Source organism: Notamacropus eugenii, chromosome 1, assembly GCF_028372415.1.
Source record: "Notamacropus eugenii isolate mMacEug1 chromosome 1, mMacEug1.pri_v2, whole genome shotgun sequence".
NCBI classification, from domain to species: domain Eukaryota; kingdom Metazoa; phylum Chordata; class Mammalia; order Diprotodontia; family Macropodidae; genus Notamacropus; species Notamacropus eugenii.
In genome coordinates, this window is record NC_092872.1 from 106,164,050 (window position 1) to 106,452,407 (window position 288,358).

The 288,358-nt window shown below is 40.5% G+C and overlaps 1 protein-coding gene and 1 long non-coding RNA gene across 8 annotated transcripts; both read right to left on the reverse strand.

Annotated features, from left to right (window-relative positions):
- Window positions 1-50,037: 50,037 nt before the first annotated feature.
- LOC140505513 (uncharacterized) lies at window positions 50,038-187,705 on the reverse strand. 2 transcript variants are annotated; one of them, XR_011967544.1, is made up of 5 exons: window positions 186,959-187,705; window positions 183,209-183,289; window positions 65,119-65,271; window positions 57,799-57,894; window positions 50,038-51,370 (listed from the first exon to the last, which is right to left on the reverse strand). It is a non-coding gene; the product is annotated as an uncharacterized lncRNA (long non-coding RNA). The 2 variants fall into 2 exon arrangements; XR_011967543.1 differs by lacking the exon at window positions 65,119-65,271 and having other exon boundaries at window positions 51,120-51,370; window positions 186,959-187,682.
- Window positions 187,706-209,056: 21,351 nt separating this feature from the next.
- Window positions 209,057-220,715, reverse strand: ZFAND5 (zinc finger AN1-type containing 5). Of its 6 annotated transcripts, none has more exons than XM_072611631.1 (6): window positions 220,584-220,715; window positions 216,996-217,155; window positions 216,138-216,249; window positions 215,104-215,207; window positions 211,655-211,780; window positions 209,057-210,746 (listed from the first exon to the last, which is right to left on the reverse strand). In XM_072611631.1, the coding sequence occupies exons 2-6, from the start codon at window positions 217,144-217,146 to the stop codon at window positions 210,598-210,600; spliced, it is 642 nt and encodes a 213-aa protein (XP_072467732.1). In that variant the 5' UTR covers window positions 217,147-217,155; window positions 220,584-220,715; the 3' UTR covers window positions 209,057-210,597. The 6 variants fall into 6 exon arrangements, with proteins under 6 accessions (XP_072467732.1, XP_072467724.1, XP_072467719.1 ...); XM_072611623.1 differs by lacking the exon at window positions 220,584-220,715 and adding an exon at window positions 220,143-220,462 and having other exon boundaries at window positions 209,788-210,746; XM_072611618.1 differs by lacking the exon at window positions 220,584-220,715 and adding an exon at window positions 219,749-219,971 and having other exon boundaries at window positions 209,788-210,746.
- Between the last annotated feature and the right edge of the window lie 67,643 nt (window positions 220,716-288,358).

A 288,358-nucleotide genomic window follows, 5' to 3' on the forward strand; every position in this document is an offset into this window, starting at 1 on the left:
TTTTAATGTATGTAAATCCAACTTTTGAGTGCATTCAAATGCTATTTTTTTAAAAAAATTATTTTACTGGGTGGTAGGAATAATATCTACAATGTTAGGATGATCCAAAGTAAAAATTAACATAGCATAAAGAAAACTTTGCTCTTTGGGAGGGAAGGGAGGATTTGGATCTGTTCAGCAGCTTCTGAATGTAGAAATTCCCACTACTAATACCACCCTCCAAATGCAGATGATCTGACAGAGCAACCTACACAAAAGGATTAACATTTTGACTGACTTGCCAAGGATCACAAAGGCAGTATATGTGTCAGAGGCTGAATCTGAACTCAGATCATTCCAACCCCTTAGCTGGCTCTCTATCCACTATATCCAACTTCTACATTCAACTTACATGACTTTAACTAGGCTACATGATATTACAGAGAAAAGATACTCAAAAACTGAGTATGAAAGAAGTTTTCTTTTTTGGGGGGGATATAAAATATGAAGACAATCTTAACAAGAAGAGTCTATCATTCAATAAAAACTCATTCTTGGTTATTCAGTCAATCAGTAAATATTTATTAAGTGCCTACTATGTGTTGGGGTGCTAAGCACTGGGGATACCAAAAAAAAAGGCAGAAAGATTGTCCTCAAGAGCTATACTATAATTGAATGGGGGAGAAAACATAGAAACATACATATATGAAGCAAGGTATATGCAGGATAAATAGGAATTAACAGAAGGAAGGTGCTAGCATTCAGGAGAACTGGGTAAGGTTTTCAGTGAAAGAAGTGATTTATGTTGGACTTAAAAGAAAGGTAAAGAGATCTGTAGGTGGACCAGAGGGAGGAGAGTATTTCATGCAGAAGGGAGAGCTAGAGAAAATGAAAGAAATGGCAACCCATTTAAGGACAACTGCAGTCCTACAAAGGATAGAGTACAGGTCATAGAGAGAGGAAGACTTAAATTCAAATCCAGCCTCTGACTTTAACAGCTGTGTGCCTCTGAGCAAGTCACTTAACCCTGTTTAACCTCAGTTTCCTCCTCTGTAAAATGAGCTGGAAAAGGAAATGGTAGGCCATTCCAGTATCTTTGAAAAGAAGTCCCAAATGGGGTCATGAAGAGTCAGGCATGACAGAAAGATCATTCAAGAACATCCACAACAACTCAATATGACCATTGCTTTTGACAAGAACATGGCAAGGGATTGTCCCCTGGGGTTCATTCACCTTCCAGTCAAACTCCATTCTTTCTTGGTCACTACTTTCATCTGTGTTGCGTGCCTTTCCCTATTGCAGTGAAAGCTCTTTGAGATCAAGGACTGTCTTCCTTTTGGATTTGAATTCTCAGTAGATATGACAGTACCAGACATAGGAGGCATGGAATAAATGCTTTTTCATTCATTCTTTGTAACTATGAGATCTAATTTAACCTCATTTTACAAAGGAGGTTACACCCAGAGTATATATTTCCTTTTGGTATGGGTGATATCTTTTGATTCGTGTGTAAATTGGATTTAAGTGAGGCAGAGTTGCATGAAGTTGTCCAGCCTCACTGTCTCCTCTAGTGTCATCATACTCCAGTGGCAGGACAGAGTCAACATGGCTGGTGATGGCTCAGGATGCAGTACTTTTGTGCCTTCATTATCTAACCAAGCTCTAAGCGTTTCATATCGCCTGCTTCAGCTACCTTCATGACCATTGGAACAAATGGTTCTTTCTCTGCCCATTCCACCAGGGGAATTCTTCACATGCTTGGGGTAGACACCCCCCTAACTCACCATTTGGTTTGAGACCCCTTGGTTACCCTCAATTGTGTTTGGCCCATCTGTCAACATGGTTTACTAGAGTGTGGCTGCTGTGCATGCTGCAGCTTCTTGGAGCCACAGGTGAGAGTTGGGGGGAACAGGTGAACATCAAAGGTAGAAAAAGTGCCAAAAATGGCTTGGTGGCCCACACCAAAGGAACTGGTCTTCCCTAAACACATCCTACACCCCATGTGAAGAATAAATGTCAAATGCTTTCAGTAAGGATGAACATGGCCTCAAGATGAACTACTGCGCTGATGGCAAGTTCTTTGATTTGAAAAGGCTACAAGCCAAGACCCAAATGAAGGGAGTGCTGGCACATGATTTTCTGTTTGCAGGTGATTGTACACTCAATGCAGCCTCTGAAACTGAGATACAACAAAGTATGGGTCAATTCTCTGCTGTCTGTGGTCATTCTGGCCTTATATAATTGACACCAGGCAAGCAAAGGTGCTCAATTAGGCACCACCACACCATGCATACATGGAACTATCAGTTACAACAGATGGAGAAGATTTTAATGGTGTGGATAAGTTCACTTACTTTGGTAGTGAACTTTCCAGGATGTACACATTTATAATAAGGTTGACGTACCCATTGCCAGAACTAGCTCACTGTTTGGGAGGCTCTGAAGAAAATTTTGGGAGAGAAGAGGTATTAGACTGACTATCAAACTGAAGGTGTACAGAGCCATTATGCTGACCTCATTGTCGTATGCCTGGGAAACATGCACAGTCTACCAGAGCCATGACAGGAAACTGAATGACTCCCATTTGAACTGTCTCATAAAGATTCTGAGGATCACCTGGCAGAATAAGGTACCAGACACTGATGTGCTTGCTTGAGCTGAACTGCCAAGCATTGGCACTTCAGAGAGTGCAACTCAGAAGGGCTGGACACCTTGTTCAAATGTAAAATGTCCACTTACCAAAAAAGACTATTTTATGGAAAACTCACACGGGTAGGCGATCACACTGTGATCAGAAGAAGCAATACAAGGACACCCTAGAGGTCTCTCTTATCTTTTATTTTTCTCTTTAAAGTTTATTTATTTATTTTTAGTTTTCAACATTCCTTTCCACAAAATTTTGAGTTCCAAATTTTCTCCCAATCTCTCCCTCCCCCATCCCAAAACACCTTTCATTCTGATTGCTCTTTCCACCAATGTACCCTCCCTTCTATCACACCCCTCCCCTCCATTATCCCCATCTTCTCTCTTGTCTTCCACGGCAAGATAAATTTCTATACCCCATTACTTGTATTTCTTATTTCCCAGTTTTTTGCAGAAACAAGTCTCAACATTCAGTCCATAAATTTTGAGTTCCAACTTCTCTCCCTTCCTCCCTCACCACCCATCTCCACTGAGAAGGGAAGCAATTCAATATAGGATATACATGTGGAGTTTTGCAAAACACATAAGTCATGTTGTGCAAGACTAAATATATTTCCCTCCATCCTATCTTGCCCCCCTTTTATTCTATTCTCTCTTTTGACCCTGGCCCTCCCCAAAAGTGTTAACTTCTAATTGCTTCCTCCTCCCATTTGCCCTCCCTTCCATCATCCACCCACCCTACTTACCCCCTTCTCCTCTACTTTCCAGTAGTGTAAGATAGATTTTCATACCAAATTGAGTGTGCATGTTATTCCTTCCTTAAGCCAAATGTCATGGGAGTAAGCTTCACTTTTTCCCTCTCACCTCCCCCTCTTTTCCCTCCTTTGACAAAGCTTTTTTCTTGCCTCTTTTATGAGAGATAATTTGTGCCATTTCATTCCCCCCCTTCTCTTCCCAATATTGTTCCTCTCTCACCCCTTAATTTTATTTTTTTAGATATCATCCCTTTCTGTTCAACTCATCCTGTGCTCTCTGTCTACATGTGTGTGAGTGTGCATACATAATCTCTCCAGCTACTCAAATAGTGAGAAAAGTTTCCAGATTTACAAATATTATTTTTCCATATAGTATTGTAATCAGTTCAACTTTAGTAAGTCCTTTATGATTTCTCTTTCCTGTTAACCTTTGCATGCTTCTCTTGATTCTTGTGTTTGAAAGTCAAATTTTCTATTCAGCTCTGGTCTTTTCATCAAGAATGCTTGAAAATCATCTATTTCATTGAATGACCATTTTTCCCCCTGAAGTATTATACTCATTTTTGCTGGGTGGGTGATTGTTAGTTTTAATCCTAGTTCCTTTGACTTCTGGAATATCATATTCCAAGCCCTTCAGTCCCTTAAAGTAGAAACTGCCACAACTTGTGTTATCCTGATTGTATTTCCCCAATACTTGAATTGTTTCTCTCCAGCTGCTTGCAATATTTTCTCCTTTACTTGGGAACTCTGGAATTTGGCTACAATATTCCTAAGAGTTTCTTGTTTTGGATCTCTTTCAGGCCCTGATTGGTGGATTCTTTCAATATTTATTTTGTCCTCTGGTTCTAGAATACCAGGACAGATTTCCTTGAAAATTTCATGACTGATGATGTATAGACACTTTTTTGATTATGGCTTTCAGATAGTCCCATAATTTTTAAATTGTCTCTTCTGGATCTATTTTGCAGATCAGTTGATTTTCCAATGAGATATTTCACATTCCTTCTATTTTTGCATTCTTTTGGTTTGTTTTGTAATTTCTTGCATTCTCATACAATCATTAGCTTCCATCTGCTCCATTCTAATTTTTAAAGAACTATTTTCTTCAGTGAGCTTTTGAACCTCCTTTTCCATTTGGCTAATTCTGTTTTTTAAAGCATTCTTCTTCTCACTGGTTTTTGGACCTCTTTTGTCAATTGAGTTACCCTATCTTTAAAGCTGTTATTTTCTTCAGCATTTTTTTTTTTTGGTCTCCTTTAGGAAACTGTTTATTTACTTTTCACGAATTTCTTGCATCTCTCCTATTTCTCTTCCCAATTTTTCCTCCACCACTCTTACTTCATTTTCCAAATCCCTTTTGAGCTCTTCCATGGCCTTAGACCCCTGTATATTTATTTTGGAGGTTTGGGATGCAGAAGCCTTGACTTTTAGGTCTTCCTCTGAGGTAAGCATTGTTCTTCCTCATCTGTAAGAATGGAAGAAAATACCTGTTCACCAAGACAGTAACCTTCTTTAGTCTTTTTTCCCTTTTTTGGGGTGTTTTCTCAGCCAGTTACTTGAGTTTGGAGTCCTTTGTCAAGAGTGGGGTATACTCCAGGGACCTATAGGGTCTCAATTCCTCCAAGGTGGCATAATCAAGGGAGAGTAGTTTACTCCTCTCCTGGCCTGCACTGCAGTCTGGGAGCTACCAAAGCTTTTCTACCCAGGATCTACAAGAAAAATTCCCTTTCTAAAGCCTACACCAGCTGCACCACCATACCAGGCAGCACTCTTCCTCACCTCAGGGCCACCACTCAAGACTGAGAGCCAGATCAGTGGCTGAATTATCCCATGACCTTTAGGTGGAGGGCTCCAATAATCAAGACTGCAGCTGCAATGGCTGCTACTGGCAGAGCCAGACCACATTCCTTTCTCAGCCAGGTGGAAGAGTTTCTCACTGACCTTTGAAGCTCTCCTTGGCTTTTGTGGGTTGAGCAAACTGGGAACTGCAGCTGCTGACCAGGGTTCTGACCCCTGAGGCCTGTTCTAGTCCTAATCCTCCTAGTGCTGCATGGTCAGTATTGGGCTGGGCTCCTTGGGCTGCACTCTGCTCTGTGTGCCCAGAGCATTCTATTTCACATTTCTAGAATGGACCTGAAACTATATTTTGACCTTCCTAACTCAATACCATGCATTTTTAATGCACTTTGCTTGGATTTATTATTCTACAGTAGTAATAAAAGGAACATGGAGTTTCCATTGCTAGTTTAAAAATAATGAAACCTGTATGGAAAGCAGACTGGGCCTTCAAGGAGACTCTCCCTTCTTCACAGACTTAGTTTTTCTTCTTTTGTCCCTCTTCATTTCTAAATGCACGGTCACTGCTACACCAGCAGAGGGTGGATGGGGGTGTGTGTAAAATGAGACTATTTACTCCAGTTTTTCAAATTTGCCCAAGAGTCTTTGCTTTACAACTTACATGTTAGGACTATGGTAATTTGTATCGGAGTTGTATAGCAAATAAGTATTATTTAAAATAAGGTGAGAAAATCGACCATAATGAGGATCGCTATGTAAAGAAACAATTTCTGGTAACAAGAGGCAAGTGTCCAGTAACCAACATTTGAGAGAGGTCGAATTACCAAGTGAAGTAGATAACTGAGGCAATTAAATGAGAAACTTATAGCCAACTTTTTCTGAATATGCCCAGTGAATTTGAAGGTCTGTATTAATCCAAATTATTTCTGAATTCTCTCTTCACTTTGTAGCCAAACCTATTTATTTCATCAGGGAACATGTTCACTAAATAAAACTCATTTCAGAGATAGCAATGTAGAATGTAAAAAATTCAGTGTCTCAGATTCTGTGTCATGTGTTATATACATGGGACCTGGAAACTCTTTCCATTTTCTGAACCACAGGTTCTTCATCTATAAAATGAGGATAAAGATACTTGCATCAGGTATGTCATGGGACTCTTGTAAAGTGATTCCTTTGAATGCCTTATATTGGTCTTAATATAATATCACTTAGCTTGTTTTGGAGGATAAAAAAATATAATACACAACACCATCATCAGAATCATTTACTTGTAATGAAGGTTCCTCACAACATAAGGGAGACCTAGGAGGTGTGCAGTAAGAAGATAGAGCTCCCAGATTGAAGAGGACCTGAGTTCAGTGTAACTTCAAACAGTTACTACTTATGTGATCCTGGAAAAGTCACTTAAACTTGGTTTGCCAAACTTTACTCAACCATAAAATCAGCTGGAGAAGGAAATGAGATACTGTTGCAGTATCTTTGCAAAAATAACCCTAAATACGGTGACAGAGAGTCAGACATGACTGAACAAACACAACTTCACAGAGATGGATAAAGTAATTTTTAAACCTTTCCAATGAACAAAGTACTTTTTAAGGATTCTAATTTTCTAGGCATTGTGCTAAGCACTACGAATACAAAAGAAGCAAAAAGCAGAAAAAAGGCCATAAACATTTTAATTGGACAACTCTTAAAGAGGAGCTTTAAAGGGAAGAGAAGAGGGGAGGGCAGGAGAGTAGAAGGCACTAGAGATGAAGGGAGGTAAGGGTAAGAGCTGGGAGTATGGAGGCAGAGATCCAGAGGATGTGTTTCCAGGGATCCCTCGCCTGTCACTGCTCTTTGAAATCATGCCCTCCTGGTCCTCAGGGACTCTTGGGGCTGCTCAGAAGTCCCTGCTTCATGTAGGTCTTGCTCATTTGGTGCAAAACGATCAAGGTGTTCGGAAAGGGGCGGCTGCAAATCTGGAACGCAGAGGCTCCAAAAACGTTCACGTCAAATTCCCTTCAACACTACTTCTCTTCTGTTCTTGTATCTGTCTTCCCAAATTTCCTGCAACTTTTTTTCTTTTTCTTTTTACCATGATAACAGAAGAAATCAGAACCTGCTTAGCTCTTGGGTTTGGGGTTTTGTTTAACACTGGAACCAGAGTACCACTGAGTATAATACTGGTGGTCACTATGGTAAGGATAAAAGCCCCTCCAATAGCCGCCTCTTTCCTGATTGAGGCTTGCCAATGCCGCAAAAATATGCTTATGGCTTCTGGGCATCATCCAGGCCAGCTGACCATCAGCCATAGGAGGTGGTCTTCCTACGAAGACTCTCGTGTCACGGATTGTCACTTCCAAGAGGTTTTTCATAGGGAAATTGGGGGATGTGTTCTCTGCTTTCATCAGTTTTTCACAAAGACCATTGTAACTGCAGGACTCAAGATATAGGAAGGTGGTATGGCGCACGAGCAAAGTGGAAAATTTCACCAACAAATATTCAACGATGTCAGACCCGAAGAAGTCGACAGCAGGACGTTTCTTCTTGGGTTTACAGGTCTTGGGAAACATATTATATTTCAGTAATTGCAAAGGGCGCACCAACAACGCAAAAGCAATCATCCTACTAAGTCCTCCAAACAAAGTTGACCAAGTTCTTGGGACACGTGCGGAGTTTGACAGCCAACTCGCTGCTCCCAAGACTCGCGGTCAAAGCCGTCTCCACGAAGGCAGTAATGCCCTTGTGGACCCGGCTTTTATAAGCTCTCAGCGCACCTAGCGGACAAAGGGACAATGTGCGTGTGCCACACCTCACAATGGCCCCTCTCAGCCCCCACCTCGCCAGCCCTACCACCATTTTTGGCAAGATCATCTGGTATGAATATATGGGCTCTGTCATGTGAGACTTTTCTTTATGTCTTTGAACTTTTGCTTTGTGTGTGTGCCTGCATGTGTATACAGACACATACGTGCATACCTAATTTTTGATACACTCACAAGCCTATAAAGCACAACATTCTTAAAGATCCCAGGACCATTTATAATGATCATCTCCACTTGTTGGTCATAAGGAAATTGTTTGGCAATCCATTCTAGAATTTTATCTTTCATTGACTCCAGTCTCGTTGGTCTATTATTTCTAGTATTCATACTCCTCCTTAACAGAAAAAGGCGGGGGGGGGGGGGGGGGGGGGGGGGGGGGGGAGGGCGAGGAGGGGAGAGGATTTGCTTGCCTGAAATCCTGTAGCTTGTCTCCTTTTCACCATACTTCAACAAAGATCACAGACAGTGGTTCCGCCATTATATTTACTACTGCTTTCAATATCCTGTGAGATGACCTTTACTTACAACCAGTAAGCTTCTGAATCATGTTTTGACTCAAAATCGATCATGACAGCGTACATCTCTCAGAAGGGAAAATCATAGAAGATGCTGAGTTCCAAATTTTCTCCCCATCTCTCCCCTCTCCCACCCCAAAATGCCTTTCCTTCTGATTCCCCTTCCACCAGTACCCTTCCTTCTATCACACCCCTCCCTTCCATTATCCCCATCTTCTCTCCTGCCTTGTAGGGTAAGATAAATTTATATACCCCATTACTTGTATTTCTTATTTCCCAGCTGTATGTAGAAACAAGTCTCAACATACAGTCTGAAAACTTTGAGTTCCAATATCTCTCCCTTACTCCCTCACCACCCATCTCCACTGAGAAGGGAAGCAATTCAATATGTAGAGTTTTGCAAAACACCTAAGTCATGTTGTGTAAGACTAAGCATATTTCTCTCCATCCTATCCTGCCCCCCATTTACTCTATTCTCTCTTTTGAACCTGGCCCTCCCCAAAAGTGTTAACTTCTAATTGTTTCCTCTTCCCATTTGCCCTCCCTTCCATCATCCATCCACCCTACTTACCCCCTTCTCCCCTACTTTCCAGTAGCATAAGATAGATTTTCATACCAAATTGAGTGTGCATGTTATTCCTTCCTTAAGCCAAATGTCATGGAAGTAAGCTTCACTTTTTCCCTCTCACCTCCCCCCCTTTTCCCTCCTTTGAAAAAGCTTTTTTCTTGCCACTTTTATGAGAGATAATTTGTGCCCTTTCATTTCTCCCCTTCTCTTCCCAATATTGTTCCTCTCTCACCCCTTAATTTTAGTTTTTTAGATTTTTAGATTTTAGATGTCATCCCTTTCTATTCAACTCACCCTATGCTCTCTATGTGTGTGTGTGTGTGTGTGTGTGTGTGTGTGTGTGTGTGTGTGCGTGTGCATAATCTCTCCAACTACCGAAATAGTGAGAAAAGTTTCCAGATTTACAAATATTATTTTTCCATATTGTATTGTAAACAGTTCAACTTTCTTTCTTGTTTACCTTTGCATGCTCCTCTTGATTCTTGTGTTTGAAAGTCAAATTTTCTATTCAGCTCTGGTCTTTTCATCAAGAATGCTTGAAAGTCCTCTATTTCATTGAATGACCATTTTTTCCTGTGAAGTATTATACTCAGTTTTGCTGGGTAGGTGATTGTTAGTTTTAATCCTAGTTCCTTTGACTTCTGGAATATCATATTCCAAGCCCTTCAGTCCCTTAAAGTAGAAACTGCCACATCTTGTGTTATCCTGATTGTATTTCCTCAGTACTTGAATTGTTTCTCTCCAGCTGCTTGCAATATTTTCTCCGTTACTTGGGAACTCTGGAATTTGGCTACAATATTCCTAAGAGTTTCTTGTTTTGGATCTCTTTCAGGCCCTAATTGGTGGATTCTTTCAATGTTTATTTTGTCCTCTGGTTCTAGAATACCAGGGCAGATTTCCTTGATGATTTCATGACTGATGATGTATAGACACTTTTTTGATTATGGCTTTCAGATAGTCCCATAATTTTTAAATTGTCTCTCCTGGATCTATTTTCCAGATCAGTTATTTCTCCAGTGAGATATTTCACATTATCTTCTATTTTTACATTCTCTTGGTTTTGTTTTTTAATTTCTTGGATTCCCATACAGTCATTAGCTTCCATCTGCTCCATTCTAATTTTTAAAGAACTATTTTCTCTTTTTATTTTTTTTATTTTTAACACAGTTTATAACAAATAAAGCAATTCAAACTTTTGGTCAGGTGATACATCTTTTTAAAGCATTTTCATATGGACCACAAAAGAATTTTTTTTTTTAAACATGAGACAACAGAGACACAGATAATATTTTTGTTGCTAACTTCACAAGCTCTTGACCTAATTGTCTCCACAGTATTACTAAGAATAAAAGGACCCTAACTTATTGTTGTTGCTCTAAAGTCCTATGCCTCATAGCTTAATTTTAGACAGCCTTGGATGTTCCTCTACCCATAATCTATAATTGAATAGATCTGGTATTAAGCTTACAAACCTTTTGACTATAGGAAAACGGCCACTAAAAGTAGAGACATTGCAGGGAAACAATATCTCCCCAACTTCATGTCAGTTCCAGGCAGGAGTAGATTGTCCACTTCCATTCAGTCAGGCTTAAAGTCTGCCAGGTGTCAGTGGGGAAAATGAGTCAGGAGAATCCCACCTTAGCCCTTATGTTGAACAGTCGCTCTCCTACCCTTCCCTTGAGATCACCTATGCAGTTCATACCAGCATCTCATGAGCTTACTGGCATCATGTAATGGAGGCTCAGATCGGCCTTCTTGCTTCCCATACCTGGAGTTCGACTCAGAAGAACAGTCACTTAACAGTCCCATACCATCTAAAAATGGCAAGTTCCTATAGCCAGGTTTCAAATATGATTATAGTTTCACTTTGGCTAAGCAACATCTTTTGAGGCAAGTCTTAAGTGGCTTACATGCCTTTCTATACATGTTCTAGTTCCTGATTAAATAGCAATCATAAAATCAAATTTACTACTAAAACCTTGACTTTTCCATCAATGCCAAATTTTACCTGAGGTTACCTTCGTCTAGGAAAGCTAGACTGAAATTCTTTTTTCCAAACTAAAGGTGTCATTGATTTATTCTCATTAATTAATTCAGTCTATTATTTTAATACTAATTGTTTTTTCCTCACTTTGTAACATGACCAATTTTTTCCCCATCACCCCCTTCCCCCGCTTCCTAATACCTTGCATTCTGATTACTCCTTCCCTCAATGTACCTTCCCCTCCATCACACCCCACCCCTGTCCTATCCCCATCTTCTCTCTTTTCTTGACAGGACAAGATGAATTCCCATACTCCTATCCCTGTAATTCTTATTTCCCAATTATATGCAATAAAAATTCTCAACATTCATTTCTACTACTTTGAATTCCAACTTCTCTCCCTCCCCCCCTCCCTCCCCAGCCCCACTAAGAATGGAAGCACTTCAATACAGATTAAATATGTGTTGTTTTGCAAAAGACTTCCATAGTAATCATGTTGTGTATTACTATTTATATTGACCTCTGACCTACCCTATCCCCCTTATTTCCCCCCCTACAATTGACCTTGTCCCTTCTCAAAAGTGTTTATTTCTAGTGACTCCCTTCTCCTATTTGCCCTCCCTTCTCACATTCCCTTGGCTCCACTTGTTGCCTCCTCTCCTGCTTTCCTGTGGTGTGATATAAATTTTCATATCAAATTTAGTGAGCATGTTATTCCTTCCTTCAGCCACATGTGGGGAGAGTAGCTTTATTCCCCCCCCTCCCCTTCTCCTTTATCTCCTCCATTGAATAAGATTTTTCTTATCTGTTTTATGAATTATAGCCTGCCCTGTTTTATTACTCCTTTTCTCTTCCCAGAATTTTCCTCCTTCACCCCTCAATTTTTATTTTATTTTATGTGTGTGTATGTGGATATCATCTCTTCTAATATAATACACCCTGCACTCTCTATCTATGTGTATGTGTGCGAGTGTGTGTGTACAATCTCTCCAACTACCCAAATACTGACAAAAGATTCAAGAGTTAAAAATATTTTCTTTCCATGTAGTAATGTAAACAGTTCAGCTTTAGAGAGTCTTTTATGATTTTTCTTTTTTTCTCTGTTTACCTTTACATGCTTCTCTTGATTCTTGTCTTGGGAAGTCAAATTTTTAAATATAGATCTGGTCTTTTCCTCAACATGAAATCTTCAAATTTGTCTATATCACTGAATGACCATTTTTTCCCTTAAAGTATTATATTCAGATTTGCTAGGTAGGTGATTCTTGGCTTCAATCCCAGTTCCTTTGACTTCTGAAATATCCTACCCCAAGCCCTTCGATCATTTAATGTTGCAGCTGCCAGGTCCTGTGTTATCCTTATTGTATTTCCACAGTACTCAAATTGTTTCTTTCCAGCTACTTGCGGTATTTTCTCCTTGATCTGAGAACTCTGAAATTTGGCCACAATATTCCTAGGAGTTTCTCTGTTTGGGTTTCTTTCAGGGGGTGAGCGATGAATTTTTTCAATATCCATTTTGCCCTCTGATTCTAGAACATCAGGGCAGTTTTCCTTGATAATTTCATGGAAGATAATGTCTAGGCCCTTTTTTTTTTTACCATGACTTTCAGGGAGTCCAATAATTTTAAAATTATTTCTCCTGGATCTATTTTCCGGGTCAGTTGTTTTTTCAATGAGTTCTTTCACCTCATCTATTTTTTTTAATTTTTGGTTTTGTTTACTAACTTCTTGGTTTAACTCATAGTCATTCTTTTCCCTAGACTCAATTCTCTCTTTCAACGAATTATTTTGTTCAGTGAGCTTTTGAACCTTCTCCTCCATTTGGCTAATTCTGCTTTTTAAAACCTCCTTTTCCTTATTGTCTGTTTGGACCTCTTTTTCCAATTGAGTTAGCCTCTTTTTAAAGCTGCTATGTTCCTCAGCATTTTTTTGGTTCTCCTTTAGTAAGCTGCTAACTTGTTTTTTAAGGTCTTCTATTGCCTGAGCCCAGATTAAGTCCCTTTTGGAGGGAGGGCCCTTGACTTCCTCTGACAGCATGCCTTGTTCTTCCTCATCCAAAGGGATGGAGAGAGACACCTGTTCCCCAAGAAAGTAACCTTCTATGGTCTTATTTTTTTCTCCTCCTTTTCTGGGCATTTTCCCAGTCAGTTACTTGGCTTCTGAGTTTCCTCTCCACACCCACCTCACCTCCAGATCAGCCCAGCTAGTGCTTGGGGGCTGAGATTCAAATGCTGCTTCCCAGCCTCAGGGCTTTCGGTGGGGGCAGGGCTGCTATTCAGTGTGAGATTAAGTTCAGCTGCTCAGATTGGGGCAGGGCCACCACACATACGGGGCTCAGTTCCCTCCGGGGGTTTACACCAAGACCTTCAATAATGGATCTGGGCTCCAGCCTGCTTTGGGAGCTCTTGTCCACTGCTGCCTCCGCTGCTGCCTCCCGAGGGGGCCTGAGTTATGGGGACACCCCGCTTCCCTCTCAGCCAACTGAAAAGACCCTCTCACTGACCTTTGGTGCCTGTGGGTTGAGGAACCTGCACCGCCACTGTCCCTGAAGGCTGCTCGGATCTGCTCCTCTCAGTGCCACATATTCAAGGCAGTTCTGGGCTCTGCTCTGGGTCTGGTGTGTAACAGACCTTTCCCGTTGGTTTTTCAGATCTCTCTGGAACAGAAATCTCCTCCATTCTGTTGTTCTGTGCTTCTGCTGCTCCACAAATTGTTGGGAGCTCTTCTTTACAGGTATTTTATGGGCTGTGAGTTAGGAGCTAGCATATGTGTATCTTTCTACTCTGCCATCTTGGCTCCTCCCAAGAACTATTTTCTTCAGTGAGCTTTTGAACCTCCTTTTCCATTTGGCTAACTCTGTTTTTTAAAGCATTCTTCTCCTCACTAATTTTTGGATCTCTCTCGCCAATTGAGTTACCCTGTCTTTAAAGCTGTTATTTTCTTCAGCATTTTTTTTTTTTTGGTCTCCTTTAGGAAACTGTTTACTTACTTTTCATAAATTTCTTGCATCTCTCCTGTTTCTCTTCCAAATTTTTCCTCCACCACTCTTACTTCATTTTCCAAATCCCTTTTGAGCTCTTCCATGGCCTTAGACCATTGTATATTTATTTTGGAGGTTTGGGATGCAGAAGCCTTGACTTTTAGGTCTTTCTCTGATGTAAGCATTGTTCTTCCTCATCTGAAAGGATGGAAGAAAATACCTGTTCACTAAGACAGTTACCTGCTTTACTCTTATTTTTTCCCTTTTTTTGGGTATTTTCCCAGTCAGTTACTTGAGTTTTGAGTTCTTTGTCAAGAGTGGGGTATACTCCAGGGGCTTGTAGGGTCTCAGTTCCTCCAAGGTGGTACAATCAAGGGAGAGCAGTTTACTCCTCTCCTGGCCTGCACTCCAGACTGGGAGCTACCAAAGCTTTTCTGCCCAGGATCTACAAGACAAATTCCCTTTCTAGAGTCTCCACCAGCTCCACCACCATGCCAGGCAGCACTCTTCCTCACCCCAGGGCCACCACTCAGGGCTGAGAGCTAGATCAGTGGCTGAATTCTCCCATGAGGTTTAGGTGGAGGGCTCCAGTATTCAAGGCTGTAGCTGCAGTGGCTGCTACTGGCAGGGCCAGACCACATTCCCTTCTCACCCAGGTGGAAGAGCTTTCTCACTGATCTTTGAAGCCGTCTCTGGCGTTTGTGGGTTGAGCAATCTAGAAAGTGCATCTGCTGCCCAGGCTTGATCTCCCTGAGGCCTGTCCCAGTCCTGATCATGCCAGTGTGGTCAATGTTGGGCTGGGCTCCTTGGGCTGCACTCTGCCCTGTGTGCCCTGTGTGATTTACCTTTCCTGTCATCAGCCTTCCACACTACCTTGAGCTGGAAAGCTCTTTCACTCTACTTTGTCGTTTCTGGCTTCTGCTGCCCTAGAACTGGTTTAGAGTCATTTTTTACAGGTATTTTATGGGCTGTGGAAGAAGACCTAGAGGAGGTGTATCTTTCCATTCTGCCTTCTTGGATCCATCCCCCCCCCCCCCCCCCCCCTCCAAGGTCTCTCTCAAGAACTTTGTATTTGATTGTGCAGCATGGGAAGACACTGGCACAGGACCACTCAAACATGGTGTGCCCATATCAGAAAGGTGTTGTGTTCTATGAGCAAAGCAGAATTGAAACATTAGAAGGAAAACAAATGATGTGCAAATTTAGGGTATCCACCTGAAACATTCACATGGACTACCTGTGCCCAACCTGTGGCACAGCATTCCGAACTCATCTTGTTCTGACCAGTCATAGTTGGCCACACTGAAATTTCACTTTGTCATGGTTATGTCATTTTGGTCCTCTTCCACAACTAAGTGAAATAACCAACTATGTTGACTTTTAATCTAAGTTTCAAGAAAAGTAACATTTGGGGGCCCTTGAAAGAATTTTTGAAAAGAATTTCCTTAGTTTAGAGATGAAATTGATTAGATTTTCTGAGAATTCTATTTCACATTTCTAGAGTGGACCTGAAACTATGTTTTGACCTTCCTAACTCAATACCATGCATTTTTAATGCACTTTTCTTGGATTTATTATTCTACAGTGGTAACAAAGGGAACATGGAGTTTCCATTGCTAGTTTACAAATAATGAAAGCTGCATGTAAAGTGGACTGGACCTTCAAGGAGACTCTCCTTTTTTCACAGATTTAGTTTTTCTTCATCATTATCCCTTTTTATTTCTAAATGCATTGTCACTGCTACACCAGCAGAGGGTGGATGGGGGGATAAAATGAGACTATTTACTCCAGTTTTTCAAATTTGCCCAAGTCTTAGCCTTACAACTTACATGTAACGACTATGAAAAATTGTATGGGACTTGTATCAAATAGGTATTACTTAAAATAAGGTGAGAAAATCAAGCATAATGAGGGTCCTTATGTAAAGAAACTATTTCTGGTAACAGGAGGCAAATGTCCAGTAACAAACATTTGAGAGAGGTAGAACTACCAAGTGAAGTGGAGAATTGAGGCAATTAGTGAGAAACTTACAGCCAACCTTTTCTGAATATACTCTATGAACTTGAAGGTCTGTATTAATCCAAATTATTTCTGGATTCTCTCTTCACTTTGTAACCAAGCTTATTTATTTCACCAGGGAACATATCCACTAAATAAAACTCATTTGAGAGATAGTATGGTAGAATGAAAAAAATTCAGAGTCCCAGATTCTGTGTCATGTGTTATATGCATGTGACCTGGAAACTCTTTCTATCTTCTGAACCACAGCTTCTTCATCTATAAAATGGGGATAATAATGATACTTGCATGATGCATCTCATAGGACTCTTGTAAAGTGATTCCTTTGAAGGCCTTATATTGATCTTTTTATAATATCATGTAGTAAGATATTTAATTACAAATATAAGTTATTGGGACAGTCCTTTATACTCTCTCCCTCTGTTCCTTCCTTCCTCAAGGAGCCAAGTCCAGGCTTTGTAACCTTGGACAAATCACTCCACCTTTCTGGGCTACGTCACCATCTGTAAAGTAAAGATAACAATATCCTGCCAATTTCAAAGGCTTGCTTTGGAGGGGGAAAAATATAATACACAACATCATCATCAGAATCATTAATTTGCAATCAAGTTTTCTCACATAGGGGAGACCTAGGTGGTGTGCAGTAAGTAGATAAAGCTCCCAGATTGAAGAGGACCTGAGTTCAATCTAACTTCAATCACCTACTTACTGTGTTATCCTTGACAAAGCACTTAAAGTGGGTTTGCCAAACTTTGCTCACCATAAAATGAGCTGGAGAAGGAAATGCAAACTACTCCAGTATCTTTACCAAAATAACCCCAAATAGGGTCAAGGAGAGTCAAACAGGACTGAACAAAAACAACTTCTTCACATAAATGGATCAAGTAATTTTAAATCTTCCCGATGGATAAAGTACTTTTTAAGGCTTCTATTTTTTTAGGCATTGTGCTAAGCACTAAGAATACAAAACAAGCAAGAAGCAAAAAAAAAAAAAAGTCATAAACATTTTAATTTGACAACTCTTAAAGGGGAGCGTTAAAGGGAATAGAAGCAGGGAGGGCAGGAGAGTAAAAGGCACTAGAGATGAAGGGAGGTAAGGGTAGGAGCCAGGAAGAATGAGGTGGAGGATTGAGGCAGAGGTCCAGAGGATGTGTTTCCAGGAAGGATCCCTGCAAGTGTCACCGTTTTTTGAAATCATGCCCTCCTGGTCCTCAGGGACTCTTGGGACTTCTCAGTCAATGCTTCATGTAGCTCTTGCTCATGTGGTGCAAAAAGACCAAAGGAGGGGGCGGGGCAAATCTTGAACGCAGAGGCTCCAAAAACTTTCATGCCAAATTACCTTCAATGCTACTTCTCTTCTGTTCTTGTATTCTGGCTCTCAAATTACTCGACATATTCTGCCACTTTATTTTTACTATGACAAAAGATGTTGCCGCTTAAGTCCCCAGAATCTATCAGAAACGACTTAGACCTTGGGATTTGGGTTTTGTTTAACAACGGAAGCAGAGTACCTTTGAGTATAGTAGTGGTGGTTACAAGAGTAGGGATAAAAACCCCATGCAAGAACCTCAAAAATATACTTGTAGTATGTGGGCTCCATCAAGGCCAGCTGACCATCAGCCTCAGGAGGTGTTTCTACGAGGCCTCTCATGTCATGGGTGTCACTTCCATGAGGCTTTTCTTAAGGAAATTGGGGGATGTCGTCTCTGCTTTCATCAGTTTTTCAAGAAGAGCATCGTAAGTGCAGCGCTGAGGTTGTTTGAAGGTGGCATGGTGCGTAAGCTGAGCGGAAAATCCCGCGAACAAACCTCGAACGACCTCAGACTCAAGGATATTGAGGACAACAGTGTGGTTCGTTTTGTATTTATGGGTCTCGGCCCCTTTCTGCCTCAGCCGCATTTTATGTTTTAGTAATTCCAAAGGGTGCACCAAAAACGCAAAAACAATCATCCTAGCAAGTCCTTCAAAACAAAAAGTTGACCAAGTTGTAGGGAAACGTGCGGCGTTTTACAACCAACTCACTGCTCGCAAGACTCACAGTCAAAGCCGTCTCCAGGAAGGCAGTAATGCCCCCTGGACCCAGCTTCTACAACCGCTCAGCACCACACGAGGACAAAGTGACACTGCTCGCGTGCCAGGCTTCACAATGGCTCCTCCCAGCCTCCACCTCGCCAGCCCTACCACTATTTTTGGCATGATAATCTGGTATTAATGGGGTGCTTGGGTGCATGTGCTTGGATCCCAATTCTAAAATCACATTTCTCTTAAAAAATCTCATTTCTCTTTCACCTCAAAACACAATCTCAGGCAGTCTTTGTCCAGCTCAAAGATAGACTGCCCCCCAGGAACTGTTATCTACCTTCTTGCCCTAGTAGCCAGCTGCACCTATAGAATGTATCACCTAGAGCCTGCTGCATTCTGATTAAACTAGCTGTGCACTGGGTTATAATTTTACTACTCACTGACTAATAAATCATATGTATCTTTTACTTAGATGTATGTATATTCCCTTTCCATTAATCTTGTCTAAGAAGACATTGATGAGACAAGCCAGATTTTTCCTGGTCAACTCTGACTGTTGATTGACTTAGTGACTTTTTATGCCTAAAACCATATCTCCGTGTACAGCCCCTCCTTGGGCTATTTCCTGATGAAGTTTGGGAAAATTACCTGCGAATTTTAGATACTAAATTTTAGATACTAAAAGTGCATGTTCCTTTAAGAACTGACCACTCCTTAACCACTCCCTAATCACATCCCAAAGCACCTAGTTAGCATATTTGGCACACATCTTACTATGGAATAATCTATATAAATTTTATCAATAATTCTTTTAAATCGCAGGTTCCTTAAGCACTCTTGCCCTGTGAAAGGCATAAAAATAAACTTTTTTTGCCTACTTAACTTCAGATTGCTTGAGCCCAGTGAATTCTTTCCAGACTAGGTTGACAGAGATCTCTAGTGGTTTCTGCACCTTTCTTGACCTTCATCAGTATGAATACACAGGAACTGTCATGTGATACTTTTCTTTATGTCTTTGAACTTTTGTTGTATGTGTATGTGTGTACACATAGACACATACAAACATACATAATTTTTGATACACCCACAAGCCTAAATAGCATGACATTCTTAAAGATCCCAGGATAGCTTATAATGATCATCTCCACTTCTTCCTCATGAGGAATTTGTTTGGCAATCCAGTGTAGAATTTTATCTTTCATTGACTCCAGTCTCATTGGTCTGCTGTTTCTAGTATTCAAGCTCTTTTTAACAAAGAGACAGAGAGACAGAGACAGAAAGACAGACAGAAACAGAGAGAGACAGAGAGAGATAGAGAGAGAAGGAGAGGGAGAGGGAGACGGAGAGGAAGAGGGAGAGGGAGAAGTAGAGGGAGAGAGAGAATTTGCTTGCCTGAAATGCTGTAGCTTGTCTCCTTTTCACCAGACTTCATCAAAAATCACAGACAGCAGTTCACCATCATATTTACTACCACTTTTGACACCCTGTAAGATGACCCTTACTTACAACTAGTAAGCTTCTGAATCATGTTTTGAGTCAGGCTCTATCATGATAATGTACATCTCTCAGAATGGAAAATCATGGAAGATGCTGATGAAGATGGCAAAGCCACTAACCAGAATAGTTTTCAGAAGTGTGAGAAGTACTGTTGACTTGAATCTTCCTTTCCTCTTCTATGGCTGCCACTCCCTGCTCTGTTACTGTCTTTCCTGTGATCACCAACATAACATGCCCCTCATGCTCACCTCTTGTATTTGCCCTCCCTCTTCCCTTCCTCACTGTGGCAATATTGGCTGGGATAATTTTTGTTCTGTTTGAGAAAACAGAGAATCATCAAAGGACAAAGATCTGAAAACCATTGACATATTCAGTCCATCATGAACTTCATTGCTCCTGAAATTCTCACTTCCAGTCTTTCTTAAACTGAACACACTAAAGCCCTACTCAGCAAACACAACTGGTTGTATCAAAGAGGGAAGAAGACCTCCTCCTTCATAAACGCTGATACCTGTGCCATGATTTCAGGCCCAAAGGGGGCTCCCTCCACCCATGTAGCTCACCACAAGTCCTTGACTTAGATAAGTGCAAGGCAGTTCATAGATTGATAGCTGGAATTTAGCAATACTTTGTGAAATAATTCTGTATGCGTTTTAGGAAAAGACTAAATGCTTTTAATATATGTAATTATTAAGTGAATTCAAATGCTCTTTTAAAAAATTATTTTGCTGGGTGGTAGGAATAATATCTACAATGTTAGGATGATTCAAAGTAAAAATTAATATATCATAAATAAAACTTTACTCTTTGGGGGGGCGGGGAGGAATTTAGATCTGTTCAGAGGCTTCCAAAAGTAGAAATTCCCACTACAAATGCAGCCCTCCAAATGCTGATGATCTGAGAGAGCAAACTAAACAAGGAGACTAAAATATTGACTAACTTACCCAGGATCACAAAGGCAGTATATGTGTCAGAGGCTGAATCTGAACTCAGATCATTCTAACTCCTTAGCTGGCTCTGTATCCATTTTTGTCCAACTTCTAATTCAATTTATATGACCTTAACTATGCTACATGATATTACAGAGAAAAGATACTCAATATATGTCATATCAGAAAAAAATCTGAGTATGAAAGATGTCTTCATATTTTATTTCGCAAAACAAGAAAACTATCTTAAGAAGAAGAGTCTATCATTCAACAAAGTTAGGTTGACGTTCTTAGTTATTCATTCAATCAATCAGTAAACCTTTATTGAGTGGCTATTATGTGTCAAATAGGGTGCTAAGCACTAGGGATACCAACAACAAACCAAAAATACTGTTCCTATCTTCAAGGAGCTTATAATGAAATGGGGGAGAAAACACAGAAATAAACATATATAAAGCAAGATATATGCAGAATAAATAGGAATTAATAGAAGGAAGGTGCTAACACTAAGGAGGATTGGGTAAGGTTTTCAGTAAATGAAGTGATTTTAGTTGGGACTTAAAAGAAAGCTAAAGTGGGGTGCAGAGCCACAATGGCAGAGTTGAAGGAAGGACCTGCTCTAGCTATACTTCCATAGCCCATAATATACCTGTAAAAAATGACTCTAAACAAATTCTAGAGCAGCAGAAGCCACAAAACGACAGAGTGAAAGAGATTTCTAGTCTAAGACAGCCTCGAAGGCCCACAGGAAAGGTCTATCACACCTGGCTCAGAGCAGAGGGCAGTCCAGCCTTGACTGGAGCAGACTTCAGGGTACGGAAATATGGAGAGCAGCTTCTGTTGCCAGAAATCTCAACCCATAAATGTTAAAGACAGCTTCAAAGGTCAGTGAGAAAGCTCTTTCACCTGGGTGAGAAGGCAGAGACTGTCTCTAGCCCCAGCCCCAGGGAAACAGCAGCCACTGCTGCAGGAGCATCCATTTTTGAAGCCCTTGGCCTAAAGACTCTGAGGGAATCAAGCTGCAGATTTGCGTCTCAGCCCTGAGTGATGTTCTTGGGGTGAGGAGGAGCCCTGGTGTGGTGCAGTCAGCAGAGGCTCTGGAGAGGGAATTTTACTTACAGACCCTGGGCAGAAAAGCCTGTGGTTGCTTCCAGACCAGAGAGCAGGCCAGGAGAGGAGTAAACTCCTCTCCCTTCATTGTGACACTTTGGAGGAACTGAGAACTTACAGGTTCCTAAAGTATAACCTCCACTTGAAAAAGGAGTCAAAAGTCAAGTAACAGGCAGAGAAATGCCCCAAAAGGGGGAAAAATAAGACAATAGAAGGTTACTGTCTTGATGAACAGGTATTTTCTTCCATCCTTTCAGATGAGGAAGAACAATGCATACCATTAGAGGAAGACATAAAAGTCAAGGCTTCTGCATCCAAAACTTCCCAAAAAATATGCAATGGTCTCAGGTCATGAAAGAACTCAAAAACGATTTTGAAAATGAAATAAGAGAGGTGGAGGAAAAATTGGGAAGAGAAAAGAGAACAATGCAAGAAAATCATGAAAAGCGAGTCAACAATTTACTAAAGGAGACCCAAAAAAGTGCTGAAGAATATAATACCTTTAAAAATAGACTAACCCAAATGGCAAAAGAGGTCCAAAAAGGCAATGAAGAGAAGACTGCTCTAAAAAGCAGAATTGGCCAAATAGCAAAGGAGGTTCAAAAACTCACTGAGAAAATAGTGCTTTGCAAATTAGAATGGAGCAGATGGAAGCTAATGAATGTATGAGAAACCAAGAAATTACAAAAGAAAATCAAAAGAATAAAAAAAATAGAAGACAATGTGAAATATCTCATTGGAAAAACAACTGACCTGGAAAATAGATCCAGGAGAGACCATTTAAAAATTATGGGACTACCTAAAAGCCATGATCAAAAAAAAGAATCTATACATCATTTTTTTTATTATTTAACTTTTAACATTTATTTTCACAAAATTTTGGGTTACAAATTTTCTCCCCTTTTATTCCCCCCCCCCCCCAAACCCAAGCATTCTAATTGCCCCTGTGACCAATCTGCTCTCTCCTCTATCCTCTCTCCCTGTCCATGTCTTCGTCTTCTCTTTTGTCCTGTAGGGCCAGATAGCTTTCTTGACCCCTTAACCTGTATTTCTTGTTACCCAGTGGTAAGAACATTACATTTGGTCCTAACACTTTGAGTTCCATCTTCTTTAGCTCCCTCCCTCCCCAACCCTTCCCCTTGGAAGACAAGCAATTCAATATAGGCCAAATCTTTTTAGTTTTGCAAATGATTTCCATACTAGTTGTGTTGTATAGGACTAACTATATTTCCCTCCATCCTGTCCTGTCCCCCATTACTTCTATTTTCTTATGGTCCTTTCCCTCCCCATGAGTGTCGACCTCGGATTGCATTCTCCTCCCCATGCCCTCCCCTCCATCCTCCCCCCCACCCTGCTTGTGCCCCTGTCCCCCACTCTCCTGTATTATGAGATAGGTTTTCCTATCAAAATGAGTGTACATTATATTCTTTCCTTTAGTGGAATGTGATGAGAGTAGGCCTCATGTTTTTCTCTTGCCTCCCCTCTTTATCCCACCACTAATAAGTCTTTTCCTTGCCTCTTTTATGAGAGATAATTTGCCCCATATAACTTCTCCCTTTCTCCTCCCAATATTTCTCTCTCTCTGCTTGATTTCATTTTTTTTTTAAGATATGATCCCATCCTCTTCAATTCACCCTGTGCACTCTGTCTCTATGTATGTGTGTGTGTGTGTGCATGTGTGTGTGTGTGTGTACTCCCACCCAGTACCCAGATACTGAAATGTTTCAAGAGTTACAAATATTGTCTTTCCATGTAGGAATGTAAACAGTTCAACTTTAGTAAGTCCCTTATGACTTCTCTTTGCTGTTCACCTTTTCATGGTTCTCTTCATTCTTGTGTTAGAAAGTCAAATTTTCTTTCTAGCTCTGGTCTTTTCATCAGGAAAATTTGAAAATCCTCTATTTCATTGAAAGACCATTTTTTCTCCTGAAGTATTATACTCAGTTTTGCTGGGTAGGTGATTCTTGGTTTTAGTCCTAGTTCCTTTGACTTCTGGAATATCCTATTCCATTCCCTTCAATCCCTTAATGTAGAGGGAGCTAGATCTTGTCTTATCCTGATTGTATTTCCACAATACTTGAATTGTTTCTTTCTAGCTGCTTGCAATATTTTCTCTTTCACCTGGGAATTCTGGAATTTGGCCACAATGCTCCTGGGAGTTTCTCTTTTTGGATCTCTTTCGTGCGGTGTTCTGTGGATTCCTTGAATATTTATTTTGCCTTCTGGTTCTAGAATCTCAGGGCAGTTTTCCTTGATAATTTCATGGAAGATGATGTCTAGGCTCTTCTTTTGATCATGGTTTTCAGGTAGTCCCAGAATTTTTACATTGTCTCTCCTGATTCTATTTTCCAGGTCAGTTGTTTTTCCAATAAGATATTTCACATTATCTTCCATTTTTCGAATCTGCACTCTATGTTCTGTGATATCTGTCTTTCTCATAAAGTCCTTAGCGTCCATCTGTACCAATCCAGTTTTGAAAGATCTATTTTCTTCAGTGAGCTTTTGAATCTCCTTTTCCATTTGGTTAATTCTGCTTTTGAAAGCATTCTTCTCCTCATTGGCCCCTTGCACTTCCCTTGCCAACTGAGTTGGGCTAGTTCTCAAAGTGCCAATTTCTTCAAGATTTTTTTGGTTCTCCTTTAGCAGGGAGCTGATCTGCTTTTCATGCTTCTCCCTCATTCCTCTCATTTCTCTTCCCAGTCTTTCCTCCACCTCTCTAACTTGATTTTCAAAATTCCTCTTGAGCTCTTCCATGACCCGAGCCCATTGGGTGGGCTGGGACACAGAATCCTCGATTTCTGTGTCTTTGCCTGATGGCAGGCATTGTTCCTCCCCATCAGAAAGGAAGGGAGGAAGTGTCTTTTCTCCGAGAAAGTACCCTTCAATAGTTTTATCTCTTTTCCCTTTTCTGGGCATTCTCCCCAGCCAGTGACCTGACCTCTGAATGTTCTCCTCACACCCTCCTTGCCTCCTAGTCCTCCCAGCCAGCGTTTGGGAACTGAGATTCAAATGCTGCTTCCCACCTTAGGATTTTTGGCAGGGGCAGGGCTGCTATTCAGTGTGAGAATTAAGTTCAGGTGGTCAGGGGCAGGGCCGCCTCTCTGGCTCAGTTCCCTCTGGGGGTTTATGCACAGACCTTCCACAATGGATCCAGGCTCCCGCCCGTTTGGGGAGCCCCTGTCTGCAGCCATCTCTCAGCTTCTATCTCCTGGGGGGGCCTGAGCCATGGGGGCACCCCACTCCCCTCTCGACCGGCCAAAGACACTCTCTCACCTACCCCCGTCAGTCACCTGATGGTGGGGCTGCTTGTGCTGCCACTGGAGATCCCGTCTCTGGAGCCTTCTTGGATCTGTACTTCTCGGAGCTGTGGCCGCCGCCGCAGCAGGTCCGGGCTGGGCTCTGCATCTGCAGTGCGATGGACCTTTTGCAAGAGGTTTGCAGGTCCCTCTGTGGGTGGAGGGACCCATGTGGCCGCTGGAGATCCAGTCCCCGTAGCCCGCTCGGATCTTTTCCTCACGGTGTCGCTGCCGCGGCAGGGCTGCCCTCTGCTCCCTGTCCTGGGCGCGAAGGACCCCCTGCGAGAGGTTTGGAGGTCTCTCCAGAACAGAAATCTCCCTCGCTCCAATATTCCGTGGTCTCTGGGTGCAGAATTTGCCCTGGGTTGGTCCCCTCTAGCTGTTCTGTGGTTTGTGGGTTCAGAGCTGTGTGTATGTGCGTCTTTCTACTTCGCCATCTTGGCTCCGCCCCCAATCTATACATCATTGATCATGAAATTATCAAGGAAAACTGCCCTGATATTCTAGAACCAGAGGGTAAAATAAATATTGAAAGAATCCATCGATCACCTCCTGAAAGAGATACAAAAAGAAAAACTCCTAGGAATATTTTAGCTTAGTTCCAGAGTTCTCAGGTCAAGGAGAAAATATTGCAACTAGCCAGAAAGAAACAATTCAAGTATTGTGGAAATACAATCAGGATAACACAAGATCTAGCAAATTTTACAGTAAGGGATCTCAGGGCTTGGAATATGATATTCCAGAAGTCAAAGGAACTGGGATTAAAACCAAGAATCACCTACCCAGTAAAAGTGAGCATTATACTTCAGGGGGAAAAATAGTCTTTCAATGAAATAGAGGATTTTCTAGCATTCTTGATGAAAAGTCCAGAGCTGAATTGAAGTATGATTTTCAAACACAAGAATCAAGAGAAGCATGAAAAGGTAAACAGGAAGGAGAAATCATAAATGGCTTACTAAAGCTGAACTGTTTACATTTCTCCATGGAAAGATAATATTTGTAACTCTTGAACCTTCTCTGAATATTTAGATAGTTAGAGGGATTATATACATATACAGACAGAGGGCACAGGGTAAGTTGAATAGGAAGGGATGATATCTAAAAAAAATAAAATTAAGGGGTGAAAAAGCATATATTGGGAGGTGAAAGAGAGAAATGGAATGGGACAAATTATCTCCCATACAAGAGGCAAGAAAAAGCTTTTTCAATGGGGGGGGGGAAAGGGGGAGGTGAGAGGGAAAAAGTGAAGCTTACTCTCATCACATTTGGCTTGTGGAGGGAATAACATGCCCACTCAATTTGTTATGAAAATCTATCTTACATTACATGAAAGTAGGGGAGAAGAGGGTAAGTGCAATCTGAGGGGCAATGATAGAAGGGCGGGAAAATTGGAAGAGGTAGTAATTAGATGTAAATAATTTTGGGGAGGGACAAGGTCAAAAAGGAAAATAGAATAAATGGGCAAGATAGGATGAAGGGAAATAGGTAATCTTTCACAGTGTGACTATTAAGGAAGTCTTTTGCATAACAACACATGTATAGCCTATATTGAATTGCTTTCCTTCTCAGTGGGAATGGGTGGGGAGGGAGGAAGGGAGAGAAGTTGGAACTCAAAGTTTTAAGAATGAATGTTGAGAATTGTTTTTGCATGCAACTGGGATATAAGAAATACAGGTAATGGGATATAGAAATCTATCTTGCCCTATAAGACAAGAGAGAAGATGGGGATAAGGGAAGGGAAGGGTGTGATAGAAGGGATGGCAGATTTTGGAAAGGGGTAATCTGAATGCATGGTGTCTTGGGTTGGGGGGAGGGGAGAGATGGGGAGAAACTTTGGAATTCAAAATCTTGTGGAAATGAATGTTAAAAACTTAAAATAAATAAATAAATTTAAAAATAAAAAAAAAGAAAGCTAAAGAGATCTGTAGATGGAACAGAGGGAGGAGAGTATTCCATGCATAAGGGAGAGCCAGAGAAAATATAAATTGCAAACTATTTAAGGACACCTACAATGATACAATGGGTAGAGTGCAGAGCATGGAGAGAGGAAGATATAAATTGAAATCCAGCCTCAGACATTTATTAGCTGTGTGATCCTGGGCAAGTCACTTTAACCTTAGTTTCCTCTTCTGTAAAATGAACTGGAGAAAGAAATGGCAAGCCATTCTAGTATCTTTGAGAAGGAGTCTCAGGTAGGGTCATGAAGAGTCAGGCAGGACTTAAAGACTATTCAACACCAACACCAACAACTCAATATGACCATTGTTTTTGAAAAGAACATGGCAATAGATTCTCCCCTGGGGTTCGTTCAACCCTTCCAGACAAAACCTCCATTCTTCCTTGGTCACATTATTATTGTCTGTGTTGTCTCCCTTCCCATATTGCAATGAAAGCTCTTTGAGATCAAGGACTGTCTTCCTTTTGGATTTGGATTCTCAGTTCAGATGACAGTAGCTGACACAGTAAGCATGCAATAATTACTTTTTTGTTCATTCATTCTAACTCTAGGATCTAATTTAACCTCATTTTACAAAGGAGGTTATACCCAGAGTATATATTTTCTTTTAATCTAAGTTTCAATAAAATAACATTTGGGGGCTCTTAAAAAATTTTTTGAAAAGAATTTCCTTAATTTAGAGATGAAACTGAATGCATTTTCTGAGCATTCTTTTTCACATTTCTATAGTGGACCTGATCTTTTGACTGTCCTAACTCAATTCCATGAATTTTTAGTGCATATTGCCTGGATTTATTCTACAGTGGTAATAAGGGGAACATGGAGTTTCCATTGCTAGTTTAAAAATAATGAAAGCTGTATGGAAAGCAGACTGGGCCTTTAAGAAGACTCTCCCTTCTTCACAGACTTAGCTTTTCTTCATCTTTGTCCCTCTTCATTTCTAAATACACTGTCACTACTACACCAGCAGAGTGTGGATGGGGGTAAAATGAGACTATTTACTGCAGTTTTTCAAATTTGGCCAGGAGTCTTAGCTTTCCCGCTTGAAAGACTATGGTAATTTGTATAGGACGTGTGTATAACTTGTATATAACAAATAAGTATTATTTAAAATAAGGTGAGAAAATCAAGCATAATGAGGATCATTATGTAAAGAAATCATTTCTGGTAACAAGAGGCAACTGTCTAGTAACCAACATTTGATAGAGGTAGAATTACCAAGTAAAGTAGATAATTGAGGCAATTAACGAGAAACTTACAGTAGACCTTTTCTGAATATACCCAGTGAACTTGAAAGTCTGTATTAATCCAAATTATTTCTGGATTCTCTCTTCACTTTGTAACCAAGCTTATTTATTTCACCAGGGAACATATCCACTAAATAAAACTCATTTGAGAGATAGTATGGTAGAATGAAAAAAATTCAGAGTCCCAGATTCTGTGTCATGTGTTATGTCCATGACCTGGAAACTCTTTCCATCTCCTGAACCACAGTTTCTTCATCTGTAAAATGGGGATAATGATACTTACATGATTTATCTCATAGGACTCTTGTAAAGTGATTTCTTTGAACATCTTATATTTGTCTTAATATATCATGTTGCGGGATATTTAATCACAAATATAAGCTATTAAGACAGTACTTTATATTTCCTCCCTCCCTTCCTTCCTCAAGGAGACAAGAGATCTTATCCAAGTCCAGGCTTTGTAACCTTGGACAAATCACTCTGCCTTTCTGGGCTATGTCACTGTCTATGAAGTAAAGATAACAATAGCCTGGTCCTGCCAATTTCAAAGGCTTGTTTTGGAGGGGAAAAAACATAATACACATCATCATCATCAGAATCATTAATTTGTAATGAATTTTCCTCATATGGGAGAAACCTAGGTGGTGTGCTGTAAATATATAGAGCTCCCAAGTTTAGCTTTAAACACTTACTAGCTGTGTGATCCTGAACACGTCACTTGAACTCAGTTTGCCTCACTTTGCTCATCCATAAAATGTGCTTCAGAAGGAAATGACAACCTACTTCAGTATCTTTGTCAAAATAACTTCAAATAGGGTCACAAAGAGACAGGCACGACTGAACTTAGATGGATAAATTTTTAAGCCTTTGCTATCTTCTTAGCATTGTGCTAAACACTAAGAATACAAAACAAACAGAAAGCAAGAAAAAAAGTCATAAACATTTTAATTTGACAAGACACCTCTTAAAGGGGAGCCTTTAAGGGAACAGAAGAGGGGAGGGCAGGAGAATAGAAAGTACTAGAGATGAAGGGAGGTAAAGGTAAGAGCCAGGAGGATGGAAGCAGAGGTCCTGAGGATGTATGCTTCCAGGGATCCCCTGTACATCATCATTCTTGGAAATCATGCCCTCTTGGTCCTCAGGCACCCTTGGGGCTGCTCAGCCAATGTGAAAGACCTTCATGTAGCTCTTGTTCATTTGGTGCAAAAAGAAAAAGGTGAGGAAAGGTCGGGGGACAAGTCTTGAACACAGTATGGACTGAACCCTTTTCAGAGGCTCCAAAAACCTTCATGTTGAATCGCCTTCATCACGACTTCTGTTCTTATACTCTGGTTTCCCATTAATTATCCACATATTTGAGTGAGTCCCAGTCATGGCAGGGCTGAACAGGAAGCCCAGGGCAGTCCGAGGCATGGGCTACACTGTGGAATGTTGGGCATATCAGCCCAGGACGGGAGTCCTGCAGAACCAAGCGAGTGAGAACATTGGAGCCTGGGTAACTGAGACTATCAGGTCGCAGACTAAATGCCTGTAAGTCACCTACTTGAACTTCTGAGAGACCTGATGGTGGAGTGATCGGTAAATGCTCTAACCTCCTTCCCTTCTTGACCTTTAAAGACCCATAAAATATATCCCCAGGAAAAATCCTGGAACAGTGGGATCAGCAGAAGGGGAAAACAGACTCAGCACATGAAGCTAGGAAAATTGCTAAGGAGATTCCTCTTGCTGTGGCTGAAGGGGAGGGACAAGTGCAGGACTAGGACTGTCCCAGACCCATCTCAGTGAACCAGGAGGAGATTCTGAGCCCCAGGGGTCCACTGGAGCCCACCATCACCAACAACAGGATCCCAGGCCTGCCTCAGCACCCCAGGGGAATTGGGAAGACACTAGCACAGACAGGATCACCAACTGCTGAGCGTGTCTATGCTGTAGCTCAGCAGAGGAGACCTCCTGTGGCCAGACCACCCCTCCCCCACATTTAAGAAGCTAGCTCCAGGGTAACTGCAGGGAAACTCAGAAAGACTTCACCTGGCCTCTGCTTTCGAACACTAGCCATCTCAGGATCAGGTAAGCCACAGCATTTTAGTTGGTAGCTGAAAGAATCAGAAGCCACAACACACAAAGCCTCAAGTTCAAGGTACAAGAACTGTGGGACAGAGCCCCTTGTGTCTCAGAAGCAGAGACCTACTTTAAAAGCCAGGAAAAGAATGATCATCATTAGTAGAATGACAATGATGAGACAGCTACCAAATCTTATGAGATACTGCAAAAGCAGTTCTATGGGGAAGTTTTATATCTTTGAATTCCTAGATGAATAAAATAGAGAAAGAGGAGATCAACGAACTGGGCATGCAGCTGAAAAAGCTAGAAAAAAAACATATTTAAAATTTCCAAGTAAATACCAAATTAGAAATACTGAAAACCAAAAGAAAGATTAATAAAATTGAAATTAAGAAAACTATTGAACTAATAAATAAAACTGAGTTGGCTTTATGAAAAAAATAAAATAAAATTGATAAACCTTTGGTCAATTTGATTTTAAAAAAAAAGAAGTAAACCAAATTATCAGTATCAGAAATGGAAAGGGTGGACTTCAAGGAGGAGGAAACTAAAACAATAACTAAAAATTACTTTACCCAACTGTATGTCCATAAATTCGACAATCTAAATGAGATGGATGATTATTTTAAAAAATATAAATTGCCCAGATTAACAGAAGAGAAAGTTGAATACTTACCCCCATCTCAGAAAAAGAAATTGAACAAGCCATTAATGAACTCCCTAGGAAAAAACTCCAGGGCCAGAGGGATTTACAAGTGAATTCTATCAAACATATTAAGAACAGTTAATTCCAATACTATTTAGATTATTTGGGAAAATTGGAGAAGGAGTCTTCCTAAATTCTTTTTATGATACAAACGTGGTTTTGATACATAACCAGGGAGAGACAAAACAGAAAAAGAAAATTATAGACCAATTTCTCTAATGAATATAGATGCAAAAATTTTAAATAAGATTTTAGGAAAAAGAATACAGCAACTTATCACAAGAATAATACATTATGACACACTAGGAATGCAGGACTGGTTCAATATTAGGAAAACTATTAGCATTATTGATCATATCACCAACAAAACTAACAGACACCATGATTATCTCAATAGATGCAGAAAAAACTTTTGACAAACTAACACACCCATTCCTATTGAAAACACTGGAGAGCATAGGAATAAATGGAACTTTCCATAAAATAATAAGCAGCATCTACCTAAAACCTTCAGCAAGCATTATATGCAATGCGAATAAGCTAAATGTATTTCCAATAAGATCAGGGGTGAAACAAGGATATCCATTATCACCACTATTATTCAATATGGTACTAGAAATGTTAGCTGTAGCAATAAGAGAAGAAAAAGAAATTGAAGGAATTAGAATAGGCAAAAAAGAAACTAAATTATCACTCTTTGCAGATGATATGATGATCTACTTAGAGAATCCCAGAGTATCAAGCAAAAAACTACTTGAAATAATAAGCAACTTTGGCAAAGTTGCAGGTTACAAAAAAATAAACTCACATAAATCATCTGCATTTCTATATATTACCAACAAAGCCCGACAGCAAGAGACAGAAAGAGAAATTCCATTCAAAGCTATGATAGACACCATAAAATATCTGGGAGTCTACCTGCCAAAACAAATCCAGGGACTACATGAACACAATTATAAAACACTTTTAGCACAAATAAAGTCAGATCTAAGTAAGTGGAAAAACATTAGTTGCTCATGGGTAGGCCAAGTCAATATAGTAAAAATGACAATTCTGCCTAAATTAATTTACTTATTCAGTGTCATACTAATGAAACTATCAAATAATTATTTTCTGGAGCTAGAAAAATATCAAAATTCATCTTCATCTGGAAGGACAAAAGGTCCAGAATATCAAGGAAACTAATGAAAAGCAATGCTAGGGAAGGTAGCCTAGCCTTACCAGATCTCAATTGTATTATAAAGCAGGAATTATCAAAACCACTTGGTAATGGCTAAGAAACAGAGGGGTAAGACCAGTGGAATAGATTAGGTACTCAAGACACAGTAGTCAATAAATATAGCAGTCTCCTGTTTGATAAACCCAAGGACCACAGCTTCTGGGATAAGAACTCACTGTCTGACAAAAATTGCTGGGAAAACTGGATAACAGTGTGGCAGAAACTGGGCATAGACCAATGCCTGACACTGTACGCAAGAATGAAGTCCAAATGGGTATATGATCTAGATATAAAGATTGATACTATAAACAAATTTGTGGAGCAAAGAATAGTATATTTGTCACATTTATGGAGAATGGAGAAATTTTTGACTAAAGAAGCGATAGAAAACCTTATGAAGTGCAAAATGAATAATTTTGATTACATTGAATTGAAAAGTTTTTGCACAAACAATTCAATGCAACCAAGATTAGGAGGGAAGCAGAAAACTGGGAAAGAATTTTTGCAACTACTCTCTGTGATAAAGGCCTCATTTCTAAAATATATAGAGAACTGAGTCAAATGTACAAGAATACAAGTCATTCCCCAACTGATAAATGGTCAAAGGACAAAGGTCAAACAGGAAGTTTTCAGAGGAAGAAATTAAAGGTATCTATAGTCATATAAAAAAATGCTCTGAATTACTATTGACTAGAGAGATGCAAATCAAAACAACTCTGAGGTACCACATCATACCTATCAGATTGGCTAACATGACAAAACAGGAGGATGATAAATGTTGGAGAACATGTGGGAGAGTTGGAACATTAATTCATCGTTGGTGGAACTGTGAGCTTATCCAACCACTCTGGAGAGCAATTTGGAACTATGCCCAAAGGGCTACAAAAATGCGCATACCCTTTGACCCAGCAATACTGCTTCTAGGACTGTATCCCAAAGAGATCATAAAAATGGAGAAGGATCCCACATATACAAAAATATTTATAGCAGCTTTCTTTGTGGTGGCCAAAAACTGGAAATCAAGGGAATCCCCATCAATTGAGGAATGGCTTAATAAATTGTGGTATATGAATGTAATGGAATAGTATTGTGCTATAAGAAATGATGAATAAGAAGACTTCAGAGAGACCTGGAAGAACTTATATGATCTGATGCTGAGTGAAAGGAGCAGAACCAGGTGAACTTTGTACCCAGAAACTACCACAGTGTGTGAGGAATTTTTCTGGTAGACGTAACCTTTTACAGCAATGCAAGGACCTAAAAACTTCCCAATGGACTTTTGAGACAAAACACCTTTCACATCCAGAAAAAGAACTATGGAATTGAATCGCAGAATGAAGCAGACCATTTTCTTTTGTTATGTTTTGTCTTGTTTTGTTTTGTTTTATGGTTTCTCCCATTCATTTTAATTCTTCTATTCAACATGACTGTGGTGAAATTGTATTTAATAGATATGTATATGTAGAACCTATATAAGATTGTAAGTCATCTAGGGGAGGGAATGGGAAAGGAGGGGGGAAAGGGGGAGGGAAGGGAAAAATCTAAGATATATGGAAGTGATTATAGAACAATGAAAACAAATAAAATAATTATTAAAAAGATTATCCGCATATTCTGCAACTTTGTTTTTACTATGATAACAGAAGATGTTTTCACAGAAGTTTCCAGAATCTGTCAGAAACTGCTTAGCATTTAGTATTAAGGAAGCAAGCAGTGTACCACTGAGGATAATAGCGGTGGTTACAACAGTAGGGATAAAAACCCAGAGAAAGGGGGAAGGTGCCCTTTTCCTGAGTGATCCTTGCGAACACACCAAAAACATAGTTGTAGCCTCTGTGCTGCATCAAGGCCAGCTGCCCAGCAGCCACGGGAGGCGCTTCTACGAGGGCTATCTTGTCCCGGGTTGTCATGCCCACGAGGCTTCTCATAAAAAAACAGGGGAATGTCCCATTTTCTTTCATCAGTTGTTCAAAAAGAACATTGTAAGTACTGCGCTCAGGTTGTTTGAAGGTGGCCTGGTGCATGAGCGCAGCGGAAAATCCCGTGTACAAACCTCGAACGACCGCAGACTCGAGGATGTTGAGGACAACAGGACAGTTCGTCTTGTATTCAAGGGTCTCTGCTCTTTCCTGAAACAGCCGAACTGTATTTTTCACCACTTCCACAGGCTGCACCCAAAACGTAGGAGCCATCATCCTAGCCAGGCCTCCAGACAAAGAGTTGACAAAGTTCTTGGGAAATGCGCGGAGTCGTACAGCCAAGCTGCTCCCAAGACTCGTGGTCAAAGCCGTCTCCAAGAAGGCAGAAATGCCCCCCTCGACCCGGCTTTTAGAAACGCTCAGCGCTACTAGTGGACAAAGGGACAGTGTGCGTGTGCCAGGCCTCACAATGGCCTCTCCCAGCCCCCACCTTGCCAGCCGTACCACCACTTTTGGCATGAGTATCTGATATGAATACCTGGGTACTGTCATGTGAGACTTTATGTTGTTGAACTTTTGTTTTGTGTGTGTGTACATAGACACATACATGTACATAAGTACAGGTGTATATGTATATGTGTATATACATATGTGTGCACATGTGTATATATGTTCATTCATATATATATATGTACACATGCATACACAGTCTATATAGCATGACATTGTTAATGATCCCGGGATAGCTTACAATGATCATCTCCACTTGTTGCTCATAAGGAGTTTGTTGGCAATCCAGTCTAGAATTTTCTCTTTCATTGACTCCAATCTCATTGGTCTATTGTTTCTAACATTCATACTCTCCTTTAAGAGAGAGAGAGAGAAAGAGAGAAGAATTTGCTTGTCTGCAATCCTGTAGCTTGTCTCCTTTTCACCACACTTCATTAAAGACCACAGACAATAGTTCAGCCATCATATTTACTACCTCTTTTGATACCCTGATGTGCAGTTCACCTACTTATAGAGAGCAGTAGTGTTTACCTTCTATCTCCTCCATTATCTTTAATTTTAATTCTCCTTCCTTCCCATGTGAAGATCATTCTCCTTCATACAGAAACAAAAACAATTAAGACCTCTAATTGGCTGGAATTGACACAGTCCAGTTCCCTAGTAATTGAGGTCTGAGATGAGAAAGAAATAAGATACTTTTAAGTCATATCAACAGTGAACAAAGGCAGGTTTGCTTAGACATAGCAAGGGAATGGGAGAATTTGGAGTAGGGAAGGGATGCTCATTCAGGATAAAGCATGAACTTAAATAGTTTCTTATACTCATTGTTCATTTTACTGGTCTGTGGGTCTGAAGCTTCATTCTAGCTTTTGTTATCCTGGGTGTTCAGTGGGGCAGCTAGGTGGTGCAGTGGATAGAGCACCAGTGCAGGAGTCAGGAGGACTTGAGTTCAAATCTCACCTCAGACACTTGACACTTACTAGCTGCATGACCTTGGGCAAGTCACTTAACCCCAATTGCCTCATCCTGGGTCATCTCCAGTCATTCTGATGAATGTCTGGTCACTGGATTCAGATGGCTCTGGAGGAGAAGTGAGGCTGGTGACCTGCACAGCCCTCCCTCATTCAAAACAAAGTCAAGTGCAAGTCATGTCATTATTTCTCTTATGGCATGGTCTTCAGCAAAGAAGGATGAACATATATCTTGCGTGTTCAGTACTCAAGTGATCAGAAAGCTTTGTCAGTGGCTGGAAGCTTATTGGTCCCTTGTGCTAATGAAATCTCAAGGATGGTTCCAATCCTTTTTAAGGTAAACCAGTCTAATTTGCATGGGGGAAAGGGGCTTAAGATACTGCTTCCACCACAAATTAAATATTTCTTAATTTTTTTCTGTCACTCGTTTTTCCAACTACCCTAAGCAGTAAATTTATTCCTTTCTATATTTTCCTTTTATTTCCAATTTACTTACTTTTTTTGTCATCCTTTGCATTTACCATAAATGTTAGTATATAGTGGGCTTTGATACCAGTATTATTATTCTTTTAAGTCCTTGCTGTTCTTTTATCTGATTTTCCTTCTCTGTTTTTTACTTGCTATGTTGTCCAACTCTCTCATTTAACAAATGCGGGGATACGTATCCTAGGTCCAGAGAGCTAAATTTCTTGCCCAACATCCCCTAAATCCCTAGCAATGAGTCAAGATTAGAGTCTAGGTTTCCTGACACTAAGACCAATGTGTTTTCCAATGCATTTTGCTATCTCTTTGAGGATCTCATTCATTATTTTCATCCCAAATCATTACTTCTAAGTTTATAACACCCAAACTGGTTTTCCTAGATTTGTTGTCTCAGTCAGACCTCATGGCTTCCTGTCTGCAATTATTTTCACTTGGATATATCACTGCCAACTTAAACTCAACATGTACCCAAAGGAATTCACCATTACAAATCTCTTCCCACAAAGCCTGTTGGCCCTCCAAAATTCCTCATTTGTCAGTGACATACTCAAAATGAATCAAATTAAAAGAAAAAAAAACTTGAAAAAATTATGACTTTTGATTCATAATTTACATACATTCCCTAATACACCCAATAGTTTTTTCAGCTTTTCTTGTGAAATGATTCTCCTGGGTATCACTACTTAGCTATTCACATTATACTACCCTAATTCTTGTCCTTAGTACTAGATGACTGCAAAAGCTTTCTCCCCCAGCACCCTTTAATTTGTCCTACATGGAATCTATCTTAAACTTAACCACCAAACTTATCTTCCTTGTGCACTATTTTTATTGCATCACAGTACTGCTTAAAAATAATTGAAAGCATCCTGTTTCATTGTACTTCAGATATAAACACCTTCTCCTGGCCTTCAATGCCTCCCATCATCCCTTTATATCCCATTTATCTGGTTGCCCACTATTTCCTAACATACATTTTCCCTTCCAGTGAGGTCATTCTCCTTACTATTTCAGAAATATACCAATATTCATTCAGTCCTCTATGCCTTCGCTAATATCATTCCCTAATCTTAGAATATGCTCTCTTCCCTTTTCTGCCTATTAAGATCTATAACTCATACTTTCAAGGACTAGCTCAATTCTTCCTTTTTAAAAGAAGTCATCCCTGACAGACTAACTCTCACTAATCTCCTTATATATGAATTTCTGCAATACTTCTAGATTTTACCATGATTAATGCTCATGTATCTATCCACTTGTGTTGATCTCTGCTTATCTCATATTTCAGCACTTAACAATATCTATTTTTTCCATATGTATGGATACTTCCACTGATGCAGATTGCAGTATGCCTACACCTCAGTAAATGATATTCATGAGTTGCTGTGTTTGGGAAAAAAATCTGTTGCTTGGTTGCTAACAGCTTATGGTTAAACTTCTCTCACTTTGGTTAAGTTATTGAGAGTATGACATATTTTCATTGTCAGATCTTCTCAGATTGGTAAGATCTATTAGATTTTATGTTCCCTTGGCACAGCTATTACTTCCACATGATAATGAGGCACTGAGAAGACTTTATGGAGGACCTGTTTTATACCTATTAGTTTTTATTTTTCCAACAGGATTATAAATATCTTGAGGACAAGAATTACACACGTACACACATAGAAACATGCATACCCATGTCTTCTGAAGCCTCCATTGCACCTGTTAGTGTGCCTAGCACATAGCACACACTGAGTAAACATTTGTTGATCAATTAATTCAAAGTTGTGGGGAAAGGACCAGAAGATAACCAGAGAAATGAAGGAGGAAGTGTGTACACGAGCCTTAGCAAGGTGGCACAGTGGGCAGGGCACTGGGCTTCTAGTCAGGATGCAAAGTCGCTGGCAGGGAGATAAAGTCTGGATAATGAGGAGAGGAGCCAGGCATGAAGAAAGCAAGCATGGCCTGGGCATCTCATGATATGAATTGTATAGATATTATCTCCTATCAATAATTCAATGAAAAAAATTTATGTAACATTATGTGCAAAGCATTGTGCTACAGATACCAAGATAAAAAAGGATAGTCTGTCCTTGTTTATATTCTACAAGGTTATTTGAGGAGGGAGTGAAGTGATAAGCAAAGGCTTCTTGAAGGTGGTGGTATCTGGCCTTTGAGGAAGGCTGGAGCTTTTCAGAAGCAGAGGTGAAAAAAGGAGTACTCTCCTCCTCTGGCTTCACTTTCTTCTCTTTCTAATCTAGGATTTTTATTTAACCAATTCACTTGACATTTTCTGCACTTGAACCTCTTGAGGGTAAGAGGACTAATATGTCATTTTCTTCTCCAGCTGAGATGAGGAAACAGAGTTAAGTGACTTGCCCAGGATCATGGAGCTAGTAAGTGTTTGAAGTCAAACTTGAACTCAAGTCCTCCTGAGTTCTTTAGCCATTCCTGTCCTGCCAGTCATCAACCCTGATTTACTCCCATTATCCATCTCCCCCACTACTTCTACTCTTATGCTGCTGAATAGAGCCAGATGAAGTCATGTAGGGTTCACTGTATTCTAATCTCTTTGTTATTCTCAGCTGGGCCCTTACAAGGCAATCCCATTACACTTTCCTATTGAGTTTCACTCCCCACAGCAGCTGTTCTAAACCTTCTCTTCCCTCCTCAAGCCTACTATACCTCTACAGTTGTTCAGTTGTGTTCGATTCTTTGTGACCCCGAGAACTGTACTGTCCATGGAGTTTTCTTGACAATGATATTGGAGTGGTTTGCCATTTCCTTCTCCCGTTCATTTTACAGATGAGGAAACTGAGACAAACAGTTAACTGACTTGCTCAGAGTCACAGAGCTACTTAAGTGTCTGAGGCCCAATTGGAAACTGACTCCATCCTAACTCCAAGCCAGGCATTCTATCCACTGAGCAATCTAGCTGCCCCCCAGCTGTACCTCTTCTTCCCACCAAATTCCTCCTCAACTCATATTTTACTTAAATGACCACAGTGAGGCCCTGGTGAGTAAAGCAGGCTGAACTGTTAATCACTCCCTTAGCTTGAGGCCCCAACTATACATACTTAAAGAACTCACTCCCCCTCCCTTCATGTGGGCAGAATTTCCTAGCAGCTAACTCCCTTCTGGGATATGACTTTCCTTTCCCAGCAACTCACTTCCTCTCCCTTTGTAGAGCAGTGGCTTTCTCTTCAGGCCCAGTATGGGACGACAACAGAGGAGGGACACTGAATGGCTGCCTCCTCTGGGACTTTTGGCTTTCTACTTCTAGAAGTATCTGGCTCCAAGGATTATTTTTCTCTGTGTCCTGTTGTCCTTCTCTCTGTCCCTCTGTCTCTTTCCCTCACATATTTTCATTTCTATTAAATCTCCAAACCCTCAGCTAGTTTGCACTGGCATCTCCAAATTGAATTTACAAAACCTCAAAAATTTAGAACTCGTCCCCTCTGGATTTCCTCTCTTCCTTCCCAATCTCCTCATATACATTCAAATAAGTAGAATTGGCATTGGCTCAACAGTGATCTGGTTTTAATATAGTTTTAAATGCATGACAAGAAGCCCAGAAAATGCTGCATGAAGAAGTAACATTTTTAAACCATGGCCATTTTTTGCATCCAGGAAGGGAGATTTCTTTTCCAATCCTCTTGTCCCATTCTCCATTGGAACAGTAAAAATGGGGGGGGAAAAGTAAAGTAGAAATGAAGGGAATAAGTCACCACTCATCTCCAAGGGAACCCCACTCCACTTCCACCACAGACACTCCTGGATGTCTATTATATTCTGTTATGTTCTGGATAGGCTCTATATTGTTATAGGGTAATCAGTTTAGAGCTCAAAGTCCTTCTTGACACAGTCAGGTGGGAACATGGCCCTGCTCTTTGACCTTAACCCTTCCCTGGAAAGTTCAGCATGAGGAGCCCTCCTGACTCTCAGCTATTCCCACATCGCCATTTTTTTCCAAAATCTTCAAGTTCCTCTTCCTCTTTGACAGAGGGAAATTGTGTGACTCTCTCAGACCCTGAAGACTTCCAAACAAAAAGTATCAGCAGAAAAATCTGGGAAGACTTCTATGAACTGGAATGCAGTGAAGTGAGCAGAACCGGGAGAATAGTGAACACAGTAATACTGTAGGATGATCAACTGTGAATAGTTTTGCTGTTGTAAGCAATACAAAGATCCAAGACAATTCTGAAGGATTTATGATGGATAATGCTATCCACCTCCTGCGAAAGAACTTATGGAGTCTGAATGCAGATAGAATCATACTTTTTATACTTTATTTTTCTTTATTTTCTTTCTTCTTCACCTTTTCCTCCTCCTCTTCCTTCTTCTTCCTCTTCCTTCTTCTTCTCCTCCTCCTTCTTTTTCCTGTGTTCTCTTTTGCAATATGACTAATATGGAAATATGTTTTGCATGACTGCACACGTATAATCTGTATAAAAATGCTTGCCTTCTCAAGAAGGAAAGAGGAGAGGGAGGAAGGAATTTGGCACTCAAAAGTTATAAAATAATGAATGTTAAAAGTTGTTTTTATATGTAATTGAGAAAAAAAGCATTCTTAAAAAAAATACCAACACTTTGCTTAGTTTCCAGACATCTGGTGCTCACTGATGTCTGGGAGAAGTGCTTCACTGAGAAAAATGGGGCAGTTCACCATGAACCCCTTCCACTTCCCTTCTCTAAATCACTCCTCTCTTTCTCATTCAAACTCCTAGAAAAAACTGTCTTCACTCACTGACTCTACTTTCTGTTCTTAGCCACCATACAAGGACAAGACCCTAATCACTTCTTGCCTAGATATTATAATAACCTCCTAATTAGTCTTCCTGCCTCAAATCTCTCCCCACTTCATCCTTTCTTCCACACAGATGCCAAATGACAGGTCTAACCATTTCATTTCCCTGCTCAATAAACTAGCACAGAATGGATTTAAATACTAAATATTAATTGCTTCTCTTTTACCCAGGAACTCTGAGGGTCTTCTCCCAGCTTGATTTTTTTTTTTTTATTAAAGGGGACATCCCTTGAGCAACTACTTAAACAAGCCAATTCATTGAATGGGTGTATCTCACTCAAAGTGAGAATACTATAAGACCTTAGCCTGAAAGAGCCAGGGTCTCCCATTGCATCCTGGGCCATCTCCAGTTGTCCTGATGAATATCAGGTCACTGGACCCAGATGGCTCAGGAGAAGAAAGTGAGGTTGGTGACCTTGCGCAGCCCTCCCTCAAAGTCAACTGCAAGTCATGTCATCATCCTGATGTCATGGTCCTCTTTGAGAACAAAGGACAGACATGACAACAAACCTCTTTGGGGCTGTGTCTAGGGTTAAACACAAACTCCTTTGTCTCATACTTCAAGCCCTTAGCAACCTAACTCCAACATATATTTCCCAACTTCTATATTGCTCCCCTTCTCATACTCCATAGATCAGTCAAACAGGCATTCTTACTATTGTTCCTCACCTGACATTCCACTGATTTTTTCTGTACCTTTAAACGGACTGTCCTCCATGCCTGCAATGTACTCCCTCCTCACCTCCACCTCTTGGGATGTTTAGTTTCCTTCAAGCACCATTTTCTACATGAAGCCTTTCTTGATATCCCCTACCCTCAAGCCCTCCACCACCTCACTGGCTATTATTACCTTCCCCCCCCTACACAAAATAACCTTGTATGTATTTTGAATATACTTATATATGTACATGTTGCCTTTCCCTATAAAATATTAGCCCTCTAGCACAATGCTTAGCATGTAGTAGGCACTTAATAAAAACAACAACTAGCATTTACATAACATTTTGAGGTTTGCAAAGCATTTTACAACAATATTTTATTCTCATAAAAACCCTGGGAGTAGATTCTACTATTATACCCATTTTATAGATGAGGAAACTGAGGCTGAGAGAGGTTAAGTGAGTTGCCCAGGGTCATGCATCTAATAAGTATCTGAGGGAGGATTGGAACTGATCTTCTTGACTGTAAGTTCAATGTTATGTCAGTTGTGTGGCCTAGCTTAATTAAAACTGATTGATGAATTTATTTCCAGGAGTAGAGGTAGAAGATGGGCCACTGAGTGAAAGGAAGAGCAGGTAGGTCAGTTTGACTAGGTTATAAAATTATTGAGAGAGGTAGTTCTAGAAAGTTAGGATGAAGCCAGATTAAGGGTTTAACTTTGTCCTACAATGTTGTGCAAGTTAATTGAGACAAAGTAAAATAATTAAATTTATTGACATGTAAAACTGTAACTTTTTGTGCCTTTAAGAAAATTTTAAACTATACAATATGTCCTTGTGCTGTAATCCTGTTTTACACAATTTGGCATGGAGTTCACATGATTTTAACATGTAATCTTTAATTTTGCATCATAAAACAACATTTTTATCACATTGAATCCATTTTTCCAAGTCTAGCCTTGATGATGAGCTATAGATTTTCTGTGAGGTTTAATCTGCTGAGGTCCTAAATCTTGAGCATGTTTATCCTCGTTTCTTTGATAAATTAAACCTTTTGTGACACATAGCATAGTATAAGTCTGTGTCATTGTTTTCTGTTTCTAGTTTTGACTTCTTAAATTCTATACCAATGAGTGTTTCTCGGTATATCAATATACTTATGAAAATTCATCATTCCCTCAGTGGGGATAAGACTTCTAAGTCCAATGGAAGTTTTACTCAGCTCTTATGGGCTTGCCTAGGCTTCTTACAATATGTTCGGGAGAGCCTTGGATCAAAAAAGTGAGATTCATCAGCAAAAAGTAACTTTTTCCAATCTTCAGTATTTTAGTTTTTGTATTATCTGACCCATGGCAAGTGTGGGCTTTTTTTCCTCATAGTGATGATTAACAGCTGGTTTTATCCCAGTCTTCTCACTGTCCTTCCAACTTCAGGTACCCTGTGTTTCACTTTGGAGAAATCAATAATAACCCCTCATGCTTCCTTGGTGTTTCTAAAGGTCTTTTCATGAGGATTGATATTTGTCATTTCTTCCCATTTTTCACTTTGTTCCTCTCTTTCTTTGACCATTGGTACACCTGATCCTGTTTCATTATGATCTTTGCTATATTTGTAGCAGATCATATTGAGAGAAAGCATAGTATAGTGGATATGGAACTGGACTTGAAATCAGGAAGTCTTGTCTAAAAATCCTACCTCAGATACTTATTAGTTGCATGATCCTGGGCAAGTCATATAAACTCTCTGGGCCTCAGTTCCCCCATCTGGAAAAATGGGGTGGGAAATATATGATTGCACTCTCCCCTACGTCTTTTGTAAGGACAGGGAATATGAATGTTCTTACCTAGGATTGAAATGGAAGGATCTTCTTCACATTTTCCTGCATCTATGCCAAAAGAGCTTACTTCTCTTACATATCTCCCACTTATAGAGTGGTGATATCCTAGGAAGAAAGTTTGTATGAAAATTATATTCCTGGTGGGGTGGTGACTGATCTACTCTCATTTTACTACATACAACCCACAAATTCTGAGGGTATCCATGCCCTTTGAGCCTTATTTGTAACTAGCACCTCAAGAGAGTTTCCTGTGATATCACTTGCTTAGAAAAATGCCCATATCTTGTTCCACGGGAAGATTGTCTTCTTGTAACCATGGCGATCTAAACACTAACAATTTCATATCAAGGACTCCCAGAATTATTTGTCCTTTACTGCCATCTGCTTGCTAATGGAGAGGAATGATTTCATATCACACTAGTCCTCCCCTCAAAGGCCTGCCATCCACAGTAATCACCTATCCTTCTATATTTTCTTAGCACATTTAGTAAAATCTTGGTTCATCAGAATACATATTAAGAGCTAGAAGGAATCTGATGAGTCATTAAGCTCTATCCCTTCATTTTATAAATAAGGAAACTAGACTCACAGAACTAAAGTGATGTGACCAAGGTCACACAGAGTAGGTGGCAAGGCTAGCTTTCAAACCCAGGCTGGCTGGTTCCAAAATCCATAGCACCAGACCTGCCTCCCAGTGCCCCAGCATCCTCTTTAATTCTATGCATTTTGCCTCTTTCTGGGACTCCAAAGTAGTCTGAAGATAAAGCACATCAGTAATCCCTCAGTTCCCCAAAGTTCTTCCTCTTGATACCATGTATCAAGAATGTTGTATACTGCTCTCTGAAATCTCCCATCTCATTTCAAGCTCTTTGCTTTCCCATTTTGTGTATCTGCACTGACTATTTAAAATTAAATGAAGACCTTGTGCCTGAAGTGCACAAGTCACTTGGTTTTTCAAGCCTGAAATGAAATGGATGCCTTGCTTGTTATTCCTACCATCTGAGTAACTGAGATTTCCTGCTGACCCTTCATTGCATCATTGCTTGGGCCTTCCCACTCTCTTTTCTCATCTGTTCTCTGATTCCCTGGACAAAATGGCATCAAGTTCAGCTAAATTCTGGGCTTGCAGCTGCCTTGCTAATGGATTCTTGGTCCTGCGATTCAGTTTGCTCTTCAAAGTCTCAGTCAGCGCTGATTCTTCCTCATCTGAAGTTGCCCAGTGCCTCCAACATTCTTTGATACATCTCATTATAGCCTTTTTGCTTGCCTTAATCTCAAATAAAAATCTCTTCATCCTTTTTCCTCTATGTTTTTTCCTCCAAAGATTACCAAGCACTGAAAACACACTGTGGAAACAGAGGAGAGAAGAAAGGCCAGAAGAAATCAGAGAGAAGGACAGCTTTGAAAGTAACATGCAGAGTTTATTATATATTTACAAAGAAAGGCAAGCTTCACATAGGAGTCTCAGTTTTTGCAACTCCCATCTTCTATTTTGCTATATAAATGGAAGTTATTCATATCAGTTGATGCTTGCTAAGGTCAGAATTTAAAAAATGGGGAAACCCCTTGCAAAAGATTGTCATCATCTCAGCTTTGACTCCCTGCTGCTGGGGGGAGGATACTATATATGTGTGGAGTCTCTGATGTTTTTACATGTAAAACTTTTGTAAAGCTGGACAAAAATGTAGTAAAGCCCTACTTAAGTCTTTTATTTCTTCATACTTGTTGCTACAAGTCATTATTAATACTTGGGGTCTTTAACTAACACAAGATTATCCTTCACAATAGAACTACATAAACATAATAACGACTAAAAGTTGTAATAGCTAACGTTTACATAGTGTCTTCAGGTTTACAAAGGTTATCTATCTCTCTCTATATCTATCTATATAGATACGTGTGTGTATGCGTGTATATGTGTGTATGTCTGTCGTTCAATTGTTTCAGTTACATCCAGCTCTTCATGACCCCATTTAGGTTTTCCTGGCAAAAATATTGGAGTGGTTTGCTATTTCCTTCTCCAACTCATTTTACAGATGAGAAGACTGAGGCAAACAGAGTTAAGTGACTTGCCCAGGATCACAGAATTAGTGTCTGATATCAGATTTGAACTCAGGAAGATGAGTCTTCCTGACTTCAGGCCCAACATTCTATCTACTGTGCCACCTAGCTACTACACACACATTTATCTGTATATGTCTGTACATATATGTGTATCTTCCTCCCAAGTCCACCATGTTATTTTGAAGTGGGTCTACTACACTGATAGAAGACACCGTTTCCAGAAGGAAACAAAGATACATACTCCACACAATAATATACAACCCACCCAATGGAGGAAGCCAATTCAAGGAGCGTGGAAGTCAAGGCCTACAGAAACAAGAGAGAGAGCTAGCCCTGGTAGTCAAAAATTAAGAGATGAGCCTCCTAGAGAACTGTACAAGGAAAGAAAGGACTTCCAGTTCCTTCAGTTACAGAACTGTAAGTTGTCTTGGCACATATGTTCCCTACACATGAACCTCATTACCACTGTATTCTAAGTTTATGTTCACTCTTCCCCCAAATACGATGTGTATTTGCAGGATAGTGTACAGGTTTCTGTGTGCGTGTGTGTGTGTGTGTGTGTGTGTGTGTGTGTGTGTGTGTGTGTGTGTGGTGGGAGAGGGAAGGAATATTCTATAAATGCTGTTCTTTATATGACATCTTATTATACCATACAATACTATACCATCTTTTGCCAAAAGCTAATTGTGTCCACTAATCACTTGTTAATGGGAAGTGCACTAGTAAGGGCTCATGAGCTATGCTGGAATTGTAGAGGTATACTAGAACAGTAACCACCCTCTGGGGAGCCAAACCAAGGGTGTGAGTACAAGATGAGCGAGTAGCACAGAAGGGATGCTATGCCTTAAGCAGAACACCGAAACTGAATAGCTGGGGAGCAGTTTTTCTTTAAAGTGTCTGACAATTTGCTAGCCATTCAGCATCTACAAGCACAGCATTATACCAGGAGCTCAATATTTCAGCCAGTTTCCGTTTCATTCTCTTTTTTCACCATTTTCCCACTGACTCTTCTCCCCAAAGGCATGAGAATATCGGCACTTTTCCATGGAGTTATTTTTAAAAAGTAAAATAGTCAGTGCTTACAGTATTTTGATTTCTTTCCCCACTGACTAGAAAATGCAATCTCTTCTTTGTCTTCTCTGTATTCTCTCTCACTCTAGGCATGGCCAGACTCAAGCTTTTAAAAGATTTACTCTAGCTGTTTAAACAGATGGGCGCAGGTAACCTTTGCAATATTTTCTCCCTAACACTTCAGTGCCCACAGAATCCTGGTTTCTAAAGTTTAATGAAGTCAACGATTAACATTATCTGAGCGACAGGAACCCAGAGTTGACCTCATTCGTTGCCTGCATCCCAAATCACTCACATTCAAATACATCTATATAGACAAGATAAAGTGACAGAATAGAAATATAGTTTCATCTCAGATATTATGAAAACAAATCAGAATTCCTGGTTTATTATCTGACTTAATGTCTCTTTAATGTAAGAGACTAGCACTGAAGATAGCAGCAGATATAAATCTAAAAGCACTGACGTTAAATATTGAGTGAGCTGTACTTCAAGGGGCTAGAAAGGAAAGTGTTTAAGGAAAGAACTGGAAAAACTCAGGGAGATCGTTCAATAGGAAAAGTGAATTCACATATATATTAATCAGCGACAAGCCTGTGTTAGGCAGCAGTACAATGCTCTTGGTCAGGTACTTATTATTTAGATTATTCACTCCTTAATTGGGGGTGAGGAGGAGGAGAATAAGTATTTATATACCATTTAATATGTGCTAACCCCTGTGTGCTAAGAGCTTTCCAAATATCTCATTTTATTTTAATTCAATTCAACAAACATTTATTAGGCACCTACTTGGTACTAGGACAAATACAAAGTTTAATTTGATAATTTAATCAAGCAATATTTCCTTAAGAGCCTACTAAATACAATGCATGTTGTTAGGTGCTGGAGATAGAGACAAAAATGAGACAGTTTTTTCCCTGGAGGAGCTTACCATCTACTGTTTCTCAACTAATGAAATTGAACATAAGTAAACATTTATTAAGCTCTTGCTGTGTATCAAGTTCTGAGAAAATCAGTAATGCCTCTTCAACCTATATGAAAAAGCAGGCCATTTGGCATTTTTTAGACAGTAGTGGAGGAGGAATTCACTCCTAGTGGATGGTATTTCTCTTCCCCCTCCCAAATCCACCATTTCATTTTGAAGTGGGACTGCTCTGCTGGTAGAAGACAGCATCAATTGAGTTAGAGTTAGCAATAAACCACTAATAAATTTAGAGAGAGTAGTTTTAGGCAAAGGGTAGGGCCAGAAGCCAGACCCCAGGATGAAAACTGAATGGGAGACATGAAAATGAAACAGCTTTTCTAGGAGATTAATTGTGAAAAAGATACAGGATGATAGATATCTTGAGGGACTGGGTTTAGTGAAAGGTTTTGTTTTATTTTTTAAAGAACAGGGAGATCTGGCCATATTTTTAGTCAGAAAAGAAAGAATAGGAAAGATTATAGATGAGAAGGAAAGAGAGAGAATGGTTGAGTTCCCAAGGGATACAGAAAGGAATATAAGCAAAAACATAAACTGGGGAGTCAGTACAAAGGACCACTTTATAATAAACTGGAGCAAAGAGGGAGAGAATGGGGATGGTGTAGAGGGCTTTTGAGGTTTGGACTATAGGATAAGAGGGAGCTTATGGTGGATAGCCTCTATTTCCTCAGCAAAGTAGGAGTTGAGGTCTTTGACTGAGAGGAAACAGGAAAGATAGTTCAGGATTAAAGGGAGAAAAGAAGTTTTGAAATAATCACTATGGGAAATGGGACATAGAGTCAACCAGGGAAAACCAAATAGATTGCCATGCAACAGTGAGAATTCATTTGTACTGCACCCTGGCAGCATGATTTTGGGACAATTTTCCAGTACCATCCAGCAACTTTTGTTTGATCATGTCAAAGGACAATTACTTCTTCTTTTCTTCTGAATTCTTATAACACCTATATGTAGCGGCAAGCACCCTGACACATCCAGGATGACCTACTAGCACAGGTTCTTAGATTGACTTTTCTAAAAGGAAAGCAACTTTTGAGGGATCAACAATCTTCTTTAATTACATTCACCAAGAGAGAAAATACATGCAGAGAAATAAAGACCAAGAGACAGAGCTTCTAACTGTCTGATCATAAGCAATACATGCGTCAAAGATCAACAGATCGATGCAACAGTCTGACCATTACATACATGCATAGTTATCAGAGAGAGAAGCACCAGCATCTGGGTTTTCAAAGCTGGGAGGCTCCTTAACGGCTACTCAGAGTCTCATCTGGTACATGAACCTTCCTCCAAAGAGTAAGCCCCAAAACATAACCTCACCTCACAATATATACACACTTTTCAGAGCTGGAGGGCATCACAACTCTCCATCAATGACCCTCCTGAGCCAGTGCCTCCTTAGAAATTAACAAAAGATTAACAAAAGAGCCTTCCTATAAAACAAACCTCCCCTAATCTAGCTTCCCTTAATGGGCTCTACCTGAGGTCTATTAATGGGTGGGAAAGATCTTTAACTCTCATTAACATTACATTAATATTACAGTATAAGACATACAGATAAAGCATTAAGTACTTTTTCATTCTATCTCTCCAGTTTCGTTAAGGGAAAGGACTATTTCTTATCCATCAAAAAAAACCCCCTCAGAGCACCATGAATAGTGTCATTAGAATGTAAATTCTTAGTGGGAAGGGACTGTTGGGTTTTTGTTGTATCCTCATCAAGTAGCATAATGGCTAGCATACAATAGGTGGTTAATAAATGCTTACTGAATAAAACAGTCTGTACTAAGGAAATATTTCTTAATTGGCTGATTATAGTCATTTAAAATCAAATGGGAAGACTAAACATCTGTAAGAGATTATAAGTGTCACCGTAATGGAAAAGCACTTGAGAGCTGGGTAGGACCTCAGGGACCATTCAATCCAACTCATACACTAACAGGAGTGGGGAATCCCTAAAAGGATTTTTTCTGTGAAGCTTGGATTCAGTCAAAGGTCCACACTTGAGGACCTAGAGGGCCATGTGTCATTTGAATCCAATTCCTTCATTTTACAGGTGAAAAATAATTAATGCTTAGAGAGTTTAAGTCTTCAGTAGCAGCACTGGGGTTTGAACCTAAATCCCCTAAATACAGGGCTCTTGGATCTTTTCTAGGATATTGCTCTTTTCTTGTAAACTTTCTTCTTCATGCTTCTTTCCCATAATCCCTTTCAGAATGCCATTCTGGCATTTTCCAGGACCTATACATCCCAGTCTGACACTACATCCTAGTCAGCCAAAACTAGTCATGGTTGTGCTTACTGTATCCACTGAAATTGAATAACTTGGCTGGTCAACCCTTCAGGGCTAGCCTCCTTGCATGTGCTTAAGGGAACAATCAGTTAGGCAGAAGAACTAATCTACACTAGCATATTGGTGACAGAAGGCTAAGAATGAATGTTAGGAGAGACACATGGGGTCTTTCCTTTCTTCTCAGGCAGTGTGTGTATATATATATATCTATATCTATATTTATATATATGTACACACACATATACATATATGCATATGTGTATATGTGTGTGTGTGTGTGTGTGTGTGTGTGTGTATATATATATATATATATATATATATATATATATATATACACACACACATATATATTAATAGGGGCCTTCTGGAGATATTGTATATACCTATTTTGTTGTCTTACTAGGAGTCAGTGTAATGGTGGAAAGATGAGGCATACCTTGATGGGGAGGAGTAGGAGCCAGTCAGGACTTTGAAAAGTTCTTCAATTTATGGAAAGTAGGCATTCACAGACTTCATTTATGCATGGTCCTACTCACCACCATCCCTAGTCTCTATAACTCTATGGAGTAAAGATGTAGGTAAGTTGTGGGAAATGTCTTTGCAAGTTTCCATGGCTCTATTTTGCCCAAGAATATCTATGTCTAAGGCAATGAATAATAAGAAAGCAGCAAAGGGTAGTAATAAAGCTCCCTGGGTTTAGAGTCAGAAGGACCTAGGCTCAAATCATTTCTATTAGTTATATTTATAGCCATGTGGCTGTGCCAACAGCAACTGTTTACCAAACACAAAAAAATGTCCAAGATATACTTTTTAGTTTCATCTAAATGATTAACATTTTCTCCCTTATTTTTTAAAGTCCAGACTATCGACAAAACAATAAATCAAGTCTTGATTTCTGGTGTTTGCCAATTTCCAAGGTGTAAACACTCACTTCATTTCCCCTCAGTTGATCCTGACTGGACTCCACTATGACCATGCCCTCAGAAAACCTCATTACCAGGAAACTCATCCTACTCTATTATGTGAGCTCATCAATATCTTTATGGTGGTAGTGCTTCAGTTGTTTCCAACTCTTTGTGACCCCATTTGGGGTTTTCTTGGCAAAGATACTGGAGTGGTTTGCCATGTCCTTCTCCAGCTCATTTTAGAGATGACAAAACTGAGACAAACAGGGTTAAGTGACTTGCCCAGGGTCACAGAGCTAATAAGTGTCTGAGGATAGATTTGAACCCAGGTCTTCCTGATTCCAAGCCCTCTCTGTATCCACTGCACCATCGAGTGGCCTGTCAGTACTTAGAGTACCCTCTGATTAGAGGGTTAGAGGGAAGAGCAAAGAACTTTTCTCAGTTTCCATTTAAAGAAGTCTCCCAGACTAGCCAGCTACTCTACCATACTCCTTCTTCTCAACATCTTCCACCCCCACCTCATCTTCCTTTTGCATGTGGTCTCCCCCATTAGACTGTAAGACTTGAGGACAAGGCCTGCCTTTCTTTTTCTTATTTGTCCCCAGCACTTATCATAGTAATAAATGATAAACATATAAATTTAATAATTTATTATTTAAACATAATAAATATTTATTGACTGACACTGAAAATTTAATGATCTTCTCTAGCAAGTCTGTTTGGGATGACTCCAATATGGCACCAGACAATGTTCAAGTCATTTAATCCCTATTTGCCTCAGTTTCTTCACCTGTAAAATGAGAATAATAACAGCATTTATATCTAAGATTTTTGTAAGGATCAAATGAAAAGATAAATGTAAAATTCTTAGCACAGTGAAACACACAGTAAGTGGCATATAAATGTCAGATATTATTATGAGGATCTAATGAGATAGTGTATGCAAGGTGCATTGTAAAGCTGAAAATACTATCTAAATGGGAGCTATTTTTAAACCTACTATGGTCATAGTTTCTCCTGAACCCATTTAGGCTAGCTGGACTAGCTTTAATTAATTTTTTTTTTATTTTATTTAATCAAATGAGTTAGAATTCCAAGTAAAGGCTATTCCAAGTTTATTATGCTAGTTAAGAATGGACTGAAGAATCCAATATTAAAAGTGAAATAGGGCAAAAAGGGACTTTACTGTCTGCATATTTGAATAATATTAATGAAAACACTCTTTAATACTGTGACCTTTTATATTAGCCATGAAAATAGGCTGTACTCCACTTAGCCCTGTGAACTCTGAGTATATTTGCTACAAGCTGATGTTTTTAGTTCTATAATTATGCACAGCAGTTGAAAGCAGTGAAGATTACTAGGAAGAATAGGGAGATGACACTGGTAAGTAAGGGTAAAGAGCCAAGGCAAATTTTACAAACTGAATATACTATTTTCAGCAAGCCAATTTTTGTTCAGTTTGGGGCCTAGATCCCTGTTGCTTTATAATTTCTTTCTGAGATCATCAATCCAATTGTACTGATGAAATACACTATAATATGACTATATATCATGGGTGGGTGGGTGGATAGAGGAAGCCTTCCTTGACTTATGATATCATCACTTTGATAAATTCCCAGTATGAAAATTTCCTTCACCAATACAGTTAAGCAACTGCTCACAACTTTATTTTGAAAGAACTGACAGAATCATTGACAGATTATACAACTTGCCCAAAGTCATACAGCTTGTGTCAGAGTCAAGATTCGAACCTGAGTTCTTCTAGACTCTATGACTGGCCCTTTATCCACAAGGCCACATTGCCTCTTAAGTCATACATAGTATGGGTGATGTGGTTTTTTTTTAAGTTTTATTAGTGCTCTTTTCTTTTTATATATTACACATTTTATATTTTTATATGTTACTTTTAGTTCCCATTGAATCCTCCTGCCCTCACTAGAGCCCTGCTTTTTAACAAACTGACACATTGGCCATGTCTGAAAATGTATGCCTCATTCCACACCTCTAACCCACCACTTTTTTGCTGAAAGGTGGGAGGCACTAAATTGAAAAGAGTTCTGAGGTTTCCTGGTGTTGTTTTCCTTTATTGCAGACATCATGAAAATTGTTCTACTTCTGCTTATTTCATTCTGTATCAGTTCACACAAATTTTCCCAAGTTTCCTTAAATTCTTCATATTCGTTTTTTCTTACAGGCACAATAATATTCCATCATATTGCTATACCACAATTTGTTTACCCATTCCCCAAGTTCTGAGCATTCATTTCATTCCTGATTCTTTGCTTTCTATAAAAAAAATGTTGCTATATAATACAGTGCTACCAAGCAGAGAGTATCTCTGCAGAGGAGTACATCTAAAATATTCCATTAGAATTCTACCCAGGACAACATGAAAATTCACTTAAACTACACAGGTTTTTGAATTCCTCAGGGCTGGCTATTATGAATTTCTATGAGTGCTAATGCAAACCTTATTTCTATTTACCTTGAAAATTAAGATGTTACTTACTTTTAAAAAATAGTTTCTAAAAATATTTTTACACACAGGACCTTTTCTTTGTTTTTTTTTTTCAGCGTCTTTGGTGTGCATGTCTAGGAGTGGCATTGTTGGGTCAAAGAATATGTCCAGTTTAGTGACCATACTAGCATGTCCCATTCACTTTGTTTTTCCATAGTCTTTCAAATGGACAAAGACTTCACAGAGGAGACTGTAAATGTTCTAGGGCTTGGTCCACTACTTTATTTTCTTGGAACAGGGACATTTGAAGACCCTTCCAATCAGTATGGTTATTGGAGCAGAACCTCTTTTCAGGACACTAGCAAATACCTTAGCTGGGCCCAGAGAAGGAAATACCAGCCTAGGTCATATTCTGAAGAGTGTATAGCTCTTTCAATGATTCCAAACTACTTTGCTGTTGCAAAAGTTCAACTCTTTGACACCAGTATTTTTCCAATGATGTTATAAACCTGCAAATCATGAAAGAATTAAGATTACAGATAACTTAAAGGGTGATTAAGAGATACACACACATATATACATATGTGTGCATGTGTGTATACATATACAGGGGTGCTAGGTAGTGCAGTAGATAGAGTGTTGGGCCTGGAGTCAGGAAGATGGGTCTTCCTGGGTTCAAATATGACCCCTGACACTTACTAGCTGTATCATCCTGGGCAAGTCATTTAATTCTGTTTGCTTCAGTTTCCTCATCTTTAAAATGACCTGAAGCAGGAGATGGCAAACTGCTTTGCCAAGAAATCTCAAACAGGGTCACAAAGAGTTGGACACAACCGAAAAACAACTGAACAGCAACAACGAAAAATACATATGTGCATGTATATATATATGTGTGTGTGTGTGTGTGTGTGTATACATATATACTCTATTACATGATATAAGTGTGTGTATACATATGTACTATATTATACTATATCACACAATATGTGTGTGTATATATATACATATACACTATATATACTATATTACACGATATAAGTGTGTGTGTATACATATACACTATATATACTATACCATACGATATAAGTGTGTGTGTATACATATACACTATATATACTATACCACATGATATAAGTGTGTGTGTATACATATACACTATATATACTATACCACACGATATAAGTGTGTGTGTATACATATATACTATATTGTACTATATCACACGATATGTGTGTGTGTGTATGTATAGATAGATAAGTGAAAAGAAGCTACAGCCTGTGCCCAAGATGACATGTACAAGAGGCATTGTTGAGAATATGTATGACAGGTAAATGAGGTAGGGGTAGTCATGCAGCAGGAAGCAGGAAATGAAAGGCAAAATCACCTAGGGTAACAGGTTCTGAGCTAGACAGAGCTTTTCAGGTCACCAAGCTCAATTTCTTGATTTTGCACTTGAGGAAAGGGAAGGTCAAAGAGAAGAAGTGACAAGGTCACCCAGGCAGTCAGTGGCAGAATCAGGATTTGATCTTTATCCCTCTACAGCGAATCCAGCTGTTTTTCCTTGTCACCTTGTCCCTGTCACCTCCTGGCCAATCGGAGCAGCGCATCAATAACAAAAGGAGATTCCAGGCATGTTGGGTTGATCTCCTAGAGATGATTTGTGAAGAAATGTGGTAAAGACTTGAACAGGATGAGAAGATGCTGGGGAAGGAAGATGGACACATGATGGAGTCTCTGTATCATCTGAAGAAAGGCCCACACAGATAAACTGACAGATCTGCCAAAGCACACATCTCTCATTTCTGAGAACTATTTTAAGGGAGACTGGAGGCTCTGACTGGAAACTAAGCCCCACACCAAAATCAACCGACTACACAAATACACCAATAAGTAGGATTATAGGTCTAGACCTGGAGGGGACCTCAGAGATCATCTCCATCCTCATTTTACAGTTGGGGAAACTAGGGAAGCTAAGAGAGTGTACAAAGTCAGATAGGCAGTAGGTTATCATATATGATCACAAGTCCTCTTGATGTCCGAACCAGAAGCCTTCCCATCATATCACGATGACGCTAAGAAAAGTGCAAGCTATGTAAATATTAAGGAGGAATAGACACGTTTATGTATATATGCATGAGCACATGTGTGTGATATGTATGTACACAGTACACAAATAAATACACACATGTACTGTTGTCCATGTATACATAGATATGTTTATAGATATAGATACATATTCATGCTGTTTACAGAGATTGTCTTAAGAGGGATACCATCCTTTGGGATTGTGCTTTGTAATCAGGGCAGAAAATCCTACAGCCGTCTATTCTCATCATAATAGAAGGATGGCAAAAAGAGGGATGACATGTACTCAAACCACTCTCATCATACAAGCTCATACAATCATTAGTCTGGTGGCCGTTTTTTGTTTTTTTCTTAGATGTTGTTCATCACCTGGCATGAAGTAGCTTAACAGATGAGAGGAAGTTAATTAGTACTCCCTTTGCATCATAACAAATTTCCTCAGGGTCAGAACAAAGTTTTATTAACAAAATAGTTCAGTTGGTGAAATAACATGCCCGATTATTTACTGACAGGGGAACGGAAGAGACTATATTGATATTTCCAGATGGCCGTGGTTTCTTGAGGCCATGAAAGGTAGTGTGAGATAACAGATGGCATCAGGAAGACCTGGGTTCAAATTCCATTTCTGAAACAGACTGCCTCTGTGACTTGAGGCAAGTCCCTTAACCTCTCAGGCAATTCTCCAAGACTATAAATTGCAGAAAAGGAACTGCATTGATGGAGTGAATTTTCGCATTCAAGAGTTGCCCACACTCATACACATAACAGGTCCGGTTCCTCTCCCATGATTTCTTAAGGGTAGCTACAGTAATAAGATATTGCTACCACAGAAGCTGAGTCCCCTCAGAGAACAAGTAAGGTTCAGTAGCTGACATAGAGAAGTGAGTGGTTCCCTGAGGCCTAGGGAAGATAGAAAACCTCTACAGGTCCTTGAATGCGCTTTTCAGGCAATGGGGAGAGGGGAAAAGGGCTGAGGGGCAAACTGAATCTAAGCTCAGATTTTGGATAGGAACACAGAAGTTCAGATTCAGAGGTTAGAGGTGGGGAGGAGGGGAGGTCTTCATGGTTTATTCAGATATTATTTCATTCTTTTGCCTTTTATCCGCAGCACTTTTGTTACAGAATCTGGTACATAGTAGATGCTTAATAAAAATGTTTGTATTGATATATTTGGTAAAAGAGACAAGAGTTTGTTTTTATTTTTCTCATTTTTATTCTTTGTTAAAGGGATGTCTGTGGGAGGGTGTATGTGGAAATGAAAGTGATATAAAACAAAATGAAATTTTTTTTTTAAGAGAATTTTTTTTCAAAGAGACAGTGGTTCATCAGGAATTAGATGGTAGCCATGACAGAGAGCTAGACAAGGTAAAAAGGTGAGTTGATTTCAATAGGACAGCCAATATTGGGTAATAGAGATATCCAGGTTCAAAATCTCAGGGAAGGCAGCATTGGCAGTCAGATAGGAAAACATAAGGGGCCTGAGACATCACCTAGTCTAATCTCTTCTTCATATAGTTAAGGAAACTGATGCACAGAGAGGGGAAATGCCTTGGTTTTTTTTTTTTAATTTATTTTTTTCAGTTTTCTACAATCACTTCCATAAGTCTTAGATTTTCTTCCCCTTCCTTCCCTTCCCTCCCTAAGATGACACACAATTTTACATGGGTTCTACATGTACATTCTTATTAAACACATTTTCACATTAGTCATGTTGCATAGAAGAATTAAAATGAATGGGAGAAACCATGAAAAAAAGAAACCAAAACAAAACACTATTAACACAAGAGAAAATATTCTGCTTCATTCTGTGTTCCGATTCCATAATTCTTTCTCTGGGTGTGGTTGGCATTTTGCATCAAGAGTCCTTTGGGAATGTTTTAGGTCCTTGCATTGCTGAGAAGGGAGAAGTCTACCAGACACAGTCCTCACACACTGTGGCTTTTACTGTGTATAATGTTCTCCTGGTTCTGCTCCTTTCACTCAGCATCAGTTCATGTAAGTCCTTCCAGGCCTCTCTGAAGTTCTCCTGTTCATCATTTCTTGTAGCACAATAGTATTCCATTACATTCGTATACCACAACTGTTTCAGCCATTCCCTAATTGATGGACATTCTCTTGATTTCCAGTTTTTGGCCACCATAAAGAGAGCTGCTATAAATATTTTTGTACATGTGGGACCATGGGACATGCCTTGTTTAAGGTCACATGGGTAGCAAAGCCAGGACTCAAATTCAGGTCTTCTGCCTTTATGCTCTCTATGCCACGCTGTGGTGCCTCTTGTTGGTAATTTAGGTGGGAAGACAGGAAAGATAGACTTTTCTAAACTAGCCAAGAAGAGCTCAGCTTGGAGTAGTATAAGCAAAGTCCTTGCATGGCATCCTATCAGCAGAATTGGGGACTAGGAAGGCAGATCCTGGAAAACTAGAAAGCCTACCTCTGGCTGCCAAGTCTACTGCCACTGAATATTTTAACTGAGTTAAAATGAAAGGTCAAACTCATTGTAGTTAAGTTGAGAGTGAAGTAATGCAGATATCTTCTATCTAGCTCTACTAATTCTAGACTGAACCAGGATTAAATCACAAGGATATATTTTGTAAACAGTGGTTTAATAACATTAAAAAAAAGATCCTGTTATTAAGTCCTCCTCCTCATTACTAATATCCATTACATACCTAAGAAGCTGGTGTTCTGTCAATGAGAGCAGAGGAAGATGTGGGGTGAGGGAAGCCCGATGGTTTTCTTCTCTCAGAGCAACGAGGCTTGGTAAACTAGGACAGAAAGCAAAAGGAAAACAGATTTGCCCCATGGCCATACAACCAGTAAATGTCCAAGAAACCTGAAGGGGGCACTGCTGAGCCAAGAACTGGACAGTCTGGTTAAAAATACTAGGAGTCACTTTGTGGAACCACCAATACCAAAGATACAAATATTAGTTTTTCTTGTCCAATTAATTAGTTGGTATAATTTTAGTCTTAATTTCAATACCATCTGGGTAATTTAAAAAAACAACTATTTATAACTATATTTGTTATGGTAATTTTCTGTCTAACTTCCAAGAGGAAGATACTGTAAAAGGAGCTGTGATTAAGGAAAGGACACTGGACCTGTAGTCAGGAAACCTGGGTTCAAATGCTGTCTCTGACGTGTACTAGTGGGGGAACATCTAACTTTTCTGAGCCTCAGTTTCCTCATCTGCAAGATGGATATAATAATATCTGTCCCACTCCTCTGAGAATGTGAAGTGCCCCATAAATGTAAGTCATTTTTAGCATAAGCGCTTCCTTCCCTTGAGGTTTAATAATCCAAAACCTGACTTCTTTGTATATACAGGGATTTTTATGTTTCCAATTTACTCCTGAACAGACCAACTTCCATGGGTGCTATAGGATCAGAAATGTAGAACTCTTCAGCCCCAAACCCCTCATTTTACAAATGAGAAAAAGCGGCTTTCCTAAGGTCACACAGGTAGTGAGTGGCAGAGCTTGTATTTGAACCTAGGGACTCTGACTCCAAATTCAGTATTCTTTTGACTATATTTAGGTGGCTCCCCATATTGCAACCCACAAAGCTGTCATCTCCCCACCCCTGAATTCCCAGCACAAACTTGAAAAGAAAGATAATAAAGCTTTAAGAGAAACAAAACCCACAGCAAACTACCAACTCCCTCACATCTCACAGCTTCATGAACTGGGCATTACCTCTCTGGACCATCAAAAAGGGAAATGGATCAATGGAGAAGCGGTGGGGTTTGTTTATGAAGTTATAAAGGGTCAGCCACCTTTACCATCACTTTCCTGTATTTTTGCTCCATGTTGTCTTACGGGCACATTGTAAGGCTACTGTATGTTGTGGATGGTTACAACTTAATGAAATCATCTGCTGGTTAGCCAAGACTGCAGAACATCTCATTCTGCTGTGACCCCGTGAATAAAGTGCTGGAGTCAGAAGCAGGAGCAGCTGGATCTGAATCCCACCTCTGATATCTATTAGCTTAGGACAGACAAGGCTCCAAGCAAATCCCTTAATCTCCCTGAGCCTCAGTTTCCTTATCTGTAAAATGAGGATCATAATGCCTACGGATGCAGCCTTCTGGGGTCTTTTTGAGGATCAAATGAGACAACTTGAAACTTGGAGTCTTTTTGAAGACTTCTGTCTCTCACTCTTACTAGCTATGGGGCAAATCACTCAAACAAGCCTGTTTCCTCATCTATAAAATGAGGATGTTAGGCTTAATGATATTCAGAGCCTCTTCTAGCTCTAAATCTATAATCCTATTACTTTTAAAATGACTTGTCAGTTGTTACAAAGTCTCAGAAATTAAGATATCCATTTTCTTGTTTTCAGGGCCCATGGACTAACACATAGTAGGCACTTAAAAGCTCTGACACCACTTATTTTTGCCAAATGTTCTAGTGAGTTGAAGTCTGGTCTTTATTTCTTTGTTGGCACCTAGAAAATATCAGGTACTATAGAAGTTAACCTCCTGGGTCCCCCAGGAAGTGCCACTTAAACTATTTTGTCAGGACTAGATAAATGTTCTCAGACACAGGAGCTTCTAATTCCTCTCCTTTAGATAAAATTATCTTTTCTGAATTTCCTTTAAAGATCAAAAGTCACAGACACATATTAAGGCTATACTTGAGAATTCAATAAGTATTTTACTAGTGCTTAATAGTGGGCCTACAAGATGCAAGACTTTATGCTAGGTGCAGGAAATACACGCTCAATCAAAATAGTCCTTGCCCTCAAGGAGCTTGTTGCTCTAAGCTTTTATATCAGATATCAAGTCAAGGCAGCTAGGGGATGCAGTGTGGAGCCTAGAGTAGGGAGGACTTGAGTTCAAGTTCAGCTTCAGACACTTACTAGGTACATGATCCTGGGCCAGTCACTTAACCCTGTTTGCCTCAATTTCTCTTCTGTAAAAGGAGCTGGAGAAGGAAATGGCAAACCACTCTAGTATCTTTGCCAAGAAAACCCCAAATAGGGTCATGGAAAGTCAGACACGACTGAACTCACTCAATAACAAGATCAAGTCTAAATAAGCTAATTAGCTACACTAGGAGTAGAGTGAGAGACTAGACCTATGGGGAGCAAATTCCTTCTGCCAGTGCATGTTGGCACCTTCTCTGAAATTTTAGCCTTAAAAAACTGCCTAGAATACCGAGAAGTTAAGTAACTTGCTCAGTCACATAGTAAGTCTTCCTAACTCTGAGGTACATCTCTCTATCTCGCGTGCCATGCTACTTCTCATACTAAATATATTTCTACATTTTTTTTTAGTATTTCCCACCCCCATTCCCCAACATTGGTTTTCATGTTCAGGAAGTTTATATTTCAGCCAAGACCTGTAGTGCTTTTGTAATAATAGGCTGCCTTCCCATGACTGATCTATTTTTTGTGGCCAAATAGTGACTGTGTCATTGCCCTAGGGAGGGAAAAAAGAAAACCCAGAACTGCACAAATAATATAGAATAACAACAACTAAGCAATTCTTTCATATAACTTGGTTCAAAAGAATTGAGGGTGTTGTCTCCCAAATGTTGGTATTAACTGGAGTGGACAGAGAGTCAAGTTAGACATGGCAGCACTAGCCTATAATTCCCAGCTACCAGGGAGGTGGAGGCATGGGGCTTGAACTGTAGTGGGCTATGTTGACAGGATGTCTGATTATGAGCCCACGGGAATGAAGGACCACTGGGTTGTTTAAGGAGGGACAAATCAGTCCAGGTCAAAAATGAAGATGGTCAAAGCTCCCAGGCCAATCAGTAGTGGAGTCAGCCTATGAATGGCTCCTGCGCTTCCATATTTCTAGACTGTGTGAGGTGAAGAGACTCAGTTGGGGAGGCCGGGGGGAAGAAGAGGAGGAAGGAGTTAAGATCCTTTTAATAATTAAATGACTAAAAACTTAATTAAGTGGCATTCTTAATAAGCTGTAGTATCCCTATACCTGGTTTATGCTAAGGAAATGCAAAGTAAATTTAGGTTTAGCTTAAGTAATGCTTTTTCTACCTCTCTGGCAAGGACTCTCTTTTGGGTTCTTTTCATGTGATTGGGAATGGGGTAAAGGAAGATGGAAGAAGGATCATGGAATCACAGCTTCAGAGCTAGAAGGAACCTAAGAGGTCATCTCATCCAACTCCATTTTACAAATGAGGAAACTGAGGTCATTAAAGGTTAAGTAACATGACCAAGATCACAAAGTGGTAAAGGCAGGATTTGAACTCAGGTCATCTGACACAAATCTAACACTCTTCCCACTACACCACAGTGCCTCTGGAGCCTCCAGGATATTGATCATGCCTAGAATAAGACTGTGGAGTTCCCAAGGAAATGGAGAATTATATCTGTTAGCCATTGTTTTAGATTATTCATGTTACTGCATCCTTTCCATTTTAAGCAGGCCACAAAAATGATATCCAAGGTCACAGAGCTAGTAAGTAGTAGAGATAGAACTCAAATAATTTAGGTTTTCTGGCTCTAAGACCAGGATGAGGGCAGAGATCATCTCTGCTTTGTAGCCTACGTTTCTTTTTTTAATACCAAGTAATAGCATCCATTACGCACCTACTAGGGGCACAATAAATGTTAACTAAAATGAAAAGGGAAAAGATAGGCATTTTTCAAAATTATTAGGTAATAATTTGGACCCAATATGTGACCCTGGTGGACTATGAGGGAGTTGTTGTTAGAACAGACTTCTTTTGTTAGCTGGGTGTTCCCTTAAGCAGAATATTAATTCTGTTTAAACCAGAAAAGAATTCTGTCTTATTTTTATTGGTGCTTAGGAGTTGGAGAAAAGACTTCCTTTATAGGAATGCTTGGGAAGTGACTGTTAATTTTGAAAATTCTTGGGTTGCACAATGTATTTGTTTTTGCTTTAAATAAGTCAATTACTATTATTTTTTTTAATATATGGGGTTTTATTTTTATTTTAATTTTTGGTTTAGGTTTAAATAACCCAAAATTATGATTAGCTAAGAAAAGTCCCCATCAGCAAGTAATATTAAAGAATGTCATTGATTAACCAGACCATAAAAAGGGAGGACCACAGGAGAAAAAGCCTCCTGGACTTAGAAACTGATACTTATTGATCTTCAGGCATATTCACTTTATTGACGGCTAGAATTAAGGTTCCTGAACACCTTAAAATATCTAAGATGTGGTACTCACCATTCTAGGTTTCCTGACTTTATTCTGCATTATTGTTATAGTTGGGGTTTCTGACACTTATCCTACCCAGCTTCTCTCTCTCCTGTCTTTCATGGTTTACGTTCTTTTCTCTGTTTGTTTGTTTGTTTGTTTCAGGGAGGCAATGGGGTTAAGTGACTTGCCCAGTGTCACACAGCAAGTAAGTGTCTGAGCCCAGGTTTAAGCTTGGGTCCTTCTGACTCCAGGGCTGGTGCTTTCCTACTGTGCCACTGAGCTGCTGCATCTATCTTTTTTTTTTTTTTTTTTTGATTTATTCTCTCCCACATAGCTCCCTTTCAGAATAAGTAATTGTCCTAGACCCTGGTCCACTTTGATTCATATCTTGTTACCTGGCAAAACTTTCTCCACATACCTTTACCTGTATGTGTTGACCCAATACAAGCATTACATTGCCCTCTCAAGGTCAATGCCACAGAGACAGAGTGGCTTACATCGTCTGCTTATTGAATATTCAGCTTATTACCATAAAGTTGGCCACCATGTAATAAGTATTTTTAGCCACAAGGGCTCATGAAGACTTTTATCAAAGCTATATTGGTAGAGGGGACACCCTACATTCTTAAAATATTAAGTATGCATGTACAGTTCAAAAAGGACAAGAAGAAATTAGGTCTCTTTATAACTAACAATAATATAGTACTTTAAATATTAGCTCCTCTGTGGCTCACAAGAACTTTTTGAGGTAGGTGCTATAGGCATTACTGAGATAATATATGTGTTATTGTTGTTCCCAGAGAGGACTAATGTTATCACACGGTGATGCCTTAACTTTTGCATGAATTGGATTTAGGTGAGGCCGAGCTGTGCAAAGTCATCAGCCTCACTCTCTCCTCCACAGTCGCTGAAATCCAGTGACAACACAAATGTCAAGATGACTGGGGATGGCCTGGGATGCAGTGGATGACCTCGGCCTTTCTAAATGAAGGTCTTTCCCAGGTTTCAGTTTGTCAGAGGCAACACCCATTCAATGAGTAAGGGCTGGGTGAGAATCGAGACAAAAGAAGGTCTAATTTACAGTACAGATTCTGGGCTTACTACCTCAATTTCCATTCAAGTCAGGTCTCCAGAGGGTGGTTATCAGGCCTTGTAATTGGGGGTTGAGGAGTAGGGTGTTTTTTCTAGTACTGTAGAATTAATCTCCACCAGTGCACTTCCTTTCCGATGATTATCACTTGATATCATTTAACCAGTCAGATGTGTCCAGCTGTTAGTTAGGGGATATTTACCGAGAAGGCATAGGAAGAAAAGTTAATACAAAATATTTCCCAAACCTCAAACTGGACACATACTCTTCCTCAAGTACAGACAGAGTTGGGGAAAAGAGAGAACATTCAATGGGCAAAGATGTTAACTCACAGTTCCTGAATACTGGAAATCCATTTCTCCGCTTCATGGGTCCATCACAAAGTTCTCTTTACTCACTGAGTAATGCTAGGCTTTTTGCTGGGTTTCTTATAGAGTTCTGAAGCTGCCTTCCCTAGGTCTGTGGCATCTGATATAGATGTTGGAGCCAACCACAGCTCTTCTGGGGAGACTGTTAGGGTGTCAATGAGAAATCCAAGTTCTCTAATCCTTTTAAGTTCACAAGGTTATCCTCTGGCCAAGGGGGATATGGAGAAAATAGAAGCTCTTCCCCAGTGCCTTCCCCCAACAAGTCTCTCCCTTTCAGGGAGTTGGTTAGAACTACTTTCTCTTCTCTGCTGGCCAGACAATGGAATGTTAGGTTCCAAACTGGTTTGCTATTTTATGAAATACCCACAGGGCATGACCAAGTCTCTTCAACTAGTCCAAATACACGTTCTGTATAGTTGCCCCATTTCATTTCTTTTCTAAAAAAAAAGACTTTCACTCCTTCCAAACTGATCACAGACTTCTATGCCTAGTTGAATGAATTCAACTGATTGATTTAATAAAAGTATTCTCACTTCATTGAGTCAGTTCCTTCAGTAAGGTGAAGTCCAACCCCACTCACCTACGTAAAGTACTTTCTAGACTTTAAGCACTATATAAATGTTATCTGTTATAATTATAAGGAAAATGAGGCACAGAAAAGTTAAGTGACTTGCCCAAAGTCACACCAGTAATTAATAGATTTTAACCCAGACTGAATTAGTCCAGCACCATGTTGTCCTTAGATGACAAACACACTGTCCTTTGCCAAGCCCCTCCTAGAGGACTTTCCAGCTTGGTAGGACCTAGATCTTCTAGGAGAGTTTTTCAGGACCCAGGGTCACTTACTTTAGTGGAGTTTTATGATATGTTAATTTAAAGTTGTTATTGATAATTTAGTTATTTTCCATCACGTCCAGTTTCTGTGACCACATTTGGGTTTTTCTCAGCAAACACACTGGAATGATTTGCCATTTCCTTCTCCAGCACATGTTCCACATGAGGAAATGGAAGCAACAGGGTTAAGTGACTTGCCCAGGATCCCACAGATACTTAGTATCTGAGGCAGGATTGAACTCAGGAGCATGAGTTTTCCTGACTCTAGGCTCTGCCTCACTTAAATCCAATGCATGCAAGAGTCAAGATATCACCCTTGGGTTGCTACTGGTCCTCTTTCAGAATAAGAACAAAGGATTCTGCATGAGATCTCTACACAGAGGAAAAGACTTCCAGAACAGGTGTTGTGAGTTCCACGTTTGTCACACATATTTCTTACATGTATGCCTCACCACTATTGTGTCTAAGTTTACTCCTCTCATGGATGCTCTGTGCATTTGTGGGAAGGAGGAAACCAAATTTTTAGAAAAATACTTTTTTCTATTAACTGTCTTTACCATGTTATCTGAGAGTAGTTGTAGCTTCCCTCTGGGAACCCAAAATGCCGATTCAAGTAAAAGTTGGGGGATGCTTCTATTTTTTTCTCCTCTTCTTCTTCCTTCATCACATGTGGTTCCTCTCTCCACTGTAGGCCCCATACCCTGGGTACTCTGTCCATCAGAATATAATTTTTGGTCACTTATATTTTGCAATATATTCCTGGAGTTTGGGGATTCAAGTTTTTAAATGATTATTATTTTCAAAAACTGAAACAATTTACTTTTTGTCCTGTGAAATTTTGATTTATGATTTCTTGAAGTATAACTCTGAAAAAATAGGCTTTATAAAAATCTATTGTGTTTCAAATGGTGCTACTTGACTATGCTTTTAAACCTAAATCACTCTGCCTTTTACTGAATGGCCAATAACGGCCCCCAGCCCAAACCTCTATAGCTCATTATTTAGATTTTGTTGACTTAAAATGAGTAAAAACAGCAATTGTTTTCTGTTCTGGTCAGAAACTCTGAGGGTCTTCCCCTCCCAGACTGATATTTTTGTGGTGGCAAATTAGACCATCCTTTGTCTCAGTTCTTACCCCCTTAGTCATCGAATGGGTGTTGCCTCAGATAAACTGAGACCTGAGAAAGACCTTAATTTAGAAAGGCCAAGGTTACCCGCAGCATCCCTGGGCCATCCCCAGTCCTCGATAGCTCTGGAGGAGAGAGTGAAGCTGATACCTTTGCACAGCCCTGGCTCACTCAGGTCCAGTTCACACACAAGTCATTGCCCTCTCTGAGCAGGAGGGACCAACAACAACATTTCACCATCTAGCTAATCTAAAAGTATTTAACTTGAAAATGGAAAACTTATCAAGTTCTCAATGAAGAGTGTAAACTGGTGATAACCACAAAGCTGTTCATATTTAGAAAAGATGTCTTGATTAGAAACCAAAATGGTTAAAATTCTCAGAATGAACTTTGTGCAATTACGATGACCAAGCTTTTCCCTAAAGAGGCAATGTAAAGACGTACCTCCTTCCCTTCACTTGCCTAATGAAGTATCTGAGGCAGGATATGAACTCAAGAACATGAGTCTTCCTGACGCTAGGCCCAGCATTCTACATGTTGTACCAGCTCTGCCTCACTTAAATCCAATGCATGCAGGAGTCAAGGGATCACCCTTGGGATGTTACTGGTTCTCTTTGAGAATAAGAATGAAGGGGGTAGGGGAGGGCTATAGATGGGAAGCACTGTGTAACTTCCCATCCATAGGAAGGGATGGTTAGTTTTGCTGAACTTGCTAAGTGGGAGATAAGAAGGGATATATTCTGAAATGATATCCACTACAAGTAAAAGTAAAAAAAAAAAAAGAAAATTATATCTTAATATTGCTGACTATGTATTGAGATATCTATTTAATTAGTAAATCGTGTGTAGCTAGAAGCGTATACAGTTAAAACTAGGTAAGATAGCGTCATACTTTTGGAAAGACAAATGTCAGGCTTTATTATTCACTTTAGACTTCAAAGACAATCCATTTCCTAGACCCAGGGGCATGAGTTCAGCATCACAAGGTCAGGCAATGACTCAGATGTACAGTCAAAATAATTTCCTGCTCTAAATATGAGACGGCGCTGGATCTTGCTTCACTCTTGCTCTGTGTTGAAACATAAAAGTCACCATCAGTAGCATTTCTGGGAACTTGCAAAGCACCTCTCTCCTGTAGCTCTTCCAGATATTCTGAGTACATTCACTAATTGGACACCACCCACTAAGATCAAAGGTCAGTTTTGAAAGCTGAAAGGATCAAGTTTAGCTGCTAAAAGAAGGTCAACTGTCAAATCTTCTAGGAAAGAATCAGGAGGCTACAGTCACCAGATAAGAGTCCATATATCAAAATTCAGAATGATGAGGTTCAAAAAAAAAAAAAAAGCTAGGGAATAAAAGACCATAGGTCAAAGATGGCAAAGATCTGGACTTAAGAAATCAAGGGCCAGAGAATAAAATGTTAAATGGCTATAAATGAAAGTTTAGTGAAAAGGTCAAAGGCCAAAAGTCACTGGCTTGGCCAGACTAAGTGACTTTTCCAGGATGGGGTGTCACTACTAACATCTCCTCAAGAATGATAAGAGTAGTTCATGTATTTTTAGTCTGGCAGATACTGGAATTAAAATTGGTGGGTAGTTTATCTATGTAAGTCAAGAAGCAGGAACCGTGCCTAGGAAGCGCTGGGCTTACAAAGAAAGACAGAAACAGTACCTGCCCTCAGGGAGGCTCCATTCTAATATTAATAATACCTATGGTAGCCAGAATTTCTATAGCTCTTGGAGGTTTACAAAGTACTTTATAAATATTAGTTCATTTTATCTTCACTACAAGCCTGGAAGGTGCTATTATTTCCCCCACTTTATAGATGAGAAGACTGAAGCAAACAGAAATTAAATACTTTGTTCAAAGTTACACAGCTAGTACGTGTGGGAGGTGGAATTTGAACTCAGGTTCTCCTGATTCCATTTCCAGCACTCTATCCAAAGTGTATGTAGATACATCCACGATTTACACAAAGTAGAAAGAAACATGGAAGGGGAAAGTGCCAGCTGCAAGGGAATTAGCAAAGTCTCCTGTAAAAGGTAGAATTTGAATTGAGTCCTGAAAGAAGCCAGGAATTCTAAGAGGTAGAAGTGAGGGACCAGAACATTGCCCGCATGGGCGTAGTTAATGGAGAAAGGAGATGGAATGTCATCTTCTTGACCAGGGACCAGAATCCCTAAAACCTAAGTTTAGGCAATTATACTCTCTTCCTCTCCACTAAGAGAACCTTTTTAGTTCAAGACCCATGGACATGAACCTGGGAGAGACTGACCTCTAAAGAGAGGGATAAGACTCTCTTGTCTCTTTGTACCCTTATCCTGGAGCCCTGGGGAAAATTAAAGCTTTGGTTTTATTTCATGTCTAGGGACTCTCCCAAGGGGGAGTCTATTCAATGTACATTGTAAATCAGGTGGAGGACAGTTATTTATTTTTTCTACACAAAAGAAATGATAAAAAAGCAGGCTCACAGTCCACATTAACAGACTTACAATGCGATAGACTAACTTATAATTACTGTTATACTATGCCTGGGGGTCAAAACTTAAACATTTAAGCATGAAGCAGTTTGCAAGACTGCTGAATAGGTATTTTACAACTCACTTTGGCTCTGTACTGCCCAAATAATTCCTTCTAGATTAATGTCTTACAGCAAGTCAGGCTGGGGGGTGAACTTGTCCTCTGACTTGCTGTTACCTTCCCCTTTAACATATATAATGGATACACAGAGGGCATCTCATACCAGCTAAGGTCCCAGGATCTCTGGAGCTCCCAAAAGCAAAAGATGGCCTCTCAGGCTAGAAATAGACATCTCAGAATCACTGCTTGGTAAGTTGCCTCTAATCAGGAAAAAACACAAAGCAGAAGAGGCAGGTAGGACTCTGAGGTCTAGTTTCAGGTTCTCCCAGGCAGGACGTATGTTTTAGCTTCCATGTGCTCACAACAACCATGAAGCCAGGATGGGGGAGAGGGGCTGGGAAAAGACAACCCCTTCTTCTTGCCTGTCATGGGAGAGTTTTTTGTCTTGTGTCTTGAAGAGTTATGATGTGGCTACTCAGAGTTTCTCGAGTGGATTAGTTCAAGTAACAATCCACCCAGATTTGAGCCATGTGAACCCAGAAGTTGCCAGAAGAGCTCAGCACACACACCCTATGGGGTGACCTTTATAGGACACCTATGTTTTGTGCTTACACTTGCACCAGACCTAAATCTGCCTTTCCCTGACTTCCACCTACTTGCCCCAATTCTGACTTCTAGGACCAAGCAGAGTCTCATAGACACAATGGAAAACCTTCAGGTACTTTAAGGCATTTTTCAGGGTCTTCCCCAGGCTATACACAATCAATTCCTTCAAATTATCCTTGTAGGGCATGATCAAGAAGCCCTTTATTATGTTGGCCACTCCTCTTTGCATGCTCTGAGCACATCTCCCAAAACATGGTAAAATCAGAATGGAATACAGAAGAATGATCACCTCCCTTGTTCCAAAAACTGTCTTTCTTAAGGCAGCCTAGGATTACACTGGCCTTTCTGGCTGCCATAACCCATAATTAACTCATATTGAACTTGTAGTACACTAAAACCCAAAGTTTCCACCCACCCTTCCCGCATAAAAACTGCTCTCCATCTCCCTACTTGGAGAGGGGAATCTTAGAGATTTTAAGCCAGATTGGGTCGCTTTGATTCCTCTTGGGGATGCTAAAATATTATCCAACCCTTTTCCAATGAGTCATGGAAAATCGTTGACATAAAAAAATGTTCCTTCAAGTTTCATCATGAGTCACAACCGTCACTGTGAATTCTCTTTTCTCAGGTTAAATGCAAAGGAGATAATAATGATTATATGAAATATCTAACAATAATGATAATGCATCACATTCCACTTAGAGTGAAAAGTATTTACAGTCAGTTAAAATTTGTATATTGTGCTAAATCACTCAGATGAAAAAGGAAGGACATAAACAAGCATGGTCATGATCACTGTCATCCCATACAAACTGTGGATGCAAAAAATAAAGCTACTTATTGCACCATTGTGCCTAGACAGGGAGACAAGAGGCATGATGATTTTTGTTCTGAAATTGGAAAAGCACCTCTCTTCTCCAACTTTGGAACAAAATCCAATGGAAAAAAAGGTCAGGCTTTTTTTTTTTTTTTTTTGCTATCAGAGGGATAATTGGGCATACAGCTGTATTTAGACACTGTCACTTCTGCAAAGAAGTTCATATAAGGAAATGAGAAATTAAACTTTGTTCTGTAGTCAAGAAACTAAGTTGTTTTGACCAAAAAATGACCTTTTTGCTTTTCCAAACTCGCAATTTTATCACATACCTCCATGCCTTTGTAGAGGTTATCCTCTGTGCTTAGGGACCCTCCTCACTTCTGCCTTCCAGAATCTTTAACTGACTCAAGGCTCAATTAAGGGACAACCTCCTACAGGAAGGAAGCCTTCTCAATTCTCTTCCCTCCTCCCAGTTGTTAGCATTGTTTCCTTCCTCAAATTATACTTGTTGTTCAGTTGTTTCAGTTGTGTCAGACTCTTTGTAACCCCATTTGGGGTTTTCTCGGCAAAGATATTGGAGTTGTTTGTCATTTCATTTTCCAGCTTCTTTCACAGTTGAGGAACTAAGGCAAACAGGATTAAGTGACTTGCCCAAGGTCACACAGCTAGTAATTGTCTGAGACCAGATTTGAACTCATGGATATGAGTCTTCCTGACTCCAAGCCCAGAGCTCTATCCCATCTAGCTGCCCCTATGCATTTATATTTATTATACTTATTACATATTATATATTTAAGCAGATGTTTATGTTCAGATGCTGGAATACAAAGACAAGGAGGAAATAGGGATTAGGTGCTTACTATGACGTGTCAGGCTCCGTGCTTAGAACTTTACAAATATTGTTTCATTTGCTAATACAATAGTAGAATTGTTAGTTACCTGAGGTTCAGAACCATCTACTTTGCCATTGTACTCTAAGGATTCTAATAAAAACTTTCTTATTAATTCATTTTTTTTTTATCTCCAGAACCTAACTTTGTGGTTATATTCAAACGAAATGAATTGAATTAGCTATTTACACTCCATGCAGAGCATGAAAGATAAGTTTAAAGTGAATTTAGATACTATTACTGGCTAATGGAGAAGCAATAAAAGTGTGGGTGCTACCATACATTTCAGTGCCTTGTTTATCTTACAAAACACACCTATGAAAGTAGAGCAAAGACTAAAGTTATAAAAAGAGAGAAAGAAAGAGGTAAAGGAAGAGAGAAAAAAATGAGAGTAAGAAAGAGAGGGAAGGAAGGAAGGAAAACATCAATATTTTAAAATACAAAGATGACAAGAAAAAGAAATTTAGGAGAAAAGCAAACAGGGCAATTTTGTTACTATAGCCTTGTTAAACTTAATACGCATTTAAAAAATAAATGCTATGTGACAAGTTCGTGGGCTCCTACTCAGTTCTCTTTTTGGTTCTTTGTTTATTGAAGCATTTATTTGCTGAAAATTGGTAAATTCACCAAAAAAAAAAATATATTCTTAAAAGACAAGATACCATACAGTTTTTATCTTCCCAGTTCGTGCTTCCCACTCAACAATTCTCAAGAGACATATATTAACAAAAATTAGGCACCAGTTTCCATTTTTATAATTTAACTGTTTTTAAATGATCTTGTGGTAACAATTTTTGAATTGCTTTCTGAAGCAAAAATATGCTGCCCTTTCCAGAACAACTCCAAAATAGCTGCACAGGTTTGGTAGTTTGGTTGAGGTTTCTTTAGAGCTTTTCACTTTTGGGTCCTAATCAAATATTAAGAAATCCAGCCCTGAGGGAGGGGAGCAGTTTCATCTATTTATTTATTTATTTAGGACAAGTGAAAATGAGAGATTTGGTCTGCAAGAGACTTCAACTGTTATGTCAGCCTTTAGAAACACGGTAACACATGTCTATTTCTGACTGTAAACACAATCAATTATTTTTAGTCACAACCTCTGTGACCTATGCATGCATTATTTGTCTCCGTATAGATGAGTCCTGAAAGATTAGCTCTATTTGGAAAGCTAAAAAAAAGAAAGGAAGGAAGGAAGAAAGGAAGGAAAGAAGGAAGGAAGGAAGGAAGGAAGGAAGGAAGGAAGGAAGGAAGGAAGGAAGGAAGGAAGGAAGGAAGGAAGGAAGGAAGGAAGGAAGGAAGGAAGGAAGGAAGAAAGGAAGGAAGGAAAAGAAAAAAGATAGTAAAGCACCCAGGAGTTTTTCAAACCATTTTAGGACTGCTTTAAATAAATCTGAAGACAAGTTTGCTCTGGACAGCATTAATGTACCATCTGAGATTCCTGCCAAGAGAAGACTGTAGGGGCTGTCAAAGCAAGCAACAAGAGATTCTCAACAGAAAATTATTATTTTTAGGTAGGGAGCAGAGTAGCAGCATGGGGTATTCTGAAATCAACACTTGAGCATTTGGAGAGTAGGAGAAAGGCATTCGTATTTTCCCTTTTCGTGAGACCCTTTAAAGTAAAGGTGCAGACCAGATTCTAGATTTCCATCCCTTCCCTCCCACATAGATACATCATTGAAAGACTAGGCTGAAAGCACTGAGTTATGCTAACAGTTGAACTTGGCCCTTGAATAGTGCTTTAAGGTTTACAAAATGCTTTACATTATCTCATTTGATTCCTCATAATAATCCTGAGGATACTGTGATCCCCATTTTGTAGAAGAGGAAAACTGAGTCTCAGAAATGGGGAAATGATTTGTCACTATTTGCGAAGCTAGTTGTTAGCGGAGGCAACATTTGAACTCAGGTCTTCCTAACTCCAAGTCCAGGACTTCTCTCCTCTAGAAGACTCTGCCTCTCAAGAAGTTCCCCAAGGCCCTTACCCATGTTATCTGTTTAATTGCCCAAAGCAATGGCTCAATTACTTTCCTAACATTTATTAGCTATTTGAGACAAGTGACCTACTCTCTCTGACCCTTATTTTTTCATCTTTATATAAAATAATGGGCACTTAGGTGTTATTGGAACTGGAATCAGGAAGAATCATTTTCTTGAGTTTAAATCTAGCTTCAGTTTCTTTACCTGTGAAATGAGCTGGAGAAGGAAGTAGCAAAACTCTACAGAATCTCTGCCAAAGAAACCCAAAATTGGAGAATAAAGAGTCAGAAATGACTAAAAAAATGACCAAACAGCAAAATGTAAGGAAATAATGAGAATTTGTGCTGGCCAGAACAAAGCCCCCAAATCAAGGGCTTTGTTGTTGGTAAACAGATGTAGTGAAGACAGATAGGTAACAGGAAAATGGAAAGAAATGGATTGCTTTCTTTATCTTTTGTCATTGCTGAATTTCAATGGCATGTCAATTAGAGAGGATCTTGTGAGCTAGGGAGCCTTCACAGCCCACAGCTCCTGTGGGGTTAGGGGCAGGACAGAATCCCCAATTTGGCTTTTAGGGGAACAAGGCCCTTCTAAGGAGTTAGACAAGATTTACAAAGAATTTTTAGCCTTAAGTCAGATAGTTATCTGGGACCATGGACTTTAAATCAGCAATCAGACACAGGGAAGCAATAGAATAGATTTAATATTAGCTTGGAGCACTTTGGTTGACTGTTTTCAGCAATGCTTAAAGGTTAGGTGTGATGGTTTTTTGCTTTGACTATGAACTAGGCAGCCCTTGTAAGGGCAAGGTTGTGTAGTTGCTGCACCATAACACTCCAGTGCTGAGAGCCAAGAAGAGAGACCCAAAGAGCTGAGGCACAGAAGATGGTAGCTGATAGAAGCAAGGCAACCATGAAATTAGTGGCAACACCCAGCAAACATAGGAAATGAGATGATCCAGCCAACAGAGGCAGAATGATGATGTCACTAGGAGAGATGGGCTGCCCTAAAGCAATGAAGGTATAAGTTGCTCTGACACACACAGTTTCCTGGCACTTGCTCTGTGCATGTTTCCTAGCTTCTCCTACTTCCCCTGTGTGTCCTCCATGCATGTTCTCTGGGTCACATTTTCTCTGTGTGTGTCCTTCTTCACTGGTGGTGTGGAAATCTCTGGAAAAGTGTGCCCCAAGCATAGATGGAGGGGTCTTATTACTTTAATCGCTATGCCATTTGATTAATGTCTTCTGTTTGACTAATGCCCTCTCGTTATCTGGTGAGAGTAACCACACAGGTTGAGGTTATGCTTTAAGTGAGGACTGATAGGGCAACTTTCTTGGGGGCCCATGTGTGAGGGCACGTCCCAACTGCTACACATGTAACAGGCTGATGAAAAAAGAATTTTGGGAACTTTCAAGCCATTTAAGATTGAATTGTTTATTGTTGTTAGGTTGGGGAAAGAGTAGCTGGGCCAGGCAAGGAGTTTTCTAGAAGAAGCATCTGAGTTCTTCCAGGGATGCAAGGTTGATTCTAAAAAAGAGAGGGACACGTAAGGCAAAGAAAGCTCTTAAAAGTTTTTCTTTTGCTCCATTTCCCCTCTACAAACCTGAGGCATCTGAAACAGTCTGCTAAGGCCAGAAGCAAAGGTTAGTCACTCCTCTGGCATTAGAAAATGAGCTTCCAGGGGATTTGGAGAGAAGCTGTCCTTCTAAGGGGGAGGGAAGGGGATTGGACTTGTTTATTTTTTTCCTCCTTCATCTTCTCCCCTCTAACCTGTTTGGTACTAGGAAACAAAATAATTTTGGTGTGTAAGCTGTCTCCTGGGAGTGGAACAAGATTCTGTCTTATAAACAACAGTATGTGCCAGAGCCCCACTGCGAACCCAAGCCAGGGAACTCTGGCTCGGTTACAAAAATCTCTCTTCAGGCTGGTCAGTGATTACTGAGGAGCAGATTGTCATCCTGAGTGAGTCTGTGTGACAGAACAGGATTGCCTCTGGGGAGTGCCTTTCCCTGCCTTCTTTGTGGGTAAGCGTTTAAAAATTCTCAAGCCCCTCACTATCCTAGTTTTTTTTACTAGTGAGTAAAGAGGAGCTCTCACTGAAAAGGACACAGAGCTCACCACTTTTATTTCTGGAGCAGCTTATCCCCAGGGTGATCAGCCTATTTCCCCCCCTTGTAAAATCCTAGAGTATTTAAGAAAGCACCATCCCCTCCCCCCAAAAATAACCCTACCAACCTAGCCCTTCTTAAATCTAGATCTAATCCTCCTTAAACCTTATCTGACCCAGGCTTCAAAAAGTGCTGCCAGTATTAAAGGCTCTGATAATTATTTATCCCCAGGTCTTTCATGATGTCCTTGTGTCACAGAAATCAGAGGTGGAAGTTTCAGTTGACACCCACTCTAACGTGCTAAATAACACGATTGTCAAGACCATGGGAGGCCCAGCATTTGGGGTCAAAATGTTTGTATTAAGGACATAGCATCTAAAGAAAATAGTCTTTAGACATGATTGAATGTCAGGCCAAGTTGTTGATTGGCCAGTGGCAGATCTGTATTGTCTAGCCCCCTTTTCCCAGATGCAGCAACTATTCAACACCATTTTGACCTGCCAACAACAACTTGCCCCAGAGGAAGTAACCAGGGGAAAGGGGCACAGCTGTCCTTCCCTGCACATGTCATAGGCAGGTCCTGTTGGAGTTAGTGCACAGCCACTCTCCATAGTTGATCCTTTTGACTTTCAGAGGTCATTTTCTATGTTTTTCTGGTTTGACTATAATTTTCCCTTTCATCCTGGTTCCGGATAACATGTATCCCTTATATTTAACTGGATTCCTGTTGTCATATCACTAAATCTTAGCATCTTAGGATCCCAGTTTGAGAGACAGCAGGAACCTAGAAGCCATCTAGTCCAGGACCCTATTTTAAAAACGAGGAATCTGAGGAACAGAGAGAGATTAAGTGACTTAGCCAAAATGCAATGGGTAAAATTAGTGGCAGGGGCTGGATTTGAACTATATCTTCTGACTCCAAATTTAGTGTTTCATCCAATGAGCCACCTTTTCCATCATTAAATAATAAATTTTAAATATTTTCTTTTTTTAACGGGGAAGAAAAAACAAACAAATCAACTCTACACAAGTTTGTGATGAGAGGATACCTTGCTCATGACAGGGAGAGGGGGAGCACCTATTTAAGGATATTAGTTGGCTAAAAATTCAATACAAGCCAAGAGGCTGCCAAAAAGGCTAACATAATCTGAGGCTGCATTAAGAGAAGTATGGTTTCAGATTGTTGCAAAGGGCATCAGTAAGGCAAGTAGGAAGGAGATGATGATTATGCTTTATTACTACTGATCTATTCTGGAAATCATTGCAGTACAGACTTATAGAAGCACGAGATTTTGAGCTGCCAAGGGACAGACCTTAGAGATCATCTAGCCCAGCCTCTCATTTTACAGAGGAAACTGAGTCCCAAAGAGGTGAAGAAGCTTGCTTAAGGTTACACAGGTAGGAAGTGTCAGAGCCAACATCAAACTATGCCCAAATCTGGATCTTTTAACTCCAAATTCAAGGCTTTTTCGAGAACATGAATGAATGACAGACACTCAAAAACACCAAGGAACTCACAGAGGATAATACATTGTCCCATGGAAAACCCCTAACATACAGACATAACACAACACAATCATCCTATGTTTTTTGCACCAGTAAGATTACATCTGGAGCATTTTGTTGTATTCTGGATATTTTTTTTAGGATGAATACTGATGAATAAGAACATGTTCAACAAAAGGCAACCAGTGTTGTGAAAGATCTAGAAGCCATGTTATATGAAGAAAGGCTGAGGGAATTGGGATTGTTGATTCTGGAGAAGGTGTTCAAAGAGCTGTTCTGGAACATTGTATTATTCTTGTTATTATCTTGATAACTATTTCCATAGAACTGATTTCCTTAGTAATCCTATGCATTTTATTCTATACATTTAAAAACATTATTTTGAGAAGAGGTCTATAGACTTCACTAGACTGCTGAAGTGGTCCAGAGTCATTAATACTCTAGCCACAATACTAAAAATATGTGGAAGTTAGAAGGAGGCACAAAAGGCCTTTTTTAATGTCTCTTCAGGGTATGGCTATGCCAGTGGAGTTCACACTCTGACTGATACTACCAATCTAGAAAAGCATTGACCTTGGGCCCAATTCAGGAAGCATTTATTAAGCACCTACTCTGTGTTTGGGACTGTATTAATTATTGTCAATATAAAGCTAAAAATAAAACAGTTCCTGCCTTCAAGGCACTTACATTCTATTGGGGAGGAAAATATGTATGTAAAGAGAATTACAAATACAAAATACAAAGGCATTTCCTTGGGGATTGTCTGCTATCTGAAGACTAGCCTAAGTCAGGAAATGCTCAGCAGAAGCCTGGCCATTTAGTGACTAACTTTTTTGGCTATAGTGACCTATGAAATAGGTTAAAAAGTCCCGAAGTCATAGGATCTCAGCATTAGAAACAACTTCAAAGGTCATCCAGCCAACCCATACTGAAAGACTCCTCTTTAAAAATATCCTCTTCAGGTTGAGTTGAATATGAAGGGATGATATCTAAAAAAATTAAAAGAGGAATATACTGAGAGAAGGAGAAAGGGAGAAATAGAATGGGGTAAATTATCTCACATAAAAAAAGCCAAAAAAAAGGTTTCACAATGGAGGGGATGGGGGGGGGGCAGGGGCAGTAAAAGGGAATGAATGAACTTTACTCTCATCAGATTTGACTTAAGAAGGGAATAACATACACACTCAATTGAGTATCTTACCCTACAGGAAAGTAAAGGGGAAGGGGATGGGAGGGGGAGAGGTGGGGAATGATAGAAGGGAGGGAAGATTGGGGGAGGGGAGGGAGAAGCAATCACTTTTGAAAAGGGACAGGGTCAAAGGAGAAAACAGAATAAGTGAGGGGTAGGATAGGATGGTGGGAAATATAGTCTTTCACAATAGGACTATTACGGAAGTGTTTTGCATAACTACACATGTGTATAATCTATGTTGAATTGCTTGCCTTCTCAATGAGGGTGGATGGGGAAGGAAGAAGGGATAGAATTTGGAACTCAAAGTTTTAAAAAGAAATATTAGAAATTGTTTTCACTGGCAATTTGGAAATAAGATATACAGGCAATGAGGCATAGAAATCTATCTTGCCCTACAATAAACTAAGGGGGAAGGGGATAGAGGGCGGTTAATAGAAAGGAGGGCAGACTGGGGGGAAGGGGTGATCAGAATGCCAGCCATCTGAGGTGGGGGAAAGGGAGAGATGGAGAGAAAATTTGGAACTCAAAATTTGTGGAAATAAATATTGAAAACAAAAAATAAATTAATAAAAATAAAATATCCTCTTCATGCAAGAGTCATTCAGTGCGTTGATTACCTCCAGTGACAGGAATTCCACTACTTTAAAAAGCATCCCATTTTAATTTTTAGGTATTTCTAATGGTAAGCACATTTCCTCTTACAATCTCAAATCTGCTCCCATCCAGTTCTGTTCCTAACTCTAGGGCCAAGTAGATCAAGTCTAACTTACTCCCACATGGGAGTCCTTAAAGTACTTATCCTGTTCTCTTCTCCAATGTAAAAAAAAACCCTTAGTTCAACTCAACTATAAACATTTATCGATCCTCTACTATACAATGTTATACAAAGGCAATGTCAACACAAAGACAAAAATAAAACAGTATCTGCTCTCAAGAGGCTTACATTTTTTCTTGGAGGCATATACCATGTGCATGGATAAGTAAGGATAAGGAAGTAAAAAGTAATTGTTTGCCCCCCTTCTATTTCCATGATAACAGTGGCAGAGAAAAGCCAACAGAGGGAGTTAAATATCACACAGTTCTTAGACTAACTCCAAAGGTTCATGTAACTCTCAATGTGCCAACTTTATAAAACTCTTGATATACACTACTAGAGAAATGAAACACGTTCTCATATTAACGTTCTCACTACAAATAAAACCAGAAGACATGAAAAAGGCACAGCTATGTGGAAACAAGGTTCACAGGTTCTCCTTAAGCAAAGGCAAATAAAGGATCCAGAAAAACTGATTTCATCACATATCCAAAGGCAATAAGAAACATTATTTCATGGGACATTTAATCATCTTGTCTCACAGTGCTTGTAATCAGCATAGGTAAATCAACCAGCTTGAAGATAAAAAGATAATTGGAGCTCGTGTACCAATAGCTATTTGGGGAGTGAGTACTTCACGAAATTCTAAGAATGATGCAAGATACTCCAACCTAAGCCTACAGTTATTCGCATCTAGAATGACAATGGAATCACTCCATTTGGATTCTATCATCTTATTATCCACTGTACCATGTGAAGAGCTAATAATGGCATTTAAGGATTGAGATGAGGAACTGACTCTCTCTCTTTCTCGGTAAATATTAAAATCCATACTGGAAATGAAATTCTGAAGGTACAAAGAGATCAGTTTCCAAAACATCTTAAAGTGGGTAGGAGGGGGGAGGATGGAAAAGATCATGGGTGGTATCATTACCTAAAAAAGACAACTAAGAAGCCAACGATAACTATTGACCTATTTTGTCTATTGTCTCATCTCTATCAAATATTTACGAGAATGATCTATATACACATTGAGGGTATGTTTCATGAACACATGAAAAGAGAATAAACTGGTTTCTGTGGACATTTTTTATACCAGACCACATCTTCATAGCCCGAGAATTTGTCTAAAATAGGACTTCTATTGTGTCTATTGCTTATTGATTTCCAAAAAGCATTTGATTCAGAAGAATGAAATTCCACCTTAGAATTTCTTCCCCAGCAAGGTGTATTCCATATATGTTAATATTATATAAGATTCTATGACACATGCTATTACACAGATAACTTTGTTCAGTAACCCTTTATTAACATGCTGCATTTGGGAAATATTTCTGTACTCTTAATGATTCCAAGTTGCTGACTGCCACAAAATCCTACTTTTTCAATGCCATGATTCTCCCAGTGATGCTGTATGACTATGAATCATGGCATGTCCTGATGACAGAATAATAAAAACTGCATGTGATCCAAAGACAATAGACAGATGCACTGTGTGTTGATGGTGTTTGTCCTTCATTTCCAAGAGGACCAGTGACATCATGGGTGGTATCTTGATTTGCACATGAATTGGATTTAAGCTGGGGCACGGTTGCATAAAGCCATTAGCCTTGCTCTCTCTTCCAGAGTCATCAAAGTCCAGTGGCAGGACAAAAGTCAAGACAACTGACCATGACCCGGGATGCAGTGGATAGCCTTGGCATCTTCGATGCTTCACCAAGCTCTAAGCACTCCGCAGTGCCTTCTTTAGGTACCTTCATGACCACTGGAACAAACTGTCCTCATGCATTCATTCTGCCAGGGGGTAGACATCCCTTAACTCATCAATGGGCTTGAGGCCTATTGGCTACCTTCAACCTGGTTTAGTCTGTCTGCTAAGATAGTTTTACCTGGGTGAGGCCACTGTGCATTGTACAGCTTCTTGGAGCCACAGGTGAGGGTTTGGTGTCAAGTATTCAACCAAAGGTAGGGGAGCAACCATGAGAAGGGCTCAGCAAGCCCTCATACCAGAGGTGCTATTCCTCCTGAACACCCCATATGCCCTGCATGGTGTGTATTACTCATGAGGATTTATGCATAAAAATTACATAAAAGGCATCATCAAGGACATATACATTTAGATGAAAGATATGGACAGGCAGCGTATGCAGTGAGAGGGAGACCTCTAATACTTACTCCCTGTATCACTTTGGACAAGTGCCTTAACCAACTGGAGCCTCAGTTTGCTCAAATATAGAATAAAGGAGTTGGACTAGATGGACTCTGAGATTCCTTCTAGGTCTAAATTAATAATCCTATGATATTATTACATTGGTACTCTCAAAATGTTAAAAGAATAAGAAGGAGGTCTCATGCACATTTGGTAGATCCTTTATGAAGGATTTATGGAAGAAAATGGACATGCACCAAATAGGATTATAAGTTTAAAGGGACTGTGATATCTACTGGGAATTGATTCATGGAAAGGTTACTCACATGGATGAGATCATGGATCTGTCAAAGTATCTAAATAAACATAAGGATGAAGTTTCTAGCAACTGTGATATATACAAAAATGGAATATGCTGTCTTGAAAATTAGTGAATCACTGGATTCTGGAAATCTTTAAAAATATAGGTTGTGGGGTATTATATAAGAAATTCTTTGAAGGACAGAAGATTGTACTGAAAAACCTCCTTTTCTACTCAAAAATTTTATGATTCCTTGCCAGGCATAGTACCACTGTAGTTCCTCATTTTTCTGTTTTCATGATTCTCCAGTTTTCTATATTCCAAGTTAGTTACCAGCCCCAGTGTCAATCCTAGCTTACTTGACAAACACTGTAAGTTCTATATATACATGTACATATATAAATATAATATAATAATATGCATTATACATCATACAATATAATAATAAATATAAATAAAGATATTTTGAAAAGGGTTCAAAACATTTACATTGATCACTTACAATATAGAGAACTTAAAATGTTCACATACAAGACAAATCAGTTAATTATTTCATGACATTATTGAGTATCTTTTGTGACATTAAGGGATAAATAAAATAAAGAGGAAAGCCCTGGAAAACAGATGACATGTTTGTGAACCTGAACTCTTTTGTTTTGGTTTGGTTTCTTGTAAAGCTGCCATTGCCAAAAAAAACCCAAAAAACAAAAAACCCCAAACCAACCAACCAAACCAAAAAAATCCCTGGTCAAACAAATCTATCACAAAATAACACGATTACATAATGAAATTTCAAAGTAGATCACAGAAATAAAGGCTATAGTTATATATATATATATATATATATGTATATTTAAAAACCTACTTCCATATTTACTTAGGAAAACTAATGCCTCAGAGAAATAAAACTTTTTTAAATAATAAAAATCAATGTCAGCTTCTTTGGACCAGGAGAGAACTGGTTATGAATTGAAGATATGAAGTCTTCCTTCACTGTCAGGGACTCTTATCTGTTAGAGGAGGGATAGGGAAACGTTGCAATTCAAATAGGTAGAAGTTTATAATTGGTCATACAAGTCTTAGAACTGTAAGACTCAGCCAGTAGTGATTTCTGAAGCAGAAAACAAGGCTGATCATCCAGACTGCTGATTACAAAGACGAATAGATGCAACATAGCAGCTATCTCCAAAGAGGAGGCCAAGTCAAAATCAGGAGCACAATCCCACTGGAAAGAGGCAGAGGAAAGCAGAAAAAGATCAGGAGAAGGTAGCTATTTCAAAAGTTCAGGTATCAAAAGTTCATGTCTGGATGATCAATAGTATGCCGTCAGACCAGGAAAATTGTAATGTCTTGCTGTCATATGTCCAAAGGCTCAAGTGAGATTTTGAAACTCATTCACAGTCAAGGCCAGGCTTCCAGCTTCTGGTGAATTCCCTTGAGTTGGGGAGCTCTTGCCTCCTCTGCTGATGTTCTTACCTTGGACAGCAATCAAGGAACCTCTGGAGCAGTCACAGTTTTGTATTCTCTTTGGGAATGGTCAGCTAAGCACTCAGATACAGACTTCAACTTTTCTGGAAATGCTAAATGAGAATATTCTTTATCTATTGCAAAATATTGAACACCAGTTCCATGGTGACTTGGTTTTTAAGGTCTTTACTTTAGAAGCTCGTTAAAATCCTTTTGAAGGTCTAGGCAATCTCCAATAGGTTCTCACTTGTCAACATTTATACTGATCACTCCAAGAACTTGAATATATTAAGAATTTATGAAGGTGTGTTTTTCTAAATAAAATCCCTGATTTAAAATATATATATACATATATGTGTGTGTGTGTATACATATATATGTATATTGAATACTTTCTTGGCAATTTCATGACTTTCTAGATTGCATAGAACATGAAAAGTACAGTCATGTAGACTTCCATGAGAACTGGCTTGGGTACCTTAATTCTCCTCTTACCTCTTCCTTTCCTTAAAATACACAGCTAGAGTCTAAGTTCAGATATAACTATGTGTGCATGCACTCACATGTGTTCCTATCATTTGTAGCATGTATATGTATTGCACTATTTCCACTTAGTCAGGGAGCTATTTTTCCCCCTCACTGAGAAATGACAACTTGAATGCAAATGTCCCAGCCCTGCTTCATTATCCATGGTGGCACTGGGCACACAAACCTTAGCAGTATACAGTTAGAGCAAGAAAACTCCTGCTCTCCCCTCTATTTCTTCTCCACCCTCAACCTGTGTGGCTAATTTAGCAGCTAGAGTCTCACTATTAGGCTAACAAATTTAAAATGGTAATAATTAAAATGATTAAATACTGAATGTATAAAGTTCCTCCCTGCTTCCAGCATTTATTTTTGAGGGGTGGAGAGGAGGCAACTGGGCCAAAGTGATTGCCCAGGGTCACACAATGAGTGTCTGAGGTCAGATTTGAACTCAGGTCCTCCTACTCCTGCCCCAGTGCTCTATCCACTGTTCCATCTAGCTGTCCCAGCTTCTAGTACTTTCAAAAGAAAATGCATTTTGCCAGCCAGGTGCTGTGCAGAGGCTAAGTGGAATGGCTGCTGGAGGGGAAGGAGGTTCACTGGACCCTACATCATATGAGAATTGAATCACAGGATTATATATAGAGAACTGAGGAAACTAGAGTCCAGATTTGTTAAGTGTTTGCAGAGGGTCATACAGCCAGTAAGTGCCTGTTCCCAGGTCCTCTTGATTCCAGGTCCAGTATTTTACTTACCCTGTCATGTTGCCTGTTTCTCTATTAATCCTCAGGCTATGAATTTACTTTTTCCCTAGTGAGATTGCTTGCCCCTGGCTTAACCTTTCGCTACCTTTTCAGTCTTACTTTATATTGCTCCCCTCCTCCCCCTCATTTCACACCACAGCTATTTTCTGTCATTTTCTGGTTCAGTTGTAGGTGTGAGCTGAGGCTTGTACAACGTTTGCCCTGCACAAATATCCCTCCCACAATAGACTACTGGGGTGTAAGAAGTTCAGGGTCACTGTTTGTGACTAAGAGATTATGCTTCCAGAAGTTCTCCCAATGCCTGCCATTTCCAATATGAGATGAAACGAACTCAATTCTATGAGCACCCACAAACACCAACGAATACATCAGACTAGCTTGTCAATATTCATATGGATCATTCCCAGAACCTGAGTATATTATTTGTGAAGATGTATTTTTTCTAAATGATATCTCTGATTTTTAAAGATATTTGTTCCATGTTTAAGCCACATTTGGTTTATCCAGGTACTAAGCAAAGACATGAGGAAATGGGACAAAAGAGGAGGGAGGGAGGGGAAGAAAGAGTTTTAAGAATGATTCAGAATATTGGAAATTGCCCCACTATAGGTGAAAAACAATTCATAATCAGAGGCTATGTGGATATGAACATACATGTGACGGCATGATGACACATAGCACCATATGGAAGACTAGAAAGGTCAGGTGACTCACCCAGGGTCATACAGGTTGGAAATGACAGAGCAGGAATCTGAACCTCAGTTGAACTTTTTTGGGGGGGAGGGGAAAAGCAGCTAGATGGTACAGTGGATAGAACACCAGCCTTGGAATCAGGAGGACCTTAATTCAAATGTGGCCTCAGGCACTTACTAGCTGTGTGACCCTGGGCAAGTCATTTAATTCCAATTACCTCCAAAACGAAGCAACCTCAGTTAAACTAGATGAACTTCCAGTTTTATGATCCTGTGATCCTTCATAGATCTTTTTGGAGTCTCAAGAGTTAGAAGAGTCCTCAGGACTCATCTATTCTTCTAGTTCCAGAACAAGAAATACTCTTTATAACATAACCCATTCTACTTTCGGACAGCACAATTTTCTTTATTTCCAACCTGAAATTATCTCTCTGTAACTGCTACCCAAGGCTCTTGCATCTACCTTCAGGAGCCAAGCAGAGAAAGTCATTTGTCTTCTAGGGAATAATCATTCTAGTACTTGAAGAAAGCAATTTTTATCCCTACCACTTCCAAATTATTCTCTTTTCCAGCATAAATATCCTTAATTCCTTAAATCAAGCCTTTTATGATGTAATGTCTTGTCTCATCTTACTGGTTGGGCTTCTCTGCATATTAATTTTATGGTTTTCAGTATAATATGGCTCTCTAGGTAAGCAAATCTCAGAGGGGTCTCAAAATCCCTTTACATTCTTAAAAATGGTTGAGCATTCCCTCAAAGAGGTTTTGTTTATAAGGGTTACATTTATTGATATGTACCATGTTCGAAATTAACATGTCTTTATGAAAATAGTTCTGACTCTTAAAGGGTCGAGGGATACCTAAGTTTCCCAAAACCAACTGAGAAGATTCTCTGGGGAAATAAATGGTCTCTACATAAATTTCTTTCCTCAATTTAATTCATTTGAAACCAACAAATATTTATCAAGAGCCCATTGTTTGCAGGGCAATACTAAGCTAGGCCCTCTAGGGAAAGATGAGTAAGATCAAAATCTTAGCCCTCAAGCAGCTTAGACTGTAGTAAGGGAGATACTTTTGGTGCCAAGTAGAATGTAGAATGTAGAATGTAGTAGATCTCTAAGAGAAAAACAGAGTACTATGGGGGTTTGGAGAAGGAGCAAGGAGCATATCCAGTTGGAGGGACCACGGACAGCTTCGCAAAAAAGGTGACATTTGAACTGGGCCTCGTATACAGTTGGTACTCAGATAAGCAGAGACGTGTAGGTACAAGAAACACTACAAATAACATTATAGAGACAGAAATACAGTGCGTGTTTGGTGAGATGATCCGGTTTGCTGGTCATGGAAAGTCATGGACAGTAAGCAGAAGAGGGATGTGATCAGCTCCAATCCAGGATGCAACAGAAACCAGAGCTGCTGTTCTGGCTTGGGTTTTAAGAAACATTTCTATCAATATATAAGTACAATTCTATAAGGTCAGCTAGGTGGTGCAGTGGATAGAGAACCAGGGCAGGAGTCAGGAGGACCTGAGTTCAAATCTCACCTCAGACACTTGACACTCACTAGCTGTGTGACCTTGGGCAAGTCACTTAACCCCAACTGCCTCATCCTGGGTCATCTCCAGTCATCCTGATGAATATCTGGTCACTGGATTCAGATGGCTCTGGAGGAGAAGTGAGGCTGGTGACCTACACAGCCCTCCCTCACTCAAAACAAAGTCAACTGCAAGTCATGTCATCATGTCTCTGATGGCATAGTCTTCTTTGGCAACGAAGGACAAGTACACACAATTCTATAAGGGATGGTGATAGTAGATCTGGATTCATTTATATAAGGAGTTTCTAGAGGAGGAAACTCCTTCTACCAGTGCAGGTTGGCACTTTCACCAAAATTTATAGTCTTAAAGATCTGTGTAGAGCTTCAAGGTGTTAAGGAACTTCTGAAGGTCACTTAATATATGTCAGAGGTGAGACATGAAGCCAGGTCTTCCTGGCTCTGAGGCCAATTCTCCATCCACGACACCATCCTGTGAACAATTCTATATCATAGAAGAAACCCATTTACCCTTAGTAACTTTCTTATGGGACCTTCTACTTTTTTTTATTGTACCTTAGCACAAACACCAGGCTACTTATGAGGTTTGCAGGTCTTCTCTGATCTCTGTAAATATTATTTTTCTTACCCACCCACCCCCAAAATGGTTTTGCACTACTTTCTAGATATTTTATACTTCTCTGGGCATATTCAGTTTCCCCCAGTAGGATGTGAGCTCCTCAAGAGTAGGGACTTTGGAGGAGGGGGTAATTAGAAGCAAACACTATTGAGGAGGGACAGGGTCAAAGGAGAGAATAGAGTAAATGTGGGGCAAGATAGAATGGAGGGAAATATATTTAGTCTTACACAACATGACTTATGTAAATGTTTTGGAAAACTCCACATACATATCCTATATTGAATTGCTTCCCTTCTCAGTGGAGATGGGTGCTGAGGGAGGAAGGGAGAGAAGTTGGAACTCAAAATTTTCAGACTGAATGTTGAGACTTGTTTCTGCAAAAAACTGGGAAATAAGAAATACAAGTAATGGGGTATAGAAATTTATCTTGCCATGGAAGACAAGAGAGAAGATGGGGATAATGGAGGGGAGGGGTGTGATAGAAGGGAGGGTACAGTGGTGGAAAGGGCAATCAAAATGAAAGGTGTTTTGGGATGGGGGAGGGGAGGGATTGGAGGAAAATTTGGAACTCAAAATTTTGCGAAAAGGAATGTTGAAAACTAAAAATAAATAAATAAACTTTAAAGAGAAAAATAAAAGATAAGAGAGACCTCTAGGGCATCCTTGTATTGCTTCTTCTGATCACAATGTGATCACCTACCCATGTGAGTTTTCCATAAAATAGTCTTTTTTGGTAAGTGGACATTTTACATTTGAACAATGTGTGAAGCCCATCTGAGTTGCACTCTCTGAAGCATAGTGTGAATGCTTGGCAGTTCAGCTCGAGCAAGCACATCAGTGTCTGGTACCTTATCCTACCAGGTGATCCTCAGAATCTTTATGAGACAGTTCAAATGGGAGTCATTCAGTTTCCTGTCATGGCTCTGGTAGACTGTGCATGTTTCCCAGGCATACAACAATGAGGTCAGCACAATGGCTCTGTACACCTTCAGTTTGGTAGTCAGTCTAATACCTCTTCTCTCCCAAAATTTTCTTCAGAGCCTCCCAAACAGTGAGCTAGTTCTGGCAATGGGTACATCAACCTTATTATAAATGTGTACATCCTGGAAAGTTCACTGCCAAAGTAAGTGAACTTATACACACCATTAAGAACTTCTCCATCTGTTATAACTGATAGTTCCATATATGCATGATGTGGTGGTGCCTAATGGAGCACCTTTGCTTGCTTGGTGTCAATTATATAAGGCCAGAATGACCACAGACAGCAGAGAATTGATCCATACTTTGTTGTATCTCAGTTTCAGAGGCTGCATTGAGTGCACAATCACTTGCAAACAGAAAATCATGTGCCAGCACTCCCTTCATTTGGGTCTTGGCTTGTAGCCTTTTCAAATCAAAGAACTTACCATCAGTGCGGTAGTTGCTCTTGAGACCGTGTTCATCCTCACTGAAAGCATTTGACATTTATTCTTCACATGGGGTGTAGGATGTGTTCAGGGAAGACCAGTTTCTTTGGTGTGGGCCACCAAGCCCTTTTTGGTGCTTTTTCTACCTTTGATGTTCACCTGTTCCCCCCAACTCTCACCTGTGGCTCCAAGAAGCTGCAGCATGCACAGCAGCCACACCCTGGTAAACCATGTTGACAGATGGGCCAAACACAATTGAGGGTAACCAAGGGGTCTCAAACCAAATGGTGAGTTAGGGGGGTGTCTACCCCAAGCATGTGAAGAATTCCCCTGGTGGAATGGCCAGAAAAAGAACCATTTGTTCCAAAGGTCATGAAGGTAGCTAAAGCAGGTGATATGAAACGCTTAGAGCTTGGTTAGATAATGAAGGCACCAAAGTCATCCACTGCATCCTGAGCCATCACCAGCCATGTTGACTCTGTCCTGCCACTGGAGTATGATGACACTGGAGGAGACAGTGAGGCTGACAAATTCATGCAACTCTGCCTCACTTGAATCCAATTTACACATGAATCAAAAGATGTTACCCATACCATAAGGAAATATATACTCTGGGTGTAACCTCCTTTGTAAAATGAGGTTAAATTAGATCTCATAGTTACAAAGAATGAATGAGAAAGCATTTATTCCATGCCTCCTATGTCTGGTACTGTCATATTTACTGAGAATTCAAACCCAAAAGGAAGACAGTCCTTGATCTCAAAGAGCTTTCATTGCAGTAGGGAAAGGCACGCAACACAGACAAAAGTAGTGACCAAGAAAGAATGGAGTTTGACTGGAAGGTGAATGAACCCCAGGGGACAATCCCTTGCCATGTTCTGTTCAAAAGCAATGGTCATATTGAGTTGTTGTGGATGTTCTTGAATGATCTTTCAGTCATGCCTGACTCTTCATGACCCTATTTGGGACTTGTTTTCAAAGATATTGGACTGGCCTACCATTTGCTTCTCTAGCTCATTTTACAGAAGAGGACACTGAGGTTAAACAGGGTTAAGTGACTTGCTCAGGGTCACAGAGCTGTTAAAAGTGAGGCTGGATTTGAATTCAGGTCTTCCTCTCTCCATGCCCTGCACTCTATTGATTGTAAGACTGCAGTTGTCCTTAAATAGGTTGCATTTCTTCCATTTTCTCTGGTCTGCTTTATGCATGAAATACTCTCCTCCCTCTGGTCCACCTACAGATCTCTTTACCTTTCTTTTAAATCCAATTACAATCACTTCTTACACTGAAAACTTTACCCAGTTCTCCTGAATGCTAGCACCTCCCTTCTGTTAATTGCTATTTAACCTGCATATACCTTGCTTCATATATGTGTGTTTCTATGTTTTCTCCCCCATTCAATTATAGTATAGCTCTTGAGGACAATCTTTCTGCCTTTTTTTTTTTTTGTTATCCCCAGTGCTTAGCACCCTATCTGACACATAGTAGGCACTTAATAAATGTTTGCTGATTGACTGAATAACTAAGAATGAGTTTTTATTGAATGATAGACTCTTCTTGTTAAGACTGTCTTCATATTTTATATCACACACAAAAAAAAGAAACTTCTTTCATACTCAGTTTTTGAGTATCTTTTCTCTATAATATCATGTAGCCTACTTAAGGTCATATAAGTTGAATGTAGAAGTTGGATATAATGTGTAGAGAGTCAGTTAAGGGGTTGGAATGATCTGAGTTCAGATTCACCCTCTGACACATATACTGCCTTTGTGGTCCTGGGCAAGTCAGTCCAAATGTGTAGGTTGCTCTGTCAGATCATCTGCATTTGGAGGGTGGTATTGGTAGTGGGAATTTCTAGATTGGGAAGCTGCTGAACAGATCCAAATTCCTCCCCTCCCCCCAAAGAGTAAAGTTTTATTTATGCTATATTAATTTCTATTTTGGATCATCCTAACATTGTAGATATCATTACTATCATCCAGCAAAATAATCTTTTAAAAAACACCATTTGAATGCACTTAAAGTTGGATTTACATATATTAAAACCATTTAGTTTTTTCCTAAGATACATACAGAGTTATTTTTCAGAAACACTTGCTAAATTCCAGTGACCAATCTTATGAACTCCCCCAGAGTGATCTAAGTCAAGGACTTATGGTGAACTATATGGGTGGAGGGAGCCCCCTTTGTGCCTGAAATCATGGCACATGTGTTAGTGTTTATGAAGGAGGAGGTCCTCTTCCTTCTTTGATACAACCAGTTATGTTTGCTGAGTAGGGCTTGAGTGTGTTCAGTTTAAGAAAGACTAAAAGCGACAGAATTTCAGGAGCAAGGAAGTTCATGATGGACTGAATACTATCAGTGGTTTTCAGATCTTTGTCCTTTGATGATTCTCTGTTTTCTCAAACAGAACAAAAATTATCCCAGCCAGTATTGCCACACTGAAGAAGGGAAGAGGGAAGGCAAATACAAGAGGAGAGCAATGAGGGGCACTTTATGTTGGTGATCACAGGAAAGAGAGCAGCAGAGCAGGGAGTGACAGCCATAGAAGAGGAAAGGAAGATGCAAGTCAACAGTACTTCTCACACATCTGAAAGCAATCTGGTTAGTGGCTTTGCATCTTCATCAGCATCTTCTATGATTTTCCCTTCTGAGAGACATACATTGTCATGATCGATCCTGAGTCAAAACATGATTCAGAAGCTTACTAGTTGTGAGGAAGGGTCATCTTACAGGGTATTGAAAGAGGTAGTAAATATGTCTGTGGTCTTCCTTGAAGTGTGGTGAAAAGGAGACAAGCTACAGGATTTCAGGCAAGCAAATCCTCTCCCCTCCTCCCCCTGCCCCCCCCCCCTTTTTCTGTTAAGGAGGAGTATGAATACTAGAAATAATAGACCAACGAGACTGGAGTCAATGAAAGATAAAATTCTAGAATGGATTGCCAAACAATCTCCTTACGAGCAACAAGTGGAGATGATCATTATAAACGGTCCTGGGATCTCTAAGAGTGTTGTGCTTTATAGGCTTGTGAGTGTGTCAAAAATTAGGTATGCATGTATGTGTCTGTATACACACGCAAGCACACACACAAAACCAAAGTTCAACGACATGAAGAAAAGTCTCACATGACAGGGCCCATATATTCCTACCAGATGATCTTGCCAAAAATGGTGGTAGGGCTGGCGAGGTGGGGGCTGAGAGGGGCCATTGTGAGGTCTGGCACACGCACACTGTCCCTTTGTTCGCTAGTAGCGCTGAGCGCTTATAAAAGCCGGGTCCACAAGGGCATTACTGCCTTCGTGGAGACGGCTTTGACCGCGAGTCTTGGGAGCAACGAGTTGGCTGTCAAACTCCGCACGTGTCCCAAGACCTTGGTCAACTTTTTTTGGAGGACTTAGTAGGATGATTGCTTTTGCGTTTTTGGTGCGCCCTTTGCAATTACTGAAACATAAAATGTTTCCTGAGACCCGTAAACCCAAGAAGAAACGTCCTGCTGTCGACGTCTTCGGGTCTGACATCGTTGAAGATTTGTTGGCGCAGTTTTCCACTGCGCTAATGCACCACACTGTGCTAATGCACTTCATCCAACCTGAGCCCTGCAGTTACAATGGACTTTCTGAAAAGCTGGTGAAAGCAGAGGACACATCCCCCAATTTCCCTATGAAAATCTTCGTGGAAGTGACAACCCGTGACATGAGAGTCCTCGCAGGAAGACCTCCTAAGGCTGATGGTCGGCTGGCCTGGATGAAGCCCAGAGGCTATCTGCATATTTTTGAGATGTGGGCAAGGCTCAGTCGGGAAAGAGGACGCTATTGGGGGGGCTTTTATCCTTACCGTAGTGACCACCAGTATTATACTCAGTGGTACTCTGGTTCCAGCGTTCAACAAAACCCCAAACCCCAAACCCAAGAGCTAAGCAGGTTCTGATTTCTTCTGTTATCATGGTAAAAAAAGAAAAAAAGTTGCAGGAAATTTGGGAAGACGGATACAAGATCAGAAGAGAAGTAGCGTTGAAGGGAATTTGGCATGAAAGTTTTGGGAGCCTCTGCGTCCCAGATTTGCAGCCGCCCCCTTCCGAACACCTTGATCGTTTTGCACCAAATGAGCAAGACCTACATGAAGCAGGGACTTCTGAGCAGCCCCAGGAGTCCCTGAGGACCAGGACGTTTCAAAGAACTGTGATAGGCAAAGGATCCCTGGAAACACATTCTCTGGATCTCTGCCTCCATCCTCCCAGCTCTTACCCTTACCTCCCTTCATCTCTAGTGCCTTCTACCCTCCTACTCTCCCCTCTTCTGTTCCCTTTAAAGCTCCCCTTTAAGAGTTGTCAAATTAAAATGTTTATGACTTTTTTCCTGCTTTTTGCTTGTTTTGTATTCCTAGTGCTTAGCACAATGCCTAGAAAATAGGAAAGCCTTGAAAATTACTTTATATGTCTATGTGAAGAAGTTGTTTTTTCATTCATGTCTGACTCTCAGTCACCGTATTTGGGGTTATTTTGACAAAGGTACTGCAATAGTTTGTCGTTTCTTTCCGCAGCTCATTTTACAGGGGAGGAAACTGTGGTTAAACAGGGTTAAGTGACTTGCTCAGGGTCACAGAGCTGTTAAAAGTGAGGCTGGATTTGAATTCAGGTCTTCCTCTCTCCATGCCCTGCACTCTATTGATTGTAAGACTGCAGTTGTCCTTAAATAGGTTGCATTTCTTCCATTTTCTCTGGTCTGCTTTATGCATGAAATACTCTCCTCCCTCTGGTCCACCTACAGATCTCTTTACCTTTCTTTTAAATCCAATTACAATCACTTCTTACACTGAAAACTTTACCCAGTTCTCCTGAATGCTAGCACCTCCCTTCTGTTAATTGCTATTTAACCTGCATATACCTTGCTTCATATATGTGTGTTTCTATGTTTTCTCCCCCATTCAATTATAGTATAGCTCTTGAGGACAATCTTTCTGCCTTTTTTTTTTTTTGTTATCCCCAGTGCTTAGCACCCTATCTGACACATAGTAGGCACTTAATAAATGTTTGCTGATTGACTGAATAACTAAGAATGAGTTTTTATTGAATGATAGACTTTTCTTGTTAAGACTGTCTTCATATTTTATATCACACACAAAAAAAAGAAACTTCTTTCATACTCAGTTTTTGAGTATCTTTTCTCTATAATATCATGTAGCCTACTTAAGGTCATATAAGTTGAATGTAGAAGTTGGATATAATGTGTAGAGAGTCAGTTAAGGGGTTGGAATGATCTGAGTTCAGATTCACCCTCTGACACATATACTGCCTTTGTGGTCCTGGGCAAGTCAGTCCAAATGTGTAGGTTGCTCTGTCAGATCATCTGCATTTGGAGGGTGGTATTGGTAGTGGGAATTTCTAGATTGGGAAGCTGCTGAACAGATCCAAATTCCTCCCCTCCCCCCAAAGAGTAAAGTTTTATTTATGCTATATTAATTTCTATTTTGGATCATCCTAACATTGTAGATATCATTACTATCATCCAGCAAAATAATCTTTTAAAAAACACCATTTGAATGCACTTAAAGTTGGATTTACATATATTAAAACCATTTAGTTTTTTCCTAAGATACATACAGAGTTATTTTTCACAAACACTTGCTAAATTCCAGTGACCAATCTTATGAACTCCCCCAGAGTGATCTAAGTCAAGGACTTATGGTGAACTATATGGGTGGAGGGAGCCCCCTTTGTGCCTGAAATCATGGCACATGTGTTAGTGTTTATGAAGGAGGAGGTCCTCTTCCTTCTTTGATACAACCAGTTATGTTTGCTGAGTAGGGCTTGAGTGTGTTCAGTTTAAGAAAGACTAAAAGCGACAGAATTTCAGGAGCAAGGAAGTTCATGATGGACTGAATACTATCAGTGGTTTTCAGATCTTTGTCCTTTGATGATTCTCTGTTTTCTCAAACAGAACAAAAATTATCCCAGCCAGTATTGCCACACTGAAGAAGGGAAGAGGGAAGGCAAATACAAGAGGAGAGCAATGAGGGGCACTTTATGTTGGTGATCACAGGAAAGAGAGCAGCAGAGCAGGGAGTGACAGCCATAGAAGAGGAAAGGAAGATGCAAGTCAACAGTACTTCTCACACATCTGAAAGCAATCTGGTTAGTGGCTTTGCATCTTCATCAGCATCTTCTATGATTTTCCCTTCTGAGAGACATACATTGTCATGATCGATCTTGAGTCAAAACACGATTCAGAAGCTTACTAGTTGTGAGGAAGGGTCATCTTACAGGGTATTGAAAGAGGTAGTAAATATGTCTGTGGTCTTCCTTGAAGTGTGGTGAAAAGGAGACAAGCTACAGGATTTCAGGCAAGCAAATCCTCTCCCCTCCTCCCCCTGCCCCCCCTCCCCCCCCCCTTTTCTGTTAAGGAGGAGTATGAATACTAGAAATAATAGACCAACGAGACTGGAGTCAATGAAAGATAAAATTCTAGAATGGATTGCCAAACAATCTCCTTACGAGCAACAAGTGGAGATGATCATTATAAACGGTCCTGGGATCTCTAAGAGTGTTGTGCTTTATAGGCTTGTGAGTGTGTCAAAAATTAGGTATGCATGTATGTGTCTGTATACACACGCAAGCACACACACAAAACCAAAGTTCAACGACATGAAGAAAAGTCTCACATGACAGGGCCCATATATTCCTACCAGATGATCTTGCCAAAAATGGTGGTAGGGCTGGCGAGGTGGGGGCTGAGAGGGGCCATTGTGAGGTCTGGCACACGCACACTGTCCCTTTGTTCGCTAGTAGCGCTGAGCGCTTATAAAAGCCGGGTCCACAAGGGCATTACTGCCTTCGTGGAGACGGCTTTGACCGCGAGTCTTGGGAGCAACGAGTTGGCTGTCAAACTCCGCACGTGTCCCAAGACCTTGGTCAACTTTTTTTGGAGGACTTAGTAGGATGATTGCTTTTGCGTTTTTGGTGCGCCCTTTGCAATTACTGAAACATAAAATGTTTCCTGAGACCCGTAAACCCAAGAAGAAACGTCCTGCTGTCGACGTCTTCGGGTCTGACATCGTTGAAGATTTGTTGGCGCAGTTTTCCACTGCGCTAATGCACCACACTGTGCTAATGCACTTCATCCAACCTGAGCCCTGCAGTTACAATGGACTTTCTGAAAAGCTGGTGAAAGCAGAGGACACATCCCCCAATTTCCCTATGAAAATCTTCGTGGAAGTGACAACCCGTGACATGAGAGTCCTCGCAGGAAGACCTCCTAAGGCTGATGGTCGGCTGGCCTGGATGAAGCCCAGAGGCTATCTGCATATTTTTGAGATGTGGGCAAGGCTCAGTCGGGAAAGAGGACGCTATTGGGGGGGCTTTTATCCTTACCGTAGTGACCACCAGTATTATACTCAGTGGTACTCTGGTTCCAGCGTTCAACAAAACCCCAAACCCCAAACCCAAGAGCTAAGCAGGTTCTGATTTCTTCTGTTATCATGGTAAAAAAAGAAAAAAAGTTGCAGGAAATTTGGGAAGACGGATACAAGATCAGAAGAGAAGTAGCGTTGAAGGGAATTTGGCATGAAAGTTTTGGGAGCCTCTGCGTCCCAGATTTGCAGCCGCCCCCTTCCGAACACCTTGATCGTTTTGCACCAAATGAGCAAGACCTACATGAAGCAGGGACTTCTGAGCAGCCCCAGGAGTCCCTGAGGACCAGGACGTTTCAAAGAACTGTGATAGGCAAAGGATCCCTGGAAACACATTCTCTGGATCTCTGCCTCCATCCTCCCAGCTCTTACCCTTACCTCCCTTCATCTCTAGTGCCTTCTACCCTCCTACTCTCCCCTCTTCTGTTCCCTTTAAAGCTCCCCTTTAAGAGTTGTCAAATTAAAATGTTTATGACTTTTTTCCTGCTTTTTGCTTGTTTTGTATTCCTAGTGCTTAGCACAATGCCTAGAAAATAGGAAAGCCTTGAAAATTACTTTATATGTCTATGTGAAGAAGTTGTTTTTTCATTCATGTCTGACTCTCAGTCACCGTATTTGGGGTTATTTTGACAAAGGTACTGCAATAGTTTGTCGTTTCTTTCCGCAGCTCATTTTACAGGGGAGGAAACTGTGGTTAAACAGGGTTAAGTGACTTGCTCAGGGTCACAGAGCTGTTAAAAGTGAGGCTGGATTTGAATTCAGGTCTTCCTCTCTCCATGCCCTGCACTCTATTGATTGTAAGAGACTGCAGTTGTCCTTAAATAGGTTGCATTTCTTCCATTTTCTCTGGTCTGCTTTATGCATGAAATACTCTCCTCCCTCTGGTCCACCTACAGATCTCTTTACCTTTCTTTTAAATCCAATTACAATCACTTCTTACACTGAAAACTTTACCCAGTTCTCCTGAATGCTAGCACCTCCCTTCTGTTAATTGCTATTTAACCTGCATATACCTTGCTTCATATATGTGTGTTTCTATGTTTTCTCCCCCATTCAATTATAGTATAGCTCTTGAGGACAATCTTTCTGCCTTTTTTTTTTTTTTTGTTATCCCCAGTGCTTAGCACCCTATCTGACACATAGTAGGCACTTAATAAATGTTTGCTGATTGACTGAATAACTAAGAATGAGTTTTTATTGAATGATAGACTCTTCTTGTTAAGACTGTCTTCATATTTTATATCACACACAAAAAAAAAGAAACTTCTTTCATACTCAGTTTTTGAGTATCTTTTCTCTATAATATCATGTAGCCTACTTAAGGTCATATAAGTTGAATGTAGAAGTTGGATATAATGTGTAGAGAGTCAGTTAAGGGGTTGGAATGATCTGAGTTCAGATTCACCCTCTGACACATATACTGCCTTTGTGGTCCTGGGCAAGTCAGTCCAAATGTGTAGGTTGCTCTGTCAGATCATCTGCATTTGGAGGGTGGTATTGGTAGTGGGAATTTCTAGATTGGGAAGCTGCTGAACAGATCCAAATTCCTCCCCTCCCCCCAAAGAGTAAAGTTTTATTTATGCTATATTAATTTCTATTTTGGATCATCCTAACATTGTAGATATCATTACTATCATCCAGCAAAATAATCTTTTAAAAAACACCATTTGAATGCACTTAAAGTTGGATTTACATATATTAAAACCATTTAGTTTTTTCCTAAGATACATACAGAGTTATTTTTCAGAAACACTTGCTAAATTCCAGTGACCAATCTTATGAACTCCCCCAGAGTGATCTAAGTCAAGGACTTATGGTGAACTATATGGGTGGAGGGAGCCCCCTTTGTGCCTGAAATCATGGCACATGTGTTAGTGTTTATGAAGGAGGAGGTCCTCTTCCTTCTTTGATACAACCAGTTATGTTTGCTGAGTAGGGCTTGAGTGTGTTCAGTTTAAGAAAGACTAAAAGCGACAGAATTTCAGGAGCAAGGAAGTTCATGATGGACTGAATACTATCAGTGGTTTTCAGATCTTTGTCCTTTGATGATTCTCTGTTTTCTCAAACAGAACAAAAATTATCCCAGCCAGTATTGCCACACTGAAGAAGGGAAGAGGGAAGGCAAATACAAGAGGAGAGCAATGAGGGGCACTTTATGTTGGTGATCACAGGAAAGAGAGCAGCAGAGCAGGGAGTGACAGCCATAGAAGAGGAAAGGAAGATGCAAGTCAACAGTACTTCTCACACATCTGAAAGCAATCTGGTTAGTGGCTTTGCATCTTCATCAGCATCTTCTATGATTTTCCCTTCTGAGAGACATACATTGTCATGATCGATCCTGAGTCAAAACATGATTCAGAAGCTTACTAGTTGTGAGGAAGGGTCATCTTACAGGGTATTGAAAGAGGTAGTAAATATGTCTGTGGTCTTCCTTGAAGTGTGGTGAAAAGGAGACAAGCTACAGGATTTCAGGCAAGCAAATCCTCTCCCCTCCTCCCCCTGCCCCCCCCCTCCCCCCCCCTTTTTCTGTTAAGGAGGAGTATGAATACTAGAAATAATAGACCAACGAGACTGGAGTCAATGAAAGATAAAATTCTAGAATGGATTGCCAAACAATCTCCTTACGAGCAACAAGTGGAGATGATCATTATAAACGGTCCTGGGATCTCTAAGAGTGTTGTGCTTTATAGGCTTGTGAGTGTGTCAAAAATTAGGTATGCATGTATGTGTCTGTATACACACGCAAGCACACACACAAAACCAAAGTTCAACGACATGAAGAAAAGTCTCACATGACAGGGCCCATATATTCCTACCAGATGATCTTGCCAAAAATGGTGGTAGGGCTGGCGAGGTGGGGGCTGAGAGGGGCCATTGTGAGGTCTGGCACACGCACACTGTCCCTTTGTTCGCTAGTAGCGCTGAGCGCTTATAAAAGCCGGGTCCACAAGGGCATTACTGCCTTCGTGGAGACGGCTTTGACCGCGAGTCTTGGGAGCAACGAGTTGGCTGTCAAACTCCGCACGTGTCCCAAGACCTTGGTCAACTTTTTTTGGAGGACTTAGTAGGATGATTGCTTTTGCGTTTTTGGTGCGCCCTTTGCAATTACTGAAACATAAAATGTTTCCTGAGACCCGTAAACCCAAGAAGAAACGTCCTGCTGTCGACGTCTTCGGGTCTGACATCGTTGAAGATTTGTTGGCGCAGTTTTCCACTGCGCTAATGCACCACACTGTGCTAATGCACTTCATCCAACCTGAGCCCTGCAGTTACAATGGACTTTCTGAAAAGCTGGTGAAAGCAGAGGACACATCCCCCAATTTCCCTATGAAAATCTTCGTGGAAGTGACAACCCGTGACATGAGAGTCCTCGCAGGAAGACCTCCTAAGGCTGATGGTCGGCTGGCCTGGATGAAGCCCAGAGGCTATCTGCATATTTTTGAGATGTGGGCAAGGCTCAGTCGGGAAAGAGGACGCTATTGGGGGGGCTTTTATCCTTACCGTAGTGACCACCAGTATTATACTCAGTGGTACTCTGGTTCCAGCGTTCAACAAAACCCCAAACCCCAAACCCAAGAGCTAAGCAGGTTCTGATTTCTTCTGTTATCATGGTAAAAAAAGAAAAAAAGTTGCAGGAAATTTGGGAAGACGGATACAAGATCAGAAGAGAAGTAGCGTTGAAGGGAATTTGGCATGAAAGTTTTGGGAGCCTCTGCGTCCCAGATTTGCAGCCGCCCCCTTCCGAACACCTTGATCGTTTTGCACCAAATGAGCAAGACCTACATGAAGCAGGGACTTCTGAGCAGCCCCAGGAGTCCCTGAGGACCAGGACGTTTCAAAGAACTGTGATAGGCAAAGGATCCCTGGAAACACATTCTCTGGATCTCTGCCTCCATCCTCCCAGCTCTTACCCTTACCTCCCTTCATCTCTAGTGCCTTCTACCCTCCTACTCTCCCCTCTTCTGTTCCCTTTAAAGCTCCCCTTTAAGAGTTGTCAAATTAAAATGTTTATGACTTTTTTCCTGCTTTTTGCTTGTTTTGTATTCCTAGTGCTTAGCACAATGCCTAGAAAATAGGAAAGCCTTGAAAATTACTTTATATGTCTATGTGAAGAAGTTGTTTTTTCATTCATGTCTGACTCTCAGTCACCGTATTTGGGGTTATTTTGACAAAGGTACTGCAATAGTTTGTCGTTTCTTTCCGCAGCTCATTTTACAGGGGAGGAAACTGTGGTTAAACAGGGTTAAGTGACTTGCTCAGGGTCACAGAGCTGTTAAAAGTGAGGCTGGATTTGAATTCAGGTCTTCCTCTCTCCATGCCCTGCACTCTATTGATTGTAAGACTGCAGTTGTCCTTAAATAGGTTGCATTTCTTCCATTTTCTCTGGTCTGCTTTATGCATGAAATACTCTCCTCCCTCTGGTCCACCTACAGATCTCTTTACCTTTCTTTTAAATCCAATTACAATCACTTCTTACACTGAAAACTTTACCCAGTTCTCCTGAATGCTAGCACCTCCCTTCTGTTAATTGCTATTTAACCTGCATATACCTTGCTTCATATATGTGTGTTTCTATGTTTTCTCCCCCATTCAATTATAGTATAGCTCTTGAGGACAATCTTTCTGCCTTTTTTTTTTTTTGTTATCCCCAGTGCTTAGCACCCTATCTGACACATAGTAGGCACTTAATAAATGTTTGCTGATTGACTGAATAACTAAGAATGAGTTTTTATTGAATGATAGACTTTTCTTGTTAAGACTGTCTTCATATTTTATATCACACACAAAAAAAAGAAACTTCTTTCATACTCAGTTTTTGAGTATCTTTTCTCTATAATATCATGTAGCCTACTTAAGGTCATATAAGTTGAATGTAGAAGTTGGATATAATGTGTAGAGAGTCAGTTAAGGGGTTGGAATGATCTGAGTTCAGATTCACCCTCTGACACATATACTGCCTTTGTGGTCCTGGGCAAGTCAGTCCAAATGTGTAGGTTGCTCTGTCAGATCATCTGCATTTGGAGGGTGGTATTGGTAGTGGGAATTTCTAGATTGGGAAGCTGCTGAACAGATCCAAATTCCTCCCCTCCCCCCAAAGAGTAAAGTTTTATTTATGCTATATTAATTTCTATTTTGGATCATCCTAACATTGTAGATATCATTACTATCATCCAGCAAAATAATCTTTTAAAAAACACCATTTGAATGCACTTAAAGTTGGATTTACATATATTAAAACCATTTAGTTTTTTCCTAAGATACATACAGAGTTATTTTTCACAAACACTTGCTAAATTCCAGTGACCAATCTTATGAACTCCCCCAGAGTGATCTAAGTCAAGGACTTATGGTGAACTATATGGGTGGAGGGAGCCCCCTTTGTGCCTGAAATCATGGCACATGTGTTAGTGTTTATGAAGGAGGAGGTCCTCTTCCTTCTTTGATACAACCAGTTATGTTTGCTGAGTAGGGCTTGAGTGTGTTCAGTTTAAGAAAGACTAAAAGCGACAGAATTTCAGGAGCAAGGAAGTTCATGATGGACTGAATACTATCAGTGGTTTTCAGATCTTTGTCCTTTGATGATTCTCTGTTTTCTCAAACAGAACAAAAATTATCCCAGCCAGTATTGCCACACTGAAGAAGGGAAGAGGGAAGGCAAATACAAGAGGAGAGCAATGAGGGGCACTTTATGTTGGTGATCACAGGAAAGAGAGCAGCAGAGCAGGGAGTGACAGCCATAGAAGAGGAAAGGAAGATGCAAGTCAACAGTACTTCTCACACATCTGAAAGCAATCTGGTTAGTGGCTTTGCATCTTCATCAGCATCTTCTATGATTTTCCCTTCTGAGAGACATACATTGTCATGATCGATCTTGAGTCAAAACATGATTCAGAAGCTTACTAGTTGTGAGGAAGGGTCATCTTACAGGGTATTGAAAGAGGTAGTAAATATGTCTGTGGTCTTCCTTGAAGTGTGGTGAAAAGGAGACAAGCTACAGGATTTCAGGCAAGCAAATCCTCTCCCCTCCTCCCCCTGCCCCCCCCCCCTTTTTCTGTTAAGGAGGAGTATGAATACTAGAAATAATAGACCAACGAGACTGGAGTCAATGAAAGATAAAATTCTAGAATGGATTGCCAAACAATCTCCTTACGAGCAACAAGTGGAGATGATCATTATAAACGGTCCTGGGATCTCTAAGAGTGTTGTGCTTTATAGGCTTGTGAGTGTGTCAAAAATTAGGTATGCATGTATGTGTCTGTATACACACGCAAGCACACACACAAAACCAAAGTTCAACGACATGAAGAAAAGTCTCACATGACAGGGCCCATATATTCCTACCAGATGATCTTGCCAAAAATGGTGGTAGGGCTGGCGAGGTGGGGGCTGAGAGGGGCCATTGTGAGGTCTGGCACACGCACACTGTCCCTTTGTTCGCTAGTAGCGCTGAGCGCTTATAAAAGCCGGGTCCACAAGGGCATTACTGCCTTCGTGGAGACGGCTTTGACCGCGAGTCTTGGGAGCAACGAGTTGGCTGTCAAACTCCGCACGTGTCCCAAGACCTTGGTCAACTTTTTTTGGAGGACTTAGTAGGATGATTGCTTTTGCGTTTTTGGTGCGCCCTTTGCAATTACTGAAACATAAAATGTTTCCTGAGACCCGTAAACCCAAGAAGAAACGTCCTGCTGTCGACGTCTTCGGGTCTGACATCGTTGAAGATTTGTTGGCGCAGTTTTCCACTGCGCTAATGCACCACACTGTGCTAATGCACTTCATCCAACCTGAGCCCTGCAGTTACAATGGACTTTCTGAAAAGCTGGTGAAAGCAGAGGACACATCCCCCAATTTCCCTATGAAAATCTTCGTGGAAGTGACAACCCGTGACATGAGAGTCCTCGCAGGAAGACCTCCTAAGGCTGATGGTCGGCTGGCCTGGATGAAGCCCAGAGGCTATCTGCATATTTTTGAGATGTGGGCAAGGCTCAGTCGGGAAAGAGGACGCTATTGGGGGGGCTTTTATCCTTACCGTAGTGACCACCAGTATTATACTCAGTGGTACTCTGGTTCCAGCGTTCAACAAAACCCCAAACCCCAAACCCAAGAGCTAAGCAGGTTCTGATTTCTTCTGTTATCATGGTAAAAAAAGAAAAAAAGTTGCAGGAAATTTGGGAAGACGGATACAAGATCAGAAGAGAAGTAGCGTTGAAGGGAATTTGGCATGAAAGTTTTGGGAGCCTCTGCGTCCCAGATTTGCAGCCGCCCCCTTCCGAACACCTTGATCGTTTTGCACCAAATGAGCAAGACCTACATGAAGCAGGGACTTCTGAGCAGCCCCAGGAGTCCCTGAGGACCAGGACGTTTCAAAGAACTGTGATAGGCAAAGGATCCCTGGAAACACATTCTCTGGATCTCTGCCTCCATCCTCCCAGCTCTTACCCTTACCTCCCTTCATCTCTAGTGCCTTCTACCCTCCTACTCTCCCCTCTTCTGTTCCCTTTAAAGCTCCCCTTTAAGAGTTGTCAAATTAAAATGTTTATGACTTTTTTCCTGCTTTTTGCTTGTTTTGTATTCCTAGTGCTTAGCACAATGCCTAGAAAATAGGAAAGCCTTGAAAATTACTTTATATGTCTATGTGAAGAAGTTGTTTTTTCATTCATGTCTGACTCTCAGTCACCGTATTTGGGGTTATTTTGACAAAGGTACTGCAATAGTTTGTCGTTTCTTTCCGCAGCTCATTTTACAGGGGAGGAAACTGTGGTTAAACAGGGTTAAGTGACTTGCTCAGGGTCACAGAGCTGTTAAAAGTGAGGCTGGATTTGAATTCAGGTCTTCCTCTCTCCATGCCCTGCACTCTATTGATTGTAAGACTGCAGTTGTCCTTAAATAGGTTGCATTTCTTCCATTTTCTCTGGTCTGCTTTATGCATGAAATACTCTCCTCCCTCTGGTCCACCTACAGATCTCTTTACCTTTCTTTTAAATCCAATTACAATCACTTCTTACACTGAAAACTTTACCCAGTTCTCCTGAATGCTAGCACCTCCCTTCTGTTAATTGCTATTTAACCTGCATATACCTTGCTTCATATATGTGTGTTTCTATGTTTTCTCCCCCATTCAATTATAGTATAGCTCTTGAGGACAATCTTTCTGCCTTTTTTTTTTTTGTTATCCCCAGTGCTTAGCACCCTATCTGACACATAGTAGGCACTTAATAAATGTTTGCTGATTGACTGAATAACTAAGAATGAGTTTTTATTGAATGATAGACTCTTCTTGTTAAGACTGTCTTCATATTTTATATCACACACAAAAAAAAGAAACTTCTTTCATACTCAGTTTTTGAGTATCTTTTCTCTATAATATCATGTAGCCTACTTAAGGTCATATAAGTTGAATGTAGAAGTTGGATATAATGTGTAGAGAGTCAGTTAAGGGGTTGGAATGATCTGAGTTCAGATTCACCCTCTGACACATATACTGCCTTTGTGGTCCTGGGCAAGTCAGTCCAAATGTGTAGGTTGCTCTGTCAGATCATCTGCATTTGGAGGGTGGTATTGGTAGTGGGAATTTCTAGATTGGGAAGCTGCTGAACAGATCCAAATTCCTCCCCTCCCCCCAAAGAGTAAAGTTTTATTTATGCTATATTAATTTCTATTTTGGATCATCCTAACATTGTAGATATCATTACTATCATCCAGCAAAATAATCTTTTAAAAAACACCATTTGAATGCACTTAAAATTGGATTTACATATATTAAAACCATTTAGTTTTTTCCTAAGATACATACAGAGTTATTTTTCACAAACACTTGCTAAATTCCAGTGACCAATCTTATGAACTCCCCCAGAGTGATCTAAGTCAAGGACTTATGGTGAACTATATGGGTGGAGGGAGCCCCCTTTGTGCCTGAAATCATGGCACATGTGTTAGTGTTTATGAAGGAGGAGGTCCTCTTCCTTCTTTGATACAACCAGTTATGTTTGCTGAGTAGGGCTTGAGTGTGTTCAGTTTAAGAAAGACTAAAAGCGACAGAATTTCAGGAGCAAGGAAGTTCATGATGGACTGAATACTATCAGTGGTTTTCAGATCTTTGTCCTTTGATGATTCTCTGTTTTCTCAAACAGAACAAAAATTATCCCAGCCAGTATTGCCACACTGAAGAAGGGAAGAGGGAAGGCAAATACAAGAGGAGAGCAATGAGGGGCACTTTATGTTGGTGATCACAGGAAAGAGAGCAGCAGAGCAGGGAGTGACAGCCATAGAAGAGGAAAGGAAGATGCAAGTCAACAGTACTTCTCACACATCTGAAAGCAATCTGGTTAGTGGCTTTGCATCTTCATCAGCATCTTCTATGATTTTCCCTTCTGAGAGACATACATTGTCATGATCGATCTTGAGTCAAAACATGATTCAGAAGCTTACTAGTTGTGAGGAAGGGTCATCTTACAGGGTATTGAAAGAGGTAGTAAATATGTCTGTGGTCTTCCTTGAAGTGTGGTGAAAAGGAGACAAGCTACAGGATTTCAGGCAAGCAAATCCTCTCCCCTCCTCCCCCTGCCCCCCCCTCCCCCCCCCCCCTTTTTCTGTTAAGGAGGAGTATGAATACTAGAAATAATAGACCAACGAGACTGGAGTCAATGAAAGATAAAATTCTAGAATGGATTGCCAAACAATCTCCTTACGAGCAACAAGTGGAGATGATCATTATAAACGGTCCTGGGATCTCTAAGAGTGTTGTGCTTTATAGGCTTGTGAGTGTGTCAAAAATTAGGTATGCATGTATGTGTCTGTATACACACGCAAGCACACACACAAAACCAAAGTTCAACGACATGAAGAAAAGTCTCACATGACAGGGCCCATATATTCCTACCAGATGATCTTGCCAAAAATGGTGGTAGGGCTGGCGAGGTGGGGGCTGAGAGGGGCCATTGTGAGGTCTGGCACACGCACACTGTCCCTTTGTTCGCTAGTAGCGCTGAGCGCTTATAAAAGCCGGGTCCACAAGGGCATTACTGCCTTCGTGGAGACGGCTTTGACCGCGAGTCTTGGGAGCAACGAGTTGGCTGTCAAACTCCGCACGTGTCCCAAGACCTTGGTCAACTTTTTTTGGAGGACTTAGTAGGATGATTGCTTTTGCGTTTTTGGTGCGCCCTTTGCAATTACTGAAACATAAAATGTTTCCTGAGACCCGTAAACCCAAGAAGAAACGTCCTGCTGTCGACGTCTTCGGGTCTGACATCGTTGAAGATTTGTTGGCGCAGTTTTCCACTGCGCTAATGCACCACACTGTGCTAATGCACTTCATCCAACCTGAGCCCTGCAGTTACAATGGACTTTCTGAAAAGCTGGTGAAAGCAGAGGACACATCCCCCAATTTCCCTATGAAAATCTTCGTGGAAGTGACAACCCGTGACATGAGAGTCCTCGCAGGAAGACCTCCTAAGGCTGATGGTCGGCTGGCCTGGATGAAGCCCAGAGGCTATCTGCATATTTTTGAGATGTGGGCAAGGCTCAGTCGGGAAAGAGGACGCTATTGGGGGGGCTTTTATCCTTACCGTAGTGACCACCAGTATTATACTCAGTGGTACTCTGGTTCCAGCGTTCAACAAAACCCCAAACCCCAAACCCAAGAGCTAAGCAGGTTCTGATTTCTTCTGTTATCATGGTAAAAAAAGAAAAAAAGTTGCAGGAAATTTGGGAAGACGGATACAAGATCAGAAGAGAAGTAGCGTTGAAGGGAATTTGGCATGAAAGTTTTGGGAGCCTCTGCGTCCCAGATTTGCAGCCGCCCCCTTCCGAACACCTTGATCGTTTTGCACCAAATGAGCAAGACCTACATGAAGCAGGGACTTCTGAGCAGCCCCAGGAGTCCCTGAGGACCAGGACGTTTCAAAGAACTGTGATAGGCAAAGGATCCCTGGAAACACATTCTCTGGATCTCTGCCTCCATCCTCCCAGCTCTTACCCTTACCTCCCTTCATCTCTAGTGCCTTCTACCCTCCTACTCTCCCCTCTTCTGTTCCCTTTAAAGCTCCCCTTTAAGAGTTGTCAAATTAAAATGTTTATGACTTTTTTCCTGCTTTTTGCTTGTTTTGTATTCCTAGTGCTTAGCACAATGCCTAGAAAATAGGAAAGCCTTGAAAATTACTTTATATGTCTATGTGAAGAAGTTGTTTTTTCATTCATGTCTGACTCTCAGTCACCGTATTTGGGGTTATTTTGACAAAGGTACTGCAATAGTTTGTCGTTTCTTTCCGCAGCTCATTTTACAGGGGAGGAAACTGTGGTTAAACAGGGTTAAGTGACTTGCTCAGGGTCACAGAGCTGTTAAAAGTGAGGCTGGATTTGAATTCAGGTCTTCCTCTCTCCATGCCCTGCACTCTATTGATTGTAAGACTGCAGTTGTCCTTAAATAGGTTGCATTTCTTCCATTTTCTCTGGTCTGCTTTATGCATGAAATACTCTCCTCCCTCTGGTCCACCTACAGATCTCTTTACCTTTCTTTTAAATCCAATTACAATCACTTCTTACACTGAAAACTTTACCCAGTTCTCCTGAATGCTAGCACCTCCCTTCTGTTAATTGCTATTTAACCTGCATATACCTTGCTTCATATATGTGTGTTTCTATGTTTTCTCCCCCATTCAATTATAGTATAGCTCTTGAGGACAATCTTTCTGCCTTTTTTTTTTTTGTTATCCCCAGTGCTTAGCACCCTATCTGACACATAGTAGGCACTTAATAAATGTTTGCTGATTGACTGAATAACTAAGAATGAGTTTTTATTGAATGATAGACTCTTCTTGTTAAGACTGTCTTCATATTTTATATCACACACAAAAAAAAGAAACTTCTTTCATACTCAGTTTTTGAGTATCTTTTCTCTATAATATCATGTAGCCTACTTAAGGTCATATAAGTTGAATGTAGAAGTTGGATATAATGTGTAGAGAGTCAGTTAAGGGGTTGGAATGATCTGAGTTCAGATTCACCCTCTGACACATATACTGCCTTTGTGGTCCTGGGCAAGTCAGTCCAAATGTGTAGGTTGCTCTGTCAGATCATCTGCATTTGGAGGGTGGTATTGGTAGTGGGAATTTCTAGATTGGGAAGCTGCTGAACAGATCCAAATTCCTCCCCTCCCCCCAAAGAGTAAAGTTTTATTTATGCTATATTAATTTCTATTTTGGATCATCCTAACATTGTAGATATCATTACTATCATCCAGCAAAATAATCTTTTAAAAAACACCATTTGAATGCACTTAAAATTGGATTTACATATATTAAAACCATTTAGTTTTTTCCTAAGATACATACAGAGTTATTTTTCACAAACACTTGCTAAATTCCAGTGACCAATCTTATGAACTCCCCCAGAGTGATCTAAGTCAAGGACTTATGGTGAACTATATGGGTGGAGGGAGCCCCCTTTGTGCCTGAAATCATGGCACATGTGTTAGTGTTTATGAAGGAGGAGGTCCTCTTCCTTCTTTGATACAACCAGTTATGTTTGCTGAGTAGGGCTTGAGTGTGTTCAGTTTAAGAAAGACTAAAAGCGACAGAATTTCAGGAGCAAGGAAGTTCATGATGGACTGAATACTATCAGTGGTTTTCAGATCTTTGTCCTTTGATGATTCTCTGTTTTCTCAAACAGAACAAAAATTATCCCAGCCAGTATTGCCACACTGAAGAAGGGAAGAGGGAAGGCAAATACAAGAGGAGAGCAATGAGGGGCACTTTATGTTGGTGATCACAGGAAAGAGAGCAGCAGAGCAGGGAGTGACAGCCATAGAAGAGGAAAGGAAGATGCAAGTCAACAGTACTTCTCACACATCTGAAAGCAATCTGGTTAGTGGCTTTGCATCTTCATCAGCATCTTCTATGATTTTCCCTTCTGAGAGACATACATTGTCATGATCGATCTTGAGTCAAAACATGATTCAGAAGCTTACTAGTTGTGAGGAAGGGTCATCTTACAGGGTATTGAAAGAGGTAGTAAATATGTCTGTGGTCTTCCTTGAAGTGTGGTGAAAAGGAGACAAGCTACAGGATTTCAGGCAAGCAAATCCTCTCCCCTCCTCCCCCTGCCCCCCCCTCCCCCCCCCCCCCTTTTTCTGTTAAGGAGGAGTATGAATACTAGAAATAATAGACCAACGAGACTGGAGTCAATGAAAGATAAAATTCTAGAATGGATTGCCAAACAATCTCCTTACGAGCAACAAGTGGAGATGATCATTATAAACGGTCCTGGGATCTCTAAGAGTGTTGTGCTTTATAGGCTTGTGAGTGTGTCAAAAATTAGGTATGCATGTATGTGTCTGTATACACACGCAAGCACACACACAAAACCAAAGTTCAACGACATGAAGAAAAGTCTCACATGACAGGGCCCATATATTCCTACCAGATGATCTTGCCAAAAATGGTGGTAGGGCTGGCGAGGTGGGGGCTGAGAGGGGCCATTGTGAGGTCTGGCACACGCACACTGTCCCTTTGTTCGCTAGTAGCGCTGAGCGCTTATAAAAGCCGGGTCCACAAGGGCATTACTGCCTTCGTGGAGACGGCTTTGACCGCGAGTCTTGGGAGCAACGAGTTGGCTGTCAAACTCCGCACGTGTCCCAAGACCTTGGTCAACTTTTTTTGGAGGACTTAGTAGGATGATTGCTTTTGCGTTTTTGGTGCGCCCTTTGCAATTACTGAAACATAAAATGTTTCCTGAGACCCGTAAACCCAAGAAGAAACGTCCTGCTGTCGACGTCTTCGGGTCTGACATCGTTGAAGATTTGTTGGCGCAGTTTTCCACTGCGCTAATGCACCACACTGTGCTAATGCACTTCATCCAACCTGAGCCCTGCAGTTACAATGGACTTTCTGAAAAGCTGGTGAAAGCAGAGGACACATCCCCCAATTTCCCTATGAAAATCTTCGTGGAAGTGACAACCCGTGACATGAGAGTCCTCGCAGGAAGACCTCCTAAGGCTGATGGTCGGCTGGCCTGGATGAAGCCCAGAGGCTATCTGCATATTTTTGAGATGTGGGCAAGGCTCAGTCGGGAAAGAGGACGCTATTGGGGGGGCTTTTATCCTTACCGTAGTGACCACCAGTATTATACTCAGTGGTACTCTGGTTCCAGCGTTCAACAAAACCCCAAACCCCAAACCCAAGAGCTAAGCAGGTTCTGATTTCTTCTGTTATCATGGTAAAAAAAGAAAAAAAGTTGCAGGAAATTTGGGAAGACGGATACAAGATCAGAAGAGAAGTAGCGTTGAAGGGAATTTGGCATGAAAGTTTTGGGAGCCTCTGCGTCCCAGATTTGCAGCCGCCCCCTTCCGAACACCTTGATCGTTTTGCACCAAATGAGCAAGACCTACATGAAGCAGGGACTTCTGAGCAGCCCCAGGAGTCCCTGAGGACCAGGACGTTTCAAAGAACTGTGATAGGCAAAGGATCCCTGGAAACACATTCTCTGGATCTCTGCCTCCATCCTCCCAGCTCTTACCCTTACCTCCCTTCATCTCTAGTGCCTTCTACCCTCCTACTCTCCCCTCTTCTGTTCCCTTTAAAGCTCCCCTTTAAGAGTTGTCAAATTAAAATGTTTATGACTTTTTTCCTGCTTTTTGCTTGTTTTGTATTCCTAGTGCTTAGCACAATGCCTAGAAAATAGGAAAGCCTTGAAAATTACTTTATATGTCTATGTGAAGAAGTTGTTTTTTCATTCATGTCTGACTCTCAGTCACCGTATTTGGGGTTATTTTGACAAAGGTACTGCAATAGTTTGTCGTTTCTTTCCGCAGCTCATTTTACAGGGGAGGAAACTGTGGTTAAACAGGGTTAAGTGACTTGCTCAGGGTCACAGAGCTGTTAAAAGTGAGGCTGGATTTGAATTCAGGTCTTCCTCTCTCCATGCCCTGCACTCTATTGATTGTAAGACTGCAGTTGTCCTTAAATAGGTTGCATTTCTTCCATTTTCTCTGGTCTGCTTTATGCATGAAATACTCTCCTCCCTCTGGTCCACCTACAGATCTCTTTACCTTTCTTTTAAATCCAATTACAATCACTTCTTACACTGAAAACTTTACCCAGTTCTCCTGAATGCTAGCACCTCCCTTCTGTTAATTGCTATTTAACCTGCATATACCTTGCTTCATATATGTGTGTTTCTATGTTTTCTCCCCCATTCAATTATAGTATAGCTCTTGAGGACAATCTTTCTGCCTTTTTTTTTTTTGTTATCCCCAGTGCTTAGCACCCTATCTGACACATAGTAGGCACTTAATAAATGTTTGCTGATTGACTGAATAACTAAGAATGAGTTTTTATTGAATGATAGACTCTTCTTGTTAAGACTGTCTTCATATTTTATATCACACACAAAAAAAAGAAACTTCTTTCATACTCAGTTTTTGAGTATCTTTTCTCTATAATATCATGTAGCCTACTTAAGGTCATATAAGTTGAATGTAGAAGTTGGATATAATGTGTAGAGAGTCAGTTAAGGGGTTGGAATGATCTGAGTTCAGATTCACCCTCTGACACATATACTGCCTTTGTGGTCCTGGGCAAGTCAGTCCAAATGTGTAGGTTGCTCTGTCAGATCATCTGCATTTGGAGGGTGGTATTGGTAGTGGGAATTTCTAGATTGGGAAGCTGCTGAACAGATCCAAATTCCTCCCCTCCCCCCAAAGAGTAAAGTTTTATTTATGCTATATTAATTTCTATTTTGGATCATCCTAACATTGTAGATATCATTACTATCATCCAGCAAAATAATCTTTTAAAAAACACCATTTGAATGCACTTAAAGTTGGATTTACATATATTAAAACCATTTAGTTTTTTCCTAAGATACATACAGAGTTATTTTTCAGAAACACTTGCTAAATTCCAGTGACCAATCTTATGAACTCCCCCAGAGTGATCTAAGTCAAGGACTTATGGTGAACTATATGGGTGGAGGGAGCCCCCTTTGTGCCTGAAATCATGGCACATGTGTTAGTGTTTATGAAGGAGGAGGTCCTCTTCCTTCTTTGATACAACCAGTTATGTTTGCTGAGTAGGGCTTGAGTGTGTTCAGTTTAAGAAAGACTAAAAGCGACAGAATTTCAGGAGCAAGGAAGTTCATGATGGACTGAATACTATCAGTGGTTTTCAGATCTTTGTCCTTTGATGATTCTCTGTTTTCTCAAACAGAACAAAAATTATCCCAGCCAGTATTGCCACACTGAAGAAGGGAAGAGGGAAGGCAAATACAAGAGGAGAGCAATGAGGGGCACTTTATGTTGGTGATCACAGGAAAGAGAGCAGCAGAGCAGGGAGTGACAGCCATAGAAGAGGAAAGGAAGATGCAAGTCAACAGTACTTCTCACACATCTGAAAGCAATCTGGTTAGTGGCTTTGCATCTTCATCAGCATCTTCTATGATTTTCCCTTCTGAGAGACATACATTGTCATGATCGATCTTGAGTCAAAACATGATTCAGAAGCTTACTAGTTGTGAGGAAGGGTCATCTTACAGGGTATTGAAAGAGGTAGTAAATATGTCTGTGGTCTTCCTTGAAGTGTGGTGAAAAGGAGACAAGCTACAGGATTTCAGGCAAGCAAATCCTCTCCCCTCCTCCCCCTGCCCCCCCTCCCCCCCCCCCCTTTTTCTGTTAAGGAGGAGTATGAATACTAGAAATAATAGACCAACGAGACTGGAGTCAATGAAAGATAAAATTCTAGAATGGATTGCCAAACAATCTCCTTACGAGCAACAAGTGGAGATGATCATTATAAACGGTCCTGGGATCTCTAAGAGTGTTGTGCTTTATAGGCTTGTGAGTGTGTCAAAAATTAGGTATGCATGTATGTGTCTGTATACACACGCAAGCACACACACAAAACCAAAGTTCAACGACATGAAGAAAAGTCTCACATGACAGGGCCCATATATTCCTACCAGATGATCTTGCCAAAAATGGTGGTAGGGCTGGCGAGGTGGGGGCTGAGAGGGGCCATTGTGAGGTCTGGCACACGCACACTGTCCCTTTGTTCGCTAGTAGCGCTGAGCGCTTATAAAAGCCGGGTCCACAAGGGCATTACTGCCTTCGTGGAGACGGCTTTGACCGCGAGTCTTGGGAGCAACGAGTTGGCTGTCAAACTCCGCACGTGTCCCAAGACCTTGGTCAACTTTTTTTGGAGGACTTAGTAGGATGATTGCTTTTGCGTTTTTGGTGCGCCCTTTGCAATTACTGAAACATAAAATGTTTCCTGAGACCCGTAAACCCAAGAAGAAACGTCCTGCTGTCGACGTCTTCGGGTCTGACATCGTTGAAGATTTGTTGGCGCAGTTTTCCACTGCGCTAATGCACCACACTGTGCTAATGCACTTCATCCAACCTGAGCCCTGCAGTTACAATGGACTTTCTGAAAAGCTGGTGAAAGCAGAGGACACATCCCCCAATTTCCCTATGAAAATCTTCGTGGAAGTGACAACCCGTGACATGAGAGTCCTCGCAGGAAGACCTCCTAAGGCTGATGGTCGGCTGGCCTGGATGAAGCCCAGAGGCTATCTGCATATTTTTGAGATGTGGGCAAGGCTCAGTCGGGAAAGAGGACGCTATTGGGGGGGCTTTTATCCTTACCGTAGTGACCACCAGTATTATACTCAGTGGTACTCTGGTTCCAGCGTTCAACAAAACCCCAAACCCCAAACCCAAGAGCTAAGCAGGTTCTGATTTCTTCTGTTATCATGGTAAAAAAAGAAAAAAAGTTGCAGGAAATTTGGGAAGACGGATACAAGATCAGAAGAGAAGTAGCGTTGAAGGGAATTTGGCATGAAAGTTTTGGGAGCCTCTGCGTCCCAGATTTGCAGCCGCCCCCTTCCGAACACCTTGATCGTTTTGCACCAAATGAGCAAGACCTACATGAAGCAGGGACTTCTGAGCAGCCCCAGGAGTCCCTGAGGACCAGGACGTTTCAAAGAACTGTGATAGGCAAAGGATCCCTGGAAACACATTCTCTGGATCTCTGCCTCCATCCTCCCAGCTCTTACCCTTACCTCCCTTCATCTCTAGTGCCTTCTACCCTCCTACTCTCCCCTCTTCTGTTCCCTTTAAAGCTCCCCTTTAAGAGTTGTCAAATTAAAATGTTTATGACTTTTTTCCTGCTTTTTGCTTGTTTTGTATTCCTAGTGCTTAGCACAATGCCTAGAAAATAGGAAAGCCTTGAAAATTACTTTATATGTCTATGTGAAGAAGTTGTTTTTTCATTCATGTCTGACTCTCAGTCACCGTATTTGGGGTTATTTTGACAAAGGTACTGCAATAGTTTGTCGTTTCTTTCCGCAGCTCATTTTACAGGGGAGGAAACTGTGGTTAAACAGGGTTAAGTGACTTGCTCAGGGTCACAGAGCTGTTAAAAGTGAGGCTGGATTTGAATTCAGGTCTTCCTCTCTCCATGCCCTGCACTCTATTGATTGTAAGACTGCAGTTGTCCTTAAATAGGTTGCATTTCTTCCATTTTCTCTGGTCTGCTTTATGCATGAAATACTCTCCTCCCTCTGGTCCACCTACAGATCTCTTTACCTTTCTTTTAAATCCAATTACAATCACTTCTTACACTGAAAACTTTACCCAGTTCTCCTGAATGCTAGCACCTCCCTTCTGTTAATTGCTATTTAACCTGCATATACCTTGCTTCATATATGTGTGTTTCTATGTTTTCTCCCCCATTCAATTATAGTATAGCTCTTGAGGACAATCTTTCTGCCTTTTTTTTTTTTTTGTTATCCCCAGTGCTTAGCACCCTATCTGACACATAGTAGGCACTTAATAAATGTTTGCTGATTGACTGAATAACTAAGAATGAGTTTTTATTGAATGATAGACTCTTCTTGTTAAGACTGTCTTCATATTTTATATCACACACAAAAAAAAGAAACTTCTTTCATACTCAGTTTTTGAGTATCTTTTCTCTATAATATCATGTAGCCTACTTAAGGTCATATAAGTTGAATGTAGAAGTTGGATATAATGTGTAGAGAGTCAGTTAAGGGGTTGGAATGATCTGAGTTCAGATTCACCCTCTGACACATATACTGCCTTTGTGGTCCTGGGCAAGTCAGTCCAAATGTGTAGGTTGCTCTGTCAGATCATCTGCATTTGGAGGGTGGTATTGGTAGTGGGAATTTCTAGATTGGGAAGCTGCTGAACAGATCCAAATTCCTCCCCTCCCCCCAAAGAGTAAAGTTTTATTTATGCTATATTAATTTCTATTTTGGATCATCCTAACATTGTAGATATCATTACTATCATCCAGCAAAATAATCTTTTAAAAAACACCATTTGAATGCACTTAAAGTTGGATTTACATATATTAAAACCATTTAGTTTTTTCCTAAGATACATACAGAGTTATTTTTCAGAAACACTTGCTAAATTCCAGTGACCAATCTTATGAACTCCCCCAGAGTGATCTAAGTCAAGGACTTATGGTGAACTATATGGGTGGAGGGAGCCCCCTTTGTGCCTGAAATCATGGCACATGTGTTAGTGTTTATGAAGGAGGAGGTCCTCTTCCTTCTTTGATACAACCAGTTATGTTTGCTGAGTAGGGCTTGAGTGTGTTCAGTTTAAGAAAGACTAAAAGCGACAGAATTTCAGGAGCAAGGAAGTTCATGATGGACTGAATACTATCAGTGGTTTTCAGATCTTTGTCCTTTGATGATTCTCTGTTTTCTCAAACAGAACAAAAATTATCCCAGCCAGTATTGCCACACTGAAGAAGGGAAGAGGGAAGGCAAATACAAGAGGAGAGCAATGAGGGGCACTTTATGTTGGTGATCACAGGAAAGAGAGCAGCAGAGCAGGGAGTGACAGCCATAGAAGAGGAAAGGAAGATGCAAGTCAACAGTACTTCTCACACATCTGAAAGCAATCTGGTTAGTGGCTTTGCATCTTCATCAGCATCTTCTATGATTTTCCCTTCTGAGAGACATACATTGTCATGATCGATCTTGAGTCAAAACACGATTCAGAAGCTTACTAGTTGTGAGGAAGGGTCATCTTACAGGGTATTGAAAGAGGTAGTAAATATGTCTGTGGTCTTCCTTGAAGTGTGGTGAAAAGGAGACAAGCTACAGGATTTCAGGCAAGCAAATCCTCTCCCCTCCTCCCCCTGCCCCCCCCTCCCCCCCCCCCTTTTTCTGTTAAGGAGGAGTATGAATACTAGAAATAATAGACCAACGAGACTGGAGTCAATGAAAGATAAAATTCTAGAATGGATTGCCAAACAATCTCCTTACGAGCAACAAGTGGAGATGATCATTATAAACGGTCCTGGGATCTCTAAGAGTGTTGTGCTTTATAGGCTTGTGAGTGTGTCAAAAATTAGGTATGCATGTATGTGTCTGTATACACACGCAAGCACACACACAAAACCAAAGTTCAACGACATGAAGAAAAGTCTCACATGACAGGGCCCATATATTCCTACCAGATGATCTTGCCAAAAATGGTGGTAGGGCTGGCGAGGTGGGGGCTGAGAGGGGCCATTGTGAGGTCTGGCACACGCACACTGTCCCTTTGTTCGCTAGTAGCGCTGAGCGCTTATAAAAGCCGGGTCCACAAGGGCATTACTGCCTTCGTGGAGACGGCTTTGACCGCGAGTCTTGGGAGCAACGAGTTGGCTGTCAAACTCCGCACGTGTCCCAAGACCTTGGTCAACTTTTTTTGGAGGACTTAGTAGGATGATTGCTTTTGCGTTTTTGGTGCGCCCTTTGCAATTACTGAAACATAAAATGTTTCCTGAGACCCGTAAACCCAAGAAGAAACGTCCTGCTGTCGACGTCTTCGGGTCTGACATCGTTGAAGATTTGTTGGCGCAGTTTTCCACTGCGCTAATGCACCACACTGTGCTAATGCACTTCATCCAACCTGAGCCCTGCAGTTACAATGGACTTTCTGAAAAGCTGGTGAAAGCAGAGGACACATCCCCCAATTTCCCTATGAAAATCTTCGTGGAAGTGACAACCCGTGACATGAGAGTCCTCGCAGGAAGACCTCCTAAGGCTGATGGTCGGCTGGCCTGGATGAAGCCCAGAGGCTATCTGCATATTTTTGAGATGTGGGCAAGGCTCAGTCGGGAAAGAGGACGCTATTGGGGGGGCTTTTATCCTTACCGTAGTGACCACCAGTATTATACTCAGTGGTACTCTGGTTCCAGCGTTCAACAAAACCCCAAACCCCAAACCCAAGAGCTAAGCAGGTTCTGATTTCTTCTGTTATCATGGTAAAAAAAGAAAAAAAGTTGCAGGAAATTTGGGAAGACGGATACAAGATCAGAAGAGAAGTAGCGTTGAAGGGAATTTGGCATGAAAGTTTTGGGAGCCTCTGCGTCCCAGATTTGCAGCCGCCCCCTTCCGAACACCTTGATCGTTTTGCACCAAATGAGCAAGACCTACATGAAGCAGGGACTTCTGAGCAGCCCCAGGAGTCCCTGAGGACCAGGACGTTTCAAAGAACTGTGATAGGCAAAGGATCCCTGGAAACACATTCTCTGGATCTCTGCCTCCATCCTCCCAGCTCTTACCCTTACCTCCCTTCATCTCTAGTGCCTTCTACCCTCCTACTCTCCCCTCTTCTGTTCCCTTTAAAGCTCCCCTTTAAGAGTTGTCAAATTAAAATGTTTATGACTTTTTTCCTGCTTTTTGCTTGTTTTGTATTCCTAGTGCTTAGCACAATGCCTAGAAAATAGGAAAGCCTTGAAAATTACTTTATATGTCTATGTGAAGAAGTTGTTTTTTCATTCATGTCTGACTCTCAGTCACCGTATTTGGGGTTATTTTGACAAAGGTACTGCAATAGTTTGTCGTTTCTTTCCGCAGCTCATTTTACAGGGGAGGAAACTGTGGTTAAACAGGGTTAAGTGACTTGCTCAGGGTTACAGAGCTGTTAAAAGTGAGGCTGGATTTGAATTCAGGTCTTCCTCTCTCCATGCCCTGCACTCTATTGATTGTAAGACTGCAGTTGTCCTTAAATAGGTTGCATTTCTTCCATTTTCTCTGGTCTGCTTTATGCATGAAATACTCTCCTCCCTCTGGTCCACCTACAGATCTCTTTACCTTTCTTTTAAATCCAATTACAATCACTTCTTACACTGAAAACTTTACCCAGTTCTCCTGAATGCTAGCACCTCCCTTCTGTTAATTGCTATTTAACCTGCATATACCTTGCTTCATATATGTGTGTTTCTATGTTTTCTCCCCCATTCAATTATAGTATAGCTCTTGAGGACAATCTTTCTGCCTTTTTTTTTTTTTTGTTATCCCCAGTGCTTAGCACCCTATCTGACACATAGTAGGCACTTAATAAATGTTTGCTGATTGACTGAATAACTAAGAATGAGTTTTTATTGAATGATAGACTCTTCTTGTTAAGACTGTCTTCATATTTTATATCACACACAAAAAAAAGAAACTTCTTTCATACTCAGTTTTTGAGTATCTTTTCTCTATAATATCATGTAGCCTACTTAAGGTCATATAAGTTGAATGTAGAAGTTGGATATAATGTGTAGAGAGTCAGTTAAGGGGTTGGAATGATCTGAGTTCAGATTCACCCTCTGACACATATACTGCCTTTGTGGTCCTGGGCAAGTCAGTCCAAATGTGTAGGTTGCTCTGTCAGATCATCTGCATTTGGAGGGTGGTATTGGTAGTGGGAATTTCTAGATTGGGAAGCTGCTGAACAGATCCAAATTCCTCCCCTCCCCCCAAAGAGTAAAGTTTTATTTATGCTATATTAATTTCTATTTTGGATCATCCTAACATTGTAGATATCATTACTATCATCCAGCAAAATAATCTTTTAAAAAACACCATTTGAATGCACTTAAAGTTGGATTTACATATATTAAAACCATTTAGTTTTTTCCTAAGATACATACAGAGTTATTTTTCAGAAACACTTGCTAAATTCCAGTGACCAATCTTATGAACTCCCCCAGAGTGATCTAAGTCAAGGACTTATGGTGAACTATATGGGTGGAGGGAGCCCCCTTTGTGCCTGAAATCATGGCACATGTGTTAGTGTTTATGAAGGAGGAGGTCCTCTTCCTTCTTTGATACAACCAGTTATGTTTGCTGAGTAGGGCTTGAGTGTGTTCAGTTTAAGAAAGACTAAAAGCGACAGAATTTCAGGAGCAAGGAAGTTCATGATGGACTGAATACTATCAGTGGTTTTCAGATCTTTGTCCTTTGATGATTCTCTGTTTTCTCAAACAGAACAAAAATTATCCCAGCCAGTATTGCCACACTGAAGAAGGGAAGAGGGAAGGCAAATACAAGAGGAGAGCAATGAGGGGCACTTTATGTTGGTGATCACAGGAAAGAGAGCAGCAGAGCAGGGAGTGACAGCCATAGAAGAGGAAAGGAAGATGCAAGTCAACAGTACTTCTCACACATCTGAAAGCAATCTGGTTAGTGGCTTTGCATCTTCATCAGCATCTTCTATGATTTTCCCTTCTGAGAGACATACATTGTCATGATCGATCTTGAGTCAAAACACGATTCAGAAGCTTACTAGTTGTGAGGAAGGGTCATCTTACAGGGTATTGAAAGAGGTAGTAAATATGTCTGTGGTCTTCCTTGAAGTGTGGTGAAAAGGAGACAAGCTACAGGATTTCAGGCAAGCAAATCCTCTCCCCTCCTCCCCCTGCCCCCCCCTCCCCCCCCCCCTTTTCTGTTAAGGAGGAGTATGAATACTAGAAATAATAGACCAACGAGACTGGAGTCAATGAAAGATAAAATTCTAGAATGGATTGCCAAACAATCTCCTTACGAGCAACAAGTGGAGATGATCATTATAAACGGTCCTGGGATCTCTAAGAGTGTTGTGCTTTATAGGCTTGTGAGTGTGTCAAAAATTAGGTATGCATGTATGTGTCTGTATACACACGCAAGCACACACACAAAACCAAAGTTCAACGACATGAAGAAAAGTCTCACATGACAGGGCCCATATATTCCTACCAGATGATCTTGCCAAAAATGGTGGTAGGGCTGGCGAGGTGGGGGCTGAGAGGGGCCATTGTGAGGTCTGGCACACGCACACTGTCCCTTTGTTCGCTAGTAGCGCTGAGCGCTTATAAAAGCCGGGTCCACAAGGGCATTACTGCCTTCGTGGAGACGGCTTTGACCGCGAGTCTTGGGAGCAACGAGTTGGCTGTCAAACTCCGCACGTGTCCCAAGACCTTGGTCAACTTTTTTTGGAGGACTTAGTAGGATGATTGCTTTTGCGTTTTTGGTGCGCCCTTTGCAATTACTGAAACATAAAATGTTTCCTGAGACCCGTAAACCCAAGAAGAAACGTCCTGCTGTCGACGTCTTCGGGTCTGACATCGTTGAAGATTTGTTGGCGCAGTTTTCCACTGCGCTAATGCACCACACTGTGCTAATGCACTTCATCCAACCTGAGCCCTGCAGTTACAATGGACTTTCTGAAAAGCTGGTGAAAGCAGAGGACACATCCCCCAATTTCCCTATGAAAATCTTCGTGGAAGTGACAACCCGTGACATGAGAGTCCTCGCAGGAAGACCTCCTAAGGCTGATGGTCGGCTGGCCTGGATGAAGCCCAGAGGCTATCTGCATATTTTTGAGATGTGGGCAAGGCTCAGTCGGGAAAGAGGACGCTATTGGGGGGGCTTTTATCCTTACCGTAGTGACCACCAGTATTATACTCAGTGGTACTCTGGTTCCAGCGTTCAACAAAACCCCAAACCCCAAACCCAAGAGCTAAGCAGGTTCTGATTTCTTCTGTTATCATGGTAAAAAAAGAAAAAAAGTTGCAGGAAATTTGGGAAGACGGATACAAGATCAGAAGAGAAGTAGCGTTGAAGGGAATTTGGCATGAAAGTTTTGGGAGCCTCTGCGTCCCAGATTTGCAGCCGCCCCCTTCCGAACACCTTGATCGTTTTGCACCAAATGAGCAAGACCTACATGAAGCAGGGACTTCTGAGCAGCCCCAGGAGTCCCTGAGGACCAGGACGTTTCAAAGAACTGTGATAGGCAAAGGATCCCTGGAAACACATTCTCTGGATCTCTGCCTCCATCCTCCCAGCTCTTACCCTTACCTCCCTTCATCTCTAGTGCCTTCTACCCTCCTACTCTCCCCTCTTCTGTTCCCTTTAAAGCTCCCCTTTAAGAGTTGTCAAATTAAAATGTTTATGACTTTTTTCCTGCTTTTTGCTTGTTTTGTATTCCTAGTGCTTAGCACAATGCCTAGAAAATAGGAAAGCCTTGAAAATTACTTTATATGTCTATGTGAAGAAGTTGTTTTTTCATTCATGTCTGACTCTCAGTCACCGTATTTGGGGTTATTTTGACAAAGGTACTGCAATAGTTTGTCGTTTCTTTCCGCAGCTCATTTTACAGGGGAGGAAACTGTGGTTAAACAGGGTTAAGTGACTTGCTCAGGGTCACAGAGCTGTTAAAAGTGAGGCTGGATTTGAATTCAGGTCTTCCTCTCTCCATGCCCTGCACTCTATTGATTGTAAGACTGCAGTTGTCCTTAAATAGGTTGCATTTCTTCCATTTTCTCTGGTCTGCTTTATGCATGAAATACTCTCCTCCCTCTGGTCCACCTACAGATCTCTTTACCTTTCTTTTAAATCCAATTACAATCACTTCTTACACTGAAAACTTTACCCAGTTCTCCTGAATGCTAGCACCTCCCTTCTGTTAATTGCTATTTAACCTGCATATACCTTGCTTCATATATGTGTGTTTCTATGTTTTCTCCCCCATTCAATTATAGTATAGCTCTTGAGGACAATCTTTCTGCCTTTTTTTTTTTTTTTGTTATCCCCAGTGCTTAGCACCCTATCTGACACATAGTAGGCACTTAATAAATGTTTGCTGATTGACTGAATAACTAAGAATGAGTTTTTATTGAATGATAGACTCTTCTTGTTAAGACTGTCTTCATATTTTATATCACACACAAAAAAAAGAAACTTCTTTCATACTCAGTTTTTGAGTATCTTTTCTCTATAATATCATGTAGCCTACTTAAGGTCATATAAGTTGAATGTAGAAGTTGGATATAATGTGTAGAGAGTCAGTTAAGGGGTTGGAATGATCTGAGTTCAGATTCACCCTCTGACACATATACTGCCTTTGTGGTCCTGGGCAAGTCAGTCCAAATGTGTAGGTTGCTCTGTCAGATCATCTGCATTTGGAGGGTGGTATTGGTAGTGGGAATTTCTAGATTGGGAAGCTGCTGAACAGATCCAAATTCCTCCCCTCCCCCCAAAGAGTAAAGTTTTATTTATGCTATATTAATTTCTATTTTGGATCATCCTAACATTGTAGATATCATTACTATCATCCAGCAAAATAATCTTTTAAAAAACACCATTTGAATGCACTTAAAGTTGGATTTACATATATTAAAACCATTTAGTTTTTTCCTAAGATACATACAGAGTTATTTTTCAGAAACACTTGCTAAATTCCAGTGACCAATCTTATGAACTCCCCCAGAGTGATCTAAGTCAAGGACTTATGGTGAACTATATGGGTGGAGGGAGCCCCCTTTGTGCCTGAAATCATGGCACATGTGTTAGTGTTTATGAAGGAGGAGGTCCTCTTCCTTCTTTGATACAACCAGTTATGTTTGCTGAGTAGGGCTTGAGTGTGTTCAGTTTAAGAAAGACTAAAAGCGACAGAATTTCAGGAGCAAGGAAGTTCATGATGGACTGAATACTATCAGTGGTTTTCAGATCTTTGTCCTTTGATGATTCTCTGTTTTCTCAAACAGAACAAAAATTATCCCAGCCAGTATTGCCACACTGAAGAAGGGAAGAGGGAAGGCAAATACAAGAGGAGAGCAATGAGGGGCACTTTATGTTGGTGATCACAGGAAAGAGAGCAGCAGAGCAGGGAGTGACAGCCATAGAAGAGGAAAGGAAGATGCAAGTCAACAGTACTTCTCACACATCTGAAAGCAATCTGGTTAGTGGCTTTGCATCTTCATCAGCATCTTCTATGATTTTCCCTTCTGAGAGACATACATTGTCATGATCGATCCTGAGTCAAAACATGATTCAGAAGCTTACTAGTTGTGAGGAAGGGTCATCTTACAGGGTATTGAAAGAGGTAGTAAATATGTCTGTGGTCTTCCTTGAAGTGTGGTGAAAAGGAGACAAGCTACAGGATTTCAGGCAAGCAAATCCTCTCCCCGCCCCCTTTTTCTGTTAAGGAGGAGTATGAATACTAGAAATAATAGACCAACGAGACTGGAGTCAATGAAAGATAAAATTCTAGAATGGATTGCCAAACAATCTCCTTACGAGCAACAAGTGGAGATGATCATTATAAACGGTCCTGGGATCTCTAAGAGTGTTGTGCTTTATAGGCTTGTGAGTGTGTCAAAAATTAGGTATGCATGTATGTGTCTGTATACACACGCAAGCACACACACAAAACCAAAGTTCAACGACATGAAGAAAAGTCTCACATGACAGGGCCCATATATTCCTACCAGATGATCTTGCCAAAAATGGTGGTAGGGCTGGCGAGGTGGGGGCTGAGAGGGGCCATTGTGAGGTCTGGCACACGCACACTGTCCCTTTGTTCGCTAGTAGCGCTGAGCGCTTATAAAAGCCGGGTCCACAAGGGCATTACTGCCTTCGTGGAGACGGCTTTGACCGCGAGTCTTGGGAGCAACGAGTTGGCTGTCAAACTCCGCACGTGTCCCAAGACCTTGGTCAACTTTTTTTGGAGGACTTAGTAGGATGATTGCTTTTGCGTTTTTGGTGCGCCCTTTGCAATTACTGAAACATAAAATGTTTCCTGAGACCCGTAAACCCAAGAAGAAACGTCCTGCTGTCGACGTCTTCGGGTCTGACATCGTTGAAGATTTGTTGGCGCAGTTTTCCACTGCGCTAATGCACCACACTGTGCTAATGCACTTCATCCAACCTGAGCCCTGCAGTTACAATGGACTTTCTGAAAAGCTGGTGAAAGCAGAGGACACATCCCCCAATTTCCCTATGAAAATCTTCGTGGAAGTGACAACCTGTGACATGAGAGTCCTCGCAGGAAGACCTCCTAAGGCTGATGGTCGGCTGGCCTGGATGAAGCCCAGAGGCTATCTGCATATTTTTGAGATGTGGGCAAGGCTCAGTCGGGAAAGAGGACGCTATTGGGGGGGCTTTTATCCTTACCGTAGTGACCACCAGTATTATACTCAGTGGTACTCTGGTTCCAGCGTTCAACAAAACCCCAAACCCCAAACCCAAGAGCTAAGCAGGTTCTGATTTCTTCTGTTATCATGGTAAAAAAAGAAAAAAAGTTGCAGGAAATTTGGGAAGACGGATACAAGATCAGAAGAGAAGTAGCGTTGAAGGGAATTTGGCATGAAAGTTTTGGGAGCCTCTGCGTCCCAGATTTGCAGCCGCCCCCTTCCGAACACCTTGATCGTTTTGCACCAAATGAGCAAGACCTACATGAAGCAGGGACTTCTGAGCAGCCCCAGGAGTCCCTGAGGACCAGGACGTTTCAAAGAACTGTGATAGGCAAAGGATCCCTGGAAACACATTCTCTGGATCTCTGCCTCCATCCTCCCAGCTCTTACCCTTACCTCCCTTCATCTCTAGTGCCTTCTACCCTCCTACTCTCCCCTCTTCTGTTCCCTTTAAAGCTCCCCTTTAAGAGTTGTCAAATTAAAATGTTTATGACTTTTTTCCTGCTTTTTGCTTGTTTTGTATTCCTAGTGCTTAGCACAATGCCTAGAAAATAGGAAAGCCTTGAAAATTACTTTATATGTCTATGTGAAGAAGTTGTTTTTTCATTCATGTCTGACTCTCAGTCACCGTATTTGGGGTTATTTTGACAAAGGTACTGCAATAGTTTGTCGTTTCTTTCCGCAGCTCATTTTACAGGGGAGGAAACTGTGGTTAAACAGGGTTAAGTGACTTGCTCAGGGTCACAGAGCTGTTAAAAGTGAGGCTGGATTTGAATTCAGGTCTTCCTCTCTCCATGCCCTGCACTCTATTGATTGTAAGACTGCAGTTGTCCTTAAATAGGTTGCATTTCTTCCATTTTCTCTGGTCTGCTTTATGCATGAAATACTCTCCTCCCTCTGGTCCACCTACAGATCTCTTTACCTTTCTTTTAAATCCAATTACAATCACTTCTTACACTGAAAACTTTACCCAGTTCTCCTGAATGCTAGCACCTCCCTTCTGTTAATTGCTATTTAACCTGCATATACCTTGCTTCATATATGTGTGTTTCTATGTTTTCTCCCCCATTCAATTATAGTATAGCTCTTGAGGACAATCTTTCTGCCTTTTTTTTTTTTTTTGTTATCCCCAGTGCTTAGCACCCTATCTGACACATAGTAGGCACTTAATAAATGTTTGCTGATTGACTGAATAACTAAGAATGAGTTTTTATTGAATGATAGACTCTTCTTGTTAAGACTGTCTTCATATTTTATATCACACACAAAAAAAAGAAACTTCTTTCATACTCAGTTTTTGAGTATCTTTTCTCTATAATATCATGTAGCCTACTTAAGGTCATATAAGTTGAATGTAGAAGTTGGATATAATGTGTAGAGAGTCAGTTAAGGGGTTGGAATGATCTGAGTTCAGATTCACCCTCTGACACATATACTGCCTTTGTGGTCCTGGGCAAGTCAGTCCAAATGTGTAGGTTGCTCTGTCAGATCATCTGCATTTGGAGGGTGGTATTGGTAGTGGGAATTTCTAGATTGGGAAGCTGCTGAACAGATCCAAATTCCTCCCCTCCCCCCAAAGAGTAAAGTTTTATTTATGCTATATTAATTTCTATTTTGGATCATCCTAACATTGTAGATATCATTACTATCATCCAGCAAAATAATCTTTTAAAAAACACCATTTGAATGCACTTAAAGTTGGATTTACATATATTAAAACCATTTAGTTTTTTCCTAAGATACATACAGAGTTATTTTTCAGAAACACTTGCTAAATTCCAGTGACCAATCTTATGAACTCCCCCAGAGTGATCTAAGTCAAGGACTTATGGTGAACTATATGGGTGGAGGGAGCCCCCTTTGTGCCTGAAATCATGGCACATGTGTTAGTGTTTATGAAGGAGGAGGTCCTCTTCCTTCTTTGATACAACCAGTTATGTTTGCTGAGTAGGGCTTGAGTGTGTTCAGTTTAAGAAAGACTAAAAGCGACAGAATTTCAGGAGCAAGGAAGTTCATGATGGACTGAATACTATCAGTGGTTTTCAGATCTTTGTCCTTTGATGATTCTCTGTTTTCTCAAACAGAACAAAAATTATCCCAGCCAGTATTGCCACACTGAAGAAGGGAAGAGGGAAGGCAAATACAAGAGGAGAGCAATGAGGGGCACTTTATGTTGGTGATCACAGGAAAGAGAGCAGCAGAGCAGGGAGTGACAGCCATAGAAGAGGAAAGGAAGATGCAAGTCAACAGTACTTCTCACACATCTGAAAGCAATCTGGTTAGTGGCTTTGCATCTTCATCAGCATCTTCTATGATTTTCCCTTCTGAGAGACATACATTGTCATGATCGATCTTGAGTCAAAACACGATTCAGAAGCTTACTAGTTGTGAGGAAGGGTCATCTTACAGGGTATTGAAAGAGGTAGTAAATATGTCTGTGGTCTTCCTTGAAGTGTGGTGAAAAGGAGACAAGCTACAGGATTTCAGGCAAGCAAATCCTCTCCCCTCCTCCCCCTGCCCCCCCTCCCCCCCCCCTTTTCTGTTAAGGAGGAGTATGAATACTAGAAATAATAGACCAACGAGACTGGAGTCAATGAAAGATAAAATTCTAGAATGGATTGCCAAACAATCTCCTTACGAGCAACAAGTGGAGATGATCATTATAAACGGTCCTGGGATCTCTAAGAGTGTTGTGCTTTATAGGCTTGTGAGTGTGTCAAAAATTAGGTATGCATGTATGTGTCTGTATACACACGCAAGCACACACACAAAACCAAAGTTCAACGACATGAAGAAAAGTCTCACATGACAGGGCCCATATATTCCTACCAGATGATCTTGCCAAAAATGGTGGTAGGGCTGGCGAGGTGGGGGCTGAGAGGGGCCATTGTGAGGTCTGGCACACGCACACTGTCCCTTTGTTCGCTAGTAGCGCTGAGCGCTTATAAAAGCCGGGTCCACAAGGGCATTACTGCCTTCGTGGAGACGGCTTTGACCGCGAGTCTTGGGAGCAACGAGTTGGCTGTCAAACTCCGCACGTGTCCCAAGACCTTGGTCAACTTTTTTTGGAGGACTTAGTAGGATGATTGCTTTTGCGTTTTTGGTGCGCCCTTTGCAATTACTGAAACATAAAATGTTTCCTGAGACCCGTAAACCCAAGAAGAAACGTCCTGCTGTCGACGTCTTCGGGTCTGACATCGTTGAAGATTTGTTGGCGCAGTTTTCCACTGCGCTAATGCACCACACTGTGCTAATGCACTTCATCCAACCTGAGCCCTGCAGTTACAATGGACTTTCTGAAAAGCTGGTGAAAGCAGAGGACACATCCCCCAATTTCCCTATGAAAATCTTCGTGGAAGTGACAACCCGTGACATGAGAGTCCTCGCAGGAAGACCTCCTAAGGCTGATGGTCGGCTGGCCTGGATGAAGCCCAGAGGCTATCTGCATATTTTTGAGATGTGGGCAAGGCTCAGTCGGGAAAGAGGACGCTATTGGGGGGGCTTTTATCCTTACCGTAGTGACCACCAGTATTATACTCAGTGGTACTCTGGTTCCAGCGTTCAACAAAACCCCAAACCCCAAACCCAAGAGCTAAGCAGGTTCTGATTTCTTCTGTTATCATGGTAAAAAAAGAAAAAAAGTTGCAGGAAATTTGGGAAGACGGATACAAGATCAGAAGAGAAGTAGCGTTGAAGGGAATTTGGCATGAAAGTTTTGGGAGCCTCTGCGTCCCAGATTTGCAGCCGCCCCCTTCCGAACACCTTGATCGTTTTGCACCAAATGAGCAAGACCTACATGAAGCAGGGACTTCTGAGCAGCCCCAGGAGTCCCTGAGGACCAGGACGTTTCAAAGAACTGTGATAGGCAAAGGATCCCTGGAAACACATTCTCTGGATCTCTGCCTCCATCCTCCCAGCTCTTACCCTTACCTCCCTTCATCTCTAGTGCCTTCTACCCTCCTACTCTCCCCTCTTCTGTTCCCTTTAAAGCTCCCCTTTAAGAGTTGTCAAATTAAAATGTTTATGACTTTTTTCCTGCTTTTTGCTTGTTTTGTATTCCTAGTGCTTAGCACAATGCCTAGAAAATAGGAAAGCCTTGAAAATTACTTTATATGTCTATGTGAAGAAGTTGTTTTTTCATTCATGTCTGACTCTCAGTCACCGTATTTGGGGTTATTTTGACAAAGGTACTGCAATAGTTTGTCGTTTCTTTCCGCAGCTCATTTTACAGGGGAGGAAACTGTGGTTAAACAGGGTTAAGTGACTTGCTCAGGGTCACAGAGCTGTTAAAAGTGAGGCTGGATTTGAATTCAGGTCTTCCTCTCTCCATGCCCTGCACTCTATTGATTGTAAGACTGCAGTTGTCCTTAAATAGGTTGCATTTCTTCCATTTTCTCTGGTCTGCTTTATGCATGAAATACTCTCCTCCCTCTGGTCCACCTACAGATCTCTTTACCTTTCTTTTAAATCCAATTACAATCACTTCTTACACTGAAAACTTTACCCAGTTCTCCTGAATGCTAGCACCTCCCTTCTGTTAATTGCTATTTAACCTGCATATACCTTGCTTCATATATGTGTGTTTCTATGTTTTCTCCCCCATTCAATTATAGTATAGCTCTTGAGGACAATCTTTCTGCCTTTTTTTTTTTTGTTATCCCCAGTGCTTAGCACCCTATCTGACACATAGTAGGCACTTAATAAATGTTTGCTGATTGACTGAATAACTAAGAATGAGTTTTTATTGAATGATAGACTCTTCTTGTTAAGACTGTCTTCATATTTTATATCACACACAAAAAAAAGAAACTTCTTTCATACTCAGTTTTTGAGTATCTTTTCTCTATAATATCATGTAGCCTACTTAAGGTCATATAAGTTGAATGTAGAAGTTGGATATAATGTGTAGAGAGTCAGTTAAGGGGTTGGAATGATCTGAGTTCAGATTCACCCTCTGACACATATACTGCCTTTGTGGTCCTGGGCAAGTCAGTCCAAATGTGTAGGTTGCTCTGTCAGATCATCTGCATTTGGAGGGTGGTATTGGTAGTGGGAATTTCTAGATTGGGAAGCTGCTGAACAGATCCAAATTCCTCCCCTCCCCCCAAAGAGTAAAGTTTTATTTATGCTATATTAATTTCTATTTTGGATCATCCTAACATTGTAGATATCATTACTATCATCCAGCAAAATAATCTTTTAAAAAACACCATTTGAATGCACTTAAAGTTGGATTTACATATATTAAAACCATTTAGTTTTTTCCTAAGATACATACAGAGTTATTTTTCAGAAACACTTGCTAAATTCCAGTGACCAATCTTATGAACTCCCCCAGAGTGATCTAAGTCAAGGACTTATGGTGAACTATATGGGTGGAGGGAGCCCCCTTTGTGCCTGAAATCATGGCACATGTGTTAGTGTTTATGAAGGAGGAGGTCCTCTTCCTTCTTTGATACAACCAGTTATGTTTGCTGAGTAGGGCTTGAGTGTGTTCAGTTTAAGAAAGACTAAAAGCGACAGAATTTCAGGAGCAAGGAAGTTCATGATGGACTGAATACTATCAGTGGTTTTCAGATCTTTGTCCTTTGATGATTCTCTGTTTTCTCAAACAGAACAAAAATTATCCCAGCCAGTATTGCCACACTGAAGAAGGGAAGAGGGAAGGCAAATACAAGAGGAGAGCAATGAGGGGCACTTTATGTTGGTGATCACAGGAAAGAGAGCAGCAGAGCAGGGAGTGACAGCCATAGAAGAGGAAAGGAAGATGCAAGTCAACAGTACTTCTCACACATCTGAAAGCAATCTGGTTAGTGGCTTTGCATCTTCATCAGCATCTTCTATGATTTTCCCTTCTGAGAGACATACATTGTCATGATCGATCTTGAGTCAAAACATGATTCAGAAGCTTACTAGTTGTGAGGAAGGGTCATCTTACAGGGTATTGAAAGAGGTAGTAAATATGTCTGTGGTCTTCCTTGAAGTGTGGTGAAAAGGAGACAAGCTACAGGATTTCAGGCAAGCAAATCCTCTCCCCTCCTCCCCCTGCCCCCCCCTGCCCCCCCCCCCTTTTTCTGTTAAGGAGGAGTATGAATACTAGAAATAATAGACCAACGAGACTGGAGTCAATGAAAGATAAAATTCTAGAATGGATTGCCAAACAATCTCCTTACGAGCAACAAGTGGAGATGATCATTATAAACGGTCCTGGGATCTCTAAGAGTGTTGTGCTTTATAGGCTTGTGAGTGTGTCAAAAATTAGGTATGCATGTATGTGTCTGTATACACACGCAAGCACACACACAAAACCAAAGTTCAACGACATGAAGAAAAGTCTCACATGACAGGGCCCATATATTCCTACCAGATGATCTTGCCAAAAATGGTGGTAGGGCTGGCGAGGTGGGGGCTGAGAGGGGCCATTGTGAGGTCTGGCACACGCACACTGTCCCTTTGTTCGCTAGTAGCGCTGAGCGCTTATAAAAGCCGGGTCCACAAGGGCATTACTGCCTTCGTGGAGACGGCTTTGACCGCGAGTCTTGGGAGCAACGAGTTGGCTGTCAAACTCCGCACGTGTCCCAAGACCTTGGTCAACTTTTTTTGGAGGACTTAGTAGGATGATTGCTTTTGCGTTTTTGGTGCGCCCTTTGCAATTACTGAAACATAAAATGTTTCCTGAGACCCGTAAACCCAAGAAGAAACGTCCTGCTGTCGACGTCTTCGGGTCTGACATCGTTGAAGATTTGTTGGCGCAGTTTTCCACTGCGCTAATGCACCACACTGTGCTAATGCACTTCATCCAACCTGAGCCCTGCAGTTACAATGGACTTTCTGAAAAGCTGGTGAAAGCAGAGGACACATCCCCCAATTTCCCTATGAAAATCTTCGTGGAAGTGACAACCCGTGACATGAGAGTCCTCGCAGGAAGACCTCCTAAGGCTGATGGTCGGCTGGCCTGGATGAAGCCCAGAGGCTATCTGCATATTTTTGAGATGTGGGCAAGGCTCAGTCGGGAAAGAGGACGCTATTGGGGGGGCTTTTATCCTTACCGTAGTGACCACCAGTATTATACTCAGTGGTACTCTGGTTCCAGCGTTCAACAAAACCCCAAACCCCAAACCCAAGAGCTAAGCAGGTTCTGATTTCTTCTGTTATCATGGTAAAAAAAGAAAAAAAGTTGCAGGAAATTTGGGAAGACGGATACAAGATCAGAAGAGAAGTAGCGTTGAAGGGAATTTGGCATGAAAGTTTTGGGAGCCTCTGCGTCCCAGATTTGCAGCCGCCCCCTTCCGAACACCTTGATCGTTTTGCACCAAATGAGCAAGACCTACATGAAGCAGGGACTTCTGAGCAGCCCCAGGAGTCCCTGAGGACCAGGACGTTTCAAAGAACTGTGATAGGCAAAGGATCCCTGGAAACACATTCTCTGGATCTCTGCCTCCATCCTCCCAGCTCTTACCCTTACCTCCCTTCATCTCTAGTGCCTTCTACCCTCCTACTCTCCCCTCTTCTGTTCCCTTTAAAGCTCCCCTTTAAGAGTTGTCAAATTAAAATGTTTATGACTTTTTTCCTGCTTTTTGCTTGTTTTGTATTCCTAGTGCTTAGCACAATGCCTAGAAAATAGGAAAGCCTTGAAAATTACTTTATATGTCTATGTGAAGAAGTTGTTTTTTCATTCATGTCTGACTCTCAGTCACCGTATTTGGGGTTATTTTGACAAAGGTACTGCAATAGTTTGTCGTTTCTTTCCGCAGCTCATTTTACAGGGGAGGAAACTGTGGTTAAACAGGGTTAAGTGACTTGCTCAGGGTTACAGAGCTGTTAAAAGTGAGGCTGGATTTGAATTCAGGTCTTCCTCTCTCCATGCCCTGCACTCTATTGATTGTAAGACTGCAGTTGTCCTTAAATAGGTTGCATTTCTTCCATTTTCTCTGGTCTGCTTTATGCATGAAATACTCTCCTCCCTCTGGTCCACCTACAGATCTCTTTACCTTTCTTTTAAATCCAATTACAATCACTTCTTACACTGAAAACTTTACCCAGTTCTCCTGAATGCTAGCACCTCCCTTCTGTTAATTGCTATTTAACCTGCATATACCTTGCTTCATATATGTGTGTTTCTATGTTTTCTCCCCCATTCAATTATAGTATAGCTCTTGAGGACAATCTTTCTGCCTTTTTTTTTTTTTTTGTTATCCCCAGTGCTTAGCACCCTATCTGACACATAGTAGGCACTTAATAAATGTTTGCTGATTGACTGAATAACTAAGAATGAGTTTTTATTGAATGATAGACTCTTCTTGTTAAGACTGTCTTCATATTTTATATCACACACAAAAAAAAGAAACTTCTTTCATACTCAGTTTTTGAGTATCTTTTCTCTATAATATCATGTAGCCTACTTAAGGTCATATAAGTTGAATGTAGAAGTTGGATATAATGTGTAGAGAGTCAGTTAAGGGGTTGGAATGATCTGAGTTCAGATTCACCCTCTGACACATATACTGCCTTTGTGGTCCTGGGCAAGTCAGTCCAAATGTGTAGGTTGCTCTGTCAGATCATCTGCATTTGGAGGGTGGTATTGGTAGTGGGAATTTCTAGATTGGGAAGCTGCTGAACAGATCCAAATTCCTCCCCTCCCCCCAAAGAGTAAAGTTTTATTTATGCTATATTAATTTCTATTTTGGATCATCCTAACATTGTAGATATCATTACTATCATCCAGCAAAATAATCTTTTAAAAAACACCATTTGAATGCACTTAAAGTTGGATTTACATATATTAAAACCATTTAGTTTTTTCCTAAGATACATACAGAGTTATTTTTCAGAAACACTTGCTAAATTCCAGTGACCAATCTTATGAACTCCCCCAGAGTGATCTAAGTCAAGGACTTATGGTGAACTATATGGGTGGAGGGAGCCCCCTTTGTGCCTGAAATCATGGCACATGTGTTAGTGTTTATGAAGGAGGAGGTCCTCTTCCTTCTTTGATACAACCAGTTATGTTTGCTGAGTAGGGCTTGAGTGTGTTCAGTTTAAGAAAGACTAAAAGCGACAGAATTTCAGGAGCAAGGAAGTTCATGATGGACTGAATACTATCAGTGGTTTTCAGATCTTTGTCCTTTGATGATTCTCTGTTTTCTCAAACAGAACAAAAATTATCCCAGCCAGTATTGCCACACTGAAGAAGGGAAGAGGGAAGGCAAATACAAGAGGAGAGCAATGAGGGGCACTTTATGTTGGTGATCACAGGAAAGAGAGCAGCAGAGCAGGGAGTGACAGCCATAGAAGAGGAAAGGAAGATGCAAGTCAACAGTACTTCTCACACATCTGAAAGCAATCTGGTTAGTGGCTTTGCATCTTCATCAGCATCTTCTATGATTTTCCCTTCTGAGAGACATACATTGTCATGATCGATCTTGAGTCAAAACACGATTCAGAAGCTTACTAGTTGTGAGGAAGGGTCATCTTACAGGGTATTGAAAGAGGTAGTAAATATGTCTGTGGTCTTCCTTGAAGTGTGGTGAAAAGGAGACAAGCTACAGGATTTCAGGCAAGCAAATCCTCTCCCCTCCTCCCCCTGCCCCCCCTCCCCCCCCCCCTTTTCTGTTAAGGAGGAGTATGAATACTAGAAATAATAGACCAACGAGACTGGAGTCAATGAAAGATAAAATTCTAGAATGGATTGCCAAACAATCTCCTTACGAGCAACAAGTGGAGATGATCATTATAAACGGTCCTGGGATCTCTAAGAGTGTTGTGCTTTATAGGCTTGTGAGTGTGTCAAAAATTAGGTATGCATGTATGTGTCTGTATACACACGCAAGCACACACACAAAACCAAAGTTCAACGACATGAAGAAAAGTCTCACATGACAGGGCCCATATATTCCTACCAGATGATCTTGCCAAAAATGGTGGTAGGGCTGGCGAGGTGGGGGCTGAGAGGGGCCATTGTGAGGTCTGGCACACGCACACTGTCCCTTTGTTCGCTAGTAGCGCTGAGCGCTTATAAAAGCCGGGTCCACAAGGGCATTACTGCCTTCGTGGAGACGGCTTTGACCGCGAGTCTTGGGAGCAACGAGTTGGCTGTCAAACTCCGCACGTGTCCCAAGACCTTGGTCAACTTTTTTTGGAGGACTTAGTAGGATGATTGCTTTTGCGTTTTTGGTGCGCCCTTTGCAATTACTGAAACATAAAATGTTTCCTGAGACCCGTAAACCCAAGAAGAAACGTCCTGCTGTCGACGTCTTCGGGTCTGACATCGTTGAAGATTTGTTGGCGCAGTTTTCCACTGCGCTAATGCACCACACTGTGCTAATGCACTTCATCCAACCTGAGCCCTGCAGTTACAATGGACTTTCTGAAAAGCTGGTGAAAGCAGAGGACACATCCCCCAATTTCCCTATGAAAATCTTCGTGGAAGTGACAACCCGTGACATGAGAGTCCTCGCAGGAAGACCTCCTAAGGCTGATGGTCGGCTGGCCTGGATGAAGCCCAGAGGCTATCTGCATATTTTTGAGATGTGGGCAAGGCTCAGTCGGGAAAGAGGACGCTATTGGGGGGGCTTTTATCCTTACCGTAGTGACCACCAGTATTATACTCAGTGGTACTCTGGTTCCAGCGTTCAACAAAACCCCAAACCCCAAACCCAAGAGCTAAGCAGGTTCTGATTTCTTCTGTTATCATGGTAAAAAAAGAAAAAAAGTTGCAGGAAATTTGGGAAGACGGATACAAGATCAGAAGAGAAGTAGCGTTGAAGGGAATTTGGCATGAAAGTTTTGGGAGCCTCTGCGTCCCAGATTTGCAGCCGCCCCCTTCCGAACACCTTGATCGTTTTGCACCAAATGAGCAAGACCTACATGAAGCAGGGACTTCTGAGCAGCCCCAGGAGTCCCTGAGGACCAGGACGTTTCAAAGAACTGTGATAGGCAAAGGATCCCTGGAAACACATTCTCTGGATCTCTGCCTCCATCCTCCCAGCTCTTACCCTTACCTCCCTTCATCTCTAGTGCCTTCTACCCTCCTACTCTCCCCTCTTCTGTTCCCTTTAAAGCTCCCCTTTAAGAGTTGTCAAATTAAAATGTTTATGACTTTTTTCCTGCTTTTTGCTTGTTTTGTATTCCTAGTGCTTAGCACAATGCCTAGAAAATAGGAAAGCCTTGAAAATTACTTTATATGTCTATGTGAAGAAGTTGTTTTTTCATTCATGTCTGACTCTCAGTCACCGTATTTGGGGTTATTTTGACAAAGGTACTGCAATAGTTTGTCGTTTCTTTCCGCAGCTCATTTTACAGGGGAGGAAACTGTGGTTAAACAGGGTTAAGTGACTTGCTCAGGGTTACAGAGCTGTTAAAAGTGAGGCTGGATTTGAATTCAGGTCTTCCTCTCTCCATGCCCTGCACTCTATTGATTGTAAGACTGCAGTTGTCCTTAAATAGGTTGCATTTCTTCCATTTTCTCTGGTCTGCTTTATGCATGAAATACTCTCCTCCCTCTGGTCCACCTACAGATCTCTTTACCTTTCTTTTAAATCCAATTACAATCACTTCTTACACTGAAAACTTTACCCAGTTCTCCTGAATGCTAGCACCTCCCTTCTGTTAATTGCTATTTAACCTGCATATACCTTGCTTCATATATGTGTGTTTCTATGTTTTCTCCCCCATTCAATTATAGTATAGCTCTTGAGGACAATCTTTCTGCCTTTTTTTTTTTTTTTGTTATCCCCAGTGCTTAGCACCCTATCTGACACATAGTAGGCACTTAATAAATGTTTGCTGATTGACTGAATAACTAAGAATGAGTTTTTATTGAATGATAGACTCTTCTTGTTAAGACTGTCTTCATATTTTATATCACACACAAAAAAAAGAAACTTCTTTCATACTCAGTTTTTGAGTATCTTTTCTCTATAATATCATGTAGCCTACTTAAGGTCATATAAGTTGAATGTAGAAGTTGGATATAATGTGTAGAGAGTCAGTTAAGGGGTTGGAATGATCTGAGTTCAGATTCACCCTCTGACACATATACTGCCTTTGTGGTCCTGGGCAAGTCAGTCCAAATGTGTAGGTTGCTCTGTCAGATCATCTGCATTTGGAGGGTGGTATTGGTAGTGGGAATTTCTAGATTGGGAAGCTGCTGAACAGATCCAAATTCCTCCCCTCCCCCCAAAGAGTAAAGTTTTATTTATGCTATATTAATTTCTATTTTGGATCATCCTAACATTGTAGATATCATTACTATCATCCAGCAAAATAATCTTTTAAAAAACACCATTTGAATGCACTTAAAGTTGGATTTACATATATTAAAACCATTTAGTTTTTTCCTAAGATACATACAGAGTTATTTTTCAGAAACACTTGCTAAATTCCAGTGACCAATCTTATGAACTCCCCCAGAGTGATCTAAGTCAAGGACTTATGGTGAACTATATGGGTGGAGGGAGCCCCCTTTGTGCCTGAAATCATGGCACATGTGTTAGTGTTTATGAAGGAGGAGGTCCTCTTCCTTCTTTGATACAACCAGTTATGTTTGCTGAGTAGGGCTTGAGTGTGTTCAGTTTAAGAAAGACTAAAAGCGACAGAATTTCAGGAGCAAGGAAGTTCATGATGGACTGAATACTATCAGTGGTTTTCAGATCTTTGTCCTTTGATGATTCTCTGTTTTCTCAAACAGAACAAAAATTATCCCAGCCAGTATTGCCACACTGAAGAAGGGAAGAGGGAAGGCAAATACAAGAGGAGAGCAATGAGGGGCACTTTATGTTGGTGATCACAGGAAAGAGAGCAGCAGAGCAGGGAGTGACAGCCATAGAAGAGGAAAGGAAGATGCAAGTCAACAGTACTTCTCACACATCTGAAAGCAATCTGGTTAGTGGCTTTGCATCTTCATCAGCATCTTCTATGATTTTCCCTTCTGAGAGACATACATTGTCATGATCGATCTTGAGTCAAAACACGATTCAGAAGCTTACTAGTTGTGAGGAAGGGTCATCTTACAGGGTATTGAAAGAGGTAGTAAATATGTCTGTGGTCTTCCTTGAAGTGTGGTGAAAAGGAGACAAGCTACAGGATTTCAGGCAAGCAAATCCTCTCCCCTCCTCCCCCTGCCCCCCCCTCCCCCCCCCCCCTTTTCTGTTAAGGAGGAGTATGAATACTAGAAATAATAGACCAACGAGACTGGAGTCAATGAAAGATAAAATTCTAGAATGGATTGCCAAACAATCTCCTTACGAGCAACAAGTGGAGATGATCATTATAAACGGTCCTGGGATCTCTAAGAGTGTTGTGCTTTATAGGCTTGTGAGTGTGTCAAAAATTAGGTATGCATGTATGTGTCTGTATACACACGCAAGCACACACACAAAACCAAAGTTCAACGACATGAAGAAAAGTCTCACATGACAGGGCCCATATATTCCTACCAGATGATCTTGCCAAAAATGGTGGTAGGGCTGGCGAGGTGGGGGCTGAGAGGGGCCATTGTGAGGTCTGGCACACGCACACTGTCCCTTTGTTCGCTAGTAGCGCTGAGCGCTTATAAAAGCCGGGTCCACAAGGGCATTACTGCCTTCGTGGAGACGGCTTTGACCGCGAGTCTTGGGAGCAACGAGTTGGCTGTCAAACTCCGCACGTGTCCCAAGACCTTGGTCAACTTTTTTTGGAGGACTTAGTAGGATGATTGCTTTTGCGTTTTTGGTGCGCCCTTTGCAATTACTGAAACATAAAATGTTTCCTGAGACCCGTAAACCCAAGAAGAAACGTCCTGCTGTCGACGTCTTCGGGTCTGACATCGTTGAAGATTTGTTGGCGCAGTTTTCCACTGCGCTAATGCACCACACTGTGCTAATGCACTTCATCCAACCTGAGCCCTGCAGTTACAATGGACTTTCTGAAAAGCTGGTGAAAGCAGAGGACACATCCCCCAATTTCCCTATGAAAATCTTCGTGGAAGTGACAACCCGTGACATGAGAGTCCTCGCAGGAAGACCTCCTAAGGCTGATGGTCGGCTGGCCTGGATGAAGCCCAGAGGCTATCTGCATATTTTTGAGATGTGGGCAAGGCTCAGTCGGGAAAGAGGACGCTATTGGGGGGGCTTTTATCCTTACCGTAGTGACCACCAGTATTATACTCAGTGGTACTCTGGTTCCAGCGTTCAACAAAACCCCAAACCCCAAACCCAAGAGCTAAGCAGGTTCTGATTTCTTCTGTTATCATGGTAAAAAAAGAAAAAAAGTTGCAGGAAATTTGGGAAGACGGATACAAGATCAGAAGAGAAGTAGCGTTGAAGGGAATTTGGCATGAAAGTTTTGGGAGCCTCTGCGTCCCAGATTTGCAGCCGCCCCCTTCCGAACACCTTGATCGTTTTGCACCAAATGAGCAAGACCTACATGAAGCAGGGACTTCTGAGCAGCCCCAGGAGTCCCTGAGGACCAGGACGTTTCAAAGAACTGTGATAGGCAAAGGATCCCTGGAAACACATTCTCTGGATCTCTGCCTCCATCCTCCCAGCTCTTACCCTTACCTCCCTTCATCTCTAGTGCCTTCTACCCTCCTACTCTCCCCTCTTCTGTTCCCTTTAAAGCTCCCCTTTAAGAGTTGTCAAATTAAAATGTTTATGACTTTTTTCCTGCTTTTTGCTTGTTTTGTATTCCTAGTGCTTAGCACAATGCCTAGAAAATAGGAAAGCCTTGAAAATTACTTTATATGTCTATGTGAAGAAGTTGTTTTTTCATTCATGTCTGACTCTCAGTCACCGTATTTGGGGTTATTTTGACAAAGGTACTGCAATAGTTTGTCGTTTCTTTCCGCAGCTCATTTTACAGGGGAGGAAACTGTGGTTAAACAGGGTTAAGTGACTTGCTCAGGGTTACAGAGCTGTTAAAAGTGAGGCTGGATTTGAATTCAGGTCTTCCTCTCTCCATGCCCTGCACTCTATTGATTGTAAGACTGCAGTTGTCCTTAAATAGGTTGCATTTCTTCCATTTTCTCTGGTCTGCTTTATGCATGAAATACTCTCCTCCCTCTGGTCCACCTACAGATCTCTTTACCTTTCTTTTAAATCCAATTACAATCACTTCTTACACTGAAAACTTTACCCAGTTCTCCTGAATGCTAGCACCTCCCTTCTGTTAATTGCTATTTAACCTGCATATACCTTGCTTCATATATGTGTGTTTCTATGTTTTCTCCCCCATTCAATTATAGTATAGCTCTTGAGGACAATCTTTCTGCCTTTTTTTTTTTTGTTATCCCCAGTGCTTAGCACCCTATCTGACACATAGTAGGCACTTAATAAATGTTTGCTGATTGACTGAATAACTAAGAATGAGTTTTTATTGAATGATAGACTCTTCTTGTTAAGACTGTCTTCATATTTTATATCACACACAAAAAAAAGAAACTTCTTTCATACTCAGTTTTTGAGTATCTTTTCTCTATAATATCATGTAGCCTACTTAAGGTCATATAAGTTGAATGTAGAAGTTGGATATAATGTGTAGAGAGTCAGTTAAGGGGTTGGAATGATCTGAGTTCAGATTCACCCTCTGACACATATACTGCCTTTGTGGTCCTGGGCAAGTCAGTCCAAATGTGTAGGTTGCTCTGTCAGATCATCTGCATTTGGAGGGTGGTATTGGTAGTGGGAATTTCTAGATTGGGAAGCTGCTGAACAGATCCAAATTCCTCCCCTCCCCCCAAAGAGTAAAGTTTTATTTATGCTATATTAATTTCTATTTTGGATCATCCTAACATTGTAGATATCATTACTATCATCCAGCAAAATAATCTTTTAAAAAACACCATTTGAATGCACTTAAAGTTGGATTTACATATATTAAAACCATTTAGTTTTTTCCTAAGATACATACAGAGTTATTTTTCAGAAACACTTGCTAAATTCCAGTGACCAATCTTATGAACTCCCCCAGAGTGATCTAAGTCAAGGACTTATGGTGAACTATATGGGTGGAGGGAGCCCCCTTTGTGCCTGAAATCATGGCACATGTGTTAGTGTTTATGAAGGAGGAGGTCCTCTTCCTTCTTTGATACAACCAGTTATGTTTGCTGAGTAGGGCTTGAGTGTGTTCAGTTTAAGAAAGACTAAAAGCGACAGAATTTCAGGAGCAAGGAAGTTCATGATGGACTGAATACTATCAGTGGTTTTCAGATCTTTGTCCTTTGATGATTCTCTGTTTTCTCAAACAGAACAAAAATTATCCCAGCCAGTATTGCCACACTGAAGAAGGGAAGAGGGAAGGCAAATACAAGAGGAGAGCAATGAGGGGCACTTTATGTTGGTGATCACAGGAAAGAGAGCAGCAGAGCAGGGAGTGACAGCCATAGAAGAGGAAAGGAAGATGCAAGTCAACAGTACTTCTCACACATCTGAAAGCAATCTGGTTAGTGGCTTTGCATCTTCATCAGCATCTTCTATGATTTTCCCTTCTGAGAGACATACATTGTCATGATCGATCTTGAGTCAAAACATGATTCAGAAGCTTACTAGTTGTGAGGAAGGGTCATCTTACAGGGTATTGAAAGAGGTAGTAAATATGTCTGTGGTCTTCCTTGAAGTGTGGTGAAAAGGAGACAAGCTACAGGATTTCAGGCAAGCAAATCCTCTCCCCTCCTCCCCCTGCCCCCCCCTCCCCCCCCCCCCTTTTCTGTTAAGGAGGAGTATGAATACTAGAAATAATAGACCAACGAGACTGGAGTCAATGAAAGATAAAATTCTAGAATGGATTGCCAAACAATCTCCTTACGAGCAACAAGTGGAGATGATCATTATAAACGGTCCTGGGATCTCTAAGAGTGTTGTGCTTTATAGGCTTGTGAGTGTGTCAAAAATTAGGTATGCATGTATGTGTCTGTATACACACGCAAGCACACACACAAAACCAAAGTTCAACGACATGAAGAAAAGTCTCACATGACAGGGCCCATATATTCCTACCAGATGATCTTGCCAAAAATGGTGGTAGGGCTGGCGAGGTGGGGGCTGAGAGGGGCCATTGTGAGGTCTGGCACACGCACACTGTCCCTTTGTTCGCTAGTAGCGCTGAGCGCTTATAAAAGCCGGGTCCACAAGGGCATTACTGCCTTCGTGGAGACGGCTTTGACCGCGAGTCTTGGGAGCAACGAGTTGGCTGTCAAACTCCGCACGTGTCCCAAGACCTTGGTCAACTTTTTTTGGAGGACTTAGTAGGATGATTGCTTTTGCGTTTTTGGTGCGCCCTTTGCAATTACTGAAACATAAAATGTTTCCTGAGACCCGTAAACCCAAGAAGAAACGTCCTGCTGTCGACGTCTTCGGGTCTGACATCGTTGAAGATTTGTTGGCGCAGTTTTCCACTGCGCTAATGCACCACACTGTGCTAATGCACTTCATCCAACCTGAGCCCTGCAGTTACAATGGACTTTCTGAAAAGCTGGTGAAAGCAGAGGACACATCCCCCAATTTCCCTATGAAAATCTTCGTGGAAGTGACAACCCGTGACATGAGAGTCCTCGCAGGAAGACCTCCTAAGGCTGATGGTCGGCTGGCCTGGATGAAGCCCAGAGGCTATCTGCATATTTTTGAGATGTGGGCAAGGCTCAGTCGGGAAAGAGGACGCTATTGGGGGGGCTTTTATCCTTACCGTAGTGACCACCAGTATTATACTCAGTGGTACTCTGGTTCCAGCGTTCAACAAAACCCCAAACCCCAAACCCAAGAGCTAAGCAGGTTCTGATTTCTTCTGTTATCATGGTAAAAAAAGAAAAAAAGTTGCAGGAAATTTGGGAAGACGGATACAAGATCAGAAGAGAAGTAGCGTTGAAGGGAATTTGGCATGAAAGTTTTGGGAGCCTCTGCGTCCCAGATTTGCAGCCGCCCCCTTCCGAACACCTTGATCGTTTTGCACCAAATGAGCAAGACCTACATGAAGCAGGGACTTCTGAGCAGCCCCAGGAGTCCCTGAGGACCAGGACGTTTCAAAGAACTGTGATAGGCAAAGGATCCCTGGAAACACATTCTCTGGATCTCTGCCTCCATCCTCCCAGCTCTTACCCTTACCTCCCTTCATCTCTAGTGCCTTCTACCCTCCTACTCTCCCCTCTTCTGTTCCCTTTAAAGCTCCCCTTTAAGAGTTGTCAAATTAAAATGTTTATGACTTTTTTCCTGCTTTTTGCTTGTTTTGTATTCCTAGTGCTTAGCACAATGCCTAGAAAATAGGAAAGCCTTGAAAATTACTTTATATGTCTATGTGAAGAAGTTGTTTTTTCATTCATGTCTGACTCTCAGTCACCGTATTTGGGGTTATTTTGACAAAGGTACTGCAATAGTTTGTCGTTTCTTTCCGCAGCTCATTTTACAGGGGAGGAAACTGTGGTTAAACAGGGTTAAGTGACTTGCTCAGGGTTACAGAGCTGTTAAAAGTGAGGCTGGATTTGAATTCAGGTCTTCCTCTCTCCATGCCCTGCACTCTATTGATTGTAAGACTGCAGTTGTCCTTAAATAGGTTGCATTTCTTCCATTTTCTCTGGTCTGCTTTATGCATGAAATACTCTCCTCCCTCTGGTCCACCTACAGATCTCTTTACCTTTCTTTTAAATCCAATTACAATCACTTCTTACACTGAAAACTTTACCCAGTTCTCCTGAATGCTAGCACCTCCCTTCTGTTAATTGCTATTTAACCTGCATATACCTTGCTTCATATATGTGTGTTTCTATGTTTTCTCCCCCATTCAATTATAGTATAGCTCTTGAGGACAATCTTTCTGCCTTTTTTTTTTTTGTTATCCCCAGTGCTTAGCACCCTATCTGACACATAGTAGGCACTTAATAAATGTTTGCTGATTGACTGAATAACTAAGAATGAGTTTTTATTGAATGATAGACTCTTCTTGTTAAGACTGTCTTCATATTTTATATCACACACAAAAAAAAGAAACTTCTTTCATACTCAGTTTTTGAGTATCTTTTCTCTATAATATCATGTAGCCTACTTAAGGTCATATAAGTTGAATGTAGAAGTTGGATATAATGTGTAGAGAGTCAGTTAAGGGGTTGGAATGATCTGAGTTCAGATTCACCCTCTGACACATATACTGCCTTTGTGGTCCTGGGCAAGTCAGTCCAAATGTGTAGGTTGCTCTGTCAGATCATCTGCATTTGGAGGGTGGTATTGGTAGTGGGAATTTCTAGATTGGGAAGCTGCTGAACAGATCCAAATTCCTCCCCTCCCCCCAAAGAGTAAAGTTTTATTTATGCTATATTAATTTCTATTTTGGATCATCCTAACATTGTAGATATCATTACTATCATCCAGCAAAATAATCTTTTAAAAAACACCATTTGAATGCACTTAAAGTTGGATTTACATATATTAAAACCATTTAGTTTTTTCCTAAGATACATACAGAGTTATTTTTCAGAAACACTTGCTAAATTCCAGTGACCAATCTTATGAACTCCCCCAGAGTGATCTAAGTCAAGGACTTATGGTGAACTATATGGGTGGAGGGAGCCCCCTTTGTGCCTGAAATCATGGCACATGTGTTAGTGTTTATGAAGGAGGAGGTCCTCTTCCTTCTTTGATACAACCAGTTATGTTTGCTGAGTAGGGCTTGAGTGTGTTCAGTTTAAGAAAGACTAAAAGCGACAGAATTTCAGGAGCAAGGAAGTTCATGATGGACTGAATACTATCAGTGGTTTTCAGATCTTTGTCCTTTGATGATTCTCTGTTTTCTCAAACAGAACAAAAATTATCCCAGCCAGTATTGCCACACTGAAGAAGGGAAGAGGGAAGGCAAATACAAGAGGAGAGCAATGAGGGGCACTTTATGTTGGTGATCACAGGAAAGAGAGCAGCAGAGCAGGGAGTGACAGCCATAGAAGAGGAAAGGAAGATGCAAGTCAACAGTACTTCTCACACATCTGAAAGCAATCTGGTTAGTGGCTTTGCATCTTCATCAGCATCTTCTATGATTTTCCCTTCTGAGAGACATACATTGTCATGATCGATCTTGAGTCAAAACACGATTCAGAAGCTTACTAGTTGTGAGGAAGGGTCATCTTACAGGGTATTGAAAGAGGTAGTAAATATGTCTGTGGTCTTCCTTGAAGTGTGGTGAAAAGGAGACAAGCTACAGGATTTCAGGCAAGCAAATCCTCTCCCCTCCTCCCCCTGCCCCCCCTCCCCCCCCCCCCTTTTCTGTTAAGGAGGAGTATGAATACTAGAAATAATAGACCAACGAGACTGGAGTCAATGAAAGATAAAATTCTAGAATGGATTGCCAAACAATCTCCTTACGAGCAACAAGTGGAGATGATCATTATAAACGGTCCTGGGATCTCTAAGAGTGTTGTGCTTTATAGGCTTGTGAGTGTGTCAAAAATTAGGTATGCATGTATGTGTCTGTATACACACGCAAGCACACACACAAAACCAAAGTTCAACGACATGAAGAAAAGTCTCACATGACAGGGCCCATATATTCCTACCAGATGATCTTGCCAAAAATGGTGGTAGGGCTGGCGAGGTGGGGGCTGAGAGGGGCCATTGTGAGGTCTGGCACACGCACACTGTCCCTTTGTTCGCTAGTAGCGCTGAGCGCTTATAAAAGCCGGGTCCACAAGGGCATTACTGCCTTCGTGGAGACGGCTTTGACCGCGAGTCTTGGGAGCAACGAGTTGGCTGTCAAACTCCGCACGTGTCCCAAGACCTTGGTCAACTTTTTTTGGAGGACTTAGTAGGATGATTGCTTTTGCGTTTTTGGTGCGCCCTTTGCAATTACTGAAACATAAAATGTTTCCTGAGACCCGTAAACCCAAGAAGAAACGTCCTGCTGTCGACGTCTTCGGGTCTGACATCGTTGAAGATTTGTTGGCGCAGTTTTCCACTGCGCTAATGCACCACACTGTGCTAATGCACTTCATCCAACCTGAGCCCTGCAGTTACAATGGACTTTCTGAAAAGCTGGTGAAAGCAGAGGACACATCCCCCAATTTCCCTATGAAAATCTTCGTGGAAGTGACAACCCGTGACATGAGAGTCCTCGCAGGAAGACCTCCTAAGGCTGATGGTCGGCTGGCCTGGATGAAGCCCAGAGGCTATCTGCATATTTTTGAGATGTGGGCAAGGCTCAGTCGGGAAAGAGGACGCTATTGGGGGGGCTTTTATCCTTACCGTAGTGACCACCAGTATTATACTCAGTGGTACTCTGGTTCCAGCGTTCAACAAAACCCCAAACCCCAAACCCAAGAGCTAAGCAGGTTCTGATTTCTTCTGTTATCATGGTAAAAAAAGAAAAAAAGTTGCAGGAAATTTGGGAAGACGGATACAAGATCAGAAGAGAAGTAGCGTTGAAGGGAATTTGGCATGAAAGTTTTGGGAGCCTCTGCGTCCCAGATTTGCAGCCGCCCCCTTCCGAACACCTTGATCGTTTTGCACCAAATGAGCAAGACCTACATGAAGCAGGGACTTCTGAGCAGCCCCAGGAGTCCCTGAGGACCAGGACGTTTCAAAGAACTGTGATAGGCAAAGGATCCCTGGAAACACATTCTCTGGATCTCTGCCTCCATCCTCCCAGCTCTTACCCTTACCTCCCTTCATCTCTAGTGCCTTCTACCCTCCTACTCTCCCCTCTTCTGTTCCCTTTAAAGCTCCCCTTTAAGAGTTGTCAAATTAAAATGTTTATGACTTTTTTCCTGCTTTTTGCTTGTTTTGTATTCCTAGTGCTTAGCACAATGCCTAGAAAATAGGAAAGCCTTGAAAATTACTTTATATGTCTATGTGAAGAAGTTGTTTTTTCATTCATGTCTGACTCTCAGTCACCGTATTTGGGGTTATTTTGACAAAGGTACTGCAATAGTTTGTCGTTTCTTTCCGCAGCTCATTTTACAGGGGAGGAAACTGTGGTTAAACAGGGTTAAGTGACTTGCTCAGGGTTACAGAGCTGTTAAAAGTGAGGCTGGATTTGAATTCAGGTCTTCCTCTCTCCATGCCCTGCACTCTATTGATTGTAAGACTGCAGTTGTCCTTAAATAGGTTGCATTTCTTCCATTTTCTCTGGTCTGCTTTATGCATGAAATACTCTCCTCCCTCTGGTCCACCTACAGATCTCTTTACCTTTCTTTTAAATCCAATTACAATCACTTCTTACACTGAAAACTTTACCCAGTTCTCCTGAATGCTAGCACCTCCCTTCTGTTAATTGCTATTTAACCTGCATATACCTTGCTTCATATATGTGTGTTTCTATGTTTTCTCCCCCATTCAATTATAGTATAGCTCTTGAGGACAATCTTTCTGCCTTTTTTTTTTTTGTTATCCCCAGTGCTTAGCACCCTATCTGACACATAGTAGGCACTTAATAAATGTTTGCTGATTGACTGAATAACTAAGAATGAGTTTTTATTGAATGATAGACTCTTCTTGTTAAGACTGTCTTCATATTTTATATCACACACAAAAAAAAGAAACTTCTTTCATACTCAGTTTTTGAGTATCTTTTCTCTATAATATCATGTAGCCTACTTAAGGTCATATAAGTTGAATGTAGAAGTTGGATATAATGTGTAGAGAGTCAGTTAAGGGGTTGGAATGATCTGAGTTCAGATTCACCCTCTGACACATATACTGCCTTTGTGGTCCTGGGCAAGTCAGTCCAAATGTGTAGGTTGCTCTGTCAGATCATCTGCATTTGGAGGGTGGTATTGGTAGTGGGAATTTCTAGATTGGGAAGCTGCTGAACAGATCCAAATTCCTCCCCTCCCCCCAAAGAGTAAAGTTTTATTTATGCTATATTAATTTCTATTTTGGATCATCCTAACATTGTAGATATCATTACTATCATCCAGCAAAATAATCTTTTAAAAAACACCATTTGAATGCACTTAAAGTTGGATTTACATATATTAAAACCATTTAGTTTTTTCCTAAGATACATACAGAGTTATTTTTCAGAAACACTTGCTAAATTCCAGTGACCAATCTTATGAACTCCCCCAGAGTGATCTAAGTCAAGGACTTATGGTGAACTATATGGGTGGAGGGAGCCCCCTTTGTGCCTGAAATCATGGCACATGTGTTAGTGTTTATGAAGGAGGAGGTCCTCTTCCTTCTTTGATACAACCAGTTATGTTTGCTGAGTAGGGCTTGAGTGTGTTCAGTTTAAGAAAGACTAAAAGCGACAGAATTTCAGGAGCAAGGAAGTTCATGATGGACTGAATACTATCAGTGGTTTTCAGATCTTTGTCCTTTGATGATTCTCTGTTTTCTCAAACAGAACAAAAATTATCCCAGCCAGTATTGCCACACTGAAGAAGGGAAGAGGGAAGGCAAATACAAGAGGAGAGCAATGAGGGGCACTTTATGTTGGTGATCACAGGAAAGAGAGCAGCAGAGCAGGGAGTGACAGCCATAGAAGAGGAAAGGAAGATGCAAGTCAACAGTACTTCTCACACATCTGAAAGCAATCTGGTTAGTGGCTTTGCATCTTCATCAGCATCTTCTATGATTTTCCCTTCTGAGAGACATACATTGTCATGATCGATCTTGAGTCAAAACATGATTCAGAAGCTTACTAGTTGTGAGGAAGGGTCATCTTACAGGGTATTGAAAGAGGTAGTAAATATGTCTGTGGTCTTCCTTGAAGTGTGGTGAAAAGGAGACAAGCTACAGGATTTCAGGCAAGCAAATCCTCTCCCCTCCTCCCCCTGCCCCCCCCTGCCCCCCCCCCCTTTTTCTGTTAAGGAGGAGTATGAATACTAGAAATAATAGACCAACGAGACTGGAGTCAATGAAAGATAAAATTCTAGAATGGATTGCCAAACAATCTCCTTACGAGCAACAAGTGGAGATGATCATTATAAACGGTCCTGGGATCTCTAAGAGTGTTGTGCTTTATAGGCTTGTGAGTGTGTCAAAAATTAGGTATGCATGTATGTGTCTGTATACACACGCAAGCACACACACAAAACCAAAGTTCAACGACATGAAGAAAAGTCTCACATGACAGGGCCCATATATTCCTACCAGATGATCTTGCCAAAAATGGTGGTAGGGCTGGCGAGGTGGGGGCTGAGAGGGGCCATTGTGAGGTCTGGCACACGCACACTGTCCCTTTGTTCGCTAGTAGCGCTGAGCGCTTATAAAAGCCGGGTCCACAAGGGCATTACTGCCTTCGTGGAGACGGCTTTGACCGCGAGTCTTGGGAGCAACGAGTTGGCTGTCAAACTCCGCACGTGTCCCAAGACCTTGGTCAACTTTTTTTGGAGGACTTAGTAGGATGATTGCTTTTGCGTTTTTGGTGCGCCCTTTGCAATTACTGAAACATAAAATGTTTCCTGAGACCCGTAAACCCAAGAAGAAACGTCCTGCTGTCGACGTCTTCGGGTCTGACATCGTTGAAGATTTGTTGGCGCAGTTTTCCACTGCGCTAATGCACCACACTGTGCTAATGCACTTCATCCAACCTGAGCCCTGCAGTTACAATGGACTTTCTGAAAAGCTGGTGAAAGCAGAGGACACATCCCCCAATTTCCCTATGAAAATCTTCGTGGAAGTGACAACCCGTGACATGAGAGTCCTCGCAGGAAGACCTCCTAAGGCTGATGGTCGGCTGGCCTGGATGAAGCCCAGAGGCTATCTGCATATTTTTGAGATGTGGGCAAGGCTCAGTCGGGAAAGAGGACGCTATTGGGGGGGCTTTTATCCTTACCGTAGTGACCACCAGTATTATACTCAGTGGTACTCTGGTTCCAGCGTTCAACAAAACCCCAAACCCCAAACCCAAGAGCTAAGCAGGTTCTGATTTCTTCTGTTATCATGGTAAAAAAAGAAAAAAAGTTGCAGGAAATTTGGGAAGACGGATACAAGATCAGAAGAGAAGTAGCGTTGAAGGGAATTTGGCATGAAAGTTTTGGGAGCCTCTGCGTCCCAGATTTGCAGCCGCCCCCTTCCGAACACCTTGATCGTTTTGCACCAAATGAGCAAGACCTACATGAAGCAGGGACTTCTGAGCAGCCCCAGGAGTCCCTGAGGACCAGGACGTTTCAAAGAACTGTGATAGGCAAAGGATCCCTGGAAACACATTCTCTGGATCTCTGCCTCCATCCTCCCAGCTCTTACCCTTACCTCCCTTCATCTCTAGTGCCTTCTACCCTCCTACTCTCCCCTCTTCTGTTCCCTTTAAAGCTCCCCTTTAAGAGTTGTCAAATTAAAATGTTTATGACTTTTTTCCTGCTTTTTGCTTGTTTTGTATTCCTAGTGCTTAGCACAATGCCTAGAAAATAGGAAAGCCTTGAAAATTACTTTATATGTCTATGTGAAGAAGTTGTTTTTTCATTCATGTCTGACTCTCAGTCACCGTATTTGGGGTTATTTTGACAAAGGTACTGCAATAGTTTGTCGTTTCTTTCCGCAGCTCATTTTACAGGGGAGGAAACTGTGGTTAAACAGGGTTAAGTGACTTGCTCAGGGTCACAGAGCTGTTAAAAGTGAGGCTGGATTTGAATTCAGGTCTTCCTCTCTCCATGCCCTGCACTCTATTGATTGTAAGACTGCAGTTGTCCTTAAATAGGTTGCATTTCTTCCATTTTCTCTGGTCTGCTTTATGCATGAAATACTCTCCTCCCTCTGGTCCACCTACAGATCTCTTTACCTTTCTTTTAAATCCAATTACAATCACTTCTTACACTGAAAACTTTACCCAGTTCTCCTGAATGCTAGCACCTCCCTTCTGTTAATTGCTATTTAACCTGCATATACCTTGCTTCATATATGTGTGTTTCTATGTTTTCTCCCCCATTCAATTATAGTATAGCTCTTGAGGACAATCTTTCTGCCTTTTTTTTTTTTGTTATCCCCAGTGCTTAGCACCCTATCTGACACATAGTAGGCACTTAATAAATGTTTGCTGATTGACTGAATAACTAAGAATGAGTTTTTATTGAATGATAGACTCTTCTTGTTAAGACTGTCTTCATATTTTATATCACACACAAAAAAAAGAAACTTCTTTCATACTCAGTTTTTGAGTATCTTTTCTCTATAATATCATGTAGCCTACTTAAGGTCATATAAGTTGAATGTAGAAGTTGGATATAATGTGTAGAGAGTCAGTTAAGGGGTTGGAATGATCTGAGTTCAGATTCACCCTCTGACACATATACTGCCTTTGTGGTCCTGGGCAAGTCAGTCCAAATGTGTAGGTTGCTCTGTCAGATCATCTGCATTTGGAGGGTGGTATTGGTAGTGGGAATTTCTAGATTGGGAAGCTGCTGAACAGATCCAAATTCCTCCCCTCCCCCCAAAGAGTAAAGTTTTATTTATGCTATATTAATTTCTATTTTGGATCATCCTAACATTGTAGATATCATTACTATCATCCAGCAAAATAATCTTTTAAAAAACACCATTTGAATGCACTTAAAGTTGGATTTACATATATTAAAACCATTTAGTTTTTTCCTAAGATACATACAGAGTTATTTTTCAGAAACACTTGCTAAATTCCAGTGACCAATCTTATGAACTCCCCCAGAGTGATCTAAGTCAAGGACTTATGGTGAACTATATGGGTGGAGGGAGCCCCCTTTGTGCCTGAAATCATGGCACATGTGTTAGTGTTTATGAAGGAGGAGGTCCTCTTCCTTCTTTGATACAACCAGTTATGTTTGCTGAGTAGGGCTTGAGTGTGTTCAGTTTAAGAAAGACTAAAAGCGACAGAATTTCAGGAGCAAGGAAGTTCATGATGGACTGAATACTATCAGTGGTTTTCAGATCTTTGTCCTTTGATGATTCTCTGTTTTCTCAAACAGAACAAAAATTATCCCAGCCAGTATTGCCACACTGAAGAAGGGAAGAGGGAAGGCAAATACAAGAGGAGAGCAATGAGGGGCACTTTATGTTGGTGATCACAGGAAAGAGAGCAGCAGAGCAGGGAGTGACAGCCATAGAAGAGGAAAGGAAGATGCAAGTCAACAGTACTTCTCACACATCTGAAAGCAATCTGGTTAGTGGCTTTGCATCTTCATCAGCATCTTCTATGATTTTCCCTTCTGAGAGACATACATTGTCATGATCGATCTTGAGTCAAAACACGATTCAGAAGCTTACTAGTTGTGAGGAAGGGTCATCTTACAGGGTATTGAAAGAGGTAGTAAATATGTCTGTGGTCTTCCTTGAAGTGTGGTGAAAAGGAGACAAGCTACAGGATTTCAGGCAAGCAAATCCTCTCCCCTCCTCCCCCTGCCCCCCCCTCCCCCCCCCCTTTTCTGTTAAGGAGGAGTATGAATACTAGAAATAATAGACCAACGAGACTGGAGTCAATGAAAGATAAAATTCTAGAATGGATTGCCAAACAATCTCCTTACGAGCAACAAGTGGAGATGATCATTATAAACGGTCCTGGGATCTCTAAGAGTGTTGTGCTTTATAGGCTTGTGAGTGTGTCAAAAATTAGGTATGCATGTATGTGTCTGTATACACACGCAAGCACACACACAAAACCAAAGTTCAACGACATGAAGAAAAGTCTCACATGACAGGGCCCATATATTCCTACCAGATGATCTTGCCAAAAATGGTGGTAGGGCTGGCGAGGTGGGGGCTGAGAGGGGCCATTGTGAGGTCTGGCACACGCACACTGTCCCTTTGTTCGCTAGTAGCGCTGAGCGCTTATAAAAGCCGGGTCCACAAGGGCATTACTGCCTTCGTGGAGACGGCTTTGACCGCGAGTCTTGGGAGCAACGAGTTGGCTGTCAAACTCCGCACGTGTCCCAAGACCTTGGTCAACTTTTTTTGGAGGACTTAGTAGGATGATTGCTTTTGCGTTTTTGGTGCGCCCTTTGCAATTACTGAAACATAAAATGTTTCCTGAGACCCGTAAACCCAAGAAGAAACGTCCTGCTGTCGACGTCTTCGGGTCTGACATCGTTGAAGATTTGTTGGCGCAGTTTTCCACTGCGCTAATGCACCACACTGTGCTAATGCACTTCATCCAACCTGAGCCCTGCAGTTACAATGGACTTTCTGAAAAGCTGGTGAAAGCAGAGGACACATCCCCCAATTTCCCTATGAAAATCTTCGTGGAAGTGACAACCCGTGACATGAGAGTCCTCGCAGGAAGACCTCCTAAGGCTGATGGTCGGCTGGCCTGGATGAAGCCCAGAGGCTATCTGCATATTTTTGAGATGTGGGCAAGGCTCAGTCGGGAAAGAGGACGCTATTGGGGGGGCTTTTATCCTTACCGTAGTGACCACCAGTATTATACTCAGTGGTACTCTGGTTCCAGCGTTCAACAAAACCCCAAACCCCAAACCCAAGAGCTAAGCAGGTTCTGATTTCTTCTGTTATCATGGTAAAAAAAGAAAAAAAGTTGCAGGAAATTTGGGAAGACGGATACAAGATCAGAAGAGAAGTAGCGTTGAAGGGAATTTGGCATGAAAGTTTTGGGAGCCTCTGCGTCCCAGATTTGCAGCCGCCCCCTTCCGAACACCTTGATCGTTTTGCACCAAATGAGCAAGACCTACATGAAGCAGGGACTTCTGAGCAGCCCCAGGAGTCCCTGAGGACCAGGACGTTTCAAAGAACTGTGATAGGCAAAGGATCCCTGGAAACACATTCTCTGGATCTCTGCCTCCATCCTCCCAGCTCTTACCCTTACCTCCCTTCATCTCTAGTGCCTTCTACCCTCCTACTCTCCCCTCTTCTGTTCCCTTTAAAGCTCCCCTTTAAGAGTTGTCAAATTAAAATGTTTATGACTTTTTTCCTGCTTTTTGCTTGTTTTGTATTCCTAGTGCTTAGCACAATGCCTAGAAAATAGGAAAGCCTTGAAAATTACTTTATATGTCTATGTGAAGAAGTTGTTTTTTCATTCATGTCTGACTCTCAGTCACCGTATTTGGGGTTATTTTGACAAAGGTACTGCAATAGTTTGTCGTTTCTTTCCGCAGCTCATTTTACAGGGGAGGAAACTGTGGTTAAACAGGGTTAAGTGACTTGCTCAGGGTTACAGAGCTGTTAAAAGTGAGGCTGGATTTGAATTCAGGTCTTCCTCTCTCCATGCCCTGCACTCTATTGATTGTAAGACTGCAGTTGTCCTTAAATAGGTTGCATTTCTTCCATTTTCTCTGGTCTGCTTTATGCATGAAATACTCTCCTCCCTCTGGTCCACCTACAGATCTCTTTACCTTTCTTTTAAATCCAATTACAATCACTTCTTACACTGAAAACTTTACCCAGTTCTCCTGAATGCTAGCACCTCCCTTCTGTTAATTGCTATTTAACCTGCATATACCTTGCTTCATATATGTGTGTTTCTATGTTTTCTCCCCCATTCAATTATAGTATAGCTCTTGAGGACAATCTTTCTGCCTTTTTTTTTTTTTTTGTTATCCCCAGTGCTTAGCACCCTATCTGACACATAGTAGGCACTTAATAAATGTTTGCTGATTGACTGAATAACTAAGAATGAGTTTTTATTGAATGATAGACTCTTCTTGTTAAGACTGTCTTCATATTTTATATCACACACAAAAAAAAGAAACTTCTTTCATACTCAGTTTTTGAGTATCTTTTCTCTATAATATCATGTAGCCTACTTAAGGTCATATAAGTTGAATGTAGAAGTTGGATATAATGTGTAGAGAGTCAGTTAAGGGGTTGGAATGATCTGAGTTCAGATTCACCCTCTGACACATATACTGCCTTTGTGGTCCTGGGCAAGTCAGTCCAAATGTGTAGGTTGCTCTGTCAGATCATCTGCATTTGGAGGGTGGTATTGGTAGTGGGAATTTCTAGATTGGGAAGCTGCTGAACAGATCCAAATTCCTCCCCTCCCCCCAAAGAGTAAAGTTTTATTTATGCTATATTAATTTCTATTTTGGATCATCCTAACATTGTAGATATCATTACTATCATCCAGCAAAATAATCTTTTAAAAAACACCATTTGAATGCACTTAAAGTTGGATTTACATATATTAAAACCATTTAGTTTTTTCCTAAGATACATACAGAGTTATTTTTCAGAAACACTTGCTAAATTCCAGTGACCAATCTTATGAACTCCCCCAGAGTGATCTAAGTCAAGGACTTATGGTGAACTATATGGGTGGAGGGAGCCCCCTTTGTGCCTGAAATCATGGCACATGTGTTAGTGTTTATGAAGGAGGAGGTCCTCTTCCTTCTTTGATACAACCAGTTATGTTTGCTGAGTAGGGCTTGAGTGTGTTCAGTTTAAGAAAGACTAAAAGCGACAGAATTTCAGGAGCAAGGAAGTTCATGATGGACTGAATACTATCAGTGGTTTTCAGATCTTTGTCCTTTGATGATTCTCTGTTTTCTCAAACAGAACAAAAATTATCCCAGCCAGTATTGCCACACTGAAGAAGGGAAGAGGGAAGGCAAATACAAGAGGAGAGCAATGAGGGGCACTTTATGTTGGTGATCACAGGAAAGAGAGCAGCAGAGCAGGGAGTGACAGCCATAGAAGAGGAAAGGAAGATGCAAGTCAACAGTACTTCTCACACATCTGAAAGCAATCTGGTTAGTGGCTTTGCATCTTCATCAGCATCTTCTATGATTTTCCCTTCTGAGAGACATACATTGTCATGATCGATCTTGAGTCAAAACACGATTCAGAAGCTTACTAGTTGTGAGGAAGGGTCATCTTACAGGGTATTGAAAGAGGTAGTAAATATGTCTGTGGTCTTCCTTGAAGTGTGGTGAAAAGGAGACAAGCTACAGGATTTCAGGCAAGCAAATCCTCTCCCCTCCTCCCCCTGCCCCCCCTCCCCCCCCCCCCTTTTCTGTTAAGGAGGAGTATGAATACTAGAAATAATAGACCAACGAGACTGGAGTCAATGAAAGATAAAATTCTAGAATGGATTGCCAAACAATCTCCTTACGAGCAACAAGTGGAGATGATCATTATAAACGGTCCTGGGATCTCTAAGAGTGTTGTGCTTTATAGGCTTGTGAGTGTGTCAAAAATTAGGTATGCATGTATGTGTCTGTATACACACGCAAGCACACACACAAAACCAAAGTTCAACGACATGAAGAAAAGTCTCACATGACAGGGCCCATATATTCCTACCAGATGATCTTGCCAAAAATGGTGGTAGGGCTGGCGAGGTGGGGGCTGAGAGGGGCCATTGTGAGGTCTGGCACACGCACACTGTCCCTTTGTTCGCTAGTAGCGCTGAGCGCTTATAAAAGCCGGGTCCACAAGGGCATTACTGCCTTCGTGGAGACGGCTTTGACCGCGAGTCTTGGGAGCAACGAGTTGGCTGTCAAACTCCGCACGTGTCCCAAGACCTTGGTCAACTTTTTTTGGAGGACTTAGTAGGATGATTGCTTTTGCGTTTTTGGTGCGCCCTTTGCAATTACTGAAACATAAAATGTTTCCTGAGACCCGTAAACCCAAGAAGAAACGTCCTGCTGTCGACGTCTTCGGGTCTGACATCGTTGAAGATTTGTTGGCGCAGTTTTCCACTGCGCTAATGCACCACACTGTGCTAATGCACTTCATCCAACCTGAGCCCTGCAGTTACAATGGACTTTCTGAAAAGCTGGTGAAAGCAGAGGACACATCCCCCAATTTCCCTATGAAAATCTTCGTGGAAGTGACAACCCGTGACATGAGAGTCCTCGCAGGAAGACCTCCTAAGGCTGATGGTCGGCTGGCCTGGATGAAGCCCAGAGGCTATCTGCATATTTTTGAGATGTGGGCAAGGCTCAGTCGGGAAAGAGGACGCTATTGGGGGGGCTTTTATCCTTACCGTAGTGACCACCAGTATTATACTCAGTGGTACTCTGGTTCCAGCGTTCAACAAAACCCCAAACCCCAAACCCAAGAGCTAAGCAGGTTCTGATTTCTTCTGTTATCATGGTAAAAAAAGAAAAAAAGTTGCAGGAAATTTGGGAAGACGGATACAAGATCAGAAGAGAAGTAGCGTTGAAGGGAATTTGGCATGAAAGTTTTGGGAGCCTCTGCGTCCCAGATTTGCAGCCGCCCCCTTCCGAACACCTTGATCGTTTTGCACCAAATGAGCAAGACCTACATGAAGCAGGGACTTCTGAGCAGCCCCAGGAGTCCCTGAGGACCAGGACGTTTCAAAGAACTGTGATAGGCAAAGGATCCCTGGAAACACATTCTCTGGATCTCTGCCTCCATCCTCCCAGCTCTTACCCTTACCTCCCTTCATCTCTAGTGCCTTCTACCCTCCTACTCTCCCCTCTTCTGTTCCCTTTAAAGCTCCCCTTTAAGAGTTGTCAAATTAAAATGTTTATGACTTTTTTCCTGCTTTTTGCTTGTTTTGTATTCCTAGTGCTTAGCACAATGCCTAGAAAATAGGAAAGCCTTGAAAATTACTTTATATGTCTATGTGAAGAAGTTGTTTTTTCATTCATGTCTGACTCTCAGTCACCGTATTTGGGGTTATTTTGACAAAGGTACTGCAATAGTTTGTCGTTTCTTTCCGCAGCTCATTTTACAGGGGAGGAAACTGTGGTTAAACAGGGTTAAGTGACTTGCTCAGGGTTACAGAGCTGTTAAAAGTGAGGCTGGATTTGAATTCAGGTCTTCCTCTCTCCATGCCCTGCACTCTATTGATTGTAAGACTGCAGTTGTCCTTAAATAGGTTGCATTTCTTCCATTTTCTCTGGTCTGCTTTATGCATGAAATACTCTCCTCCCTCTGGTCCACCTACAGATCTCTTTACCTTTCTTTTAAATCCAATTACAATCACTTCTTACACTGAAAACTTTACCCAGTTCTCCTGAATGCTAGCACCTCCCTTCTGTTAATTGCTATTTAACCTGCATATACCTTGCTTCATATATGTGTGTTTCTATGTTTTCTCCCCCATTCAATTATAGTATAGCTCTTGAGGACACTCTTTCTGCCTTTTTTTTTTTTTTGTTATCCCCAGTGCTTAGCACCCTATCTGACACATAGTAGGCACTTAATAAATGTTTGCTGATTGACTGAATAACTAAGAATGAGTTTTTATTGAATGATAGACTCTTCTTGTTAAGACTGTCTTCATATTTTATATCACACACAAAAAAAAGAAACTTCTTTCATACTCAGTTTTTGAGTATCTTTTCTCTATAATATCATGTAGCCTACTTAAGGTCATATAAGTTGAATGTAGAAGTTGGATATAATGTGTAGAGAGTCAGTTAAGGGGTTGGAATGATCTGAGTTCAGATTCACCCTCTGACACATATACTGCCTTTGTGGTCCTGGGCAAGTCAGTCCAAATGTGTAGGTTGCTCTGTCAGATCATCTGCATTTGGAGGGTGGTATTGGTAGTGGGAATTTCTAGATTGGGAAGCTGCTGAACAGATCCAAATTCCTCCCCTCCCCCCAAAGAGTAAAGTTTTATTTATGCTATATTAATTTCTATTTTGGATCATCCTAACATTGTAGATATCATTACTATCATCCAGCAAAATAATCTTTTAAAAAACACCATTTGAATGCACTTAAAGTTGGATTTACATATATTAAAACCATTTAGTTTTTTCCTAAGATACATACAGAGTTATTTTTCACAAACACTTGCTAAATTCCAGTGACCAATCTTATGAACTCCCCCAGAGTGATCTAAGTCAAGGACTTATGGTGAACTATATGGGTGGAGGGAGCCCCCTTTGTGCCTGAAATCATGGCACATGTGTTAGTGTTTATGAAGGAGGAGGTCCTCTTCCTTCTTTGATACAACCAGTTATGTTTGCTGAGTAGGGCTTGAGTGTGTTCAGTTTAAGAAAGACTAAAAGCGACAGAATTTCAGGAGCAAGGAAGTTCATGATGGACTGAATACTATCAGTGGTTTTCAGATCTTTGTCCTTTGATGATTCTCTGTTTTCTCAAACAGAACAAAAATTATCCCAGCCAGTATTGCCACACTGAAGAAGGGAAGAGGGAAGGCAAATACAAGAGGAGAGCAATGAGGGGCACTTTATGTTGGTGATCACAGGAAAGAGAGCAGCAGAGCAGGGAGTGACAGCCATAGAAGAGGAAAGGAAGATGCAAGTCAACAGTACTTCTCACACATCTGAAAGCAATCTGGTTAGTGGCTTTGCATCTTCATCAGCATCTTCTATGATTTTCCCTTCTGAGAGACATACATTGTCATGATCGATCTTGAGTCAAAACACGATTCAGAAGCTTACTAGTTGTGAGGAAGGGTCATCTTACAGGGTATTGAAAGAGGTAGTAAATATGTCTGTGGTCTTCCTTGAAGTGTGGTGAAAAGGAGACAAGCTACAGGATTTCAGGCAAGCAAATCCTCTCCCCTCCTCCCCCTGCCCCCCCTCCCCCCCCCCCCCTTTTCTGTTAAGGAGGAGTATGAATACTAGAAATAATAGACCAACGAGACTGGAGTCAATGAAAGATAAAATTCTAGAATGGATTGCCAAACAATCTCCTTACGAGCAACAAGTGGAGATGATCATTATAAACGGTCCTGGGATCTCTAAGAGTGTTGTGCTTTATAGGCTTGTGAGTGTGTCAAAAATTAGGTATGCATGTATGTGTCTGTATACACACGCAAGCACACACACAAAACCAAAGTTCAACGACATGAAGAAAAGTCTCACATGACAGGGCCCATATATTCCTACCAGATGATCTTGCCAAAAATGGTGGTAGGGCTGGCGAGGTGGGGGCTGAGAGGGGCCATTGTGAGGTCTGGCACACGCACACTGTCCCTTTGTTCGCTAGTAGCGCTGAGCGCTTATAAAAGCCGGGTCCACAAGGGCATTACTGCCTTCGTGGAGACGGCTTTGACCGCGAGTCTTGGGAGCAACGAGTTGGCTGTCAAACTCCGCACGTGTCCCAAGACCTTGGTCAACTTTTTTTGGAGGACTTAGTAGGATGATTGCTTTTGCGTTTTTGGTGCGCCCTTTGCAATTACTGAAACATAAAATGTTTCCTGAGACCCGTAAACCCAAGAAGAAACGTCCTGCTGTCGACGTCTTCGGGTCTGACATCGTTGAAGATTTGTTGGCGCAGTTTTCCACTGCGCTAATGCACCACACTGTGCTAATGCACTTCATCCAACCTGAGCCCTGCAGTTACAATGGACTTTCTGAAAAGCTGGTGAAAGCAGAGGACACATCCCCCAATTTCCCTATGAAAATCTTCGTGGAAGTGACAACCCGTGACATGAGAGTCCTCGCAGGAAGACCTCCTAAGGCTGATGGTCGGCTGGCCTGGATGAAGCCCAGAGGCTATCTGCATATTTTTGAGATGTGGGCAAGGCTCAGTCGGGAAAGAGGACGCTATTGGGGGGGCTTTTATCCTTACCGTAGTGACCACCAGTATTATACTCAGTGGTACTCTGGTTCCAGCGTTCAACAAAACCCCAAACCCCAAACCCAAGAGCTAAGCAGGTTCTGATTTCTTCTGTTATCATGGTAAAAAAAGAAAAAAAGTTGCAGGAAATTTGGGAAGACGGATACAAGATCAGAAGAGAAGTAGCGTTGAAGGGAATTTGGCATGAAAGTTTTGGGAGCCTCTGCGTCCCAGATTTGCAGCCGCCCCCTTCCGAACACCTTGATCGTTTTGCACCAAATGAGCAAGACCTACATGAAGCAGGGACTTCTGAGCAGCCCCAGGAGTCCCTGAGGACCAGGACGTTTCAAAGAACTGTGATAGGCAAAGGATCCCTGGAAACACATTCTCTGGATCTCTGCCTCCATCCTCCCAGCTCTTACCCTTACCTCCCTTCATCTCTAGTGCCTTCTACCCTCCTACTCTCCCCTCTTCTGTTCCCTTTAAAGCTCCCCTTTAAGAGTTGTCAAATTAAAATGTTTATGACTTTTTTCCTGCTTTTTGCTTGTTTTGTATTCCTAGTGCTTAGCACAATGCCTAGAAAATAGGAAAGCCTTGAAAATTACTTTATATGTCTATGTGAAGAAGTTGTTTTTTCATTCATGTCTGACTCTCAGTCACCGTATTTGGGGTTATTTTGACAAAGGTACTGCAATAGTTTGTCGTTTCTTTCCGCAGCTCATTTTACAGGGGAGGAAACTGTGGTTAAACAGGGTTAAGTGACTTGCTCAGGGTTACAGAGCTGTTAAAAGTGAGGCTGGATTTGAATTCAGGTCTTCCTCTCTCCATGCCCTGCACTCTATTGATTGTAAGACTGCAGTTGTCCTTAAATAGGTTGCATTTCTTCCATTTTCTCTGGTCTGCTTTATGCATGAAATACTCTCCTCCCTCTGGTCCACCTACAGATCTCTTTACCTTTCTTTTAAATCCAATTACAATCACTTCTTACACTGAAAACTTTACCCAGTTCTCCTGAATGCTAGCACCTCCCTTCTGTTAATTGCTATTTAACCTGCATATACCTTGCTTCATATATGTGTGTTTCTATGTTTTCTCCCCCATTCAATTATAGTATAGCTCTTGAGGACAATCTTTCTGCCTTTTTTTTTTTTTGTTATCCCCAGTGCTTAGCACCCTATCTGACACATAGTAGGCACTTAATAAATGTTTGCTGATTGACTGAATAACTAAGAATGAGTTTTTATTGAATGATAGACTCTTCTTGTTAAGACTGTCTTCATATTTTATATCACACACACAAAAAAGAAACTTCTTTCATACTCAGTTTTTGAGTATCTTTTCTCTATAATATCATGTAGCCTACTTAAGGTCATATAAGTTGAATGTAGAAGTTGGATATAATGTGTAGAGAGTCAGTTAAGGGGTTGGAATGATCTGAGTTCAGATTCACCCTCTGACACATATACTGCCTTTGTGGTCCTGGGCAAGTCAGTCCAAATGTGTAGGTTGCTCTGTCAGATCATCTGCATTTGGAGGGTGGTATTGGTAGTGGGAATTTCTAGATTGGGAAGCTGCTGAACAGATCCAAATTCCTCCCCTCCCCCCAAAGAGTAAAGTTTTATTTATGCTATATTAATTTCTATTTTGGATCATCCTAACATTGTAGATATCATTACTATCATCCAGCAAAATAATCTTTTAAAAAACACCATTTGAATGCACTTAAAGTTGGATTTACATATATTAAAACCATTTAGTTTTTTCCTAAGATACATACAGAGTTATTTTTCAGAAACACTTGCTAAATTCCAGTGACCAATCTTATGAACTCCCCCAGAGTGATCTAAGTCAAGGACTTATGGTGAACTATATGGGTGGAGGGAGCCCCCTTTGTGCCTGAAATCATGGCACATGTGTTAGTGTTTATGAAGGAGGAGGTCCTCTTCCTTCTTTGATACAACCAGTTATGTTTGCTGAGTAGGGCTTGAGTGTGTTCAGTTTAAGAAAGACTAAAAGCGACAGAATTTCAGGAGCAAGGAAGTTCATGATGGACTGAATACTATCAGTGGTTTTCAGATCTTTGTCCTTTGATGATTCTCTGTTTTCTCAAACAGAACAAAAATTATCCCAGCCAGTATTGCCACACTGAAGAAGGGAAGAGGGAAGGCAAATACAAGAGGAGAGCAATGAGGGGCACTTTATGTTGGTGATCACAGGAAAGAGAGCAGCAGAGCAGGGAGTGACAGCCATAGAAGAGGAAAGGAAGATGCAAGTCAACAGTACTTCTCACACATCTGAAAGCAATCTGGTTAGTGGCTTTGCATCTTCATCAGCATCTTCTATGATTTTCCCTTCTGAGAGACATACATTGTCATGATCGATCCTGAGTCAAAACATGATTCAGAAGCTTACTAGTTGTGAGGAAGGGTCATCTTACAGGGTATTGAAAGAGGTAGTAAATATGTCTGTGGTCTTCCTTGAAGTGTGGTGAAAAGGAGACAAGCTACAGGATTTCAGGCAAGCAAATCCTCTCCCCTCCTCCCCCTGCCCCCCCTCCCCCCCCCCTTTTCTGTTAAGGAGGAGTATGAATACTAGAAATAATAGACCAACGAGACTGGAGTCAATGAAAGATAAAATTCTAGAATGGATTGCCAAACAATCTCCTTACGAGCAACAAGTGGAGATGATCATTATAAACGGTCCTGGGATCTCTAAGAGTGTTGTGCTTTATAGGCTTGTGAGTGTGTCAAAAATTAGGTATGCATGTATGTGTCTGTATACACACGCAAGCACACACACAAAACCAAAGTTCAACGACATGAAGAAAAGTCTCACATGACAGGGCCCATATATTCCTACCAGATGATCTTGCCAAAAATGGTGGTAGGGCTGGCGAGGTGGGGGCTGAGAGGGGCCATTGTGAGGTCTGGCACACGCACACTGTCCCTTTGTTCGCTAGTAGCGCTGAGCGCTTATAAAAGCCGGGTCCACAAGGGCATTACTGCCTTCGTGGAGACGGCTTTGACCGCGAGTCTTGGGAGCAACGAGTTGGCTGTCAAACTCCGCACGTGTCCCAAGACCTTGGTCAACTTTTTTTGGAGGACTTAGTAGGATGATTGCTTTTGCGTTTTTGGTGCGCCCTTTGCAATTACTGAAACATAAAATGTTTCCTGAGACCCGTAAACCCAAGAAGAAACGTCCTGCTGTCGACGTCTTCGGGTCTGACATCGTTGAAGATTTGTTGGCGCAGTTTTCCACTGCGCTAATGCACCACACTGTGCTAATGCACTTCATCCAACCTGAGCCCTGCAGTTACAATGGACTTTCTGAAAAGCTGGTGAAAGCAGAGGACACATCCCCCAATTTCCCTATGAAAATCTTCGTGGAAGTGACAACCCGTGACATGAGAGTCCTCGCAGGAAGACCTCCTAAGGCTGATGGTCGGCTGGCCTGGATGAAGCCCAGAGGCTATCTGCATATTTTTGAGATGTGGGCAAGGCTCAGTCGGGAAAGAGGACGCTATTGGGGGGGCTTTTATCCTTACCGTAGTGACCACCAGTATTATACTCAGTGGTACTCTGGTTCCAGCGTTCAACAAAACCCCAAACCCCAAACCCAAGAGCTAAGCAGGTTCTGATTTCTTCTGTTATCATGGTAAAAAAAGAAAAAAAGTTGCAGGAAATTTGGGAAGACGGATACAAGATCAGAAGAGAAGTAGCGTTGAAGGGAATTTGGCATGAAAGTTTTGGGAGCCTCTGCGTCCCAGATTTGCAGCCGCCCCCTTCCGAACACCTTGATCGTTTTGCACCAAATGAGCAAGACCTACATGAAGCAGGGACTTCTGAGCAGCCCCAGGAGTCCCTGAGGACCAGGACGTTTCAAAGAACTGTGATAGGCAAAGGATCCCTGGAAACACATTCTCTGGATCTCTGCCTCCATCCTCCCAGCTCTTACCCTTACCTCCCTTCATCTCTAGTGCCTTCTACCCTCCTACGCTCCCCTCTTCTGTTCCCTTTAAAGCTCCCCTTTAAGAGTTGTCAAATTAAAATGTTTATGACTTTTTTCCTGCTTTTTGCTTGTTTTGTATTCCTAGTGCTTAGCACAATGGCTAGAAAATAGGAAAGCCTTGAAAATTACTTTATATGTCTATGTGAAGAAGTTGTTTTTTCATTCATGTCTGACTCTCAGTCACCGTATTTGGGGTTATTTTGACAAAGGTACTGCAATAGTTTGTCGTTTCTTTCCGCAGCTCATTTTACAGGGGAGGAAACTGTGGTTAAACAGGGTTAAGTGACTTGCTCAGGGTCACAGAGCTGTTAAAAGTGAGGCTGGATTTGAATTCAGGTCTTCCTCTCTCCATGCCCTGCACTCTATTGATTGTAAGACTGCAGTTGTCCTTAAATAGGTTGCATTTCTTCCATTTTCTCTGGTCTGCTTTATGCATGAAATACTCTCCTCCCTCTGGTCCACCTACAGATCTCTTTACCTTTCTTTTAAATCCAATTACAATCACTTCTTACACTGAAAACTTTACCCAGTTCTCCTGAATGCTAGCACCTCCCTTCTGTTAATTGCTATTTAACCTGCATATACCTTGCTTCATATATGTGTGTTTCTATGTTTTCTCCCCCATTCAATTATAGTATAGCTCTTGAGGACAATCTTTCTGCCTTTTTTTTTTTTGTTATCCCCAGTGCTTAGCACCCTATCTGACACATAGTAGGCACTTAATAAATGTTTGCTGATTGACTGAATAACTAAGAATGAGTTTTTATTGAATGATAGACTCTTCTTGTTAAGACTGTCTTCATATTTTATATCACACACAAAAAAAAGAAACTTCTTTCATACTCAGTTTTTGAGTATCTTTTCTCTATAATATCATGTAGCCTACTTAAGGTCATATAAGTTGAATGTAGAAGTTGGATATAATGTGTAGAGAGTCAGTTAAGGGGTTGGAATGATCTGAGTTCAGATTCACCCTCTGACACATATACTGCCTTTGTGGTCCTGGGCAAGTCAGTCCAAATGTGTAGGTTGCTCTGTCAGATCATCTGCATTTGGAGGGTGGTATTGGTAGTGGGAATTTCTAGATTGGGAAGCTGCTGAACAGATCCAAATTCCTCCCCTCCCCCCAAAGAGTAAAGTTTTATTTATGCTATATTAATTTCTATTTTGGATCATCCTAACATTGTAGATATCATTACTATCATCCAGCAAAATAATCTTTTAAAAAACACCATTTGAATGCACTTAAAGTTGGATTTACATATATTAAAACCATTTAGTTTTTTCCTAAGATACATACAGAGTTATTTTTCACAAACACTTGCTAAATTCCAGTGACCAATCTTATGAACTCCCCCAGAGTGATCTAAGTCAAGGACTTATGGTGAACTATATGGGTGGAGGGAGCCCCCTTTGTGCCTGAAATCATGGCACATGTGTTAGTGTTTATGAAGGAGGAGGTCCTCTTCCTTCTTTGATACAACCAGTTATGTTTGCTGAGTAGGGCTTGAGTGTGTTCAGTTTAAGAAAGACTAAAAGCGACAGAATTTCAGGAGCAAGGAAGTTCATGATGGACTGAATACTATCAGTGGTTTTCAGATCTTTGTCCTTTGATGATTCTCTGTTTTCTCAAACAGAACAAAAATTATCCCAGCCAGTATTGCCACACTGAAGAAGGGAAGAGGGAAGGCAAATACAAGAGGAGAGCAATGAGGGGCACTTTATGTTGGTGATCACAGGAAAGAGAGCAGCAGAGCAGGGAGTGACAGCCATAGAAGAGGAAAGGAAGATGCAAGTCAACAGTACTTCTCACACATCTGAAAGCAATCTGGTTAGTGGCTTTGCATCTTCATCAGCATCTTCTATGATTTTCCCTTCTGAGAGACATACATTGTCATGATCGATCTTGAGTCAAAACACGATTCAGAAGCTTACTAGTTGTGAGGAAGGGTCATCTTACAGGGTATTGAAAGAGGTAGTAAATATGTCTGTGGTCTTCCTTGAAGTGTGGTGAAAAGGAGACAAGCTACAGGATTTCAGGCAAGCAAATCCTCTCCCCTCCTCCCCCTGCCCCCCCCCTCCCCCCCCCCCTTTTCTGTTAAGGAGGAGTATGAATACTAGAAATAATAGACCAACGAGACTGGAGTCAATGAAAGATAAAATTCTAGAATGGATTGCCAAACAATCTCCTTACGAGCAACAAGTGGAGATGATCATTATAAACGGTCCTGGGATCTCTAAGAGTGTTGTGCTTTATAGGCTTGTGAGTGTGTCAAAAATTAGGTATGCATGTATGTGTCTGTATACACACGCAAGCACACACACAAAACCAAAGTTCAACGACATGAAGAAAAGTCTCACATGACAGGGCCCATATATTCCTACCAGATGATCTTGCCAAAAATGGTGGTAGGGCTGGCGAGGTGGGGGCTGAGAGGGGCCATTGTGAGGTCTGGCACACGCACACTGTCCCTTTGTTCGCTAGTAGCGCTGAGCGCTTATAAAAGCCGGGTCCACAAGGGCATTACTGCCTTCGTGGAGACGGCTTTGACCGCGAGTCTTGGGAGCAACGAGTTGGCTGTCAAACTCCGCACGTGTCCCAAGACCTTGGTCAACTTTTTTTGGAGGACTTAGTAGGATGATTGCTTTTGCGTTTTTGGTGCGCCCTTTGCAATTACTGAAACATAAAATGTTTCCTGAGACCCGTAAACCCAAGAAGAAACGTCCTGCTGTCGACGTCTTCGGGTCTGACATCGTTGAAGATTTGTTGGCGCAGTTTTCCACTGCGCTAATGCACCACACTGTGCTAATGCACTTCATCCAACCTGAGCCCTGCAGTTACAATGGACTTTCTGAAAAGCTGGTGAAAGCAGAGGACACATCCCCCAATTTCCCTATGAAAATCTTCGTGGAAGTGACAACCCGTGACATGAGAGTCCTCGCAGGAAGACCTCCTAAGGCTGATGGTCGGCTGGCCTGGATGAAGCCCAGAGGCTATCTGCATATTTTTGAGATGTGGGCAAGGCTCAGTCGGGAAAGAGGACGCTATTGGGGGGGCTTTTATCCTTACCGTAGTGACCACCAGTATTATACTCAGTGGTACTCTGGTTCCAGCGTTCAACAAAACCCCAAACCCCAAACCCAAGAGCTAAGCAGGTTCTGATTTCTTCTGTTATCATGGTAAAAAAAGAAAAAAAGTTGCAGGAAATTTGGGAAGACGGATACAAGATCAGAAGAGAAGTAGCGTTGAAGGGAATTTGGCATGAAAGTTTTGGGAGCCTCTGCGTCCCAGATTTGCAGCCGCCCCCTTCCGAACACCTTGATCGTTTTGCACCAAATGAGCAAGACCTACATGAAGCAGGGACTTCTGAGCAGCCCCAGGAGTCCCTGAGGACCAGGACGTTTCAAAGAACTGTGATAGGCAAAGGATCCCTGGAAACACATTCTCTGGATCTCTGCCTCCATCCTCCCAGCTCTTACCCTTACCTCCCTTCATCTCTAGTGCCTTCTACCCTCCTACTCTCCCCTCTTCTGTTCCCTTTAAAGCTCCCCTTTAAGAGTTGTCAAATTAAAATGTTTATGACTTTTTTCCTGCTTTTTGCTTGTTTTGTATTCCTAGTGCTTAGCACAATGCCTAGAAAATAGGAAAGCCTTGAAAATTACTTTATATGTCTATGTGAAGAAGTTGTTTTTTCATTCATGTCTGACTCTCAGTCACCGTATTTGGGGTTATTTTGACAAAGGTACTGCAATAGTTTGTCGTTTCTTTCCGCAGCTCATTTTACAGGGGAGGAAACTGTGGTTAAACAGGGTTAAGTGACTTGCTCAGGGTCACAGAGCTGTTAAAAGTGAGGCTGGATTTGAATTCAGGTCTTCCTCTCTCCATGCCCTGCACTCTATTGATTGTAAGACTGCAGTTGTCCTTAAATAGGTTGCATTTCTTCCATTTTCTCTGGTCTGCTTTATGCATGAAATACTCTCCTCCCTCTGGTCCACCTACAGATCTCTTTACCTTTCTTTTAAATCCAATTACAATCACTTCTTACACTGAAAACTTTACCCAGTTCTCCTGAATGCTAGCACCTCCCTTCTGTTAATTGCTATTTAACCTGCATATACCTTGCTTCATATATGTGTGTTTCTATGTTTTCTCCCCCATTCAATTATAGTATAGCTCTTGAGGACAATCTTTCTGCCTTTTTTTTTTTTGTTATCCCCAGTGCTTAGCACCCTATCTGACACATAGTAGGCACTTAATAAATGTTTGCTGATTGACTGAATAACTAAGAATGAGTTTTTATTGAATGATAGACTCTTCTTGTTAAGACTGTCTTCATATTTTATATCACACACACAAAAAAGAAACTTCTTTCATACTCAGTTTTTGAGTATCTTTTCTCTATAATATCATGTAGCCTACTTAAGGTCATATAAGTTGAATGTAGAAGTTGGATATAATGTGTAGAGAGTCAGTTAAGGGGTTGGAATGATCTGAGTTCAGATTCACCCTCTGACACATATACTGCCTTTGTGGTCCTGGGCAAGTCAGTCCAAATGTGTAGGTTGCTCTGTCAGATCATCTGCATTTGGAGGGTGGTATTGGTAGTGGGAATTTCTAGATTGGGAAGCTGCTGAACAGATCCAAATTCCTCCCCTCCCCCCAAAGAGTAAAGTTTTATTTATGCTATATTAATTTCTATTTTGGATCATCCTAACATTGTAGATATCATTACTATCATCCAGCAAAATAATCTTTTAAAAAACACCATTTGAATGCACTTAAAGTTGGATTTACATATATTAAAACCATTTAGTTTTTTCCTAAGATACATACAGAGTTATTTTTCACAAACACTTGCTAAATTCCAGTGACCAATCTTATGAACTCCCCCAGAGTGATCTAAGTCAAGGACTTATGGTGAACTATATGGGTGGAGGGAGCCCCCTTTGTGCCTGAAATCATGGCACATGTGTTAGTGTTTATGAAGGAGGAGGTCCTCTTCCTTCTTTGATACAACCAGTTATGTTTGCTGAGTAGGGCTTGAGTGTGTTCAGTTTAAGAAAGACTAAAAGCGACAGAATTTCAGGAGCAAGGAAGTTCATGATGGACTGAATACTATCAGTGGTTTTCAGATCTTTGTCCTTTGATGATTCTCTGTTTTCTCAAACAGAACAAAAATTATCCCAGCCAGTATTGCCACACTGAAGAAGGGAAGAGGGAAGGCAAATACAAGAGGAGAGCAATGAGGGGCACTTTATGTTGGTGATCACAGGAAAGAGAGCAGCAGAGCAGGGAGTGACAGCCATAGAAGAGGAAAGGAAGATGCAAGTCAACAGTACTTCTCACACATCTGAAAGCAATCTGGTTAGTGGCTTTGCATCTTCATCAGCATCTTCTATGATTTTCCCTTCTGAGAGACATACATTGTCATGATCGATCTTGAGTCAAAACATGATTCAGAAGCTTACTAGTTGTGAGGAAGGGTCATCTTACAGGGTATTGAAAGAGGTAGTAAATATGTCTGTGGTCTTCCTTGAAGTGTGGTGAAAAGGAGACAAGCTACAGGATTTCAGGCAAGCAAATCCTCTCCCCCCCCCCTTTTTCTGTTAAGGAGGAGTATGAATACTAGAAATAATAGACCAACGAGACTGGAGTCAATGAAAGATAAAATTCTAGAATGGATTGCCAAACAATCTCCTTACGAGCAACAAGTGGAGATGATCATTATAAACGGTCCTGGGATCTCTAAGAGTGTTGTGCTTTATAGGCTTGTGAGTGTGTCAAAAATTAGGTATGCATGTATGTGTCTGTATACACACGCAAGCACACACACAAAACCAAAGTTCAACGACATGAAGAAAAGTCTCACATGACAGGGCCCATATATTCCTACCAGATGATCTTGCCAAAAATGGTGGTAGGGCTGGCGAGGTGGGGGCTGAGAGGGGCCATTGTGAGGTCTGGCACACGCACACTGTCCCTTTGTTCGCTAGTAGCGCTGAGCGCTTATAAAAGCCGGGTCCACAAGGGCATTACTGCCTTCGTGGAGACGGCTTTGACCGCGAGTCTTGGGAGCAACGAGTTGGCTGTCAAACTCCGCACGTGTCCCAAGACCTTGGTCAACTTTTTTTGGAGGACTTAGTAGGATGATTGCTTTTGCGTTTTTGGTGCGCCCTTTGCAATTACTGAAACATAAAATGTTTCCTGAGACCCGTAAACCCAAGAAGAAACGTCCTGCTGTCGACGTCTTCGGGTCTGACATCGTTGAAGATTTGTTGGCGCAGTTTTCCACTGCGCTAATGCACCACACTGTGCTAATGCACTTCATCCAACCTGAGCCCTGCAGTTACAATGGACTTTCTGAAAAGCTGGTGAAAGCAGAGGACACATCCCCCAATTTCCCTATGAAAATCTTCGTGGAAGTGACAACCCGTGACATGAGAGTCCTCGCAGGAAGACCTCCTAAGGCTGATGGTCGGCTGGCCTGGATGAAGCCCAGAGGCTATCTGCATATTTTTGAGATGTGGGCAAGGCTCAGTCGGGAAAGAGGACGCTATTGGGGGGGCTTTTATCCTTACCGTAGTGACCACCAGTATTATACTCAGTGGTACTCTGGTTCCAGCGTTCAACAAAACCCCAAACCCCAAACCCAAGAGCTAAGCAGGTTCTGATTTCTTCTGTTATCATGGTAAAAAAAGAAAAAAAGTTGCAGGAAATTTGGGAAGACGGATACAAGATCAGAAGAGAAGAAGCGTTGAAGGGAATTTGGCATGAAAGTTTTGGGAGCCTCTGCGTCCCAGATTTGCAGCCGCCCCCTTCCGAACACCTTGATCGTTTTGCACCAAATGAGCAAGACCTACATGAAGCAGGGACTTCTGAGCAGCCCCAGGAGTCCCTGAGGACCAGGACGTTTCAAAGAACTGTGATAGGCAAAGGATCCCTGGAAACACATTCTCTGGATCTCTGCCTCCATCCTCCCAGCTCTTACCCTTACCTCCCTTCATCTCTAGTGCCTTCTACCCTCCTACTCTCCCCTCTTCTGTTCCCTTTAAAGCTCCCCTTTAAGAGTTGTCAAATTAAAATGTTTATGACTTTTTTCCTGCTTTTTGCTTGTTTTGTATTCCTAGTGCTTAGCACAATGCCTAGAAAATAGGAAAGCCTTGAAAATTACTTTATATGTCTATGTGAAGAAGTTGTTTTTTCATTCATGTCTGACTCTCAGTCACCGTATTTGGGGTTATTTTGACAAAGGTACTGCAATAGTTTGTCGTTTCTTTCCGCAGCTCATTTTACAGGGGAGGAAACTGTGGTTAAACAGGGTTAAGTGACTTGCTCAGGGTCACAGAGCTGTTAAAAGTGAGGCTGGATTTGAATTCAGGTCTTCCTCTCTCCATGCCCTGCACTCTATTGATTGTAAGACTGCAGTTGTCCTTAAATAGGTTGCATTTCTTCCATTTTCTCTGGTCTGCTTTATGCATGAAATACTCTCCTCCCTCTGGTCCACCTACAGATCTCTTTACCTTTCTTTTAAATCCAATTACAATCACTTCTTACACTGAAAACTTTACCCAGTTCTCCTGAATGCTAGCACCTCCCTTCTGTTAATTGCTATTTAACCTGCATATACCTTGCTTCATATATGTGTGTTTCTATGTTTTCTCCCCCATTCAATTATAGTATAGCTCTTGAGGACAATCTTTCTGCCTTTTTTTTTTTTGTTATCCCCAGTGCTTAGCACCCTATCTGACACATAGTAGGCACTTAATAAATGTTTGCTGATTGACTGAATAACTAAGAATGAGTTTTTATTGAATGATAGACTCTTCTTGTTAAGACTGTCTTCATATTTTATATCACACACAAAAAAAAGAAACTTCTTTCATACTCAGTTTTTGAGTATCTTTTCTCTATAATATCATGTAGCCTACTTAAGGTCATATAAGTTGAATGTAGAAGTTGGATATAATGTGTAGAGAGTCAGTTAAGGGGTTGGAATGATCTGAGTTCAGATTCACCCTCTGACACATATACTGCCTTTGTGGTCCTGGGCAAGTCAGTCCAAATGTGTAGGTTGCTCTGTCAGATCATCTGCATTTGGAGGGTGGTATTGGTAGTGGGAATTTCTAGATTGGGAAGCTGCTGAACAGATCCAAATTCCTCCCCTCCCCTCAAAGAGTAAAGTTTTATTTATGCTATATTAATTTCTATTTTGGATCATCCTAACATTGTAGATATCATTACTATCATCCAGCAAAATAATCTTTTAAAAAACACCATTTGAATGCACTTAAAGTTGGATTTACATATATTAAAACCATTTAGTTTTTTCCTAAGATACATACAGAGTTATTTTTCAGAAACACTTGCTAAATTCCAGTGACCAATCTTATGAACTCCCCCAGAGTGATCTAAGTCAAGGACTTATGGTGAACTATATGGGTGGAGGGAGCCCCCTTTGTGCCTGAAATCATGGCACATGTGTTAGTGTTTATGAAGGAGGAGGTCCTCTTCCTTCTTTGATACAACCAGTTATGTTTGCTGAGTAGGGCTTGAGTGTGTTCAGTTTAAGAAAGACTAAAAGCGACAGAATTTCAGGAGCAAGGAAGTTCATGATGGACTGAATACTATCAGTGGTTTTCAGATCTTTGTCCTTTGATGATTCTCTGTTTTCTCAAACAGAACAAAAATTATCCCAGCCAGTATTGCCACACTGAAGAAGGGAAGAGGGAAGGCAAATACAAGAGGAGAGCAATGAGGGGCACTTTATGTTGGTGATCACAGGAAAGAGAGCAGCAGAGCAGGGAGTGACAGCCATAGAAGAGGAAAGGAAGATGCAAGTCAACAGTACTTCTCACACATCTGAAAGCAATCTGGTTAGTGGCTTTGCATCTTCATCAGCATCTTCTATGATTTTCCCTTCTGAGAGACATACATTGTCATGATCGATCTTGAGTCAAAACATGATTCAGAAGCTTACTAGTTGTGAGGAAGGGTCATCTTACAGGGTATTGAAAGAGGTAGTAAATATGTCTGTGGTCTTCCTTGAAGTGTGGTGAAAAGGAGACAAGCTACAGGATTTCAGGCAAGCAAATCCTCTCCCCTCCTCCCCCTGCCCCCCCCTGCCCCCCCCCCCCCTTTTTCTGTTAAGGAGGAGTATGAATACTAGAAATAATAGACCAACGAGACTGGAGTCAATGAAAGATAAAATTCTAGAATGGATTGCCAAACAATCTCCTTACGAGCAACAAGTGGAGATGATCATTATAAACGGTCCTGGGATCTCTAAGAGTGTTGTGCTTTATAGGCTTGTGAGTGTGTCAAAAATTAGGTATGCATGTATGTGTCTGTATACACACGCAAGCACACACACAAAACCAAAGTTCAACGACATGAAGAAAAGTCTCACATGACAGGGCCCATATATTCCTACCAGATGATCTTGCCAAAAATGGTGGTAGGGCTGGCGAGGTGGGGGCTGAGAGGGGCCATTGTGAGGTCTGGCACACGCACACTGTCCCTTTGTTCGCTAGTAGCGCTGAGCGCTTATAAAAGCCGGGTCCACAAGGGCATTACTGCCTTCGTGGAGACGGCTTTGACCGCGAGTCTTGGGAGCAACGAGTTGGCTGTCAAACTCCGCACGTGTCCCAAGACCTTGGTCAACTTTTTTTGGAGGACTTAGTAGGATGATTGCTTTTGCGTTTTTGGTGCGCCCTTTGCAATTACTGAAACATAAAATGTTTCCTGAGACCCGTAAACCCAAGAAGAAACGTCCTGCTGTCGACGTCTTCGGGTCTGACATCGTTGAAGATTTGTTGGCGCAGTTTTCCACTGCGCTAATGCACCACACTGTGCTAATGCACTTCATCCAACCTGAGCCCTGCAGTTACAATGGACTTTCTGAAAAGCTGGTGAAAGCAGAGGACACATCCCCCAATTTCCCTATGAAAATCTTCGTGGAAGTGACAACCCGTGACATGAGAGTCCTCGCAGGAAGACCTCCTAAGGCTGATGGTCGGCTGGCCTGGATGAAGCCCAGAGGCTATCTGCATATTTTTGAGATGTGGGCAAGGCTCAGTCGGGAAAGAGGACGCTATTGGGGGGGCTTTTATCCTTACCGTAGTGACCACCAGTATTATACTCAGTGGTACTCTGGTTCCAGCGTTCAACAAAACCCCAAACCCCAAACCCAAGAGCTAAGCAGGTTCTGATTTCTTCTGTTATCATGGTAAAAAAAGAAAAAAAGTTGCAGGAAATTTGGGAAGACGGATACAAGATCAGAAGAGAAGAAGCGTTGAAGGGAATTTGGCATGAAAGTTTTGGGAGCCTCTGCGTCCCAGATTTGCAGCCGCCCCCTTCCGAACACCTTGATCGTTTTGCACCAAATGAGCAAGACCTACATGAAGCAGGGACTTCTGAGCAGCCCCAGGAGTCCCTGAGGACCAGGACGTTTCAAAGAACTGTGATAGGCAAAGGATCCCTGGAAACACATTCTCTGGATCTCTGCCTCCATCCTCCCAGCTCTTACCCTTACCTCCCTTCATCTCTAGTGCCTTCTACCCTCCTACTCTCCCCTCTTCTGTTCCCTTTAAAGCTCCCCTTTAAGAGTTGTCAAATTAAAATGTTTATGACTTTTTTCCTGCTTTTTGCTTGTTTTGTATTCCTAGTGCTTAGCACAATGCCTAGAAAATAGGAAAGCCTTGAAAATTACTTTATATGTCTATGTGAAGAAGTTGTTTTTTCATTCATGTCTGACTCTCAGTCACCGTATTTGGGGTTATTTTGACAAAGGTACTGCAATAGTTTGTCGTTTCTTTCCGCAGCTCATTTTACAGGGGAGGAAACTGTGGTTAAACAGGGTTAAGTGACTTGCTCAGGGTCACAGAGCTGTTAAAAGTGAGGCTGGATTTGAATTCAGGTCTTCCTCTCTCCATGCCCTGCACTCTATTGATTGTAAGACTGCAGTTGTCCTTAAATAGGTTGCATTTCTTCCATTTTCTCTGGTCTGCTTTATGCATGAAATACTCTCCTCCCTCTGGTCCACCTACAGATCTCTTTACCTTTCTTTTAAATCCAATTAAAATCACTTCTTACACTGAAAACTTTACCCAGTTCTCCTGAATGCTAGCACCTCCCTTCTGTTAATTGCTATTTAACCTGCATATACCTTGCTTCATATATGTGTGTTTCTATGTTTTCTCCCCCATTCAATTATAGTATAAATCTTGAGGACAATCTTTCTGCCTTTTTTTTTTGTTATCCCCAGTCCTTAGCACCCTATCTGACACATAGTAGGCACTTAATAAATGTTTGCTGATTGACTGAATAACTAGTAATGAGTTTTTATTGAATGATAGACTCTTCTTGTTAAGATTGTCTTCATATTTCATATCACAAAAAAAAGAAAACTTCTTTCATACTCAGTTTTTGAGTATCTTTTCTCTATAATATCATGTAGCCTACTTAAGGTCATATAAGTTGAATGTAGAAGTTGAATGTAATGTGTAGAGAGTCAGCTAAGGGGTTGGAATGATCTGATCTCAGATTCAGCCTCTCACACATATACTGCCTTTGTGATCTTGGGCAAGTCAGTCAAAATGTTAATCCTCTTGTGTAGGTTGCTCTGTCAGATCATCTGCATTTGGAGGGTGGTATTGATTGGTAGTGGGAATTTCTACATTGGGAAGCTGCTGAACAGATCCAAATCCTCCCTTCCCTCCCAAGGAGCAAAGTTTTCTTTATGCTATGTTAACTTTTACTTTGGGTCATCCTAACATTATAGATATTATTCCTATCACCCAATAAAATATTTTTAAAAAAAAAATAGCATGTGAATGCACTTAAAAGTTGGATTTACATATATTAAACCCATTTAGTTTTTTCCTAAAATGCATACAGAGTTATTTCACAAACAATTGCTAAATTCCAGTGACCAATCTTATGAACTCCCCTAGAGTTATTAAGTCAAGGACTTGTGGTGAGCTACATGGGTTCAGGGAGCCCCTTTGTTCCTGAAATCATAGCACATGTGTTAGTGTTTATGAAGGAGGAGGTCCTCTTCCTTCTTTGATACAACCAGTTGTGTTTGCTGAGTAGGGCTTGAGTGTGTTCAGTTTAAGAAAGACTAAAAGTGACAGAATTTCAGGAGCAAGGAAGTTCATGATGGACTGAATACTATCAGTGGTTTTCAGATCTTTGTCCTTTGATGATTCTCTGTTTTCTCAAACAGAACAAAAATTATCCCAGCCAGTATTGCCACACTGAAGAAGGGAAGAGGGAAGGCAAATACAAGAGGAGAACAATGAGGGGCACTTTATGTTGGTGATCACAGGAAAGAGAGCAGCAGAGCAGGGAGTGACAGCCATAGAAGAGGAACGGGAGATTCAAGTCTACAGTACTTCTCACACTTCTGAAAGCAATTCTGGTTAGTGGCTTTGTCATCTTCATCAGCATCTTCTATGATTTTCCCTTCTGAGAGATGTACATTGTCATGATCGATCTTGAGTCAAAACATGATTCAGAGGCGGAGCCAAGATGGCAAAGTAGAAAGACGCACATACACATAGCTCCAAACCCACAAACCACAGAACGGCTAGAGGGGACTAACCCAGGGCGAATTCTGCACCCAGAGACCACGGAATATTGGAGCGAGGGAGATTTCTGTTCTGGATAGACCTGCAAACCTCTCGCGGGGGGTCCTTCGTGCCGTGGACTGGGCGCCGGGACAGGGAGCAGAGGGCAGCCCTGCTGCGGCAGCGACACCGTGAGGAAAAGATCTGAGCGGGCTACGGGGACGGGATCTCCAGCGGCCTCGCGGATCCCCCCACCCACAGAGGGACCTGCAAACCTCTCACAAAAGGTCCATCGCGTTGCAGACGCGGAGCCCAGCCTGGACCTGCGGCGGCCGCAGCTCCGAGAGGCACAGATCTGAGAAGGCTCCAGAGACGGGATCTCCAGTGGCGGCACAACCCCCCCCCCCCCCCACAGGTGACGAGAGTCGGTGAGAGAGTCTCTTTGGCGGGTTGAGAGGAGAGTGGGGTGCCCCCATGGCTCGGGCCCCCCGGGAGATAGAAGCTGAGAGGTGGCTGCAGATAGGGGCTCCCCAAGCTGGCGGGAGCCTGGATCCATTGTGGAAGGTCTGTGCATAAACCCCCTGAGGGAACGGAGCCTGAGAGGCGGCCCTGCCCCAACCTGACCACCTGAACTTAATTCTCACACAGATTAGCAGCCCTGCCCCAGCCAAAAACCCTAAGGCGGGAAGCAGCATTTGAATCTCAGTCCCCAAACCCTGGCTGGGAGGACCAGGAGGAGAGGTGGGTGCGAGGAGAACATTCAGAGGTCAGGTCACGGGTTGGAGAGAATGCCAAGAAAAGGGAAAAGAAATAAAACTATTGAAGGGTACTTTATCGGAGAAAAGACACTTCCTCCCTTCCTTTCTGATGGGGAGGAACAATGCCTACCATCAGGCAAAGACACAGAAATCGAGGATTCTGTGTCCCAGCCCACCCAATGGGCTCGGGCCATGGAAGAGCTCAAGAGGAATTTTGAAAATCAAGTTAGAGAGGTGGAGGAAAGACTGGGAAGGGAAATGAGAGGGATGAGGGAGAACCATGAAAAGCAGATCAGCTCCCTGCTAAAGGAGAACCAAAAAAATCTTGAAGAAATTGGCACCTTGAGAACTAGCCTAACTCAGCTGGCAAGGGAGGTGCAAGGGGCCAATGAGGAGAAGAATGCTTTCAAAAGCAGAATTAACCAAATGGAAAAGGAGATTCAAAATCTCACTGAAGAAAATAGATCTTTCAAAACTGGAATGGTACAGATGGACGCTAAGGACTTTATGAGAAAGACAGATATCTCAGAACATACCGCGCAGATTCGAAAAATGGAAGATAATGTGAAATATCTTATTGGAAAAACAACTGGCCTGGAAAATAGAATCAGGAGAGACAATGTAAAAATTCTGGGACTACCTGAAAACCATGATCAAAAGAAGAGCCTAGACATCATCTTCCATGAAATTATCAAGGAAAACTGCCCTGAGATTCTAGAACCAGAAGCCAAAATAAATATTCAAGGAATCCGCAGAACACCGCATGAAAGAGATCCAAAAAGAGAAACTCCTAGGAGCATTGTGGCCAAATTCCAGAATTCCCAGGTGAAAGAGAAAATATTGCAAGCAGCTAGAAAGAAACAATTCAAGTACTGTGGAAATACAATCAGGATAGCACAAGATCTGGCACCCTCTACATTGAGGGATAGAAGGGAATGGAATAGGATATTCCAGAAGTCAAAGGAACTAGGACTGAAGCCAAGAATCACCTACCCAGCAAAACTGAGTATAATACTTCAGGAGAAAAAATGGTCTTTCAATGAAATAGAGGACTTTCAAATTTTCCTGATGAAAAGACCAGAGCTATTAAGAAAATTTGACTTTCTAACACAAGAATGAAGAGAACCATGAAAAGGTGAACAGCAAAGAGAAGTCATAAGGGACTTACTAAAGTTGAACTGTTTACATTCCTACATGGAAAGACAATATTTGTAACTCTTGAAACATTTCAGTATCTGGGTACTGGGTGGGAGTACACACACACACACACACATGCACACACGCACACATACATAGAGACAGAGTGCACAGGGTGAATTGAAGAGGATGGGATCATATCTTAAAAAAAAAATGAAATCAAGCAGAGAGAGAGAAATATTGGGAGGAGAAAGGGAGAAGTTATATGGGGCAAATTATCTCTCATAAAAGAGGCAAGCAAAAGACTTATTAGTGGTGGGATAAAGAGGGGAGGCAAGAGAAAAACATGAGGTCTACTCTCATCACATTCCACTAAAGGAAAGAATATAATGCACACTCATTTTGATAGGAAAACCTATCTCATTATACAGGAGAGTGGGGGACAGGGGCACAAGCAGGGTGGGGGGGAGGATGGAGGGGAGGGCATGGGGAGGAGAATGCAATACGAGGTCGACACTCATGGGGAGGGAAAGGACCATAAGAAAATAGAAGTAATGGGGGACAGGATAGGATGGAGGGAAATATAGTTAGTCCTATACAACACAACTAGTATGGAAATCATTTGCAAAACTAAACAGATATGGCCTATATTGAACTGCCTGTCTTCCAAGGGAAAGGGGTAGAGAGGGAGGGAGCTAAAGAAGTTGGAACTCAAAGTGTTAGGACCAAATGTAACGTTCTTTCCACTGGGTAACAAGAAATACAGGTTAAGGGGTCAAGAAAGCTATCTGACCCTACAGGACAAAAGAGAAGACGGAAACAAGGGCAGGGAGGGAGGATAGAGGAGAGAGCAGATAGGTCACAGGGGCAATTAGAAAGCTTGGGTTTGGGGGGGAGGGGATAAAAGGGGAGAAAATTTGTAACCCAAAATTGTGTGAAAATAAATGTTAAAAGTTAAATAAAAGAAAACAAAACAAAAACATGATTCAGAAGCTTACTAGTTGTGAGGAAGGGTCATCTTACAGGGTATTGAAAGAGGTAGTAAATATGATGGCTTGAACTGCTGTCTGTGATCTTTAATGAAGTGGAGTGAAAAGGAGAGAAGCTACAGGATTTCAGGCAAGCAAATCTCTCCCTCTCCCCCTCTCTCCCTTTGTTCCTCTCTCCCTTCCTCCCTCCCTTTCTCTCTCTCTTTCGTCAATGAAAGATAAAATTCAAGACTGGATTTCCAAACAATCTCCTTATGATCAACAAGTGGAGATGATCATTATAAACTGTCTTGGGATCTTAAAGAATATCATGCTATATAGGCTAGTAGGTGTATCAAAAATTAGGTATGCATGTATGTGTGTATACATACAGGCACACACACACACACACACACACACACACAAAACCAAGGTTCAAGGACATAAACAAAAGTCTCATATGACAGTACCCATACATTCATACCAGATGGTCATGCCAAAAATGGTGGTAGGGCTGGCAAGGTGGGGGCTGAGAGGGGCCCTTGTGATTCCTGGCACGCGAACAGTGTCTCTTTGTCACTAGTAGCGCTGAGCGCTTAGAAAAGCCGGGTCCACAAGGGCATTACTGCCTTCGTGGAGATGGCTTTGATTGCGAGTCTTGGGAGCAGCGAGTTGACTGTAAAACGCCCCACGTTTTCGAAGAACTTGGTCAACTTTTTTTGGAGGACTTACTAGGGTGATTGCTTTTGCGTTTTGGGTGCATCCTTTGATGAAACATAAAATGTGGCTGAGGCCGAAAGAGGCTGAGACTCGAAAATGCAAGATGAACCAACCTGTTGTCCTCACCATCCTCAATTCTGAGGTAGTTCAAGGTTTGTACACGGGATTTTCAGCTTCAGTCATGCACCAGGACACCTTCAAACAATCTCAGAGCAGCACTTACAGAGTTCTTGTTGAAAAACTGATGAAAGCAGAGAGGACATCTCCCACCTTCCTTTTGAAAAGCCTCATGGGAATGACAACCTGTGACATGAGAGCCCTCGTAGGAACACCTCCTGAGGCTAATGGTCAGCTGGCCTTGATGGAGCCCACAGGCTACAAGTATATTTTTGAAGTATTCACATGGGGTTTTTATCCCTACTGTTGTAACCACTGCTATTATACTCAAGGGTGCACTGCTTCTGCTTCCAACGTCAAACCAAACCCCAAACCCAAGATCTAAGTAGTTTCTGATTCTGGGTACTTACTTAGGGGACATCATCTGTTATCATAGTATAAAAACAAAGTTGCAGAATATGCGGGTAATTTGGGAAGACAGAATACAAGAACAGAAGAGAAGCAGTATGGAAGATAATTTGACATGAAAGTTTTTGGAGTCTCTGCTTTCAAGATTTGCCCTGCCCCCTCCTTTTGAGCACCTGGGTCTTCTTGCACCAAATGAGCAAGAGCTATATGAAGCACACTGACTGAGAAGCCCCAAGAGTACCCGAGGACCAGGAGGAAGAAGACCATGCCATCAGAGAAATGATGACATGACTTGCACTTGACTTTCTTTTGAGTGAGGGAGGGCTGTGCAGGTCACCAGCCTCACTTCTCCACCAGAGTCATCTGAATCCAGTGACTTGATATTCATCAGGATGAGTGGAGGTGGCCCAGGATGCATTGGGAGATCTTGGCCTTTTAGGCTAAGGCCTTTTCAGGTACTCACTTAAAGTGAGGTAATGCCTATTCAGGGAATAGACTTCTTTAAAAAGTAGTCAGGGGATGGCCCCTTTAAATAGAAAAGAAAAATAAATAAATCAAACTGGCAAGACTAGCAGTAGCAGAGACTTGCTGAAAGAGCCTCCCAGCTGTGAAAGTGAATTGAGCTGAAGGGCAGAGACCAGCCTGCGGGAAGGAGGCTTAGCTTAAGACCCTTTTAAGAGCTGTTTTCCTGGAGCCCTCAGAGCTATCAAAATGAATTAAGATGGTGTATATGTATTCATCCTTCACTGTTGAAGAAGACTACACCATCAGAGAAATGATGACATGACTTGCAGTTGACTTTCTTTTGAGTGAGGGAGGGCTGTGCAGGTCACCAGCCTCACTTCTCCTCCAGAGCCATCTGAATCCAGTGACCAGATATTCATCAGGATGACTGGAGATGACCCAGGATGAGGCAGTTGGGGTTAAGTGACTTGCCCAAGGTCACACAGCTAGTGAGTGTCAAGTGTCTGAGGTGAGATTCAAACTCAGGTCCTCCTGACTCCTGTCCTTGTGCTCTATCCACTGCACCAGCCAGCTACCCCAATTACAATGGTAGTGCTAGTAAAGTGTGTAAATACTGTTATTGCCCTGTTAAGTTTTGTTTTTCCAGAGACAGAAGAAGCTGGAGGCAGGCGCCCCTGGAGTTTGCTGTCAGGCAGGAGCAGGGAAAGCTTGGAGTAGAGCAGTCCCTTTTCCTGTGAGCTGAGACAAGGAGCTAGAGCAGAGAGCTGCCTGCATAGGAACCCAAGCAAGAGTCAGAGTAGGTCTGCCCACAGAGGAGGAGCCAAGGGACTCAGACGTCAGCCTCAAGTCAAGAAGAAAAAAGACTTTACTTGGACACTATGTTTGGATTGAAGGGACTGTGACTTACTGTGACCTAGGGGTGGGTGGTGTGGTATTTTTTGCTACCCTGCTAAGAATACTGGAAGTATTCTTCCAGTGCTAGGGAAGACCCTGGCCTGGGACTCCCTGACTGTATAATCAAGTATTTGGGGAATGCTATAAGATAGAATGAATATGCTGAGTGTTATGTTATACACTGGATGATATGTTTTGTTTAAGGTTATATGGCTACCTTAGTAATAAGTTGTTATGAGTTGTGGATGCTTTAGTTTCCTGAATAAGGTTTAGTTCTGAGTAGAGTGTTCATTATATCTTGCAATTAGACCCTTAAAATTATTCACAGCAGCCTCCCTCACATGTGCTGCTGTGATTGGTGTTACATAGGATTACAAAAACAATCTACTTGCAAGGAGTTTATATTCCCATGGGAGGGACAAACATATGTGTGTGTGTGTGTGTAAATGTACATACATGCATGTGTATATATCGTATAAAGAAAATATAATCAAAGTAGTTTAGGGGCAAGAGTGCTAGTAATTGGGGAATCAAGAAAAGCTTCATGTAGAAGGTGAGTTGCATCTTAAAGAGAAGGGGGTCTATGAGGCAGAGGGGGTGCATTCCAGGCACTGGGGACATCGCAGTGGCCCAGACAGAATATGACCTGCCCAAGGTCTTGCAAATAGTAAATGGAAAGAGAGCCATAACGAGGAATTTTTGTACCTGGGGCAAAGAAGAAGACCACTTGGTATCCCCATGACAGAAATAATTGGATGTATGGGCTATTAGGAACAGAAAGAAGGTTAGTTTGGCTGGATCACAAAGTACAAGAGGGAGAGTAATGTGCAATGACACTGGAGAAAGAGATTGAGGCAAGGCTGGTATGGGATTTAAAAAATAAAATGAATAAGTTACATTTTATCTTACAAGATGGCTGCCATGGGAATTTTCCCCACAAACCCATAAGCTGCCCTGAAGGGAGGTAGAACACAGCTGTGAACTGCTCTCACTCTCCTTCCCCTATCAGAAATTTGCAACCTCCAAATCCTAATCCCTCTGACTTTTCCCAGAAACAAATTGGAGACTTTCTAGGATAGATCAAGAGGGTGAAATGTGATGAATGTAAATCTGTTGGATGTTATGGGAAAGAAACTGTATTGATAGAAGGAACTCAAGAAATAATTTTTTGTTGTTGCAGTGAAGAATGTCCAGTAGGGGTGGCATTAATTAAGAAGACATAGGTAGAAAGGAACAGATTCCAAACAAAATTTCTCTAAACACATGCACTTAAATTGAACAAACATTTAATTAGTCCCTATATGAGTAATGTTGTATGCAAGGCTCCCTGGTTAATATGCCTCCTCCCCTCAATCACTGTTTATTTTGCACATATTCCGTATTTACTCATTTTCTACCTTCCCCTCACCATTTCTTCCTCTTCTGCCCTCCCATGGAAGTAAGCTCCTTGAAGGTAGGGACTGTCATATTTGCATCCCCAGCTTTTGGCACAGAATCTAACATGTTAGATTCATAATGCCTGCCCTTAAGGAGCTTTCAGTTTAGGAAGAAAGATGAATTACATACAGGAATAATTACAACAGAAAGTTACAAAAGAGATACAAACAAAACAGTACTAAAGGAGTAGAGTGAGATTATATTTGGTCAGGGGACAAAGCAAGTAGGGCTTCATGGAGAAAATGGGGTTTGAACTGGGCCCTAAAGAATGGCTGGTGCTTTGAAAGAAAGCTTTACCAAGAAGGAAATAATATATCCATTGCTGGATTCAAATATGGATATTTTCCACCTAAATATCCTCAGTTAATCTACTCTAACATAGTGTTTCCATGGTTAGATCAGGGCTTCTCATATTTTTCAGGTCACAGACCAACCAATTTATTGGGGCAGACAACTCCATGAACCATCTGTCAGCTCTGTGCAGCCAGTCCCATGACAAAAATCAAAAAGCATTCACAATCATTAATGGCAGGCATGGCATTGCTTTTAATGAGACAGAAATGGAAAATTCATAAAAAGACAAATTTATTCCCCAAATTAAAACATAGATATTATCACCTTATAACCCCAAATAGCTGAGTATTATCATGGTAGAGTATGTAGAGATTTGGCCTTGGAGACAGAGAGATCTGGATTTAAGTCCTTCCTCTGATACATACTGGTTTGTGGGACCCTGGACAGGTCATTTAATGTCTCAATGTCCCAAGAAACTATCTAAGGCTATGAGTAGCAGAGCAGGTGCTGATTTGCATTGGTAGAGTGAGTTTTCTCCCTAGAAACTACCTACACAAATGAAATTACAAGTCCAGATCCCCAAACAAGCAAACAAATAAATATCTGAGCACTTTGCCCACAGGCTACCTGCAGAACACACTTTGAGAACCAAGGTGCTGGAAAATGAGTTAGGAAAAACTAACCAAAGTTACCTCCCTGGTTAGGATGAAGGACTTCCATTAAGGCACCAAGTACTTGGACAAAATGACAAAGAACTTCATTAAACAAAGCAGAGTTCATTTGCCCAGGAGAATCTGAGTTCAAATTCTACTTTTCTACTGACCTGGAGTATAGTTTGTCCTTTGACAGCCTCCATAACTGTTTCTCTTCTCTGATCCTGATGACCAAAGTCATAAACAAACAGCTGGGGAGATAAAGGGATGCAATATAAGTAAATAAGTCAAGTATCAAATTTTAAAATATGATTAACAATATACAACCTTTTATTTTTAATGCAGTCATTACTTGTTATTTATTTGTATATATTCAGATCTGCAATTTCATTGGTATATGGAAACTTCCTAGTATGGAATTTCATCCACAGGTGCAAATTGTCTGTAATTTAGTCTTAGTTGTTTGAGGGGCAGTGAGAGGTAAGGTGGATTGCCCATGGTCACACAATTAAGATGTATTAGAATATGACTTGAACCCGGGTCTTCTAGGCTCCAAGGTTAGTCCTCTCTGCACTATATCACATTACCTTTAAATAGTCATAACCATATTGAATAAAAAGCTATTTTTTTAAAAAGCATTTCAATTCAAGAAGCATTTATTAGCTGCCTACTCTATGTTAGGCACTGTGCTATGTTATGAAGACAGAAAGATAAGAACAAGACAATCTCTGCTCTCAGGTGGCTTACATTTTACTGAGGTTTTACAACACATGCACCAATATTGCCAGATAAATACAAAATAAATACAAAGATTTGATTGGGAGGGGTGGGTGTGGGAACTCAGGAAAAGCCTTTTATGGGAGATAATACTTGACCTCTGCCTTGAAGGGACCTAGGAATCTCAAGAAGCAGAGGTGAGGAGGGAGAGCGTTCCAGGTAGAAGAAACACTCCGTGAAAGCCCCAGAGTAGTGAGATGAAACAACTTGTACAGAAATAGCAATTAGACCAATTTGAATGGGCCATAGAGTTCATGATGAGGAATACTATGCAATCATTCTGGAAAGTTAGGTTTTTAGTCATATTGTGAGAGGTTTTAAATGCCAACAGTTGAGTTTCTATTTTATCCTAGGATCAATATGGATCCTTTGAAACTTCTTAACCTGCTGAATAACATGGTTAAATCTATACTTTAAGAAGATCAGTTTGACAGCTGTGGGGAGGATGGTTCAGACAGGGCAAGGGTAGAGTGGATACAGGTAGATGAATTATGATACATTTGCACTAGTTAAAGCAAGAGATGATGAGGGCCTGAATTTAGGGTAGTTGTGCACTAATTAAAAAAAGGTGTTTGTGGAGGCAATCAGATACAAGCAATATTGTGTAATTGGAATTTACAGGACTTGGTAACTGATTAGATTTGAGAGAGGAGCAGGAAGTGAATGAGAGTGAAGAGTCAATTATGAATTTTAGATTGTAAACGTGGCTGATGGAAGATTGATGGGTCTCAAGACTCATCAAGATGGATCCTCAACAGAAGTAGAAAAGTCAAGGGAAAGATAACAAATTCTGTTTTGAGATTCTGATTTAAGTTTGAGATACCTATGGGATCTGTAGATCAAGATATACAGCAAGTTTTTGTGACTGCAAGAGACCTCAGAAGCCAGCCCCTTCATTAGAGAGTCTTTGAGAGACTCAGGGACTAGCTCAGGATCACACAGGTATGAAGTGTCAGAATGGAAATTTGAACTCAGATTTTGCTACCTTCAAGTCCAGCATTCCATTCATTATGTCACACTATCTATACTCAATGACATGTTAACCTAAGAAGACACCAAAACATTATAAAGGAAATGAAGCTTAGTATGACAATATAACACTAAAAAAGATTAAGGGCAATAACTAAGTGAACAAAGTAGAAATTAGAAGAGATATCCTTCTCACTGAGAGGTCAGCAATTTGAATTTGCTTCTAAGGTGTTTCAGCCCTCCTACCAACCTCCCCCGGGTTGACAATGATGGTATTACGGTCCTGTATTATAGGGTTGGCTTGCTAATATTGGCCAAAGTTTCCTTTGCAGTCTTCATCTGTATTTGATCCCTAGTCTACTAGGCTGCTATTGCAAATGAAGTAAATGCCAGTATTTCCAAGAGGAAACAGCAGGTCCTTTGCTTCTCATTGGAACCCAATACTGCCTGGCTGGGATTTGGAGATGGACAAAGTTGGATGTATGGGATCTGAAGGGCACAGGGAAGTACCATCTGGCATTTGGAGGATAGTCATGTGGAAGAAGGATTATTAGACTTGTTCTACTTAGCCCCAAGGAGACATAAAGAGGACCAATGGGAAGAGGACACAAAGAAACAGATTTAGGTTCTAGGTAAAGAAAGAAAAGCCATCCTAATAATTAGCTATTCAAAGACAGAACAGGCTACCTCAGGAAGTAGTGAGTTCCACATAAAGTCATTGAAGGAAGGTTGGATGCTCACTTTGCAGTTAGTTGTAGAGGGGGTTCTTGTTCAGGGAACGGTTAGATAACTTCCAACGTCCCTTCCAGCACTGAGATACTATCACTATACTTGAAACAAGTTTGTTTTCAAGTATATAAATCCCTTCATAATTTTTCTTCTTCACATGAATTCATTTGTCTGAGCCAAAACTTTCTTCCTCAAATTGCCTACATTGTATGGCTTGGTTGATTATTGGTTCATCAGATGAACTTTTTTCCCTTCTTTTATTATTTATTATAATGGATGGCTTATGAGGTAGGAGAGGTGGGAGCAACATATTCATAAAAAGTGACATAAAAATGAAACGTATCAGTATTTTTTTTAAATGGCATAAAAAAAAAAAACCCAACCACTTTCTTTGTATTATCAGACCATAATAATTTAGAGTCTGAGGTAATGGGTTTACCTGTATCCAAAAATCAGGTTTCCATTACAGGTAATATGAAAATGAGGTACTTTTATTGGTAACTGCCTAGGGTATTAAACATTTGGCCCTAGAATTTTAAAGTGCACGTAAAACAAACCTCTTGCAATTAATTCACCGTTCCATATCACTGTACTATTCTTCCAAAGTTTCACTGTGCATCAGCATTTCTAAAACGCTTGTCAAAATTGCTACCATTGTTCTTGAGGCTTGAATCATTTTTAGTTTGCTAAGTAAGCAAAGGCACTGTTTTAGTGTCTTTGATTAACAAATGTTCAGAGCTGTCCACAATCTTTTTTTCCTGCGTTTACATAGTCATTGTAGTTAAGATTTGTGGGCAACCCCCCACAAATTCTCCTTCTCCTGGTTGTCAATTGTATATTAAATTTGTTAAGACCATACCCTGAGTTCAATAATATTTTACAAGTAAATAAAGATGACAGTCTTATCTCACACTAGAGACGGTTACTCTTTAGTGACTAGGTAACAAATCTCCCTTTTCCTTTCAGTTATTGTTAAGTCCTTTTCCAGATGAAAGTTTGCTACATGTTATATATTAATGCAATCACAAATTGCAAATCACCCTGGGAAATGATCACGAAATAGTAAAATACACTATTTCTAAAACCTGGAAAGTAGGGACCACTAATCCATTATTGGTGGAATCGTGAACTGATCCAATCATTCTGGAAAGTAATTTGGAACTATGCCCAAAGGACTACAAAACTGTGCATACCCTTTGATCCAAGCAATACCACTGCTATGTCTATAACCAAAAGTTTCTTTTTTTCAAAAAGGGTCGGGGGGAGGACCTGTTTGTACAAAAATATTTATAGCAGCTCTTTTGGTGGCAGTTAAGAACGGCAAGCTGAAGGAATGCCCATCATTTGGGGAATGCTGAACGAGCTGTGGTGTATGATTGTGAGGGAAGTATTATCATGCTATAAGAAATGACAAGATGACTTCAGAAAACCCCAGAAATACTTACATGAACTGATGTACAGTGAAGCGAGCAGAATCAGGAGAACATTATACACAGTAACAACGATATTGTACGATGAAGAACTCTGAATAACTTAACTATTCTCAGCAATTCAGCGATCCCAGACAGTATCACAGGAATCACGATGAACCTTGCTATCTGCCTCCACAAGAGAACCGATATTGTCTGCATGTGGACTAACGCATACTATTTTTCCCTTCCTCCCTCCCTTCTTCCCTTTTCTTTCTCTCCTTCTCTCCTTCCTTCCTTCCTTTTTTGAGTCTTTTTGAACAAATTAGTAATATGAAAATGTTTTACATGATTGCACATGTATGACTGTAACAGGAATCTAAATGGAAAGATCTTTCTCATTAATTAATAGGCCATATGATCTGCTTAAACATGTAGTAGGAGGAGCATGCTGAAGAGGCAGAACAGAAAGGGTGGAGAGAAACCATGAGGAAGTGAGTGAGTGGTGTCAGGTCAGAGGGGATAGAATGCAGGCCAACTGACGCAGGCCAACTGACACAGGTCAACTGACCCAGTGTGACAGTTGATAGTGAGAAGACCCTGGCTTAGGGGGCAGATGTGAGAATGGTTTTGCTTCCTGCAGTGATTGTGTTTAGTAACTTCTTGGTCACCATGATGGATTTTGCTTTCTGGTGTTTAAATAAATGTCCTTCTTCTGCCTTCTATATGAAGAGTCATTATACTTGGCATATTCATAATCACCACCAGTGCAGTGAATTGCCTTGTCGATACAATGACCTATGTCAGATGACTTACTGTCTTAGGGAAGGGGCAGGGGAGGGAGAGGAGGGATAGAATTTGGAACTCAAAACTTTTTTTAAAATGTTAAAAACTGTTTTTAACATGTAATTGGGGAGAAATAATTTTTTTAAAAACCTGGAATATATATTTTTTCTCTAAAGTGTAAAAAAAAAATTGTCCACATCTGTGATTTCATCAATATAGGTGACTATAGGTATAGAAACTTCTTCCCCTCTCTGGGAGATAGGGGGAGGAAAATTTGGGTTTACGATTATGTAAGAAATAGATGACATCAATAAAAACAAAGCAAAGAAGGAGGGAAGGAAGGAAAAAGGAGAGAAACAATGAAGCTCTTTCTCCTGCTGTAGATTAAAAACTCATCTGCAATTTATTCTTAGGATGTTGCCTGAGTCCCAGAAAGTTTAAGTGACTCACCCATGGACACACAGCTAGAATATCTCAGAGATCGTTCTTGACAACAAGGCCATCATTGATTCACTATGCCATACTGTCTTATAAAGTTTTATTAAATGAAAAATTGAATAGTTGCTTCTTGTAAACATGGCTACAAAAGAAAAGATTTCTAGCCAGTTTGCATTCCAAGTAGTAGAAAGAATGACCAAATAATCAGACTACTCCTCAAAATATATGAAAGAATGGTGTAAATGCATCTAAGAGCCTGTTCAATGCCTAAATAAGATGATTTTATGAATCTGGTATAAGAATCAAACCACAAGTAAATCACCCAAACCCTTCAGCATACTAAAATAGGTATTGAAAATTAAAGTTATTTTTCACAACTAAGAAGGAAAATTGTCTTGAAGGATCATCATGACTTTTTTTAAAAAATTTAAGACAGCAGCTATTTTATAAGGATAAACATTTTATAGTCAATGAAGATTATTGTGTTATATGAAGAAAAATGCTTTATATATTGCATTGAGTTTGCTATACTGTCGATTAAGCACGGTTTAGAAATTTCAGGCTAACTTGGATCATTTAAAACACTGCAATGTTTACTCTGCGGTCTCCTAACACCTTTTTTCTCTCCATCCCTTTCCACCAGTAAAAGTAACTTCCTCGGAAGCAAAGACTGTGTTAGCTTTGCGTCTGTATCCCTGGCACAGGCTTGGACCACAGTAAGTGTTCAAATGCTGATGTTGCATTGGATTGACATTATTTTTCTTCATCCTACTGCAATGGTTTCATGACTGAGATCAGAAATATGAAAAAGAAGAAGAAAGCTCTCCAGTTCATTGGGTGGATGACCTTAAGGAGTTGTCATCTGCTTTGATCTATCTCCCTACTACATTAAGTCACAGATAAAATTCCATATCACTGAGTCTGTTCTTATCAGCTTTCCTCACAATGGTTATGGCCTTTTTCAGAAGTAGAAGAAATATCAGCTAAAAATCTGTAGGCCTCTTGAAAAAAAAAAAAGAAGAAAAAAACAAGCCTCCCACACTTTAGAGCATCATGTTCCTGCCTCAGTGGAGGAATGAGGCTAACAGTGATGACCTTCTGAAACACTAACACGATGTAAGTATCAGTATTACAAACACCACATTTCTCTCCAGGACACATTTGTATCTGTTTATTCTCTGAAGTTCTGTGGAGAGGACAGGATCACCAGCGTTTGGCTCCTGGAATGCTGATACAGTCTAAAGAGGGGACATTAGTAAATACTTCTTGGAAATGGTTCTGCATCAAGAAAATAGAAGTAAAAAAGAAACCAAATGGTTCCTCATGATAGAGGCTGGTATCTGATGCCAAGCAAAACAGTTGTTTTGTGTTTGGGTTGAGATGTCCAACTTGGAACTCCACCAGGCAGAAACCATTTCATGAGGAGTTGCTGCTGCCAGCAAACCACTGCATATGTTCTGTGAAATCCAGCCAGAGAAATAATAATACTGATAATTGCTGGACTGCTTTGGGGATCATTGTTGGGAATGCATCTGTTTAAATCTGGGACTGTGTCATTTTTCCTGGAACAGCAAAACTGTCGCCTTTTGGCAGTATGTTGTAGTTGGGAGAGCTGGCTTCCTAGGTAGGAAGACCTAGACCTAATTCCTATTATAGACAATGTAATATTGGTTATGTGATCCTGGGCAAGTCCCATAAGCTCTCAGTGCTGAAAGCACCTTTTTAAGACTGTAAGCTGAAGAAAATCCTCCACCTTCCCACACTGGGTAGGCGTTTCCTCTTCTGAGAGTTCCCTCCATCAATGAAATCACAGGCCCAGGACCTATCCTCTTTCTTCTGTATAGCATAACTACTAGCTTACAGTGTGAGCTGAGGAAATGGTATAGATGAAAGCACAATGGATTTGGAGACAGAGGGTCTGGATTCAAATCCCTCCCCAGATGTCTGCTATTTGTGTCTTTAGGCAAGTCACAACCATCTGGAGCCTCAGTTTCCTTATCTTTAATATAAGAAGGTTGGACTAGATGACTTTTGAGGTTTCCTCAGCTAAAAAGCTATGAAACTCTAGAGGTATGGACTCGAGTTGTTAGTGTTTTGTCAGGGTTTCGTCACTGATCAAGAGGTCACTTTTATGGAGAGGGCTAATGAGCTGCTGTTCTGACTGCAGTAAGATCAAGGAAAGGTGATATTGAACTCAGGATCCCTGGGCATATGTAGTTTCCTTGCTATTATATCATGGTCAGTAACGAACACTTTATAATAAGTGAAAAACATTAAAGTAGATTGGGCTAGTGTTTTAATGGGGCAGTTAGATAGCTCAGTGGATAGACTGCTGGGCCAGGAGTCAAGAAGACCTGCAATTCAAATCTAGTCTCAGACACTTACCAGCTGTGGGACCCTGGGTAAGTCACTTAACCTATGTTTACCTTAATGTACTGGAGAAGGAAATGGCAAACCACTCCAGTATCTTTGTCAAGAAAACTCCATGGACAGTATTGGTTTGCTATGGTCCACTGGGTCATAGAGAGTCAGAACAGCTTCAGTGTTTTAACATGTAGTGGTGATTCATTTAGTTTCTAAGCAAATTCTTCAGTTTCATATTCAAGACCCTTTATGAGCTGGCTCTAACTCTATCTTACCATCCTTATTAAACATTATTCTCCTTCCCATACTCATTGGTATAGCCAAACTGATCTTGAACTTCCTCACTTACATTTTTCCATGTGTTTGCTGAGGCTGTCTAGTAATCCCTGTTTTTTTTTCAAGTTCAGTTTAAATGCCACTTCCAAAATGAAGCCTTTCCTGATCCCTCAGCTGTTAATGCCTCCCTCCCACAAAATTACCTTGTTATCTTGTATATGCGTACTTATATGCGTACATGCTTTTCCCATAAGTCTGTTTTCCTAGCTACTTAGTACAGTGCCTACCACATAGTAGGTGTTTAAAAGTGAAAAGCTTGAATAAAAATAAACTTGGACAGGTTGGCTCAGATATGACCAAAAAAAAAGTCAAATCTTGTTCATTTTTACGAATGAGGAGAAAGAATATTTGGAAAAATTGGTAGTTCAAAATTTATTTGTAATTTTTCATTGAAGGTATTTAGGGCACAAAGGACCCAATTTACTTTGTAGAAATGTTGGTAGAGATCTTACTGAGAAACTTGGGAAAACCTTTGTTGTCTAGTTATAGGGCACAGGGATTCAAACAAAAGAAAATTTATTGAAATCAACATGCAACAGGATGGCAATCTAATGATATGCCAATCTGTAAAGAGGCCCAAAAAAGTTACTTACAGTTTTAGGCCAAGGGATTGTCTCCTAAAGCAGCCTTCCACCTGCTATATTGCTTGCTATCACCATGGCTTATGGATTATCTTTATGTCTTCTGCTGGCATAACCTGCTTCTACAAAGTCTGCAATTCTTAACCAGTAATCAGGTATTTCTGCTTGCACCATGCCTTTTCACATCTTCCAGAGGTCTGTAGCTTTCCTTAATTGCTTTCAGTATTTCCATACTCCAGAATTTCCCAGCCAATAATTGGATCTTTCTGCAAAATAAGTTATTGTTAGATAAAGAACATAATCTTCCAGAGCTTATTCTTTACAATTCCTCCATGCCCACAGGGGTGAGGTCAACTCCATTTAGAGGCTGGGAATCACAGGCAGCAAGATTTTGATATCTCTTCCACACAATTTTTCTTCATTTCAGTTTTGTCCTGATTTAACCAAGGGACTGTGGTGGTCTCATACTTAGTTTTGGTGATTCCAACTTTATTCCAACTGTGGTACTGTGGTGTCCTTTTGGCTTTCCTTGGAAAACTGTAGGATATGTTCACCAAAAAACACAACCTAGCTCTCCAGATGCTACCAGACCACACTGATTGTTTCTTGTCTTCTTCTGAAGATGATGCGCCTGAGTTTTCTGAGAAAGCAAAGTTAAATCACCAGATTGTTCCCCGCCTCCACCCACCCACCCCCCGCACTTATTGCTGCTTCTCCCCCACCTCCAACCCCAGCTAGCAGAGATCTGGCTTTGTACTTTGGCTTTTATAAATAAATGAATTCTGTAACTCAACCCAAGTGGTAGTCACACCAAAAACAGATAACAACAAGGTATTAGTGCAGCATTAATACAATATTTGAGACATGCTTACATTTGAGAAGGGGACTGTGAAGTCATGCATTTTCCCTCTTCTGACTGTTCCTACCTCAGACAATCTATGCTAAGAATAAGCAACTTTTTTTCTTTCTAAATAACAGGTGAACTAAAATTTCCCTCTCTGGAGCATCGGAAGTAACCAAGGGTTTGAGTTCAGTGGGCTTCCTTTCTGGAAAAAGGACTAGGACTTAGAAGAGCAAATAGCAAGATTTTAGTAAACTAATTTAAATGGCTGGCTTATCACCAGAGAGAGCTGTCAACAAAGCAGGCTGGCAGACAACTGCAGGTGCTGTCAATAAGCCTGAAAGTAAGATTTATTGAGCCTGATCAAAAACACAGATATGTATCAGATAGATAGTTAACCACTAGCAATAACTTTCCCCAGAACACTTAGCTTAATACACTCTGTATTTAATGTCTGCTTCCAAGGTAATACCTGCTCTGCTCCATCTAACAACATGATTAATTGTGATACCTATTGAAGGAAAAGCTTCCAGCTAAAATGTCAGTGAGCTACAGATTGATGATATTAGACTAATAATATAGAAATTAATGTGCCCCTCTGTCAATTATTCACCTGCCATTTCCATAGTAGCAGTAGGGAAAGATATGATAAATGTAAGAATTAAGAGGATGCATCATAGTCTTCTTGTATTCTTGGATACCACTATTTCATAGGAGCTCACAGCACAGACCAGGAAGGCTTAAAGTCTAGTAGTAGTAAGAGGCAGCTAGGTGGTGCAAAGTATAGAGCACCAGGCTTGGAATCAGGAAGACTCATCTTCATGTGTTCAAATCTGGTCTTCGACACTGACTATCTACGTGATTCTGGGTAAGTCACTTAAACCTGTTTACCTCAGTTCCCCATCTGTAAATTGGGCTGGAAAATGAAATGGCAAACTCCTTCAGCATCTTATCAAGAAAACTCCCAAATAGGGTGTTGTGCCAATGCGATATTCACAACGCCTATGGTGACTATGAATATGTTGGCATAGTTCTCAATTGCAAAGTATAACAGACTCTCCATACAAGGCAGAAGAAAAACATTTATTCAGACACCAGAAAGCCAAATCTGTCATAGCAACAAAGAAATCCATCATAGTAACCAACCAGTCTATACACATTATCAGGCCTTCCCACAAACAGACTCCCCTAAGCAAAATGCCCTTCTCTCACTCACAGTCAACTGACTGCTTGCCTGCATTCTTCCCAGCTCTGACTAGTCTGACCAACTTCCTCTTACCTCTGCTCTAGCTCAGCCTCTTCCTGCTCCACCCTTCCTATTCCACCTGTTCACCAAGCTCCTACCAACACATGTGACTTAGGCTTCCATATAATTAAGCAGGTCACATGGGCCTATTAATGAATGGAAAAGATCTTCCCATTTAAATTACCATTACGTGGGGTCATGGAGAGTCTGAAATGACTGAGTAACAACAAAGATTATAGGAGAGGAAGCTTGGCATAGTGAATAAAGAACTGGCCTTGGTATTAGGAAAGTCTAGGCTCAAATTAGGTCTCCGAAACTAAGTGACCATGGCAAGTGACTTAAGCTCTTAGTGACCTAGGTAACTCTTTAAGGCTAACTTACAGGCACAAGTCTGGGAGCAGCAGTCTCACATCTAACTCAGAACCTTTGCAGCCTGACCAGAAGCTGTCCCCCAAAATTGCAACTACTGCCAAGGATCAGCTGATTGTGGATATCCTAAAGGAAGACCATGTTCCCCATAACAAGATTACTTTTGCTGGGGTTGATACAGTTGGCATGGCATGTGCCATCAGTATCTTAACAAAGGATTTGGTTGATGAACTTGCCATAGTTGATGTAACAGAAGATAAACTAAAGGGAGAGATGATGGATGTCCAACATGACAGCCTTTTCCTCAATATGCCAAAGATTGTTTCTGGCAAAGACTACAGTGTAACTGCAAACTCAAAAATGGTTGTTGTTACTACTGGGGCACATCAAGAGGAGGGAGAAATTTGTCTTCACTTGGTCCAGCATAATGTGAATATCTTTAAATTCATCATTCTCAATATTGTTAAATTACAAGTTGCTTATTGTTTCCAATCCAGTGGATATTTTGACATATGTAGCCTAGAAGCTAAGTGGCTTTCCTAAAAACCGTGTTATTGAGAGTGGTTGCAATCTGGATTCTGCCCATTTCTGTTACTTAATGAGAGAGACACTTGGTGTCCATTCTTCAAATTGTCATGGATGGGTCCTTGGGGAACATGGAGACTCCAGTGTTCCCGTGTGGAGTAGTGTGAATGTTATAGGGTCTCTCTGAAGAATCTTTATCCTAATTTGGGAACTGATGCTGATTCAGAGAAATGGAAAGATGTTCATGAAAGTGAAAGTGCTTATGAGGTGATCAAGGTGAAGGGCTATACTTCCTGGGCCACTGACTTACCTGTGGCAGATAGGCTAGAAAGCATTAAGGAAAGAGTGCATCCAATTTTCATCATGTAAGGGCCTATATGGTATTAATGAGAATGTCTTCTTAGTGTCCCATGTGTCTTGGGGCAGAATGGCATTTCAGACATAGTGTAGGTAAATCTGAATCTGGAGGACAGCTGTTTAAAGAAAATGCAGGTACTCCTTGGGGAATCCAGGAGCTACAATTTTAAAGCCTTTTAATGTGCTGCCATATTATTGTTGAGTGGTTAAGGGGTTATGTATGATGCACTTTTCAAATAGGTCAAACCCTTCCTTGGATTAGTGACTGAATATCAGAAATGTAAAATCTGTGAACACACTCTAGTCTCTTCCTAAAGTTAGAAATGGGGAATGGTACCGTGTGACTACTATTTGTTAAACTCTGTTGTTGTTTGCATATGATGCTGGATATGACTTGTACAGACTCAGTAGCTGTGTCAAGTAGAACCAGTGTCCCACAGCTATATAACTACCTACTTTGTATGTAGGTGCTATAGGTTCCCATAGGTCCAGAAGACAACATTCCTGGATACAAAACAACACACAGTAGTAATACTTTACTGATGCATTATCTTTGTGCTCTCCTTTCATTAGGGTTCTACAGCACAGCCCCATCTATGTCACCTTTCCAGAGGACCTGATTTCAATAGTTGTAAATTTCCATATTATATAAAAGACCTGTATATGTACAATGATGCAATCAATTCCTCAAGTGTCATATTAACTCTAAATACAGAATAAATAACAAATAAAAAAAGACTTAACTTACAAATGAGGTGCTGAGATTAATGGAGGCTGTTTTCTATGCTAATGAAATCAGAACCAAAAAATAAAGATTATAGGTTGTGCTATCACCTTTAAAGATAGCTCAATTATTTCTACTTCTAGAAAAGTTTTGTTGGGCTAAGATCACAAGGAAGAGTGAGAGATATGACTAGTAATAACTTAGATCTGTCCCAACTAGAGGAACATGGGAACAAAGTTCATTAATGAGAAGCAATGTATGCAGTGAAGTGGCCTTAGGCAAATCAATTAACTTCTTCTGGACTCAGTTTCTTCATCAGTAAAATGAGGGAGAGTGCTTGAAGGTATTGAAGTTTCATCTAGCTCTCTATCTTATAATCCTCAGTTGCAGGATATTCTCCTAGGCCATCTAGGACTCTAGGCCTTTTGGCCTCTAAGGTCCCTTTCAGAGGAAACTGGAACCCAAAAAGGTTGAAACTGGTTCCCAGTCACACAGAAAGTGTCAAAAGCAGAATTTGAATTCTAAAAAGCCAGTGCTTTTTCTACTGCGCTACCTATGACCCTGAAGAGAGTAGGGCAGAACCAATACTTTGAACAGCCTGAGAGAAAACTCAAGCTTACCACTATCCTAGGTGGGAGCATACTTAGTGCAGCCTTCTAACGTGAATGCTTTCCTGATAGCCTCAATTACTAATGCCCTTCCTAACTACCTTGAATTCAATGACCTAGTATTTATCTGTATTTATTCAACCAATCAATCAACAAACATTTATTAAGAAATTATTTTGAACCAGGCATTGTGCTAAGCACTGAGGATACAAAGAAAAAACGAAAAGTACCTACCCTCCAGGAGCTGACACTCTAATAGGGAAGATAAGTATAAATTGGTAAGTAAAGATTAAATGGTATACTTAACTAGATTTAGAGAAGGCACTAGCAGTTTGGGATGACCAGGAAAAGCTTCTTGGAAGAGGTGGCATTTCAGCTGAGTCTTAAAGGAACCTTGGAAATCTCAGAGTTGAGGATAGGAGGTAGAATATTCCAAGGATGGGGAAAGGCCAGTACAAATGCAGCATCATTTGTAAGGAATAACAAATTGGCCAGTATATTTTCTCTTTATGTTTATTCTATATGAACTCTAAATATAATCTTCTTAAGAGAAAAGATTAAATTTTTTTTATTCTTTGTATTTGTATACCTAGCACAGTGGTTGGCACATAGTAGGTAATTAATAAATGCTTGTTGATTGACAGGATCATAGTATTATAGATTTAGAGCTGGAATGGACTTTAGAGGCCACCTAACTCAAATCCCTTCATTTTGCATTTGTGAATATTGAGGTCCAAAGAGGCAAACAGATTTGCCAGTCACATAGCTACCAAGTAGAAAATGGGGAATTCAAGCCCAGGTCCTTTGGCTCTAAATTCAGCACTCTTTCAATTTCCTCAATATAGCCATGTTATACCTATAACATTCAATTCAAAAAGCATTTATTAAGCGCTTGTTCTATATACAGTACTGTTTTCAGATGATGGGGATGGAAAGACAAAATGAACAAGTACTTCTGACCCTCAAGGAGTTTATACATGTGGGCTTCAGTTTTGTCTCTTTCCCATGACATCTATAACAACCCTTCCTTGGGTGTTTTCATCAATGAGATTGGGAAATGACCTGATTCCATCACTCCCCAACAGGCTATAGCCCACTGAAAAGGTTTCCAAGGCTAGGAATCAATGTAATAAAGAACTATATATTAGTATGTCAAGCATATTTTTCAAGTATTCCTTCTTTGCAGAAGAATTGGGAAGGCCAGTAGAAAAGAATTATTACTCAGCTCTCTCTATAATTAATAACAATAACGTTTAAATTTGTAGCAATCCTTCTTTCCTCTCCTAGTTTCTGTGATGGTTATTACTGGAGGGTTAACTGAACAATTTTTCCTATTGTAATGGACCACATCTTAATTATAATAATTATTACTGTAGGTCAGGCTTGAATCAGGTGTTTCAGGTTTGCAATTAGAATGAAAGCAGATATGTGTAGATCATCTAACAGTTAACAGAAAGATGTTTACTTGGCCTTGGAATGAGAAGGCTAACTAATTGAGAAAGCTATACAGGCTATTCTGAGGGAGGCAAGATATCCCTCATTCCCTGACTTCTCCCTGCTTAGATCACCAAGAAGCTATGCAAAGGATCTAAGCTTAAACCTAGAGTTCAAAGCCCAAACCTTAAACCTTGAATCTATTGGAAGGCAGCTTCATTGCCCATTAAGGAAAAACTAACCTAGTCCACATGGGCAGATATTGCTCTGACCATGATAGTAACAAATAGTTGACATCCACACTGAGCTTTACGTATGATGTTGCCTCATTGGATCCTCATAGCCAGCCTGTGGAGTAGGGATGGATGATATTATCCCCATTATACAAATAAGGAATCTTGTCTCTCAAACTCTTCTGAATCCAAAGTCAGCCCTCTTTTGTGTGTATATGGGCTTAAAATGTGGTTCATTGGAGAGACAACAAATTCATCAAAATGAAAATTCTTTCCACTATGCTATGCAACTTCCCTCTCTCCATCTGGAAGTGGTCATGATCTCAGAAACTAGCAAGATGCAGATTCAGCCTGCTGCTATGACTGACAGCTTCTCCATAGCCTACTCAAATTCTTTTACCCTAAAGAAAGGTCAAACTCTACTGAAATGTCTCTCATTCTTAGGGGTGGGGTGCAGGGAGAGCTGGAGTAGGGCTCAGCCTCCTTTCCATCAAACCAAGTTTCCTGTTTATCACAACCAAGTATACTTTATCCAAACTTAGCTGAACTTCAAGGCCAGATAAGAGCCTGGCTTGCTGCAGGCCTATGTTATAACACCTTATGTCAAAAGGTCTCCCTGGGTTAACGGAGGGGGAAGAAAGGAAAGGGGTGAAGCTGTACCTAAAACAGGGGCAAGACAGCAGAAAATTTTTCTCTTTTCCATGACTTCTGGGGGTATTGGACTCATATAAATCTCCAACATCTTGTAACAAGGAAACAATCATTCTGAAGTTAATTGATTTCTTTTTGATTTTCACTGTTCCAAGTCAATTTTGTTTATTCATTGAATGCTCAAACTAGAAGTACCCTAGTGGTTTAGGAGTTCTTGACCTGAAATCCATAGATAGATTTCAGGGAGTCTATGAACTTGGATGGGGAAAAAACAATCTTTATTTTTGCTAATATCTAACTAAAATGTATCATTTGCTTCAATTATTAATTTTTTTAAAAATTCTGAGAAAGGGTTCATAGATTTTATCAAACTTCTAAGGGAGTCTATCTTGTCAGACTCCTTCATTTTATAGAAAAAGAAACCAGAATGATAAAATTTTGTGGTGCCAAACTCAAATAGAAACAGACCCGTATGGGCTGCATATTGATTTAGAAAATTACAAATTAATATTACCTATGTTGTATTGTTAAACATTTCCTGATTCTATTTTAACCTGGCTTGGGCTGCCCTCAGGAGTTTTTCTGGACCCACAGGGAGTTTTGAATGTAAGGGACATTGGATGTTTCAGTGGACATGTTATGGTTCGAAATTTTATGATTTATGAGATTTTATGGATCTCTTCTTAGAGACCATGTAATTTTTTTTTTTTCTTGGTGAGGCAATCTGGGTTAAAGTGACTTGCCCATGGTCACACAGCTAGTGTCAAGTGTATGAGGCCAAATCTGAACTCAGGTCCTTCTAACTCCAGGGCCAGCACTGTGCTAGCTGCCCTAGTAATGTTTCTTTTACAGATAAGGAAACTAAAACTAAAGAGATTAAGTAACTTGCCCAAGATCTTCCAGCTAGTTAGCAGCAGGACAGGGACCAGAATTTAAATCAAACATTTATTAAGTACTTGCTGGGTGTTGAGCACTGTGCCACAGATGCACTAGGGGAAATTCCAAGATTAGATAAGACATCAATTCAGCCCAGGTCTTCTGGCTCTCCAATTAGATCAGTCTTTTCCCCCCATACTCTATCATACTAACAATTTCATAATCAAAATATTCAACTCATATTCAAAGGATTATTTAGCTTTTGCCTAGAATGTCTTGGTTTCACTTCTCTGACCACAGGTTTCACCAGACTAAATGGGATCCAACACACAAAAATGTTTAAGAATTTCTGCTCTGAGACAACTTCCCAATAACTTAAAGTGTATCAATCAGGCTGGCTGTTTTTGTTGTCGAGTGCCAAAATAGTTGATTTGCTATACCAATTTTGAATTTTCATTGATTTCTGTATTAACATGATTTTACTATTTAACATGAAATGGTAAATTCTAAATACCTCTTTTGCACAATCTGATTCTGGGTCATCTTGACAAGGTTTCCTTCTCTTTTTAAGAAATCTGTCCCATGGGTCAACATGGCTAAAAGTTCAGCAAAAAAAAAGTCAACTTTTTGATAAGGATCCTTGGAATGCTTAGCTAAGCTGGTCTTTTGGAGTTAATCTCTAGACTGTCTTCATACCCTTTTCAGATACAGTTCCTTGAAAAAGTGGTGTTCTGCTGATGTGGCCTTTGAAAACCCAGGGTCAGTTCTTAACTATTAATTAGGAATCAGACTTTTGTGGGTTAGGGTTAGGGTTCGGGGAGAAGTATGCATGGTCTTATTGCAACACAAAGTCCCAATCTGAGATACAACTACAAGAACGAATAAACATTAAAAAAAAAACCCTTTACCATAATGAGTGATTATGGTGTCAGAGATGCCCCAAACACAAAGTCAGAAGAGAATAAGTATGAAACAATTGCAAGTGAAAACTCAAAGACACAGCTTAACTACTATCTGGGAACGACCCCATAGAAGAATCTCAGAGCTGGAAGAGAATTCAGTGGCCATCTAGTCCAGCTGGGCCAAAAGAATCTCTACTACAAAACAGCTGAGTGACTTCAACAAGAGGCAACTCTTCACCTCCTGAGGTGGTCCACTCCATTTCTGATTCTGCTCTCTTGGGACAAACACAACAAGCCTAATCTCTCTCTCACACAAGAGCCCTAAAAATTCTCATTCTTCTCCTTTGAGGTAAACATTTCCAGTTCTTTCAACCATTTTTCAAAAATTATGGAATCTAAACCCTTCTCCACTGTGGTTGCCATCCAGAGGATGCTCTCTGGCTTGTCAACATGGCACCCGGTACTGAACACAATACTTCCTTTTCTTGGAAGCTGTATCTCTTTTGATGAAGCCCAAGAAAGAATTTGGCTGCTATATCAGATTGCTGAGTCATATCAGGTCTATTGTCTACTAAACTAACTGCTGTCTAACCACATATCTCATCCATCCTGTACTTGTAAAACTGATTCATTTTTACCTAAATGTAAGATTTTTACATTTATTCCTATTGAATTATCTTATTAGATTAAACCAAATTTTCTAGCCTATCAAGATCTTTTTGAATCTTAACTTTCCTCTAATCAATAATCAATTAGTCACTTGTATTAGGTGCTAAGGACACAAATGTAAAGAATGGAACGATTCTACTTGCAAGAATCTTACATTCTGTTGGAGACAACTTACACATATAAAAGAAGATACAGAACAAATACAAGATAATTAGGGAGACTACACCAGCTTTTGGTAAAGCTGAGAGGTTTCCTGTAGAAGGCAGTGCTCCATATGTAGACTGAATTGGGAGGGATTGTATGAAGCAGATATCAGTCTTTAATAGCAGGTGTCCCTCCCCATTTTGCATTAGTTACTAGGTCAGGCAGACGCTAAGTCATTAAGTATTTAATGTTATCTATACTAACATAGATGATGAAAAGACCAACAGTAAGGGTGGGAGGGAGCGGTCCCATCCTAATGGCAAAGATATATAAATATATGAAAAACCACATACATACATCTACAACGTAAAAGGAAATCTCAGGGAAAAGGCATGGGGAGGGGGGAGGAGAGTGTGTACTATAGAATTTAGAGTTTGAGCTGAGTCTCAAAGAAAACCAGGAAAGGTGGAGACAAAGGGGTACATTCCAGCTGTAAGGAATGCATTCAGGGAATGGGTATACCTTGCGTTAAGAACAGCAAGTAAGCCAATGTAGCAGGATCCTGGGCCAGTAGAGAGGACAGGTAGAAAGTGACATGGTGGTGAAAGGTTTCAAATGCCAAACTCACTAGTCCTGGGCTTTGGGTAAATCATTGGCAGCTCAATGAAGGGTGGAGAGGAGTGGGGAGTGAATTTGATGACCACGCTATGCATTTCTTTTATACAAGTTATTGATAAAAAATGTAAATAACTGAACAACACATGGATCCCTGGGACACTGCCAAGGACATCCAGAGAAGGCAGTACTGAGTTTCACCTGATCATTTAGGAAGACAACAGAGAAAGTACACTGCATCTGGAAATCCCCTTCTGTTCATCATAACTAGTTTCTACACTGCTGAAGTGTTGAAAAATAAAATAGCATGTCGCTGAATTGTCTAGAATAACTGCCTAAATTGAGATCTGCCATGTCCTGTTATGTTTCGCATTTAATTTTCCATGTACATTGCTGCCTCCCTTCCCTTCACCCAGAATGTAAAAGCTCCTTGAGGGTAGGGATTATATATTTTGTGCCTTTATGTCCAAGACCCAGCACTGAGCCTTTCACATAGTGGATGTTCAATAAAATGCCTGTTGAATTGAAGTAATCTAGATAATTTCCATAAGGAACTCACAAATCTTCCAAAATGTGACTTTATTATCCAGTCTGTGAATTGTGAATGTCCAGCTCAGACAGGCACGAACACAATCAAATATCAGTACCCAAACATTTCAAAGTCTAATGATCATCCATTTCTCAAAGACTGAAAACAACAATTAACAAATATTCACAAGAATAAATATTAAATTGCTGGCAGTAATTGAGGTTCTATGCCCAATCAAATGCCTTCACTTTCCCATAGAACTAAATTCACTAATATCGGGTTTCTTTCTTGGCAAAGGATTTTTGACCTCAAATAAACACTACCTCAAGAGAATGTTTAGTTTTTTAAAGTATAAAATATACTACCTTAAAATGGGATTTAAAAGAAAAAGCCACCTACAAACACACCAAATACTCTTGCCTTTTAGGAAGAACTAGTCCATGGTATCCCTTGAACTCATAAGTTAGCATTAAGTACCTGTATTGCTTTGAAAAAAATGTTTTGTAAACTGTGGAGTACTATAGAAACGATTGATTTTTATTTTGTGTTTGAGCTTGGAACATTTAAGCTCCTCTTTTTTGGTTTTACAGGCCTCCACAAAAGTCCTAGTCTGATACTTCATCCAAGTGTTTGGAGGCCCCTGGGAGGTTACAGCATGCTGGAAATCGATCAATCTAATCCAACACACATTTGAGTAACACCTAGGCACAAAGCATCCATGTTAGTCTCTAGTATTTTAAAGGTAAATGGAAAAACAGTCCCTGCTCTTAAGAGTTTACATTCTACTGTAGTGTGGTGGGTACTATCCCATTGTCAGATTATGTTAGCTGTCTATGGACTAGCCTAGCCAAGTATGGAAAGCCTCGTCGCAGGAAGATGGGTCACCAAATGATGAATTTTCTTTTTAGCTACGGCAACTCAAAATCAGCTGGTTCTCAGATTAATCTCATCTCTGTGAATTAGATGTGCTGCATAACAGTGAAGTTACAAAATATGTTTTTTCTGTATATGTTGTTTAAATAATGGTGAAATGAGATGAATAAAAGTTAACGATTATACAGCACAAACCGCGTGCCACGCAGTATGCTCAACGCTTTGCAATTATCTCATTTGACCTTCACAACAATACTGGGAAGTAGGTGGTTATTATATTCATTTTATAGAAGAAGAAATTATTTGCCAGGGTCACACAACTAGCAAGTGTCTGCACCTATATTTGAACTCAGCTCTTACTGGCTCTAGGCTCTGTGCTCTATCCACTACACCACCTGCCTGCCCCTATTAAAGTGCGTATGATAAATAAGTCTTCTCACTAGCTTGCCACAGCAGAGCTGAAAAGATCTTAGAGGCCATATAGTCCAACTACATAATTTTATAGATGAAGATACTGAGGTCCAGGGAGGTTGTTGGATTGAAACTGGGGTGCTGACTCCAAATCTAACACTCTCCAGTGCTTCTGCCTCTACTAACTTCTCTCCTTTAAACCCTCTTCTTCTTTACTTTCAATATAGGGAAAAACAAAATAACTGTTCCAAAGAAGGGCTTGATCACAGCTCATGGATTAAGTATGAATATATGCTCCTGCATAATGGCATTGCTTTAAGACACCCAAACATCTCATATGACATTATTTATGTCTGATATATTCTAGGATCTGCTAAAACATGTTGTGTTGCCCTGGATGTGGGAAAGTAGCTAATTTTCACATCAAACAAATGGAGTTTCCTGTACGAGACACTGCAGCTGAAACTTCTACTTGCTGGAATAGTTTTAGCACACCCATAATTAGAGTGAAAGACTAAGCAACAATAGGTTAAAGCCTACTTTCTTATATGGAAAGCAGAATGTATTATTTAGACATTGGTTTTTATTCCAAGGAGTCATCAAAGTCAACTTTATTGATCACATGACAATGTCCACGTCTTGAGACTTTCCTCTAGCTCTCAGAGCATCCCAGCAGGATTGGTACCTTGAACCTTGAAAACTTGCAGATATTCCAATGGAGATATCTACCCGCCCTATGGAAAATTAGGGCAAGCACCATTGGGGGTGGGAGTGGGGAAAGTACTCTGCCAGACGGAAAGTCTTAGTTCCTATCACTGATGAGCCACTCAGTATCACTTAAGATGTCAGGGCACACTCTCCTTTTCAGGGACCCACATGAAATACACAGAGTATTCTTTTCTTGGAAGAGGTACCAAATTAATTGAAGGTATAATTAACTATTCATTTTTTATGCTAATGGAAAAGCAAATATAGGACATGATAATAAGGCCACTCAAAGAATAAATCAAGGCATTCTTACGACTTAGTAGAGTTAAAACATATTAATAATTCCAAGACTTTTACATAGGTTAATTTTTAAACTTGTATACTTTACAGATGCCAAACATGCATGTTTTTGAAAGGGAATAATACAGAGAATATAAAGAAAACCAGCATGAGGACTCTAAATCTGCCATGGATAACTCCTGAGAATTACATGCTGAAAACAGCAGACTAACTTTGTATAAGCTTCCTCATATGCACCAATATTGCAGTGTTATGGAAAATAATATTTATTCTACTTCATCTCATCTTTCTTCACATCCATATCCTTATCTGATCACCTCTATGTAACTAAAGAGAAATAGTCAAAAATTTTTCAAAATACCCTGCACAGCTAAATCATTCTGCATCTGCCACTTGCCAGCTTTGGACTTTGGACAAATGACTCCATCTCTCTGGGCTTCATTTTCCTTTATTAAGCACTTCTATGCCACATACTGAAGTGGGTTCTGGAGACAAAGACAAAAATGAAACAGTTTCTATCCTTAAAGTATTTCTGTTCTATCCAGATGGACACGTACAAGTACACATAAACATGGAATTTAATTTGGGGGTAAAGTGGAAATACTAGCAACTGGAAAGGAAGATTACTTAGTTGGAAGGTGACATTCAAATTAAACCCTGAGGAAAACTCAGAAAGAGTAGTCCATGGTGTCAAATTATGTAATTTGAATAAGGCAGTTTCAGCTGAGAGATGAGGGCAGAAAGGCAAACTTTTAAGAGGCTGAAGTGAAATGGAATCACAGTATTGGCCATAACCATAAACAGCTTTTTCCAGTAGTATATGACTGAGTGGAAGGAGAGGAACTAACTTGAGATATAGGCACTGTCAAATGAGATTTTCTTTCAGGATGAGACCTGTGCATATCTGTAGACAGCAGGGATTCAGAAGAAAGAAAAGGAATAAAGACTAAAGCGAAGATAATGGAGATGACATCAAGAACACAAGTAGAGGGCTAGCCTTGGTGAGAAAGCCACTTCTTTATCAGGGACTGAAATAAGAGAAATGGGAATGATTTTAAGGGATTGAGTTGTAGAGAAAAGAGAGAGCTCCACCAACTACTTATGAAGCAATCGTCATGTGCCAGGACATGGGGAAACACAAAATTGAAATAGTTGCCTTCCTTCGAGAAATTTACATTTTATTAAAACCTGAGCTGTTTTTCTAATCAAGTATGAGTAAAGGTGCTCTACTGAGAGTGGACAAGGCTTTGAGAAGTTTGGAATAGTTCAGCAACTGAGAGTCAATTAGATTACAGATAATCTTTAAAATTAAGGTGCTGGATTAGAAATCAGCACTTCTTAAACTGTGGGTATATGAGGTCACGAGTGGAAAAAGCCTAAGCCCTGGACTAGATGAACTCTTTATAATACCTCCTACCACTAAAGCTATGATATATATTTAAAGGCCAAAAGTGCATGTCAACACTGTCATGTCTGACATTCAGCAACATTACCACTTGTGCAAAAACAAAGTAAATTTTAGCAAGCATGAGAAATGGATTCAAATAACTGGAACACAAAATGACCAATTCTGAGTTTACTTCTGAAGAAGTGAGATGGGGGAGACAAAACAATCATGTTTTCTGCAAAAAGTCCAGTATTCTGGTAGTGTGTTAACATCTAGAGTTAAAGTGTACATTTGCTTGATGTATATTTCTAAGTCACTTTTTAAAAGTAGCATACACAAACCTGAATCAAACAGCTTTCTCAGGCTTCAGGTTAAAATGCTAACCTATTTTAATTAGCTCCCACTCTGTACATACCCCACACCTTCACAAGAATGTAATTTCTAGCTTAAAAATTGTAAAAGATCACGCAATCACCCATGGTGAGATCGTGTTGGTACCCATGGTAGACATAAGCAGACTAGACCATACTGATCTTGTCACACTTGTGACTTACATCAGTCTAATAGAGAATTAGTCTAAAACAGGATTAGATATGTATTAAAAAAATTCTACTTGGACATTCAAAGTCTTCATAATATACCTCCCTGTTGAACATTTTCCATTTTACACCTCACAAACCCTTATTATCCACCAACACTGGACTCCATGCAGTTCCTCACGCAAGAATCCACATTTCCCAACCCCCTACATTTTCATAAGCTGTCCTCCATGCCTAGAATTTTCTCTCATCTCTGCCTGCTAGTTTTCTAGAAGCCTTTTCCTATCTTCTTTAATGCAGTCTTCCCTCTTATCTCTAATTTATCCTGTAAAAAGCTCCTTTGTATGTAGCTATTTTTATTATTTCTCCCATTCTATTGTGAGAGCCTTGAAAGCAGACTCCTGCCTCTTTGTAACCCTAGCACTTAGCAGCATGCCTGGCACAGTGTTTGATAAATGTTTACTGACTGCACTACATTTTACAAAGCACCTCACATGGATTATCTCATTTGATGCTCATAATCTTATGGGGAAAGTTCATTTCACAGATAAGGAGTCAAAAAATTAAAGTCTTGTCCAGGGTCATAGCTGTGTGAAGCAGGGTTTGAACTCCAGTGTCTTGACTTCAAGTCTGGCTCTCTAGTCAGTAAATCGCCTACTAGCTGCCCTGATAGGACAAGGATTACCCAGTTCTTTATCCTGCAAACTCCAACCAATGTGGAATAGCAATTATTTCCCAAGTGTTGGAGCCTGGCAAGAAATTAGTGATTTAGTCAGGGTTAAGTCTCCAGTCATCACACCCCAACTCTAGCATTTATTATCAATAAATAACTTTCACACAAAGAAAGGGCTATAAAAGATAAAGATGCAAAGCCATGTATTTTTTGTGGACCAAGCATGTAGCCAAACCCAGACAGCTCACTGCGGCACTAGCACCTTTGGCTGGACCCCTGTGGAAAGTTTGTGGAAGGCCAAGGACAACAAAACGGTGCGGATGGGTAGCAATTTGCACCACTGGAGGTGTGACCTGCACCAACAAAACTGACATCCATCATGTTTCAAAAAAAGCATAGACAGTAACACTATACTTTTTGCCTGGAAATTACCTCAACTAGTCAGGAGCTACATTTAAGGTAAGATACAGATGTCATCTAAGGTAAAAGCTTACTTGAAAACAGCTAGAATCACTTTCAACAGAAAGCTGAGACCCATTTTGTCTATAAAAAGTATTTGTAAATAAAATCTAGAGGAGAAAAGGTTAGTGTCTGATACTGTACCTACATATGCCAAGACAGGATGAAAATAAAAGCACCACATGCTTGAAGTCTTAGCCGAAAATTAACAATACTTTTTTCTTGTCTTGGTCTTATTTAATGCACTGTTATTCAAATTCATTCAGATTTTATGAAGCACTGCATTTCTAAGGCCCAGAATAATGCATCCAGCCTTTTAGGACTTTAAAGATTTTTCTCTAATTTTGTATTTAAAACACTGAAAACTTGTTTACTTGAGACTTCATTTAACTAATTAACATAGCTAATTTAGTGGCCCTTTACATAGGCCACTAAACATTTTTTTTAAACACAGCAAATAAAAATCCTCAGAAACAGCAACTCTTACATAACTAGCACTCGTAGCTTTTCATCATACAGACCTTCCCAAAATTGAAGTTGCATGGTCTCCAAGGGTTCTAAGATCTTCCTGCAGAATTCCTTTTTTTTTCACCATACATCTTTCTTCTACCAGTAGCTATCAGTTAGAATTTTCTAGCATCAGTCAGCTGGAGGCAGAGTAGGGGAATCAATTGAAACCTGTACTTGCATAAGAGGATATTTACTCCCCCCTCTCCCATGCTCTAGAACTATGATTAACTAGATTTGAAGTTTGTAACATCATTCACATTTTTGCAGACATAGATCATCCCAACATGCATGTTTCCATTTCTACTTGTAAACTTCTGCATCAGAAGTACGAAGCAGCAAAAAACAAAACAAAGATACCACAACCCATTATACATTACAGGAAGCACTAGAGTACAGAGCAAATGAACGGACTCCTTCCCTCCCCTAAAATCCCACTGTGGGCAAGTTGGTGGTGTTATCCTTTGCCAATGTGACAGCTGCTGCCAAAGCTGGCTCAGGAATTGCACTGTTCCTTTCTCTCCTTTTGGACAGCACATCTGCTGTTTGAATTTTTTTCTTCTTTTAACAAAAACACTAAAACCCAAGACAGATCAAAATAGCGGGTGGTGCACGTCTTTGGAAGATTAAGCACACTTGTGTCTTGCCCTGACAAATCCCAAAGGAGAGGAAAGAACCATAACCATATATAGACTAAGTTGAGAGTGAGGTAGAAGTTACGATCTTCACAGATTTCCCTTTTTCTTTGAGCCGCAAATAATGATCTGTCCCCTAGAAATCCTATCTTGGCATACTGATTGATAAAAGTCCAAGTTTTAAAAATTATATTCCATCTGTCATACTTCTCAGTAGACTAAACCCTCCTCAGGGATTGAGATGAAAAAAAAAGTGACATTACAGCTCTGCTGGGCCTATATACATAGCTAAAAAAAAGTATGAAGAAATAAATGAATGCCTTATATAATACAGAGATCAATTTTTTTCCCCTTTAAGGCTTCTAATTCTGAAAGTAACCCATTGCTAAGAAGCCAATGAATGAGTGGAAATAATTCCCTCTGTACATGATTTTTATTATTTACATAATACAATGTAGCATAAATGCTGAGGAGCATGATTATGTGCAATACATAAATATGAACTATCTGTACACATTTGCATATCTAACTTCAAACTAAAGTACATAAAATTTAAGCCAAAAATCTGATGCCTTAAGAGTGAAGAAAAACTAAGACTGAACACTGCAATTAAAAAGTCAAAAGTAGCGCCTTGTGTACATACTTAACTATTTACAAATGAAAACAGGCATTACCACAACACTAGTCTAAACTGTACTCGTTTATATGTAAAAAAACCACAAATTTCATACATCACAAAAAAACCTTCCATTATAACACAGAAGTTATATTACCAGACAAGCATCAGTGAAGTATACTGCCTTTTCTAGAGTTGTTATTGTACAATGCTGTAGATAATGCAGCCCATGCAATACACCCAAGAACAACTATAGTCCTACACCCAAGTACAATTAAAATGATAAAAGCAGCCCTCTGAGAGTGGTTCTCAGTACCACGTAAGCCATGTTGGTTATGGGGTTTGTTTTTTTTCCATGCAGAAGGGTGCAATTACACTGAAAACTTAAGTTTTAAAAAGAAAAGCTTTAAACAACCTTTCTGGAACCGAAAACACATTCAACAGAAGATATACACAAGAAATCAAACTGTTCAAATACCTTTTGCAAAGTAAGATTCATCAGATGCACATAATTTGATTAAAGCTGCTGTATGTAAAACCACGTAGCGTTTATTTCTTCTTGTAAACAAACAAAAAACCTTACTACAGTATTGTGCTACACAACATTTTTAGCTACACAAGAGTAAAGCAGACAACTCTTCTGGTGCAGGCCGGCACGCTGTTTCAGAGACAGAATCCAATCTTTGAGTCAGTTTGGTGGATTTACTCCCATATAACTTGTTTCAATGTTTTTACCCTTTGAGTCACAATGTCTTACTTTCACAGCATTTAGTAGACCATGGCTTATATATGGCACCAAAAAACATTTGTTTCACTGAAAGGTCGATCCTTTATGTATAGCTTACTTTCTGCTTCAAAACAATGAGTTGTAGAAATTAACAGGGCAAGGTTTAACTATGGTAAGAGTAGACTGCCAGTCTTTTCTGGTGTACCATTTTTTTTTTATACAGGCACATAACACTAGCCAAAGTTATTATACCTTGATTACATTCCCAAAAGGCAGATATGCTGCAAACATGCAGGTTTTACATATTTGTTTGGCACATGTGAACTAAATAATCTTGTTTCCAATATCTGTGCATTTCAATTTATGGTGCAGGTTATCATCCAATTTTATTCAGAGGGAGGGCATACACATTTATAGGGCTGTATCTATCCAATTCTGCCTGTAACAAACACCCAAACATCCTAAAATGTCAATTATAAGACAGACATGTTTAAAGTAAAACTCTGGAGAACACCAAAGGAAAGCGCCGTGCGTCTGCTCTTTGGTGTTCCCTACGATATAGTAAAATAGAAACAAAACAAAATTCAGTCTCTTCACAAGTGGTAATTTAGTTTATATTCTCTGGATCTTTTCAGCCACAACAACTGGATTCTCTTTCCTGATTTTTGCTGCAGCTTCTGCTTTATAGTCATAGGGGCAGTTGTGCTTGTCAGAATAACGGTGAAGTCCACAGAACAAATTTCCACAGCGGCAGTCAAACCCTGGACAAAAACAAGAGGAAACAGAGTCACTTGGGAGCTTAGCTCTGAGGTACTGTGATTTATAGGTTTTTAGTAACTACAGAAGAGGAACTAAAGTTCAATACCTCTACAATATAGAAGAAAAATACTTTCGCATTTCAGGAATACATACATTTTCATCTTACGTGTTTGTCATGTCAAAATTATTTAGGGTATATAGAAATAACTTTTAACCTTATATTTAACTCATCAAAAAAAATTCTGTATTTTCCTTTGGGCAACAGAACAGACAAATGAAAAAACTATTTCTAATAAATATTTTATAGATGAGGAAACAAGTTCAATGTTTCATGATTACAAAGTAGCACATATCAGAGGTAGACTATAAATAGCATCTGTCTTCCTGACTCTTGGCCAAAGTTCTATATGCTATGCAAACGGGTTAAAAACATTCCAGTCTACACAAATGTGGACCTCCAAAACAAGCCTTTTTAGCATTCAGAAGACCTACCAACCAAGTGTGGGTGGAAAGAGACTATGACTATGGCTAAAGAATACTCTATACCTACCAAAAATAATTAAGAATTGGCCCTTAGATTGTTCATGTATATTAAAAACTTGTCCTTGGGATTTGCCAGGTGATTTTTCCTTACCTTTACAGGGAGACTGAGGACAAAGGAAAAGAAAAAAATGGGAAAAATTAATTTTAAGATACATGAGTAAAGTTTTTATTGCTAGTTATGCCATAGTGGAATTATGGCATGTAGGGCACATTTCAGCTCTACAGCTGAAAAAAGGATCTAAGAGATGATATATCCTTCCCTGCAGCTCAATTTACCTTTTAAGGTTAAAAAAGACCTCTCTGTTCAATTATTTGAATTTGTTTCAATTTCTCTCAGGCATACATGAGTTTAAGACAGTTGCAATACCTGTAAGGCCAACTTTCTTCCTGCACATGAAACATCTGTTCTTCTTTGGTTTAGGCAATTCTGGGGCTTTTTCTTCACTTCGAGAAGTACTAGGCTGAGAAACTGATGGACTTGGCTGAGTGACAACTGCAGAATAAAGCCAAGAAATGGAAATTTGACAAGAGTTAACTGGCTGACAGCTTTGTGAAATAACTGGTGATCATATTCCCTCAAATGATTCCTCAAGGACTCTCATTCTACCCTCATTCTGTACAGCAGTGCTGCTATAATACTCCCCCCAAACAGCTCTTTGACCAACATTTCTTAATAGTTAGGACTCTTAAAGACACAATGCAACCTTTGATATAAGCAGATTTAGTTTGCAAAAGAACATGACTTTGTACTGTACAGATCACCCTCTCATCTTCTAAATCATATCAACTTTCTAAATAGGATGACAAGCAGCAGCAGAACCCAAATAAACTCTAATGAAGAACAAATTTAAGCAGAACATAATTATTTTCACTTGGATGAACAAAAGCATCATTTTTTAAAACTGGTAGGCATTGGTAAAAATAAAGCAATTTGAAATTCCCAAACCATCTGAACACTTGCAGAGTTTTTAAAAATCCAAGTATTCAAAGTCACTCCTATGCATCCTGTGCCCACAAATGAAGAATCTCTTCTGCCCAATCAGTTTTTAAAAAGTCTTAACGGCAGAAGTTACTCCAAGCACACTAGCATTATTTATACAATTAATGTTTGGTGATATTTAGCATTATGGAGATAAGACATATTATTTATGTCTTTACTAAAGAGAGTCATGTATTTCACTATCAGGTTTTACTCCTCTGCAAATCTACTTTTAAACAGGTGCCAAATAAAAGATACAACCAGCAAATTTATGAAGAGCTCCTAAAAAACATTAATCAAATTCGGTCAAAACTTAAGAGTAAACTTAATATTTTAAAGCACCAAATTTCCAATATAAAACCCTTAATAGAATATTCACAAAACTTATAACACTAAATGTGTTATTACTAGTAGCCTTTTACAATTTACTAGGCAATACAGCAAGTCTGACTTGTTGATCCATTTCGTTTAAGGGTTGGTTTATAAGCATTAATACTTTCAGCATTAGAGCATAAACTTCAGATTCAGAGACACTGATAACCTGCAAGGGTTCTGGGGAACAACTTTTTAGGGTCATTTCTTAAATACTATAATCAAAGAGTAATGAAACTATTAAAAAGCCTAAAAAAAGTTTCAGTGCTCTTGAACTGTCCTTGGTAAAAAAAAACACTTTAACTCTTGCTAAAATTGGTACACCTATAAGCGTAAAAAGAAATAAAACAATTCCTCTCCATGTGTTTATATTAAAAAAAAAAATCACCTGCAAAGTATTACAAAATAATTTACTTGGTGGAATCAAAGGAAGGCTCAACTGTATACTCGATATTACAGCTGAAGGGAACCTTTAGAAGTAACACAGCCCAAATCTCTTTTTAAGAGGGAGTAAAACCAGGTGACTTTCCCCAGGTCAAACTAAGTATCCACTTAAGCAGATGACAGAAATTTATCTCCTCTGTGAGATACTCTTTTCATTAAACTGCCAGACAAACAATGCACCATCATCAGAAGGGCAAGAGGAATGGAGAGGGTGGTGTTGATGGGAAGGAAGGCTGGGAGATTCAGCCAGTTCTTAAAAGGAGGAAACCGACTTTTTCCAACATATAGAAAACTCTCTGGTCTAAAGCAAAATAGAGCATTTCCTGGGTTAAGAACTCTGTAAATATAAACTACAATCTTGGCCATGGTATAAATAAGTAAATAGCTAAAGAGGGGTTCATTAATTTTCACCTAAGCCATTTTCCTGTTAATTAAGTTGCACACTGTTTATATTTGCAATTTGCAAGGAAATTATAGGATGGTCAAATGACCCATATACAGAACACACAGACTACCCTGTGTTTTTCCAGCAGAGATATTCAGAAAATCTCTCTCCAGATGTCAGAACAATTCCCAAACTAGGACAAATGCATAAGGTTACTATCCCATGAATGTGAAATGCTTTTGCATAGTCTTATTTCCCATAAGGAGATACTATCATACTTATATCCCATTTTTTGGTTTGGAAACATGCTTCTGACATACTCCTAAAAAATATTTGCATTGGTCATTAAGTTTATTTAATTTTTACTGATGTGATCATTAGGTAATCCTGAGAAAACAAGCAGTGTATTCTCATCCTTTCCAAACTTATCCCCCATTACCTAAAAGTCTAGCAGACCATGAAGATAAATTCCTGTAACATCTTAATTTACATTTTAACAACCAAAGAGGTTCTCAGTCCAGTCTAACAAAGCCTAGTTAAGGAAAATGAGACCAACACTAAGTCTGCTATACAACTGTTGAAATCCCTATTCTCTGTCACCTCTTTCCCCAAGCAGGCCTTACATTTGATTTCTTGCTTGGGTGGATTCCTCAAAATAAGGTAATTCCTCTGAGGTTTACTTTGTTACAGTATCTTAGCAGTTTATCTGAATATCTATATTTCTTCCAATTAATATTAAAATAAAATCTTACAGCATACTACCTATCCATGCAATATCTTCTTCAGTGCTTATGAAAAGTTTTTACTGAATGAAAAGTGTATCTGAAAATTAAGATTCTATTGTTTCTTTATAAGAAAATTTTTTTCAACTTATTAAAAACTTTTTTTCAAATAGTAAGCCTCACTATCTTCCTTGGGAAGGGGACAAAGAAAAAGTGAAAAATGAGACAGTCACAAGAGGACCCTAAAATATCTTCCTAAGTTCCTAGAATCTCCAAAAGCTTTAAGCCATTATTTAAGATGTGTTCCAGCTGGGCCTACTTTGGAAAAACAGGCAAGAACTACTTTGAAATTAGCAGCACATATTTACATACACAAAGCTGAATTCCTTGAGGTTATTCTAAAGTAAGTTAACTGCTACCATGAGAGACATATTTGTATTAACTGGTTTAGGAATTTCCTTTTCCTCAGACATTACAGTGGCAATCATCAGGAAGAGCCAATTTGAATTATCACAATTTTCAAATTAGTAGCATCTTGAAGTTAAAGTTTTACTATGGCACATACATGAGAAAAAAATTAACTGATTTACCACATACTGTGTCTCCTGTGTGGGAAGATGCACAAATAACTTTATAGCTGTGTTAAGAAACTGGGCAGCTGTTCAATCACTTCACAAGCTAACAGCAACTTATTAATACCTTAACCAAAGGAGTCACTGGAGGACCTAATTAGCAAAAATTAGTACATGTAGATTTTTTTGGTAAAGACTGACTTTAAAGATCTCAAATTTGTCTGTTCACATCTGCTTCAAGTTCCACATTACTAAATGCTTTGTTACAAAAAAGGTGTATTGTTTTCCATATCAGGACTTGTCAGTGGAAGGAAGACGCTTCTTGTACCTTCTCTTACATACCTGGCTCTGTTGCCTCTGTTTTCGGTGTGGTTATTTTGTCCTCTCTTGAAATGCTCATTTCTGTCATTTGCTGTGTTACAGGCAAAGCGGCCACAGGCACATTTCTATTTGAATTCAGTAAAAATATTTTTAAACGAATTAATAGCTTAACATTTTAAATACACGTATTTACTTTGTCCTCATAGCAATTTCAACTTTTGAAATACTTGTACATAGTCTAGTTTTCATGTTCATTTCCTAAGAGGAAGATGTCAGTTCTTCTACAAAGTAGGCATAACAATCTGTGAAATGGACATCTGTAATCTTTGACTAACAGAGTCACAACTCCTTTAAAATAAAGGTGCATGTGTGTGTGTGTGTGTGTGTGTGTGCGTGCTAAAGATCAAGCAACAAAAACTGTACTTCAAAGTTCCAGGCCAGACTCTCCACCAGGGCACTCTGGTTAGCTTTGTTCTCCCATCATGATAAGGGACTTACTGAATGATAACTTACTGAACGCTAATCGTTCTTATCGGTTCATGCACTTCATCTGAGACTCTTCTTGACGGCTAGCCCTCAAGCTCACTGTGGACAGGGATCATGCCTTGTTCATGTCTTCAGCCCACCAGTCCTTGGGATGGTGCTCCCTGTTATCTTGAGCTGAACCAAAGGCTGAATGAGTAGTGCTCATCAACACTACAATGTGCCAAGGTCACAAAATTAGATTACACCCCCAAAACTTGTCTAGCTGATTAAATAACTCAGGTGCATTGTGGACATTCTGCCCTCCTTTGGCATTTAAAATGTACAGAGGCTCCAGTTATCTCCAATTCTAATTCCAAAGTGTTTTCTTTACAGAAGTGTGTTGTAACGCTTACCTCTTCATTCTAACATCTACTATATATCCTTTTATATGTAATTGCTTGTACAGCTTGATACATTTAAAGTATTGCCTTGTCAGGAAAAAGGAATAAGGCACAATTATTTATGATGTTACTTGTTTATGCTTTGTAATTAACGTAACACACAAAAATAACCAGAAAACAAAATCTTACCTTGATTTTTCAGATGTGCTGCCAGCAGCACCTTCACAGTTGTTTAAACTAGCTTCTGCTCTTTGAACTGATGCAGAGTCTGAGGTAGGACTGTTGGAACCACTAGCTGATCCTATAAAACAAAAACAGGAACAGCAGATTGGGAGAAACTTCTTAAAAATTAAGGAAGGAAAAATTTTCCAACCTACAATGATGTCCAAAGATACAAAGGGCCACCTGGTTAGATGAGTTCCCCATCACCACCGGAGAGCAGAAGCTAGATGACCCCTTGTCAAGAATGCTGCCTTCCTGTTCAGGTACAAGTTGGACTAGATGACCTTTGATATTCCTTACAGCTCTTGTTTTTTTGTGATCTCTAAGATTTAGTCTACTATCAAGTAACCTGAAAGACATTTCCATATTAACAAACACACACACATAAAACCTTTAGGTATGTTGATCTTCTAATCACCTTTACTATGCTGGCAGAATCTTCTACTTATTTCTAGGATGATGGCTCAAACAAAATACAAAATTAAAATCACACATCCAAAGCATTCTTGAAGCATGGAGTAAATTCTCAAACATAAAAATAAGAAGCTACATCATCGTGCAGCTTTCCCTCCTCTTTCCTCCAAGTAAGATCCTTGAGGGCAGGGATTTTGTCTTTTATCTCCAGCACCTTGCAAAGTGCTTAACACAAGCTTGTAGAACTGTATTTTCCCAAGTGTTTTGCTGTTGCCTTTTGTTAAGTTCAGAAAATTTCTCCCCTCAGATTCCAGTAGATTTCAGTATAGGTTCCCAGCTTTGGCTCACATACTTAGTTCTAGAGTTCTTTCCGCCACTTCTTCAAGTATTTTTTTCTTGGCATAAACTTACCCATGGGGCTCATTCTGCCACTATTCTGCTGCCGTTGAAGATGTTCTTTGTAGCAAACTGAACACATGCCATTTGTCCTAGGATTTCCATAAAAGCCACATCCTGTGCTACACAGCATGGGCCCTGGGGTCTGGTTTGTCTCCTGAGCCATTTCTCCGGGCTGTAAATAAAACCAGAAAAAAAAATGCATTAGAAACTGGCATATCACCAAAATCAATCACTGACTTGGTATGATGTCATCAGTATCTTGCTTTTTCTAGAAACAAATGACATCAGCATCCTTAACAGAAGCAGTAACCATATTCATAATGAGTTTCAGAAGAGCAGAAAATATGAGCTTTTTATCCCTTTTCTGAACCCAAGGCATATTGAAAAATTCTAAAACTATACAGTTACCTTTCCCTCATTATTAAATATTAATTCCCATTCAATCACTTCTCATCCATCAACAATCCTTTCAGGAAGAGAAACAAAGCAATGTGATTTTTCACAAGTTTTGAGGTCTGGTATTGTTTACTGTCATTCCATTTAGTTCCTTTATGTGAGTAATTTCCCAAACATTACTGAAATTATCTCCTCAGTAAATCATACGGATGAGTAAAAGAAGAAACCTAATGTAATGGGTTTCAGAGGAAATCTCAATGGGTCTTCTTTTAAAGCTTGAAAGATGTTTATAAAGTTACAGATGGAGTTTAAATAAGGTTGTGCTTGTAATCTGACCCAGCCGGGTAACTGGCAACAACACATGTGCATCTCCTTAAGTATCTCTGGGTCAACTACTTCTGGTGAAATCCCTCCTCGTACTCTTCACTTGAGCAAATTGAGTTCTCCAAGAACTTAAAGGATAGTATCTATTTGTTGGTAATTTTGCCTTCTCCATTTTTAGACTCCACCAAGGACACCAGCTATTATGATAAATTCAGAGCCAATGTTCTGCTGAGGAACGCTTCTAGCAGGTAGCAGAACTGTGCTGCTTGTGGGAGCAGGGACGTGGAAAGTTATGGCAAGAGAAATCCGTCCCCTTCACTAGTGGTTCATCTCTGACGCAGGGGACCAGACACAACTCAATATAGCAACCGAATCCTGGTGTTTCCAAGGGCACCTGAGAACTGGCACTCGGTGTGATCAACTGATCTGCCACACATTGGAGACAAATTAAGTTCATTATATCGTCCCCTGGGCAAGAATTCCCCATTTAGAAAATACATGATCTATAAGAATTTTTAAAAGTGGAAACTGGCAAGTTTTCCAGGTCATTCTAAAGTATTAGCCTAACTGCCAGTAGCAAATAATTTTTAAAAGCAGCACGGCAGGCTTACGGAACATTTTAATTCTTTTAAAAAACCTGTAATAAATCACAACTGAGAACCTTTTCAGAGTGTAAAATGCAAACATTCTGGCTCAGTCCGACTGGAGGAAACCTTCGGAAAGCTGAAGGCTACAGAACGTGCCCTGGCAACTTTAAAAGCAGCTCTCGCACTACGTCCAGAACTGCTCTGCGGCATCCCCGACAGAACAGAAACCGGAGGGCTAACGTTGACCCAAGTCCCGGCTTCCACAAGCCTGCGAGCTGTCAGCGCCGGGTAACGAGGGGGGGGGGGGGGGGCGGAACAAGGAGCGCTTCTGTGAACTCGGGACGCACCTGCAGCCTCCTGAGAGGCGCGGGGGGCTGCGGGGCGGTCTACACTGGGGCGTCCGGGCAGGATGATCAGCGCAAACCACGCTAAGGGGCAGTGATCATCGAGGACATCTGTCCGGCGGCCCGTGCCGCCTCGGACTCCCCGTCCCTTTAAACCGCACCCGGGGATCCGGAGCTTACTCATTCAAACACATTTCATCATCACTTGGTTACCCAGAAAGCCGGCCACCAGCACCTTACAGGAACTTCGACTACCCCGGGGCCCCGTGCGTGCCGTCCCGAGCCAGCCCCCTCCTCCGCACGTCAGGCCCTGAACCTCCGAGCACGCCAGCTCCTCACCCGGGAGCAGCTCCGGTACCACTTAAGGCCTTTAAAACGAGCAGGGATACAGAAACAGCCCGGGAACTCCCACAACTCCCACACCCGACTCGCCAGGCTGCAAGGCTGAGCCCGGCCGGGGTCTGGGCGGTCCCGCTGCCCCCCGTGCCCGTCACGTGGGCCCCGGGGCGCGATCACATGGGTGGGCACAGCAGCTTCCGCCTGTCACAAGGCTGCAATGTGACAGGCTGAGGCCTCTGAAATCAGCTTCTATTTATACCCGCGGCCGCCCCGGACCCGGGCCGGGCCTGACCGGGCCAGGGGCTGCCGAGCCCGCACCCGAACCCCGGGGGCTAGGGAGGCCATCGGCTTCAGCCCCAGACTGGGGCGTCGGAGGCTGCGCTTCTCAGGGTCGTTTTCAAGCTGCAATAATACTGTGAAAGTGACCCCACCTGGAAACTCCCTTCTCACCTCATCCTAAATGAGCAGAAGAGAGAAGATGGGAGTTCTTTGGGCCAACCACGACAAGCTACAATTTAAGCCGGCACTGCTAAACCCAACCCAAATTAGCGGGCAGTACTCCCACACGTTTGGGGATGGGGGTCACAAAGTGAGTCCCTCACTTCCCCCCCTAAGCTCCGGTGAACACCCACGTCCCCAGAGGCCCACCGGGAGGGGCGGCCGGCTTCCAGATCCGAGCTCGGTCCCACGACTCCTAAGGGAAACGGCCTAAGAAGGCCCTCGCATTCGCGACCTACACCCAGTGACCTAGAACAAAAGGGAGGGCCAGACCCACACAAAGAGGGGAGGAGGGCTACACCTTCCGCCCCCAGAGGAGACTCGCCCCTCGGTGAAACAAAGCCGACGGCCCGTCCGGTGGCCTGGCCAGAGGCGGAGAGGAGGGGGGCTCCCCCCGGCCTCCCGCAAGACCCGCACGGCCTGGCGACGCACAGAATCACTGAGTCATGCTCAGCCAACTCCTAGCCGGCCCGGCTCGGCCGCCTCCTCCGGGCCTGCCCCCGCCCCCCCCGGGCGGCCGAGGGGGGCTCCCACCCGCACGAACACGCGCGCGCACACACGCGCGGGGCCCGGGCGCGCGGTCCAGCCGCGTCCTCCTCCTCCTCCTCTCTTTGTTTCTCTCCCCGCCCAGGGCAGCCGCCGCCGCCGCCGCCGCTTCCTGACAGACTAACAAGGGGGGGCAGCGGCGGTTTCCACGTCCTCGCCACCACCAGGCCGCCGCGATGGAGGAGGGAAGAGGACGCCGGGGAAGCAGGGCCCCGGGCCACGACGACAAGATGACGCCGCCGCCTTTGTGCTTCCTCGGCGGCCTCGCTCCCTCCCCTCCCCAGGCCTCGCGCAGGTGGGCCTCCCCCCCTTCCGGCCCGGCCCGGCTCGGGCCCAGCACGGCCGCCCCTAGGCCCGGACTGCTCGAGCCCGTTCCAGGGAACGAGGGGGGGCAGGTCCCCTCGGCGTCCTCGCCCCAAATAAGGAAGGCCTTAAAGCACTCTTCGGGCGGCGTACATCCCATCCCCCCAATAACCGTCCGACTGCCCCCTCCCCCACCCTCAGGGGCAAAGCCAATACAAAGCAGCCGAGGTGCGGCCCCCCCGCCCCCCCAACTCCTCACTTACGAAGTGGGCTCCCTCGATCAGACGGGAGGGAGGAGAAGCTGCAGGACACCAAGAGGGCGGCCGGCTCTGCCTCGGCGGCGGCTTGGAGGAGGGCAGGCGGGAGAGGGAGGGTGCGCGGCGGCTACGGCGGCTCCCGGGCCGGGACGGGCGCGTGCGGCGGGGCAGGTCCCGGGCGGAGCTCGCGCCCAGCAGCGGGAGCACAGGCGGCGGCGGCGGCGGCGGCGGCACTAGCGGCGCCTCCTCCTCAGGCGCCGTCTCCTCCCAGCGCCCGGGTGCCGTTGGCTGCGCCGGAACCGGGCGCGCGAGCGAGAGGAACCCCGGGGGCCCGAGCTCGCGCGACCGCCTCCGCTCCCTGGCTCCCTCCTTTGTTTCGGCGGCGCGGAGCGTGGCCGAGGCTCGCCGAGGGGCTCGGGAAATGGGAGGGAGGGAGTGGGAGGGGGCCGAGCGCTGGAAGAGGCGGAGGGAAGAGGCGGCGGCGGCGACCACGGGGGCCGCTTCCTCCGGGGGCCAGGCGGCGACCCGCTCCCGGCGGCCTTTTTATAGGGCTCTTCCTCGTCCTTCCTCCACCTCCGGCCCAGGTTCTCGCGGCTCCCGCTCGCTCGCGCCGCCCCCGCCCGAGGCTGCCACCAGCAAGCCCGGCGTCCTGGCAGCCCCGCCGCGGTGCGCTCTCTGCCGGCCCTTCCCCGGGTCTCAGCCCCAAGTCTCGAGGCAGAAGGAGGCGGGGCGGGACGTCAGCGACAGCCCCACCGGCGGCGGCGGCAGGGGCGGGCCGTGCACACGGCGGCGGCGGCAGCGAACAGGCTCCGACTCCCGCCCCTGCTGCCGCGGCGGCCCCAGCCTCGAGCGCGATGACGAGGATGACGGAGGGCTCTCGGTGACTCCGCCCCAGGGCTCCCAGGCTCCGGGACGCTGGAGCCGAGGCGGCGGCGGCGGGCGGGGGAGGGGAGGGGTGGGGAGGCCGCCCCGGCCCGGGAGGGGGCACGAAGCCGCTGTCACTCAGGCCTAGGCCGCGGGAGCTGCGGGCCCCCCCCCCGGGGGTGGGGCCGGGAGGAGGGAGCAGCGCCGGGGAGGCGAGTCTATTTTTAACCGGATGAACGCCCTCCCCCTCCTCCGAGTTCTCACGCTTTGTCTCCAGCCTGGGGAGGACTGTGGTTCGTGTTAGGTGGGGAGAGCGTCCCCGGGGAAGTCTCTCCCTTCAGCCACAGTTCTTGCCCCTGCCCTCGCAGCCGGGCGCGTTTGGGCCCGTTGGCATTGCACCCGGTGCCACCTGGAGGCATCCGGAACACCCTGTACACACTAGGAGTGACTCGCCCAAGGTCGTGCCGCCTTAAAGTGGGGTGTCTGTTCTGGACCGACCCCTAGAGAGCGGCTCTTCCAGCGAAGCTACCATGCATTGGGAGAAAGTACCTGAGGTTCCCTCGAAGGCACGTTTGAGGAAGGAACACACTGGCATAAAAATGAGTGGGGGGCTGGGGGGCAGGGGAAGCACCCACACTATAAAGCAGATGGCAGCCCATCAGGGGAAAGGCTCAGGATGGCACGAGGTGGGAAAGAATCGGAGAGCCCTCACCCAGGCTGACCCGCTAGAAGCTGGCAGACAACAGCGGCTGAGATGCGGTGTGTGCGTCAGGTGAAGGCCTGGGGTGTGGGCAACTTGTCTGTCCCTTCTTTCATTTGTGGGGGTAGAGGTCGGACCGGGAGGCCTCTGGGTTGTGGCGCTTTGTGCGTGACTGAAACGGGCCAGACCTCGACCTTCCGGGGGCAGAAGCCCGGCTCTGCTGCTGGAAGTGCTCTGAGCGTCCGTGACGTGACGGGCGGTTAGTAACTGTGCAGAACAAGCTCGATACAAAGTAGCGCCTTAGAGGTGTGTGAAATGACCTAGAGAGACGCCGGCTGAGTGCTGGGCAGCGGAGGGGAGAGAGCTTTCCGAGTCTGGGTTGCACCTCTGTCTCCTAGGCTCCTGAGTTTGCAGTGAGAGCTTGGACCCATTATCCCTGGCAGTCCGAGGGCAACCTGTTTACTGCCGTAGCTTTACTAACACCATAGGTCACATGTGTGGTCTAGTGATAAAGTACATGGGCTTGGCTGTCAGGACCTCTGTTCCTTGCCTAGCATGTGGTAGGCCCTTCATAAAGGCTTCTGGGCTTGATTTGGTTGGTGGGACCTAAGGTATGAACCCCTTAATTTCTCAGGAACTCAGCTTCTTGGCCTGTAAAATGAGAGGATTCGGTTAGATGATTTCCAAGGTTCCTTTCAGTTCTTGATCGGATGATTCTGTCCAAAAGCCTTTCATGGGCCAGCTGAGGAGCTACCCATCATTTAGGACATTTCTATTTGGGAAAGCAGTATAATCATAGAATTTTGATATTAGAAATCATCTGATAGAACCCTTTCTGTTAACAATTTTTAACACTATGTGCTAAAGACCCCTAGCACTATCACAGACCTACTGATAGAATCCAAGGACCCTGTGAGCAGTATCAACTGCCCCTCCAAAGTCATCTTAGGACTTCTGGACCTCTTTATTGGGGGTAATTTATTGCCTATTAGAGGCAAATAATAGGGAGATTCAATCAAAGGTATATAGACCAGTTAGCTACTCTCCTTCTGACTGAGTGTGTATATACGGTCTCCTATTATGAGTTCCAAACAACTGATTTAGAAATGAAGTTTTAGAAAGCCACCCACTAAGTTGGGGTCTACCTATATTTGGTTTTGAACCCACCGTTGAAGCATGAGAATGTATAGGGACAATTTGGAGCAAGTTTAAAGGAGAACTCCCCACCCTACCTGGAAAGAATTAATACATGGGAAGTATTCCTAAGAAGAATTAAGGTATCTAACTACAAAGAAATGCAGTAACATCTGTCACTTACTGACAATGGTTAGTTATCTAGGACCCACAAGTCTGACATCCTCAAATATCAAGGAGCACAGCAAACTTGTAAGTAAAAAGAGAACCAGTGCTATTTGTATTTGTAGTCGTAAAAATGCAAATTTTCTTTAACATCAGTATTCTAAGTGTTCACATTTTGAAGTTGTTTTCTCATGAAGATATAGAGTATAAAATACATCCACAGCATTGTCTTTTAGTATCAGTAACCACTTTAACCTTTTAGTTAGGAGGCCACTTACTCTACAATATATGCTGAAATTCTTCAAATATTGTTTCATTTAGTATTTGTGCAACTTTTTTCACTCCCTAAATTAATTAAATTAGTGTTGAATAATAAAAAGCCTTGAAATTCTGTGGATATGTATAGTTATAATTAGAAATTCTGATATTCGAAGCAAATTCTATTTTAGCTGAGGAATGGAGGTGGTTCAGAGGACATTCTGGCCCCAGTTAGTTACTATCACATTAAGAAACCCCAAGAACTCATAGATTCTCATAGACGACATCTCTTGATTTGATGCAATTTTGCTGAGTAATTCCTTCTAAAAGATGGGAGTTGGAGAAGGATGCAATAGATGAGAGAGTGTATTGGTAGGATGGGAAAGGAATAGGACTTCTATGGGAAGAAAATGCCTTACTTCCTCCCCCTCATTGGCTTCCCTAATGCAAAGCTTTTCAACTATTCCTTCTAGCCCTGCCATTTGAGAGGCAAAAGAAGTCTGGCAAATGTGACCTTTAAGTTATATGGTCTTAAAGATCTTAGAATTCAGTTTATTCAGAAACTACACACCAATTAATCATAGGAGCCTAACATGGAAATTTTTATGGATCAGCAGTCATCAATTGAGATACCTGAGGTCTTATTGTATGTGGATTATTAAAAAAAAAGATTCGTCTGCAGAGCAAAATACTGCCTTAAAGCTTTCCTCCCAAAAGGAATCTCATGTGTAAATTAAAATCATAAAAGATTTATTGAAAGATGGCATAATTTTGCTTGATAACCCCATGACTATCCAAGTGAAGCATAAAATAGAGAGACATATATGCTCACCAGAGGTGTTTGCCACCCTTCATGGAGGCTGGCCAGCAGAGTCCAGAATGTGGAGAAATTTCTGTTTGCTGGGATTCTCTTGTTTGTAGATTTCATCAAAGCCTAGAATACTGAGGTTTTTAAATGAGATCCATAATCACTCAGAAGAATTGGTTTACAAAGGAAATACAAGATGGATGATGGACATTTAACAAACAGTACTTTAGACACTTCAAACAGACAGTAAGCCAAACCCAAAATTAAACAGGCCCAGAAGTCCTAAGATGACTTGGGAGGGACAGTTGATACAGCTCACAGGGTCCTCAGATTCTATCAGTAGGTCTGTGATATCTCTAGAATTTAAACTGCCCAGCACTTGTGTAAGAAGGGAGTTAATCCCCCAACACAGGCCTCTTCAAGGACAAAGGTTTAGTATCCCTTCTGCTGGTGCTTAGGGGTGGGGTGAGGAGGGATAAGGACAGGGAACACTGGGTGGGTGTGGATATAAGGAGAGTCTCGGTATCCATCTTAGTACCAGATCAAAATGTCTGCAAGAGAGTAATTTACCTATTACATAAAATATCCCCGATTTGAGATGAGGATTAGTAGCTAAGTCATCTGCCCTATTACCCTTACATTACTGGGAATGAAGCTGCTTATCATCTCTGTGTTACAAAAGAAGACCCATTGTGAACTGAAAAAAGCCCCTACCCCATGGACCAGATCGTCAAGCTCTATGACCCAGTCATTCTAAAAACTGGGAGCAAAGGCCAGGATTTCTTGTTTGCATTTTCTTCTATATTATGTAAGTTTTTGAGTGGGTTGATACATGTTGTCTTTTTTGCTATCTTTCTGCTTTAGTTTTTTCCATTTCCTCCCCCTGTGTTATCTATACTGCGTTTTTCATGTCCCCAAGGTTCAGTTTCAATAATAGTCTTAAGGGCAGTCAAGTGGTATAATATCTTACAGATGTGGAGAATCTGTGGCCTCAAAGCCACACGTGGCCTTCTAGGTCCTTGGGTGCAGCCTTCTGACAGTCCAAGTTTTATGGAACAAACCCTTTTATTAACAAGATTTGTTCTATAAAGTTTGGATTCAGTCAGGGGACTGAGGACCTACAGGGCCGCATGTGGCCTTGAGGTCACAGGTTCCCCACTCCTGTTCTAGAAGACCTTTAGGACATTGCCACCAATTGGTGATGTTGTAGGATCAACATCTAACCCATGCAGCCTAGGCTAGTTTTTCCTTAAACAAAATTGAAAGTACCCTTAATTTTATTGGATAGGAGAGTGACAGTAATTTCTTGTACAATATTCTCAGTGTGTAACTGTGGAATCAGTTCAGATGCAGATGACAAGCTATAGGACTGAGTGAAAGCTGGAGATAGCATGGAACCTGCTTTCTAGAAAGAAAAAAAAAGATAGATATCCAAAAATAAAAGAAATTGTCCTTAAGACTTAGTTGATCTAGAAGACATCGCTTCCTGGAGGCCTAAGCGCAAAAGCCAGTACATGAGGAAGCAGGGGGCTCCTTCCTCAGGCTTAGCATACATATTTGACTAAACTTCAGCATGGCTGACACAGATGTAGAAGTTACATCTAGATGAGTCAACACTGTGCCATTGCTGAATATTCTTGCCATGCTACGGCTTAGTAAACTTTTTAACTGTAAGATGAATTATAAGTGGTCCACGTCATTCCATTTAACCTGAAGCATCGGTTGGCCTATAATACCAAATTCATGTAGATTGTAGGTGGCAAATCCAAGATTTGGACCCAGGCCCTCTGATTTCAAACCTAATACTCCTGCTACTTAGGTAAAAAAATAGTAACACTGTCATCTTATGCCCCTGGACAGGTTTCCAACTCCTTCCCCTTCCCCACCCCTTTCATCTTTTCAGATTTCCTTTATGTACTGTCTTTCCCATTAGAATGTTAAGCTCCTTGAGGGCCGGGACTGTATTTCTGTTTGCTTAGATTTGTAGTCCCAGCATTTAGCACAGTGTCTCACCCATAGACAGTATGTAATACATGCTCGTTGACTTTACTCGACATATTAATAGTCAGTCGTAAGTTAATTGTACTCTGTATAGAATTTTGGTTTTTGCTATGATTCCTTTATTTTGTCATGCTGTGGACATATTAAATAAAATGTTATGCTTATAAATATAAGATACTCAAGATTTTCTTCCGTGAATCTCTTCTAAAACTAGTTTTGTGATTGTTTAAATGATTTATGTGTAGTTATGTTTGTATGCTCTGTTTCCAGCCATCAAGGTCAGTTTGTAAATTGGTACACACTATCCTAAGCACAGCCTCCAAAATGTATGGTGTTTTAAATAGTACAGAAGGCTGAAGAATCCCGGGTGGTCACTGCTTTGTTTTTAATTTGTGGTATTGTGACTCTACAATAGGACATTGGCCTTATCCTTTTCCTGATATAAAATAGAAATTTTCTGTCCAGTAGTCAGAGCTGTGCTGGTAAATGTTTTATAACAAGGGGGAAAATGTACTCACAACACATTTTTATTTTAATCTGCATTATTAACATTTTCTCCATCCCTTTCTTAAGTTCAGGTAATCAACAAAACAATAAATTAAGCCTTGATGTGCTGTTTTGGACTATTTCCGAGGTGCAAATGTTTATATTAAAAATCTAACAATTGGCTGGACAGACTCCAGCGCACCTCTGCCTACTGTGACAACCACTTGTTCAGTGTTTTGTTCTTCCTACTTCCCTGGAATATCACTCCATTCTACTTTCTCTACTCAATTCTAATCTTCCCTGCGACCTCATTTCTACCTTTTCTACTCTGTTCTCACCTTTTCAACTGGATCACTTCATGATCCCTACCTGAAGGGTGGGGGGAACATATCAGCAACTTGTGTTGTATCTTTCACAAGTTAAGATACTTGTTCTTTACATTGATCCTTTTACTAGAGTGAGCCAAATAGCATGACCAGTATAACCCAAGAGGATGTGAGATGCTAATTCTGAATGATAGATTGGCATTGTGTCAGGAGTTGATTATCTTGGCATCAAGTTTGCCTTGCTTGCTGACGCTGCTCAGACTTTGTGTCTTAATTCTAATAGCGGTTCTTCCTCATTGCACCCCTATTGCCCATGTCTCTATTTGGTATCCCACTTGTCATGCCTGGTCCCATTTGTAAATGGAAGTCAGGGGTGAACTGTGTGATACAGTGGAGAGACTTTTGACTCAGAAGTCCTGGTTCAAATTTAGCCTTACCACTTACTACCCTTGTGACCTTGGACAACTCACTTAAACTCTCTGGGCCTCCGTTTCCCCATCTGTAGAATGCAGGGGTTGGAAAGTAATTGGCCTTAGAAGTTGTAAGCTCCTTGAGGGCAGGGGACTGACTGCTTCATTTTTGTATCCTAAATGCCTATTGCATAGTAAGGATATAGGCTAGATTTTCGATTTCATTAATACATGGAATTCTTAGATGAGAAAACTCCCATAATAATACAAATTGGCACCTTCTCTGCAATTTCTAGTTTTAGAAGGTTGCCTGTACCAAAGGTGTCAAATGGGTGACTCTTATCTTCTCCCTGAAACAGATTAAAATGTCATTGGGAGATATTTATTGAAATAAATAAAAATGCAACAAAACATAGATAATATTTCATTTTAAAACTGTCTATATGCAGTTGGCAAGGATCCTTATGTGTGGTTTATTGACCCATTTCTATTTGAGTTTAACACTATTGGGCAAGTACAGTGAGAGGTTAAGGGACTCTAGAGTCAGACAGTGTGTATTTATTTGTCAGAAGTGGACCTTGAACTCAGGCCTTCCTGGTTCTGTGGCCAGCTTGGCTGCCTTTCAGCACACAGTATAGACTTAGTAAATGCTTTGTGATGGATTCAATGTGGGAATGAATTATATTATTTTTCTTGATCTCACTGCAAGCAGTAGCTTCTAACCTTTTCTTACCATAAGCTGTATTCAATACTAATGAGGCTTTCTGACTCTAAGACCATTAAGGGAACTAAAATAAGTAGTACCTATTATTTTTTTATAAGGATGAAATTAATGTAGAATAACTACATTTAGTCCTTAAATCACACATGTTGTGTGTTTCATTTGGTTCACCAACATCTCCCTCTTTGAACATGAAGTAAGTTCACTTCCTGGCAACAGGCTGGGTCACCTTAGCAGAAGCCTTATACAGCTAGTGAATCTTTAATGTGTTATAGATGATAGAGTTGGCAATGCTGCTGCTGCTGTTATGATTTAAGAAAGTAAGAAGATTGATTAGAATTGTTATAAATATGGTATTGTTCTGAATCAGGCTTCTCCACCCATCTGTCTCCTTCCCATTAAAATACCTCCCTGTGTCTTGATTCTTTTTTGCCTTTGATTAGAATTTGGGGAAGTACTTTAAAAATTTATTGATGATTTTGGTTTCGTATCACATTCCTTTCTCCATATTCTCCACTCCCTGCTATGAACTCTCCCTTATGACATACAAAAAAGGGTTACTCTAGCATAGTTGTGTTCATCCTTCCTTGCCAAAGAAGACCATGCCATCAGAGAAATGATGACATGACCTGCACCTGACTTTGTTTTGAGGGAGGGAGGGCTGTGCAGGTCATCAGCCTCACTTCTCCTCCAGAGCCATCTGAATCCAGTGACCAGATATTCCTCAGGATGACTGGAGATGACCCAGCAATCCAACATAGTAATCACATCTGACAGATATACAACATTCTGCATCTGTCGCCCCCCTACCTCTTTACCAATGGGAGGGAAATATGTTTCATCATCTGCATTCTAGGGCCAAGAGTGCTCTTTGAAATTAATCAATCTGGCTGCTTTTCAATATTGTTTTTGCTTACATTATGACAGTGAATGTGTGTAATATTGTTCTTTTACTACTTCTCTTTACTTTGAAGGAGATAGCTTGGTCCAGTTGTGGGATCAGAGGACCTGAGTTTGAATTCTCACTCTATCACTTACTTCCTGTCACCTTGGGTAAAAGGCACTTTTACCTCTCTATGCCTGAATTTCCTCATGTGTAAGAGGAAGGCTGGACTAGAAGATTCTTGAGGTCCTTTCATCTCTAAATCCCATATGCTATATCAAGTCATGTAGATCTTCATATAAGAAGTATGATTTAATTTTTTTTTCCTTCCAAAAATTCATGCCCCATTGGTGCCCCTGATTTGCATTATGAACCAGGGTTGGGAACCAAAGTACTATCAGTCAGTCAGTCAATAAACAATTATAGTGCCTACCATTTGCCAGGCATTTTGCTAAGCTCTGGGGATACAAAAAAAGGAAAAATACAGTCCCTACTCCCCAGAAGTTCACAGACTAATGGCAGAGATAACACAAGCTATATACAGGATAAATTGTAAATTATCAACATAGGGAAGGCATAGCATTAAGAGAGATCAGGAAAGACTTTCTGTAGGAGGTAGGATTTTAGCTGGGACTTGAAGGAAGCCAGTAAAGCCAGGAGGCTGAGATGAGAAGTGAGAACACTGCAGGCATGGGGGACAGTCAGAGAAAATGCTTGGAGTCAGGAAATGGAGTTTGAGAAATTTCCAGTTTTCTATAAATATTATTTCCTAAATCCCATTTACATGAAAGTTCAAGTTACAGAATTTCTTTTTAATAAATTTTTTTATGTACATGTATATACATATATATATATATATATATATATATATATATATATATATATATATATATATATATATATATATATATATATATACACATACACACACATCTATTTGTGTCTAATGGTAGCCATGGGGGGTGGTGGGGAGGGAAGGAAAGAAAATAAATTTACCTTATAATTTCAAGGTATAGAATTTCTTAAGTAACTACTCTGATATTCATTTGTCATTGTTATGAAATAGTAACAACTGAGGGCAATTATATAGCGTAGATAGACAGATAGACAGACAGACAGATAGATAGATAGATAGATAGATAGATAGATAGATAGATAGATAGATAGATAGATAGATAGACAGAGAGACAAATAAATGTGCCTTGTAGAGGAGAGAGGAAAGTTTGGGACAGTAAAAAAGTGAGTGGAATAAGATTATGGGCTCTCGTTTACTTGAGTTCTTCAAATGAAGATTGGGTAAAAATTTGTCCAATGTGTTGTAGAGATGATTCTTATTTAGGTACATATTGAATTAGGTGGCTTCTGGGGTCCCTTCCAAATCTGAAATGCTGTGATTCTGTAAAATGAATTTTTAAAAGAGAATCAAATGAGTGACTGTAATCCTCAGGCTTGACGAATTCCTTCAGTGTAATGTTCATTGTACTAGATGCTGTGGGGAAATATAAAAACAATTTAGCCCTTACTCTCAAGAAGTTTATAATCGAAAAGGAAGTGTCCAAGGTAAGGTAAAAAATACTTCAGATTTACAAAGAAACATTATTTGTGATCTCTGATGAATATTGTACAATCATAGTGACCAAGAGCCAAAGGGATGCCGAATGAATGACTGACGTGCATTGGGCAGGGTTAACCAGGGAAGGCTTCTGTAGAAGCATTGATAATAATTATGTAATAATAATGACTTCCTGACCCCATTTTGGAATTTTCTTGGCAAGGATACTGGAGTGGTTCACCATTTCCTTCTCCAGCTCATTTTATAGATGAGGAACTGAGGTAAACAGGGTTAAGTGACTTGCCCGAGGTCACACAGCTAGTAAGTATCTGAGACCAGATTTGAACTCATGAAGATGAGTTTTCCTGATTCCAAGCTCAGAACTCTGTCCACTGCACTGCCAAGCTGCCCCCTAATAATAGCACTAATAATACTGAAAGAATCTTGGAATACAGGTCAAATTTGTAAATAATGCACAACATTCTTGAGAGAAAACCCTAATAAAGCATCTCTTTATATCTGGAAAAGGACAATTCTAGTTGTTATAAACTTCTTCCTGATAAAATTTGCTTCCTACAAAATCAGAATAGATGGTCTCTAAGTTCTCTTCCATCTCTAAGATTTGGATTTTGTCCTTTGGAGCTACGTATTTCTCTTTTTTGTGATAGACTTTGAAATACTTGACTACTTCTATTATCTTTCAGCTGAGTCTTCTCATTTCTAGTTTTATTCAGTTTTTTTTCCACATATGGTACAGTTTACAGACTGTACCAAGATCTGTACCATCAGACCTTTTAAATCACCTTCTGAATACTCTCTCGTGACCTTAAAATGTAGCAACAAGAAATAAACTACAACTCCAAATGTGGTCTGATTAGTGCCGGAGTACATCTGGCTAGGATCTCCTTTGAATGTGTCTATGAAATGCTTTTAAGGCAGCCTAAGATTGCATTGATTTTGTTTTTGTAATCAGCTGGTATTTTATATTGTGCTAATAGAAAACAAGGGTTAATATAAAACAACAAAAAAACCCAACTCTTTTTCTCATAACCTGCTTCAGAACCAAGCTTCTCCCATACTGTACTTTGGTAATTCCTTTTCCCCAGCAGCTGCAATGCTTGCTGAATTTGTAAACATTTATATCTGTTCAATCCAATGTTGCTGGTTTCAACCCTTGGTTCCAGCCTGTTGAAATCACTTTAAGCTTTGACTTTAACATATATCGTATTACCTTATTTCTCCCAGCTTTGTGTCATCCGCAAGCTGGATAAGTATATCTTTAATGTCTTCATCCAAGTTGTTCTTATTAATGTCAAACATGATAGGGATGAAGAGACCAAGCACATGGCTAGAAACCTTCCACCTTTGCAGTATGGACAATGATGGGAGTAGTTAACGTTGGTGGGGTTGTGGAAAGATAGGTACACTAATATACTATTAACAAATCTGTGATGGTCAAACTATTCCAGAAAAATTGAAATTATGCTAAAACAATAAAATATTAATATCCTTTTACTCAAAGATCCTAATCTGGAAGTACAATGCAAAGAGATTAAAGCAAATATAAAAGTTGTTAACATAGACCAAAATATTAATAGCAACTTTTCTTGTGGTAACAAAGAATAGGAAATGGGAAATGACTAAGATTATAGTATGTTAACATAATAGAATATTATTTTATAAGAAATAATGAGAATGAAAAATTCAGCATGGGAAGATATAAATTGATAAAGTTTGATGCATAGTGAAAGAGGAGCCAGGTCAATAACATATAGAACAGATTTAAAACATAATGGAAGAATCCCCCAAAAAAGGAAGAAAGAAACTGAATGATATAATTATAAAGACCACACTTGTCACCAAAGAAAAAATGAGAAAACGTACTGCTTTCATTCTCTTTAGACACAGGGAACATGGATGTAGAGCTTTGCATATCTTGACCAACTTATGATCTGCAGGTCATTTTTGCTAACCTACTTTTCCTCTTTCTTTGTTACAAAGGATAACTCTGAATGAGGAAGGAGAAGGTGTTGAAAAAAAGAATGAATTAAAAACAATTAAATTGTATCTTAGTTTATGTAGAGTCCTTTCATCTCTAATATCTCTTTTTATTCTCACAACAACTCCCTGAGGCAGAACAGGTATTATCCCCCCATTTAATAAAAGAAGAAACAAGAAATGATTTGCTAGGTCCCTTAGCTAGTTAGTGGCAGAACAAAAACTAGAATCTTAACACCTGAGATCTAGACTTCTGCTCTCTCTACTAATCCATAAAAGAAGCTACTTTACATATTTTCCTTCCTTTAAAATAGTAATAAGCAGTTAGCCTCTATCTAGAAGCTGCATGTTGCAGTGAGAAAAACACTAGCATGACAGTCAGGACTTGGGTTTAAAGCCTGACCCTGCTGTCTATTCACTGTGTGAATTTTTGTGTGTTACTTATTCTTTCTTGGTATCAGTTTCCTTATTTGGAAAATGTTGGCCCTCTAAACTTCTAGCTGTAACTCTATGATCCCATTACAAACATTAATTCAGTAATTGATCTCTGTATGTAAAGCACAATTACTTAACCTAACATCACTATTTATTATAAGTTAACATTTTATCTTTTTATTTTCTTTAAATCTTGGGACCGCCATGATTAATCAGCTGAGGTTTTTGGTTTCTTTTCAACTTGAAGTTTGTTTCTCTTGCTTTTTCTTAATATTATTGTTACCCCGAAAGCTTTTGCAATTTTTATAAGGTAGACAGAGTTAGGAAATATTTTTTAGAAGGGTGAGTCATTGAGCTAGGCTTGCTTGGAGCGTGAGCAAATGTATGTGGGACATCAGGTTTTGATAAACTGGGGGAGTCAGGGCAGGGATATAGAAAGACTGGTAGTTTTTTTTTTCACCCTGAAATACCTGGTCTTTCCCATGACTCTTCTATTTAGACTGTAACGCTTAACTCCTTGACTATCCATTCCAATCCATCTTCCATTCAGTTGGCAAAGTAATTTTTTTAAGCAGAGGCTGACCATGCCATTCCTCTTCTCTCTTTTATTCCCAGTCCATCAACTCCAGTAGCTCCCTATTGTCCCAGTATCAAATATAAAATCCTCTGGCAGTTGCCCCTTCCTAACTTTCTAGTCTTTTTACCCTTTACTTTTCTCCACATATTCTACCATCCCACAACATCAGCCTTGTTGATGTCCTCTCACATAACACTCTACTGACTTTCGTCTTTTTTCATTGGCTATCTCCCATACCTAGAATGTTCTCCCTCTTCATCTCCAATTCCTGGCCTCCTTGACTTCTTACATGACTTAGCGCAAGTCCCATATTCTGCAGTAGGCCTTTTCCAATACCTCCTCTATGATAGCCAATGCCTTCCTTTTGGGATTACCTTAATCCACTATGAGTATGTATACATATATATACATATATGATGTTACATAATTATACATTAGATGTGTGTATATGTGTACACACACATATTTGTAAATAGACGTATATATGTATCTTTTATATCGTTACTGTTGTTCATCCTTGGATCTGGAAAAGGACCAATGACATCATGAGGGTGATGACGTGCAAGTGAATTGGATTTAAGTGAGGCAGAACTTCACAAAGTCATCAGCCTCACTGTCTCCTCCAGAGTCATCAGAGTCCAGTGGCAAGACAGGAGTCAAGACGGCTGGCAATGATCCAGATCTATGTCCATAGTTGTTTCCCTCATCATAATACCAACTCCTTGAGGGAGTTTTTCTTTCTTTATATCCCCAACACTTAGCACGGGGCATGATACATAAGGCTTTGTAAATACTTGTTGACTTGTCTGACTAGCAGTGATATTCAACCACGTGGATGGTCTTCTGGACCAGGCTTATGGTTGGGAGCAGTGATGACTCTGATGCCGATGCCAAACATTGCTGAGGAGTCACTCCAAGAAGCTATCAGAATGTCTCTTTCCTTCCTTCACCATGTCATGTATTCTCCACATTGGAAAACATAGCTAAGTCTTTGATTTGTGACTTTTCCATATCAATGACACTCCCAGGACACCTTAGGGTCCTTCTAATGGCCAAGACTTATATAGTTTTTCTTATTCAATTTGAAGACTACCTAGCTTCTGAAAGGAACGATTCAATTCAATAGGAATTTATTAAGTACCTATCATGAGCTAGGCACTGGGCATCTAAAGACAAAAATAGACAGTTCTACTGGAAGAAACAGCAGTTTCCTTATGTAGATAAGAAAATATATACATATGTACATATGTACATACGTGTGTGTGTATAGCAGGAGTGGTCAAGTAAACCTCCTGATTTGCTGGATTGGATATTTGAACCTGCCATCGAGCTATATATCTGTTCTGGTCTCTTGCTGAAGAAACTATGTCTTGCTAAGATGACACAGGATTGTTGGTGATATCTGTGACTGAGGGGATTTGTATCACAGATGATTGAACCTGAGCCAAGAAGAGTCATCCACTCTATGGGCTATAAGGTAGTGAGGAGAAACCAACCTTCACTTTTGGCATGTATCCAGTGCTTTCTCTCCTTTGAATTTCCAGCAACACAATGAGAGAACATTTCTCTTCCCTTCCCCGTCCAAGGGGCAATGGAGGCTGCATGCACATATTGGAGAAAACATTTGCTTACCCAAGTGAGCCTGAATCCTTGGCTGCCTTCTGCTTTCTGTTTTCTTCCATGAGTAAATGTCAGCAACCAGTGAGTGATTTTGAGAAATGGATATTTCCAGCTTTGGTAACTGACTACATCCTGAATTCAAGAGTTCTTGTGTCCTTAAGTCTGGCTGGGATGGGAGGTGATTCCCACCAACAGAATCATCCTGAAACTGAAAGAGATAAAAGAACTATTCCTTGACAGGCCTGGAGACCTGGACCTTGTGAGTTACTTAAGGCAGATGGGAAGAAAATGCAAAATATTTGTTCAGTAATCTGTTAGCAGCAGCTGCTGCTTCCCTAACCCCAAATTTCAACCGCCTTGTCTCTCTGATTGTGGTATAAGAGCACAAGACCCATGCTTCCCTCTTCCTGTCTGGTTGTGGGAGCGGTGACCATGCTTCTCTGCCTGCTTCCAGAGGGGAACCAGCTGACCCCTGCATAGATCAATCCTTGCTTATCATGCTGGGATGTTGGTAGGACCACATCTTCTCTCAAGTCTTTAGTTTCAAGTAGATAAAGGCTTTTGTGGAAGATTCAATTCAATAAATGCTTATTAAATGCCTACTATGTGTCAGGCAGTGTGCTAAGTACTAAGGGTAAAAAAGAGACAAAAGACAGTCCCTATCCTCAAGGAGTTTACAGTCTAAAGATCCGAGGTGAAAGTTGTATATCTGTTCAATAGTGTTACAAAGGGTCTTTACTCTTGTGGTGGGAGTACAGTGAGTATAAATGACTATTGGAAATGACTTTATCAGTCCATGCTTGCAAATGTGTCTTTGGTTCTTTTTGCCATTTTCTGTGATAGAAAAATTAAACTTTCATCCTGCAAATGCTATTCGTGTTATATACTGAGTTTCTTTTCTAGCTACCTACTTTTGAGGGGAGACCCCAGGCATGAAGCATAGGTAGGTAGTTGGTGAAGTGGACAGAGCTCTGGTCCTAGAGTTAGGGAGACCTGCGTTCAAGTCTATTTTCAGACACACCCTGTTTGACTCAGTTTTCTTATTTGTAAAATAAGGATAATAATAGCACCTACCTCCCAGATTGTGGTGAGGATTAAATGAAATCATAATTATAAAGTGCTTAGCATAGTGTTTGGCACATAACAAGCACTATGCAAATGTTGGCATTATTATTGTCCTAGCTTTGTTGTAGAGACTTTTTTTTTCTGGAATTATACTTGGCTGCGTTGCATGAGGACTCAGTGACCTCTACAATCCCTTCTCCTTTCAGGTCAGGATAGATTTTTGTCTACATGAGTCCAGGACCTTTTGAAGGGGCCCAATACAAAGTCATATATACAAAGCATGTATGTCACTATTAACAAAATGGAGAACATGCACCATTAGGATTTAAGTATGTTGCCGAAGAGTGCTCTAGGCAGAATACTATTTAAGTATGATGAGCATGTGACCTATGTTTTCCTTGCCTCTTCTTTTTGTGATTTGCTGATATCTCATCTCACCTGTCAAGATTTAGAGACCCCTAACAGTGCTTTTGAGGGAATAAGAAAGAATTTGGAGAGTGTTGTCAGGGATGGAAAGCCATCCCTGGTCTTGTGACGTAGTCATCATCAACCAGTCCTCTGGTATTTTCTGTGCCCAAGACTTGAGCAAATTATAGGACAGCACATAAGACTTCCCATTAGACTTCCTGTAAGACTTCCAACACAGGGAAACATAGTATAATTTGGGTATAACTCACCCATTTTTCAATTACTTTAATCTTTCTCAAAGAGGTAGGTCATACCTGGCTTTTTTCTCCCTCCTTCTAACATACATGATTCTGTCACTATAGTCTGTTAGACCTACCTCAACAATAGCCCCCAAGTTCTAGGTTTTCTTTTGCCCTCTTAGTAGAACATAAGGTTAGTTTCCTCATTGGGTCTACTAATAGCTGATGCTGCCTCCCTTTCCCCAAAGATCAAATCCTTCTTGCTTCTCTGATTGTAGTAACAAGACCTGTGCTTCTCTGTTCCCTAAAGGACAAGGTGATGGTGACCATATTTCTCTACTTGTGTCTGGAAGGAAATCAACCTGCACCTGTCTGAATCTGTCTTTGCTTCCATTCAGGGGCACTTCAAAGTCTAGGTCTTCTCCCAAGTCTATAGTTCCACATGTGCTTTCAGGCTTTTATGATTTACCTCAATGTGTTCAGTAACCTTTATTTTTTCTTTCTGATCTCTTTTCTTCTGAAGAAGTAGAAAATACTAAGGCCAACTCTGATTATTCCCTCTGTCTCCTTTGTATCTCCAGGGCTTTTCAATAAGGGATAACCTATTAACTCCTTTATATTTTCTCAGGATCAGCTTGTTCATCTTTCTAGCTTTAGGCACTGAACTGGGGTTTTGTACAAAGGTCAGGCTTTGTCTCCTTATGGTCTTTTAGGTAGGGTTATCAGCCCTGTTTGGTGTCACCCTGGATACCCGCAGTGACCTTCACCTTCTGGAGTTACCTTCCCTTCCCCATTCTCATCTTTGAGATTCAGAGATCTGGTTCTTTAGGACCTTTTATGGCACCTCAGGATAGATGCTAGAGACCTCACTGAGCCCCACTGGTACAACCATGCCCAAGAACTCCAAAGGGCTCTGCCGTGTCTTTAACCACCATGGGGCTTTCTTGAGGACCCCTCAACTTCCGCTGTCTCAAAACATAGAGATTTGTAGACAATATGTATCTTTGGCCCGTCTCTAAAGACTTGTTGGCCTGTGCTGGCACTGGTTTTGAAAGCAGTCCCTTTTACTTTTGCCCATGGACTTCTGTCTGTGTTTTTGTACAATTCTAGACTGGAAGAAGTCACTTACTTTAGTTTCTCATTGAATTTCTTGGTCATGATTTGGTTACATATGAACCTGAGGTGTTTACTAGAGTCACTGTAGGAGTGCTGGTCTGTCTGCTTCCCATTCAGAAAGCCATCAAAACCTCTCAATGCTGGGTAAAGGCATATACTTGAAAAGTCTTGTCTTCTTAAAACTTCTAATCACCATTTATTAGTGGGGTAGTAAAAGGCCTCTCCCCTTCCTATGTGGAGATAATTTCTCCTTGGGTGGAGACACTAGTGTAGGGAGATCCTACCTCCATTTCTTCTCCACTTGTGATTTTGAAAGAGAAATTTCTGGAGAAGCTTCCATGGTTAAAAGATGAGACCCAGAGGCTCATGAGGAGTGGACCCCAGAGAGACTAGCCAAAGGTCTAGTAGCTAGAGAGGTTATGATTGTCAGTGGTAGGGATCTGAAGCAGTGGAAGACCAAAGTGGTAAAAGAATTTCAGTGTCAGAAATAGCAATCTGGAGGACTGAACCCAGAGCTCTCTCCCCTTGGCCAGAGCCCCATCTAGGCAATACTGTGATATCTAACCTTCACCTCTCTCCCGATCTCTGGCCATCACCATAGGCCTGCTAAACTTCTCTACCTGGTTAGGCCATATGCAAGCCAAACTCAATATGCCAAAAACAGAACTCATTATCTTCATCCTCCCCAAACCCATTACTTTTCCTAACTTCCCTATTTACTTTCATCAGTAATATGTTCTCCCAGATTGAAAGAGCTCTTGGTTGCTAGAATTCATTTAATAATCTACCAAAGTCCTTCCTTTCCATCTAAATTGACCATGGTAGGTATTAGGTCCTGCTTGGGGGATACTCCCTAAGTTATTCCAAAACTATTGATATTTCCTTAGTATTGAGTTTCTCTCTTCTATCAGAGGAGCTTTTTGCCAAAAATGAAATCCAAAGGTCTGCCACTTGCCAGAGCTATTGAAAAGATTCATGCCTGAGTTTTTAAGACTAGCTTACAGTGACCTGGACAAGACAGTCTCCTTCTGCTGCCCCTAGAACAGACTTGCACAACTTGACAGTACGTAGGGGCCAAAATTAAAATAGACTAAACTTCTCCGTGCTGCAGATAGGGTTTTAGTGACTCATTTTCCAAGTAAAGGCATCATTAATGATTAAACTATTTTAAGAATAAACCATATTTTTATAAAAGGGAAATTTCAATTAATATCAATTAAACTTATTGCTTAAGATTTTTATTTATCGTGAAATCACTCCTCTCAGATGAGAGACAGACTGACAGTGGTTGATTGCCACAGGTTACGTGACTAACAGGACAGGGTGTGCAGTAGTGCCCCACCTGCCAAATTACATGATGGACACAATAGTGACAAGTGGAGAGCTGGTTAAGCAGGGCATAGACAAGACACTTGTTAAATCTTGAGTTTCTTTTCTCGCAGGCTGGCTGAAATCCTTTGTGGGGCTGCAAGTGGCCCACAGGCCGTATGTTGTGCAGGCCTTCCCTAGAACATGAGACAGTAAAAAAAAAAGTGGCAGTCTCAGTAACAGTCTCACCACAGCAAGGAACAGTGACATATGAGAAGCTCCTAATAAACCAGAAGTCTAGTAATCACCCTATAAAGTTCCTGTAGCTGTACCCTTAGCTCTTGGCTAACTAACCTGCATCATGCCCTCCATGGTTGTGGGCAAGAAGGGTAAACTCTTTAATAAGGTTTCTGTTGAGTGTTCATAACTTTCTGGTACAAGTACAGGAAGGGATTCAGCCACAAAGCCTTAAGGTGCAGGCAGAGGAGCGTCAGAAAAACTGCATTTGACAAAAATGATTTTGCCACTTGTTACCTGTCTGATCTTGGGCAGTCACTTTCTCGATCTATAAATACACACGTTGTATTAAATGATCTGTAAGGTTGCTTTCAGCTCTAAATCCAGGGTTGGCAAGGATGTCGTGCTTGCTGACCTTGTAACACAAAGTCAGTTATCATTGTGTGGCTTTTTGGTATTCTTTGTGCCAAGACCTCAGGCAACTTGAATCATGGCCCTGTGACTTTCCCAGGGACATATACAAATACACAGAGAAATCCACCCAGTATTATCAGACTCCTGGAACTAAGCTGCCTTGCCACATGTTTGTTTCAAAAGTTGTGTTTTCTTATATGATAATTTTGTATTTTCAAGGCCCTCTGCTAAAGTCCTATTCTGTGCCAATGAGGTGACCTTGGCTTCCTGAAAAGTATGCCAGTAGAGCAGCAGTCTTGGCAGATCCTATGAGATTGGAAAGATTTCAGGTATAGGTCTGGAGACAAATTGAATCTCTTATCCAGTAAGTTTGGGGAAACTTATCACAAGAAGTTTAACCACCAGGAAATGATTGGAGTGGGGGAAGGGGAGACTGTAGTAATTCCTACTAATGTGTATTATGGAAAGGTTTTTATGTATTTCATTGGAAAAAAATATCCACATTGGTAAAATCACACACACACACACACACACACACACACACACACACACACACACACACACACACACACACACCCAAACCCTAGCATTTGTTGATACAGTATTTTTTTTACTTTCAAAGAGATCTCATTTAAAAGACATAGGCAATATTCTAATCAACATGGTCATGCCTATGAGAAGTCACATGGCATGGGGAAATAGAAAGATGGCTTTGGAGTCAGAAAGAGCTTGATTCAAGTCAAAGTCTGACATGTACTTGTTATGTGACCCTGGCAAGTCACCTTTTAGTGCTCTGCCCAACTTCTGTAAGTCACAGAAAAAGTTTAGGTCTATATTAGTATAGGGAACTTCCTCATCTGGGAATGCAGCTAGGTGATTCAGTAGATAGAGTGCCAGGCCTGCAGTCAGGAAAACTCCTCTTCCTGAGTTCAAATCCAGCCTCAGATACTTCTTGGACGAGCCATTTAACCCAGTTTGCTCAGTTCCTCTGTAAAATGAGCTGGAGGAGGAAATGGCAAACCACTCTAGTATCTTTACCAAGACAACCTCAACTAGGGTCCTGAGGAGTTAGGTTGACGGAAAAGTGACTGAACATTCCTTTATATTCCCTTATAAATGGCAGCACGCTAAGTAGAGTACCAGACCAGAGTCAGGAAAACCTGAGTTCAATATGCAGCCTCAGGCTGTTGTGACCCTGGGCAAGTCGCTTACTTTGTTTGGCTTTAGTTTCCTCATTTGTAAAAAGAGTTAGAGAAGGAAATGGCAAACTACTCCAGTATCTCTGCCAAATGGGTAAAGAACATTCTTAGAGGTCATACGCAGGCTCTGATACCTAATATGCAGCTGAACTTTAAACAAGTTACATTACCTAGAATAATGAACACTGCGCCTAGAATCTGGAAGACTTGAGTCAAAATCCAGCTTGTTGTGACCCTGGGCAAGCCACTTAACCTCTAATTTCCTGACAGAATGAATCCATTGGATTCACTGAAGAAGGAAATGACAAAACACTCCAGTGTCTTTGCCAAGGAAACTGCAAATGGGGGTGTCAGACACAACTAAAATGATGGAATGACAACAAAAGCATACCAATAGTTGTATGTCCAGTCCATACTCTCTATAGTAGTAAATCCCTCCTTAAAATACCTATCTCATAGATTTGTCATGAGGAAAAGGCTTTCTAAATCACAGTTTTCAACACTGCTCCATGTTCTCCACTAGTCTATTATAATGTATAAAAAAAAAAAAAAAGACTCCACCTTTAACCAGGAATTCTGTAGACCATTTGGCAGTTGGCTGAAAGAGCATTATGTTAGTCTGAATCTCAATAAAACAGATACTACTCCACCAATTTCTTAACAATGACAATAATGCAAATGATAGAGGCTATTTATATATAGTGCATTAACGTTTGATATGTCATTTCTTTTGTTCTTCACAAGGACACTGGCAAGGCAAGAACTACTGGCATTATTCCCATTTTACAAATGAGAAAATGAGGCAAACTGAGACTGAGCAATTTGCCTTCCATCACATAGTATGTATCAGAGGCAAGATCTGAACCTAGTTCTCATTTGGCTCCAAATCTAGCCCTCTCTCTACATTGAGTGAAATTAAGAAGCAGCTGTATTTAATGAGAATTGCATATACTTTGGGGAGCACGGAGATTTTCTAGTTCAATATAAATATGCAAATCTTTACAGAATGATTACTAACAATTGATACTGTAACTCATACAAATGCTCCTGCAAAGAAGCTGAAATTTGAGTACTAATGAATACTTCTTCTATGACACCATTGGACTTAGTTGACATTAGATCATATAGATATATAAAGGGAGAAAGAAGAATGAGAGAGAGAGAGACAGAGGCAGAAACAGAGAGAAATAAACAGAGATAAAGAGATGGCTTCTAGCCTAGATCCACAGTGTGAGTGGATAGTACAGTCAAATGAAGGTGGGTTTTTTATTTTGTTGTTTTTTTTTTTTTATGGGAGAGACTAAGCTCTGTTTGTTGGCAGTGCTGAAGGAGCCAGTAGATAAGAAACTGAGGTTTAGAGATGGGATGATTTCAGAGGCAATCTGTCAGAGGAGAGGGGGAGGACATAATATCAAGGGTAGGAGTCCAGGAGTTTGTCTTGGCAAGGAGAGGAGCTAACACTTTATCAGAGATTAAATAAAGGAGGAGGGAATGAGAAATATTAACAAGGGGTTTTGACTTGTAAAGTAGGAGTTCACAGGAACACCCTCTATTTTCTTAGTAAAATATAAGTCAAGGTCTTCTCCTGATAGGAAGGGGGGAAGGGATAATGTCTGAGACTTGAGGAGAGAAAAGAAAGTTTGAAACTGCCCTTGTAGGGGATGAAGTATAAAGTCAATTACCAAAAAGTAAAAGAATTACCTTGAGGCAAATGAGGGCCCAACTGAGATTAAATAACAGAAGTTTGTAATAGATCCAGTCGACACATATTCCAAACTTTTTCCTGTTATGAATTGTATGTAAAAGTGAGCGGTAGATTGTGGGAGTAGTCTAAATTGGGATAAGATAAGATACATTGGGATAAGATAAGAGGACAAGGGATTATTCTTGAATAAGACTATGGTTTGCACTTGAACTGGTTAACTAGAAGGTTAAGACTGGGAAGGAAAGAAAGAACAGCCAAAGCAAGGATGGTATTCTGGAGATCCTGAGGGATGATGGAGAGAATGGAGGTTACCATGGGGACAAAGGATGGATTTAGAAGGAAGAAACACACAGTAGAGCAATATTTATGGTCTTCTTTGTGGTTGTTTAGTCAAGTCTGACTCTTCATGACCCCATTTGGGGTTTTCTTGGCAAAGATCCTGCATTGGTTTGCCATTTCCTTTTCCAGCTCATTTTACAGATGAGGAAACTGAGCAAATAAGGTTAAGTAACCTGTTAAGGGTCACATAGCTAGTAAATGTCTGAGGCTGGATTTGAACTCAGGAATATGAGTCTTTTCAGCTCCAGTTCCAGTACTCTATCCACTACACCACCTAGCTGCCCAATGATCTTTGTTGGTATACAATAACCTTTTCTCAGTAAATATTTCTTGAGAACCTAGTATATGTAAGGTGCAGTGCTAGACACCATGGAGACTGCAAGAAGAAATAGGACACGATGCCTACTTGCTTGGAACTTACAACAGGGAAGGAGAAAATCATTTAAATGATCTTTGAGGGGGGGAAACGTTTGAGAACCAGAAAGTTAGTCGATCAAATGCAGAAATCACCAGTTGTGAGTTCTATCCTTGTCTGTCATTATTCCATTGTATAGCTTGGAGCTAGCTGCTGTTTCAAGTTACCAGGGCTTTTAAGATCTGTGGGAGCAATATATTAAACAACAGTTTTTGCTTCTGATGTCCCCCACTTCCTGCCCAACACTGTTTCTACTTTCATTCCAGCTTGGTGACTTACACCAGGGTGGTCCCTACAATTCCAAGTTTAATACTGGCTGCTTCTTCTACTCTCATTTGTCTCTCTGCAGCATGGTGAAGTAGGGAAAATAGTTCTGGATTTAATCAGAAGACCAGTGTTTGAGTCTCACCTTTGCCATTTCCTAGTTTTGGACAAAGTCATAGGACTTAGAGCTGGAAGGGAATTGAACCTTGAATTGAATCTTAAAGATGCAGAAACTGAGGCTCAGAGAAGCGACTTGCCTAAGATTTCACAGGTAGCAAGTAGCAGAGGTAGGGTTTGATTGCAAATTATCAAGTCAGAGCAAGTCAACAAGAACATTTTAAAAGCCTCTTGTGTGCCAGGCACTGTTACTAAGCTCTGGGGATACAAAGGAAGACAAAGACAGTCACTGTCCACAAGGAACTCTTAATCTAATGGAAGGGGACCAACATGCAAACACCTATATCCAAACAAAACACATACAGGACAAATAGGAAATAGTCTCAGAGGAAGGCATTAGGATTTAGGAGGATTGGGAAAGGCTTTTTATAGAAGGTAGGATTTTAGTTGGAATTTGAAGGAAGTCAAATAAACCAGGAGGCCGAGAAAAGGAGAGAATTTTAGGCATAGGGGACAATCAGGTAAAATGTGCCTGAGTTAGAATTTGTAATATCATGTGTAAGCAGCAATAAAGAAGCCAGTATTCCCAGATTGTAGATGTACATGGAAGAGAGTAAGCAATAAGAAAGGCTAGAAAGTTGGAAGGGGATCAGTTTATAAAGAGAGCTTTAAAAGCCACACAGAGAATTTTATATTTGATCCTAGAGGTAACAGGGAGCCACTGGAGTTTATTGAATGGGAGGGGGGGTGATATGATCAGATCTGAACTCTAGGAAGACCACTTTGAAAGCTGTGTGGAGGATGGGCTGGAGTGGAGAGAGACTTGAAGTAAGGAAGTCAATCAGTAGTAATTGTAGTAGTCAAGATATGAAATGGAAAGGAAAGAGGGAAGGAAAGAAGGAAGGAATGAAAGAAGAAAGGAAGGAAGAAAGGAAGGAAAGAAATAAGAAAGGAAGAAAACAAGAATTTATTAAGCACCTACCCATACCGGACACTGTGTAAATATTATCACATCTGAGGTGATAAGGGACAGCACCAGGGCTTTTATTTAGTGCTCTATCTGCTACACTAAGCTACTTGTCCTCTCTGAACTTCAGTTTCCTTATAATAAAACTGCTACTACCTAACTATTGTCAGGATCAAATGAATTGAAGCTCTATGAAAGCACTTTCCAAACTATGAAACATGACATAAATGTCAGCTGTTTTTAAAATTCATTATTTCAAACTGCACCCAGCTACATTATTTACTCCTCCCCTGTGATTCAATTGTGTGGAAGACCTAAAACAATGATGTCCCATTAAAAACAAAAACTTTTTTTAAAACATGAAACAAAGAAATGTAACAGGAATTTTGGCCCCAAATTTCAATTGTCTTCTTTGTTTATGTTAATTGTGTATTGACTTCACAAGCCCCTTCCAAAAAAACTTAATTAAGGTCACTTACTACAATTCTATTGAGATACAATATTGAAGGCATACATGTGTCTTTAATATTAGGATTTTAAAACTTGTTTATTTCATCATATCCCAAGCTAGGAGAAATTTAGCTTCGGAGGATTGTACCTTAGCTAAATGTTTGGAAAACTCCAGACCGAGGAATGACTTGAATACCCTGCTCCCACTGTCTTCTCTGTCCAAGTTTTGATTTAGCCTTAGTTGTTAAGTTGTAAAGGAGATAAAAAACAAAAGCATAAGCACAAGGTCCTAAAGGAAAATGCCATAGGTTTGTAATAATTAACAAATCTTATTTTTAAAAAATCCTAATGGTTCAAACTCAATTGTATAACAACTCTATTACTTTCTATTCAAGAGCTAGTTAATATCTAGTTTATCTATTGGGGACACTTAGTGTATTCAATTTTCAGTTGTCTGTGAGTAAACTATCTGCTTCACAGTTCATCCACAATGGTTTGGGACCTTCTCCATGGAACCATATAAGCAGTCCTTGGGGCCCGTACAATGTGGCTGTTGTCTTCTTGAACTCTAATACCAAAATAACCTTGTGAGGATTATTTTGGTTTGTGCCCCTTCTTTTGCCAGGTCTCACTTGGACTTGTCTGGTAGTTTAGGTTTGAAATTGTGATGAAAGGAGACGCTGGTAGAACATCTAACAGTTAACAAAAGAAGACTTTCTCAGTCTTAGACGGGAAAGAATTGTGTTCGTCCTTCATTGCTGAAGAAGACCATGCCATCAGAGAAAGGATGTCATGACTTGCACTTGACTTTGTTTTGAGTGAGGGAGGGCGGTGCAGGTCACCAAATATTCAGCAAGGATTCAGTATATTCAGTTGGGTATGGCTGTACTGCTCTGCTGGTGAGAAACTGGAGGGAGGACCTGCAAATTCTCCTGCGCTGACTTTTTGTACTTAGGGTAACAGTAAGCTACATCATTGTCTTGAGGATGGTTTCATTATATTTTAAAGGAAAACTCCACTGGTTTATATAGCAGTCATTGCTCCTGCTATACTTTCTAGTTCTTCCTGGTCCTTGAAATATTTGCTTTGAAAATAATGACTGTTTTATTCTATTTAATTTGAATTCTGTTCAATGGTTTTCATTTTGATGGGTCTGGCATATTCTGCCAAGGTATTCTCTAATAGTAGGTACTCACAATTGGAGGAAGGAGTTTTAGGGGTCGAGGCATCTTTAGGGTGAGAAGGTTGCTGGGATACAGGTAGAAAGTCAAGAGAGTCAGGATCAGAGTGGGGTGACAATTGAACATAGATGACCTGGGCAGTTCTTTAAACAGTGCTCACTTCTCACTCAGCTCTGCTGCTGATTCTCTTGGCTTTTCTATATCCTTCCCAGAAGACTTTTCACTATAGAGATAGCTTTACTCCTGTGGTCTCTTCCTCTGATTGACTGATAAATTCCTGCCCAGGATGGATGACCATTTTGAAAAAGTGCCCTGTTCATCCCTGCTCATTTCTTACCCAACTCTGCTCTTGACTTGCTAGACTTTTCTACTTTTCTCCCTCCCTTCTCACTAGCTTCCCATACCCCAGGTATCAATGGGCAATCACAACTTCATGAAACATGTGAAAACTAGGTTTATTACAAGAGAAACGAGCATATGTGTGGAGGTCAAAGACTTCACAATCCATATAGAAGTTTGCATTTTTATAACAGCAGGACAAAGGAAGGATAGGATACCAGAAATCTCCTCCTAAAGGGACATAACATGGGAGGAGGAAAGATACGGTAAAGGTGGAAAAAGGACAAAGCCCTTCCCCAATAAAACCTTTTCCTTTGGGAACTGCCAGACTATGAAGATAGGATGGTCTGCTTATCTACATGGGTCCCAGCTGCACAAGCAGTTTTTCAGCCTACTGCAGACTGACTGGCACTTGTCTTAATTCCCAAGGACAAACAAGGAGTCCAATTTGGGAAGCAAACAACAAATTATGTCAGCTTAAGGGTGGGGATATAGAGAAGGGGGAAGGGGGACAGGTTCCTGTCTGACACATTCTGTGTCTCCTATATGCTCTGGATGCAGTGTTTCTGGAAAATATGGCAACTCAAAAAGACAAGTTCAGGGGACAATGTCCTTCTGTTTCTCCTGATTCTTTTTTTTGTTTTATGTATTATCTTATGTGGATTCCTTTTTGGGGGGTGGGGTGGGGAAGAATGTGTATTTTTATTCCCAGACTTTAGCACAATGCTAGCCCATAGTAAGAGCTTAATAAATATTCTTCCTTCCTTCCTTCCTTCCTTCCTTCCTTCCTTCCTTCCTTCCTTCCTTCCTTCCTTCCTTCCTTCTTTCCTTCTTTTTTCTCTCTTTCTTCCTTCTTTCTTTCCCTCTATCTCTCTATCTCAGTGCTCTGAGACCTCAATAAATATTACTTATTGACTATTTCTATTCACTTGACAATTTATTAAGTGCACACTATGTGCAAAATATTATTCCCTTTTCTCTCTGCTTCCATTTTTATACTTCTTCTCAGCCTAAAACAGAAAAATCTCCCCAAAGCATCTTTACTTTCAAACTTTGTATACTTATGAAAAACTGTCTGCATTCAATCTGTTGAGATTGGTCCTTGGATTATAGAATAATAGGGGTTAGAATTAGAAAGGACCTTGAAGACCATCTAGTCTAGAGGTTCCTAGCCTGTGGACCTAGTACCCTTGGGGATCTGTAGAACTATTTTAAGGGGTTCATGGATCCATATACACATCAAGCATTGTTATTTTGGTCTTTAACAAAATATTCTGCACAGTGTAGCATAATACGTAAGTCAACACTTTCTGTAAACTGAATAATGGCTCACATATATATGTATTGCAATATTTCAAACTATGCTGACATTGTGATTAATAAAGTATAAATTCATTTTAAAATGTTACCAAATTCTTGTGTGTTTTTTTCTTCTTAAATATCGTCGTGAATTTCTTTAAAGAACAGATAATACTAGCACATCTACCATTATACAGGAGGTATGACATTCTTTTGGTATTTTCTGTTGCTGAATTGTTTCAGTTGTGTCTGAATCCTTGTGACCTCATCTGGGATTTTCTTGGCAAAGATACTGGACTGGTTTGCCGTTTCCTTCTCTACCTCATTTAACGGACAAGGAACTGGGGTAAACAGGGTTAAGTGATTTGCTGAGGGTCACATAGTTAGTAAGGACCTGAGGTTGGATTTTGGTATTTAAAAGGCCACCAATTCTCAAAAAGGTTAGGAACCACTGGTCTAGTACAACATTCTCCTTTTAATGATGAGGATACTGAGGGAGACTCTGTGCCTGCTTTCCCTTCTTCCCAGTTTTCCTAGAGGAAAAGTCACAGGTTAGTGTCTGCTCTGCTTATCAAACTGAGTGGGGATGGAGTAGCTATTAATACCTCAATTTTCCTCATCCATACATTACATGCTTAAAGCACCTAGGTGCTGTAATAAGTATTATGTATATACACAAAAATAATGGAATATTCTCTCCCTCAAGGAGCTTAAATTATATTAAGGATGAGGAGAGACAACATATCATCTAAGTACCTATACATCTAAGTATGCACAAAAATTGCAAATTAAACAAATGAAAATTCTGGGATTTTCTTTGACTTTATTTTACATTTAATACAAAGCCACCCCTTCAAGTTAGTTTTAAACATTGGTCCTCTCTCAATCATTGCTCAGATCTCCTTGGGAACAGTGGAGATGCTAAAAGTCATTAGATAGTTTCCTAATGAATGAAAAAGCATTTATTAGTCTCTTACTATATGACTGGTACTGTGCTAAGTACTCTAGATACCAAATGTAAGCAACCAAGACTGTGCATGCTCTTAGGGGAGGAAACAACAGATAAAGAAAGGAGCAACAAAAGGGTGGAGGAGGGAGGAAGAGGAGGATGTCCCAAATGCTAGAGGCCTGGTTTGGTGGAGTGTTACAGACTGATGGAACGTTGATAAACTGAGTTGTAAGAGTTCTATAGAACTTGCACAATCCTAAGGGAGTAAAGCAAAATAAAACAAATACAAGTTTGGTTTACTTATTCTGCATGGCAACTTTCTTTTGAACCAAGGTGTTTCTTTTCTTCCCTCCCTCCCTTCTTTCCTTCCTTCCTTCCTTCCTCCCTTCCTTCCTTCCTTCCTTCCCTCCCTCCCTCCCTCCCCTCCCTCCCTTCCTTCCTTCTTTCCCTCCTTCCCTCCCTCCCTCCTTCCTTCCTTCCTTCCTTCCTTCCTTCCTTCCTTCCTTCCTTCCTTCCTCCTTCCCTCCCTCCCCTCCCTCCCTCCCTCCCTCCCTTCCTCCCTTCTTCCCTCCTTCCTTCCTCCCTTCTTTCCTTCCTTCCTTCCCTCCTTCCTTCCTCCCTTCTTTCCTTCCTCCCTCCCTTCCTCCCTTCCTTCCTTCCTTCCTTCCTTCCTTCCTTCCTTCCTTCCTTCCTTCCTCCCTCCCTCCTTCCCTCCTTCCTTCCTTCCTTCCTTCCTTCCTTCCTTCCTTCCTTCCTTCCTTCCTTCCTTCCTTCCTTCCTTCCGCAGGACAATTTAAGCTTAGACTTTTTCCCCATTCTATTTTTGGGTTTTGGTTTTTCAGATCTTTCTTTGTTCTTACTGTACCCGTGAGCCTGAACTGCTTCTGAGTTGTCTGCCCTGAGAAGCCTTAGACTTCTTCTATGGACTAGTCTTTGCTGCCTTATATAAAAGAGGATGTGTTCCTTTAAGAAAAAACAAATAGAAAAGGTCTTCTATTCTTCAGAGCCGTCTGATGTTGCCATCCTTGTCAATAGAACAGTTAAGGTTTTCATTTTGGCTTAATGAAACAAACAACAACAACTAAGTCCCCAAGACTTCGCTCATAATTAAACTGATGGGGAATCAGCACACCTGGAATCAGTGAAGGATCTTGTCTGGGGGCTGAACATGGAAAGACTTCAGGTCATGGCGGGCCTTATGCCAGCATGTCCTAGGGAGCCAGTAGTGTATTGTACCCTGCCCAGGGCAGCAACCTCCCGCAGAGGAAAAGAGGCTGTGTTCTCAATGATGGGATAGGGGTGTCTGGAAAAGTAATCAATATTAGGTATCTTATTAACTAATCGGATCATGCAATTGTTAGAATTTAATTCTTTGTTTAAAGAATTACACAGAAGCTGAAAATGCCCTCTCGCTGCTGGCTTTAGCTAAAACATACTCTGCATGGTCCACTCCCTTGTGGAGCAGTCACGAACCTTTATAAGGCAAGTCTGTTAAGGTTCATAAAATGGTGGTGTGGGAATCTCTTTTATTCCTCCTCTGCCCAGGGATAGAGTGGTTCTCTGTACTGCCAATACATTTCCGCTCCCTGAAGGTCATGGAGTAAGCCTATATGTGTTTAGGGAATACACTAATGAATTAGAGTGACAGATTCTAATTCTGTACTAATTCCCATGTGTGTAAGGTTCTGAAAATAGCCACTAATTAGATTCAATTCAGTTCCATTCAATTTATTTCAATAAGAATTTATTAAGTACCGACTCTATGTGAGGCATTGGGGGGCAGACACTGCAGAGACCTAAACAAATGAAACAGTCCCTTCCCTCAAAGAGCTTATATTCAATTGAGGGGAAGTGATGCACATAGGTAAGTACAAAAGACATTCAAAATAAATGCAGTCATTTTGAGAGATGTGGGGAGGGGATATAAGAAAAAAGAAGTGAAGTGGTCGTGGAGCTGAGCATGGAGAGAGGGATTCCAAGAAGTAAAGATGTAGTGTTCTGATCCTGGGAGACAGACAGGAGAATGAAAAGCGAACAGACAGCAGGTTTGGCTGAACTTCCTTTGAGTGTGTGCCGCAAAATGGGAAATCATTCTGAAAAGACAGAGAGGAGGCAGGTTGTGAAGGATTTGGAGAATCAGATAGAATAGTTTTATTCTGGAGACAATAGGGAGCAACAGGGTCTGACCTATGTTTCATAATGTAAATTGAGGCAGCTGCTTAGAGTATGGATAGGAGAGGGAAGAGACTGGAGGCAGCAAAAGCATGGCTCAAGGCCATTTCTGTACAGGCCTGAGAAGAGGTATTTAAGGCATTTCCCTATAAGGTCATTTCCTTATAAGGGGAGATGAGGGAATGGATTCAGCCCTTAGGTCAAGTAGGGACTCAATTCCCATATAGATTCTAGGAAGGAGCGTTCAGTTTAATTCAGTCAATTCAACAACCCACTTAATAAGTTCCTATTGGGTGCAAAGAATAAACTAGGTCCTGAAAAAAGCAAAGACAAAACCAGAAAAGAACCATCATAAGATCATTGATTTTAGAGCTGGAATTCTCCAAAGTAATTTGTTCCAACTCATACAGTTTACAGAAAATGACTTAGAGACCCGAAGCATTTTAACCACTTGTCAAAGGGCAAAAAGGTAGTAAGTAAACAGCAGAAAAGGAATTTGAACTTGGATTCTGGGACTCCAACTTCAGTGCTCCTTCTAGTGTACCAAATCCAGTGTGAGGTGAGGCTGGTTATAATTTCTTTTCATTTCAGTCTTAGGGAAGTGGAAATAAGCACATGACATAAAACGTTTATAAAACTTCTTCCCCTACATTTCAGTTTTTAGTTCTTATTCTTATAGTCTGAGCTAAGCAGTTGTTGAGGGGAGAAAAAGGCAAAGAGATTTAAACAATAAAAAAAATGATTTGATCTCCCATTTGTCCAAAGTGAACAGCTGTGAGCTTTGTGCTCTTAGGCATCACATGGCACATATGTTCTTGGTGAATCTTAGAGCTGCCCTTCAAACAAACACATCTTTGTCATGCTGGAAAAACTACCTACTCTCACTCTGCTGGAACGAGGTGATCACATGCTCATGACTGAGAAACTGAAACTGTTTAGAATCATTCATGGCTACTGGAATATAGATTGTCCTTGTACTTACCATTAGATTTCGTGGAACTTAATAGACAGGGATAGCATTGTTTTTAAAAGACTTTTGAACACCAAGATGATGTAGATAAAATACTATTTTGGGAAAGTTCATATGAAAAATTCAAAGAAACGTGGGAAAACTTTATTTGAACTGATGCAGATTGATGTTAACTGAACTAGGAGAATGATATATGTGACTACAATAATATAATTGAAGAGAAAAATAAAACTAACTAAACATTATATAATTGTTGCGGTCATAAATGAGATTCTAAAGGGGTCAATATCTTGTTAACTCTTTTATGAAATACTAAGAAATTATTTCACAAAAACTAATGGAATTTGAGAGCAGCTAACTCTTGCCAGGTTAATATCATGTCCCTGGTGGTTCTTTAAAAAATGAGACCCTCTGTCTAGAGAAGTATTCACAGGAGATAGCTCTGAATGAGTTCCAATCCGATGAAAAGAGAGCTCACTTTGGCTATTGGGCTTTGAGCTACAGAGTGGAGCAGACTTGAGAAGACTAGGTGAGTGACCTCCCCAGTAGAGAAGCTGTTCCCAGGGAGTAACATGAGGATACTATGATAAAAGAAAGGACATCAGGCCTAATGGGCTAGAAGCACAAGTTGCTTGGGCTGCATTCCGTATCTGTGGACCTCTCTATTAGTGTACCCTATGTTTTTATTCATTTTTCTCACTGATGCTATGGATATTTGTAGCAGAATGTGTTCCTAATTTATGGTGGGGAGTGGAGGGTGGGGAAATGTTTGTTATTATTGTTCTTATATCATTTTAGTAAATGCCTTTCCTTTAAGCTTTAAGCCTGGGACAATTAAACCCTTTGGTGACTGCTGAGTACTTTGAAACTGAGGTGTAACATAAAAGTGTGAACCGTGGGGAACACCCCAGAGGGGATGCTATGTTAAAATAACCAGTATTGGTCACAGAGAAAAGATGAGGCCATGTACCACTTTCCTTTTGATGGACAATAGGTACAGAATATTGCACATTTGTTGTTCAGTCATTTCATTAGCGTCGGACTCTTTGTGATCCCATGTTACATATATATGTATATGGATGTGTATGTATGTATGTATGTATATATACACCCATGTGTGTCTGTGTGTTTATATGTATGTACTACATATACATATATATATATTCAAAGGTGGTCCCTGTATTGGTTGGTTTTGCTTAAGTGTTTTTCTTTGTTATAATGATAGGAAATGATAAAGAAACTAGATACATCCAGGGGCGGAAAACCTGTGGCCTTGAGGCCACATGTGACCTTCTAGGTCCTTGGGTGCAGCCTTTGGATTAAGTCCAAGTTTTACAGAACAAATCCTTTTGTTAAGGGGATTTGTTCTGTGAAGTTTGGATTTGGTCAAAAGGTCGCACTTGAGGACCTAGAGGGCCACATGTGGCCTTGAGGCTGCAGATGCTCCACCCCTGCTTACATCTTGATGGACCATTCTGACCTACGTTCCCTTTCCCCTAGGAACACAAGCCATTGTTAGCGCTACTCATTTAGCTGGGGAGGGGTATAGAACTAATTTCCCTCATATGAAGCAAAAATCAAAGAATCAATGAACACATATTTATCAAGTAACTCACATGTGATAGGTTTTGTGTTAGGTGCTAGAGTTACAAAGAAAAAGTGACAAAAGCGTGACAGCTCCTGCCCTCAAGGAGCTGCCATTCTACCAGAGAGACAACATGTACAAATAGGAGTGTATGTAGGGGTAGGGGAGATAATGGTGAGTTTTCTATCAGATCTTTGGAATTTGAGACAACAGTGGAATGCCAAAGTAGAAATATCTTCCAAGTAGTTAGGGATGTGGACTTGAGTAGCATCTGAATAGTAATGAATGTCAAAGCCATGAGAATGAGTAAGATCTTGAGTGAGAAGAAAAACAATAGAAATAGGGCCAAGAACTAAATTTTTGGACTGTAAGTGAGCAAAATGACAAAGATAGAAAATGATAGTCCTTTGTCTCATGGCCACATAGTCTAAGGGATGGCAGTGAGAAGTGGTGGAATACATATGATATATACATTAATAAGGATGATACAAGGTAGAATTAGGGTAAATAATAGATGCACATGAAGTATTTTAAGAAAACTTAAGGGAGGAAGGAAAGATCATCTCCAGCTAGTAAGGCAGGAGAAGAGGAGATTCATGGAAATTTTTTTATAAAAGTTCTTTGAGAGGAGGGATTGTTTCATTTTTGTCTATGTACTTAAATGAATGGTATGATGCTGGGCACATGAAGTATATAATAAATACTTGTTGCCTTATTGACTGGATACTGAGGGAAAATAAAGACTTCAGGAGTCAGAGATGAGGAGGAAGTATAGTCTACACAAACACAGGAGAGTGCTGAAGAAGGATAGGGGTAGTTGTGGTTCAGGAGAGAATATGGTTAATTGAAGGAAGTTGGGTTTTTTTTTTAAATGTAATAAGGGAAGAACTGATCACGGAGATTGAGAAGAAGTTTCAGGGGAAAGGAAGAATGTAAGAAATTTGTATACCTGTTTCATCTGTCCTAGTATATTCTGAAGTTCCTTAAAGGCAAAGACTATTTTTAATCCTTTTTGTAAATCTCTTAGTACTTAGCATAGTGCCTTGTATCATGTCAAGGATCTATGACTTTTTTTTTTCAGTGTGGGAACTACCTCCAGCAACTGAGATTGGAACTTCTCTGTAATTTATAATCTTAGAGAGTTGCCTGATGCTCAACAAAGTTAAGTGACCTGTCCAGGGTCACGAAAACTATTAAGTGTTAGAGAGAGCTTTTGAACAGTTTTCTAAATCTAATGCTACCCTGGGAAAGTGATAATCTCCCTTGGCATCAATTTTTTCATCTATAAATTGAAGTGATTGGAGTCAGTGAGCTCTACAATCCCTTCCAGCCCTAAATCTATGATCCTTTGATACTCCACAGTGTTGCCTCTAGGTACTCAGTAAATATTTGCTGAATTAATTAACTCAGAATTTGAAAATGTTTTTCAGTATATCTTTGTTGAGGCTAAGGGCTATGCTTGTGCACAGTGGTCATACCCTGGTAAACCATCTCAACAGATGGGCTAAATCAGGTCAAGGGCAACAATAGATCTCAAACTTGTTGGTGAGTTTTTCTGCCCCAAGCATGTGAAGACTTCACCTGGCAGAATGGGCAGATGAGAATAATTTATTCCAACAGCCAAGAAGGTAGCTGAAATAGGTTCTGTTGAGAGGTTAAAGCTTGGTCTGATATCTAAGATGCCAGGATCAATCACTGCATCCTGGAACATTGTTAATCATCTTGACTTTAAGTGTGTCATTGGACTTCAGTGACTGGAGGAGAGAGTGAAGTTGATGACGTTTTGCTTTTTTTCACTTAAATTCATGTGAAAGTCAAGACGTTAATCTGGAGTGTCATCAGACCTATTAAAAAATAACAGATGAACTACAGGTGAATTTTCAAAGCACCTCATTACTTGTGGATCCACAAAATTGCTTCTTTTTTTCTTATACTTTGTCTAATCTGACCCCAGTCATTTTTAACTGGGTTTTTCTCACTTGTTCCTTTCTCTGCACTGTTATAGACAGACATCTTGTTGAAAGAATGTTTCTTGTGTTTGCTAAGCATTCCCATTCTTCTCCTAGGCAAGAATTTTTCCTAGGCAAGAACTGGACCAGAATGACTCACCAACCTTTTTCATTGTAGGTAGCTAACAGTAGTTGGAATTTTTGCAATTTGTACAACACCAGTGCATGGAACAATGATGGTTTTTTTTTAATGGTCAATCTGGGCAGGCATACTTATGTATTTGATGGAACAATGTGGAATTCTGATGACCTAGCCATGATTCTTTTGTTGTTTCTGGCTTTGGTTTGCCATAATTTTAAAGATTTGCCCTATGTTTATTTTTAAAGTATCCTGCTGGGCTTCTCAAACTTTCCCTAAAATGCTCAGAGAATGACCATAGTATCAAAATGTCTTGGTTTACGATCCACAGAAGTAAACTTTGTGGACCTCTATTCTCTTCACATCTGAAGGTATATGCCATCTGGAAGCCTATCTATCAGTGTCCTTTTTATTTTATTTCAGCATGGTAGTTCTCTTTTGTCTTTCATAGCTGACTACAGCATATGTAGTTCCAACATGTATCCGCTATTTCATTACAACTAAAAGCAAATAACAATATTAGTAACAGTAACAGCAATAGCTGCCTTTTTATTTTTTAGTGTTTTAAGGCTGGCAAAATGCTTGACATCTATTAGTTCATTTTATGTGATTGCATCGTCCCCACAATCTTGTGTAGTAGATGCTGTGGGTGTTACTAAGCACACACTCAGAGGTGAAATGACTTGCCCATATTTGTCTAGCCAAAAGATGGTGGAATCAAGATTCTTACCCATTTCTTGCCTGACTTCAATTCCTCTTGCTTTTTCCAAGTTAATCTTATTAATGAGATTAGTGTCTATTTGTAGTATGGTTAATTATGCTTATTTAAACTATTTTGGGGGGGGGGAGAAGGGGGAGAGTAAGGAATAAACATATTGAGTTACCTAAGTTCTTTGTTTCTTAATTTAACATACTTTCATTTCATAAATTTTCCTCTTAAAAACCAAAAGTGAAATACGTTAAATAGCCACTGATTCATGGACTCATGGTCTTGCTCTAGGAAGCACCTTAGAGATAATTCTGATTAAGCTAATGGTGTATGTTGTGGTGGTGGTGGTGGTGGTCTCCTTCTGTTGCCCAGGCTGGAAGTGCTTCATTTAGTGGCACAACTAATCAACTTAATTCTCTGCCTTTCAGAAGTCCTGTACTCAAGCAGTCAACCAACCTTAGTCTCCCCAACAGCAGGGATTACAAGCATATACTACCACGCCTGGCCAAACCACTCTTTTATAAAAGATGAGGGAACTGGGTCTGCCTTCTTGTCTGAGTACATTGGAATGTTGACAGTAACAAGGATAAAAACACTGATTAGACTCAGTTGTAGCATGAACAAGAACTGCTGAGGTACCCTCTTCCAACTTCTGGCAGGTCAGATTGCCTCTGATCTCTGGTTCAGCTTCTGGTTGGTTTCAGTGCCAGTTTCTATGAATGCTTCTTAAAGGATCCAGTCATTCTGGGTTGAAGAGGAGTCATGAAGTGATTTCACAACTGCTCTTTTCCAAATCTCTTATCTATGTTGTCCAAATGGGTCCAATCTTTCCACTTCTGTGAAACAGTTGGATGAAGTTTTTACTGTTTAAGAAAATAGAAATGCATTTCAGGAATCCAGGTATTGATAAATAGCTAGTCAGGGACACAGGTTAGCCAATAGAACATTTTAAAGATCAGTGTTCACAAGTAAATAACCAGTTACAGGGACTAAGTTCAGCCTACTATAAATCAGGTGTGAGTCATCTGTTCTGTTTGTTTAGCACCTCTGTTTACAGTACATCTTGAGCCTTCTCCTGTATCAATGTTATTGGTAAATATCTTACTATTACTTACGAGCAGGAGAGAACAAAGAGTAATCTACCTGATCTTGGCTGACAAAAGTTTTGGGCCTCACGAACAGTGAAGGACTGTTTTGGAAGGTCATATTCAATTATTCAAATTTCATTGTATGACCTGTGGGATGTGTGATGATTCATATTCGAAGAGGGTGTGTTTTCCTCTTTGAAAGAGTTGGCAGCCTTCCCACCCTCTCAGAAATGGGCAATTTCTTGAGTTAATTTGGACATGCAAGCTATGTTTTTGCTTACCACAAAGCTGGATATTTGGCCAGACACTCCTGCCAATTATCTGTGAATACTCCTATTCATGTAAGTCTTAGTCTAAAAAAAAAACTTTAATTTTTCTAGCTTCTTTTGCATTTGATCTTTCAGGACAATTCTATATCAATGTTTCTCTGTAGCAAAGGAGGGTTTTTTTTCTGCCCTTAAAATGATAACCTGAAAAGCTTCCCAGAAAAAAATATTATGGCTGCCATGTACTTTCTACAAGCTGGACTGTTTGGGGCAAACCCAGGCTGGAATTCAAGAACCTGTAGGATCTAGTCCCAACTTTACTTTGAGGGATAATAAGGGTTTGCCTAAACCACTTTTGATCCCCCATTTTCATTATCTGTTCCACGGCAATCATAGTACTTACAATGTGCATTGTGGTTAATATAAATTGTGGTTAGTGTAAAGAGGTCAATGTGCTGCAAATCCTGCCTCCTTCTCAGAGGAAAGAAGAGAGGAGAACTTGAATAGGTCAATCATCATTTCAGTCTCAACTTCTCTATCTGTAAAGTGGAATTAAAAATAACACTTGTCTCACCAATTAATGATCAAATGAGATAACATATCTTTGTAAAACTTAAACTGCTACAACATGTTAGCTATCATTATTTTCAAATAAATTTTTATTGATCTATTTTGTTTTTATTTAGCTTATATTCCCCCATATCCCTCCTCCTCTCAACTCCTAGAGAGCCATCCTATATAATAAAGATTAAAAGAAAGAGAAAGGAAAACACCAAAATGATCAATGCATCAAAAAAGATCGAACAATATATGAAATAGTCTATACCCATGGAGTCCTCTCTTTTCCTACCCCCATCTCTACAAAACAGTAGTGGGAAATATCTTCTCATATCTTTTCTTTAAGACCAAACTAGTTTTTTTTTCATAATTTTGCTACATTAATTTTTTATTGTCTTGTGGTTATTGTCCTTTCCATTTAATAACCATAATAATAGCTATTACTTATCTAGTATTTTAAAGTTTGCAAAGAACATTACAAATATTTCATTTTATACCCACGATAACCCTGTAAAGTGGGTGCAATTGTTCTCCTTTTGTAGATAAGGAAACTGACAGAGATTATGTGACCTTCCCAAGGTCACACAGCTACTAAATGTCAGAGCTGACAGTGACCCCAGGCCCAGCTATCCATCAGTTGAATCACTTAATTGCCTCCATTTGTAATTTTTTTTAGTCATTGTGTAGTTTGTTTCCCTGACTCTACTTCCTTCTACTTTGCATTATTAGTCCACTTAAATCTTTCCATGCTTCTCTGTGTATTTATTGGTCTTGTGTGTGTGTGTGTGTGTGTGTGTGTGTGTGTGCGTATGTGTGTTCGTCCTTTGTTGCCGAAGAAGACCATGCCATGACTTGCACTTGACTTTGTTTTGAGTGAAGGAGGGCTGTGCAGGTCACCAGCCTCACTTCTCCTCCAGAGCCATCTGAATCCAGTGACCAGATATTCATCAGGATGACTGGAGATGACCCAGGATGAGGCAATTGGGGTTAAGTGACTTGTCCAAGGTCACACAGCTAGTGAGTGTCAGGTGAGGTGAGATTTGAACTCAGGTCCTCCTGACTCCTGCACTGGTGCTCTATCCACTGCACCATCTAGTTGCCCCTGGTCTTCTTTGAAAACAAAGGACAAAAAACCATCACCACCACCACCACCATATTCCTAGTTACATTCCACTTTTTAAAGCTATTTGCCAATTGCTGCCACAAAAGTGATAGCTATTGTTATTATTAATAAATCATCATCATCACCTCCATAGGAGAATGGAATAATAAAGCATAGGCTATGGCTTTGAAGATGTGAAGCTATGTGAATGTCCATCTCTTTTATTTGAATGTGCCACGCCACAACATTGACTGTAACTGTTGGTCTCACTGACCACCATGCTGCCTTTGTGGTGCTCAGACATCCTGCTGGAAGGTTAAGGATTGTAATGCTGAAGGCAGAATCCACAACTTGCTTTTGAACTATGCCAGGAAGGACTAGTGAAAATTATACTATGTTTTCTAAAATGTGAACAGGGAAGTCAATAAACTTGAATGGCTGGAACTACAGGTTTCAGGACTTACTTTCCTAGACAAAACAAGCAACCACTAAGAATAAAGAGGGAGGGTCTTTCTTGGCTAGTTCCAACACAATTCTTTATAGTGTCAAAGAAAGGGAGTTTTCTGGCAGTTGAATTCTGGATATTTTTCTTAGCTCCACTATTACCTTAGTCCTCACCTAAAACAATCTTCAAACCAGATTGCCAGAAAACAAACTTATGTCTCATGACTTGTATTTGTTAGCTTACTTGGTGTAATTTATCAGATAACCAATACAATAATTAGAATTGCCCATTTTCTCCTGTTATAGCCTTGATAAAAAAGTTATTATAAATATGCCCAAAATTGGTACTTGGTTTCAGGAAAATTTGGTATTAGGGGAAACAGTGTTAAAAGGAACAAATTTTTCTCTAAGAATAGGATTATAAATGACTGGTGACTGAATGACATCAAGGGAGGTGGGATTATGATAGATGGTATTTAGTTATAAAATCCTATACTTAAGAGATGGAAGGAATCTAAGATGTCATTAAACCCCCTCATTTTCAGGTGAAGAAACTGAGACCTGGAGAGATGATATACATTGTCCATAACCACCCAAGCAGAAATTGATGGATCCTTGATACGAACCCTGTTCTACTGACTCTAAGACCCTAAGCTACATCTATTCATATTATTAATTATTGTTTTATTATTGACATACAACATTGTATAATGAATAGCGAGTTAGCTTAGATATCACAAAAGACCTAGTTTAAAAGTCCTGTCTATGGTATATTCTAGCTATGTGATACTGGGCAAGTCATTAATATTTTCATGCCTCAGGAAATTTTTTTTTTTGGCTATAGAATCTCCCTAGGCTGGAAGTCCAACGGCCACTCACTCTCTTGATCTCTTTCCTGAGCTTTGACCTGTTCCATTTTCAACCCAGCTTGGTTCTCCTCTCTTTAGGCTATCTGCTGGCCCTGCATTCCTGGGGGCTCATCATATTGGGTTTGGGCTTGGTGCAGGTAACATATTCAGTTTAGCCCACTGCAGCTCGGAACTCCAGAGCTCAAGTGATCCACCACTCTTGGCCTTTCTAGGCCCTTCCTGTAGCAGGGACTATAGGTGTGCACCGTCATGTCTGAGAAGGGACGTTTTTTTTTTTTTAAGCATTAGGGAACAGGCAGTGAAAACGCCCAGAACCAAAGAAACAACACGACTGATACATGTTAGTTTTTGCCAAATAATCCTCTCTCTATTTCTCTCTTTTTGTTTCTCTATCTCTGTCCCTCTCCCTCTCTCTCATTTATTATGAAGGTTGGTTCACTGCACAGGAGTGGGAAATTTTTTTACATGAAGATAAAGTAAAAAAATTAAAATTAAAAAAAGACTACAGCTGTTGGAGGCTGGGAGAACACTGGTTCCCTTTGAGAGTCTTGTTCACCTAGTCTGTTATGCTAGCGTGCATTTCTATGCAAATTTGTAAATGCTTTTACTGTGGTCAGGATCAAAATAACTGGTTTTAATAACTGAGCCTGAGCTACCATGAGCACATTCTTCTCTGAAAGCAAATAACTTATCAGTACATGGAAACTGCCCTCTTCCAGGGAAAGGAGTCACTGTAACAAGCATACATTTTCTCAATGGGATTGGTAATCATTTACAAGCCCTATATGTACTCCTTGGGGACGTAGCCAGACTATGTTTAGAGTGCACATATATGCACATACATATTAAAAAGTTCATGCCTCTAGTGCCTGGCACGTAGTAGGTGTTCAATAAATGTTTATTGACTCTGTGGGTCTTTCCTACAATCCTTTTCTTACAGTTTTGCCGCAGGTTTTTCTCCATAATTTACTGAAAGAAGTGCTACCCCGTGGAGTTGCTGGGCTTCCTTTTCTGTCATGTAGAATTTCATATTCATTTCTAGCTTGCAAATTTGGGACCATTATTTCCCCATGAATGCTTTGTCTATTGCTTTTGTTCTGGTTTTATCTCACCTATTAATGTTCCAGATGTCTGTGAAGTCTAGATTTATTCTGAAAAAAACCTGAATCTCTTTTTTAATAACAATAATTTTAACAGCATCAGTATACATTCAGAGCTGTAATGTGTATCTCAGCAAACTAAATTTCATCACTTTGTTGTTTATTTCCCCTTCCATCTGTTCTGAGCATATCTCATAAATACATAAATAGTACATGTTCTCTCTAATTAGAATATAAGCTCTTGAAGGCAAGTGATGGGGATCTACTCTATCTGAACACAGAATGTCCAGACCTCTTGACTAAACCAATCAAAGGATCAAGGAGAGAAAGGGACTTCTGCAAACCAGGCGATGAGATAACCCCTTTGAACATCTGCTTTCTAAGCTTGAAAACACTTTCCCCTGGAGTCTATATGTACTTGTGAAAGACAGTGCCCCATATTGGGATGAGGATGTTTTGTACCAAATGTTCTTGTGACACCATCTAAGTTAATACCTGTTTCTAAAAGCTAATTAAGTATGTCTGGCTAAGTGATATCACCTGGGTAATCAGTAGGGGACCCACTAGTGGGGCATTGTGAGTGAAGCAATCATGTTCAAGAAACTGTATCCAACCCCTCAGAATTACCCCTAGAACTCTCCAGGGAGCTATTTTCTAAGAAGCTTACCTGCCAGTGTGAGTAGGGACTGGAAAAGTGAGCATAGTTCCTATGTTATACAAAGATTGTTTTTGTTTTTTTGGGGGTAGGGGGAGTATATTTAGTATTTTGTTTGGCACATCATAGGTACTTAAAAACCTCTTGATTAATTTATTGACTAATTGATACAGGTAGTCATAAAAGCAGGTGTTAAACACAACACAATGGCATTCTACTATCTGCCTCTTCACATAAAGAAATTTGATGAATGTCTGCAAACAAAATAAAAGCTTCTTGAAGACAGGGACTATTCCTTATATTTAATACTTCAGGTATTCAACAAATGTTTTTGGAATGAATATACATATAAATGAATAGGTGAATTTCTCAGTCCTCTTTAGTCAGACCTTTAATCACTATAGAGAACTTTCAGTGTGAAAATGCCCTTCCTTGAAGCAAATCAACTACTCATCTGTAACTTGTAGTCTTAAAGATCTGGCTGGGACACAGAAAGTTACATGACCTGCCCAGGATTGTACAGATGGTGTTCCTCAGAAGCAGGACTGGAATCCATGTCTGTCTGACTTCCAGTTAAATAAAGGAACTTTATTTAATTTCTTAATACTTAGTTTACTTGATTATACCTTTCATATTCGGGAGGACACTATTTTGTATCCTCATACATATGGAGGGGAAGTCACATTTTTTTCTTTTTTCATTTTTTTATGGGAAGGAAGACTCTTTTGGTAATGACGACTTAAGGAGTCAGAACCACAAAGAACTGGGTTCAGATCCTGACTCTAATATATATAGGTTGTATGGTCATAGACAAGTCACTTAACTTTCTAGGGACCTCAATCAAATCTCTAAAACTATAACGTTACAGAGAATTTCCTGGAATTTCCTCACTGGGAGTACTTGACACATAGGTCCAGACCAAAAAAAAAAAAAAAAGATAGAATGCATTTAATAAATACTTGAAAGAATGAAAGCATTTCAATGTGCAAATCAGTGTTCTATATGCTATGACTACAAAGATGAAAAAAGAGGGAGTCCTTTCCATCAAGTATTTTACATTTTACTAGAGGGTTGTGATATCTACATAGAAAAATAAATAAATTGTAGCATACATTAATTTTTATTAATAACACATTTACATAGCACTTTCAGACTAATCAAGTGCTTTCTTCATAACAGTGAGGGTTTTTACTGAAAATGTTATTATCCTTATTTTACAGATGAGGAAACAGATTTGGTCAAGTTAAATGACTGGTGAAGTTAAATGATTTACCTATAATCACAGTGAGTAAGTATCAATACCTGGATCTAAAACCACATTTGGATGAAATAAAAATCCAGTGTTCTTTTCATTATACCATGTCTTCTTTTTTATAGACCTAAGAGCTTGTTTTCTGTTATTACTAAAAAGTTTAAGGGTATGTGTACATGAGCCCAAGATAACAATTCAGTCTGGTCATAGGCCTATAGATCTAGAGATAGAAGGAAACTTAGAGGCAATTTGGTCCAAGATCTTCATTTGACAGATGGAGAAACTGAGGCCCAGACAAGTTAAAAGGATTTGGCCAAGTTCACACTAGTTGTGTCAGAGATGAGATGTGAGCCTCTACCCCCAGAGCCAGGGATTATTCCATTATACCATACTGAAATTCCATTTTAAAAATCAAAATTTAAGTTGACTATTTGGAACAGATTAGACAAATAATTGGGGCAGGTAAGTGAGGCAGTGGATAGAGTGCCTGGTCTGGAATCAGGAAGACCTGAGTTCAAATCTGGCCTCAGACACTTACTAGCTGTGTGATCTTGGGCAAGTCACTTAACCATATTTGCCTCAGTTTCCTCATCTGCAAAATGAGCTGGAAAAGGAACTGGCAAAGCACTCCATTATCTTTGCCAAGAAAACCCCAAATGGAATCACATAGCTGAAAAATGAGTAAACAACAAAGAATAAATTTTTGGATTGGTGGACTAAATTGTGGTTGTTTTAAACCTACTATGAATGAAGTTGGTGTAATAGGTAGAGCGCTAGAATTGTAGTCATCTAGGCTTGGATTCAAAGTCTACTTTGGACACATAAACTACGTGACAACCTCTCCCAACCTGTTTTCTCATCTATAAAATGGAGGCATTTATAACATCTTACAGAATTACTGTGATAAAAGAGAAATCACGTATGCAGTTCAGATGTGATAATGTATGCAAAGTATTTTGCAAACCTTAAAGTGCCACATAAATGGCAGCTGTTATTATGTAGTGTATATTATGTTTAAATATAGTATGGTATACGGTGATTTTCTATATAAGCTCATTTAGAATATTAATCTCCTTTTGAACTGTTAAGTGCTTTTGAGGATTTAAGATGTGAAACAATAACAAAGAATGATTATGCATATCTCAAAAATTTAAAGAAAAGAAGTTAGAGACTTTTCAAGTCATTCTTTGTGTCTCATTTGAAAAGAATACCAAATTTTGCTGGGCTTTTGAAGTCTGAAAAGTCATTTGCAATTTTTGTGAACCAGTAACATTAAGCAGAGTTAGATGTCAGCCAAATAAAGCTGTGTTTTAAAAAGGAGAATTTTGTTGGACTAGGTTAGAAATGTTATAGAAATATACAAAATGAAAATATTCAACAGACAATTCTTTTCTTATATGAAAGGCAACATTGTATAGGGGAGAAAATACAGGACCTTTAGAAAAATCATGAGTCTGGTAAGTCCTTTAACCTATCTGAGCTTCAGTTTATTCATCAGTAAAATGAAATTAATAATACTTGCATTCACCTGCTTCAGAGTATTATTATGAATTCAAGTTCCCTAGAGGAATCCTGCTTTTACTTTTTCTTTATATTCTTCAGCATTTAGTATAATTCCTGGTATACATTAAACACTTAATTCATTCTCTAGTGGATTGCGAGGAAACTGTAGAGTGTAACATTAAAATGAGCTATTATTATGACATTATTAGGATTATCGTATTTCATTTAATATGAACAAGGGATACATAAAAATTTTATTTTATCTCATTTTCTGTATGCCAGTTTTTATTTATTATATCTACTCTGTGTCTATAATAATGGGAAATATATATGTGTATAGGTCGTAAAGTAAAAATGGTACAAATGCTCTAATAATTGAGCCTTTAGTGTCAAATAATGGGAATATAATGTGCAATTTGGACGTTCCACTGCTAATTCAAACTCAATATGCCTAAAAGTAGTCATTTGTTTCAAATGTGTCCCCACTTCTGAATTCTTTATTTGGTTATTGGAACTGCTATTCTTTTAGTTACTTGGGTTTGAAATAAGTAATTTTTTGTTACTTTTCTATTGCCTTCTATTAGTCACTATCTCATTAGTTCTTTTTAAATGTCCCTTCCATTTATTTCTTTCCTTTCCCACTGATACCATCTTAGTTTTGGTGTGGATATCTTATAGCCTTAATATTACAATAGTATCTTAACTGTCCTCTTAACTGTTTCTCACTCCTATACATTCTGTACATCATCTGTCCTGTTTAAAATCTTATTGCCTATAGGATAATCAGTCTATCAGTTCATCAGAAAGAAAGCGTTTGCCAAATGCCTACTATGTACCAGGCACTGGGCTAGGAATTGAGGATGCAAAAGAATTGTTCCTGCCATCATGGAACAAATTTCATAGCTGGAAGACCTTTCATAATCTGGTTCAAAACTATTTTTCCAATTTTGTAGCTCAGTATTCTCCTGTAGTATTCATATTCTGCAGCAGTCAGCATAGTCCACTCACTCTTCTCCAAACCAGCTTCACACAGCCCCACCTTGCCACCTTTGTTAAGGCCATACCCCTTTGCCAGGAATGTTTGCACTCACTTTATTCCTATTCTGTCCTTTAAAGTTCAGCCCAAATTCCATCTCCTTAATAATAGCTTCCCTGAACATAGAGATCTTGCTCTGTTGCCTGAAACACTTAACCAGCAATGTAAGGAAGACAATTTTTTATGTGCATTTGTCTTAACTGCCCAGGGTGATAATAAGTTTCTTGAGGTCAAGGGCTGTATTTTATACTTTTTAATATTTTCCACAGTGCCTAGCACAGCATTTTGTGCATAATAACTGCAAATGTGCACCTCTAAGGGTAATTGATGTCAAGAACTTTCCCCGCCATATACAGTATTAAAGCTGTGTATCTGTTTCCCATCAACTACACTGAATGCCCTAGTATTTTTTGTATTACTCAAATGTCTGCTTTTCTGATTCTGTGAATGATCAGAGACTAAAAATATTTCGAGTTTTATTTTGTTACTTCCAAGATAACTGTGCACTGTGGACACCTGGCAAGGCAGCATAGTGTGGTAGATGGGGTACTGAACTTGGAATAAAGAAGTCCTGGTTTCAAAATACTGTTTCTGACACTTAACTAGCTGTGTGACCTTGGTCATGTCACTTAACTCTTCTCATCCTTTGTTTCTTCATCTACAAAAATGAGGAGGTTGGACTCAATGGCCTTTAAGGTATCTTTCAGGTCTGAATCTGTGATCCTATGAACCCAGAGGTACTGGGAAAGGTTAGATTTGGGGATATTGAGGTAACCAGTGAGAATGTATAGAAAGTGGTTTAGCTGTATCTGAAAACATAGCAAAGGAGTGAGAAAGACAAGTTTTATGTTCTTTCTATTAGTCACAAAATGACATTCATACAGCATACTAGAGGATCTGATGGCAGAAAAATTGAATCAATACTCAAATTCTAATCACTTGTACTTCTAGCTAAATTTGACTCATTCCTTGATGAGTCCAATTTTGTGGTCAAGGTGCCCCATGACTAACTGAACTGACCGTGCTTTTTTGCTCTTTTCCGTTTCTAATTTTATAGATTTAGCCTAAGCCAATTCAGCCCAATCCCGAATTTAAACAATCCCATTCAAACACACAGGGCAGAAGTGATCTAGGCTAGTGATCTTAAGCAAACAGTTATGAAACAAGTCAGTAAACATCTATTCTCACGGGTCCCTAATGTAGAAATCTGGCATGTTGCTAATCAGATTATATATGCAATGAATCAAATTGTGATCTGCAGCTGGGCAGTCCATCACATGAGGTAGTTATTTTCCAGAAGGGCAGGATGTTTCATTTAATCCTTGTAGCTAAAAATTATTTTCAAGGTATTAAGGGTGAGCAGTTAATATATACACATATACACACCCACACATACACACCTATATATACATATACATACATACATATATACATGTGTGTATTATAACCTCCAAATGAAATGTTTCCAGGCATTCTGCTCAAAACACTCCCAACATCCATAAGAAAACATATTTGCTTCTCGTTTCAGTGAATATCAAGGTATGTTGTCATTCAAGGCAAGTGTTTATCTTTGTTTCCTGAAGTCAATACTTCGCTCTTGAGTCAACAGATTCTAATAGTGGTTTTAACTTAAGTTAGTGAGTACAGTTTTTTAGGACTTGGGCTGAGTGGAAAACTACAAATGGCAAAAATGACTACAAAGCAAAACTCAACATTTGAAAATCTAACCCCTATTAAGGTCTTCTTCTGATGACTCATCTTGGCCTTGAGGTGACCTTAGGCTTTTGAAGGTTATGCCAGTAGGACAGAAAGGTATTGCCAGGCTGGAAAAGCTTTGAGTACTGGCTTGGTGGCTGATGCTACGTCCATTGTCTGAGGGCATTTATAGACCAATGAGGACAGGTTAATCACTTAGCAGCTACAAAATCATGAACTTTGCAGTGACAGGGAATTCTCAAAGAACACTAGAATCACTGAGGCATTACAATCTATTTCAATCAATAGATCAGTTAGCAAGCATTTATTAAGCAAGTAGTGATACAAAAATGAAATCTCTTCCCTCCAGAAGCTTTCTATTAGAGAAAACAGGATTTACCTATGTAAGTACGAGAATATTACAGTTTCATGGAGCCACACAGACAAGTCAAGACATCACCCTGTGATGTCATTGGTCCTATTCCAAAACAAAGGATGAACATTAACAACAAAAACAATAAGAATATATACAAAATACATGTGAGGTAATTTTGGGATGAAGGATAACTAGGTGGGGCAATGGATAGAGCACTGGGTCTAGAATCAGAAAGATTCACATTCAGCCTCAGACTTCCTGGCTGTGTAACTCTGGATAATTTACTTAGTCAATGTTTGCCTCAGTTTCCTCAACTGTAAAATGGGGATGATACTAATAGTGCCTACTTTCCAGGATTGTTATGAAAGTTAAACAAGATAATATTTGCAAAATGCTTAGTACAGTTCCTGACACATAGTAGACACCTAAAGAATGTTCATTCCTTTCGCCTTTCCCCAACAATTGAAGGGATTAGGAAAGTGTCAGGATACAAATTGTTAATTGAGTTGGTTTTTTTTTTTTGTAAATTGTATTTTTTTTCAAATTATATGTAAAGATATATACATTTTAATAATATTTTTGAGTTCCACAATTTTATGCATCCCCTCCTTCTTCCTCAAGACAGCAAGCAATCTGATATAGGTTATACATGTGCAATCATGTCAAACATATTTCCACATTAGTCATATTATGAAAGAAGAATCTGAAAAAAAGAAAAAAGCATGAGTAAGAAAAAAAACCCTAAAACTAAAATAAAAGTAAAAATAGTATGCTTTGATCTGCATTCAGAATCCATAGTTCTTTTTTTGGATGTGGATAGCATTTTCCAATTGTCTTGGATCATTGTATTGCTGAGAAGAGCTAAGTCATAACTGATCGTCATACAATGTTACTGTTACTGTGTACAATGTTCTGACTCAGCATCACTTCATGTGAGTCTTTCCAGGATTTTCTGAAGTCTACTTGTTGAGCTGAGTCTTGAAGGAAACAAGGAATTCTAAAAGGTAAAAATGAAAAGGGACCATGGGGAACAGGCAGTGCAAAAGCTGCTTCTGTAGAGAGGAGACCCATTCCTCTGGTTTTAAAGTATTAACATGCTGAAAATGCCAATGGAATCAAACATTATGAGATGATCATCTGAAAATTTGACATGAGAATGAATTAATATAATGCTTGCAACTTCAGTGATACCACAGTGAATTTATTACCTTAAACGTGAGCAAACATCTGAACCAACCGAACTAGTCATTTAAGCAAATTTAATAAGCTATCTGGGTTTTCACAGAATTGATTTTTCTGCATAATATCTATAGAGATCCAGTAGACTTATTATAGTGAACTGAATTCACCAATCTGATTATAATGATGTTCAATTACAAGACTGTATGAACAGAGCTATATCTAGAAATTTTAGTTCCTGATAGAAAATGTCCTGTAGGATAAAGCAGCATAAAGTGCTCCCTCTGAAATTTGGACACCGGACCATAGGAGGAGACAGCCACGACATCTCCCTAGAGGAAAAAGGCAAAGATCCCAGGGGTTTCCTGACCACAGAGGTACTGCAGGAGAGAAGGAACACAGTACCCTTGGGCAAAAAGGAGCACACCTTAGATGAAGTCTGTGCTGGCAGAAAGCAAGCAACCTAGAGTTTCCTTTCTTTTTTTTAAACTAGTTATTCTTCTTAAGTGCTAAACTTTGTTGTTTCTATTTGATAAATGCTGTCAATATTCCCAGAATTTTAGCACTTGGGGACAAAATCTCAAATAGTCCCATCCCTTGTTACAGTTCTACATATGAACAGAATCTCAAAGCAAACAGGAATGAAAAGATGGGTGAACATACTCTGCTAATGAATAAACCATTTCCTAGAGAAAGAATATAGGGTACTTTAGGGTGTTTTTCAGGTAGGTAGGGCATGATTTATGGCTAAAGAAGTGTACTAGAAAGTGATTACATCGTCCATACCCTTTAACCCAGAGTTCTTGCTTGCTGGGTATCTACCCCAGGTGTCAACAACAGGAACAAAGATTTCATAGTCAGTTCAAGTTAATAAGCATTTATTTAGCACTTACTTTGTGTCAGGTACTTTTCCTAATTGCTAGGGATACAAAGAAAGACTAATAGTCCTTGCCCTCAAGTAGTTTATAGTCTACCAAAATGTTCAGAGCATCATTTATTTTGGTAGCAGCAAAGAACTAGAAAGAAAATAGATGCCCATTGATTAAAAAATAGTTAAGCAAATTGTAGTATATAAATGTAATGGAACATTATTGAGCTATAAGAAATAATGAATATTGTAAATATAGAGAAACACAGGAAGATATATGATCCAATTTAAAGTGAAGTTAGTAGAACCAATAAAAATACGTATAGTGACTACAACAATGTAAATGGAAAGAACCCTGGCACAGGGTAGATGTTTTGTTGTTCAGTTGCGTCTGACTCTTCATGACTACATTTGGGCTTTTCTTGGCAAAGATACTGGAGTGGTTTGCTATTTCCTTCTCCAGATCATTTTGTAGCTAAGGAAATTGAGGCAAGCAGGGTTAAGTGACTTGCCTAGTGTCACACAGCTAATAAATCTGAGGTCACATTTGAACTCAGGGTGAAGAGTCTTAGACTTAGCACTCTATTCACTGTGGCATCTAGCTACCCATAGTAGATGCCTAATAAATGTTTATTGATTGATTGAAATTGATTTTTGTATAATGATTAAGATTGTATAATGATTTTGTATAATGATTTGTATAATGATTAAGTATAATTCAGAGAAGAATTAAAGAAATATACCTTGATTTTTGCCAAGGTGTGTGTGTGTGTGTGGGGGGGTACTAAGGGGATTACATATACATTAAATGTAATACTAATAAATATATTATTAAATATACAGCCAGACACAGCTGATGTGTTGATTTTGCTCTCATTTTAAAAAAAATTTTTGTTACAAGAGGCAACAAACATGGGGGTGAGGAGGAAAGAAGCCATGTATTCTGAAATGAAGGTGATGGAAAAGCAAAGTATGTCAATGAAAACAACGTTTAAAAAATTTAAAATAATATACCAGAATGAGAGATAATTATATCTAGCCTAGCTTTTGTTATATGTATAAAAGCACAAAAGTAACAAGAATTTCATATTTTCCTTTTCCTCAGTTTTCAAAATGAGAATACCAGTATTTTTTATGGGAACAACTGCCATCAAACATATCAGTGCAGTAGAATCAATAATATTTGTATTGTTTCAGAGAAGAGTAGTCTGGAGTTATGAAAATTTAGATAATATGGATTTTTTTTCCTATGCTCTCTTTTCCTTATGATAGAAGAAATACTGTAGGACTTTCCCCAATTGATAAATGGTCAAAGGATATGAACAGGCAATTTTCAGAGGAAGAAATTAAAGCTATCTGTAATCATATGAAAAAAATGCTCTAAATCACTATTGATTAGAGAGATGCAAATCAAAACAACTCTGAGGTACCACATCACACCTATAAGATTGGCAAACATGACAGAACAAGAAAATGATAAATGCTGGAGAGGATGTGGGAGAGTTGGAACACTAATTCATTGTTGGTGGAGCTGTGAGCGCATCCAACCATTCTGGAGAGCAATTTGGAACTATGCCCAAAGGGCTACAAAAATGTGCATACCCTTTGACCCAGCAATATCACTACTAGGACTATATCCCCAAGAGATCATAAAAATGGGAAAGGGTCCCACATGTACAAAAATATTTATAGCAGCACTCTATGTAGTTGCCAAAAACTGGAAGTCAAGGGGATGTCCATCAATTGGGGAATGGCTGAATAAATTATGGTATATGAATGTAATGGAGTACTATTGTGCCATAAGAAATGATGAACAAGAAGACTTCAGAGAGGCCTGGAAGGACTTATATGACCTGATGTTGAGTGAAAGGAGCAGAACCAGGAGAACTTTGTGCACAGCAACGACCACAGCGTGTGAGAGTTTTTTTCTGGTAGACTTGGAATTTTGTAATAACGCAAAAACTTCTTATAAAAAAAAAAAAAATCCCAAAGGTGGTTCTCAAGGCAAAATGCCTTCCACACTCAGAGAAAGAAATATGGAAGTCACTCACAAAATGTAGCAGTTCATGTTTGTGTATGTGTATGTGTTTGTGTATCATGTTCTGATTTGTTATACGATTTCTTTCATTTATTTTAGTCTGACTACATAGCATGACTATAGTGAAAATATACTCAATAGGAAAGTATATGTAGAATCTATACAGAATTGTATGCAGTCGTGGGGAGGGAGGGGGGTAGTGGGGGATAGGTAGGGCGGGATAAAATCTCAATTGTATGGCAGTGATTGTTAAACATTAAAAAATAAAAAAATAAAAAAAAATAAAAAATAAAAAAAGAAATACTGTAGGACTAAAGAAGGGCAAATATACTCATCTTCAAAAAAAGAGAAAGGGAAGAGGTCCATTTCAACTCTTGACAAAATTCTAGAATATTATTAAAAAGATGGCTAGTGAATAGCTGAAAAAGGAAGCAGTGATGAGAGAAATGATTATTAATAACCAATAATTTGGGGAGATCCAGAGTTTTCCCCTTCTTTTAAAACCCTGATTTAAAAAAATTCAGTCTCTTGAAGGACAATTGCTGATAATGAGATTTGATTAAATTTCTTGCTCAAGACCCCAGCCTGGTAGAGTAGCCATTGTCTTCCACTCAGGCTTGGGTGGGGGATACATTCTTTGAATAGGTTGTCCAAGGCTGGAGGTGGTTGGGTGTAGAGATGAATGTCTCTGTCCAACTATGACATGAAGTCACTCTCAGCTCCTCATTGAACGCCTACTCATGTAAGAGTATGTAAACCATGAACACACAGCCATGACTGTCTTTGGTCTAAGAGAGAGATGGCCAAAAGACCATCCTTTTGTTAATGATATGATGGCCTTATTAATAAAATTATGAAATCACCCAGAAACTATGTCTCCAATGAACCTTTTTAATGGGCACAGTGATCAAAAAAAGTCATCAAGAATAAGCTATGTCAAACTCACCTTATTTCCTCTTTTGAAAGGGTAGATAAAAGGATTACAGTAGATATATTTCTTTTTCTTTTGTCCAGACCTGTGATCTCATCAATATGGGAAACTATGCATATACAAATGAATTAATACGTAAAGTACTTTGCAGACCTTAAAATGTGGTGTAAATGCCCCTTCTTCTCATTTTACAGACTAGAAACTACTCTGCCACTCGGAGCCTTAGAAAGCTGTCCAGCAGAATGAGAGGTTAAATATGACATTCTCTCACAGTGGTGGCAGCAGTGATCATAGTGAACCCGGTTATCCCCTCCCAACACTGACGTTCTTCCTGACCCTGACTTCAACCTTCGTCCAGAGCAAGTGAATTACTTCTTGGGATGTTGTGTGCCAAGCATTGTTCTAAATTTTGGGAATATAAAGAAAAATCCCCCAAACAAAAACAAGACAAAATGCAACAGAGTTCACGGCGTAGTGGAGGAGATAACATGCAAATAACTACATACTAACAAGATATATGCAGAATAAATTGTAGATAATCAGCAGATGGACAGCATAGTATAGATGCAGACCAGCAAAAACTTGTAAAAGGTGGATTTTAGTTAGGAATGGAAGGAAACCAGCTAAGTCAATATAGTATTCTCCCTTAACCAACAAATTCAGTCAGTTGCCAAATACTTTCATTTCTATTTTGACAACATCTCTTGTATACTTTCCCTTCTCTCTATGTACATAGCAACTATACTAGTTCTGGACCTTACCATTTTTCACCTCCGCTAGTGCAACAGCCTCCCAAATGTTCAAGTCTCTTTCCACATCAAGTCATTTATTACATAGCTGATAAAATTATTTTCCTAATCATTGCTAATCATTTTCTAATCATTTCTAATCATCTAATTGCCAATCATTTCTTAATCATTTTCCTAATCATTCCTAATCACGTTGGCCATATTGTCTCCCAGCAGAATAAACTCCAGTGCTCCTTATGATTTTTAAGATTATATATGAATTCCTCTGTTTGGTGCTTCTCAACTCAACCCTTTCCTATGTTTCCTATCTTTTAACACATTGCTGTTCTGCATGTCGTGGTCTGGCCATTTTGACTTATGCTAGCACTCAAACACGACACTCTCTTCTGTCTCTTTAGCACTAGCCATCCTCCTGTACTCTCTCTTTACCTTCATCTTACTATGCTTATTGTTTGATTGATTACTTTATTTTTGTGGAAAAGATGGAGAAACATGGGCTAGATAATAGTACAGTCAGGTGGATTTAGAACGAGGTGAATGGCTAGATCCAAAAAGTGGTCATTCATAATTCAATGTTAACTTGGAAGGAATTTTCCACTGGAGTATCCAAAGGATTAGTTCTTAACTCTGTGCTGTTTAATATATTTTATCAATGATTTAGATAAAGGCTAAAGCAGATTCAGAGTCAGAGTTCAAGAATATGTCTCTCTGTGTCTCTTGATATATATGTGTGCATATATGTATGTGTATATATATATGATGTGTATACATGGATGTTTATACACACATTACCATATGGTAATATGTACATATTACCACATATACAAAAGTACCATATTTCATATACATATATATGCATACAGACACATACATATGCATGTGTATATATATGTGTGTGTATATGCATACATGTGTATGAATAGGTTTGTATACACATGTGTGTATACATGAACTAGCCCCCATCATATTACTGGGGCAGGGTAAAGGAATGTATTGTTACAAGATAGAGTTGAATGGGATCTCCACCATAGCAAATCCTCGTTTGCTCTTGTTTATTCAGAATTCTTGGGTTCCTTTCTTCTTTACTCATGAACATTATCATTGTCTCAAACTGATGCCTCTTATCTGGAGCCCAGAAAATTGGTTTGTATTTATTATCCCCTTGGTGTATAACTGCCTACAGTTATAGTGGTAATACAGGATTAAAGAAAAGCAGATGAATAAACTTGTATGGAAGATACACTAATGCTCATAACACGTCATATTAATAGTATCTTGCAATTTGAGGTCACTCTACAGTTAGAATACCTAAATTTAGTCCTCAAAAGTCATCCTTTGAGGCAGGCAGAGCTGGTGGTATGATCCCCCCTTTAAAGATCATAGAATCACATCACTGGGAAGAAATTAACCTGGAGTCTGTGTTGTTATTTTTTAGTATTCTGATAACCATATTTCAATGTAATTGGTTTCCTTTGCAATCCTATTTTTATTTTATGCATTTAAAAATATTATCCTGAGAAGTCAGTCAGGCAATAAGCATTTATCAAGTAACTACTGTATGCCAGGCACTGTGCAAAGCACTGAGGTCAATAGATTTGCTCAGGCTTCCAGAGGTGACCATGACACAAAAATGGTTAAGAGTTTCCTGGTTAGGAAAGGGGTTTAAGAATCCCTTAAATTTACAGATCAGGAAACTGAAGCTCAGAGAGCATCAGATCATTTAGCTAGTAAACAGTGAAGTCAGATTAAAACCCATGAGTTCTGACGCAATCTAGTATTCCTTCCACTTTTCTCCACTGCATCTTTCACTATAATCTCTGTGTCAGCTGTCAACTGTCTTCAACTAAAAAAAAAAAGTTTCCTGCTCTAAAAACCAGCTATAGATACTGAATTTGTGCACTGCATGATCAAAATTTCAACAGTGAGTACAGATGACATCTGTGCTCATCTTTGGAGCTCCTGCCCTAGGGCCAACCTCAGCTGGTTGTTGACTGAGTGAGTTCAAACTGGCCCACTTAGCTCTCTATAGCTATGGTCTGGTCTCAGGCACCAGACTTCATCTTTGCATCCCATCCAGCTGTCTTGCTATCTGTTTACCACCACAGGCACGCTACCCATAGACCACCCCACCCTTCTCTACCTTGCTGTTCACCTCTTGTTCTAGACACAAAACAATCAGTAGTAGCATTGCATCCTGCTGCCTCTCATTTTCAAAAATTAAGTTTATTTATTTATTTTTAGTTTTCAACATTCACTTCCATAAGATTTTGAGTTCCCAATTTTCTCCCCATCTCTCCCTTCTTCCCAAGGTGGCATGTAATTTTATATAAACTATACATATACATTCATATTAAACCTATTTTAACATTAGTCATGTTTTAAACAAGAATTAGAACCAATGGAAACAACCATGAGAAAGAAGAAACAAACATAGAGAGTGAGAGCAAATGATCTGCTTCCATCTGCATTCAGACTCCACAGTTCTTTTTCTGGATGTGGATAGCATTTTCCATCATGAGTTTTTTGGAGTTGTCTTGGATCCTTGTATTGCTAAGAAGACATAAGTCTATCAAAGTTAGTCATCACACACTGTGGCTGTTACTGTGTACAATGTTCTGCCTACTTTACTCAGCATTAGTTCATGTAAGTCTTTTCAGGTTTTTCTGAAATGCACCTGATCATCATTTCTTATTGCACAAAGAGTATTCCATCACGTTCACATGCCACAACTTGTTCAGCCATTCCCCCACTGATGGGCATTCCCTCAATTTCCAATTCTTTGTCACCACAAAAAGAGCTGCTATAAATATTTTTGTGCATGTGGGCCCTTCTACCATTTGTATGATCTCTTTGGGATACAGACCTAGAAGTGGTATTGCTGGGTCAAAGGGCTGCCTCTCATTTTTTTCAGCCAACATCTCAGGTATTCCCCCCAGTTTAATGTCACCTCCAAATTTAATCAGCATGCAATCTACGCTTCCATCCAAGTCACTGTTCTTTAGCACAAGCCCGTGGGCAGATCCCTGGAGCACTCTACTAGTACTCCCCATCCAAGGTGATTTTGGTTCACCAATAACCATCTGAATCTTTTCATTCAACCAGGTTGGAAACCACCTAACTGTACTATCCATCTAGACTACTCTCCATCTTTTTACATAAGGATAATTTGAATGATTTTGGGGGCATTTATAAATGAGGAAACTGAGGCTTGTCTCTCTCAACCAAGAAGCTGTAGGGAGAACTGGGAAACTAACGGAAGAGTCTCTCTCTAATACTGTCCATTCAACCTGCTACCTTGAGAAGAAAAGAGGGCAAAGTCTTGAACACTTGAGGAAACTTTAACAGCCTCATCAGGATCTCAAAGTAGATTAAACAGACCTTATTTCCCTCCCCATGTTAGGTTTATAGCTCTAGAGCTGGAAGAGGGATCTCAGCGGCTATCTAGTCCAACCCCACCTTGTTTTTGCAAATGACAAAGCAAAGGCACATACTAGTCAATGGATTTGTCAAATCTCACACAGGGGATAAGCATCCAAAGCAGGATTCGAACCTAGGTTCTCTAAATTGGGAGTCAGTGCACTTTCACTTGTACTAGATTGCCTCCCACCTCTTGGAATCCCTCACTTCCTTCAAGGAAGGAAGTCACCTCCCATAGGAAGCCTTTCTTTATACTTCCAGATGTCAACGTTTGGTCTCCCCCAACAAATTACTTTGCATTTCTTTTGTACCTTTGTATTTACTTTACTCATCCATGATTATACTGTATATAGCTCCCCTTCCTTCCTTCCTTCCTTCCTTCCTTCCTTCCTTCCTTCCTTCCTTCCTTCCTTCTGTCCTTCAAGTAGAATATAAGCTCCTTGAGGACAGGAACTGTCTCATTTGTCTCTTTATTCCCAGGGTCTGGCAAATAGTGGGCTTTTAAATGACTGGTTAGTTCAACTGAATGAAGATACACTGAAAAGACTAATGGGTTTTAAAAATACTTAATGACTCAAAAATCTAAATTTACATTCCTGAGAGCCATAATACATAAAAATTTCCCAAAGTGAATCCAAATTGGTGTAAAGAGGCTTAGTCTCTTCTCTAACAAGCAGGAAAATGAGATGCATAGAATAGTGTTGAGAAGGAGGAAAGGGTATTATATAGAAGTAGCAGATGGGATTTTCCTTGTATTGACCTCAATAACACAGAAAGCACATGTTAGCAAGATCTTATTGTTTAGTCACTGTTGATTGGGTACATGGTTCTCTGCAAAATGAAAGCTGAAATGACAAGGGCTCTTCCCTGAGGAGCTTAACAGTTCAAATTAGACATAAGCTCAGCTGAACAAAATGAGACACAGCATAACAGCAGGCCCTATAATTGAGTCGATGTGATAGGAGAGGTCAGTCCTAGAACTGTACACTGAAAAAGTCTTTAAGGAGACTTGAAATAAGAGATTTCTGAGCAAGAAAAGCCTTGAGGGAGGATGGCTGCCCTGCATCTCAACCCCATGATAGCAGGTGACCTGCTAAATGAAGGAAAAAGGAAAAGGGCAGTGATAACAAGATGAAAGTGAGGTATTTTATAGGATATTAGGCCTGGAATCTTATAGATGGTTTAGAGCTCTAGCTATTAGGAAAGCTTAACAATTAGAACTGTCAAAAAGTACAATGTGCCTGGACACAACTCTTTACTCTAGCTCTTCTGGCAGAGGTTATGTGTCCATAGCTATGGGTTGGACCAGATTATTGTTGAAGTCCATTCCAACTTTCAAACTACGTGATCTCTTCCACACCCCCATTCTACTGTCAGTGTAATTCAACAAACAAATGAATTGCCTTCTATGGTCAAGGCTAGGTGCAGGAGATACGAGGAAAGACTGGATATGCACTTTGCTCCCAAGGAATATATAGTCTGATAGGAGGTTAAAAAACGTACACAGATAACTCTGACATAAGGGAATGAGATGACTATAAAGGAAAACTCTGGAGAAAATGCTTTGATAACTCTAATAATGGAGAGATGACAAATTTGACAGAGCCTTGTACAGCATTCATTCAGGTCTTTTTCAGTCATGTCTGAATCTTCATGACCCCATTTGGGGTTTTTTGTGAAAGATATTGGAGTGGTTTATCATTTTCTTCTCTAGATCATTTTACAGATGAGGAAACTGGGGCAAACAGGGTTAAGTGACTTTCCCAAGGTCATGCAGCTAGTATCTGAGGCCAGATTTGAACTCAGGAGCTTCTTGACTCCAGGCCTGGCACTCTATCTGTTGTGTCAAAATAGCTGCCCTTTACATAGCATAGGTATTTGGTAAATTCTGAATGATTTTATTTGAATTGTTTTGTCTTTGGCTGCTGCAAAAGGCCTTTAGAATAGTGCTTCTTAACCTATTTTGTGTGTTGTGGACCTCACTGGCTGTCTGGTGAAACCAACGAATCCTTTCTCAGAATGTTTTTACGTGCACAAAATAAAATACGTGGGATTACAGAAGAAACTAATTTTGTTGAAATAAATTCTAAAGCAGTTTTTTAAGAAAACCCATCAAGTTCCCTGACCGATGCTAGGATTTATATGATGATAGACTTAGGGCTCAAAGATACCCCAGAAACTATCTAATCCAACTCCCTCATTTTCTTGTTGAAGAATCTGAGACTCGTGGAGTTAAGGGATTTGATCCATATCATACAGATAATAAGATTTCAAGAATTTGAACTCAGGTCTTCTGTTTTCAGAGTTTATGTTTTCCTTCCTACATAGTATTTCCTAAATATCACATTTGATCACATCATTCCTTTTGATCTCTTTCCCTTGAGTTTATGGTCAAGGTATGAAGGAAACAATAACAAATGTTGCATCTGCCTGGTATCCTTTGATCTGACGAGAAAATGGAAAAATAACTGGTGAGAGGGAAAAGAAAATTATTCTATTTATTCTAACTATTTAATTTATAATAGTGATAACTACCATATCTCCACACACTGATCAGTTAAGACCGGAAGGGTATGTGTTTCCCCTTTCCATTCGTTCTGCTATTCTGTGTTTTGTTCTTTGACATTCTCAATAGGCATAGAGCCAGAGTACTCATCAAAGAGTGTCCCTCTCAATATGACTTTGACTCATTTCCGATCATCCCACTTTCACAAAATCACAGAATGTCAGACTTGGAAGGGATCATACCATCAAGTCCAACCCATATCTAAACATGATGCACTGTTGGTGGAACTTTGAATGGGTACCACCATTTTGGAAAGCAATTTGGAATTATATACAAAAAAGTTACTTAAAAATATATATTCTTTGACCCAACTATACCACTGATATGCCAAAATGAATCAAAGAAATAGGAAAAGGTCTTATATGTACAAAAATATTTATAGTAGCTCTTTTTAATGGTGTCAAAAAAAAAAAAACCCTGGAAACTAAGATGACGTCTAACAATTAAATAATTGACTGAATCAGCTGTGGTATGTGAATGTGATGGAATACTATTGTGCTGTAAGAAATGAGAAAAAGATGATTTTAAAAAGGCAGGGAAAGACATGTAGGCTGATGCAGAATAAAACAAGCAGAAACAAAGCAAAAATTTATACAAGAATAGCACTGTAAAGACAAGTAACTTTGACAGTCGTATTGTAAGAACTATGATCTAGTGAGGGTAGAGAGTGAAAAGCTCCTCCTGGCACCTCCCTTTAAAGGAGGTGCCTAGGCCAGCTATCTCTTCATTTCTCATCTTCTGGACTTCTCCATTATGTCTCAGAAACATCCTCATCTTCAAGATTACTTCAGCTATAGAACTCAGGTCTCCTTAGCACCCACTCTTCCTGAGATACCTCTCTTCCTTCCTCTGATTTTGTATCCCTTTTGTATGTGAGGCTTGCTTTTTCTTTTACGTAGATACTTTCTATGATATTAAAAAAGCTCCCTCTATGCCTATACTTGGTAGAGGTTTTTTTTTTTAAGCATAAATGAGTGTTATACTCTAGCAAATGCTTTTTCTGCAACTATTGAAATGACCATATTATTTTGGACTTTCTGGTTTTTAATATAGTTAATTATACTGATTGTTTTATTAATATTGAATGATCCTTATATCCCTGGCATAAATTCCACTTGGCCATAATGAATGATTTCTTGGATAAATCACTGAAGTTTGTTTGATTGGATTGACCTGAAGTTTTCTTTCTGTGTTTTATCTTTCCCTGGTTTAAGTACTAGGATTATATATCTCGTAAGAGAATTCTGTTAGAGTGTTTTCTGTCAATATCTGAGAATAATTTGTAAAGTATGAGCACTAACTGTTCTTTAAAAGTTTGATAGAATTCTCCAGAGAATCCATCAATATAGAGTCTTTTTCTTTGGTAGTTCCTTTATAGACAGATCTATTTATTTTTCTGAGATTGGGTTATTTCAGATCTCTATCTGGTCTTCTAATAGTTCAGGTATTTTATATTTTTGGAGGTATCCCTCTATTTCTTCTAGCTTCTCAGTGTTGTTACCATGTAATTGTGCATAATATGTTCTAATTATCCTTTTTATTTTTTCTGGTTTTACTGTGATTTCAGCTTTCAGTTATTTTTCAGTCACGTCTGACTCTTTGTGACCCTATTTGGGGTTTTCTTGGCAAAGATACTAGGGTGATTTGCCATTTCCTTTTCCAGCACATCTTACAGATGAGGAAACTGAGGCAAACAGGGTTAAGTGACTTGCCCCAGGTCACACAGTGATAAGTGACTGTTCTTTGACCTACTCATTATTTTAGAGTTCATTGTTAAGACTTCATTTGGGTTTGTATTTTTTGTTTTTGGTTCTTGGACCAATTGGTCCTTGGGTCTGCTAGTGCAGCCTCACTGCAGGTTGCATGGGAGGTAAGGGAGGGTTGTTGGATCAGTAAGCATTAGTTCATGGGTTTGGATGTTTGTTTGTTTACCTTCTTTTGGATTCTGGATATCTTAGATGATGGAGACAAGTGAAGTTGCTTTATATTTGGTACAAAATTCCTATTTTGAAGAGGTTTGAGAGATCATGAGAATTAGAGAAAATGTCTAGTTCTCCGTCTTGTTGGTTATATGATCTGGAGCTCAGCTGTGCATATTTGTTACAAAGAATTAGCTTCTGTTTTCTCTCTCTTTTCTTCTTCTCTCTCTTTCTCTATGCAGTGGGGTAGAGATGGGAAGAAAATCTATAAAATAGATTTATGTTCAATAAAAAAACACACTTACAAAAGAGGTTGGTGGCCTTTTGGGACAAAATGTTGCAATACCACTTCACTGTCTTATTAATTTTGCTTAATTGTTACACTCTATTATAAGACAGCTATTTCTGGGTGGGGATAATCTGGAAATGTTTGTACTGTAAAAACCAAGCAATAAAACAAAAAAAGAAAGCAAAGACAGCCCAATGCCTCATGAAGCTTATATTCTAATGCAGGAAATAATGAACCTCTTTGTATATGCTCAAGCCTGTTAATGGATCTATTTTCTTGAACTCTTGGCTATCAGTAGACTCCCTTTGCCCCTTAAGTCGTAATGCCACTGCACTGTTAATCTACATTTTTGAATCTTGGACAAACCTCTTGCCTCTGGCCTTTTCTTGCTGGTTAGCTCACATTAACTGCTCTGTTAAAGGAACCCATTGCCTTAAATGACCCATTTTTTTTTTCCCTTGTGGACCCTCCTTAGTGGAGTCATTTCTGATGCAGATAGTTCTGTTTATCCTACCAATCTACTGGCACTGGAATTTGTGCTGCAAAGTGCTCTTGGTTACAACCCCTGACTGGCTCTGTGCCTGACCTCATTCCTGGGTGGTACAGAACATGTCTCAAATGAAACTTGACCAAAGACCCAGGATTCCACTGTCTACACTGTGTCTTAGCAATCTATTGCTGCCGGAGAAGAGGCCACCAGGGTACCTCTGAGTTATGGGCCTAAGGGTCTTCTAATGAACCTCAGAGAAACTTCCTGCTAAACACAGTTTTTCCTTTCCTTTCTCCCTAGCTGACCCTAGAAATTCTTGGTTTGGCAGTATAAAAATTATAGCGATTACAGTCATTTATGTGAATTGCTTACCATTTATGCTTAATTGCCATGCAGAAAAATAGTGATCATGACTATCATTAAATGTGTGTCAGGTCAACTTTGTTGTAAGCTCCATTTGATTACAACTATCCAGGCACAAGATCATGCGGACAGAAGGGGTGCAGGCTTGTGTACCCTCTCAGAATAATATTCAGTAAGACAAACACAGAAATGCCAGGCAAATCAAACCATATGCTTGCCAGCCACTTCTCTCAGTACCTCTTTGCTTCATTCCCCATGTATTCCCTCCTTCCTCAGCACCTGTCCTGCACTGATTGACTTTCTTCCTGAATGAACTGTACACCAACGTCTGATAAGTATTCCTTTGCTCTCCAGTAATAATAAATTACCCATCAGTTTGATTATATTCTGAAGGAACTGTGCTTTGAACTTCAACATCTGCCTGTATATCCCTATAGGGTGCCCATCTGTTTGATTATCCCAACCAATATATTCTTTGAACACTAATTTAGTTTCCTATTAACTTCAGTGTCCAAAGTACCAGTTTCCTGGACCTGGCTGCACACTCTATGACCCAGGATCTAGTAACAGTAAACTGTCCAATGGTATCTCAATATTCATAATTGGTTGTCACTCGTGTGCTCATCTATTTATGACTTTAAAATAATCAGGGAACAGTGGTAGAGAACACTGTTAGGGAACAGTGAAAGGGACGGGTTAGGGAACTGAGAATCTGGATAGCTTTTAGAATAATAGTGATACATGATTCCATTTTGGGTTTGGGTTTGAAGATACTTAGGAAGTAGCATAAAGGACTTCCAGGTCCACCGTCCCCAAGACAGACAGTTTCTAACCTACTGTTTACTTGTTTAACCCTGCCCAACGTCAGGGAGTATCGAGACAGAAGGAGGTGGAAAGAGTGTCAGCAGCTTTGGGGCCTGCTGAAGTCTTTTTAGCTTGAGATGAGTCTTTTCTTGCATGCTGTGCTCTGAAATTAATCTGGCTTCTGCCTGCCATGTGCTGACATGGACTGTTACTTTAGAGTTATTTAAGGAGCAGCATTTACCCTCCACAATTAGACTTTTCACTGCTCTCCCATTATTAGATCAAACAAAGTGATGCCCTGTTCCCATCTTTGAAAGCTGTGCACAGACTCCAGTTAGCCACAATATGCCCATTCTTCTACCAGAATACTACTAGGCAATAGAGCATTTTTGTAGCTTAACACTGTGTGTCCAACATATCCTTATGTCTCTTTAGAAAATATATGCCATATAGAAAACACTCATATAATTTGAATAAAAGAGAAAGTGGTTGTGAATTCCATATACTTCATTAAGATAATCTGATTTCATTTTTATCATTATATCAAGTCTGGACACATCATAGAATTCAGATCTGGAGTGGTCCTTGGGCATCATCTAATCTAAGCTCCGTATTTTTGTAGATGAAGAAACTGAGGGTCATAGAAATGAAATGACTTGATTAAGGTCATTCAGATAGCAAGTAACAGAATCAGGGTTTGAATCCAGATTCTGTGGGTTTTTTAACCTTTTCTGGAGTCATGCATCGTATGGTAGCCTGGTGAAGCTTAACCCTTCTCAGAATTATATTATTAAATATAAAAAATAATACCTAGCATTTATCTAGCACTTTAAGCTTTGCAAAGCACTTTGCATATTTGGCTCTCACAGTAACCCCATGATACAGATGCCATTATTACCACCATTTTACAGATGGGCAAACTGAGTCTGAGAAAGTTTAAGTGACTTGGTCAGGGCCACACAGGTAGCATTTAAGGCAAAATTTGAACCTGTCTTCCCAACTCTAAATCTAGTACTCTATTCATTATATTACCTAGCTGCCTTAAATAAAAATAAAGCACGTAAGAATCCAAAGAAAATAATTATATTGAAATAGTTATCAAAATACATATTTTAAAAAGTCTATGGACCCTTGGTTAGAAACTCTTGCACTATATCTTGTTGCCCGCTTTCCGTTTAAAAATATTTTTATTGACGGCCATTGTTTTTATATAACATTAACTGTTTTTAAATAAATTTATTTTCAAATACCTCTTTTCCCTTTCTCTTTTTTAAAAAAGAAAGATAAAAAAACCACTCAGCAAAATCAACAGAATATAATATCATCTGCAATATTCTATACCTATAGCATTTTTTCATCATTTCTCTATGATTATTATAATTATACACAGCATTCAGTTTAATTTTTTTGGTCTTTCCATTTATATTGCTCCAGTTATTGTGAATATTATTTTCCTCATTCTGTTTACTTCACTCTGCATTTGTCAATGTCTTTCAGATTAATTTCTTGTAGTAAGTACTATTTCATTATGTTATGTTATTTGTTTAGACTTTCCCTAATTGATTGCTTGTTTTCTCCTGTTGGCTACTATATATACACACACATATATATATTTATACATACATATATAAACTTCTAAATATCTCATTCAGAGAATATAATTTGTAGGCTCTTTTATTATACAGATGAGAAAAGCAAGAGAAGGAATAAGCTGGTAGATATTGTCATTTCCTTATTGGAAAGGAAGGAGGTAACATTTCAAACAAAATATGAGATCCAACTTCTTTTGTCCTAGCATTTGAGGTAGTTACCCAGCCTAATTGTTAACCAGCTGGGCTTTTTCAATGGTGGTTCAATTTTCTTCTCAAACAATTGGATAGTCATGAAGGAAGGAGATAGGACCGTGAAAACAGTTCTTTAGGCAACGTGGATACACTTATCTGAAGACCACGTTATGAGTGGTGTTCTACATTGCCTATAGTACTACTATTCACTGCCCTATTTTAAACTTTCAGCTAAAGTAAGAATTTATCTCTGAGTCACATCTTTCAGGGCTGTATTATTAACCCCAAATAGTTCCTGGTCTGGCATTTTGATTGGATGGATAAATCATATTGATGGGAAGAAGGAGTTAGCAATGTAGTCATGTGCCAGAATGCAAGGAAATACAATTAAGAACATATTTTAATATAACTTTTTGAAAACACACATTTTAGTGCCATAAAATTCCATTCCCTTGAGATGTACATATTTATTTTATGTGTTAAGTCAAATTTCTTATGTCACTTGATCTCTTTGCATCTTTGGATACTATAAATCACCTTCTGGACACTGTTTTCTCCCATGACTTCTATGACAAAACTTCTTTTGGTTCTCTTTCCTGCTTGGCTAGTACATTTTAGTCTTCTTAGATGAATCATTATTGCCTTCCACCTACTATGAGTTGGTGTCTTCCAAGGCTTTGTCCTTGACTTTCTAATATCATTTAGAAAGACTTAAATGATATTATTAGTTTCCATGAATTCAATGATCATTTCTGTGAAGATGATTCCCAAATCTGTATATCCAGTCTCAATCACTCTTCTGAACTCGACCTTTGGGTTGCCAACTGCCTGATGGACAAGTTTGCTTGGATGTCTTATCCCCATCTCTATCTCAGCATAACCAGAACAGAGTTGTCTCTTCCTTGCTAAACCTACCTGCACATCAACTTCTCTGTTTCTGTTAAAGACTTTACCAAGCTTCCAGTCACTTAGTTTTACAACCTTATAGTCATTTTCAAGTCTTATTTCTTCCTAACCTTTCTAAATCCAATCAGAATTTTTAGAAATAGGATGAATGGAACCAGGAAAACTACATAATAACTACAACATAAGTGCAAAGATAACAGCAAAGAAACTGAATGTTCTCTAATTATAACAACTGAATGTCATCTAATTATCTAGTTATAATTATATTATAAATAATAATAATCCCCAAGAAGAGATGAAAAAATGCTTTTTGATCCCTCAACTGAAGAGGTTGGGGGAGTATGGGTGTGGAATATTGTGTATAGTGTCAGATTCAGGTGTACTGGCAAGTTTTGCTGAACTGCTTTTTTCTTCCTCTTTTTAAAAAAATTCTTTTGTTCAATGGGGTAAATCTCTACTAGAAAGTAGGGGAAGGCTACCTTTGGAAATGAAGGTGATATAAACAGAAGATATCAATAATTTTTTTATTTAATATAAAGAAATTGTACTATAAGAATGAAAAGTTTTCAACATTTCTTTTCTGGTAAAGTCCTTTCCTATTTAATTGTAGCTGAAAAACGTGTTAGCTTTGATTACCTGAGGGCCATCTCAAAATCTTGGAAGCATCAGGACTCCAAATAGTGCTTTTTAAAATTTAAATGATTATGAAGTTATTTTGCTAAGTTCTTTGGGAGATAGAAGTAGTGAGAGGAAGGTCTAGGTGGTATAACACTAGGACTAGAAAGTCCCTTCTGATAGGAGGAACTGTGGGTAATTTGGGAGATTTCACAAAACCCCTGATATAATCCTATGCAAGGAAATATTGGACACATTAATCTTTGGTTTATTTTGCTCCTCCAAAGGGTCCCTCAGATCCCCTGCAAGCACTCAGACTAATAAAAAAAAAGAAATACAGTAAGAGTTCTATTTATGCAACAAAGAAGGAACCCACAGTTAAGAAAATTCTCCTGCTTCTCATGTCAATCAATAAGTCAGTCAATCAACGTTTATTAAATATTTAT

Bases quoted from the DNA above. Each gene is read 5' to 3' on its own strand.
- ZFAND5 (XM_072611631.1), bottom strand. From the start codon at position 217,146: ATGGCTCAGGAGACAAACCAGACCCCAGGGCCCATGCTGTGTAGCACA. The intron at 216,250-216,995 runs GTAAGTTTATGC...TTTGTTTTATAG, and splicing joins TGGCAGAATGAGCCCCATGG to GATCAGCTAGTGGTTCCAAC. The intron at 215,208-216,137 runs GTAAGATTTTGT...GAATTCAAATAG, and splicing joins AGCACATCTGAAAAATCAAG to AAATGTGCCTGTGGCCGCTT.